The 288,358-nt window shown below is 42.9% G+C and overlaps 2 protein-coding genes and 1 pseudogene across 2 annotated transcripts; 1 reads left to right on the top strand and 2 right to left on the bottom strand.

Annotated features, from left to right (window-relative positions):
• The first annotated feature begins 63,948 nt into the window (after positions 1–63,948).
• On the top strand, positions 63,949–66,979 carry GADD45A (growth arrest and DNA damage inducible alpha). The gene is made up of 4 exons (XM_016208766.2): positions 63,949–64,087; positions 64,578–64,679; positions 64,924–65,161; positions 66,217–66,979. Exons 1-4 carry the CDS (start codon positions 64,044–64,046, stop codon positions 66,328–66,330), a joined length of 498 nt encoding a protein of 165 aa, XP_016064252.1. The 5' UTR covers positions 63,949–64,043; the 3' UTR covers positions 66,331–66,979.
• An 8,006-nt stretch (positions 66,980–74,985) lies between these two features.
• Positions 74,986–78,986, bottom strand: LOC107533824 (serine/threonine-protein phosphatase PP1-gamma catalytic subunit pseudogene; annotated as a pseudogene).
• Positions 78,987–83,229: 4,243 nt separating this feature from the next.
• Positions 83,230–197,867, bottom strand: GNG12 (G protein subunit gamma 12). The gene is made up of 4 exons (XM_087820509.1): positions 197,800–197,867; positions 149,340–149,393; positions 88,911–89,029; positions 83,230–87,174 (listed from the first exon to the last, which is right to left on the bottom strand). Exons 3-4 carry the CDS (start codon positions 89,001–89,003, stop codon positions 87,049–87,051), a joined length of 219 nt encoding a protein of 72 aa, XP_087676635.1. The 5' UTR covers positions 89,004–89,029; positions 149,340–149,393; positions 197,800–197,867; the 3' UTR covers positions 83,230–87,048.
• Positions 197,868–288,358: the final 90,491 nt, after the last annotated feature.

The raw sequence follows: 288,358 nt of genomic DNA on the forward strand, positions 1-288,358 counted from the left end.
ATGCTGTCAACTGAAAAGGCAAAAGAATCAACCAGGCAGAAGGGACATGGAACTGGGACACTATCCTGGAGTCTCTCTTCTATGCCAGCTATCACCTCTTTTGGGGAGATCTGGGGGTTCCAGAGGAGGGGCTGTGTATCAAGAGGATCTCTAAGGGTTTCAGGGTTCCTTGAGGCTCAGATTTGTATAGGCTGAAAATTTGTTTTAACATCTATTTTCCCCACCAGACCATGAGCAGTTAGAAGGTATGGGCCCTATTTTCTCATCTTTGTCTATTACCTAACACAATGTCAGCCCATAGCAGGTGCTTAGTAAATATTTCTTGGGTGAAATAAAAATATACCTGTTTACTTAGACACTCAGTATTTACTGAGGCTCTGCCTTCAGTTAGACACTGCATTAGGCACTTTAGGAAATGTGAAGAGAAATAAGAGTCGGCTTGGCGTAGTTCAGTGGATGAACATCAACCTAGGATCCAGGAGATCATGGTTTGATTCCCAGTCAGGGCCCATGCCCAGGTTGCGGGCTCGATCCCCAGCAGGAGGCGTGCAGGAGGCAGCTGATCAATGACAATTCTCTTATCACTGATGTTTCTATCTCTCTACCTCTCCCTTCCTCTCCCTGAAATCAATAAAGACATATTTAAAAAGAAAAGAAAAGAAATAAGAGTCAGCTTTTACCTTTGATATGCTTTCAGTGTAGTTGCTAGACTCTGGTAGAAACTGTCTCATACATCTTGGTATCTCAGTGCTCGGTACAGAACTTGGCCAGAATAGGTACTCAGTAAACATTTGTCAGCTAACTCTAACTTCAAGTGCCTGAGCCAGAAGAGTTGCTTCAGACTTGTCACTCATTGTCCACCCCTTCAAATCTGCCAGCCCAGCAAACTCAGTCCCGCAGAATCGCTCCCAGTGATCCAACAAGCTATTATGCTTAGCCAGGAACAACAGCCACTAGGAAAATATCGCATCACTTTTCATCTGAGTGTCTCAAAAGGAACTGAGGTATTCAAATAAGGTCACAGTTGTCCCAATCAGATCCTCTTTTCAAAGGAATTACAGGGTTGGGAGCCAACAGCGACCACATACACCTTTGCAGTCATCAGAATCAGTGTTCTCGACATTGAAAGTAAAATCAAATAAACAAGGTTGTGTTGTGCACTTCCCTGACCCAGACTTTCAGGAAGGAGCTGACACACTGCCCAGACTCGCGCTCACCCACATAGCTCCGAAGCCAAACAAACTCGAGAAGAGGAGCTCGTGTTTTCCCAGCTGTATGATGCACTCACTTCACCAAACGACTGGCCAGAAAACAAGAAAAAGAAAAAAATATGCCTGGTGCAGACCAGGCAAGGAAAGAATTGCTTCAGCTGGCCTTTGTATTTTGTTGTTGTTGTTTTCATGAAGCATCAAGAAATAAAAAAATGGGGAAAGTTAGATTTATGACTCCTTAGTTACCAAAGAGAAACAATATATATATATGTTTTTCTTTTAAAGATCTGATCATGTTATTACCTTGCTTAAAAACTTCTACTTTATAATCTTTGGTATCCCTTCCAGGTCTTTTACGACGTGTTAAAAACAACCTTTCTAGCCCCATCTGCCCCATTTCCTCCCACTCAAAGCTGTCTGGAGCTTTGGCAGGCTCCCATTGTCTAAAAACTTCATGTGCTTTCTTGCCCACAAGCTTCTGCTCATGCTATTCCTTCTGCTGGTGATACCCTTCCTTGCCTTTATCTCTAGGGACTCTAACTCATCTTTCAAGACCAGTTAGAAAAGCATTTTTCACTGTCACTCACCCCAGTAACAGAATTAGCTGCTTTTACATCTGTCTCCCTGTAGGACGACTTCCTGTGTACCTCCTATTGTACTTGTCCCTGTATCATTCATTCATTCAACAATATTGTCTTTGTACTTTGCACTGATATGCTGCTAGGCACTGGGGATCCAGGTATAAAAGTCCCTAACTAGTGGGGGACTCAGACAAATAAATCAACTGTTGCAAGAGAGAATTATAAGTTCTTTGGTAAAGATAAGCACAGGTGCACTGGAAAATCAGAGGGTCACTTACCTCAGTCTGAGGGGTGGGAGGATTTAAAAGGCTTCCTGGAGGAGGTGGCACCTGAAGATCCCAAAGAACAAGGAATTTTTGTCTCCATCTCCTCATTCATGGCTGAGTACTCACTCCTTGAGTAGAGAGGTCAATCATAGATCATATCAAATCAGGCCATTTATTTCACACGTTTATTGAACTCTTTGCTAGGAGACAAGCACTGTTGCTCCCAGGGGCAACTTGGGGCTAGGGAGCATCAGTTGGGAGGGAGAGATGTGGATGAGGGAAATTTTAGAGGAAATCGAGGATGATTCCCCAGTTTCTAGCTTAGGCAAATGGGTGGATAGTGGACCTGGGCTGCCACACGCAGGTGTGCAGCTTGTGGACTCATGACAAGCAGGGCAATGCGGTGGGAGGAGCAGATTCAGCGGGGAAGTCTCATTGTTCCTATGACAGCCGCCAACACGACGTACGATGTTGGCATGGACTGGAGCTGAGAGAACTGTTTTGTTTTCTTAAGGCAGGTCTTCTGTGCTCTGCTGGGTGGACGGGGAAATCCACTTTCTGCTGCATTCACTTGGCTCCTTATTTTCAGCATCGAGAGTCTCTACGGTGAATCAGTCAGGTCTTTCCCACGTCTCCTCTGTCTTTAGATCATTTTTGATGCCTCTACCAGAGGAGGTGTTAGGATTTCTGGCTTAAATGAAGCTTGAAAATTAGGTGTGAAGTGGAATAATTTATTCAGTTATTAGTATTAATTATTAACGAATAAATGGGGTTATTATAACATCTATTATTACTATTAACCAAAACTTGGCTGTAGTTATTAGAGTTAATCCAAGCTACAGTTGGATCATCTCACAATAGTGGTGATCTCATATTAACCTGAAGTTTTATTTTCTTTACTTTGATCCCATTTTTCCTTTTACATAGTGGACGAAATCTAAGCAGGAATTTGGATGGCAAAAATTCTTTACCAAAGGAAATAATCCCTTCAGAAATGTTTTAATGCATCCTAAATACACCCCAAGGAATTCTCTCCTTTTGAGAGGTCTGACTCTCTAAAACGCCCCTTGGATTACCACCGCTTGACTTCCTGTTACAGTTAGCAAGAAACATAAATCTTTTAATAAATGTACTGGTTTAAAGTATACCCAGAACTTTCAATAAAATCAGCTCTTCATTATCTTTGATTGCTGTTCATTGCCTTTTCCATCTCTTTCTAGAAATACTGGGCCCCAGCATATGTATCCCATCAAAGTAGATAATGCGTCTACAGAAGACAGCTGGGCAGAACATTTCACTGTCATCCCCATGTGCTGCCTGCTTTTCCTACTCTTTCTGTTTTTAGTTCTACTCCTTTCCTTCTTTTGGTATTTTGTTCTCCAAATGTGTTTCTCTTTTAAGCTACTTGATTTGTGGACTGTATTATCTTCTTGTTCATAGTTTAGATAGAATATTAATACATTAATAACTTTGGATTCCAAACACCTGTCTTTTGTGATTAAGCAGGAGAGAGCAGGAGGTAACGTTTACCTTTGCATTATCTGCGTGTAAAGCTTTGCCGGGCACATGTATAATATGCAAGGCAGTGAGTACAGTTAGCCTTTTTAAGAGGAACAAATGGTTGTAGAAGCACTATTTCCACAGTATCATCTTTAATTACTTGGCATTTTTATCCCTTCATGAAAGCAGATCCTCTAAGGCAATGGTCTTCAAATTTTTGCCTGTGTACTCCTCCAGGATTTTTGAAAACTATATACCCCTCACCCATTTTTAAATAAACATTTGAAAAGTTTCATGATAAGTTTAAATAGTTGCAAAGGATGTGATTTCTGACTTGTTATAAATATCACCATTTAAAAATAAAACTCTTCCACTACTCTCTTAAATATTTCTCAAGGAATTCTAAACATCGCAGCAGTTTGATTCCAATCGCCATGAATTGATATCCATCACCTTTTCATTAAAAAGTATGTGAACGAGCTTCTTTTTAAACGTTTTCACCATTTTTCTCCATTCCACTTTGCCAACAGAATTTTTTTCTAAAATAATGTTTTAGGGCTTGAAGGTCTTTTACTGGTCACTCCCCGTACCTCTCTCTACACACACACACACACACACACACACACACACACACACACACACACACACACACACACACACGTTGAGGGCTGCAAAGTGTTTTAACATTTTTTCTTCTGGAAGTAGTTATCACTAGCACAGAATTAGTCAAAACAACAAATATTGCAAAGTTGATGCACAATTATTAAACATAAAGAGTAAATTTTTCTTGGGATTGCATTCATTAATAAGCTGAGTGGCTCTTTTCAATTGTTCCTTGTATGCGTGGGTGAGTTGTTTATTGCTGGAAGGAGACTCACTGCCACATCCATTCTATTCTATTTATTGTTTTTACAGATATAGGCCTTGAGAAACCATGTTTACATAAGTAAGTAGGTGAGAATGGTTTAATAGCATTGCCACTCAAGTCTAACCTATTTCAGAGGTACAGTGTAAGACAAACATCACATAGTTACCATAAAAAATATTTCTAATGATTGACCAGCTGACAATTTAATTAGCCACCCTTCAACTCTGTTGAAAGCAAAGAGTTGGGGACCACATGATTTGCAAAAGAACTTATTTCAGTCATCAGAATCCCATTAAACACTAATATTTGGAGCTGTCCTTCTGTAGCACAGAGGTTTCTTACACTTTAGAGTGATGCACCGGGGTAGTTTCTGGTTGGGCAGCAGGTGTGCCTTTCTTTTCTAAGGTGGGAAGGGGACATGATGAAAGGACAGGATGGAGAGAACATATGAAGAGTCCTCAGACATATTAATTTTTGGAAAGAGTACTTATGGTAGCTGAGGCTCTGAAATGGATTCTTTAAAATTATCTTTTTGCACATATCCTTTGGAAAGACCTCAAATAGTATATCAAATTGAAAACACTGTTATAAAGTTCTCTGCCAAGTACCACCATTTCTTCACTTGATAATAGAGCTTTTTCTTTTCTCAGAACACCCATTAATATCTGGAAGAACAATGTTTCTTGGAATAGTCCCTGGGAAATGATACCTTAGAGGTTTATTTAAGAAATATTAATTGGCTTCCTAATTAGATAAGAAAATCTAAAGCTGTGAGCTGGAGGTTGTTGCAGGAGAACAGATATGATGATGATGATGATGGTGGTGGTGATGATGGTGATAATGATGATGATAATGATGATGATAGTATTATTATTAATTGTATTTGCTTCACATAGCAGAAACCCCAACAAATATTGGCAAATACCAGTAAGGAGATATCTGGCTCATACAACAACACATTTCTTGGCAGGCAGCCATGGACTAAAATAACAGCTCAACAATGTCAGTAAGTATCCAGTGTTTTCTATCTTGCCACCCCATCTCCCTTCACTTGCAATCTTTGTGCTGGTTACCTCATGACTGCAAGATGGCTTCTCTACCTCTGCCCTCACAGCAGAGTTCCAGGAAAGGTATAGAGAATGGAAAGAAGAGTAAGGACTTGCTGCTCAGAAGCTCTGCCTTTTTATTTGGAAAAGTCAAGGACTTCTCTCTACATCTCCTTGGCCATAACTGGATTTTGTGGTCACCCTAGCTAAAGGGTAACTGAAAGTTTGAGTATTATTTCCTTTTCTACCCTCTCTAGTAGAGGAAGGCAAAGAACAAGACACTTGAGAATAGATTCCGAGTGAACCAACTCTTAGGATCTGCCACACCCTCTTATTCTGAGCCAGGCATTTTATTTTATTTATTTATTTATTTTAAATTTATCTTTATTGTTGAGAGTATTACAGGTGTCCCATTCTGCTGCCCCCCCCCCCAACTGACCCCCTCCACTCCCCTCCCATCCCCTTCCCAGGCCTTCACCCCGTTATTAACTGTGTCCATGGGTTATACATATAACTTCTTTGGTTAATCTCTTCCCACCCTCCACCCCCCCTCCCTCATTCCCCTGAAATATGATCGTCTGTTACATGTGTCAGTGTCTCTGGATCTATTTAGTTCATTAGATTCTTTTGTTCATTAGCTTTTTGTTAAAGAAGACCCTTCAACATTTCCTGTAGTGCTGGTTTGGTGGTGATGAACTCCTTTAGCTTTTTCTTGTCTGAGAAGCTCTTTATTTGACCTTCAATTCTAAATGACAGCTTTGCTGGGTAGAGCAATCTTGGTTGTAGGTGCTTGTTTTTCATCACTTTGAATATTTCTTGCCACTCCCTCTGGCCTGCAAAGTTTCTTTTGAGAAATCAGCTGACAGTCGTATGGGTGCTCCCTTGTAGGTAACTAACTGCGTTTCTCTTGCTGCTTTTAAGATTCTCTCTTTGTCTTTAACCTTTGGCATTTTAATTCTGATGTGTCTTGCTGTGGGCCTCTTTGGGTTCCTCTTGTTTGGGACCCTCTGTGCTTCCTGGACTTGTAAGTCAATTTCTTTCCCCAGGTAGGGGAAATCTTCTGTAATTATTTTTTCAAATAGGTTTTCAATTCCTTGGTCTCTTTCTTCCCCTTCTGGCACCCCAATAATATGAATGTTGGGTCTCTTGAAGTTGTCCCAGAGGCTCCTCATACTATTTTCATATTTCTGGATTCTTTTTTCTTTTTGCTCTTCTGGTTGGGTGTTTTTTGTTTCCTTATGTTCCAAATTACTGATTTGATTCTCAGCATCCTCTACTCGGATTCCCTGTAAATTATTCTTCATTTCAGTTCCTGTAGCCTTCATTTCAAATTGGTACTTTATTATGTTATCGATTTTCTCAGTTATTTCCCTAACAGTCTGCTTAAACATCCTTATAACCAAAATTCTGAACTCTCTATCTGTTAGCTCGCTTGGATCTATTTCATTTAGTTCCTCTTCTAGAGATTTCTTCTGTTCTTTCCTTTGTGACATCTTTCTTTGCCTCCGCATTTTGGCTGCTTTCAGGTGTTTGTTTCTATGTAGTAGGTAGAGCTGCTATGTCTCCTGGAATTTGTAGAGTGGCTTTGTGTAGTAGGTGTCCTATAGGATCCAGGGGCTCAGCCTCCCCAGTCACCTGAGCTGGACCTTCTAGGTGCTCCCCTGTGTGGGCTGTGTGCACTATCTTATTGTAGTTGAGCCTTGGTTGCTGTTGGTATCCCTGGGAGGAACTGACCCCCAGGCCAGTCAGCTGTGAGGACCAGCTGCAACTACAGCCAGAGAGCTGCTGTGCTGGAGACACCCCTATGGAGCAGGATTTACTTCAGTAGGGCTTTGGTGTTCACCAAGTGTACCCCTTGAGTGTCACTCTTGGATGTGGTAGGGTTGTAATCCAGCGTCGTCAAGTCTGAGCACCAGGTGCACTGTCTCTGGGGCCTCCCGGGAGGTGCAAAGTCAGCCTGTGCCAGTGCCTTGCCCAGGGCCACCCAGCATGAGCTACACAGCAAACCGTAGATGGTTGCTACTTGTGCTGGGCTTGGCAGTGTCCAGGAGAGGCCAAGCTATGAGCCAGTGCAGGCTGCTGCTAGTGCCAGGCCTGGGGCCACTTATCAAGCCGTATGGGGCCCGCTGCTGCTTGTTTGAGAGATTTTAGGAAAGTCCTAAGCATGAGGCTTGAGAGGCCACTTGGATAGAAAAGCCCCTGGAAATGGCCCGGATGAGCTGCAGGTGGGGAGGGGCGGGGCCTCTGGGAGTCATGGGGCGGGGCCAAAGGTGGGAGTCAGGTGCTGGCGATTCAAACATGGCGCCTGCTTGCGGGCTGTGTGCGGGGAGGACTTGCCAAAGGAGCCATGGCCTCTGCCAGCCCTTCTGCCCGGGAGGAAGCCGCCCCTCCAGCTCCCACCCCAACTTCAGGCAGGTTAGTCCCTCCCCGAGTGTCCCGGGTCCTTTCAGGCTGCTGCCCGGCGCTGGGCTCAGAGGGAGCGTCCGAGTGAGTCCGTGCCGGGCCCTTTAGAGGAGCTGCTGGGGCTCCCGCAGCCTCCGCGACCCTCAGGGACAGTCCCCGCCGGGTTCACAGCCCAGAGCTGTGGGGACGTCTCTTCCCGGCCTGGAGCCCTGGGCTGGGGGCCTGCTGTGGGGCTGGGACCCCTCCCTCCTCTGGGAAACCTTCGCCGCTGAGATTCCCTCCTGGGTTTCAACCGCGGCACCGGGTGTGGGTCCTCAGCCCGTCTTTGTGATTCAGCCCCGATCCGCCCGCGTCTGCGCCCCTCCTCCCGGTCTCGGTGCTTCTTCAGGTCCCTGGCTGTGGGGCTTCTGTGCAGCCAAGTCTCAGGAGGCTCCGAGTGATGGTGGTTCTGTGTTTTAGTTGTGATTTTGATGTGGTTGCGGGAGGCAGCGGGTGCAGCTGTTACCTACGCCGCCATCTTGTTGTTCCAGGCATTTTATATATATTACATTTGTTATAACAATCCTATCAGGTAGGCTTATTATCTTCATTTTTCAGATAAGGAAACTGAGGCTTACTGAGGTTAAAGTAACCTTACATGGTTCCATGACTAATTTGTGACAAAACTGGAACTGGAAATAGTTCTACAGTCAGAGCCTGAGCTTTTCACCTCTAACCACGATACAGACCGTCGCTGTTCTGCGATACTGCATGATAAAGTCCCTCTGCCTCATAGAGCTGCACCTAAGCCATTCTGCTGGGTGTGGAGATGCCCAAGCCTTGCCAAGCGCAAAGGACTGGGGTGTGGGAGAGAGAATAAATAAGAAAGCCTCACCCTTCCCATCCCAAATCCTGCCCCAATTCTCTCTTTTTTTAAAAAAAATATATCTTTATTGATTTCAGAGAGAGGAAGGAAGAGGGAGAGAGAGATAGAAACATCAATGATGAGAGAGTCATTGATCGGCTGCATGCCCCCGACTGTGGATTGAGCCCACAACCCAGGCATGTGCCCTGACCGGGAATCAAACTGCAATCTCCTGGATCCTAGGCCAACATTCAACCGCTGAGCCACCCCTGGCTGGGCCCAGTTCTCTGGATCTTGGTAAAATGGGTTAAAAGAGAGGAGCAGGAGAAGGAAGCAGCAGCTCTAAGCTGGGGGGTGGGAGTAGGGCAGGACACTGGGGTTCCTTTTCTGACTCTGACCCTGACTGTTTAGGTCATCTTGACTCTGCAGGCTGCAGTCTCTTCACCTAGCTCTTTCGTGTGTATTTGTATGGTAGAAGACAGGTGGCGAGGCTGCAGAATTGTGATCACTCCAGGGACAGGTTCCCGTTGTCTGGAGGAACATCCTCCAGCAGGCTCTACATGCAGGACCTGGCTTAGAACCTGCCTGTTCTCAGCCCTGACACTGCCCCTTCCTTCCACCCCCAGCCCACCACGGACTCAGAGATACTTTCACCTTGGGCCCTCTGGGCTGCATGACCCATTCAGTTAGGGTCCCTAAAGCATGGAAACTCCAGAAACTTCACCCCACAGCACAGACTTCCAAAAACTTCCAGAATTCAACTGCTTCTCACCAGCACTGCCGTCCTGGTCCAAGCCACCATCCTCTCCCACTTAGATGACTATAATGGTCTTTTATCTGGTCTCCCTGGAGCCCCCTCCCCCGACCGTCTTTCTCCACAGAGGAGTCACGTTAAAGTTCACACTTTTCTGCTCCAGTTCTACCATGGTGTCCCTTTCCTCTTACAGTCAACATTTTGACAAATAGCCTATAGGCCCTAATCTATCTGCACACTGTCTCTCTCCCCTCACCCGCTCCGTCTCTCCAACCTCACTTCCTACCACTCTTTTCTCACAAGAGCCTCCTGCCGCAGTCCTTTGTACACGCTGTTCCCTGTGCTGAGACCACTCTTCCCCCAGATATTCCAATGCCACCCTCATCTCCTTCAGGGCTTTGTTCAAATGCCACCTGTCAGTGAGGCCTACCATGACTACCCTGTTTAAAAATGCTACCTACACTCTGTCCCCTCCACCGCACGTGCCTGTCCTCCTTGCTCCGCTCTATGCTCTCCCATGGCACTTAGCGCCTTCTTATATAGTATATAACATTTATTTATATATCTATAGAATATTTCACCCCACTTGACAGATATGCCCACCAAATATTCCATTTGCTCCCCTCAGATTTCCTTGCCTCTTTGTCATTAGGTGAGTTCATGTGACTAGTTTAGAGAAAATGTGGTGGGTCATTTTCAAGCTGCAGTACTGACAGGCCCAGGGCAGGTTCTCCAGCCTTTCTTTTCCTTTGCCATAGCAACCAAGGAACCTCAGACTGAGATGGGGAAGCCTACTGGGCCCCTGAGTCACTGCATGGAGGACAATTGTCCTGGAAAATCACAATGGACTTTGTGTGAAAGAGAAATAAATGAAGCATTATTTTGTTAAGTCACTGATGCTGCCCGGCCAGGCGTGGCTCAGCACTTGAGCATTGACCTAGGATCCAGGAGATTGTGGTTCGATTCCTAGTCGGGGCACATGCCTGTGTTGTGGGCTCGATCCCCAGTCGGGGCGTGCAGGAGGCAAGCCGATCAACGACGACTCTCATCATTGATTTTCTCTCTCTCTCTCCCTTCCTCTCTCTGAAATCAATAAAGATATATTTAAAAAAAAAAAAAAAGTCACTGATGCTTTACAGATAATTTCAACTCTCCTGACTACCACACCCCGTTAGACTACAAGGTCCATGAGAGCAGGATTTTGGTCGGTTTCTTCTTGATGTATTCTCGGCACTTGGATCAGTGCTTGGCACATAACAACCCCTCAATAAATTTGTAAAATCAATGATTAGATTCCTGGACACCAGATCAGTATTGCTGGCCCAGCCTAGTTTGTAACTTCCTCTGGAGTGTAGCCAATTCCCAGGCTCTATGCTTTCAAGGTCCTTATGAGTAGGGACTACATTACCGTCATCCTTGTATTGTCCTCAGTTACTTGATTAAGGCCTGTACATTGTTTGTGCTCAATAAATACTTAGTGACTGACTAATAGCAATGACTAAATGCTGGATCAAACTCATCCTGTGATCCTCAGATACAGAGCTCTCAGTGGGAGAAGGAGGGCGACCAGCTCTCATTAACTTACCCCCCCCCCCCCCCAGGGTCTCAGCACATAATCTTGTTTCATCAAGAAAATTAAGGCTGTTTTGTTTTATCTCCCTCAGCTCCTCACTCTCTGACATACATTCTTTCTCTCCTCTTTGTTGCCCTGGTCCTCTTTGAGGGCAATCTTTGGAACTATGCAGGTTGTACCATTCTTTACAGTTTCTTACCTCCTGTTCATACCTAAGCCCATTGTTTTTTGGCCTCCAACACCACAGTTCTACTGAACTTCCTCTTGCTGTGGCACCCAAGACCTCCTAATTGCCAAGCCTGGTAGGATTTCTTATGGCATGCGATGTATTGAAGACATTAAAACCAATCTCCTTGTCACTTGCTACCCCTTTGGCTCCTATGAAACCATACTTTTCAGGTTTTTCTTGTGTCTCCCTGGCCTTTCCTGCTCTTTGATGGGCTCCTCTTCCTCTACCCAACTCCTCTAATGCTCCGCCGCAGGGTGCTGTTCTTAGCTCACTGCTCTTTGCACTCAACACACTCTCTCTGGAGGTTCCTAAACCTTTATCTCCAGCCCTGGCCTTTCTCCAGAGCTTTAGATGATTCATGTACCTGCCAACTGGACAGCCCCACCTAGATGTCCCATGAATTGGACGTCTCCTGTGCATCATCTCACAGCCCCTTGGCCACACCTTTGAGTCTAAAAGCAGCTTTGGCAGGGAGGTCTGTGATGCCTTTGATTCAGTGTAGTCACTTACCTTAACAAGTGACTTACACCTTGCCTCATGACTTAGGGCTTCTCTGATGCCCTTGGACACCTATTCATTTATCCAAGATGCCTGTGGAAGCACCTGACATCTATGCATAAGCAACCCAGATGGGAGGTGGTCAAGAGGTGAGCATGACACTCCATGGGGGAAGCCCTAGACTAATGAGGTATAAGAACCAGTGCATAACACATTCTCCCTTTTGTCTCTTGGGTGGACAATCCTGAGATGCAGTGTAAATGCTCCCCAGGAAGACCCAGGGGGCCCAGTGCCAGTGTCCCATGGAGGTGGCCTACATGATACATGTTCTTTTTAAAATATATAATTTATTGACCAAATATTTTATTTTAAAGTAGATATTTACTATTTTTACTAAAGAATAGTAATACTTTCATGTATACATAAAAAGACAGTGGAACAATGACCCCAGTGGAAAGTTTAGGTTACACCTTTGGACTATGGAATTTCTTTTCCCTTTAACTTACACCTGTGAGAAATGTTTAGTTAACTGGAAAAGACTGCTTGTTTTTCTTTTTTATTAAATTTATTGGGTAACATTGGTTAATAATATTATATAGGTTTCAGATGTGCAATTCTATAATACATCATCTGTATATTGTATTGTGTGTTCACTTTTCTTGAATGACTTTCCTGCGTTACATCACCCTCTCTGGTCCCTTGCTCCTATTCCCTGGAATCACATCCCAAATAAATAACAAGCACATAAATCTTTGCCAAGGCCTTGCTTTGAGGGAAATTCAGGCTAAAGTGCTCTTTAGGCATCTCTATCTCAAACTCTCTAAACCAGAACTCTTAGTCTTTCCTCCAGTCCAAGTTCTTCTACTCTATCCCATTCAGTCATCGAAGCTAAAAAGGAGACTTATCCTGGCTTCTCCCTCCTCCTCATCTTGACCTCAGTCTGCTCCTCCATTGCTGTTCTAAAACCATTGTATAAGCCCCCATCACCTCACTTAAGCAGCTGCGTCTTCTCACTTCTCCCTGCCTTTCCTCCAACTCTCTCAAATCCATCCTTCACTCGGCGGCCTGCATGAAATACCTCAAGCACAAATCTTACCCTGGCATTTCTTTGCTTAGACCCCACCAAAGGCTCCACAGGTCACCTAAAATCCAAGCACCCAAACATGGACAGAAGCCCTCTGCGATCTGCTCCTTGCCTACCACTCCAGCATCATATCTGAAGTGCTTATGTTTCCCAGCATGACTCCCAGTTGTTCACTAGAGAGAAAGAAAATGCTCATTCTGAAGATATTCTTTAGTCTCCAGGAGGAGCATCCCAATAGCCCAGTGACTATGGAGACAAAGTTAGCAGAGCTATTCTCTAAGGTCAGTGATCATGGGGTCTTTCAGGCTCGTAGCTTCATCATATACAGAGCTCAGGACAGAGGGAAAGAACTCTTCAGGTAGAACCAGACCTGGGTTCCAGGCCTGCTACACTGGTTAGCTGTGTGGCCCTTGGTAAATTACTTGGTTTCTGCATCATCCACAAAGCAGGAAGACTACTCAATTCTACAGGGTGTGTGACGTGCACATAATAGTAAGTGAGGATGGTGATGATGTCGAACACTTACTGAGCACCCACCGCTCAAGGCAATGAAAGTAGGAGACACCTCATGGACAGGTCTTGGCTCTGCTAACTTGGCAGTATTCTCTGAGTAAGTCCTTTCCCATGTCTCGACCTCAGTCTCACCCTGGAAACAATGGGGTTGAACCAGTTCAGGGCTTTTGGACTAGGTGGTCATTAATATCCTTTCCAGATATAAAATTCTATGTTTATGAAGCAAGTACACAGAGCTATTGCTGTCCCAAAGTGGGCTGGACAGCCATCTCTCTTTTGCTCTGCTGTGCCTGCCGGAGCACTCACAGCATGCTGGAGGTGACCTTGCCAGCCCTTACATCAGCCTCAGCAACAATGAAGATAATTCTGTCCAAAAAAACAATCACGTTTTTTGGCATGAATTGTGCTGTTCAAATCCACAGAATTTACTGTCACATCGCTGCCAAGTTGGGCAGATTCTTCTAAGAGCCAGGTCAAATCCAGGTTAAGCCCAAGGCTGGTTGTCTCGCTCACAATGGCCAGTCTTCTTGCCCCTCACCTAGCATGACCTCCACCATCTCTCTGAAGTGATAGTGCAGCTCTGCTCGCTCATCACCCTGCCTCTCAAGGGGCGCTTGGCTGGAATGGAAGGTTTTGTTTTCTTTCTCAGTAGTTTGCTTCCTCCCGTCCTTTAATGCCTTATTTTTATTTTCCAGTTTCAGGTGAAAATGTGATGGAGTAAATATATTCTAGATATTTTCCCCTTTCAGTTATTACTGAAAGTTACACACACACACACACACACACATATTTTGGATTAGTTTCTTTTCATAGCTGATCATATTAATGCAATTTTAGTAACTCACTGCTTCCTACATAATTGAGGCAGTGACAATAAAAAGTCCCAAAGTGGGTGTACATTGAAAGACATTTATTTGGCCATGGAGAGAGTAGTGAAAATGCCTCCATACCAAGGAAGCCACAAAGCCAGGCAGAATAATTACCCTTCTTTTGTCACCAAAGCTAGTGGTTCCTGGAAGGGGGTTCCCGGCTAGGTTTTCCTCAGTGGGAGATCTGAGGACAGGGAACCTAGAAGGAGGCTTGCCTTCATCCATCCCCTGACACCTCCTATCTTTGGCATCTAGTTGGCTATTAATTACCTGGCTGTTGGTAGGGTGGGGGAGAGAATGGGATGGAGAGAGGGGAGATCTGCCACCTCTGACTTTTCCCTCATGACTCCCATGTATAAATGAGCACTAACAGGTTATATTTTAAAGCCTTTTATTCGTTGATTCCACAAGTAATTACTGAGTATATATCGGGTATATATGCCAGGCTCTGTACTAGATGCAGGCAATGTGATGAAAGCAGGCATAATCCTTTCTCTACAGGATAGTCACAATCTAGTGCATCAGATATGCCGATTAGACATGGAAAATGTCAAATGAGTTCTGTAGAATCTTACTCACTTGAATCCCTTATTTACAGCATTATTGTTGGTGTAATTAAATAATTATTTGAGGAATTATTTCTTGGTGTTATTCTTTCCCTTTAGAGTAAGCATCCCAAAAAACAAAGATCCCATCACCGCATGGGTGTAACCCCCTAGCATGATACCTAGCCCGTTAGTAAAGGCTCCATAGACATTTGTGAAAGAAGGAAAGAAGAGAGGGAGGGAGGAAAAGGTGGAGGAAGGGAAGAGAAGGTAGGATGAAATAGGAAAGGAAAGACAAAATGAGAGGGGGGAGGGGACAGGGGAGGGGAGGGGAGGGGAGGGGAGGGGAGGGGAGGGGAGGGGAGGGGAGGGGAGGGGAGGGGAGGGGAGGGGAGGGGAGGGGAGGGGAGGGGAGGGGAGGGGAGAGAGGTTGATTAGTATCCTGGAAGATGGGTGAAGTGATCTTGTAAAGAAGCTCAGGGCCTGTAAAGGGAAGCTCATGTTGAGAAAGGAAGGAAGTGGTTGAAAGTGAGAGGAGGTCAAGGTGGCCGGAGCTAAGCTGTACAGGAAGGGGGTTGTTTCATTTGGGAAAATTCTGTGGCAGAATGTCTGGAAGCTGCTGTGCTGGAGGCTGGGGACTGGCCACAAATGTGCCCCCCTGGCCTGGGCTGCGAGACATCCTGACTGCAGAGAGCCATGCCTCTGGCCTGGCCTGGCCGGACTATGAAGCCCAGACCTATGACTGAGGCTGTGCCAAGTGGGGCTGAGGACTCTGGACTCTGGACTCAGACAGACCTGCTTTGCCTCTAGCCTATGCTGCCAAGACTTAGCATTAGTTTCCTTTAAAGGGTTGTTTGAGGGAGGGTGGTTGTGCTAAGGAGGATCTGGCCAACACCTTCTGTGGGAGGCAGCCCTGGACCCCCCTCATCTTGGCTAATTAAACCTCATGAACCACTGTTCTAGTTTACTGTTTCTCATCCTTAGCAATAATAGTACTGTAATTATATCTTTCTTACTGTTTTTAACTTAGATGCCTTCTATTTCAAGTTGAACTTTGGTCTTCCCCATGAAAACCTTATTTCCCAAACAAATGTGATGGATAATCTGAAAATCACAAGTGCACTTATGGAGAAAACTCTGGAAAAAAATAGACAGTCTTTATGAAGTGTATAATATGTGCCAGGCCCTTGCTAAGTGCTTTCATTGCAATATTTCATCTGATCTTTGCAATACCCTGCAGAGCAGTTACTATTGTTGTCCCCAGTTGACAGGGAAGGAAATGGGCTCAGATAGCTTAAGTCGTCTCTCTGTGGGTTTCAACCACAGCTGGTGGAAACAAGGATCTACATGCAGGGCTGACTCTAGGTCGGGCCCAGATACTCCAGTCCAAGGTAGGCCAGGGGGAGGCAGGCACTCCTCGATGGCAGTGAGCTATGATTTTAGGTGCAACATGGACAGACAAATTTTACCTTAATAGTTAAAAGTATTTTTAAGGGTTCCTTCTTTATTTTTGACAAGTGGTCCTCATTTCTTACTAGACTGATAAGAGATTTTATTTAATTAAGTTAGTGAGTGAGTTTTTTAAAAATGAATAGTGCAGTGGGCTGTGAGTAAGGAAGAAGAGCTAAGATGGACACAGGGCCTGCAAGGCTTGATTTTGATCTTTGTCACTGGACTCTGACTCTGTTCGTTGGCCGACCCTCATGGGGCGTGCAACTGACGCTTGCTGAGTCCCGGTGGGACTTTCCTAATCTGTCTCGCCTCTGTGGGTCTGTCTAGCCTCTGGGTCATAGCCACACCCCTCTCAACAGGGTAAAACACCAGGAATTAGGTAAAAGGTGATTTGGCAAAGGTCAGGAAAGGGTGCCTTCAGCTGCAATTCGCTCAGGACACATAAGGGTTTGCTGGGAAGGGACACCAAAGAGGAAGATCCCCACTGCCCTTGGCACAGAATTTGGAACAATCTGGAGAGGCAATTGGTCGGTGCACGTGCTGTATGTTGTGAGAAGGATCTCAAGAGAGAAGGGGTTGTTGGTTTACCAGAAGGCTGCAGCCTCAGAGCTTTCCCGCTGTGCCACAGGGATGGCAACCGACTTCAGTCCTGGAGGACTATGACCCTGACCTTTATGCTATGCCTGGAATGAGGCTTCATACTTACCAGGCACTCACAGGATTCGTTCTGGATTCACTCCCCATGCCACCTCACCTGGAAACCCTTTCAGAAGGCAGAGGGTGATCTACATAGAGGACCACAATTAGGATTGGTTGGGCACCACCACACACACACACCCTTCCAGCTTTGGCCAGCACCATGGACAAGCTACTTGGGGTGCTGGGGCCACACTGGCCTGCTTTCAGGACCCCAGGACACCTTGCTCACATTGCACAGAGGGTCTCGCAACATGCCATTCTCCCTGCAAGGCTCTTCTCCTCCCTTCCTACTTCATTTCCTTGTGAATTTTGACTCCCCTTTCTGATCTCCGTTTAAATATCAGAAAAACTTTCTCCGGGACAGGATCTTTCGTGATATGCATTCAGAGAATCAAATGTTTTTTCTTCGGCCCATAGTTTCACTAATAGGATTGTGTGATTCATGTTTGCTTCTCCTCTAGACTATAAACTCATAAGGGCAGATAATGTCCATTTTTGCTCACCTTTGTGTCCCCCAAGCTGACAGTGCTTAGCACATATAGGCAATCAATAAATATCTGTTGAATAAATGATTCATTAATAGTTTTTCTATTAAATAAAAACTAAATTATTGCCTATCAGAAGCTATGACAATACCAGAAGGTAAAAATAATGCAATATTAAGCCTTTTTTTTTTTTTTTAAATTAAAAGCACACATGCAGAGCTCACCAAATTTGGATCTGCTCTATGCCCAAAGGAAATAGCAACACATTTTAAAAAACTGATATTATACAGGCCACATTCATTGACCGGAATGCAATAAATTTAGAAATTAACAAATAGGGAGCCAAAAAAAGTCTATACTTCTAAAGTATAAACACACACTTCTGAAGCTCTCTTGGTTTAAAGAGGAAGTAAACTACTTGGAACTGAACCACAATGAAAATAGCACACATCAAAACCAATGGGACATGGCCAAAGCAATTTTCAGAAGAAAACTCTAGCCTTGCATTTATTTATTAGAACATAAAAATGATTGAAAAGAAAAAAAAAAATGAAGCCAAAGTAAAGAGTAAGAAATGAATTAATTAATATAGAAACAGAAATTAATGAAATAGAGAAAAAACTCAGCAAAAGTAATAAAACCACAGGTTTGCTTTTTTTAAGGTAAAAATGTATTTGGCTAGAATGATTAATAAAAAAGAGAAAATACTTAATAGGCAATATCAGACATAAAAAGGGACAGATGTACACAAGAACAATTTTAAAAGAGAACATTATGAACAACTTTATGCTAGTGAATTTGAGACCCAGATGAGATTAATGATTTTCTAGGAAAATATATTTTTAAAAAAATTGTTCAAGAAGAAGTAGAAAACACTAAACTAATAACCATTAAAGAAATTGAGCTATTAATTTAAAATGTACCTGCTTCCTGCCTTTCCAAAGGCATCAGGCTCAAAAGGATTATGAGCAAGATTTTCTACTAAAATATGAAAGAACAAATAGTATGTTTATGACCTCTGGGGTATAGAAGGCCTTCTAAAACAAATCATAAAAATAAAAAGCCATAAAGGGAAAGGTGAATAAATTTGACACATCAAAACTAAGCACTTCTCTAGCACAAAAGGCACGATTAAAGAAGTTATAAGGCAACTTATGGTTTAGGGAGAAAATACAGTACATGTATATGTACATATATATGTATATGTATATGCATATATACACACAAACATACACATATATGAAAATGTAAACAACAAGCAAAAGAATAGTACCCTGGTGCTATCGACTGAATGATGTCTCCACCAAAATTAATATGCTGAAGCTCTAACCCCAATATGATGTTATTTGGAGATAAAGGTTTTAGGAGGTAATTAAGGTTAAACGATCATAGTCTGATAAGATTAGTGGCCTTAAAAGAAGAATAAGAGGGAGGCCTTTCACTCTCTACATGCTCACATCGAGGAAAGGCCACGTGAGGACACAGCAAGAAGACTTTGTCTGCAACTCCAGGGAAGAGCTCTCACCAGACACCACCTGGCAGACACCTTGATCTTGGACTTTCCTGACTCCAGAAGTGTGAGAAAATAAATTTCTGTTGTGTAAACAACACAGTTGAAGATAGTTTGTTATGGTAGCTCAAGCTGACTAGACATTCAGATATATAAATCCATAAGAAAAAAAAGACAGCCCAGCCGGTGTGGCCCAGTGGTTGAGCATCTACCTATGATCCAGGTGATTGAAGTTCGATTCACTGTCAGGGCACATGCCGGGGTTGTGAGCTCGATCCCCAGTGGGGGGGGGGGGGGGGTGCAGGAGGCAGCGGATCAATGACTCTCTCATCATTGAGGTTCCTTTCTCTCTCTCCCTCTCCCTTTCTCTCTCTGAAATCAATAAAAATATATTTTTTTAAAAAAAGAGACAAAAACTTGATGAAAAGGAAGTCAAAGATATGCACAGGAAATTCACAGAATTGATATGGTCAGTAAAGTTAAGAATGCTTAGCAATACTAAAATATCTTTTTCATAACCATCAGATTAGCCAACTTGATAAAGTTTGATAATCTTTAGAATTAACATGAGTGTGTAAAAATAAAGTATAAATTGGTAATAGTGACTTTGGAGGTAAATAAGGGACCATTGTAGAATATAAGAATATATCTAACCTATAACCCCACAATTCCACCAGACACACGCAATGTGTTCACCAAGGCATTATTTGTGAGAACAAAACCCTTAAAGGATGTTGTGATGGAGCTGGCAGTGTGGTCAACCAGAGGGAGGCTGGATCCAGAGGATTGGGCCATGCAGAATGCCAGAGAGGTTGCTGCACTGGGGTGAAGTTGCTCCTGAGAGAGGGTTGCAGAGCTGATGGCCTGAGTTAGGATAGCATGGCCAGGCCACAGAGTGGCCACAGCACCCACAGGAACTCAGCTGAAATGAAATTAGGCCGGCAGCACCACCAGGAGTGCTACCACCAGAGTGATAAAATGACCAGTTATCATCCTCAGACTTCAGCTGCCAATGCCCGTAGGACAAGCAGCAAGCAGGTGGATGAGGGCATTACCCTGGAGCCCGGAGGAGTGACAGGACACGGCCCCAAGGACTCTAGCTCTTCCATTCCAGTCCAGGAAGCATCAGTAGCCATATCTCCCCCCTCACACCCAGAGACCATCTTAGCGGGGAAACCAGGAGGAGGAAAGACTGTCTAAGAGACAGAGCGTTTTATTCAAGAGGCATGATACCATCTAAAAGGAACTGTTTAAATGATCGATTAAACTACTCTTTAAGTCAGACTGACTCTTAAGGGAATCTTTCCGCCCACTCACCAATGGACACAATTTGGGGAGGAAAACCAGATCGTCATGGAAATAACATTTTCTTTGAATATCTGAGTTAAGAAGTGAATGCATTTTGCGCTCTCCTAAGCTTTTTATTTTTCTTTCATGACAGTACACAATGAAATGTCAAAGTTCAAAGAGAGAAGGCATTAAAATTTCCCGAAGCACAAAGCTGATTTCATAAAAAACACGTATCAGAAAGCTCTTGGCATTTTGAAGGTGAACTCCAGAGACGGTGATGACCTTTCACTCCACAAGCCACACCTCAAGAGGGAAGCGGAAAGCAGGCATGTAGACTGGAAAGCCCTGAGGATTCCCCAGGGAGGCCAGCCCTGGCTTGTGCCGGGGAGAGCAGAGATTTTTGTGTTGACTCCAGTACTTCTTGGGGTGATGGTAAGAATGGCACTGATCTTACAGAATTAAGAAAGAGAAGAGAAGTGAATTTCAGAATGAGCCTGAACAACCTCCACCCTGATTGGAATAAAATAGCAATAATAATAATAATTGCAATCATGATTAGTGCACATCTTGCGTGTATTATGACATTGAATCTTCACTCTAATCTTATAAAGATAGCTACTATTATCACTTCCATTTCAAAAATGGGGAAACAGGCTTAGAGATGATGGGTTGTCTGTAAATATGGCCACCAATTCTTCCCATCCCAGAGTGCACATGCCCTTCCTCCTTAACAGTCTATTTTCCCTCCTATTAAGTCTCAACTGGCCTGTGGCTGCTTTCAGCAATAAAATAGATTGGAAGTGATGCTAGGCTCATTCTGGCCTATGTGCTAAGATGACTGTCAATTTTCATTTTTGTTCTCTTGGAAGGCAATTACCATGTAAAGAAATCTGATGAAGAGAAGACCCAAATAAATAAAATCAGAAATGAAAGAGAAGTGACAACTGACACCACAGAAATACAAAGGATTGTAAGACAATACTATGAATAGTTATATGCCAACAAATTGGACAATCTGGAAGAAATGGATAAATTCCTAGAAACATACAATTTTCCAAGACTGAATCAAGAAGAAACAGAAAACTTGAACAGATTAATTACTACCAAAGAAATCTAATCAGTAATAAAAATTAAAAACACTCCCAACAAACAAACATCCTGGACCAAATGGCTTCACAGGTGAATTGTACCAAATATCCAAAGAAGAATTAACATCTATCCTTCTACCCATTATTCCAAAAAATTCAAGAGGAAAGAAAATACCCGAGCTCATTTTACTAAGCCAGCATTATCCTGATTCCCAAATTGGACAAAGACATTACAAAAGAAGAAAATTATAGGCCAATATCCCTGATAAACATAGTTGCAAAAAACCTCAACAAAATATTAGCAAACTGATGCCCTGGCTGGCACGGCTCAGTGGTTAGAGCACCAGCCTGCACACCAGAAGGTCTCAGGTTTGATTCCCAGTCAAGGGCACATACCTAGGTTGCAGGTTCGATCTCCAGACCCCGGTCAGAATGTGTGCAGGAGGCAAGCAGTTGATGTGTCCCTCTCACATGGATGTTTTTCTCTCCCTCCCCCTCCCCCCTCCTTTCTCTCTCTCTGAAAATGAATGAAAAAATATCCTTGGTGAGGTTTGCTAATATTTAGTTTGCTAATATATATGTATATATTAGCAAACCAAATTCATCAATACATTAACAAGATCATGCACCATGATCAAGTGAGATTTATTCCTGGGATGCAAGGTTGGCCAATATCTGCAAATCAATAAATGTGATACATCACATAAACAAAATGAAGGACGAAAATCATATGAGCATATCAATAGATGCAGAAAAAACATTCGATAAAATCCAGCACCCATTTCTGATAAAAACTCTCAGCAAAGTGGGGGTAGAGGGAACATACCTCAAAATAATAAAGGCCATATAAGACAAACCCACAGCTGACATCATACTCAATGGGGAAAAGCTAAAAGTGTTTTCTTTAAAATCAGTGTATATGATATTAAATTGTGAATTAGTGAGACTTTGATTTAACAGTGTATCAACATTTAAAGATATTGGCACTTGATACTCTATGAAGAAAAATTAGCTTTCAAATTTTAAACTGGACAGTCACTGGAATAACTGTTTAGGGAAGAATCACAACTACATGACTTTTTAGGTTTTAGATCTGTACGTTAAGAATTGTGTACAAATTGAAATGTCTGTGTACTTATCCTTAAAACAACCAATAAAATCAAAATTTTATAAAAGAAAAAATATTTTATTACAAAAATAGTAAGCAATTATGCAGGATATTTAAAAATATAGAGTGTAAAGAAGAAAAAATTTTTTTAAAGCATGCATAATTTCACCCCCAGGGATACATTGTTAATTGAATTATATAGCCTTCTAGTTTTATTTTTCTCTGCATATATAGATATTTCCCCAAATCGAAAACATACCATGTATATTTTTATACACCGAGTTTTCAATATTAATATATAAGGAAAACATTTCCTCATGTAACTACATATTCTTTAAAACTTGATTTGCAGTGATTTGCCATCATATATACTGGCCTGAATTTTATCAAACCTCTCTTATTGAACATTTAGAGGGTTTCTAGTTTTTTGCTCTTTACCGCTGCAGTGACCACCCATATATGTAACGCATTGACCATCTATCTGATTATTTTCTTAGAATTGATTTCTAGAATTATAGCAAATGTTTTAATACCACTGGCAGAGACAAAAAAAAAAAAAAAAAAATGGTCCAGAGGAACCCTAGGTTTGAGCCAGGATGGCAAGCACACTATTTTCTGTAAAGATGCATCTTTGGATTATGCTCTTAAAAATTATCTGTGCTGTTCTTTGCCTCTGATAGTTCAGATAAATGTATACATATTTTATTTGTAGGTCAGCTAAATAAGTAATTTATGTTTGGCTCAGACCAGTAAATTAGTATGTATTATCTCGGGCACCTCACATTACTTGGCACAAAGAAATATGGTGTTCAATAAGTATTTGTTGAATGAATGCCTGTTGCATGAAATTCTTCATAAATGAAGACACTTTCAGTGTGAACATGAGGACCTAAAATGGAAAATATGAGATTACTGTGCTTTCACTTCAGTGTGTAATTCCCAGGCCCAGATGACTCTGTGCATGTTTTATGGGAGAAGCGCAGCTCTGTAATGATTACAGTCTGGGGAATGGTCTCAGTGCAGTTCCAGCAAATCTTCTGGTGCAGGGCCTAACAAAGAAATTGCTCTAAGCCATGGGAGTGTCAAGCTTCTCTGGCGAGCAGCGTGGGTGGTCGAAGTTTCTTGCCCTTCCTCCAGTGTGCGCATTCAGCCTACGTTACCCCTGTCTGTTTTGTGTCATCAGAGCCCTGGGGATGGCAAGAAATCTGCCCAGAGTGTAAAACCACCCTTTTACTGAAAGAACTTTCAAAATGAGAACGTACAATGAAATGACTGGAGAGCTCAGAAAAGACACCCAGAAACAGCAAAATATGAAACAAAAGCATCCTCTGAGATTTGGCATCCTAAACTATTTCCTTCTCCTTCAAAGAGGGCTCCGTTTTCCACAAGCCTCTGCCTGTATAAACCTCAACACAGACACTCTTCCCTCCCCTCGGTTTGCAAAGCTCATCTCCACGAGGAAAGTTTCTGTCCTACAGGTGGACATGAGAATGTGACCAGGAAGCACAGCGTGGCACAGAGGGGTCTACAAGGCATGGTGGGAAGGAAGAGGGAACCTGAGACTCAGGTTTTTCTAAGTGACCTTGGTCAAGTCACTGAGCTCATGCATTCAGTCAATGAACATTTGAGTGCTCACTACTGCATCAGCACTGTCCAAGAGAACACAATGCAAGCCACATATATAATTCATGATTTTCTAGCAGTGACTTTGAAAAAGTAAAAAGAAACAGGTGAGATTAATTTTAATATATTTCCTTTAACCCAATATGTTCCAGATATAACTATTGCATCATGTAACCAATATAAAAATTATTTGAGATTCTTTTTACGTTCTTTTTCCGTGCTAAGTCTCCAAAATCCAGAATGTAGTCTTTTACATTAACTGGCACATCTCAATTCAGATGCTAAGATTTCATCAGAAATAGTCAATCTATATCTAGATTGCATAAAATTTACAGTTGGCAAAGCAGGTTGACATACCTGAATTATTTCAAGCATACTTAAAAGTTTTCTAATAACTGAATCAGATTTACATTTTTAAATTAATTAAAATTTAATACAATTACAAATATAGTTCCTCAGTCTCATTGGCCACATTTCAAATGCTCAATCTTATGTGTGACTAGTAGCTACTGTATTAGACTGCACAGTTCTAGAGTGCAGGGTGTAGACTTAATACATGAACTCTGTCCACTAGATTTCAATCCCATAGAGCAGCAATTTTCAATTAGTGTGCTATGGCAGGCACATTGGTGTGCCACGAGAATTTTTATAACATCCAATATCTCACTACTTAGTCAAGGACAATGACTGACCTCTTTTCCCTTAGATTGTCAAATAAAAAAATGACAACAGCCAACACAATACCTATTTTTTTTGTCAGATCGGCCAAAAATACAATATATTTTTTGGTGTGCCACAGAATTTTAGTAATTAGTTTATGTGTCCCATGAGATGAAAAAGGTTGAAACTTGCTGCAGTAGGGAATTCAGGCAAATATACACACATACAAACGGTTACAATATAAGTAACCCTGTTATCTAAAAGCAGTTATCTAGAGATTAGTTGGTTCGTTTTTAGCCAGTTTAGTTAAGGAGGGGAGTTGTAAAAATGATACCTAACCTTAACAGTTTTTAAACTTAAAACATACAAAACTACATTTATTCACCAATTTTATGGGGTATGGCCAAGGCATCTTCTCTGAATAAGGGTTTGCTGATTAGAGTTTTTAGTTACCTCTCCTGCATAAATCAGATCCATTATGTAGGAACAGTAATTTTTAAGAAGTGGGAAAAGTTAAGAATTGTAAGTGAAGGCCAGGGTCAGGGGCTGGCTATAGCCCAGGAAGAAGCAGGCTGCAGCCTGTAAAGGAGCCCCATGGGCAGGGACCCTTAGCTCTAGTGAGTGTGGCAGACAGACATTGTTCACCGAGTGTTCACCCATCATGCCCACTCTCTTCTCTGCCAAAGAGAACTCTAGTTTCATTCAGAAGGTGAGTAGAGATCCTTTGATCTCATGAAGGCTGAGTGTCTACCACAGATCAAGGGGATGAATCATGAGTGGCTTAAGTCTTTGCCAGTAATTGGCTAGGTTTAGGCAAATGATTCAGTTCTCGCTAGTAAGGTTTCAGGGGAAATCTGCTGGAGAGCCCCTGTCAAAGAGTTTCTTCTTGGGTAGAAAGACAGAGCCACAGGAGGAGGATGTCATTGGCCCCTGCCCCTTTCTTCATTCTTGGAATACAGCTCTGTGGAATTGTGGAGTTGCAGCCTTCAGCCTTGTGCCCATGGGAAAATAAACCTAAAGGCACACAAAAAAATTTCCAAGGTGGCAGAGTGAAAGAAATAGCTTGGGCAGCTATAGCAACCATGGGCTTCTTGTTTTGTAAGATAATCGAACATCTTTATCAATTAACCCACTGTGAATCAAGCATCCTATTATTGGAGGCTGAATGCACCTGGAACCTATATCTCTGTTCTACAGCTCATGGAAAGCCCTTCTTGATGCGTACTGTGATAAAACACTTGAAACGCCTGAGCAACTTCCCTAACAACCAGCAACCAGATGTTTGCCAAGGTTTTGGAAGACAGCAAAGGTATCCCTTGTTGATTTTAACTTGAGATGGCTCTTCTACAGTTTGTCATATATAACGAGAGCTCAGTAATTCTTCACTAAGCGTGAGGATTCCTCTTTTCCTTCTCAGTCTTACCTATGCATCAGGTTCCTTGGAGGGTTGCCTTCTTTGTAAACCCTCATGATTCCCTCCAGCCCCCAGGGTGCTCCTCATAAGGACACCTAGTACTTATTTAATCAATACTTAATCATATTCTCTTACAGCACCCTTTGTTTCTTTACCCTACCTTCACTTTCACGGGTCTGGCTGTCTTGAGGGCATGCACTAAGGGCTCCATTTCTTTATAGCTCCCCGGGCATCTAGCACGAGGCAGGTACTTGGCAGGTGTTCAAAAATCTCTGTAAAATAGGTCCGTGGAAGAATGAAAGAGTAGGGCCAGATCATGGAGTGGTATTTACCTTAGGTAGTTTAAGCCATTTGTGAATTGGTCTAGATTATGATTATCACCTTTTACACAGACCTGATTCTTACACAGATTCTCATGTTCAACTCTAATATTTGACTCAACATTTGTCCCTATTTCTTAGAACTTTTACAAATTTTGGATTCATGATATTCTTAACCACTTGACTGATACTCTAATTTTTTCACCTGTATTTTTTTGCTCATACTGTGAAGAACTTATTCTCAACCTCTTTCCACTTCTTTCTTAAATATTCTCCTTTCTCTCATTTCTGCCATCAGGGACAAGCATCCTTCCAACACTCCTTGTGAACTGTGTTCCACCACTGCCCACCCACCCGCATCTCCCACCTCGACAGCTTCTGAAGGCCTGGACAGAGAGCGAGAGCCTGACTATAGCTCAAAATGGGACCGAAACTAGTTGTGGGGTGTTCTGCCAGGGGCAGCCAAGAATCGAAACAGCCTAAATCCCCAGGGAGTGCTGACAGTACAAACACAGAAAATCAAGGGCCAACACCAGTTTCTAGAAGCAAACAGAGGAGTCAAAGGTCAGCAGCTCTGCAGAAGCTGGAATGAAGTGGAAGCAGGCTGGAAATGGAGCAAGAAGGCTCACGGGCAGTTTCTAAGAAGAGCCCTGGAGCGGCCACACTTCTCATTACCAGTCAGAAACCACACCACACAAGGAAGTATTGCCCACGCATGCACAAAGCAAAGAACCGGAGGACACCTCCTTTTACATCTTTCTCTTTTCCCAGCCCCACAGATTTTTATAGTTCACCTTGGCTATTTTATTTGTTAGGCAGAGTTCATCTCCTCCATATTATCTGAGGATTGGGTTGTCCCAGAGTCAGCTGGCCAGTTGCCAGGCTGCCTGCATAGTTGCCACTGAAGGACACTGTCATTTCGGACACTTCCAAGGACTCTAGGAGGATAGTGATTTCCCTAGGCCGCCTGCCTTCTGGAGCGCTTCTGACGCTCCTGTTCTCAATGGGAAGCAGGCGGGGAGGAAAAACAGAGAGAAAGGCAATAAAATGTGGACAGCAAAGTGCTAGCGTAAGAGGCTACTTAGAAAAACAAACAGATCTATATCTAGTCCTAGAACAGCAGCAATGTCCACAGGGCAGCCAAAAACCCAGTGGAGCAAGTAAAAGATAACAGACAGCGAGCAGCAGGCAGCAGCTGACGGATTCCTCAGAGCAGGCAGGAGGCAGTCTGAGCAATTACGCAGGGATGGCGCTGAGACCCCCCGAGCAGGGAAAAGACATGCAGCGATGCCAACAAAGACTTAGGGGTAAAGGCAGCACAGGGGAAATAGGAGCAAAGCTTTGCACTTGCCATAAGATACCAGATAAAGAAAGTTCCAGATCAAAAAGATAGATTGGGTCATCAAGGAGGAAGGAAAGGGGGAAGGAAGGAGGACGGGAGTGGAGTTTTCAGTGCAATTGCTTAGAAAACTTCTGATCATTTTCTATTTACAAAGGTGAGCTCAAAATGAGATCACTGGGGACATTATCACTGCAGCCCGCAGCTGCCAGAGTAAAGTAGAAAGGGCAAGGATTTCTAGAAGTGCAAAGTCACTGCCTTGACTCATGGAGGGGACTCCCCGTGGTTGTTTCTGGTGGCCCTGGATTGGGCCGCAGGCCGCAGCCCCAGAGCAATGAGGCAGGCAGGAAGGGAGAATTCTGGTTCCTGAATGCAGCCAGGAAGACCTCGATCTAGAAGGTAAAGTCTCCCTGGCCAGGGAGACAGCCTAGAGACACGGAGGGCTCTCAGCAAGGGCAGGCAGACTCCGAGGGACACTGAGATTGATTTGATGGGATAAGATAATAGTGTCTAAATCTGCAATAGCAACTTACTTGTCCCAGGAAGCCTCTGTGAGGCCATGGGCTTGTTTAGGTATGCAATGCTCAGCACTTTGGCACTTAGCCTCACTCCCTTCCCTTGACCTTCTGCCACATACTCTGGCCCATTTCCCAACCTGGATCATTTCCATGATCCATTTTCTCCACCTTGCCCTGGACCCCAAAGCCCGCCATGTGACCTGGCCTGCCACATGTCCATCTGGGCCCTCGAGAACATCCTCCTAGCCTTCTAATGATTTCTCATCCATTTCTGAGCACACTTGCCACAAACTTTCTTCACTCTTGTCCTCATGTGAGCTTGATTTTAATAAAGAGAAATTCCTTCCACTTTCACCCCCTCCCTTCACACACATGCCACTGGGCCCTTTCTTTGTCATCATTTATCATCTGTCTTGTCATCATTTATCATCTCATCATCTCCCAAATGCATTCTTCTCAACAATACTATGAATCCCCTCTTTCTTCAAGCTCCAACCTCACTTTCACCCCAGTTCCTGTGCTGGTCAGCAGATGACATCACCTTTACTTAAGGAACTAGGTCATCTGACATCCTCTCTTTTTCAGAGTCCTGTGACTTCCCTCCTTGTCTCTCCATGGTTCCAGGCCATAACAAACTCCTCCACTGTACCTTGTCCATGCCTGTCTCCCCGTGACACTCCACTGTCACTCATTCCCGCAGCTCCTACATTCCTCATCATTCCCTTCAACTCTCTTCTTCCCTTTTGTATGAAAGAGAGGTTTTCAACCCTCGCTGTGCTTCAAATCACCTGAAGCACTTTAAAAAAGCATGGATATACCCCTCAAAATTGAAAACAGGGTTGTGAAGAGATATGTGTACACCCATGTTCATAGCAGCATTATTCATAATAGTCTAAAGATAGAAGCAACCCAAGTGTCTGCCTACAGATGGGTGAATAAACAAAATGTGATGCATACATGCAATGGAATATTAGTCAGTCCTAAAAAGGAAGGGAATTCTGATACATGCTACAACGTAGGTGGACCTTGAGGACATTACTCTAAGTGAAATAAGTCAGTCACCAAAGGACAAATACTATATGATTCTGCTTATAGGATGTACTTAGGGTGGTCAAACTCATAGAGACTGAAAGTAGAATGGGGATTGCCAGGGGCAGCAAGGAAGGCGGCATGGGGAGTTGTTTAATGAGTACTGAGCTTTAGTTTGGCAAGATGAAAAGAATTCTGTAGATGAATGATGGTAGTTGCAAAACAATGTGAATATACTTCATGCCACAGAGCTGTACACTTAAAAAAATGGTTAAAACTGTAAGTTTTATGTTATGTATATTTTACCACAATTTAAAAAATATTTTTAAAAAGAAGGATGTCCCTTTTCCACCCCAGGTCCCTAACACTAGAATCTCCAGAGCTGAGAATGCATCTCATTCATCCAACAGATAGTGACTTTGTGCCAGGCACTGTGCAAGGGGCTGGGATGCAGCCATGCAGCACACAGCACCTCCGCCTTACAGAGCGCAGGCCCCCTGAGGGGAACTTCTGCTTTCCATGCAGTTGCAGGATGGGAAATGCAAAGGGTGTGTGGGAGATGAGAGAGCAGTTTTCAACCCTTGGCTCAGAGGGCGGAGGTGGGCAGTGTGGAAGGGTTCCTGGAGGCAGAGCTGAGTTACCGCCACTTCCTACAACCCTCCCCCTTTTACTCCTTGCAATTGGATTGTCTGTTCACTCTATTAAAATACTTGATGAGTTTAAATGTCCCCACCCCTTCCCCAACCCTCGTGTATACACTCATCTTTTTGAAGGTGTGTAGTGAGTTCCTAGTTGTCAAACACTATGGCATATTACATGTGGCAGAGATAATACTATGGGTTTTCCCAGCCCTGTTTCATTTCCCTCTTTCTGGGCACCCAGGAACAGATCTTCTCTTTTCCCTCCCTTCCCGCTAGATTGAGGCCTTGTGCTTGGGTTTCTGGGAAATGGGGTGTGAGAAGAAGCGATGCAGACTACTCCTAAGTCAGCCCTTTAAAAATCCTCCCACCCCCGGCTCCAGCTCCCTCTTCCCTTTCTTGGCATCTACAGCAACTCCTGCTTTATATGGATAAGCCACAGAGAAGGTCTCCTGACCAGCTCTGGTCTTGCTGAGAGTGAAAAACAAACCTTTAGTGGATTAAACCAACAGAGAACTTGGGGGTTTTCTGTTGCCACGGCTGGCTTCAAATGCCCTAACAGTTCTCCATTTCTGTTCATTCATTCAGTCAACACTTCTTTAGTACCGTTGTGCCTGGCACGTAGCTGGGAGTATTCTCACTCCCCTTATTTTCTCTGCAGAATCCAACTGGGGGCCATCCTCCCGAAATTTGTTCCCTCCACGTTGTGGTGACAGGGCTTTCTGCTGAGGCTCCTCCTGACACGGTGGTGCCTTCACCCTCTCCTCACGAAACAAAGGTATTTCCAGACATTTTGCCCTTGGTGTGTCTCCCTGACACTGTGTGTCAGTTCAAGGAGAGAGGGGGGGAGCCTTGCACCAGGATGGGGATCTGACACCTTTGAAACGGGGGAAGGAAGGATGGGTTAGGAATCGCCAGGCTGCCCGACGTGCGGCTCTGAGAGTGTTGGCAGGCCGAGCCCCCAAGCAGAGAGTACTTGGAGGACTCCCGTGTAGGGCAGGAATGACGTGGCTCTAGGACCTTTGCCATGCCCTGACAAGGCCAGGAGCAGCCCCGGAAGTGTCACTCCACTGGACCGCTGCGGTGGACCCCGGGGCGCAGCAGCTGGAGGCTGTCCGCTCCTGCACTCCTCACGTCCGCCCTCTCGGGAGATCCAGGGTGCAGCACCCTGGCTGCCACATCCATCTACTCGCTCCTTCTCTTGCTTACACTATTTCTCCTCTTAGAAGCTCCCTGTTTCCAGCATGTCCACTAACACTTGTCATCCTGGGAGGGCTAAGTGCAAGACTCAGAGCATCTGGGAGAGCGTACTTTGTATAGGTGCCTCAAGCGTCCCCTTCTCTGGGAAGCCGTTCTGCCCCCATGCACCCCCCTCTGTAACAAGTGTGCTCCCACTATTGTCTCAGCACTTGCCAAATTCTGTTCTTAAAAAAAAAAGTTTCTTTTCCCCAGTGGTCTGTGGGCATTACACATATTTATCTTTGCATTACTATAGCTTGATGCTGCATGAGACAGACAGTGGGTGCTCCAGTGTATGTTGGGTGAATTATGTAGAACTAATTATTGGGCTGATAATGTAGGTGTGGAAAACCAAATAAGCTAGGAGCAAAGGAGTTGTGTCCAGTCCTGGTCCAACACTTACTGGCTCATTGTCTTGTCTACAAACAAGCAAGTGATTTTAATTAAGTGTCTGCTTTAGAGTAGGCATCTCACATGTGATCATCAGTGGGAGTTACCTGTCTACCCTAATGACAAGGCTATTGTGAGCATCAGCAAAAACCTTGGATGTGAAAGCTCTAGGTAAACTCTAAAGCTCTATAAGAATGTAAGACCTTATATTTTTACCACCTTTATGCACACAAGTCCCAAATCTTTACTTCTACCCTACTTATGTCTCGAGTTCCAGGCTGGCACACTAGATCAAAGACTCCCCTTGCTCACAACAAACTTGTCTTATTCCAGTAGTTAGTTCTCTGTATATCAGCCCCAACCATCTTTTCTGGCCTCTTCTTACACTGCTTTCCTGCAAGGCAGACCTTTTGCAGGGGTCAAAAAGACCTAGTTCTGGCCAAGAATTCTGTTATGTCCACTCCCACCAAAGTGATCTCTCTTGACTCTTGATTTCTACGCTTATTAGTAGTACTGCTGGTAACCACTAATACCACTACTATTACTAATATCTACAGGTTTGTTTGTATCCCTTTATCATGTACTAGTTGTGTGACTTTGGAAAAAGTAATTCATCTCTCTATTTTAGTTCCCTCATCTGTGAAATGGGCATAAGACTCCTCCCACCTCGGGGTTATTGTGGAAACCAAGTGAAATAATACAGGTCATGAGCGAAGTATTGTTATAGCCCAATTTCCATGATGACCCTAAGAAGAAGGTGTTGCTGTGGTCTCCATTTACAGATGAGAGAACAACTGTCTGCACTTCAAATGTGGCACTTCTCTAACAAGGTATTTTCATGTGGCAGGGTCAACTTCGTTGAGCTCTACGCTCAAGTACTATGATACCTATATTATTTATTTCTCACAATAATCCAAGTCCCCATCTTTCATAAGCAAAGAAACCAAGGCCCAGAAAAGTAAATCAAGTTGCCCAAAGTCATAAATATAATTAGTTTCTGTAGACTTCAAATTAAACTCCAAATTCCATATGTTGATATTATACTACACCATTTCCTTAATATGTATATATAGGTCTTATCAACCAGATTGTAGGTGACCTGATGGCAGTGTCTGTCTGCACTTCTTGCTAAAGCCTCTCTCCCAAGCACTGATAAGTATTCAATAAATACATTTTGATTGATTAGTTCATTCTACGTTTATTGAATGCCTACAACCTCAGACAGACAGAAAAGTGAAGCACAAATTATATTGTAAGTAGGAAATACTATTATAGTATATCATATATTATAGTGTGTGTGTATATATATATGTACATATATACATGTTTATGTACACACACATGTACTATAATCCATGATAGTACTGCACAGAGTGGGAGCACAACAGAAGGAGCCATCAACTGATCAATCCAGTGCACATCAAAAAACACCACGCACAAATACCCAAAACAGAAATGACCTGAGAAAACATTCTGTTTAGCAGTAGCCTAGCTAGAAACATTAGATTAGCAAGCAAACCCTCCATGGATTACAAAATGCTGTAAACAGGTCTCTAGCAATGTTTTTGACTGCAGATCCAGGACGAGGAGACTGCCAGGGAGACAGCTGTCTCCTCTGCTGACGCTTACTCATGCTGAGCCACGTCTCCCCTCCAGACCACAGCCACGAGAGCAAATAACCCTCAGCCAACAGAGGCACTGAGTTTAGGTGATGCAGAAGGAAGGGGTGCTGTACACCAGCTAATAAGCACGCCCTGCCTGTTGGGATCCTCACTGCACTCTCCAGATGGCCATTTCAAACACACTCCCCAAATCTCCTACTCCTCCCCACTTCTGCTGATGGCCTTCACTCGTACTTTACTGACAAAATAGAAATTTTTGGAAGGAAATTGCTTCATCTTCCCACCACTAAGTTCCTAAGCCTAACTGAATTTGTACTCAACTCCCTATTCCTTCTCGTTACCATAAAGAAACCTTCCCATGACCGAAGGCCAGTCCTCCACCTGACTTCCGAAGCCATCCCCTCTTGTCCTCCCAAGGACTTTGCTCCTTCTTAGCTCCGCTTTGCTTCATCACTATTCCGCCCGCTCTGGGGAGTCGTTCTCATTGGTCTAACGTGCACTAGTAGCTCCTATACTTAAAACAAACAAAAGCTTCGCCATCACCCTCTTCTTAGCCTCTTCCCTAATTCCCTAAGGTTATCTGCACATGTCCATATTTCTCATTTCCCCCTATAATTTTAAATTTTAATATACAGGAAAAATATTAAAAACCTCACCAATATTCTTATGTGCAGCTCTCATATTTCATCTCCCTGCAACTCCTCCAAAGGTAACCACTATATGAATTTTGTTTTTTATCAATCCCTGGCTTTTTTCTTTGTCATATGTACCATTAAATAATGTGCATGCAATAAAATTCACATAATTTAAGAGTACAGTTCAACGACTTTTGCTAAATATATATATACCATGATGTAACCACCACCATAATCATAATCTACTACATTTCTTTTACCTTAAAAAGTTCTCTCTGGCCATTTTGCAGTCAGTCTCCACCCCCACCCTCAGCCCCTAACAACCACTTATTTCTGTAACTATAGTCTTGCCTTTTCTAGAATTTTATATAAACGAAGTCATGCAATATGGAGTCCTTTGGTTTTGACTTCTTGCAGTTAGCATAATACTTTTGAGATTCATCCATGTTGTTACATTATATCTATTTCATTCCCTATTGCTGAATAGTATCCATTGTACGAATATATCACAATGTGCTTATCCGTTCACCAGCTGAGGGGCATTTGGGTTGTTTCCAGGTTTGGGCTATTATGTCTAAGGCTGCTTTGAATATTCAGGTGCAGGTCTTTATGTAAACATATGTTTTCATTTCTCTTGGGTAAGTACCCAGGGATGGGATTGCTGGGTTCTATGTTTAACTTCATAAGAAATGGCCAAGCTTTTTCCAAAGTGGTTGCACTAGTTTTTCATGCCCAGCAGTAATGGAGGAGAGGCCCAGCTGCCCCATATTCCCGTTGGCTCTTAGTTGGCTGACCTCTATAACTGTAGTCTTTCTAGTGAGAATGCAGTGGTATCTCGCTGTGATTTTAATTTGCACTTCTCTCCTGACTAATGATGTTGAGCATCTTTGTATGTGTTTGTCATCAAAATATTTTCTTTGGTGAAGTATCTTTGCATATTGTTTGCCCATCTTTTAAATTAGAGTTTTGTTCTCTTATTAAGTTACAAGACTTCTTTATATTTTCTGGATATAAGTTTTGTGTGTTTTTTTAAGTGGGAAAGAAGTCATTAAAGAGATTGATTTAGACCATCGGTAACCACCAGACTCCCATATATGACATCAGTGTAATTCAACTTAATCTCCTTTAACAATTTAAAAGTTTTAATAATGTATTCCAAGGTAATAGTTCATTTTAAACAAATTTTAATAAATTACACATGTACTAATTTGTTTCTATCTTCTATGTGTCATTTTAAAGCATTTTAAACATTTTTGATATTAAAATAGAATAGCGATGTTGAGATTAAAAGTTTAGACGAACTATCACTGACGAATATATTATTAATCAAGAAAAGATAGCTCAACATTTTCAATTTGAATGAACTTGATAAAAATACGTCAGGGCATGTTTAAGAAATTTGTCCTTGTTACCTGAACACCTTTCTGGTTCGTTCAGTGAATTCTGCAAGAAAGGAGTCGTTTCAACAAAGTAGTATACCTAGCGCTTTGAAATGAAAAACAGTAACTTAAAACCTCTCATCACTTTGGTGAAAGCAGAACATCAGTTCAGAATCACATATATGCCAAAGTGAAAGGCAAGTGGAATGGATGAAATTAATCCCAGTTAGTATTAAAAGCACTGGGAGAAGAAATGTCACAGAAAAATAAAGAAAAGAAGATGCTATGAAGAAAAAATAGAATGTATATTTGGATAATTTATAATCTATAATTCTATCAAAATTGCTAGAATTCAAACATCTTTCTGGCATATTTCTGGTGAAATGAAAGTCAAAATATAATGCCTGGGATTCCTCCTTCTCCAAAGAGGAAATTAAAGTAATCAGGTAATTTGTTCTCTGAAATACTCTGCAAATTCCAATATGCAAGAAGTATACAAAATAAGATAAACAATAAAAAGTATATATGGATGAAAGCTACAATAATTCAAATTTTTGCTACCTCAGCAAGGTACTGTACATATACTAAGTCAATATAATAGAAATGGCACAGTTTCTGAGAATACAATCCACATTTTATTTATATTTTTTAATTGAAGAAAAATTTAAATTTTTATTGAAATCTCTTAAACAGCACTAAATGAAAAATAATAAAAAACAAAAATTATTTTAAGACTAACTTTAATCTCAGAATCACACATCCATACACCTATTTCCTTTTTGCTGATTTCACTTAAACTTAAGTGCATGGTTTATCAAACACACACTGCAAACCAATATTTACCATGTCTGTTACATGTAACATGCAGAAACAGCTTTTAACAGAAAATCACCAACCTTCCCCATGACATTTTAAAATTATAAATACAGGTATCAAGACAATCTTGAACATATTTTTGATACTACTGGTAGTCAGCACTCACACCACTTCAAAAATTAAAACAATTGGTGCAGTATTCATTGTACCCACTACTTTAGACAGTTTAAACTGCAGCTATTTCACTAAGCAAGCTGGATAACGCATGCCATTTCTCTTTCCTTCCTGAGATTTTTACTTTTTAGAAACACACATGTTCCCACAGCTCTCTCACCCGTCTCACCCTACTTTCATCTCCAGGTTTATGTTTAAATGACAGTGCCTTAAAAAAATTGTGCTGAATTTTTCCTAATGTCACCTGAAAACATAATGTGTATACATATATTAAACATATCCTTACAAATGTCCAGGTCATGTTTACCAGCTGGAATTCTTTTACTTAATGTGTGGGTATTTTGCATTGTGGTGACTCTGTTACTCACACTCATCCTGAGCTGCCAGAGTCACTGCCATTGCCACCACCACCGTTCTCACAGTTAGTCTTGTTTTTTTAAATCAGATACTGGACATTGTGAATTTCTAGTGCTGGTTGCTAGATTTTCTTGTATTTCTTTAAATCATGTTTTTTGAGGTTTTTCCCCCGATACTCAGTTATTTCGATCACACTAGGATCATTTGAAACCTACTTGTAAGCTTTCTATTTGGGGTCCACAGTAGCCTTTAGTAAGGTTTCAGGCCCACTACCAAGGTGTTTGACTTCCAAGATTCTTACCTGATGCTCCATATATTACGATTGCTTCTCGGCCTTTTGGCTAAGATCAAGTGGAGATTGTTCTACGCTGACTTGTGGGAACAAGAATTTTGCCCAGTCCTGGGTGAGGTCCAGCAATTTCCCACAAAATATTTCCACAAAAATGAAATATTTTAACATTTTGGATTTTCTTCTTATAGGTCCTTCCTCGCCGACCCTGCCCACCCCCAAGTCAGTCTCACTCAAGCGTAGATAATACTCAGCCAGCGATGCTGAGGCGATCCTTCTGCAGATCTCTGGAGTTCTTTCTCTGCAGCTCCCTCCTCCATGGTACGCTGCTGGGTAAATTGTGGCTGCCTGGTTCTCCCCTGATTGCTGTCAGTTTCCTCCACTCAGCCAGACCACTGGGTTTGGGGGTTCCCCTTTCTGCGCGGCCACCTGGAAACTCCTTCCATGGGGTGAGATGGTGCAACCAGAGCTCACCTTGTTTGTTTCTGTTTGTTTTCCTTCACTCAGGCGTTAGAGTCCTGCTCTGCTGCCAACCAATTCTGAAAACCATTGTTTCATATAGTAATTTTCTAGTTTCTTAGTTGTTTAAGGCAGAAGGGTAAATATACTCTCAGTCCAATATCTTGGCCAAAACCAGAAGTTATAATTCCCTTGCTTTTAAAAAATGCTTTTACAAAACAAAACAACAAAAAAACTCCTTTTACAATATAATATGCATCCACAAAAATAAAATATTTTAACATTTTGGATATTCTAAGATAATTTTAAATGCATAGCAAGTAATACTGTCAGGTGTTTTTTAATGATATTTTTCTCCACCCAAAATAATGTTTATAAAACTCATCTTTGGTGGCCTGAGGAGCCCTACAGAATTCATTCATTTTCACTGCTGTGTGAATACACCAAGACTTACTGCTCCTTTTTTCTGTCAACGTTTGTTGTTTTAGTTTTCTTCTATCATGAACAAAGCTTAATATTGCTAAGAGTGTACTTATATGTGTCTCCTAATAGACACAGGCAAGAATTTCTCTAGGACATATACTCAGGAGTGGAATTACTGGGGTTTGTGGTAGACAATTTCACTTTTTAGGGTAATGCCCTCTTTTATTTTTCAGTCTACTAGGTTACTTTCAGTTTCTCAACTCCTCTTTACCAACCCAGGGCCTTTGCACAAACCACTTCCCTTACCTGAAACGCTTTTCCCATCTGCTCTTTACAAAGTGTACTTTTGGCATCCTTTAGATGTCAGTCTAAGTGTCACCTCTACAGGGAGGCCTTCTCTGACTATCCACTTGAAAGCAGTTTCTCTATTCTCTGTCACAGTCCCCAGTTCATTTATTGCCTCCCTCACCGGGCTGTAAGGTTCATGAGGGCAGGAACTGGGCCTGTCTTGTTGGACATTGTTCATCTACTGCCTAGCTCAAGGCCTGGGATTGTAGTAGGTATTTTAAAAATGTTTTCTAGATGATTGACTACATAAGCAAACCAATAAAAGATGTTATTATCTGTTTTACAAAGAAGGATATCAAGGCTCAGGGAAAGTTATATAATACAGTAACATGATACAGATAGTGGTTGAAGAAGCCAGGATTTGACTGTAGGAGATTTTTTCTCAAGGTTTTGGATAACACAATTAAAATAGTAGAATCTTCTAATAGTCATGAAGAAGATCTCTCTTAGTTTCTGGGATCCCTTTAATATCTTGTGTTCCAGGACTTTGGGCAACTCCTTTAGCAGCAACTAACTAGAATCCACCCATAGACTACTGGGTATTTCTTATTCTGCACATTAAACGTAAGTATTTTGCAAATTACTGCTATGGAAAGTGGGGAACAGGATTACTGGGCTATATTTCCCTAATTATACTTGGACTGTTCCACTAATTTAAGATCAACCTTATCTGTGCTTTAACCAAAAACTAAAATAAGTTATTATGTATTTCTTGAGTATGGGAGCCATGTCCCTACATCTTTGTGTACTGGATGTCTAGCATAGTATCTCACTTACAGTGGGTGCTCAGTACACATTAGATGAGTGAAAAGTGGCAGAAGCTGGGTCGTGAGACGGGACACCATTTCACCTGAAAGGTAAAATCATGCCACTGAGATTATAGTCACAAATTCTTCATATTATATGTACATATACATATATATGAATAAATTAAAATAACAGTAGCATGTTCTGAAGACTGTTACAGAAAATAAGCCTTATTAATTATAGTCAAATTAAGTTACATAACAAACCAGTATATTCTGGCCAAGAAGACACTAGAAAAAAACTAACAAATGCAATTCTGGTAGAGACATGAAAACAAAATTAAAATCTAAGCTTAGAAGGTTACGTGGCATCGCGGCTAAAAATAGGGGCATGAGCATCAAACCTGGGTTCAAAATCAGGCCTGCCACTTAGTACTGTAAGAGCTCAGCAAGTCATAACTCTGTGCTTCAGTTTTCTCATCTGTAAAATGAGGACAGTAACACCTATTTCGTAGAGTTATTGTTAAGGTTAAATGGCACAACAGGAGTGTTTACAGCAATCCCTGCCACATGCTAACTGGTCACTAAATGAGAGTGTTACTACCTTCATCATTTTCATCATCATCGTTGTATCATATTGGTAATTTGAATAACACACTTTAATGGTCAATTCATGGAACTAGAGATCTATTGTGTTTGTGACAGTATAGAAATTCTTGGCTTCCTTTTTCTGCTCAAACAATAGATCATTGTAAAGTACCTGGCCAACTGGACTGATCTGTTATAATCGTTATAACAAATGTATTAGAACTATAAACAATATTAATGCCTATTCCAGGGTAAGATTACTGCATCTCATGATCATGGAGCATAGAGGGTCTTGATCAACAATTAAAACAAGAAAGAGCCCGATAAAGCTAGGAGTGGAAGTACTGCTATTGCACACCGAAGGGGAAGGAAGCTGGGTAGACATGTGGTTGAATCCTAGCTCCATCCCATTTTTTATGATTCTTGAAGCTAGATATTCTTGTGAGCAGTAGTTTCTCAATTTATAAAGTGCGAATATACCTGCCTATCAAAATTTCTATGAGAATTAAATAGTATAATCTCTGCTAAATTGGTTAACAAAGCACCTGGCACAAATCAGATACAAGAAAAAAAAAGAGAGGTCTCCTCTTTACTTCCCAGATCTCTTAAGTGGTCTAGTCTCGATGGAAGGAAATTTAAAACAAAACAAAACAAATCAAAACAACAATAACAAAACCCTTTCTGAGAACAAGGGGCAGTTGGGTGGGAGAGTCTTGTCTGAGGCCCTGGAGGTCTTCCTGTTTTCATAAAAGCCTGAATTAAGGAAACAGCAAATAATCGAGCAACAAAGGAAGAGGAGCTGCTGCATGCCCTCTCTTTGATTTTTCTTTGACTTCCATTCCTTGTCTTCCTAATTACCTTCTTCTTAGGGCTGCATTGTAGCCTAGGTGCTTTTAAAACTGAATGTCCAGGTAACCTGACCGTATAAATTAAGAATTGAGTTTTGGAAACTATGATAAAGGTACCACACAGGCATCAATCTTTAGTGGCTACACATTTTTATAAGGATTAATAAATTCTGTGAAGCTTTATTTCTTCTTTCAACTCACCATTATCAAGTATCACTTGTATATTAGGAACTGTGCTAGAAACTAGAAACACAAGACATAACACTGTTCAAGTTGTTTGCAGTCCAAAATCCTTTCCTCTTACCCTCAACCCCTGAAATGTGACTGTCAGCAAGAATATTTTTACAAAGACAAAACTCTCCCATACTGGTCTTTGACCATTGTCAGCCTTTATAATAATAGGAAGCCCAAGGGAGGAAATGCCAGAAATCTACAAAGACAAAACAGACACTTAAGAAAGAGTGAAACGGTTGGTCAATATGGTATAAATTTTAATCTTAATCTCAGTATCTTCATTGATTCTTGTAATCATTTCTAGGCAGCATCTGAAAAGTCTGCTTTTAGTCTTTTCACTTATAATAATTAAGTCAGAAATATCATTTACTTCAGTTTTCTTCTTGATAAGAACTCAAGTGTTGCATGGCCTGAGTGTCTTGAGATACATATTCTTTCTCATATGTTGTGCACTAATACCACATGTGAATTCTATTGAGTTTCCTTACATTCCAATTCTGCCCCATCATTTGTAGTTATTTTAAATTAGTTTTTCCTTACTATATGGCTTGCATTGTTCTGTGCTATTTCAAATCCCTTCATAATCAAGGAAAAATCAATAGAAATATATGCCTTTGGCTATTATACTAAATTTGTTGAGGACAAGCTCCCTTTGTGTATTCTTTCAAAAGCACAGCTTCTCACAAGATATTTTTTAACCACTCACAGTTAAAACATAATGATTGCCATAGCAAATGAAAATTTTATAGGGCTTTAATTTATTTTCTTAATAATAAGCCTAGGTATTTATTTATTTATTTTAAATAGCCCAAACCTCAGTGCCATCTCCACCTAGTTACAAATGAAATACCTATTAGAAATATTTATAAAATCATATCAATATATTTATACTTTAAAACATTGCAATCTGTTTCTTCCAATCAATTTCTTACTGCTTGGTTTGTAATCAGCAGAATGGTTAAAGGTTCAAAAAGATCCCTGGAAGTCCTCTTTTGAGCTACATCCAGCTCATAGCATGAAATATTATAGCTGCATCAATTATTAATGTCACTTTAATCCTCCATTTGAAACTACAGTGTGAATTAGACTATTTTACTGTGTAAATGACACCACGGGACCGTGTTAAGCACTGTTAGATGCTGCTCTAATGCTTTCAGCACTTAGCACAGTGCTCTGAGCATGATCAGCTCAGCTACGCACACTTTATTTGCTGGGTTCAGATCATTTGGATGCATTTGACACACTAAATCATTAATAGGTGAAGCGGGGCTTAAAGTTAGTTCAATCTAACAAGCATTTATGGGACACCTATTATGTAATCTGATCATGCCACTCCCATACTTAAAGTTGATCAATTATTCCCTATAGTTTTCAGGCTAAAATCCGACCTCCTAACACAGCATATGAGACCTTACATAATCTATCAATAATGGCAGATATGTGACATGGAGGCTCCCACTCCCCTCTTCTCCTCCCAGAACAAATGGAACTAATGTATCCCATCATTCTTTCCAACAGAGATTGACACGGCTTCAGAATCCTTCTCAATACAATGTTCCAGGCAGCCACCACCCATAGGCCAGAGTTAAAAATCTACTTGCCAGTCCTGCCAGATTCTCTCTCTAGTGCCCCTCAATGTCGCCAAACACCATTTGCCTTAGCCACATAAAATGTCATATATTTTCCTAAACACGTGAGACTTTCACATTTATGTGTTTTTTCATGGGCTGTTCCCTCTCTGCAGATGAACCTTCCTCCTTTTCCATGTTTAGCTAACTCCTATCTGTTCTGCACAATTCAGGTCAAGTTTCACAGTCTGATTCTAGTGCCTTTATTCTGTGCTCTCAAAGTGACTTGCACTTAGTATTTTATCAGCTGGATCAGGATTGTTAACTGCTTCTCTCTCTCCCAGACTAAGGTTAAATTCTTTGAGAGCAGAGGCCATGTTTTATTTCACTTTGGCTCTCCAGCAGCCAGCACAGAGCCTGGTGTGTAGTAGATATTCAATGAATGTTCAAAAACAAATGTTCTAGCCACTATGTTAGGTTTCAGGAACATAAAGGAGAATAATGTATAAGGACGAGACATATTTATTGAGCACTTACTGTGTGCCAGGCCCTGTTCCAAGCACTTTACATAGATTATCTTATTCAAATCTCACAACAACCCTTCAAGGTAGATTCTATGATTACCCTCCTTTTAATGAGTGAGGAAACTAAGACACAAAGGAGCCAGGTGACCTCTCTGGGATCACACCCAGCCAGATAGGCTGGTTCCAGAGTTCCTAACCATTGTGCTACACTGCCTCGGCCCTGCATGGACCCTGTCCTCAGGGAGATCAAAGGTTAGTAAAGGAGGGAGTCAGGTAAGTGATTAATAACCACATATCATGGAAGGACTATAATAGACTTTTGAGCAATATAAAGGGACAGCTCAGACGAGGGAGTGATTAATATAATTGGGGGTGGAAGACAAGTGTTCAGGGGAGGTTTCACTAAAGAAGTGGTCTGCAGATTAGGCTTGGAAGTTTAAGAAGAGCACATGAGATGGAGATGAAGGGAAAGATATGCTAGGCCGAGAGAAGAATACGTGCAAGACACAGAGGAAGGAAGCAACATGATATTTGGACACCAAGACCAGCTACACAATTTGCAGAGCCCAGAACAAAATGGAAACTCATTTTGATCATAAATTATTAAGAATTTCAACACAGTTACAGCAGAGCATGAAATCAAATGGCCCTTCTGGGCCTTGTGTAAAGGCACAGGTTGAATGTCCATAAAGCCAGACCTTTTGGGCACCATAAATGCCTCAGTGTTGCTGGAACAAGAAGTACCTGGGGCAGAAGTACTTTATGAGGCAGGAAATGACACTGGCGAGGACAGCAAAGGTCATGCCATGTTGAGTAGCCTGGACTTTGCAGTCAGTCTGGTTGGATCATTTGCAAAAAGATATTTCCGGGACTCCTACTGGGAGTAGATGGAGGGAGGTGACCAGAGGAAAGCACAGCAGCAGTAGCAATTACACAGGCCAGAGAGGCTCAGATCTTGAACTTGGCCTTTTCAGTGGGGAAGTGTGAGAAGGGTAGATCTGGGAAATGAGTAGGAGGCAAAGCCTGCAGAAATTTACACTCAAGGTGCCTAAGGAGCTCGTGAGGAAAGAGGAATGGACCAAAGGCTCAAACAAGAGTGTGGGGTTCAAGAGAATGCATCACCACTTGGCTTAGGCCTGCCAGACCAATTTAAAACAGTGCTATAAAATTAATTAGATAATTATTTAGCATCATTTATATCAGGGACACCCCCAATCCCGGAGAAGGTCAATGCACAGACTACAAGAAATAAAGCCCTTGTGTAGATTTCCATGTGTGCAACTCCCACAAGCAAAGCTGCACATGAAGAGTCTATTTATTTGTTTCTTGATCTCCTTCCAAAGAACCATGGCTCTTTGGGTCACTTGAGTTTTTCCCATGAAATAGAAAAAGAAATGATCCTTAAACCCTTTGGATGTGATTTCTCAACTGCCAGACTGTTCCCAGCAAGCTCCTGAGTTCTCTTCGGTTTTCTGGCACTATTTGAATGTGATCTCCTATATAACCAGGATAAAATTAATTACACATTAGTGCTTTGGAAATGGAAGTTCAATATAAATACGGCGATATCAGTTTCATACCTGGATCCTGGGAGGCTAACAATGGTTCACAGAACTAAATTATTTCTCCTTTATCACTCAGATGGAGTGTTCTTCCATTCCATTTTTTAAGGTTCAGTCCATTTGTAGAAACTCTCCTAACCATGCTGACTTCCCTTTCACACATTTGCCAGAAAAACTCCGGGAACCAGAATATGAACATACACAAACTTAAACAGTCAAAGCATGGACCTGCTCACCAGTCATAATTATCTTTGTTACATTACAATTCAAAAAAATTTTTTTTAATTTTAATTTTTTTTTTTTTTTTTAGTTAATCCTCACCTGAGGATATTTTTTCCATTGATTTTTAAATATATCTTTATTGACTTGAGAGGGAGAGAGAGAGACAGAAACATCAATGATGAGAGAGTCATTGATTGAGCCCACAACCCGGGCATGTGCCCTGACTAGGAATCGAACCCCGATCGCCTGGATCCTAGGTCGATACTCAACCACTGAGCCATGCCTGGCCGGGCTCCATTGATTTTTAGAGAGAGTGGAAGAGAGAGAAAGAGGGAGAGAGAGAGAGAGAGAGAGAAACATTGATGCGAGAGAGACACATCGATTGGTTGCCTCCCACACACACCCTGACCGGGGGCAGGGATCAAACCTGCAACCCAAGTACGTACCTTTGACCAGGAAAGGAAGCCTAGACGCTTCCGTACTAGGGCTGACACTCTAACCACTGAGCCACACCAGCCAGGGCAAATTTTTAAAAATTTTTAAATGGGAACGTTGCAGATTGTACTTGGGTTTACTCTCTAGTTCTGGGGCTTCCCGTTACTTTTTAATTTTTTTATTTATTTTCTACATGCTCCTAAAGAGGACAGCAGTCTTCAACAATATGCTAACAATTGGGCAGCTTGGTATAATGAAAAGCTCATGGGATTTCATGGGACAAAGGCTGGTACAGATGTGATCTTAGGCAGGCAGGTTATTTAATCTCCCTCACCTTCAGCTACACTGGGTGTAAGGATTTATGTCTACATTGCAAAGTTAGTGTAGGGTTGAGTGAGTTCACAGATGTGTAAAACAGTTGTCCCTCCAATAAAATGAGGTTCCTGAGTCACCTGTGTCTTTGGTGAGGGAAATTAAGTGATATTTAGTACCTTTATACTCTCTACCCAATTTTAATTCATTGGTTCCTAGGGTGCTTGAGTGGGTTTTTTCCTTTGGGCGTAACCAAGTGGGAAGATTCCAGCTTTGGAGCACCAAGTCACCAAAGGTCATATCCAGAGCCAGCACTACTGCACTGGGAAACTCAAAATCTTCATCTGCCAAACAACCGGGCAGCTCTTCTCTTTCTTCCCAGGAACTGCTTTTTGCCTTCATAGTCAGTGCTTGTTGGTAATTACTCAGAAGTCTCCCTCAACCTCCCTGACCTCCCCACTCAATCAATTCTCCCTGCTATAAGTTCTCTTAGCAACCTGTAATTGTTTCTTTGTAGACCTTACCACAATTATAATTGAGAAATTAATTATGTAATTAGTTGTTTCAAGTGCATTTTCTTCAACAGAATGTGAACTCCACTGAAACTCTGTCATGTCCATCACCGTGGACTCAGTTCCTGGTGCATGCTCTTGCACATAGTAGGTGCTTAACCATGGATGACTAAATGAGTGGACCCTTATTAACTAATTTGATAAACACATATATTATTTTTTAATTAAAGTATAGTTGACATAAAGTATTATATTAGTTTTAGGTGTACAACATAGTGATTTGACGTTTATATACCTTACGATGTGATCACCATGATAAATCTAGTAGCCATCTGTCACCGCATAAAGTTATTACAATATTATTGAATTCATTCCCTATGCTGTACATTATATCCCCAAGTCTTGTTTATAATTGGAAGTTTGTATCTCTTATTCCCCTTGCGATTCTACTCACCCCTCAAACCCCTCCCCTCTGGCAATCATCAGTTTGTTCTCTGTATCTATGAGCCTGTTTCTGTTTTGTTTGCTTATTTTGGTTTTTAGATTCCACATATAAGTGAAATCATATGGTATTTGCCTTTCTCTGTCTGAGTTATTTAACTTAGCATAAAACACTCTAGTTCCACCCATGTTGTCACAAATGGCAACATTTCATTCTCTTTTATTGCTGAGTAATATTCCATTGTATTTGTATATATGCACCACATCTCCTTTATCCATTCATCTATTGATGGATACCTAGGTCACTTCCATATCTTGGCTTTTGTAAATAATGCTGCAATGAACATAGGGGTGCATAAATCTTTTCAAATCAGTGTTTTGTTTTCCTCAGACCAATACCTAGAAGTAGAATTGCTAGGTCATATGGTAGCTTTATTTTTAATTTTTAGAGGAACTTCTGTAGTGGCTGCACCAATTTACAATCCCACCAACGGTGCACAAGGGTGCCCTTTCTCCACATCCTCTCCAGCACTTACTCTTTGTTGACTTTTTGATAGTAGCCTTTTTGACAGGTATAAGGTGATATTTTAGTGTGGTTTTAATTTACATCTCCCTGGTGATTAGTGTTGAGTGTCTTTTCATATGTCTGTTGGCCATCCATCTGTATGTCTTCTTTAGAGAAATGTCTAAGTTTTCTGCCCATTTTTAATCAATTTTTTTATGTTGAGTTGTATGATTTCTTTATATATTTTGAATATTAATCCATTATAAGATATATGTTTTCATTTTGTTGATGGTTTCCTTTGCTGTGCAAAAGCTTTATATTTTGATGTCCCATTTATTTTTTCTTTTGTTGCCACTGCCTAGGGAGACATATCAAAAAAAAAAATCGCTGAGAGGGGAAAACAAGACTGTGGCGTAGGTAACAGCTACACCCGCCGCCTCCCGCAACCACATCAAAATTACAACTAAAATACAGAACCACCGTCGCTCAGAGCCTCCTGAAATCTGAACAGAAAAAGCCCTACAACCAGGGAGCTGAAGGAGCATCGAGACCGGTAGGAGGGGCGGAGACGAGGGCGGATCGGGGCTGGATCCTGAAGAGGCGGCCGCCGGCCCACACCCGGTGCCGCGGTTGAAACCCGGGAGGGAATCTTGGCGGCAGAGGTTTCCTGGAGGAGTGAGGGGTCCCAGCCCCACATCAGGCCCCCAGCCCAGGGCTCCAGGGCCGGGAAAAAATGTCCCCACAACTGGGGGCTGTGAAACCAGAGGCGACTGTCGCTGAGGGTCACGGAGGCTGTGGGAGCCCCAGGCTTTCCTCTTAAAGGGCCCGGCAAGGGCTCACTCAGACCTGCTCCCTCTGAGCCCCAGCGCTGGGCAGCAGCTTGAAAGGAACTGAGGATACTTGGGGAGGAACTAACCTGCCTAAAGTTGGGGTGAGAGGTGGGGGGCCAGCTTTCTCCCAGGCAGAGGAGCTGGCAGAGGCCATTGCTCCTTTGGGAGTCCTCCCTGAACACAGCCGGCAGGCAGTCGCCATATTTGAATGGCCAGCACCCGACTCTCACCTTTGGCCCCGCCCCTCCCCACCTGCAGGTTCATCCAGGCCATTTCCAGGGGCTTTTTGGTGCAAGTGGCCTCTGGAGCCTTATGCTTAGGACTTTCCTAAAATCTCTCAAACAAGCAGCATCGTGCCCCATATGGCTTGATAAGTGGCCCCAAGCCTGGCACTAGCGGCAGGCTGCATTGGTTCATAGCTTGGCCTCTCCTGGGCACCTCGAAGCCCAGCACAAGGAGCAGACAATGACAGTTTGCTGTGTAGCTCATGCTGGGTGGCCCTGCGCAAGGCACTGGCACAGGCTGACTTTGCACCTCCTGGGAGGCCTCAGAGACAGTGCACCTGGTGGTCAGACTTGACCACGCTGGATTACAACCCCACCACATCCACAAGTGACACACTCAGGGGGCGCACTTGGTGAACACCAAAGCTCCACTGAAGTAAATCCTGCTCCATAGGGGTGTCTCCAGCACAGCAGCTCTCTGGCTGTAGCTGCAGCTGGTCCTCACAGCTGATTGGCCTGGAAGTTAGTTTCTCCCAGTGACGCCAACAGCAACCAAGGCTCAACTACAACAGGACAGTGCACACAGCCCACACAGGGGAGCACCTAGAAGGCCCAGCTCAGGTGACTGGGGAGGCTGAGCCACTGGACCCTACAGGACACCTACTACACAAAGCCACTCTAAAAATTCCAGGAGACATAGCAGCTCTACCTAGCACATAGAAACAAACACCAGGAAGCAGTCAAAATGTGGAGGCCAAGAAACATGTCACAAAGGAAACAACAGAAGAAATATCTAGAAAAGGAACTAAATGAAATAGATCCAAGCAAGCTAACAGATACAGAGTTCAGAATAATGGTTATAGGGATGCTCAAGGATATTAGTAAGAGTATGATGAAAATAATTGAGAAAATCGATGACATAATAAAGGACCAATTTGAAATGAAGGCTACAGGAACTGAAAAGTAAAATAATTTACAGGGAATCAACAGTAGAGTAGAGGACCCTGAGAATCAAATCAGCAATTTGGAACATGAAGAAATAAAAAACACCCAACCAGAAGAGCAAAAAGAAAAAAGAATCCAGAAATATGATGATAGCATAAGGAGCCTCTGGGACAACTTCGAGAGGCCCAACATTTGTATTATTGGAGTGACAGAAGGAGAGGAAAGAGAGCAAGACATTGAAAACATATTGGAAAAAATAATTACAGAAAACTTCCCCTACCTGGGGAAAGAAATAGACTTACAAGTCCAGAAAGCACAGAGGGTCCCAAACAAGAGGAACCCAAAGAGGCTCACAGCAAGACACATCATAATTAAAATGCCAAAGGTTAAAGATAAAGAATCTTAAAAGCAGCAAGAGAAAAGCAATTAGTTACCTACAAGGGAGCACCCATACGACTGTCAGCTGATTTCTCAAAAGAAACTTTGCAGGCCAGAAGGGAGTGGCAAGAAATACTCAAAGTGATGAAAAACAAGCACCTACAACCAAGATTACTCTACCCAGCAAAGCTATCATTTAGAATTGAAGGCCAAATAAAGAGATTCTCAGATAAGAAAAAGCTAAAGGGGTTCATCACCACCAAACCAGCACTACAAGAAATGTTGAAGGGTCTTATTTAAGAAGAAGCTAATGAACAAAAGAAGCTGATGAACTAAATAGACCCAGAGACATTGACAGACGATCATATTTCAGGGGGAAGAGGGAAGAGGGGTGGACGATGGGAAGAGATTAACCAAAGAAGTTATATGCATATATGCATAACCCATGGACACAATGATGGGGTGAAGGCCTGGGGAAGGGGTGGGACGGAGGTGGAGGGGGTCAATTGGGGGGGGAGCAGAATGGGACACCTGTAATACTTTCAACAATAAAGATAAATTTTTAAAAAATCCAAAATATATATGTATATATCACTGAGATCAATGTTTTCTTTCAGGAGTTTTATGGTTTCAGGTCTTACATTTAAGTTTTTAATCTATTTTGAGTTTATTTTTGTATATGGTGTTAGAGAGTGGTCCAGTTTCTTTATTATTATTATTTTTTTTGACATGTATTTTCCAACACTAGTTTTTCCTACACCATTTATTGAATAGAATGTCATTTCCCCATTGTATATTCTCGCCTCTTTTATCATATAATTGATGAAGCATGGGTTTGTTTCTGGGCTCTCTTTTTTGTTCCATGGATCTACGGAAACACGTATGTTGTTTGTAGGTATAAATGTAAGGATGAGTTTGCTTGATTCATATGTGTGTCCTTCAAACAGAGGACTGGTCTTCATGCACAAGAATGTATAGTACACTTTGAATGCTTTTCTCATGGTAGCGATAGGTTTGTGCAGATATAGCCTAATTCTCTCCCTTATTGTGTTGTGTCCAACCACATACACTTGGTGACACAAATGACCATCACTCAGAGATGACATGTCCTCTTGTAGTGGGCAAGTAAGGAGAGGAATAGAGAAGAGAGAAACAGTCCCAAATCCACTGTGGTGGTAGCTTTAAGCTCACCTATGATGCTGAGTATCCCTGAGAGTGATTTCCTGAATGTACTTTCTGAGGACTCCAGGAAATGGAGCCATTGAGTGAGAGGGTGGGGAGGAGCAATTAACAGTGAGAAAATACCTTGTAGAAGACAATGACTCCACTGACATCAATATTATCCCCCAACTATAGTTGAAGAAACTGAAGTTCAGAGATCTTAAGTAAACTTTCCAAGGTAACAGAACTAGGATAAAAAATAAGCTAGAATCCACAGTCAGGCAGTGCAAAGAAAATACTAAAAAGGGGCAAAGAAGAAAATAATAATAAGGTAAATAGAGAACCATAAGTCGCCCCAGCCTCCACAGGCTGAGGGCAGCTTCATTTCCCAAGAAATTACAGTTGTCTCTGTGACCCATCCTATCTCCCTAATATCCATCCCATTCTTCTTAAAAGGCAAAGACTCAAGGTATGTGGGGTTTGGGAGGTGGGGAAAAGGCAGCCCCACTTTAGAGCTGTAGTTATCAGTAATTACCTTAGTAGGAGTGAGTTCTCAGATACCTGAAAATGATATGAAGAAGAAAGAAAGAAAGAAAGAAAGAAAGAAAGAGAGAGAGAGAGAGAGAGAGAGAGAGAGAGAGAGAGAGAGAGAGAGGGAGGGAGGGAGGGAGGGAGGGAGGGAGGGGGAAAGAGAGAAAGAAAGGGAGGAGCATGAGCAACAGCAAGAACAATTGGTGGGCATAAAAATCACCATTTTGCCCTATATGGGCCATTCCAAATCACCCCCTTGCACCTCAAGTATGCAATGGACACATTATAGGTCTGTGGTTTGAACTCTGCCCAACAGAGGTGTGACCCTCAACATGGTCAATCTATGAGCTTGGCTTCTTTTGCATAATAATATGAGAGAAAAAGACATGCAGTGGTCCCACCATCAACCAAGCTGCTCATGCCAGGACCTGGAGTCATTCTTGACACCTCTACTCATGCATTCAACACAGCCAATCATTCGCAAAGGCTCACTTATACTTCTGAATCTGTCTTTTTAATTCTCCTGCTGGGATCCTCTCCAAGGTCCTCAACTCCGCCTTACTACAAAGGTCTCTTGAATAGTCTTTGTGTGTCTACCCTTGCCTTCATCCAAGTCATTCTCTCTCTGTCCACAAGCCAGAAAGATATTTTAAAAACTCAAAATTGATTGTGTCCTTCCCCTGCTTAAAATCCTTCAATGGCTTTCTGTTATTCTTGGGATAAAATTTCAAATCCATCTGACAACCAACAAGGTCCCGTCTGCATCATCTGGTCCTTGACTAGCTCAGCAGCACCAGCTCCTGCTTCCTTACCCCTCCTCATTGCACTAGCCTTCTCTCAATTCCTCAAGCTCACCAAACTCCTTCCTCTCTCATCCCTCACTGGCGCCACTCTACTTGCTTCTAAAACACTGTTAATTAATATCAGTCTTCCTGACAAGACTCATTGTAAGCTCCGTGAGGTTAGGGACCATGTCTGTCATTTTTAGGGACCATTGTCTAACATTCTATCTCAGGACTTAGCATAATCCATGTGACGCAGTAATGAGTCAATAAATATTTGTTGAAAGAGTGAATAAATCTTTGTTGACTGAGTAACTGAATAATAGTATCCACTTACTCAGTCCACAAATATTTCTTGAGCCAGTACCTCTGCCAGGTAATGTGTAAGGCACTAAGGATACAGTGAGTAAAATATACACAGTCCCTGACCTCTTAGAGCTTATATTCTAGGAGACTTTCTCCCATTTTCTTCTTCTTTCTTTTCTTTTCTCCCTTTTTCTACTGGAATGAAATAATGGATCCAACATCTTATAAAACCTTATGTGATTATCTTGCTCTTTGAGTTTTCTTGAGCTACATGAATTAGCTCTTAAATACTCTCTTCTAAGCTCTATTATTTTTCTCATCTCCTTAATAACAAAGTAAGATACTTGAAGGCAGGGAACTATTTCAACCTTTTTTTTTTTTTTTGTTCCTATCTCAGTCTACATAGAAATTTCTTTTAAAAACTGTGCTATGTTTTTTAATTAAAATGTGACTTGCACCCGGCCAGGCGTGGCTCAGCAGTTGAGCATTGGCCTAGGATCCAGGAGATCGGGGTTCGATTCCTTGTCAGGGCACATGCCCGGGTTGCGGGCTTGATCCCCAGTCGGAGGTGTGCAGGAGGCAGCCGATCAATGATGACTCTCTCATCATTGATGTTTCTATCTCTCTCTCTCCCTCTCCCTTCCTCTTTTTGAAATTAATAAAGATATATTAAAAAAAAAGAAGAAAAAATTGTGACTTCCTCATCTATGATGATAGAAATCAGAACAGTGGTTGCTTATGAGATGTGGGGATCAATTGGAAGGGGGTATAAGGGAGCTTTTGGGGCAATGGAAATGTTATATATATTGATTGGGATTATATCATTATTGAGGTTATATCTTGACTGGACTTTATATCTTGATTGGGTTACTCATCACATATTGTACACTTATGATTTGTCTTTCACTGAAGGTAAATTTTACATCTTAAAAATACTATTCTAAAAAAGGAACATATGCTTATTATATGAAACATTATCAAGTAAAAGTAAACAAAAATTAGAAACCCAAAATGACCTGTAATGCCATCACTCAAAGAGGAACATAGTTTACATTGTGATGAATATCCTTCCAAATTACTTCACTTTTTATACATAAACACACAATATGTATTCATCCAGAATGTAATGCCTCCTAATTTGCCTGTTTTGATAAACAGGATACTAAGAGCATATGTAAAAGATTCTTTACTTTATTTTATCATTAATATTGGGGTGACATTGGTTAATGAGTTTATATAGATTTCAAGTGCACATTTCTATGATACATGATCTGTATATTGCATTGTGTGCCCACCACCCAAAGTCAGATCATCTTTTGTCACCATATATCTGGCCCCCTTTGCCCCTTAGTTACCCCCACCCCCTTCCCTCTGCTAACCACCATCCTGCCGTCTGTGCCTATGAGTTTCATTTTTATATCCCACATATGAGTGAAATATGGTTCTTGGTTTTTTTGTGACTGACTTATTTCACTTAGCATAATATTCTCAAGGTCCATCCATATTGTCATGGGTGGCAGTATTTCATCTTTTCTTATAATTACTACTTAGAGGGATTAATTTGCTAAACTAAGAAAAATCAGGATTCTAAATTTATTTGAAAATTTTTAGAGCCTAGGATATTTCATCATCATCACCATCAACAACAGTTACTGAATGTGAAATGCCATCTCTAAAGAGGTTTCTTGAATACTAATAATCTTCAGACTGTGGTGTTAAGATTGCTAAACTGAAAAATCAGTCACTAACAGTAAATCTTTAAGCTGATTTACAATCAGCTTTAACTAAGAACATTCTAGTGACTGAGTACATTCAACATCACCTCAGAATTCATTCTTCTGTCCTCCTCAGATTATTAAGCTGTTATAAAATCCAATTTATGGCATGCCGCCCTTATATTTATTATTTAATTTGTGAGATTCTAATTTAATACAGAGACCCATATAATTGCATGGCTAGACTGTTGTGATCAACAGCTCCATAAAATTTACCACAGCATGAGATCATACATGCACATCTCACATTTTTATCAGAAATTCAAACCACATTAAACTGAAGACATAATATTTGAAGTCGGTGAAGCCACAGCCCACCTCTAACACTTCCTAAAAACCTATTACTAAATCTAGCTCAACCAGAAGGCATGTGAGTAAAGATCTGAGTGGGTCCTTTGTTAAGTTTCCTGATGGTAGTGCATAGACTCAGACAGAAGGAGAATTATTTGAAACTACCCAGAAAATTAGAAAAGTAAGGACTAGACGCAAAGATCTGTGAGAAAGAGGAGTGTCTTCGGCTTTACACTTTTGGCAAGTGATAAAAGGCAGCTTTAGTGACAGCAGCCAGATGGAGATCAAATGACAACTGTGAGTTCCTAATGGTCTCCAGCATTCTGGCAAGCGCGAGGGGCAGGAGGGGAAGTGGGAGGGATCAGCTTTACTGGTAGTACAAGCCAATCTGGTGCACATCAGGGTTATCTGACGTCAGCTACAACCAGTTCTGAGGCACTGCATCAGGACCAGCTGCTAGATACTGAAAGCACCCTGGCCTGCCTCTGTGTACTCCCAGAGCTCCCGCCCATAACATTTACAGGACACTACCAGTTAATTTATGTTCCCTGCAGCAGGGAGGGTCCAGATGTTGAGGCTGCAGTTGCTGATTTGAAAGGACTTCACAAATACAGGAAGCTCTCAGAGGATAAAAGAAATGTAAGGCCATTCTACTGTTTGAGAAATCCATTGTTCTGTATTAAACACACACACACACACACACACACACACACACCAAGTCCTTTCTTTAGCACACAGAAGTACATCATTCAGGCTATCAAAACACCATAAAGATCTAAAGTGCACAAATGGGGAAAGTTTGATAGAGAGGAAACACATAGGTTGCCTTCTTCTGTGGCTGTTTTAAATTTCAGTGGAATTTGTTTTACAGCATTAGGCAGGGACAGGGACGCCTAGTTGTTTTACCATCGGCAATAATGTCCCAAATTTAGAGAAAATGGAAATACAATATTTTACTTAGAATTAGATGAAGGCATTAACAATGAAAATTAGAGTGGGAATTGGAAAGTGGGTGCCATATAATTGACATTTATGGCATTCCATGTGCCATGCACTGTAAGTGCTATACATATATTATCTCATCTAATCATCAAAATAAACTTATGAGACTGGTACTGTTATTACTTGGGAATGAGACAAAAGAGGTTAGGTAACTTGTCCAAGCCTGACTGCACAGAGTCTGCACTTTGAAAGCTCTGCTCTGATGCTCAGTGACCTAGAGTTGTTCAGGAAGGAGATAATCCATGGCTAAGAAGGTGAGCTCTGGAGTCTCACAGATGTGTGTGTGCATCCTGGCCCTGCCACGTAAATATGGGTCCTTTGAGCTAGTAACAGCTTAACCTCTCCAATAGGCCACAGCTTCTTCAACAGGAAAGTGAAGATAACAGTGTCAACCTCAAAGATGGCTGTGAGTCCAGTGATGCCTTATAAATAAGAATTTATCATAGTGCCAAGCATATGATAAGCATTTAACAAATTGGCTGTTTTTATAAATGAATCACAAGTCTATTAGAAATTTTCTGAAACATCCCTGGAAGCCAGCTCGATGTTGCTCACAGATTTGAGAAGAAATTCTTCTAAAGGGGTGCACATAGGTTGAAATTCTGATATCTCAGATTCTTGGAAACTATGCTGATAAGTGTTTCTAGGTTAAAAGGAAGTTCTTTTTATGAATAAAAACTAAAAAAGAGAGAAGGGAAATATCCACGTCATGGTTGATAAAAAGTAACCTGAGAAAAAGCAAATTGCAGAACTCTGCCAAAGCCCTTCTTAAGGGCTCCTCCCAGCTCTAACCAAATAAATTAGGATTTACATTGTGGTTCTATTTAAGGAGAGAATAGCTTCAGGATCACAGATGGACTTGTTTTGATAGTTTATGAGAAAGACATAAACCCAAACTTATAAAATGGAGTAGAGGGTCCAGTTGCCAGGGATAATGAGAGACACGCCAAATTAACCAAACTTAATTCAGATGGTCACTAAACAATGACCCCACCTGGTTTTCAGTCGTTTTACCATCTGTTGTAGCTATTTCTTCTCAGAGGGGAGAGTTCCCACTAGCTCCCAGGTGCGACCTGTTTATTAAGACGCAGTGCCAAATCATACTCCATAGAGTTTGGTAACCAGGCAATATATTAAGGTTAATAAGGCAAGTTGTAACATAATCTCAACTAACCTATAAAATGGATTGAAATTTTTGGAAATTGGTATCAAAGCAGAGGAATATGAATGTGTTTTTAATTCTTTAGGCAGATTATCTGGTGACTAAAATTTTAAGGCCCAGAAAAATAACTTTTTTTGTGATAAGTAAAGTAAGGTATTAGAAGTTTTTCAGTGGCTGCTGAAAATTATGGAATAACTATTAGAATAAAATTATTAAGCACAAAATGCTAGAGTTAGAAAAGTCTAATAGAACAAACTTCAGTTTCTGACTATGACCAATGTGTGCCTAAGACCATAGGTTGTGCTGGGGGAGGGGGCTGGGGGGAGGCCTAAATCTACAGACCTCTCTGTCCATCAGCCCCACTCCCATTTGGCTGCTTCAGCCAGAACACTTTTGCTTTTATCTATCTGTATGTGGGGATTATACTTACTGTTTCTTTTGGGGGAAGGGAATGCTCTTTCAAAAAAAAAAATTCAAAAAAATTTGACAAATGGGGAAACTGAGGTAAGAGGTTAGTATTGCCTAAGACTATGCATCATTCAAGCCACATTCTGGAAGAACATCAAATTAGACTTATCATGTTGGCTGTGCATGCAAAGTAGCCACATAGGTCTTTATTTTACATCATTTCAAAACTTCTTTAAAATGTAAACCATCAAATGAATCTATAAACACGCCTTCTTGTATTTGATGGTGAAGCTTTCTCAAAATAAGGATGGATGGCTTGACAAGGGTGATGTTCCAGCTGAAAAAGCAAAATCCCTGACACATTTCTTCTTAGTGGCCAGTGATACTAATGTGCCCTCCCCCTGCTATATCTTAAGGAGATGAGCTAGAACATATGGCAAAAATCCTTAGAGGTCAACAACAAAATGTTAAACACAATCCATCACTTTGCCACAAACTGATATGGTCCATGAAGCGCAGGAGCAAAGTGCTCATAATGGACAGCCAGATAACAGTCTGCTCACTGCATTCTTTGGTTACTAAAAATGAGGCTACTTTGGACCATTACAATATAAAGTCAAACAGTAGCCAGAGTGCTGTAAGACAACCTCTAAGACCAGCCATCCAGAAATGGGCACCTCACAAGACTATGCCCTAGACCCTCTTCAAAAGATCACAGCCTTATAGGATTTAATCATATATTATCCTGTTTTAATACTTAACATCTTCCAGACTTTGAGACTGACATTTCATAGCCAAAGTAAAGGAGTACCAAAGAAAAATAGAAGAATGAATATTACTCACACACAGATCTTACATGAAATTTTAAAGTATGAGCTCTACTGGCAGAAATTTCCAGAGAATAGAAATTAAATGCTTACAAACACTTAAGCCAAAGTAAGAGGTAAATGTTTGAATAGTAGTAAATAATGTTCCTATTATCCTTTACCCTTTATCTCGTTTGTTTGCAGTCTCCTAAATATTTCTCAGTTTCTTTAATTTCACCTCCACTTGTATTTCTTATAATTTGCTTCTATAACAAAACACTCCATCTTTGCTCTTTTTAATCTTCTACTTCAAAACTCACGTTCATAAAACTTTTCGAAGTTGTTTTCCTCATCATTATAATCTCTTATGCTACATTGGAAGAATAAGCCTTGAAGCTTAGCAATTAAGCACCTTTAAATCTATGGGGTTTTATGTGTATACAATACAAACTGGTTGAGATCACAAATCCTTAGTTAATAAAATGGACCAGTTTATAGGTCCTGAAAATAATATTTTAAAAATCATTGGGGCTGGGGGTAGAGGGAGTATGAAGACTAATTTAAAATGCAGATAATGGTGCACAAGCCTCTGTAATTAAAAAAATTACAACCAACAAAAGTAGGATTCAATCAGGACATCTTCCTTGCTAATATATAAAAGACCAGAAGATTTATGTTTTAGTCCATTAATTACATCTTGAAATCTGTATAACTTCTTCATTCAACAATATCTGACTTAATAAATATTTACTGAGGATCCACTCTGTGCTAGGCACTGTTCTAACCATTTGGGGTCAACCAGTGAACAAAACAAACCCTACTCCATTAAACTTATACTTGGGGAATAGAGTGGGCAGGAGAAGGGAACCAAATAACAGACAAGATATATAAGTAAAATATGTTAGAATGCGATCAGAGATATAATTTTTTTTAAAGAGAGAACAGGGTGTAGGGGATCAGTAATGCCAGGAATAGAGGTATTGCAATTTAAGTAGAGGGGCCAGGGTGGGCGTCATTGAGAAAGGAACTTGAAGGGAGTGAGCAATGTGGTTATCAAGAGAGAGAATAATATGGGCGAACAGTCAGTACGAAGGCCCTGAGATAAAAGGAAGGCCAATGTAGCTACAGAGGATGAGCATGGGGCATAGTAGTAAAAGATGAGACTGCAGTAGGATCCAATATTTTTTAATAACAGATTTTTTGAAATATAATTCACATTCCATACAATTCACCTTGCATATGCTATTCAATTGTTTTTAATATATTAATAGAATTGTGTAATTACCACCACCATCAATATTAAAATGTTTTCATCATGGTCAACAGATTTTTGTGGGGTGTTTTAAGCCATAGTAAGGACTTTGTCTTTTACTCTAAGTAAAAAAAGCAATCTCTTATATATTAAAAATGAAAGATATTTTGATTGAATCCTATGTTTGTTGGTTGTATTTTTTGGTAATTTGGTAAGTTTGGATCAGAGAATTGACTGTGATTTGACTTGCTATTTATAGAATCATTTTGGCTGCTGGAGGTGAGTAGAGAAAAGACAAAAGGAGAGAGAGAGGAAACAGTTGTTGCAGTTATCCAGGTGAGAGATGATGGTGGTGGTAGTGATGGCAACCTGAGAAATGGTTGAATTATTTTACATTTTGAAGTAAACTGATAGGATTTGCTGATGGACTGGATATGGGTTGTGAAGGAAAGAAGTCAAGGATGACACCATGGTTTGGGGACTGAGCCATTGACCTACAGGAGGACAGTAAGGAAGTCAACTTTTGCCATTTTAAGTTTGAGATGTTTCTTGTGTATTGAGACAGAGATGAGTAAGCCTGAGCTTCAGAAGAGATGACTGACCAGATTAGAAATATACTTGGGAGTCATTAGCATATAAATATTTAAGGCCATGAGATGGATGAGGTCATCTAGAGAGTGAGTGTAGAAAGAGAAGTCCAAGGACTGACTGAGCTGTTAAAAGTTTAGGAAAAAGAAAACTTTGTATGACATGGGTAAAAATAATTATCTCTTCTATTTCAGAGATAGAAAATTCAAGAACCTATTCAAGGCACCAGAACAAACTACTAATGACCAATTACCAACTCAGACTACCTGCCTTCTTCACTGGTGATTAACCCACCAAGTAGAGACATTCACAGAGAGAACATCCCTACTATGTAGAAACCTTCTGACACACATTCAATGCAATGGGGGGGGGGACGGGACGGGACGACAGAAGTGGGATGAAGGGGTCTTTGAAAAATGTCCCACTGAGTCTCTTCATTTGACATGTCCACTGGCTGGCCCCTGCATGACTGATGACATGCATACAGCTGATAGAAACATGGGTGGTTAGCCTAAAGCCTAAAGCAACACCATGACTCCCCTGCCATGAATATTCATAGCTGAAGAAAATTTCTATAGAGTAAGGATTCATTGAACACACAATAAAATGGCATTTAGGGGACTATATTAGGTTGTGGGTTTTGTTTTGTTTTTTTAAAAATATATCTTTATTGATTTCAGAGAGAGAAAGGGAGAGAGAGAGAGAGAGAGAGAAACATCAATGATGAGAGAGTCCTCATTGATCTGCTGCCTCCTGCATGCCCCTGACTGGGGATAGAGCCTGCAACCCGGGCATGTGCCCTGACTGAGAATTGAACCATGATCTCCTAGATCTTAGGTCAATGCTCAATGGCTGAGCCACGCCCAGCCGGGTTATATTAGGTTTTTGATGTTCCAAAAAAATTACCACAAACTTAGTGGTTTAAAACAATACTCACTTATTATCTCACAGTCTCTGCAGGTCAGAAGTCCAGGCATTGCTTATCTGGATTCTCTTCTCTGGGCTTCACAAGGCTAAAATCAATGTTGCCCAGGCTCATCTGAAGGCTTTACTTGGGAAGGATCTATTTCTAAGCTCCCCTATCTTGTGGGCAAAATTCAAGCCTTGCAGCTGTAGAATTATTTGAAGTTTGGGTCTTGAAAGTCACCAATGGAGAGAACGAGTCTCTGATGCTTATAGTCTCTCTTCAGAGAAGGCCTAGGCTTTTTTCTAAATAGTTCATCTGATTAGGTCAGGCCCACCTAGGTTAATCTTCCTTTTGATTAACTCAAAGTCAACTGATTAGGGACCTTAATTACATCTGCAAAATTCTTTAGCCTTTGCCATAGAAGGTAATATAACCATGGGTGTGATAGCCCAATATCATTTGTATATTTTCTTGGTTAGAAGTAGGCATGGGTTCTGCCCACACTCAAGGGAAGAGGATTATACAGAGCTTAATACCATCTGTTACATACAGGTCATTGAGTACATCTTAGAATTGCCTACCCTGGTAATGGTCCAAGAAACTAAACATTTATGTTAAATTCAAATAGAAGTATTGATCTTAAGAAATGACACATTTTTAGGGGACAGTAAATCTTGTCTGAATTATCTTGGAGGGGGGAGGGGGGGATTCAGAGCCAGCCTTTAGAAACTAACTTCACCAGACTTACACACACAAAATACATCAGCAACCTTATGATTTTTAACAATAAAATACAATATAATACCGTTTTAGGTAGGTAGTAGATGAATCTGTCATAGTCTTATTTCCTTTAATGTGAATAATGATCTAATAGTGAAATAATAAGCATCAAATTCCTTTCAGATGTTAAAGTGTTGACTAATTTTTGAAAGAGAGAAAGGTACCATTCAATACTATAGAACCAATAGTAGGAATATATGTATGCTAAAAGTGAAGAAAATATGCAAAGTAGGTAGCAGTGCTAAAATAATTTAACAATCTTGACTACATATTTTCATCTGATTTCCAATAACCATTTGGCATCCTTACAAATATCATTACAGGGTGATTCAAATCCTATGCAGCAGTTGAAGTACTAGGAGCTACCTGGGGTGTTTTAAAAATAATTTCACATATTGGAGATTATACACACACACACACACACACACATATATGGAAGTTCCTCTGATTTATCATTGGATACCAACTTTCCCAGGACTAATAAGCATTTATGAAATATATTGTCTCTGATCATCCTAATGTATAACTGCAGTACAACTGTAGCTAAATGCAACTTCTACTCCCAGCCATGAGGACCAACTTTGCAGATAATCACTGATGAAACATTCTAGTTAGACTCAGCAATGAGGCAAAATGATGTAACCTATCTGAGTCAGAAAGTATGACAAAGGAATATTTTTTTTGAATACTAAAAGACTGGGCTTATCTCATAGAGAACCCCACAGTACTTAAACAAATCATTTTCACATGAGCCCAAATATAGCATGTAGTATAATTTTTGATTGAGAAACTAGGACTATATTAGAAGTAACCATTTAATGCCACATTTTAACTGCATATTAGTTGACTTGGGTAGGGCATTGTTAGAGCTGTGGTTCATTTGAATTGCCATTTACAACACGAGGCTTCTATTCTCCTACAGTTTCTGTTCAGATGACTAAATTCATGGCACTTTCAGCATAGCTAGCTGATGGCAGTGCATACTAGTTTGTCTCAAAATCCAGTTGAAGCATGGAGATACCAATTAGATGGTAAGCTCTCTAAAGGCAAAGGGCCAGGAATTGCACAGTTCTTCATACATAGGAAGACATCAAAAAGTTTTTTCAGAACTGAAGTTAAATGTGGAATATATAAGTATTCGTGCAATGCACAGGAAGGCAGAATTCTGAGATCTTGTTTAAATCAAAAGTTTATTCAACTCCATAAACATTGACCATGCTTCTACTAAATGCAGAAATTGTGCTAGGTGCTGAGAACATCCAGTTCATGAAGTCACAGTCCCTGCTGTCAAGAAACTCACAGATTTCCTCATTCTTTGTCAGGTCGCTGTGATCACATTTTCTTCCAAAGAACCTGGAAGAAATGCCTCGCGGATAGAACCTTGGAGTTTCACAGAACGCAATCCAATGATCTCCAAATGATGACTCAGGCCAGATTGTGTAATTCAGGATTTGTTTGCAAAACTGTAAGTGCTTCAGCATCACCTAAATTTCAAGTTTAAGGAATTCTTAAACAAAGACATTACATGTTAGAATTTAAGGTATAGATAGGAAATACACAAGCACCCTTGGGTAAAATTATGAATTAGCCACCAGCATTCCTTTACTCAAACGTCCCTTGCTGACAAGGCAGTTAGTGATTAAGTACAAAATAGCAGCTCAAATAAATGAGCCAGAAAACTGACCCATCACTTTTCTTTTCCACTAAATTAAGACCAAGAGAGCTGGAGAATATTTTGTCTAGAATGATACAAACATATGAGTGCAAAAACTCCCATGTGTCTTTGCAAAAAAGTACTTCTGTGACCTTTGACTATACAGTAACCTTAATAATGAAAGCATGCATAGGAGGGTATTTTCAGCACTTTTAGTGACTTCAGTAGGTTTAAGACATGTTTGTGCATTTATTGAATAAAGTCATAAATCAGAGGAAAGAACTTTCATCCTATTCAGTGAAAGCCTATACATTAAAGTTTGCTTTTCAAAAATATGTCACTACTGCTTACTTTCCACCCACAGGTTGCCATTATCTCAAAGATGAAATTTTAGCATATGACTAAAACGTCCTATAGCTGCAGCTTCATGATTCAGCATCTAACATCAATAATTCACAGTGAGATCACAGGCTCTCTGGGGAAGGTAGTGACATACTTGCCTTATGAAGGGAAGCTTAGGGCATATTGAGAGCATTTTGAATTCAGACTTGTGGCTTGTGTGGGTGTCAGACATTTGTCTCTTAGCTAGTGGAGGTGCAGAAGGATCCTACTTTGGGAAAAGCTCTCTGAGAGGTGAATTTGGGTTGCAAGGCTAGGATACACACATGTGGTGACCAGCTCCTCCTGAACACGTTTTTCCACAGTTACCCTGGGCAGGTGGGAAGCCCTTCTGCTTTCTGTGGAAAAGATTCCAACTTGGTTCCCTGCCACCGCCAAACACAAATGTGTTGATTTTTCTTTTTTGAGCTTCCAACCCTTGCAACCTTCCAAAAATAAATCAAACCAGCCATCAGGGCACCGAAATAATACTGCTAGTAGTAAGCAGCTTTGCCTAGACTTTCATAAACAACACTTCTGAGGTAAACTTTGCCCCAGAGGTCTGGACACATTCTTTTTATGTAACCTGCTTACTAATAATTACTAGACTTGGGCGCATTAACCCTGAAAATAGATTTTAATAGCAACCCCTAAAAACAAAAGACATGAAACGACAATAAAAAAATGTGCACCAACTAGAAAAACACTTGGCAGCCTGCTCCAGCCCACGCTGAAGACAACAACCCCTCCCCACTACCCTCCACGGCAAAGACCTTCTGTCCTGCGAACCCCGCCTACAGGATGAGAGAGGCAGCTGGGGGCCCCGCCCTCCTCCAGCCCGCCGCCCCGCCCCCGCCGCCCCGCCCTCCTCTAGCCCCCCCCCCCTCCGTCTAGCTTCCGCGCAGCTCCTCCCCCTTCCTCTCCTCAGCCTTGTTCCAGGAGCCGGGGTCAAATTGTCTCCGATGCTTATTTGCATAGCCCAATGGCTGCGCGTATGCAAATGAGGCGGGAGGTGGTTGGCTGGGAGTTGGCAGGATAACTCGAGTAAGCGGGGCCTTTGTCCTTCAGTGGCTGTGAGGCAGCTGCGCTGTAGGTGACGCGGCACCCGGCGTGGCGAGGCGTGGAGCGGCGTGGAGCCGGGAGCAGACCGGCGAGCGATCCGGGCGGGAGGGGCGGACAGCGCGGTGGCGGCGGGCGCTGGAGCAGCCTTTGAGGGAGTGCAGAGCCGGCGCCCGGGCGCCCTCCGGGTCAGGAGCAGCCCCGCCGCTCTCTCTCTGTGGGGGACCTGCAGTTGCAATATGACTTTGGAGGAATTTTCGGCTGGAGAGCAAAAGACCGAAAGGTAAGTCTACCGGAGCCTCTCCCTGAACCCTGGCCCGCTGCGTGCACCCCAGTGCAGCCGGGCTATGGAAGGCTTGCAGGGGAATGAGCTGGTAAAAGTTTGCAGAGGGCACCTCTCGCCTTTCTCCCTCGGGACCCTCCCAGGGGACGAAAAGAGAGTGCCCCTAACCCTTCCGAGCCGTTGCAAAGGGTAGAAGCGATCTCCTTGCCCGTGCGGCTCCTGTAGCTGGCAGCCTGTGGCAGCGCCCGGCGCCAGGGACTGGCAGTGCCCTCTGGGGAGGGTGGTGGGTGGCACTCTCGGGGCTTCTCCCGGGACTCCCGGCCTCGGTGTGCGAGGAGTCGTGGTGGGTGAGGGGGTCCGGCGTTTGCAGAAAGCAGAAGTGCGCGGTGGTTCATGCACTCGGAAGGGAGGGTCGCGGTGCAGGGTGAGCGGGTGGCATCGGCCCCGGGGGGACCGGGCTGATGGACCCCTTGCTCCGGCCGGCGTGTAGGATGGATAAGGTGGGGGATGCCCTCGAGGAAGTGCTGAGCAAAGCCCTGAGTCAGCGCACCATCACCGTCGGGGTGTACGAGGCGGCCAAGCTGCTCAATGTGTAAGTGGGGCCCTCGCGTACCCCTCGTGGCACCCTCTCCCATCCCAACCCGGGGAGGTAGCCGGCGCTGGGCGCCCCTCTCCCTGCTGCGTCGCTCCCTGCCGCTTCCCATCTGCCTGCGGGTGCCTGCCCCGGGGTCGCGAGCGGGTCGGGCCGTGACGCCTAGGACCTGGGAGGGTGCTGCGGGCGTCCACGAGGGCTAGTGGTGGCCCCTGCGCTCACCCGCCCCACCCGCCGCCCGCAGGGACCCGGATAACGTGGTGTTGTGCCTGCTGGCCGCTGACGAGGACGACGACAGGGATGTGGCTCTGCAGATCCACTTCACCCTGATCCAGGCGTTCTGCTGCGAGAACGACATCAACATCCTGCGCGTCAGCAACCCCGGCCGCCTGGCCAAGCTCCTGCTCCTGGAGACCGACGCGAGCCCCGGGGCGAGCGAGGGCGCAGAGCAGCCCCCCGACCTGCACTGCGTGCTGGTGACGGTGAGGGAGAAGGGTCATCGTGCCGGTCCGGGCGAGCCAGGCCTGAGGATCGCCTGACTGCCGAGTGGAATGGGGGGGGGGGGGGGTCAAGAGTGTGGCTGCCTTTGCCCCATTAGAGTGTGGCTGGACTTTCAGCCGAGATGTGCCAGTTTCATCATCAGGATTTTCTCTGGTACAGAACATGTCTAAGCACGTTGAAGGCTGCCAGCAGCGGAAGAGATCCTTGTGAGTCAGCACTGTCAGCCCAGCTACTCGCTACCTACATCTGTACTACCTCCCGTGACTAATTCCTTTAACTGGGCAGATTAGATAAAGCCAAATAAATTCCTGGCTCACTCTCATTAAGGAATCAGCTTCATTCTCTGGCAGTCAAGGCTAAAAATAGAAATGGTGTAGGAAGCAGACCTTATTAATTCCCTAGAAATGCATTAAAAGGATAGAGTGGAAATTTTTTCTTTGCAATCTTGCATTTTTTAAAATGGAACTTCCCCCCCCAATAAAAACCTTTGGTAGGTAGATAACTTGTGGTTGCAGAGGTACATGTGATAGCTTTTTGTCTTTTACTACTTTTGGGCTGGTCTAGTTAAGTGGCAGCCTAACTTTGCTGCTCCTGGAAAATACTTCTCTGTCTTTTGGGAGGATAACAGGTGGCAATTCGAGTGAACTGCTATACAACTCTCATTTCTGTGAGCATAGCATGAAAATGTTTCTCTGGTTTCATTCAGGTCTCTACCACAGTACAAGTTTGGTAAGACAGACTTGTGAATGATACTCATGCAAAACTGAATAAGTATTGTCTTGCAAACATATGCATATGGTTCAGTGGATTGCATTAGTTCAGACTTTGCAGAGTACAGTTTAGTATAGAAGTACCCTTAGTGATTTTGCAGGAAATCCGACTACTTGAAAGAAACTTTATTTTTTATGGGTGTAACTGGTCCCCATGTCACACAGCCAAAGTATAGAATGTTCACCTGTCTTCCTCTCAAAAGTGTAATTATTAGCAAATGCTGATTTTTTTAATAGTAAATTTATTTTTCTAAATTTGTTCCTAGAACCCACATTCATCGCAATGGAAGGATCCCGCCTTAAGTCAACTTATTTGTTTTTGCCGGGAAAGTCGCTACATGGATCAGTGGGTTCCGGTGATTAATCTCCCTGAACGGTGATGGCATCTGAATGAAAACTGAACCAAATTGCACTGAAGTTTTGAAATACCTTTGTAGTTACTCAAGCAGTTACTCCCTACATTGATGCAAGGATTACAGAAACTGATGTCAAGAGGCTGAGTTCAACTACATGCTCTGGAGGCCCGAAGTTAGATGACTTTGCAGATGGAAAGAGGTGAAAATGAAGAAGGAAACTGTGTTGAAACAGAAATACAAGTCAAAAGGAACAAAAATTACAAAGAACCACACAGGAAGAAAAACAAACTATGTATTAATTTAGGATGGTTGAGTTACATTTAATTAAACCAAATATGCTTTGTTAAAGTTTAAATGTGCAGTAGTTTGGGTATTTCGGGTTTATATGCCCTCAAGTAAAAGAAAAGCAGAAAAAGGGTTAATCATATTTTAAAACCATATTTTATTGTATTTTGATGAGATGTTAAATTCTCAAAGTTTTATTATAAATTGTACTAAGTTATTTTATGACATGAAAGGTTATTTATGCTATAAATTTTGAAACACAATACCTACAATAAACTGGTATGGAATAATTGCATTATTCCTTAATGTGTGCTTTTGTTTCTTTTAACTTGGACTTTATTTTTTAAAAGTTTTTTAATATGAAAAAATTAAAATTTCTGAAATCAGATCTACAGTATATGTGTGTCTCTATATAGATATATATCTCTGTATGTATGCATGTATATGTTTTTTCTACTTTTAAACATTTGGGCTGGACATGGGGGCATAATTTTATTTCACAGGCATTTTACTGATGCCCAACTCTACACTATGCACAAAGTCAGAAAAAGGTGATTTAAGAGGAGTTGGGTTTGCAGTTAGGGAAAAGAAGATTGATCTTGTAAATCGAATAGATAATTACAGTTCAAAGATTTAAGTGCTACCATTAGCTTATATGCAAAATGCTAAGGAAGCAAAGAGGAGAGTGCCTAAAGTTACCTGCAAGACAGGTGAAGTTTTTACTGGGGAAAGATCATTTTTTAAGTGGGTCTTAAAACATGAGTTTTATTTCCCCAGCTAGAGAGAAGAAAAGGGTATGGCTGGCAATGGCACTAGCTTGTGTAAATGTGTGGAGGCCTGAAAGGCCAAAACCTGTTCAGGGAACAAAGGGTGATTCTGCTTGTGCCCCTGGTATAGAAAGATAGGGAGAGATAAGGTTGAACGTGTAGTGGGGTGATTAGGCTCAGACTGAAGGGCATTCTGTGTTACCCTTAGGCATTTGGGTTTCCTTCTACAAACTCTGGGCAGTCAGCAGAGGCCTTCAGGCAGGGAGTGACGTGGTCAGTGTTTTAGGAAGATAACACTGGGGACTGTGATAAGAGGCTGTAGGTAAGAAGGCCAATTAGGAAGTGACTAACAGTCCAGGGCTGTGCATTTTGCAGAACTGTACTTCGGGAACAAATAGAGAAGTGGCCTGGCGAAGAGTGCTAGTACCTTTCTTCTCCTTTGAGAGCTGTGTGCCTTCCAGCTGGACATTTCTGCTGTGGTTCTGAGGGGTCTGGTTAAATTATGTCAGACGGGAGGGATGGAAGAGAAGAGCAAAAGAAAGAAAAGGCTGCAGCAGAACTATCATCTTTTAGCTGGAACAATCACTTGATAATTAACTGCAACAATCTCATGTAGAGATAGCCAAAGAAAGCAAAAATGCTTCCAAGGCAAAACCTAACATAGCTTTAGTCCACAGGATTTTTGCCAGCTTCTCAAACCATACCCTCCCTGGCTCCCCTGCCATCTGTCTCCCATCCTTGTCATGACTACATGCAATCAGGAAAAAGTAGAAATCAGAGGAGAGAAAAACAAACCAGTAGTAAAAAGCTCCCAAGTTTCTGCATAGCTTATGAATAACAAAGGGCCATGAGCCCTTCACCTTGCAATTAAGTTTCTGTTTTTTCACATCTGTGAAAAATGTGGGGTTTTAGGCCTTGTTTAGGCTTGTCTTTTATGTAAGCCAGTCCTCAATCCAAAACATAACTGGTATTTAATATTTGTTTCTTATATTACCAAAAGATTGAGGGCAGTAAGTTGTAAACAGCAGAGGGTTTTGTTTTGTTTTTACCTTCCCACTGAAGTTAAGTATTTTCAATTCTTTTCTGTAATTACTTGATTAAAAACACTCCTGCAAAGGTTAGTGCATTAAACTAGGAAAACAGGGGAGAGAAGCAGAGCCGCTTGGTGGAAAGAACATGGGGATTGGCCAGCAGTAGTCCCTCCCCATCCCGTTTTCCTCGTCTGTAAAATTGAGATAAAATTACCCATCTTGCAGAGTTGTTGCCTCTCCTACAAGCTTGTAACTTCCCTGAAGGTAAGAACTAACGTTTGATTCCGAATTACAGCCCAGTACTTAGCACACTTCTCAGCAAGCATTAAGTGTTGAGTTAATATTTGTTGACTAAATAAATGGCTTAGGAATACTAGTCAATGCAAACTATCTGGCGTATGATAGGTGCTCAGTATAGTGTGTCTATTACTAAAACCTAGGTGAGAGCAACAGGGAAACTTCATGGCATCAGAAAAATGTCTGTTGCTTATCACATGTACTTTAGGAAAAGAGTTTATCATCTCTATTCTCAATCATAGTACTTAAAGACACAAAGTGATAGTATACATTCTTCAGGTTGTTTTGTTTCAGTAAAATCTCAACAATTAATGCAAAGCTGTTGTTTTGTTTGAGTTTTTAAGTTTTAACTGTTGTTATTCTTTCCTGGTTGAACATAACATAAAATTAATATGGTATTGAAAAATCCAATCATGAAACATGAGCTAATTGTAAACACGTGTGCAATGACCTGGACGGCTCCTACCTCACATCTATGCTAATATTCTTCAGTTGTCGCTTTAAATGCCATTAAACCCACTTATTGAAAGTTGGTGGAAATGTTACAACAGGAACAAAAATCCCCTCACCTATCTAAGGTGTGTTGTGTGTGGAAAATACCCACTTTTTCCCATTGTCAACCTCACCTCAGTGTCATAAATAGCATTGTCTCCTCTTTCTACAATTAACCAAGGCTCTCAATAAGTTACACTTCTATAATGAAAGGACTCATGAAGGTAACTAATCTCCTATAACACATAATTTCCCAGCTAAAGAAAAAAAGGTCATTTCTAGGAAAGAACTGTTTTTGTACTGTCAATTGGAAACATTTCCAGAACATGTTTGAGATACCTTACTGTAACCTTTCTGAAGCCATTGTTCTCTCAATTTTCAACTATATGGGTTAAATTTTATTCGACACATGGTAAAAGACTAAGCTATAACAAGTATTTCCTTCAAATGAACAAAACTCTCAATGGCATGATTTAACACCATGCAGACTGAGTTGAATTTATGTTTTTCCTTTCTAACAATCCTTAGATAAATATAAGAAACTCTGTGAAAAGGTTGTATTCATGAAGACCACCAAGAAATACTTAAGGACTGCTTACTATGGGCAAGGGATTATGGTGGTGATTTTGAAGTCTACAAAAAGTCAGACACATACTCTGGCCTCAAGGAGTTCATAGTCTAGTGAAGCAATAAGACATGTACAGAGATAGATGTAATCCAAAGCCAAAAAAGTGCTCAGGTCCTGCCTGCGTGGCTTAGTGGTTGAGTGTTGACCTATGAACCAGAAGGTCACTGTTTGATTCCTGGTCAGGGCACATGCCCGGGTTGCAGGCTTGATCCCCAGTGGAGGGCATGCAGGAGGCAGCTGACCAATGACTCTCTCTCATCATTGATGTTTCTATCTCCCTCTCCCTATCTTTTCCTCTCTCTGAAATCAATAAAAACATATTTTAAGAAAAAGAAAAAAAAGTGCTAAGTAACATCAGAAAGGTCCAGAGAACTGCTATGGGAGTTCAAATGGTAGAAATCTCTGGATGGCATATGGGGATAAAGTGAGGTAAATGTAAGCTCTCTGATCAGAAGCTAGCATTGTATTTTGCAAACAGCACAAATTACAGATGCTCCTCAAGTTACGATGGGGAGACATCAGGATAAACCCACTGAAGGTTGAAAATGCATTTAATATTTCAATGCGGAGTTTCAGTTGTTTACCCTCATGACCCCATGGCTGCCCAGGAGCTGCGGCTGCCGCCGCCCAGCATCACAAGAGAGTGTTGCATGTCGCTGGCCCAGGAAACGATCAAAATTCCAAGCACGGTTTCTGCTGAATGAGTATTGCTTTCACACCATCATGAAGTTGAAAAATTGTAAGTCGAATCATCATAGGTCAGGGACTGAACTTAATTTATAATTCTGCTGAGATCCCGCAGAGAAGACACAGATGTAGCCTATCGGATTGCTTGTCCTTAAGAAGTTTATAATGAAATAGGAAAATCAAGCTCAGCACCTTCATTCCTTTAACACTGTTTATTGAAAGCCCATCATGTACCTGGCACTGTTAGGCCCAGGCGTAAAAAACAAGGTCTCTGCCTTCAAGGATGTGCTCAGTTGTGGGGATGCCTGACACCTGCAACACGGGGCGAGAAGCGATGATGGGGTAGACTCAAGGCCTAGGTGTTCCTGGGGGCAGGGAGCTTTGCCAGATCAGTGAACCTGAGGGGTGAAGAGACCTGCCAGGGGACCATGCAGAGCATGTGTTCCAGGAAGGGGAACTGCAGCTCTGGAGGGTATGAATTCAACATGTTTGGGGCTAGCTTCTGGGGGCTACATGCTGAACACTGTTCTAAACCCTTTACTTATAGTAACTTATTAGCACTCACAATAGCCATATAGAAGTAGGTACTATTGTTAGCACCGTTTTGAAGGTGAAGAGACTGATAAGCAGAGATTCATTTGCCCAGAATCGTTGTTAGTAAGTGGCAAACCCATCCAGGATGCAAACCTAGGCAGTCTAGCTCTAGAATCCACGTTCTCTAATGACAGGTGGTGTGGGAAAGGTGGTATGAACCAGACCGTGAAGGGCCCTGCAAATCAGGCTTTTCTCATTGGGCGATAAAAAGCCATTTAAAAATAACTTAAAACATGAGAGAGGCAAGGAAAAGATGAAACTATGGCTCACAATGTCCTAATGTGAGGTTGGAAACTGGTAGTCAAGATAAATTTGGCCTATACAATGTTCAAAAAAAATTTTTTTTGAATCAGTTGTCAATTTTTAAACATAGAGAAATTTCTTAGAAAAATCCTGATTTCTATTGTCTTGAAAATTTGCTACATGTGGCAAAAATGGGTTCACATTCTGCATGGCATTAATTGGCTAACCGTGAGAGGAGACACCTCCCTTTTAGATAAAAGGCTTCCCAACTTGCCACAGGCCTCACCCCTCCCTACTGTAAACTTAATCCTATTGGACTGACTTAGGCTTCTTTCTGATTCTCTTAGGAATGTGAGGTCCACCCTTCACCCCCAACAACTAGTATCTCTCAGTCTGGGGCTCAGAATCTTGCTGTGTAAAAGACAAGGTGTTTGTACTCTCGGAATTTCTCAAATTGTTCTGATAATAACAAAGACCTGAAGGTGTTTACTTAAAATACAGCTTCAAGATCTCTTTCCAGGAGCTTCAGATTAAGTGGGGCTGGGATAGGCTGAGAATTTGGTTTTTTAACAAGTACTTCAGGTAATTCTTATTATCAGGGAAATTGGAGGAATGTTGCACACTCTCTCTCGGAGTTCTCCCAGCTAAAATTCAACACAACCACTCACTCTACAAACCTCAGGGAGGTGGAGTGGGAGGGAGGAGCTTTCACTGATCAGCTTCCAGTCTTCCTGCTGGCAGCCCAGCAGGAGCTGAGGAATACACACTTCTCTGCGAAGGCTGAAGAGATTTCCAGGGAAGAGTTCTAACTAGAACAATTGGCTACCTGGGACAGAAAATTCACCAGTTTACTAAGGTGATTACTGCCCAAGAACCACGAAAGGTGGGACAGTTCACAAACAGAATGGCTCTCAGCACTGCCTTGAGCTGACTGATGAGCTGATCTTATGTGCCAGACACAGCGTTGGCATTTTGGACCAGACCAGGAAGAAGCTGATCAGCATGATTAAAACCTGTTTTTGTACAACTTACTGCTCAATGTCAGGCACAAGGTAGGAGCTGGAGAAGTGAGTGGAGTTCCCATTTTTCTTATATCCATTAGTTCTTTCTGGCTTATTATGTGCTGTAGCATTGATTAATTCAATTCCTTGCTAAAGCCACTGAGGCTCAGGGAGGTCAAGAGATACCTCTGAAGTCACACGGCAAGGAAGGGGAAAAACTCAGAATTGTACTGTGAGCTCAGTCCTCTGTAAACCTAGCTTTATCTCAGAGAGGCCAACCAGGCAGCAGAGGTTAGCCTGCGTGAGGGTGGAACTAATTGGGTCTAATCTTTTACTTATCCAACCAGTGGGACAGAGCCTCAGGAAAACTAAAGGAGACAAAAAGCAGGAGGAGTGAATTCTAAGAATTGTTCTTTCATCTCAGAACCTTCATGGCAGAAGTGATCTTTGTGTCCCTGGGTGCTCTTATGCTAACATATTTTCTGCAATTAAGTGCCTGAGAAAGAACTTCATGCAGAGACGCTGCAAACTTTCTTAGTATCACTTAACACCTGATTATATCCCCATGCTCTAATCATATTGCCATCCTCAAAATAATCACTTGACAAGTGGCTCACCTGGAGGAGAGTCTTCGGATTTCTTTTGCTTCTTTGTGTAACTATTAAGGACAGAACTGGCCAAAGATAAAGAGATGGAGTATAGTAGTTAAGACAATGGGCTTTTAGCCCGGCGGGGCGGGGCTCAGCGGTTGAGGCCTTGACCTAGGATGCAGGAGATTGGGGTTCGATTCCCGGTCAGGGCACATGCAGGAGGCAGCCAGGTGATGACTCTCTCTTATCATTGATGTTTCTCTCTCTCTCTCTCTCCCCCCCCCCTTTCCTCTCTCTGAAATCAATAAAGATATATTAAAAAAAAAAAAAAAAGCGGGCTTTTAGAGCTAGGAAAAACCTGGGCTTGGATCTTGGATCCTAGCTAGAACTTGAGAATTTCTTGTAACTTCTCTACACCTGTTATTTCCTCTATAAAACAGGAAAATGAACAAGGCTTATATCATAGGTTTGTAGTGAGGATTAAAGGAAACAGTGCATAGAAAGCACTTAGCTCAGTTCCTAGAAGCACTCAATATTTGTAACATCTCCCACGAGTGGGTAGTTTTCTATGTGTGTGTGATATGTATGTATTCTACGTAATTATGCTATGTTGTAAATTAGAGAGTGATTTAAGTAAAAAAGAACACCCCCCCGCCCCCGGTAAACTACATAGCCCAATAGAACTGAATATGGGAAGACACCATCCAATTAAGTTTTGTCAATTTCCACTAACCTAGTTTCTCCTCTCTGTTTCTATTAATTTAATTTGGTTCTTTAGAACTCATTTGAATTGTCAGAAAAGTTTCTGTTCAAAATCAAAGGTTCCGCAAGTACTGTGTGCCAAGTACTGCGCTAGAACTTGCTACATAAAGATGACTATGGTACAGTTCCTACCTGCTGTCTAGAATAGGAAGCTGACAAACATAATTTTCAGGTCTGTGTGTGTCATGGCCAGGTTGGGCATACGCTGCACGTGTGGGTGTGTAAGGTGGTGGTGGTGAGAAAGCCTTCCAGGAAAGGGAGGTGCTTGACCTGAGTCTTGAAGCATAGTTAGCAGCTGGTCAGGGGAGAATGGAGACAAATGAGGGACTTTTTTAGTCTGCAGTGTTTGCTAGAAAGTTGTGTTAAGGAAGGGAGTGGAGAGAGGTAAGCTGAAGGGCAAACAGAGAGCAGGTCATAGAGAACCCTGTTTGCCCTTCTAAGGAGCATGGGCTTGCCCTGCAAGCAGTGTGAGGATTTTTTATAGAAAACTAAAATGGTCCAACTGGAATGTTCTATGGCTCACTCTTCGCAGATGGATCCAGCTGCCCAGCCACAGCGTGCTAAATGGGATCTCAGGGGAGTGTAATGTAAAGGGACAGCTATTCATTGTTCTTGTCTGTCCTGCCCGCCTTCCTCTTTTTTCTGGGAACCTTCTTTGCTGTTACCAGCCCTCACCCCAGCCTCAAGGGTAAATTTGGAATATAGGTCTGGCCAATCCTCCTGGCCGTGATGATTGGTTGGGGATCAATCTCTGACTTCAGCTGGGCCAATCCGATCTTCCTGAGACTTTTCTGCCAGAGCAGAGAATGTCCCTGGGTGTTGCTTCGCTGCTGGATGTCTGATTGCTATCGCCGGCTTGCCTGCCACAGAAAATAGGTCTATTCCAGGGCAAAGGACAGAGATGAGACCTGAAAGCAGAGCAACCAGCTTTCCCTGAAGTGAGACTCGTGGCTTTTTAGTAATGTGCTTGAGCTAGTTTTGTTTGTTTATTTCCAGAGCAATTTATTCATTAAAATTTATTCAATATGCCCTCAACAGTGCTCCTGTGTGCATTGTGCTGAGAGACACTGAGAGGATTTAACATGTTTGTCACTTAGTAAGTATGAGTTCACTTTCATCACATGATACTGTACATGGTCATCCATTGAAGCAGATTTATTTTTAACAGATCTAACTTTTTAAAAGTCATAGATTATGTATGCTCTGTATAAACTAGTGGATAGTAAATTAGTTCCTTTGTTTTGACTTATGAGCCTCAACTTCACTGCAGGATAAAAAACAGGCCAAAGAAAGCATAATCCGTCACTCGTATAGAATAGTATTGTTTCTATAATTTGGAGCTTTCTGAATGGATGGGTTCAGGCTTGATGTAGCTGTAAAAAGATTACTTAATAAATAGACTATGGAAATTGTACAAAATGTTATTAACTGTAATCATTAATAGCTTACACTGCACTATGTTACTAACTGCTATTCAAACTCAAAAACCTCAAGGTGGCATGGGTACACAACCATACCTCCTTGTACTTGGGGGTGTGTCAATACATATTTAAATAGAAACTTTGGCTTTAGGAAAGAGTCACAAGCATGTAAAATAATGGCTTTAATCATCATTTTAAGTATACAGTAGAGGAAAATGTGCCTTAATTAAATATACTTTACACCAATGATGCTGGCAAGGTTGAAAGTTACTCCTAATGTTGATAGCTATAAAAATCAGTTTGTACATGACAAGACAGTGAGAGAAATAAGCAATCCCTTTGAAACAAATTCTTAAAATTAAAAAAAAAAAATGTTTGCAGTGGTTTGTATCAACAGTATGCATTTTATGACACTAACATGTACAGATTGAGCACTCTAGGGGTCTGTTTATATCCTAAAGAAAACGAGCGTTTACACTATTCATGGCTTGTACTGAATTTAAAAAAAAGGTCAATTGTACACTTACCCCTTAGATAGGATAAACTGTCCTAGGTGTACAGTTTTAACACCATCATTAAAGTTGTTTGCAAAAGGGAGAGAGAATTTTAAAAAACCAAATTTTTTCTTGGGAGTAAAATCTTTCATTTGCTGTTATAACCAGTAAATGTCATTCATTCATTAACTCAGAAATGGAAGGAAGTGCCCCACAAGCACACTATTTGAGCAAGCTGACCAATACACATTACAGTTTTAAAACTGAAGGTTATATACTATATGTTACAAGTCCCAACTAGGCAGTGTCAAAATGACATCTATTTTTTTTGCTTGCTTTGTGATCATACCCCCTGGGGGTGTTACAGGTCTGATGGCATTTGGCTTCTTTTCCCCTGCAGGCTTTAAAATCTAAAAAGAGTACAGTAGTCTTTTGTCCAAGCTCAGTATGGCACCTGCATTGTCAAACTCTCCACAGCAATTGGGTGCAGTAAACAGAGGGACCAATTGCCTCTTTGCAGAAAATTCATGTCCATTTTCAGCCGTCTGATAGGCTCTATATAAGATCCAAACCATGCTTATGGGGAAATTCTGCAACCACTTCTGCACCAAATGTGAAGGACACTCCTCTGTCATTTTCACCCCAACCTAAACCATCTTTATCGGGGTCAGACCACACACGATCACAAAGAAGACCCTGAGCTGGTCCCTCTGCTCCATAGATTGAAGATCTGGTGAGAAACCTCCATGACCGCAAAACATTTTCTCACCCACGATGCTGCTATAAGTAAACAGCGAAAGTAGTCTGCAAAAGTTATCCATAGTTGAACGTCATATCTTCTTTACATTCATCATAAAATCCTTACATTCTATTGATGCTGGCCATTCATGGACTTGGGAGATTTGATTTTGTACGCCAGTAAGAGGCACATAGTGTCCACTGCTTCCCCCTGTCCACATAGTCCCCAAGAAACAGGAGTTGCTTTCTGGAGAGCAAACACCATCAAGAAGTCCAAGCAAATCATAGCGCTGCCCGTGGATATCACCACGTATTTTGAGCGGCCCTTTAAGTTCTAGTAGGATAGGCTGGCAACGATCTCTCGGGATGTTAAGCACAGCGCTCCGATTTCATTCTCCTGCAGCCGGGCCCTCTTACCAGGCTTGGACCCTCTCACTTCCAGCAGCTGTTGGGTGAGGCTGAACTGGCTGAGTTTTTCTATATCCGCCACTGCCTTCCATGCAGAAGCCTCCCGCAGCGGTGCCGCCCGCAGCCCGCCCCCGGGACTCGCCTCCGTCCCCAGGCCGGGGGCGCGCAGACCGTGGTGGTGGCCGCAGTGGCCGCAGCTGCCAGGTCCTCCGCAGCCGCCCCGCTCCCTGCTTTCTCCTCTCCCCACTGGGACCACAGGAGAGCAACGTGGCCGTGAGCTAGTTTCATTTGCAACTAAAAGTAGGGTGAGCAATGGAGTCTGAAGGGTTTCTGGGATGCGAGATGTTCAGGGCTAAAACCTGGACAGTCCCAAGGAAGCCCAGACATTTGATTACCCTAATACCAGGGGCAACCACAGAGGCTGGAGTCTAGACGGAGGCTTCTGCAGTAGTTTGGTGGAGAGATGAAACGGGCCTGAACTTGTAGGTGATGAGGAAAATCAGGGGCGGATTTGAGAAATATTTGGGAAATAGAACAGGCAAGACGGGGCAATCAGATGTAAGGGATGAGGGAGCGTTCTTGAGTGCCTTTCAGGTTTCCAGCTAGGGCAATTTAGCGATGATAGTGCCACCAATGGAATTTTAGGGAGGGGAGATGGCTTTAATCTTGGACCCATTATGGTTCAGGACCTTCAGTGACCATCTGTTAAAATGCCCAGTAGGATAGGCAAGTCTGATGCTTGGACAAAATCTAGGCTGGACGTTTTGATTTGATTTTGTTTTGTTCTGAGCATGTAACTATGAGAATGGGTGAGATCTTTAAGAATGGGTAGAGTAAGAAGAGCAGGAGGGGACCAAGGATAGAAACCAGACTGAGGGTGGGATTTTGGGAGGCAGACATAGGAAAGGGAGACAGGAGAGGAGTTTCAGTGGCCATTTTACTGAGAAAAATCAGTTTCATTACATAGGTGGGAAAACAAGTCAGATTGCAGCCAACTGAGAAGATAGGAGGTGGGAAGAGAAGAGAGGGAAGGTGGACCACTCTTTGGAACATTCTGATAAAGGAGGAGAGAAGGGGGCTAGGGACGTAGGGGAAGAGCTGGGAGACTTGGCCTTGGACCGCAGGTTGCTTCTTAACCTGAGCGTCTGATGGAAGATACTTAGATGGGTGTGACAGAGACACTTGGACGTGGGAAGGTAGGACGTTTTGAGAATTTAGGCCAAATGGCCCCAACATTTTTTTGATGGTGGGAAGGACATAAATAAGGGGGGGTTTGAGGAGGGTGGCAAAGGTGTAGAAAGGGGAACTTAAACAAGGAATAATAAAAGGATTGTGAAATACTGTTGGGGCTCAACAAAGATTAGAAATACTACTGCCAGTATGTCTCCACTAATATATTCTCCTTGTTCAGTCTAATTATCTTTATGAAAACAAAGGTTATCATGTCAAGACCTTGCTTTAAAATTTCCACCAACTCTCTCCCTTTGTTTATATAATCAATACAAACTCTTATGCTTTGGACCCAAACTTCCTTTCTAGCCTCATTAACGTTCTTCCCATGCTCCCGCCACAAAGATCTGTGATACCCCAGAAATCTTTAGAATTTAGCATTTGGATCCACTGTTTTTGCTGCTAAGAATACCCTTTCCCTATTATTACTAACAAACTCCTACTCATCCTTGAAGGCCCAACTGATTTATTGCCTCCTCTGTGAAACCTTGTCTGACTCATTTAGAGCAGCTTCTTATAATAGCATTTACCACATTGTATATAGTGGTTTATCTGTTTACCTCTTACTGCCCATCCCCACCCCACCCCCACTATCCTGGGAAATCCCTGTCTTTTCTGGGTTTATCCTAGGACATAGCATAGTGCTAGCAAGAGCTTCTACACTCCTAATAGAAGCTCAACAAATGAATAAATTCCTCTGTCCTGTTTCTAAAAAGCAAATGCTCTGTTACTCAAATTGAATGTTTGAGTGAACTAGTTTAATTTTTTTGTAGATATGTTTTATGAGATCTGTTTATAAGGCATTATTGATACTTTGTTGAAGAGCTTTGCTCACTTAATTCTATTAATTGCCTATATACAAAATACCTTTCTACAATTTACTTTTCCTTAAAAATTCTTTCCAGTCCTGCTGATGAGTCAGTAGCTGAAGTATCAGGAAGTGAATCTTTAAATATCTTTTAAATACCTATAATTATACACGGCAAACCCACATACCCTTCTCTGACCCCATACTCTAGACTCTGGCTCTTCTCCTCTTGATTTTCAGTTCAAGAAGGAAAATGTAGAATGACTTGGGGTGGAAATGGCAAAAAGCAATCGAAAGTGAATTATTCTCCTTTCTCAAATTTGTATAAAATTTAAAACTAGAATAAAAATTAACAACTACCAAGTCTAAATCCTTTTTAAATAATAGATTCTTTTTTTTCTGGAACTGGACCAGAAGTCATAAAGGCCCTAAGGTTGCCCAGCAAATTTATGGCAGTCAGACTAGAACCTACATTTCCTGAGTCCAAAACGTGTTCTTTCGCTTACTTCATACTGATTACTCACGAAAAGTGCAGAGGTTTTTGTTTGTTTTTAAGTGTATCAAATACACTTTTGGATCTCTCCAAACTTCCATGTCCTTATATGTAAAATAGGGACAATAATAGTGGCAGTCTCATGGGTTTGTTGTGAGAATTAAATGAATTGATACAAAATGCTGAGAATACCTGGCCATAGTAAGTGACTACAATTTATTATTGTTTATTCTTAGTTAAGGTGTAGGCCAGGACACTTTTTTTTTTTCTTTAGTTGATTTTAGAGAGAGAGGAAGGGAGAGGGGGAAGCAGAGAGAGCTCGGTTGCCTCCATAAGCACCCCTACTGGGGAAACAACCTGCAACCTGGGAATGTGCCCTGATCAGAGATAGAACCCACAGCCCTTTGGTGACACTCTTGATTACTGAAGAACTTACTTGCTTACTTGATTAATTTTAAATTTCCCAGTTATTTTGTTTTCCCCCCATTTTCAAACCAAGCTACAAATATGAACAGTCCATTTGCTGTAGAGTCTGATTACCTAGGTATATGAAATTATCATTTGTACCTTTTAATTGTAGGATCCTACATAACTTTCTTCACTTCTGAGTCTTAGCTCATCTGGAGGATAGAGTAAAAGAACACCTACTTTCCTGTAAGAGCTGTCCTGGGGCTTAAAATGGGAGAACAGCCCTGGCTGGGTGGCTCAGTTGGTTGGAGCATTGTCCCGTGCACCAAAGGGTTGCAGGTTGGATTCCTGGTCAGGGCACGTACCTAGGTTGCGGGTTTGATCCCCGATGGGGTTGGGACACGTATGGGAGGCAACCGATTGATGTTTCTCTCTCACATCGATGTTTCACTCTCTCCTTCCCTCTCTAAAATCAATAAAAACAATCCTTGGGTAAGGATTAAAAGAAAAAATGGGAGAACAGATGCAAAGTGCCAGCCTAGTGTCAATGTTGTGTCCTTCCTTTCCCCAGCGCCTCACAGAAATGTCACAGATGTCATATGGCCCATATTAAAATGTATCTCACTGGTGCCAGCTCTAAAAGGGTCTATTTAGAACCAACCCATCTAATGCTTCGGCAGATGAAAAAAAATACATTGGCCTTTTGAAGGTTAAAAGCAGTAATGATTTGTTGCACATGGATGATGGTTGGAGTGCAGTTCTCCAAAGGGATGTCTGTTTTCTGACACACTGTAAGGCTCCTTTACAATTTTTAACATATCCAAGTACAAGCTGTACTATATATGTTTATTTTTTGAAAATATAAATTGGCTTACTTTTTATTTACATCTGTTTTAGAAGGAAACTTTATATATCAAAACTTGTGCTAGTTCTAGTTTTCCTAATACAGTTTTGACCTTTGAACAACATAGGGGATAGGGACACTGACAGCCCAGCAGTCAAAAATCTGTGTATAACTTTTGACTCCCCCAAAACTTAGTTGTACCTTGGTATACATAGGGGATTGGTTCCAGAACCTCCTACGGATACCAAAATCTGTGGCTGCTCAAGTTCCCTGTATAAAATGGGAGTGGATCAATGCATACAGTCAGCTCTCTGCATCTGTGAACTCCCAACCGCAGATTGAAACAGTACAGGTATTTATTGAGAAAAATCTGCGCATAAGTGGACCCGTGCAGTTCAACCTGTGTTGTTCAGTGTCAATGTTACATAAAAAAATACATACTAGTAAAATAAATTTTAAAATTTGTGTACTATCTAAATCTCACATGCCAACTTTTAAGGTTACCCTTACCCTGATCTTAGGGGACTTTAATAACCAGGTCTGTCAGTGCCTGGCACAGAGTAGGTACTACGGGCTATGTCTGTTCAGTGAGTGACTGCCTTAGACCTTCCCCAGCAGACCAAGTTGTGGATCCACTGTCCTTGTGCTATCACATGGTTAATGTCCTATATCAGGAGAGATGTAAGGTCTTTGAGTGGAGGGAGCTCTCACTTCTGTCACTAAGCAGTGTGGGTGTGTAGGGGTGGGGGCGGGTTTGGATCTAGAGGCCAGAAGTAGCAACTGGCACATAGATGCCTCTCAGATTCCCAAACTCGAGATCTTACCATTGTGTAATTCAACCTTTTTAAAGTACTTGCTTTCATAATTGAATAGATTATCTAGGAGTATAGCAATGTTTCATATGTAAAAATAATTCTCAGTGATTCCTAAAACTTAACTTCCACTCCTTTGTGCTAAGCATTGCTCTCTCCATAGTTCTATTTTGTAGGGCCAGTGGCTTTCTACAGACTTATATATTAAGTCATTAGCATTTTAGGATGAACTTATTTGGACTGCATTTTCCTCCTGGGCAGAGAAAATACTAGTTTCTTTAAAAATTGATAGTGGAGGTGAGGGTTCCTGAGACCAACTGTACACGTTTGCCCAGGGCTGGCCTACAGTTAAACAGCTGATGTGAATAGATGTGAATAACTCAGATAAAGAGATAGTAATTGGAGCAACAAAAGGGCTCTTCTGGAGACAAAGGTTATTAGCTGCTGATAGTGGTAAAAGGGGCAGTAGAGGAGCAAGTAGAATAGAACATACTCTGAAAACAAGCTAAAGGCCAGTCACCCCAGGTTGTGCAGAGATGGTCAAAGCTGATAGGGGGACCGGGTTCTACAGTCAGAGCTGTGAGCTAAAAGCTTGTCCACCTGGGCACAGGGAATGAAGGAGGGAGAAGTGCTCAAGACTGACGACCTAGCCCCCAATAAGGCAGCTTATAGCGAACATCCACATGTCTATGTGTAACTGACCCCCTTGCCAGTGGGAAGCGGATGGCTGCTCATAGCCAGGGGAGCTGAAAGGCCATGTGACGTGCTCCCACCATTACCTGTGGGTTTGAGTTCCTTGTTCGTAACGTTAAGGGTCACTTTTCATCTGCCACGACTGCTTACATAATCTACCCCTCTCAGCCTCATTAACCCCAGCGCTGCCCTATCCCGTCTCCCCTCCCCAATACAACTGTCTTCCATTGAAAGTCACAAGAACTTCTAGTAATCTGGTCTGTGCCAAAGTGCTTGTCAGTTGCTGCCTATTTTTCAAGACCAAAGTGTCTAAATTCTTCAGTCCTTTCCTAGAAAGGATGAGGTGACTGCCATTTGCGCCTGCCCTTTGTAGCGTGAGTGCCGCTTCTCAGGAGCAGGGGCCGCCTCTGTAGCTGCTTAGTCCGGAAGCAGGTGCCCAGTGCCTGGCTTTCCTTCGACTCTGGGGGAATCCCAGCCCTGGGAGAAGGGGCTGAGGAGGAGGCTGGGGACCTTCAGCAAACGCTGGGTGAACATGAGTCATTGCGAGTCTAATGACCTTTGCATTTGTCATGTTTCCATGGTCACTGCTGGGTCTCAGCATGGGAGACAGCTCTGCACGCGCCGGGAACCCTTATGTCACTCCTTAATGACCTCCACTGACTTCCTGTTTCTTGTGGGGTGACAGGTAGTATGGGAGACGCTCTCCACACTAGCTTGGAGCCCCCTTTGCTCCTCCTCCTATCATTTCCTCCCAAGACTTCATCCCGGGGCTTAAAGGGCTTCTCTGAAGACCCAGCTCAAACATCACCTCCCTGGGAAGCCTTCTCGGACTTCGCTGCTGTGGAGGCCTCTCCCCCTGGGCTCTCAGGGCACTGTGTAGTCACCTGAATTATGGCACTTCTCACGTGGCAACATACTTACTAGCTTGTATGTCTGTTACTCCTACCATCCTCACTCTAGCCTGTGAGCTGCTCACGGGCTGGCGTGTCTTATTCGAGTGTCATCAGAGCCCGGGTTCAACACCTGACTCTCGGCAGGTGCTCAGAAAATGTGAACGGAGTGGAGGAAAAGGGGAGGAGAACTGGTCTTTTCATTCGTTCAGCCAGACACGGGCAGGGTGACACATGAGGCACCGACCCAGTACAGAGAGCAGTGGTGCTTTAATGAAACTTCTTTCAAATCTGTGAACACATCAGCTGTGAAATAAATGCTTTTATTATTTCCATAGGACAGATTTCCAAACAACGGTCACAGTGTTTAGGTTAATAAGATGCTGGACAGATGAGTAGCCAAAGAATGTTATAAAATAACAAGATCCCATCAACTATATATCAAATTTTACTGAGACATCAAGAGAATATATGTTTATAGTTACACAGCTAAAAACAACAAGACATTATTACAGTAATCAAGTCCACAAAACTAGAAAAAAGAGCTGTATGACAAAAAGGCCTTTCATAAGCTATTAAATGAGCATACACGATAGACAAACTGAGTTTATATTTGAAGCAGCTTATAGCACCAACACGTTGGCAGACAAGTAGAGGGTTGGGTGACTGGACCAAGGCATCTGAGGGCAGGAAGGGATCTCAGCCACCATCTACTTCAAGCCCCTTGTTTTACAGATGGCGAAATGGAGGCCCAGGGAGATGAAGTGCCTTGTCCAAAGCCACACAACACAGGGACACAGGATTGGCTAGAAGACGACGTAGGCCATCCAACTTTAGGTAAGCGCTCTATTTTAATACACATATAATTCTATTTGATTCAATGTACGTTTTCCTATTAACAGATACACCATAAAAGAAATCAATACAATTCATAACATACTCTGTATTTTATTTTATTGAGAAAGGACTGACATGTAGTGTAATTCATTTCTTGGGCCTATTTCGTTCTTAAGTCAAAATTGGGTATAATCACTCAGACTGCACTATTTCAGTTGTAAATCGGTTGAGAAGAAGGCATCTGAAGAGAGAGTTTGGCACATCCTCTATTACCTAAACTAACCTATGCCTCAAAATTACTAAATCATCAGTACAATGTTTTTATCTGATAGTTTAAAAATTAGTAAAGTACAAAAATAGTCCAAACAAAGAAAGTAAATTAGGTCTTTCCTTTAAAAGATAAGTATGGCACCTTGTATTTTAATAAAGTAAGGAAATGTAAAAACCTGATTCTTTTTAGAAAAAAAGGAGTTACAACCTATAACTTGGGAACCACCTGGTATATAAAGTGTTTTCTCTCTAGGAAAAAAAAAAAAAAAGTGTTTCTGTAAAATTCTTTGGAGTCATGAAATTTTGTCTAGCATACCTCGCCACGATCCTGAGGCCTCAACTGGACAGATTTATGATGAACTAATAAAGACAGAAGAATACAAAACAGTGAGATCACTGTTAACACAAGCAGCATCAAAGATAGTGAACATATTTAACTGGCTTCATAGATAGGAAGCCAAGAAGTTGTATGTATATATGTGATTGTGTGTCATTACAGTGGTAGTTGGAAAAAATAACACACACTGGGCATTTGTCTGTCATTATCATAAACCAGCTGCTGCAGAACAGATGGACTGTGTGGCTTCACAAGTAGAATAAAGCCCGGTAAATAAAAGTGACTTCTGCATATCATATATATGTATATATATATATATATTTTATTTTTTTTTCTTTTCTCACATATAGTCTAGTTACATGTAAATCAATATTTAGCTACAACCTCCTCCCCCTTGGGTCCAGCATCAAAGGATTAGATTTCACTTTTCTTGAACAGGTCCTATACCTGGTTAGGAAGTTACATGACATTGATACTCATGGCCTTTATGATATCTGGCCAGCAAAAACAAAATGAAATCTCCTGGGACCTCAAGTCCATTCCTTATCACTACAAGCATATTAATAAATATATAGCAAAACATATTTGTTTTCTGTTTTAGAACATGTTTTAGTACTGAAGAATAAACTATGCCTGCTACCAAAATTGTGCACATAACTGTTTAATAAACATAATTTCATGAAAATTCTTTAAATATTTATAATACATCTTGTTAAAGTAACATTAAAAATCAGAGTGAAAATAAGATTAGTGTTCTGAAACTACCATAAAAATATACTCATTAAAAAAGAGAATGTCTCCTTGAGTGAAGCATTAAATGTAAAGATGTCTTTTTAGTGTACATTTCAAATTTTGCCGTTTGAAAGGTAAAACCTTTCTCTCTCCTAAACAGGTGGCTATAATTTACTTGGGAATTGGGCATATTGCAGAACCAAGCTCTAGATGACAAGAGGTTTAGGGCAGTGATTCACATGGTCTTGGAAAAGCGAGGGCAGTTCACAATGCTGAATACATAGGTGATGTGGAGAAACACTGAATATATTCGAGCAGTTTAAAAATAGTCTGGCATTTGTTTATCCACATTAACATAATACTCAAAGCCCAGACATTAGATTTTAAAAGGGGCTTGCATTATAAGGCAAGACTATACAGAAGTAGGGAAAATCCGTGGTAAATAATTCCTTCTTGGGGTTTAATCCTTTTTGAGAATACGTTTTTAATCCTTCATTAGTAGTTATTTTTAATGAACTGAAGATGAATTAAAATATCAGAGGCCAAGTGTATGGTTTGGGCCCTTAAGTGAGCATTTAGAAAAAAAGAACCTCTCTTCCCCTTTGATAAAGTTAACATACTCTCTGGTCATAGGAGATTCCTTCTTTTGGGATCCACACTGGAAACTGAGGATGTGAGGGCTACATTCATGCCCAGAGGAAAACTGAGTTACCCAACACCCAGCTGCTGGAACCCTTGGGCCCAAGTCGTGTGCCACTGAATCCACGCCTCTCTTGGACTGTTTGTGGACAAGGTAGGAATGACACTGCAGATGCTTGAAAAGAGCTTGTCTTACTACCTTTGTTTTTTGTATGTTTCATCCCCACCATGTTCCACCCACTTGGGCTGGGGAGGTGAACATTACCTCTGCAAATAGGTGTTCTAGCAGGACAGGAAAGATAAAGGGAAGGCAGAGAGAAAGAGAGGAGCTAAATCACAGAGTCTGGTCAGGAATAGCAGCTGGTTTTCACACATTCCTGCTCCTCTCTCTGCCAGGCTCCTGTGCACTCTGTCTCATTCCCATCATTAGGGTGGATATTTCAGATGTCTATCCCTGGTCCAGAGAACATGAGTCCCGGGGGCACAGATGCCTGGTGTCCTCCCCTTTTCTAGATTCAGGATCACTGAAGCCAAAAGGCCTCTTGTGAATGAATGAATACCTCACATTATAAAAGGGCTTTCAATTCACTTTAAAAATTTTAATTGGCACAGTTTAGTGTAGCCGAAGAGGGTCAGCAAGAGATGACTTCATTTCTCCATTACAATGAATACAGCCTTTAGGATGTTCTTTACTTTTTGTACAATAACTATATAAAAAGAACTTCTTATTCTACCTACACATAGCTTAAGATGAAGGTACAACTTCTGGAGCTGAGGAACTGATGGTATGAAGAGGCATTTTAATAAGCTTTGATATGTGTATATACAAAGACATATATTTATATCTATATACACAAAACACTCCTCATCCGTGTACACTGTACAGGTTGGCACAACCCTATTAAGAACACATTATAATATAAAGATTTAAGGACTTAAGCTATTCTTGGAATTTTAATTTAGACAGGGGTTTAGGTAATTTAGGTCTTGACATAAATGGATTGTTCATATATTTGGAAGTATATCATTGTGTTGTTTAAAAGGCCCAGACTGACTTTCATTAAGCAGCAACCCAATATGACACCACAGTTACCAAATGAAAAACAAGATTGTTATTATTTTGTATTAGATCAGTAAAGGGTATTTCAGAGAAAGAACAACTTGGAAAATAAAGACCTCAGAGTCTACCATTCCATGTTAAGAGCATTTTAGTTATTAGCAGTGGTTACCAAATAAGCTGATGGTAATTCTCTTCAAGGAGCTGCTCATAATTTGATTTGAGAAGACGCGAGGAACTGTGCTGCCCTTCCTCTATAAGATGATGCATGTTTTTTTATCCTTGAAAGGGTTTTCTGAGGTTGGTATCCCTATCAGCAGAGGGTCACTCCTGGCATGCTCCTCGCAGTAGGACATGAGGTCAGCCGACGCCTTGGAAACCTAACATGCAGACAAACAAACAAACCAGGAAGGAAACACTTCATTTACAAACTCTAAAAAAAATGTGTTTGAATGCTCACCCCACTGGGTGGAAGACTGTTGGAGAACAGGATAACCAGGGTCTCACAGTATCAGTCGCAGATTACTTGTTAAAAAGGGAAAGGTACTTTTATGTGGTGAAATCTGGTAGATCAAGCCTTCCTTAATCAAGGGATTAAATTTGTATCATCTAATTTCCTACTGAGGAGACACCACCAGCTAGCGCGTGCTCCACCAAAACATTCAACTGGAATCTAATCATCAGTAAACAATTCCATCTCAAGTGAGGGCCACTCTGCAGAGAGAGTGGCCTGGATTCCTCATGAATGAACTGTGTGTTAGATAATATCCTTAGCTGATCCTGCATGTTATCACTGTACTGTGGTTGTGTAGGAGCATGCTCTTGTACTGTGGAGAGACAGACGGTGAAGTATTTAGGGGTGATAAGTCATGATGTCTGCCAATAACTTTTAAGTGGTTCAAAGAAAAAAATTATTTGTATTTTGAGAATAGTGTGCAGAGACAGAAAAAGAGAGAGAGCGCAAATGTGGCAAAACGGTAACAATGGATGAATCTTGAAAAAGGGTATAAGGCTGTTTGCTGTTACAACTCTTCCGCAGATTTGAAATTTCTCAAAATATAAAGTTGAGGGCAGGTAAGAAAAAATATAGGTGAATCAATGGAAGGTTGTATCTTAGTTTCTATTCTGCCTCCCCCCCCCGCAACCCAAAATCGATTAGGATGCATAACAAACAGTTAAAGAACTGAATTATGGGCTTGGAGCCAAAAATTCTAAAGGAATAGAGCAAAATTCTACTGCAGTTTCAAGATTTACTGATTGGGCTTCAGGAAATAAAGAGACATAACCAGCATGGGAAGATGCAGTGCCTCACTCTGGCATGAGTTAAAAATGGAAAATGCCAGGCCCTGTTCAGAAGTCTGGGTGGGAGATCCCTTGGAGTACTCGGATCAGTGTCCTCGGCCGAACCCTGTCAAACACAGCAGGCCTCATGTTTTAGAGACAGGTGACTATCTCTAGGCCCAGAGGAATTTATCAGGTGACTGCTTCAGTTTCTAGGAAACAGCATTACTCACAACATTCCAGGGCACTCACTGCCTAGTCCTTTCTTGGGATTTTGGAGAAAAAGGCTCCCAAGTCAGGGGACCTAAAACATACCTTCCGGTTTCTTCCAGATCTCGACTAGGGCTGGCATTACTCACCCTGTGTGCAGAATGCGGTCACTAAAGTCCACACTCATTTAAAAGGTTGCATTCTCCTAAAAAGGAGACCCCGACTGCTGACTTGTTCTGCAGGCCTAGCTCAGCTGCCCTGATAAATCCAGAACACTTAATAAATTCCAGAGGGGTGACAAGGAATCCCTGTCCCAACGTAAAACCTCATGATCACAGGACTTGACCATGTTCGTTCAGGGAATGCAGGTCCTCAGGAAATCCTGTCACGGGTCTTAGGTTTTCTGTCTAAATAGAGAGGCTAACTTTGGCTCCCCAGGGCTTTTGAAATGAGGCCTGTGCTAGGTGGAAATGGAAGTTAAAGTTCTAAGACTCTCAGCTTGCTCTAGGAAAACCCTGGCACCAAGTTGCATTAAGTAGCATTATCTTCTCTGAAACGTGGCCTGGCGTTAAGAGAGTGAGGGAACCAATCAGAAAACACATCTGATCCAACCAAATCATCTTACCTTTATTCTTTCAATGGAGGCTTCTAGTCTTAACTGCTGCACAGTTCTCCTGGCCTGGGTGAGGTTGTTGGTGCTTGCGGTTTTGCTTGACATCTTCAGTTATTGTTTTTACCTGAAATCTGAAAAGAATTTTTAAAAAGGTGAATAACAGTCATCTTTAAGTTGTTTAAACATTTTTAATGCCTGGCATTACCATAGGTGAAAGGGATGCATTTTTCTAGCCAACAGCTTCTACGAAGTAGTTACTAAAATACCCCTTGGCAATGAGTGGTGGCTTAGGTGTCTAAGCTTGTAACCCATTAGAGCACCTTCATAAATCTTTGGTCTGAGAAACCCAGTACTAGTTAGTAGTTTAATCCATGCACCCCACAGACAGCATAAAGTAGTCTGTTCTAGGATTTTCTAAAGGGAAACAAACATACATGAACATTTGCAGTAGTTAAGGGGCCTCCAGCAAATGTGAGCGTGTGTGACCAGAGGCCACATTACAAGTGCAGTTTAAAAGAACTTGTATTTTAATAGAAGGCTTGGTTTTATTTCATTTTGGCTCTCTTACCCAAATATTACATGGATGCAAGTTCTGGCAACAGAAAACGGCAAAAGACAGTGCCTCTGGCGAAGTCTGCACAGAGGGTTTTAGGTACTATCAGAGTTTGAAATAGTTGGGAGAGCCTTGGTGAACCTTTCCAGGAAAAGTGGGAACCTTTCAGCTGGAAGATTCTCAGTGACAGACAGATCCACAGGAAATGTCAAATGGGATACAATGAACAGCCTAAAGGCCTTACATATTTAATGAAATGTAATCATTCTCTCCTTTGACCTCTCTGGCTTCATCTTGGCAGCCAGGAAGGGCACTTGCTAATCCTGTACCCGCCATATGTTAACAGGTTTACTCTCCTCTCTGGCATGAGCCCTTGGACTCTAGACCACCCTCTTCCTCTCTTTCCCCAGCCACCTAGTGAAAATCTAAGGAAACCTCCTGGACCTTGAGCCTCAACCCATCTGGTTGTCCAATGGCATATTCTAAGGGGAGGCAGGCTGTGGAAGAATGCCGTGTGGAGCCCCTCCCATATACAGCTAAGTTCTCTCTGGGCCTGGTGGCAACTGGAGGAAAATGCAGAGCTGGCAGGCCTGGTAGCAGTGTGGCAGTCCTATGACTCATAGGAGCAGGTGGATGACGACAGGTGTGCCTCCTCGGCACTATGCAAGGGTTGAGCAAAGTCTTAAGGCACCGTGGCATCGCTAGCAAACACAGGCAGCCCACGGGCTCCAGTGTCCGCTCTAGTTCCACACTTAGAATGTTCCCAGTGGCTGAGTCAAGGACTTGGGTAGGGTTTGTGCCCTCTGAAATCAAAGGCAGGTTTGGGTCAAATGCACAAATAAAACTTTTAAATATGTGCATAACTCTGAAAATCCAGCCTAATCAGCAAACTTCTCATTCCTGGGCTCTGCCTCTGCCACATACTAGCTGGAAGAAACTGGCTACTGAAACAGGTTACTTAACCTCCATGAGCCCAAGTTTTCTCATTTGTAATATAAGGATACTGTTTCTGAGGATTTAATTTGCTGACGCACAGACAGTGTTTAGCATAGGACCAAGGCACTCTATAAACAGCAGCTGCTATTATATTTCTCCTCAGAGGTCACACCCAGCACAACAAACTGAAATTCCCTGTGTACCTGTCTGCCTCCCCTGGTTAATGAGCCTCAAAGGTTTTGACTGACTGGGTCTGGGTGGGCTCTGGGGGCATCAGCCCTTTTCTGAGCATCCCTAAGCAATTCTGCTACACTCTCGTGTCAGGACAGGACGGAATGGCTCGTGACATCCACAGAGGATTCCCCTAAAACCAGGAAGTTCTAGCAGTGCAGGAAACTGGGAGGAGGAATCCTGGGGCGGGGCGGGTGGCCCAGGCCTAGGGTGACCTCGTTTCAATACACTCCCTGACCAGCTGCCTCTTCCACAGATTCTTCAGTCATCCTGCCCCACCCAGAGCAGGCCTAGGATGTCTTCCCGGTGATTCTGCTCACACCCAGGAGCATGGCCCAGCCCATTTCTGTGCTTTCAGGCAAGAGCTTATTAACAGTCTTTGAAATGGGACCCAGGCAGTAGGCAGCCTCACTGTGAAAAGTATGAAATGCCCTGATTCACAACACGCTGCTTCCACATTTTGTTCCCTGTAGCATGTTACACTGGGCTCCCCTGCCAGCTGGCCCTGGTTCTGAGGACTGGCCCCCCAGCCTCCAGAAAGCGAACATGACACCCCTTCTGAGCAGCCTGTGGTTTCCAGGCTGCACCCTAAGGACTTCTAAATGCTCCCCTTGCATGAGAATAACGCCAAGCATTCTCTTCTCAACCTCCAGGGCGTAAAGTTTCCAAGGCCTGAGCAAGCGTTCCTGTAACTGCAGAACAGTTCACAAGTATCAGGCCTGGATCAGTCACTGCTCCCACCCGCAGGGCATAAGCAAATAGTCCACAGTCAGGCTCTATTTATAAAATGCTTGGGTAGGCCCCTCCAGAATTGGCCAGAAACTTTGCATCTAGTACATGAAGGACTTTCTTACTTCCTGGCTCTATTATAGTCACAATTAGAAACAGCTAGCAAGGCACAGCGCCCACTCGCCCACTTGGCTCCCTGCAGCTTTCCCCTATTCTGATGTCTGTGTTCTGACCCACCCCCTCCCAGAACAGCCTTCCTGTCGTCCGGATACCTCCTCTGCTTCAGGTAGCCAGCCACCTCCTTCTGCCCTGCCAACCTCTCTCTCAAGCTCCCAATTCAAATACAGTTTCTCTTTTCAAAGAATATAATTTCTCTCTCTGTGGAGAAATCAGATCAAAATTATATTGTTTCAATTTAAGAAGCTGAGTTGCCTCCCATCTATGCTGGAGGCCCACTGCCCTTTGATTCTGGAGGCGTGGGGGATGTGCACGGGGGCTGGAGGTGGAGCTGAGGATTTCCTCCCAACCTGCAGCTGCTGCCTAGAATCTCAACAGCTGGGCCGGGGCTGAATCAGAGTGAGAGCTTGCGAAACAAACGTCCCTGAACATCTCTGTACCTTCAGAGGGCTTTCTTTGGTGTTCCCTTACTGGCAAAGATGTCTGGCTGTTTGTTTGTGCTACCAGGTGGATGAAAAGTGTGCTTTATTCTTACTCCAAGAATAGCTTCCAAGGCAAACAATACGTGGTCTTTGTGCGGAACCTTAGCTGCACACGGTGCTTTCATACGCACCAGCTCAGGGAGCCTCGCTGTGATTGCAACAGGTGTATTACTATTCCGTCCCTGTTTCATAGGTGAGACGACTGAGGTCAGAAAAACTTGCTCCAAGTTGACCTAGCCTGTAAGCCTTTTCACCCCAGAAGCCACACTTTGCACTGTACCAAGAGAAGGATGCAATTCCGATAGAATCGATTCACAAACACTCGGGTCATCACTGCAAAGTCCACGGTGTGGTTCTTAATCAAGGGTGACCTCGATGCTCCCTGGCCTGGAGTTCCGAGCTTGCCGAGGGCCTCATGTTTGTGCAATACCTCTTCTGGTGCAGACGGTATCTGTTTGTCTAACGCCCTGGAGGACAGCCCCTCCCCCCCTCATCCACAAGCTAAGCAAGAATGTTCTTGTTGCTCCTCCTAGGCAAGGACCTAGGTCAGCATCTGGAGATCTTGCGCCGCCAGCGCTCTATCCCACTCAGGCCAAGGCATGTGCAGACCCCCAGTAGCCTTGTTTTCATTTTTTGCATGTGGCTAACAGATTTGAATAAACATATGCAGCATTTTGCTATTCAGATCATTTGTATTGGTTTTAATGTTGTTCATCTGAACTTTCAGGGTCCTAGAAATGCCTAGGAACAGAATGTCCCACTAGGAAAATTAGGGCATTTTAATCGTCGTCTAGAGAGACCTGAAGCAGGGAGAGAAGGGGAGGTGGAAAGAGTGTCACGGAGCACACTGTGGAAGGAAGACACCAGGAAGCGCCAGGAGCTGCATCACAAGTCACCATGGCCCAGGCAGTAATTGAATCACTGGAGTGAAGCCAACGTTCATGAGCAAACACACCCCTTGTGGCTGTTATAAAAGAGCAGGCAACCCCTACCCCACCCCCAAAAAACAGGCTTACACTTGCTCTCTGATCTTGCCTTCAACTATCAGGGTATGACTCCAGCTCCTGTCTGTCCCCTCATTTGTTAAAGGGGGGCACAATACCTATCTTGTAGGGTTGTTGGGACAACAGACAGGAGTGCCTATCAGTAAAGCACCCTGTACATACAAATGCTTAATAAAGGCCAGGCCCCTAGGCTCGTTAACAAGACAGAAACCATGTATGTGGCAGGACACAAGAGAAAAATTCAGACAGTAAAAGGAGGATTTCAAGGTCATATGACCAGGTAGCAACATCTTTCTAAAATGGCAGGAAGTGTAAGGAGTGCACAGTCAGGCCCTTAGGAAGTTTTTCTATTTTCGTGAACACTTACTATTTTCTGTCAGAGCCCATGGGCTGAATCCACCCCACAGGTGTGTTTGGTTGGGCCCCACAGACGGTTAACTCAATAGTATCTGTGTATTTTAACTTTAAAGTGATTGTCAACATTTGAAAAAAAAAAAATGGATAGTTCACTTTAAAAGAATGAAAGATTTCTGGAAAAACCAGAGAAATCTTACAAGCTAGGCTGGATCTGAGTAGTGGCTGCCCCTTTAACATTTCCTGGCACCCTTGCTAGGCTCTCTATTTAAACTTGTGACATGGCTTTCCTTTATACTATGCCTTGGACATTTAGTTCCAGGCATACTCAAGGATTAGGCCAGGGGACTTGAACTCACTCCTGCCCCTGCCGCTTCCTAACTTTGAGGCCCTGGGAAGGACTTGTCACCTCTCTAAGCATCAATTTTCTCATGGGAAAAATGGGGGATAATAACACTTTTGTATGTCAAAGGACTGTTAAGAACATCAGATAAAATAAGCATGTGAGCGTAATAAATATAAAGAGTACCTTGGCTGAGCATTAAGTATGTGCACCCTCTGATCACATCCCATGCAAAGTGCTCTAAGCACTGTAGTCCCTGATGGCTGGTGCTGGGCAGCTGCCCTGCCTTCTTCGTGGGTGCCTTGCTGAACTGCAGTGATGGAAAGTAAAATGCTATGTCTCTCAATGCTATCAGCTGAACTGGACCCCCCCCCCCATTCATATATTGAAGTCCTGAGCCCCCAGTAACTCAGAATGGACTGCATTTGGAGATAGGGCTTTTAAGAAGGTGATTAAGTTCAAATGCAGCCATTAGCGTGGGCCCAATTCAATATGGCCAGTGTCCTCATAAGAGGAGGAAATGTAGACACAGATGGGTACAGAGGGATGACCATGTGAAGACACAGGGAGAAGAAAGCCATCCATGAGCCAAAGAGAGAGGCCTCAGAAGAAACCAACCCTGCCAACAGCTTGTTCACAGACTTCTACCCTCCAAAACACTGAGAAAATTTCGGTTGTTTAAGCCACCCAGTCGGTGTTGTACTTGGTTATGGCAGCCCAAGCTGCCACTTTCTTGCTGTTGGCTCATTTCTGCTTGGCAAGCAGGGTAGTGGACAAGTTGTTCTTTGTGGAGGTGGTGGCACTCAGTGTCCAGTCACTAGCCATATGGTGCTAAGAAGCTACATGGTTGCAGCAGCCTCCCAACTCTTTCTTCCTGCCTGGCCCTGGGGGCTAGTTCTGCACTGAAGTCTGGAGATCAGTCCTGAAGGCTCCATCTAGAACGTGCTCCTCCAGGCCTTCCACCGATTATGCAAGCACCCCATCCCCTGAATTAAAGCCCATTCTGCTAATGTTTTTCAGAGTGCTGTCTGTCTGCTGTAGCTGAATCCCGACTGATACACAATTGTTAACATCCCGTTTAGAGATCTGTAAATAACTTACTAATAGAAATCATAGCTGATCTTTGTATCAGGCCATTATTGCTGAACATATTAAACTATAAGCCTTGAAAAGAGGGAAAGGTAAGACCAAATTCTTTTTCTCCTTCTTCCCAACCAAAGCCTGCAGGCCAAGGGTGGTTGAACCTATGACCTGTCCTATCCTGCTCCTATCCAGTTCTGAGAGCAAAGAGCAAAAGAACAAAATGCCTGTGGGGGAGGAAAATGAGACAGAGGGGAGGGAGGGGAGGGGAGGGGAGGGAAGGAAGGGCTGCAAGGAGCGGTGGAAAACGTGGTTTGGGATAGGGAGGAGATAGTGACCAGAGCTCTTCTAAGAGAAGTTTATATGAGGCTCAGAATTAGCAGAATAAAAAAGAATGAGAGCAGCTGTCTCTCAAGACCTCAAAAGAGCTCACCCTCTAAAAGTTGTGCTTTCATACTTGCAAACCCTCTAAGGTCCTTGGTATCCTTGATGAGTCAATTTTCCCTGCCTTCCAGGGCACAGGTCCCTGAATGATGATGATGATGATGAAGTTGCTGTTGTAATAGTGAAAGTAGATAACTACCACCATTTATTGAGTACTTAGCATGTGGCAGGTAAGTCAATTCCATGAGTCATTTCATTTAATCCTCTTAGAAATGAATTCTTTTATCATTTCTGTTTCACAGACAAAGCATAGAGCGGTCAAAAAGGTCTTGCCGAAGCTTACACTGATGGACGGAGCGGAGCGGGGACTCCGGGCCACCTGACTCTCAAGGTCATCCTCTTAATCACCACTCTATCCTGCTGCCCCTGAACACCAAGGGTGCGAGGAAGGAATGGGAAGAAAGCAGGGGCAAGTGAGAGCCAGGAGCGCCGGGCGAAAGAAGACATGGACTCCATTTAGGGCCTGTTGTTCATTCTGGTAGGTGGTCTCCATTGCAAAGAGCGTGGAGCATGGAGGGAAGTGGCCTTGGGAGAAGACCTAAGCGAGATGAATTGGTTGTCTGTATTTGAAAGAAGAACTGCCCCAGATTCCAGGTAAGACTATTGCTAAAGAACAGGATGATCCCATTCTCCTCCCATCCTTAGCAAACCTGGCAGGGAACCATGGGAACGAGCCAATCCTGGGTAATAAATCCAGAGGAGAGAGCTGCAGAGCCTGAGCAGCGGGTTCCTAACTTCACTGTGTATCTAGAACACTTAGGGCACCTGTTAAAAAATCTGATTCAGTAGGTCTGGGGCAAGGCCCAAGAATCTGTATTTAAAAGCTTCCTAGGTGATTTTAATATAGGGCCTCATGAGAAACACTAATAATGATTATGAGAGTCTCTGCCTCTTAGTTCTCCCCATGTTAATTTCTTCCAGGGTTTTAGAACATGTCAGTTTAAAAGAATGTCCCTTCCTATCTGTGCTTACCTTTTCAGAGCTCTGAACGAGTCCTGGAAAAGTCTAATATTTTAAAATGAACTTATCCTACAGTATTAAGACTCCTTCAGTTTGAAATGGCTCTTATCACTTAACAGAATTCTTTGCTACAAAAGTCTAACTTCGTGTTCTTAACAGCTGTGTCCTGGAAAGTGCCTCCTCCCTGGCTTCAGTGATGCTAGACTCTACTGTCCTTGCCTGTGCAATAGCACTCCTTGCCACAGCGCTTGCTTCTCCTGACTTGGTTTCTTTAGGGGCTCAGTCGTGGAGGCCTGCTGTGGCAGGGCCAACAAGGGCTTTTACAGTCAGATTCAGTTTAAATCCCGCTCATCACTTACTGCCTCAAGTTGCTTCAGTTCTCTGATTTTCAGTTCCTTCATCTGTGAAATGGGAAGGGATAATAATAGTGCCTACCCCATAGGGTGGTCACCAGGAGGAAATGAGAAAACATATGTAAATTACTCAGCACCTGCCTGACCGCACTGGCCCTTAGTTACAGTAGATGATGCTCTACCCTTATGACTTTCTCATGACCAGCGTGCTCCCCCTGTACAACGTGGACACTTTACCCTAATCCCAATCTCTAAATGAAAGCCGAAAGCCTAAATTTATACCTGAATGGTGCACAGCTGCTTCAAACACAACATGCTGAAACCCATTGCCTGGCCCCAACCTTTCCGATGTCGCTTTCTCAGCGAGTGACACCACCACTGTCCTGGTCATCAAGGCATCCTTTTGCCTCAGCCCTAATTCCTTAGACCAAGGTTGCCCAATACAAATGTGGGATTTTAAATTCGGTAGTGGCCACATTAAAAAAAAAAGTTAAATTAACCTGGACTAGCCACATTTCAAGTGCTCGGTAGTCACTTCTAGTGACTGCCTAATTAGACGGTGCAACCCTAGATTTGGCAATTTCCAAATTCTCTTGAGTCTTACTTTGACAACCCCCTGCCCCCCATTTTAATTTTTCCCCAATCCCCTGGCTTCTGTTTTACCTAGTATTGGCTCCCAGCACCTTAAGTTACAGCCACTGCGTCAGCCTTGGAACAGGACTCGTGCCCCTCATCTTCTCCAATCCAATCTCTCCTGACCACTACGCTTACATATAGTAGCACTTCCAGCTTAGTTTCCTGTCTCAAAAAGGTACCCCCAGGAAAAGTCCAAAGGGCGTGGCTTTGTAGTCAAAATCCTAATATTTCTGCCACCATAAGAAAAGTCCTGCTCATAAAGGCAGCGTGTTACCACATGGAGCTTACTATATGCTGGGCACCAGACTATGTGCCAACCACTGTCAAGACATTACCTGCTGAATCCTCACACTGACCCTGTGAGGTAGGCTCAATTTTCATCCCCATTACAAATGAACAAACAGAGGCACAGAGAGTTAAGTATGTGCCCAGTGTCAAAGAGCAAGCTGCTTGGCTGAGGTTTGAGCCCAGGTAGTCTGATTCCAAAGGCCTGGCCCCAAACCTCTGTTGCTATGTATACTGCTGTGGCGATACACACCGCTGCAGTGTCAGGGGCTGTCACCCCATTCCCTGGCTTGGTGGGCTGCATTTACAAGTCACACTTGCAAGTCTCTGCCCAAGTTCTCTGCCTGCCTCTCTTGGCTATTTAAATTCTTTCTTCTTTTAGGGCTTAGGTCACATTTTAACCCCTTCCAGAAAGGCCTCCCTCCCTACTTCTGCTTACAGTGATTAATTCTCTTTGTGAATTCCTGCTATATGCTTGGGTTTGAGGACCTCTACTACGCAGCTGGCCCATGTATGAGAAGGGCAGGCGGGGGGGGGGGGGGGAGTTGTGCATAAATTTCCTAAAATTATATGGAAAATTCAGTGTGAGTACCTATTTTGTTTTTTCCAAAGGAATGGTTTATAGCTATTATCAAGCTCTCAAAAGGGTCCATAACACCATTTATTTTGGTGCTTAATTGTGTTATTTAATGCTTATTGTTATATAACTGACTGTGTGTGAATACTGTCTTCCCACTAAACTGGGGGAAGTTTAGCTCAATAATATTAGTAGAGCAATTGCATTCACTCATTACTTACTGTGTGCCAGCTACTTCACCAAGTGCTCTCTACAGATACTAGTTCCTTTAATAAATATTACGTGCAACCATACAGGTTGGATTTACCATATCCATTGAAGCCCAGGAAGGTTAAATAATTGGCACAAGATCAAACAGCTAGTAAGTGGTAGGAACAGGATTTAAACCCAGATCTTTCCTACTTCAAAGCCATGCCCTTAACCAGGCCAGTGAGTTATTTCATTCCATCTTCTCTCTCTTACTGACTAATGCAGAGAATGGGGCCTCCATAAATACTTGGGTTAGATTAGGACACGCAATGTAGCAACCAACACATCAGCCAGCTCAAACCTCTCACCCTGAGGTGTTTATGTACACAGTGTTTGTTTTCTTAGAAACAGGATACACCCTGCTCACCTTCCCACAGGTATCCTGCAAATACTGACTGTTCCAAGCCAAAGGTTACCCATCTGCTTGATTTCCTACACAGCTCAGAGAAGCCAGGGTGGAGTCCTGGGACTCTCATGCACTTGATTAAGGCCAGTTGCTGGTGCTGCGAATTTTCACCTCCAGCATAGAATGGCCACATGTGTGGCATCCAGATTCCAAGGGCGATGTTGCTTTGCACCCCCATATTGTACCCCAAACAAGTTTTCCTCCAGGTGAAGGTGGGCCGGGGAAGCAGCTCTTTGATGGTGACCTGCAGAGGTGCAGGAGCCAGCCCCCTCTGTGGTATGCTGGGCCAGGACCCAGGCACACAGAGGCCTGTGTTTACAGTCAACGCTGTGACCTTTACAAACTGGTTACACTCTCTGCCTAGAGTAGCAAGACTGGCTGAGAAATTATTTGCTCATATCTGCATGGCTGACTTAGGATAGCTGGATATCTCATTTGTTTATTCATGAATGAATAAATAAATGAATTTGAGGAATGCAACAACTATTTAATACTGAACACAAAAGCTAATATCTACAGGGTGCTTCACCTGTGTCAGGCACTGTGTAAGAGTTTATATAAAGTTATTTTATTTACTCTTAATAACATCCCTGAAAAAAATTTACTATTATTTCATTAACTAGTTTTCAAATTTTAAAAGAATATATGCATATGGTAAAAACTGTAAACGGTTCTAAATAAACAAAAACTAATTGTGCTACTCTAGATTTCCTGAGGGGAATCACTGTTACTGGCTTTCCATATCTCTTTCTGAAGACATCTCATGCATACACAAACATGATTATTCATATATCTGTCTTAAAAAATAGAAATGAGAGCATGTTATATGCATTGCTCTGTACCCTGCTTTTTATTTTAATTAACATTATATTTTGGAGAGCATGGTGAAAGTATTATTAACCCACTTTCCAAATAAGGAAACCGAAGCTCTCAAGGATACCTAGTCAGGCAGGAGTAAGCATTGGGGCTGAAACCAGCCCTGGTGCTCGTAGTCATCCCTGAGCACTGCCTCTGCCTGCAGGTCCCACATTAGGAGCTTGCTGGGGCTGGAGAGAGGAAGTGGGAAGGTCAGAGAGGCAGAAGACTAAATTCCTGCCCTCAAAGGGCTCGTTGCTTTTGGAGGCAAATGATGCTATATGAAGTGAGAGAATGATTTCCAAAGAACGCAAGAATATATCCAAGATACAGTTCCACTGTGCCCCGAGGTGCTAAGCATTTGTGAAGGGACAAAGTAACTGTCACAAAAGCTAGGGTAAGAGGGAATTTGGGGAGAAAGAGCAAAAGTCAGTGCTGTATAGATTATGTTCAGTTAAAAATATACTTTACCCAGAAAACATATTGGAAGGATATACTCCAAAATGTAGCTATTGCTGGGTGGTAGGATTTTAGGGGATTTATAATGTTTTTATGCATTCCAACAGTTTTTTAATTTTTATTTTTTTTGGTCTTAATAGCTAATACTTACAATTGCCAAGCACTGTTTATTTAACCCTCAAAATGATGCTACGGGGTTGTTACTATTGTTTTCCCACTTTAGGATGAAAGGAAGTGAGGGCGGCAGAAGCTGAGAACACAGCCAAGGTCAGAGTGAAGGAAAGCTGGAGGAGCCAGCTCTCCGTCCGGCAGCCTGGCTCCAGGGGCGGTGTTCTTAACCACATGTGATACTTTCATGATTAAAAAAAAATTCTCAGTAATTGTTATTCACAAAACCAGGAGGAGGAGCAGATATCAGTCGCTTACGGGGTAAAGGAAGGGGAAAGAGAGCAAGTCGAGCTCATGGGACTTGGTGATTAGGGCTTCCTGGGCACCTCTGAGTTAGTGGCTTCCACAGTGTGAATGATAAGGGCTTGAAGAGAACTATTACTTCAGGAAACGGGGCGGTGAGTGTAGGGGACTATTTAGAAAAATGTGGCAATGTGGTAAAGACAAGGAATTGAATGGAAATTTTTAGGAGGGGGATTGTGTTAAGAGATGGGTGTCATCTGAGCATCTCCAAAAGCAGAGGCGGAGTGTTGAGCAACCAGGGAGACAGTGAGGATGTTGGAGAGACAGAGGTTCATGGAGAACCAGACAGCATGGGCTCCAGACTGAGCTTGGACCCGAGGACAAGCAGAGGCTGGGAATTGGAGACCTGAAAGACAGGGGAGTAGGGCACCAAGAGGCTCAGCCTGGAAGTGCTCCAGAAGGTGAGGAGGAAAGGGAAACCAACTGACAGGGCATGCACGCAACAACACGGGTGAATCTCTCAGACGCCACCCTGTGCTAGGGGAGCCAGTCCCCAAAGAGCACATACTAATTCCATTTATATAGGGTTTAAGCAAAACTAATCTGTGGTGACAGAAACTAGAAGAGTGGAGAGAGTGAGTAAAGAGACAAATGAAGCAAGGCTAGCCATGAGTTAGCTGCTCATTGATAAAACCGGGTGATTGGTACATGGGATGCCTCCTACTTTTCTACATTTGAAAATTTCAAGCATAAAAAGTTAAAAGTAAAATTCTATGATCCTAAACCCTTTGGAACCTAGAACACGATAATTATTAACACTATAAGATGAACTCTGTCATTAAAGAATGGAAGGGATGTTAATTATTATCTACCATTTCCTCCTCTGGATCATGATCTGGCAGGGATGTCCAATGTCCACAGTGCAGGGAAAGTAATTGCCTTTTGAGGAGGAACAGATGGGATTCAAACAGCCAGGATCTGGGCCCTTTGCCCATTTTACACAGTGCTCAGGCCCTGGGTCACTGATGCCAGAGTGTAACTGGCCAGGAAGCATCTCTTCTTGCATTCACTCACAAAACAGCAAAGGCCCAACACTGTGGTTCAGACACCCATACCCTGTACATAGCCCAAAGATTATAAAATAGGATATTTAATTTTTCTTTCTTTCTTTCTTCATCTCACCTTCTCCCAAGAAACATGCCCCTTTTCCTTTCACTGCTTTGAGGAAAAGCAAAGTCTATCAAATTCCTGGGATGTGCAGTAAAATGAACACAATATGTGGTCCCTCATGGTTGAAGTACTTGTTCTGGGCCTCACAGTATCTAAAAGTTTATATATTTTCAGAGGAAAAGTAAAGATACAAGGAATCCTCAAGTTAGCTTCTTGTAGTTCTAACTCATTCTGTATGTAAATTGTTTAGAATTCTCCCTCGAAAAGCAAACTTGTGTTGAATAACTCCTTTTTTAAATGAAAGTTAAATGAGAGAAAACACGAAATAGGAAGCCAAGTCATTTCAGGTCCAAACCTCATCGGCAACATCAATGCAACTTAACTAATCCACCTCACGAAATTTAGTTTGTTGTAAGGACTGATAAAAAATTCCCCAGAAAGATGAACTGATTCAAATTCATCAGTATCTTTCTTTAAATGAGATACAGAACTTTTGAGAAAGAGGGCTGAATCAAACAAAAACAAATCCTGACAGAGCATCACTTACAACAATGGGAAAGATGACACCAATTGAAATAAGAGGCATGTTACTTACTACCAACAATTTGCTTACTAAATTTTGTTCTCTTAAACTCAAGAATTTCACAAAACAAGATCATCAAATGAAATGCAGTGAAAGATTTCTACCTGTAAGCCCCGAAAAAGAATTTCTATGGCTACTCTCAGCCCCAGATCTTCTGGGCTAGAACCACTTCAAATATTCTGCCTCTCTTGGTGAACTAGTCACCTGCCAGACCACGAGTCCCAAGAGTTGGCTTTAAAACGATGGTCGTCATACTTCTTTCACAAATACTGACATCTCCTTTACCCATCAGATCCCTTCTTTAAGTCTACTCTTCTATCTGATGGTGTGGGTGCCTTGAGGCCAAGCACCCTGGATTACACGGTTCTTTACCTCTTCCATATGCAATACACAAGATATACTGATTTGATGTGTTATGAGTCATGTGGATGGCCTTGGCAGAAAGCAACAGCTTTGCAAATTTTTCCTCTTCATACTTTAGGAAAGAGAAGGGACAATATATTCCTGGGGCTAGACACAGAGCAGGAAGTCAATAAGCATCCAATGAAATGATGGCACAAGGATCTGGGGCCTTATTTTAAGTAAGTGATAAGGGCTTAAACCTAATGTATAAAATCAGAATTTATGAGACAAATGGGGATCAATCATGTCACATTACAAAAGGATTCCCTCAGAGAATACTTTCCTAATGCACTGTCCATTGGACAAAGAGGTTCGGTCAGAGAAACTCACTGTTTAGCTCGGATTCTGGTTAAATATCAATTAGGAACCGTAATAAAGATCTCTAAATTATAACATTTTGCACAACTCCATCTTGTGTCTTCAACACAGCTCTACTGACATTTCCAAAGTCTAATACTAGTGTGTGTATTTTCCTCATTCCTGTAGTTATGAAAGGGAGGGTGATACAGACTTTGATTTTGAGCTACCTGCTATCCTTGGTTTCAAAAGCAGCTCCTTATCTGGCCTCTATCTTTGATGGCACTTTCCCCCTTGTATTGACAGAGTTAGGAAAGTCCAATTCTGATGTTGCAAGCTCTGGAAACAAAGAAGTACCCCTAGATGCCTCCTTTGCTTAAATCTGCCTGTGCAGGTCAGGTACTTAAAGGGAGGAAAAGGGCTACTTCCCAAGGATAATCATCTTATGAATGGCACTGGGCATTAACATATACTTTCAAGCAAATCCTAATAGCTAACACAATATTAGTACCTTTTATTTATTCATGTATTTAACTATAAAGGTAATTAAACTTTTCTAACATTTAATGAGCCCAGGGATTAAACTCCTGAGAGAGATCACCAGAGATCAGCATTTAGTTGTCTGTGACCAAATGTGAGTTTCAGAAGGTTGAAGTTGACCCTACCAAAAGTTTGTCCTTGGAATATTTTCAGAAGTGCATGAGATTCTTTGGAACACTTGTATGCACAGCATAAGTCAAAATAAATGGCACATGCTTATGCTAACATGTCAAAATTATGAGATTGACTTTAGTAGATTGAGTAAACAAATGCATATAAATCTTATAAACAGCCATGTATAAATAAACAGTCCTAGTGATGACATATTGCTGGATGCTTGTGCCTTCATTTATAAATGAAAACAATCCCCAGCTAAATTCTGGGGAAACATACCTAAGTGTCACATGTAGATGCTGCCACATATTTGTATGTCACTTCACTTCTGCTTTTACTCAATGCAGAAATCTGGCATTCTATTTCTAATGTGCTATGTCTGATATAATAATAATGCCATCCAAAGGCCGTAATTTAGCCCAGCCAGGCGTGGCTCAGCGGTTGAGCATCGGCCTAGGATCCAGGAGATCATGGTTCGATTCCCGGTCAGGGCACATGCCGGGGTTGCGGGCTCGATCCCCAGTTGGGGGCGTGCAGGAGGCAGCCGATCAATGACTCTCTCATCATTGATGTTTCTATCTCTCTCTCTCCCTCTCCCTTCTTCTCTCTGAAATCAATAAAGATATTTAAAAAAAACCACAAAGGCCATAATTTATACAGTGCTTTCTCATGTACCATTTCTATTTGACAGGGTCAACTAATTTATTTTAATTTCTACTTATGTGCAAACATCTTAAATTTAGCATGCAAATTTATATGATCAATAAGTAAGATATTTTTGCAGAGATTTGGAAAAGTATCAGAATCCTTTTGTCTCATGAGACTTCTGTTTCTTAGTAGCCTATGGTGCTTTCCTTCTTAATGTTTAGTGTATTTTTACTTCTAATACTTTGTGTAATTCCACATGCTTCTTAAATGGAGGAATGTATTCATTTTTCCTCTCTTAAATACAACCCACTTAATGGCATTTTCTTAGAAGTAGATTATACCTACACCTAAGAGATATGTTAAGTGAAAGACAGAAACCACAAAGTGATAGGAGGTTGGATCCTAGCAGGCTGCTTTGCAGAATCACCTGGGCAGCTCTTGCAGTGCACCCAGGTCCAAACCTCACCCCCAAACCTCCAGAATCCAAATATCAGAGGTCAGTCTGAGAAAACTGCACCCTGGAAAAGCTCCTGGTGATTTGAACATATACTCTGGGGGAACAGCCATAAGATTTAAGCACATCAGGACTCTTCAGGCACAATACCCAGGTCTCTCTGACTTCACTGCCTGAACTCCAGCTTACTCATCCTTAACAAAGGAGAATATAGGTGCTCTGTGCCTCTTCTTTGCTTCTCTCTGAATTATCCTCTCTTTCCTGATCTTCAGAACTATTCAGACCATTGGTTTAAGCTCTTAATATTTGTATATTGTCATAATGATCTAGGCAGGGATTGTGTCACTAAAGTAAACCCGTGGGCGACACAAACATCGAGTGCCCTGAAAGAATTATGAGCTGCTTCTGAAGCCTCAGAAGACTTTACAACTGAGGGCCAGCCCAAATAGGGGCAAGGCTGGGCAGCTTTCCTTACCAAGAAGGTTCTAAAGCAATCAAGTGTAGAGGACAGAAAATAGTGTTTATGGTTGTTTAAAAATAAAGCTGTGTTCACAAATACGGTGAGCTCTTTTTTAGCCAAAATGTTCTGGGAAAGGGTATTAGAGCAAATTGAAATTTCTGGTTGAATTACCAAGTGCAAGGGTACACTGTTGCCAGTTTTCAAAGATAACAGCACAGTACACACATAACCCTGAACATAACTGATGGTTAAGTAGGCACCTCGGGAAATTTCATAATTCCAGATACAAGTTCACTTTTGTTTAGCACTGACACTGCTGCGCTGTCCCAACCTTCCAATTCTGTCCTTGCTCTCTGGGCACTGCCCTCTCCTGAACCATGTCTTCAGATAGGACAATAGAACCCACAGGACTGGTCACAATCTCTTTGGATGCCAGGGAACAAGGTGGTGGTCTCAGAAACAGAACTAAAATTTTTAGTCCAGATAACTATGATAGAAGTTGTTTGATTAGCAGAGAGATTAGAAGCCAAGTCCAGAGAAGGGCCAGGTTGTGGGCTCTATCCCCAGTCAGGGGCGTGCAGAAGGCAGCTGATCAATGACTCTCTCATTATTGATGTTTCTATCCCTCTCTCCCTCTCCCTTCTTCTCTCTGAAATCAATAAAGATATTAAAAAAACAAAAACAAAGGCCGTGCTGTCTCCTGGGTTGACATCTTTGCCTCTCCAAGTCCTTTAAGCTCAGCTGTCCTTGAAGATTTTGCCCAAGTCCCTGTTTTTCCTCTGTCTGTCCACCCTTTCATCCACCCCCAAGTGCTTGCAGAGGACTCTGACATATCTGGCCCTGTCTATGGGACCCTCATGCAGATACCTTGCCTGCAGTTCAAACTCGGGACAGTTGGAATCTCCCTCCTTGACACAGAAGGCCCTTTTCTGGACTTGGCTTCTCATCTCTCCGCTAGTCAAACTTCTATCATAGTTATCTGGACTCAAAACTTTAGTTCTGTTTCTGAGACCACCGTTGTTCCCTGACATCCAAAGAGATTGTGACCAGTCCTATGGGTTCTATTGTCCTATCTGAACCTTCCTCCCTGGTGCCTCTGCCATCAACCTTTGGACTCTTGATATGTGCTGGGAGATGACAGCAACAGCTTTCATTTTCTTGGTATCCCTGTGCTCTCCCCCAGCGGCCATCACTGTCACATTGCTGGCCATGGACCAGTAATTCCAGATGACAGCAAGAGCTCCTTAAACAGATATAAGCATGCCTGCTCGGTTGGAGGGTGGTTGGGAGTGAGGAGCCTGGAGCACTACCACTAACACAGCTTTCCCTTCTCTGTCCCTGTGGAGCCCCTAGGAGGATGGTGTAGATTCCCAGGGCTCCCGGAGAGAGTCGGGAACCACTGCTCTGAGCCACCGTGGATGCCGCAGCCAGATGTGTCTTCCTAAAATTTATCTCTAATCACAGGCTGCCCCTCAAAAATCAATTCGTTGGTGGGTATGTAAATGACGGTGGTATTCACTTAGGCCGAACATATTGCCACTCTAATCCTCGGTGTAAACCGACAGAAATGTGTGCACATGTTCACCGAAAGGCATGCGTTAGGATGTTCAGGGCAGTGCCGCTCGCACGGCCCCAAATGGAAACTGCCCAAAGGCCCAACCAGGAGAATGACAACTAATGAAATCCTCTACAGCAATGACAGCGAACAAGCTTCACATTCATGCAACAATGTGGATGAGTCCCACAGACAGAAAGTTGAGTGAAAAAAGCCAGATAAAAGAGTAAAAAAAGGAGTATATACATCAGGAGTCCATTAAGTACAAAAATAGGTGAAACTAATCTATGTTGTCAGACATCAGACTAGGGTTACTTTTTTTTTTTAATCCTCACCTGAGGATATTTTTTCCATTGCTTTTCAGAAAGAGTAGAAAGGGGGCAGAGAGAGAGAGAGGGAGGGGAAGAGAAGGGGGGAGGGGGGGGAGAGAAGGGGGGAGGGGGGAGAGGGAGGGAGGGGGAGAGGGAGGGAGGGGGAGAGGGAGAGGGAGAGGGAGGGAGGGGGAGAGGGAGAGGGAGGGAGGGGGAGAGGGAGAGGGAGGGAGGGGGGAGAGGGAGAGGGAGGGAGGGGGGAGAGGGAGAGGGAGGGAGAGGGAGGAGAGGGAGGGAGAGGGAGAGGGAGGAGAGGGAGGGAGAAGGAGAGGGAGGGAGAGGGAGGGAGAGGGAGAGGGGGAGGGAGGGGGGGAGAGGGAGGGAGAGGGAGAGGGAGGGAGAGGGAGAGGGAGGAGAGGGAGGGAGAGGGAGAGGGAGGAGAGGGAGGGAGAGGGAGAGGGAGGAGAGGGAGGGAGAGGGAGAGGGGGAGGGAGGGGGGGAGAGGGAGGGAGAGGGAGAGGGAGGAGAGGGAGGGAGAGGGAGAGGGAGGAGAGGGAGGGAGAGGGAGAGGGAGGAGAGGGAGGGAGAAGGAGAGGGAGGGAGAGGGAGGGAGAGGGAGAGGGAGAGGGAGGGGGGAGAGGGAGGGAGAGAGAGAGAAAGAGAGACATCGATTGGTTGCCTCCCACACCCACCCCGACCGGGGCCAGGGATGGAGCTTGCAACCAAGGTACATGCCCTTGGCTGGAATCGAATCTGGGACCCTTCAGTCCAAGGGCGGATGCTCTAACCACTTAGACAAATCAGCCAGGGCAGGCTACCGTTACTTTTGGAAGGGGAGGTCACCAAGGAGGCACAAGGGGGCTTTTCCCAGTGCTGACTATAGATGTGCATGTGTGTTTAGCCTGTGGGAAAATGTCATTACATTTATGATTTGGGTAGTTCCTGTTAAGATATTATACTTCAATAAAAAGTCACAAAAACAAAACAAAACCATCAACTGCTCCCAATTAAGTACACCTTTCACTGTGGCCCAGAAGCCCTTTACAATGTGGCTGTAATATACCTTTTCAGTCTTCTCTCAACTATTATTTTTTGTCTGTTTTGGGGGATTCTTTATCCCTAAAGGGTCCAGGCACCTTCTGTGAGACGCTGTGAAATGCTGTGGGTATGTACATTTTCTGGAGAGAGGATCCATAGCATTAATCAAAGAGACGCAGCAACCCAAAAGGGGTAAAGAAAAATTGTCCTACCTGCAGTAACTCAAATGGTTCCTGGAATTGAACTCTTAACTTGCTCTGTTATTTTCTCCCAGAAAGCCCTGGCCTCTCCCAACTCCCCCAGGTTAGATTCCACCCTTGTTCCTAGGTCAAGTCAGGTTACCTCTTCCAAGTCCCTGCTGATCCTCCAACTGGAAACTACTCTCTGCCTTCCTCCCAAAACTGTATCAGAGGCTGGCTCCAATTCTTTGGTAAGCACTGTGTGTGTACAAATAAACAAACCTTCAAGGCACTTTCAATCCAGTAGAGAGAAAACAGATGCATCTACAAATAACTTTAGGCAGAAAAGAAGCATCAGAAGAAAGAGAGGTCAGTCCAAGGGGAGTTCAGAGGAGAGAGTGATTCCTTCTGGCTAGGGGAAATTTGGGCAGGCTTCATGGAGGAGGTGGCACTACACAGGATTTGTAACTGGGAGAAGCAGGCATTCCAAATGGAGGGACAAAGGCTAGTGCTGTGAAAACCCTGGTGCTGTGCAGGGAAAGGCAGAGCAGAGATCATGAAGAAGAGCTAGAAGGAGTGTGGGTTAGCATCAAAATGTTGGCCACCAGGCTCAGAAGCTTGAATTTTTAGGCTGCAGGCAACTGAGAGCCACTGAATGTTTTTAAGCAGGGAATGATCTGATCAGAAATGTGCCTTCTTGGAAGGTCAGATGGATGGAGATGATCTGTTCCTCAATTGTGGGTTTAAAACACACTGTTCTGCCTCTATTGCACTTAACTGCTTCTTGCTTTATAATGTGGTTATCTGTGAGCTTATCTTTTTGTGCTCCCCACCACCACTGAACTTAAGCTAATGAAAAACAAAAGTGGTTTTAGTGCTAGTATACTGTCTTACGCACGGTGGCACTCAATAAATATTTACTTCAATGAATGTGCAATGTCTGCCTAAAATGGGTTTTGAATAAATGGGGAGAGTGGGAAGGTGAGAAAGAAAAAACACAGGGTGTCATGTAAACGAAATGGACAGGTTCAGGTGTTCCATTCTACCTTAAAATTCATCGTCTCAGCTTAAATGTTCACTATGCTGAATGACATCCAGAGGAAAAAACTATAGTCACGAAGAAGTAGTACATTTAAAGTTACTGAAGGCCCTGTTACAGGACAAGGATGTGAGGAGTGCTGTCCCAGACTGTGTTCTCAGCCAACACTCTCAATTCCAGGGGTGCCCTCAGGATAAAGGGACTATTATATCAGGAGAGTCCAGTTAAATGCTGATTAGCACCTAGAACATGGAATCTGGGTGTCCGGCCTCACCCGGGGCCCTGTTCCCTGACTTCTGCTGGGATCTGGGAAAGTGGGGGAAAGAGACAGACTATATAGCCTCTCAGGCCCTTGGGTTTCTTATCTACAAACGGGATTTCTAGACAGCAAGTACTTTGCTGCAAAGAAAGGGGCTCTGCCTGCAAATGAACAAGACTGCATTAGGAGAGAAATCAGCTCAGGCACTGAGTGGCAGGTCCCCTAGCTCAGTACCACTAATAATAATGTCCATGGGCTGGTTTTTCCTTTGTACATGACCACTTTTTACTTTTTAAGCTCTTCCACTTCTATTATCACTCCTCAGAATCACCCTGTAATTAAGTTACTCTGTACATCTAGCATATAAGAAAATGGAGGCAAAGGGAAATTTGACGCCTTGCCCAAGGCCCCCAGCACTGGGAAAGAAACCCAGTTGCCAACTTTCAGACAAGGCTTTCCCCACTCCACCTCACCCTCTCTGATCTCTTCCCCCTGGCGGGGCTCCAGGGTTTGGGGGAGTAACTTTCACAGGAGCCAGGGCTCCGCAGAGGTGACCCAGTGATAACAATTGCCCTTCCAACAGTTGTTCCCCCTAGTATTTGAGCTTAGGGTGGGCCCCTCCACTTGGTCAGGGCCTGGGTCATTAAAGTGCTGTATCATGGCCAAGGCTAATACACGCAGAGCCGAACCCTCGAGGATCTGAGCAGCTTGGGTGGCTTCCCTGAGGGAAGTCCTGGGAAAGCAAAAGCAAAATGTAGCACCGTTTGCAACTGCACAGGCTCCAAAGCCACACACTGCAAGGTCGAGCTGAGTGTGCACTGTGCTGACCGTGACAAGAATTGGTCCATTTTCTGGTCTGACTTTCCTTCCTTCTCACTGCAAAACCTCCAGCCCAGTCAGGCAACACCTATTACTGGCCACTACCATTTAGTCTAGTCCTATTTTTGGAACTAGCTCAGGATGTTAGGCTTTCATTATTTTTCTTTTTTTAAAAAATAACAATAGGAACATGATGAAAATTTCAAACTATATTGCATGTGACTAGAATAAAAACTCTTTCCTTTTGATTCCACTCCAAAGGGGTAACTACTGTCCATAGTCTTTTTCCTTCCATCCACACCTTTTCCTGGCCTTCGCAAACATACACATCATACACATGTATGTGGTTTTTAAAAATAAACAGTATTATATTTACATATAGTTCTGCAAATTTCATTTTTCACCCAACAATAAATATATCATGAGCAACCAGCCTTGCTCGTACATGGGGTTGGTCCATTTTTCTAATTTTAATTTTTTCATCTTGAGACATTTAAAATTTATAGAAAATACACAAAGGACAATATAAATATATAGGATTCACTTCAAAAATTAGTAAATTCCTGCAATTGCTCTCTTTTCCCCCAATCATCCTGGGAGTCATTGCCCGACCAACCTCAGACCATGCAGGGAGGGGAGGGAGCAAGACCACACAAGTGATATCTGCCTGTTGCAGAACTTTGCAAGAGGTGGCTCAGGCCGGCTGCGTGCTGAGCCACCAGTACCTGGAAGGTGAGCCTGCAGAATTGCAAGGCTCCTTACCCAGTACCCACTCCCCTTGGAGGATGGATCTGTTTTGGATAGTTGCAAGTTCAGTGAAAGTGCAATGCTTTGCAATGGTTTCCCCTTCTGGAAATCCAGGGGCCAACAGTTTGCAAGGGCAGCTGCTTTGTTTAAACATAGGGAACTTGAGTTCCTTTCTCACCAGCACATTCTCTGCAGATTCTGCCTGGGCCACCCACAAGTGTGTGGCTAACCCTGATAGCTATCCCCTGTCCCAGGAGGAGTGCATGCTAATCCTGACTCAAGGGCAGAGACTCGAGCCCAGGTCTGAGCTGCTATCTGGACCAACCAGATGGTGAGAGGCAGAAGAATCCAGAGTAGTTAGAGAGAGCAACCATGGAAAAGAGGGAGGGCAAGCTTCCTCTATGATGTTTTCTGAACATAGTGAAATAGCATTTTGGTTGTGGCCAAACCCAAGAGGTAGCATATGTTTTGATTCCAAGTACTTCTCTATGTGCACAATAGTCTTCTAGGTCTTCTAGACGCCCTGACCAATTTTGTCTTCACAATCATCCCGTGGGAGAGCAGGTGGGGAAAGTGAGGTGGAGGAAGCTAAATAATTTACCTAGGTAGTAGCAGATGGTGGGTTTAAATCCAGGTACTTTGGCTCCAAAGCCCACACACTTAACCGCCAGGCTACATGCCAACTTATGCTAGTGTGGTTTTTCTCAAAATGAATTACAACAGATTAGGTATATATGGTAGAAAGGTTCCTGCAACATATATTTTAGAAAGCCCTAGTTCAAACAAAGATAAGCAGGCTTCTTTCATGCAAGACTTCTCAAGGTCATTCTACTTTAAGACGCATTTATGATCTGCAAGAGGCATATGGCTTGTAGCATTTCCCCCAATTATTTGTACATAGATATGTTTTCCTAGGAACAGCTTGTGAGAACAGTGTTCTTTCTGCTGGCCACACTTTGAGTAAATGTGGGCAACAAGAGTTGTTAGGAACAGGGCTTAAGCTTTGGCTCTTGCCATTTAGCTCACTTTGTGACTTTGGAAATTGCTTAACCTGAGCCTCAGTCTCCTCATCTGCAAAATGGTAATAATAATAGTCCCTATATCTCATGGAGCTGTTGTGAGGATTAAATGCACATGTAAAGTTCTTAAACTGGGTGATATTATAATGACTCAAGAATACTGAATAATTTTTTTAAAAAATATATCTCCATTGATTTCAGAGAGGAAGGGAGAGGGAGAGAGAGAGAGAGAAAGAAACATCAATGATGACAGAGTCATTGATCGGCTGCCTCCTGCACGCCTCCCACAGGGGATCAAGCCCACAACCCGGGCATGTGCCCTGACCAGGAATCAAACCGTGATCTCCTGGATCCTAGGTCACTGCTCAACCGCTGAGCCATGCTCGGCTGGGCAAGAATACTGAATAATTTAAAGACAAAGGAATTAAGAGAATTCATTAAAAGAAGCAGAGAATCCCTGCAAATATTAACCCTCTGGAGTGATCTTTGCTGACAGTTCCTGTCAGAATAACATGAAAAATGTTTACACAAAAGAAAATTCTAAAACACCGTACAGTGCATTACCATTCTAAGCGACAGAGAAACAAGGGAAGAAAACACAGCTCAGACAGAAAGTTTCTCTGGCAAAGAGGGTTTTCTGATATGGTAACAGAAACAGACCAAGGACACCAAAGCCAATTTCCTGAGCACTGAACCAAGCTGAGACTTCCTTCCCAAGGGACCGATCCAGGTGCTGGACCCACTGTGCTCAGGGAAAGGAGCGAGATGCAGGCTGACTTTTTATGGGGATAAATTCTCATGATTGAACTGAAAACGGCTTGGCATTAACAGGACGTCTTCCTGTTCCCATCTATGGAGTGACTCACGCATCTGCTGTTTCACTTGCAGCCACTGTGGGAGAACTGTGCAGGAACTGTGACTCCACAAAAGGAATCCCCTTCCTGCCTGATGCAGCGACCCCCCCCTTCCGGTCATGCCTGCCAAACATGTGACAGTTGACAAAAAACAACTCCCCACCCTCCAAAAACAACGACAATAACAAACCTCCAAAATCCCAACCCTTCCACCAAGCTGTAGGAGCAGACTGCTGCTCCCAGGTGTACAAGTGGAAGCCAAGGGCACAGGCCAGGGCTCCAGGCCCGGGCACCTGAAGCAGTCTGCTCTCGGTGGGCCGGAGTGGCTCTTAACGCTGGACCCGCTTCCTGTTGTGCAACTGTGTAAACGAACTTGTGCTTGGGCCAGGGCCAGCTGCACTGTGAGGCAGGGATGTGTGAGTAATGGAGCCACGGGGGCAGCCTCTCACTGAAACTCCACGCAGGCAGCCCACAGGCTCAGACTCGTGATGTCTGCCCCAGGGACAGGGGCTCCTCGCGGGGCCACCTTCTCTGCCAGGGAGACCGTCCATGGACCGCCAACTTCCTGGCAAGCACAGCCTGAGGAAGACAGGAGCCAGGAACATCAGATAGGGAATGAGTTGGCAGGTAATTTAAAACCTGGGGATTGGACTGCAGGCTAAACTCAGAATGGTTTCTTTGGGTCACTTCTAATCAGCCTCAGTTTCCTCACATGGAAGACGACAGGGTCTCATCTCTTTCCCCAAAGCCTTGTCTGCATAAGCATCAAATGTGTGTGTGCTTTCTAATGACCACAATAACACTGGAAAGTAAAAGTCTCCCTCCCAATTTTGCAGATGCAGAAACTGAGGTTTGGAGGAGCAAATTAGCATGGCCTGTACAGGTACTGGAGTTGTAGAGCCAGGATTTAAACCAAGAACTGTGGATATTCAGATACGTCCCCTCTTGAAATTCTACATGAGCTCCTAAGCTTCTTTAAAATGATGTTTGCATTAAAAATGAAGCTCCCTTTTTGACCCAGTGATCCCACTTCTAGGAATGTATCCTAAGAATCCTGAAACATTGATCAGAAAGAATATATGCACCCCTATGTTCATAGCAGTGCAATTTACAATAGCTAAGATCTGGAAACAGCCCAAGTGCCCATCAGTATATGAGTGGATAAAAAAGCTGTGGGACATATACACAAGGGAATACTACGCAGCTGTAAAGAAGGTTCTTGTACACTTTGGGGCAGTATGGATGGACCTGGAGAAAATTATGCTAAGTGAAATAAGCCAGGCAGAGAAAGACAAACATCACATGATCTCACTTATACGTGGAATCTAAAGAACTTAATAAACTGATGAACAGAATAGATTCAATGACATGGAAGCATAGGTGAGACCGACGAATGTCAGAGGGATGGAGGAGGGCGGGTGGGTGGAGAGGGAGAGAGTAACCAAAGAATTTATATGCATATATGCACAACCCAAGGACACGGACAATGGTGGGGAGAGGGACTGGGAGGGGGGGTGGGATGGGGTGGAATGGGTCACTGGGGAGATAAAGGGACATCTGTAATATTTTAAACAAAAACAAACAAACAAACAAATAAATAAATAAAAATTAAAAGTAAATTAAAAATAAAATAAAATGCTGTTTGCAACGAAAATCAAGTCTTAATTTCTAATATGAGAATTACTTGGTAAATTACCTACAGAAAATTAAAAATCTTACTTTCACAGATCCTTCTTGGACTACTCATTCTTTTGTATTGCCAAATGAAATGTGCTTAGGGAACTATACATGGATTTTTTAATTAGCTAAAGCAAAATTTAATTACAATTTTCATATTAAATCATTACGAAAATAAATCACAAAACTAATTCCATAGCCAAATATGAATGATTTCTGTTCTAAGGCAATACCTTGTTAATTGGTCTGAAGAAAGTTGATGCTGAAAGACAGAACAGGCATATGGGTGGTGGAAAGAGCTTTGGGCCCAATTTAAGGAGACCTAGGTGTCAGTCTACACCCAGTTGTTAATTAGCTGCATAATTATGCAAATCACTTAATCCTACTCCCCTTCCTTTTCTGTTTCGGTAAAACAAAGGGCCTGGATTCTATCCAGGTTTCTCACTCATTTCTTTATGAAGACTCCTTTGAATGCACACACTCACTAAACTCTCTGCCCTCCATAGACAGATGTCACGTGACAAAATATTAACAGAAATGTTCTCTTTTATTTTATTAATTACGACATCTTCATATACTTGAACAAGAGCATTGATGTTCAAGACCTTATTTATTCAGGTTACTGAGAATGTGTGGCCCCTACAAACATTCTCTCACTCTGGCAATAAACCATCTACTCTCCTTACTATCCTCTGTCCACACATTTTAAACTTTTGCATTAAATGGCCTCAAGGGTTCCTTTCAGTATCAAGCTCTGATTTTTTCATATGCCAATTATTTCTTAAGAAACTACACACCAGGTTTCTATTTTTTGTTTGGTATAATAAAGCAACTTTTTGGTGAGTGGGGTTTTTTTTGCACTAAACCACACTCATCGTGCAACAGTTGAATAGCCACAGATTCGTGTGCTCATCGGACACAGACTGAATGGTCGTGCTGGGCATACAGGGGTGAGTAACAGACATGGTCACTGTTCTCACAGAGCTTTGGTTTACACCAAGTCTTTCCCATGATGCTGAGCCCTCCTTCTGTTTATCTCCAGCCTCAACCTCCCCTTGGGGCTCTGGCTTCTAATATTCACCTGCCTGCTTAACATCTCCACTTGGCTTTTTCGAAAATACACCTTAAACTTAACATGTGTAAACAACCTCCAATTCCTGCCCCCATGTTGGCCAAACTCCTTCTTCCCTTGGCATCCCCATTTCTGAAATGGAAATATTCGCCCAAATGCACAGGCCCAAAATACTTGGAGTCATTTTGACTCCTTTCTTTTTCTCACACCCAGCAGCTAATCCCAGAGATAGCTCTGTTGGCACCACCTGCAAAAACACATCCCGAACCGAGGCTCTAGCAACTCCATGCTCCTAGCATGGTCCAGGCCACCCTCGCCTCTTCTAGACTCCTGAGATGGCCTTTTAGTTGGCCTTTCCCATTTCTCTCTTTCTGCCCTACAGTTTATTTCACAATCAGCAGCTGGAAGGGAGCTTTCTGAATTCAATCTGATCACATTGTTCATTTTTCCCAAATCCTTCGGTGGTTTCCCATCACTCCTAGAATAATTCCAAGTTCTTTGCATGGTTTATGAGACCTTAGATCTGGCCTGTGGCCACCACTCCAGTCTTGTCTCCCACTCTCCTAATTCTTGTGGTCTACTTGTTTTTCCATAAATGTGCAAGGCCCGTTCCTACCACAGGGCCTTAGCATATGCTCTTCCTCCTGCCTGCAATGCTCTTTCCTTAGATATGAGCATGGGTTATTCTCTTTGTGTTTTTTTCCAGTTTTCTGCTCACATCACCTTCTCAGGAAGGCATTTCTTGATTGCCCTGCCTGAAATAGCCATCACCCTACCTTACCTGTCACTTTCTTTCCTCCTACTTTGCTTTAATTTTCTTCTGAACATAGATCAATGCCTGACATATGCTATGTGTTTTTTGCCTGCCTCTGCTCCTCGAATCTGAACTCCACAAGGGTAAGGTCTATCTTTTTCAATGCTTTCTGCCCAGCTCCCGGACAGGGCCTGATATTTATGTGTTCAATAAATGACTGAGTGACATAAAATCTCAAGTACTGTTTACTGAATGTGTCTTATGTGCCAGGTTCTGCTTTCATATTATCTCTAATCCTTACACCAACCTGAAAAAGTGAATAATATAACCGTTTCACAAATAAGGAAACTCACTGGAAATGCTCTCTCACAGCCTGGAAGAGGCACGGTTGACCCAGGTTTTCAGTTGCCTGTGTGAGATGTGAAAGCTGAGGATGTGGCAGAGTGTCTGAGAAGCTCAGCAACTGCTGGGTGGGTCTATGGCTGGTGGGTTTCCCGATACTTCTATGAGAATGAACTCACCAACATTATTCTAGCAGCCGCTGAAGCAGCAGTAAAAACTGAAGAGGACTTGGTGAGGGTGGAACTGGGGAGCTCACCCACTCACTGGCTATTCTGCTAACCCCGTGGCTCGACTGGTCTTAACCACCCCTCGGGCTCTGGCTCAAGGTCTGCCTTTCCAGAAGGTCCCTCTCACACCGGCCTCTTCCCCCCCTATTAAAAATAAGAGATTCCAAGTCTGCCTCACTCCAAAGCCCATTCTCTGACCACATGGTCAGCTCTCTTTAGGGCTGACTGACAGTTCTCAGGCAGCTAAAAGGGGTTATAGGAAGGTACCCCAAAGTAAAGGTGACTCTCTACCCTCAGCTATAACCTGCCTGGGCCAGGCAGCACCACAGTGAGGACGCCACGATCAGGTCTAGGTCTCAGCAGGTTCTAAACTCCACCTGTTCCAACTCTTTTAAAGCCACTTTTCAATCTTTTTCAAAAAGCATAAAAATGTTCATATCTCTTGAAGCAATAATCCCAACCCAGGGTATTTATCCTTAGGAAATAATCCAAAGTAAAAGGCATGTGCATAGAGATATTCACTGTGGTATTATTGATTAAAATATTAAAAATGAAGAAAATAAAAATTCACAAAATATAGAAATGGATAAATTACGGCATGTCAGCTAGATGGAGAATCCTACACCACTGAAGGTATACTTTCTGGAGATCGTACTGCTATATAAAAATATTTAAGTTATTACATTAAGTAAAACAGTTTTACCCATGCTACTGCAAACTGTATAAAATTATACACGCAAACTGACAGAGTGGTCAGGACTCAGAAAAATGAAGTTAATTTGCTAAATAGGACTATAAATGTTCTTTTATTATTGTTGTTTGAGCAAGAAAAACAAGACTATAACATATAAACAAATGTAATTAAGCCTGCCATAGTTTTCTCACCTAGAGCAGGGGTCTGCAAATTACAGTCTATGGGCCAAATCCAGTCTGCGGTCATTTTCTGCATACAGTTTTATTGGAACATAGGAATGTTCCACTTGCTTATATTATCCATGGCGCTTTTGCCCTGTGCTAGCAGAACTGAGTAGTTGTGACAGAGTCTGTATGGTCCATAAAGTCTATAATATAGTTACCACCCAGCCCTTCTAGAGAAAGTTGTGCTAACCTCTGAACTAGAGTAAAGAAAGCTTGTGGCTTCACTCAGAAGTCCACCTCATGTATAACCTAGTAGTACTCCATGAATGTGGATGCATAAACAGGAAGTCGCCTGTTGTATACATTCATCCACTAGTTCTTAAAAAAAATTAAAACAAACTAGTCCCCCACATACATCTCCACACTGTTTCCACTTCATCTTGGATATGAAAGTCATGCATTAATCACATAGCTTATCTAATGTGGACCTCGGTTCATTTTTATAAAATACATTCTGGGAAAAAGAGACAGAGAAATACTTCTTAAAGATTAGTTCTGATCTTTTTAAGCATTTTTTACAATTTACAGGGGGTTTTTTTGTTTGCTTCTTAAAGCGTCTCTGGCCTTTGGGAAGAATAAACAACTGAGAGTTCCTAGCTGTTCCAACTGACTGCACACCTGGACCTCAGGGCCACGGTCGTCTGGAGTAAGATCGCTGATATGTACAGCCAACATGGGCTTTTCTTCCAAGCTCTTCCTCACTGTTTACAAAAATGCATTGACCCTGGAAGAAAGTTCACCATATTCTAACCAAAGTCCCTACCAAGTTACCTAGACTGTCAACTGCCTGGCATCTGTTTCCTACGTCTGCAAAGAGATGGAAGGACTGGAGCCTCTGCTTTAGGGCCAACAGCTCATTCTGAGATTGCGGAGGAGCTGGGATTGCCCCCAATAGAAACTGACCACCAAAGTTACAAATCGCTCTTTGATTCCAGCATTCTTAGAGTTTATAACAATTAGACTAGCTGTCTGACATTAGAATACGTTACTGAGAAAATGTATGTCTAAGGACAAACTCTAAAATCTATTGAGGAAGCAAAGTCACAACTGGCAGCTGGAGGGTTGGAGCTGGTCTACAGGCCCGTTTTATTTGGCCCACAGAGAATTTAAATTAAAACAACAACAACAAAGGAAGCCAACATTTAGAAATTGGGAGTTTCCACATTAAAATCCAGATTTCTGGCTTCTTTACAGAGAGCACATTCCCTTGTGGCTGCAGCTCCCAGGTAGGGCCCAGCCTTACTCACTGCTCCACTGTCCTGGCCTGGGTCCTTTAGCATCTGAGTTTGTGACTACAGGGTAAAGGATCTTTTGGAAAGTTGTCCCAATATTTCAAGCAGGTGATGGGACCAACGACAAGTTTAGGAATTAATAACTTCAAAGTCCTGAGACTGCATTTCAGTTCCTTTTCCTTCTCCACCTTAGAGGCAGCATGAATGAGGGGGAACCAGCCAGAGAGAGATTCTCCAAAAGCCTCTCAGAAATGACTTAAGTGTAGCCACAGAAAGGACTCATCCACAATTAATACACTACTACCAAGGAATGCTTTATTCTCCTGACCTCCATCTCTGTCTGTTTCCCCTGACTTCTACGACTGAATTTTTAATCATTTAACAGATATGTGTTGGGCATCTTCTGAAGACAAGCCACTAAACTATATATTCACCAAAGAATTCAGGAATTCTCTGATCCCAAGAATTCGATGAATTCAGCTGAGAAGAAAACTCCCACACAGACCGAAGAGGGAGTAACAGCCCTAATCCTGTGCCGGGCACTCTGTGCAGAGCACCCTGTGCAGAGCTTCCATCCTCACAATGACTCTAGGAGGTTAGTATGACTATTATCTCAAAGATGAATACATTTTAGAGCCTTCAATGATGAGTAGAGTCCAAAGAAGATGAAGAAAACTAGTGCAGAACAGTGTGTTCAAAGTGACACATATAACCTAAAAAAAAGAAATAGCAAATTATACCATTTGATTGGGCTCTACATCAGAATGCTATTTGCCACTTTCTGGAACATACAGTGATTTCTGGTGGTACACAGTCATACATTCTTTATTTTAATAATAATAGCTAGCCCGGCCGGTCATGGCTCAGCGGTTGAGCGTTGACCTAGGATCCAGGCGATCAGGGTTCAATTCCTGGTCAGGGCACATGCCCGGGTTGCGGGGCTCGATCCCCAGTCAGGGGCGCGCAGGAGGCAGCCGATCAATGACTCTCTCATCATTGATGTTTCTATCTCTCTCTCCCCCTCTCCCTTCCTCTCTCTGAAATCAGTAAAGATATATTTTAAAAATAAAAAATAATAATAGCTAACATTTATTTTAATGTTTATTAGAAGAAGATAATTAATTATACACTAGACCCATGGTTTTAAGGATGATACTGTTTGAGAAAAGGCTAAGTTAACAAATGAGTTAATTTAACATAGATTTAAGGAAAACAATAAACATGTATTAGATGGTATATTGGTATAAATATTCTGATGATGGTATGCAAAATACTGGTGTGCTTTACTCATTAGAAAAGTAAAGATGCAAGCTGTCTATTAATTAATCAGGGAACACAAAGGTCTCTCATTGCTTAATGCAAAATTCTCAGTAACACTGGATTCGATAACAATAGCAACTCTGGGTGAAGTGTTATCACCAAGTCATCTTCCAGGAATCTGAGGTAAGGAAGGAGTGGGAAGTTGAGTGAAAACGACCCGCTGTCTACTATTTCAGGAATTTGAATCTTGGATTCTCAGCATCAACATTTAGTGTGTATCGTACCTAGTACCTGAAGCAGAAGCAAGGTTCTTCTTGACATTGTCAGCCCAGGGTAGGCAAAACATCGTTAAATAAAACAAAATGCAAAGCATTTTTGTTAATAAGTAATAAAAGTTGCACCTAATTCCATGGCACAAATGCTTCTTGTATTTGCTGGAGATACAGCCTAAAGCAACAGAACAAGAGTGAAACCTACATACGGCTGGATTAGATAAGGAGGAGGCTGGGCCAGGATGTCCTTGGAGATGAGGACCCTTTGCAAGGCAAGGCCCCAGGGAAAGAAGATAGTTAGGTTTACTCATGTCTGCTTTTGTTTAAATTTGTTTCTTAACCTTGCCACACACGCACAAAGAAGCCCTATTTAAATTTCACATATATTTTTAAAACTTCCGAAAACTCCAGGAAAAATTAATAAAGGCTAATATAATGCTTAAGATATTTCTGTATTTCATTTCATTTCATTTTATTTTAATCCTCACTTGAGGATATTTTTTCCATTGCTTTTCAGAGAGAGAGAGACATACATAGATTGGTTGCCTCCTGCAAGAGCCCTGACCAGAGAAGGGGATCAAACCTGCAACCCAGGCTCTAACCACCGAGCCAAACCGGCTAGGGCTATTTCTATATTTCTATTCATCAGTAAACTGGCTTTTTTTGTCTTTGGAAATAGGAGCTAAGTTATGAAGCAGGACATATGTCTGTGTAAGAAACGTCCAAAGCTGTAGAGAATTTTTGTAAAAATGTGTTTAGCCAAACAGGATACACCTGGAAGGAAGGTCTCAACAGACTGAGATAAATGCTTCAGAAAATAACAATTTGTAGTTTCTTTTATGCATTTGAGATGAAGGAGGGAACTGTAAGGAAGATTACATGAAGGTGGGAGGACTCGACTTGGGGACAGGATTGCAGGCTTGTAGTTAAGATGATGTGTTCTCTTGGGGGTGGTTATGGTTTATTTCAAAGGTGTGTTAACCTAGGTGCACAGGAACAAGGGACAGGGCTTAAGGCAAAGATAAACCTTTTACTAAAGAAGTTATATGCCTGGGGTGTGACTACCCACTACAACCTGACTAGTTAGGAATTTATGATCAGATCTCCCTGTGAGGTTACTTTCCTTAAAACCCCCCTTTCCCCCCTATCCAGCTTTTTTCAAAGGGATTGGTCCCTAAGAGACTTGGGAACACCAGTCAGATGCTAAATAATTTTCTGGAAATATATCAAGATGGAGAAAATGGTATTTATCTGTAGAGTACTGAAAATAGTCAGTATTATAATCATAATAATATAAACTAATATAACAATAATAAGCTACTTTGGGTATGTGAGAGGGAAGGGAAAGACAGGAGAAGGGAGGGAAGAAGCGAGGGAGGGTGAGAGGTAGGAGGGTGAGGGGGAGAGGAGGGGGAGAGAGAGAGAAAGAGACAGAGAATTCTCAAAGGGCATGGCTTGAATGATGATAATACTGACAATAATAAACAGTATTTACTGGGTTCTCACTATATACCAGGCACTGTGCTAAGCGCTACGCAAGGACCACTTCGTTAACTCTTCACACTAATCCTACCATCCCTACTTCAAACTAAGGCATGAAGAAATTCTGCTTTCAAATGCTGGTCCCTCAGTTGCCTTCTAAGCAAGATGGTTCCAGGCTCCGAGGCAGGATTTTGCAACGCCTAACTGCTTGCACTGAACGAGCCTAGAGCCCAGGCGACAACTCTCAGTGTCTGAGGAAAGACAGAGGATACGGCGGTGTTTCCTTCTCACTGTGCCACACACCATCAGGCACCCCTCTAAGTCACTGATTTTCAAGTATATAAAGAACACTCATGAGAAGGGGTGCCAATTTGTAGTCTCCAGAGAGAGCCCGTGTATCTTTATGAAAATGGACAGAGAAAGGAACGAGTCCAGAATCAAGAATGTATCACGATGACACATCGATCTGCTAGGAGGACTCAGGTGTTTTAGTGATGGGCTATGTAAATACTATCCATTTCATCCCCACTACAATCCTACAAAGTGTGCATTATCCCTCCCCATGTTACAGATGGGAAGAGTGAGGCCCAGAGAGCTTCAATCATTTGTGCCAAATTACATAACCTAGTAAAGGGCCTTTGGAACCTAGGCCTCTCTAGCTTCAAACCCTTCCTCCCAGATCCAGCGAGAATTAGCTGTGTGACTTAGAGAACGTATTTTATTCTCCAGAGCCTTGGTTCCTCCCATGTTAAAAGCTGCGGGCTCCCAGTGTGACCAGGAGGCATGGTACAGGGAAGGAAAGGGGACAGACAGACATGGGGTCCAAGTGCCCTGGGTTCTGGTTCCACCAGACTTTTACAACTTTCCACAAATGGCTTCATTCTTTTCAATTTCCATTTCCTCCCTAAGCTGAAGAAAATGGTACCTGTCCCCCTTATCTCACAAGATTAGGGGCAAATAAGAAAGCGAACCTGAGAGCCCCTAGGCAGACGGTGCTGTAAGAGCATCCCCCTTTCTGGGTAACAGGTGTGCACTTAGTAAATATTTGTAAAAATGGTTCTATCATTTAGCACAGTCTGGAATAACCCCCCTTATTTACTTGTTTCTCTGTCCCCTAGAATCGAAGGTCTCCAAAGGCAGGGCATTTCTGCCTATATCCCTGTAGTTGATTAAAAAAAGTAAGTACTTAAGAAACAGTTACTGATTGAATTTGTAGGAAGTAGGAACATGCGAATAATGAATAAATAACTTTGAAGTTGTGTGAGGAGCCGACCCCTCCCCCCACAAAAAAACACACACAAAAAACCTGATCTAAAGACTTTAATTAACATCCAAAGCTCTGAGAAAAAGAAGGGAAGACATGCAGGTATGAAGTTCTTCTGTATCACTGGACTCCTCTAAATTCTTTTCTCTGGGGAGGCGGTTTGGGTGGGGAACAGCGAGTTAAGATACTATAAAGTGGCTAAATTAACATACTCAGCAGGTACACCAACTTTCTAGGGCTGAATACCAACTGAGATAATTAAAGGCCAGAGCCTTCTCCTTTTTAAAAAGTGACTCCCCTATAAACTACCTGCTGACAAAGGCATAATTAAGTTGACTCCTGTAAGAAATGGAAGAAAACTTTTCTCCTCCACTCTTAATTAAAAAAAAAGTCCCCACTTTGCCCCCAAGCTCAATGAGCACTCAAATTCACTAGAACGGAAAGGAACCACACTTTTTTTGGTTTTCCTTTCCTTTTCTTTTCGTTTTAAAATTAAGCCTGCAACATCCTTTCTTTCCAGTAACCAATTCATCAGAGGCTCAGACATAGCTGTGCTGGGAAAAGCATCCGGAGGGAGGCAGCTATCCAGGCCAGGAGGTGGTCACACCAGCTCTTCGCTGAGGGATGAACAAATGCCCAGGAACCTCCCCCATTACTGTTCATCTGTGTGGCCTAAAATAAAATCTGCAATTTTTAAATACTGTTCTAAAAATAGGGAGTTTGGCCTAAATCCACCAGTTGGTGTTTCGATTTTTAAATTATGTACCGGTAAGTTATCCAGGGAGGTTGCAATTTTACTTTGATTTCAAGGTTCTAAAACATTTGTTCTCTTAGGCTATGGGGAAAGGTGAAAGGAGGTAAAAGGAAGGTGGGTGATAATGATGCAGAAGGCTTAATTTCCAGTTTGAAAGCAAAAGGCAGCTAGACATCCCTAAAACAAATAACATATTTGAAAAGTTTTTTTTTCGGGGGAAGGGGGGAGTCGGGGGCTATAATTCACTCAAACTGGAAGAAAAACTGGTAAGTTTCAGCTTACTCATATCTTTCCTGGTGTCATTTCTGGAACCAACCTTCATGCACACAAAACTGCAAATAATTCCTAACAGGCAGCTTTAAAAGTATAAAGAATCTTCTAAGTGTTAGGTGGTCCAAGACTTGGTCTTTGGGGTAAGAATTTTAAAGTCTCCATTAGGCACCCATCATAATCAGAATGTATTTCAAGAAAGATGTGCTATTCTAGCATCTTAATGAAGATTAATTTAACATGAAAGGGGGCTATTTTTAAAAAGTTCTCGTATAATGGGAGTGGGGGGGCGTGGAAGTGTTAAAAGAAGCTATGTGCTTCTGGACAAAAAGACCGAAGTACCATAAATATTTGATTTCACTTCTGAATTTTAGCAACACAATTTTCAGCTAATCTCTAGTGTATAAAGACGTGGAATGTTGTGTGAGTGGGTAGCATCATATGTGAACCATGAGAGCCACCATCTCTCCCCCTCTCCCCGGAACAAACACCCACAAACTGATGGGGATGCTCTGAAGGTTAAATTGGTTAGTGTAGTTGTCCAGGAATGTACGCTATGCAAACAATGTTGGCTCCCTGTGCCAAGGCAGAGATATTGTGGGACTTGAGGCTGCTGGCCACGGGGAGGATGGTGGAGCACACAGCTCTACTCAGGGGGGCAAAGTGGGAACTCTCAGAGTGGCTGCAATGTGTCAGTATCCTAATCTGCAAAGGACAAATCATTACAGAACTTGCTATATTAAAACCAGAGACTGTTAGTCTGGGGGGGGGGGGGGGAGTGTATGGAAAGAGGGAGGGCAGGAATAAAGAGCCCTTCTTTTAAGGAGAAAAAACAAAAAGGGAGAGAACCTGAAAAGTGTGCTGCAATTCACTTTTAAAAGGATTCTTCTGCTTGCAAAATGGTTCTTTTGAAGAGAGGAAATCCTGGGTATTTAAGGGTTTGGTTAAAGATCTATAAAGAAATCCTGGCTTTTCAGATGCTGGTGGCAGAAAAACTAAAGTGTTAGGAGGCAGGTTGCCAATCAAAGATCAATCCCATAGGAAGGTCAGAGAAGCCCAGGAAGGATACTGCACGCTTCTGGGAAGATGCAGTTTGCTTTACAAAAATATGTTTTATGCAATTTTTTTTTTCTTCAGAGAAACACAGGGGATGTGGGATCTTCAATCAAGGCAGCAAAAAGGGGAGAGGAAGCAGAAGAACAGGGGTTTGGGGGCAAGAAGAAGAGAAGGACTGCAGTGTCTCCTTGGGATGGCAGGTGGTTCATTTGCACCCTCTAAGAGTTCCTGAAATAATTAACATGCACTGCCATTCTTGTTTTTCCAGTTGTGATTTCATCCAGTCCTTGCAGAAACTCAGAATTAAATGTCATGGTTTTGTTTTTTGGAAAGGCAAAACTCCTCCAAAACAAGGGAGTTCTGCATACCGCTGAGAGCTTGTGAGCCCTGAAACGTTTGCAGAGCGCTAATCATTAACATGCCGCGTTTGAAGGTAGAAGTGCCCCTTTCTTTGCTGACTATCACATTTCCTTCCATTGGATCCTGCCCCGTCCTGATTTACTTTCTGTTTCTCCCACTCATTTCCACGCATTCTTCTGAAACACATGCGAAGTCCAGAATAGCCTCTCCCTTTCTGCAGGCCAGCTCAACACTTCCCTCACAAGCCCTCATTTTTCAAAATAAATTAATCTCTGACTTATTTTTCCAAGACCTCTCCCTCTTCTCACTACCCTGGGGTGGGGGGATCCCTCTCCTTCTTAAATATTGCAGAAGAATAAAGTAGAGGTAAGATACGCAAGAAACTGCAAATAAAAAAAGGTGTGTGAGAGGAAGACTAGTATGGTACTTAAATGTGGAGGTAGACAGCTCTGAGTTTGCATCCTGGCTTTGCCATTTACTAGCAATGAGGCTTAGGATTGGTTATTCAATCTCTCAGAGCCTCGGTTTTCTCATCTGCAAAATGGGGATAATAATGTAAAAACCCTTCCAGGGCTATAAGGAGAATTAAATAAGACAAAGTATATGAAGTGCTTCTAGTTCTTGAAACAGTACACACTAGACAAATGTTTGCTTTATTATTATTATCGCTATTACTATTTTAACGTAAACCCTTTGGATAGGAATGCCACCCTACCTCCCTCAATGTATAAAGAGTAACAAGAACTCAGTGCTTCTAAAAGCTAAAAACTAATACCATTAGGAAGGCTCAGTGCAATTATCTGCTGATCACAGCCCCTGGGAAGCACTTCTCGGAGGCAATATGCAGAACAGAACAAAAGGCTCAATTTCAGGCATTTCCAATGAGGACACAGTGGTTGATCTGCTGGCCTTACCTGGAGGACCAGCCTCAGCCACATCCCCCTCTCCACAGGCTGTCAGCCTCCCCAGGGAGCTGCAACACAGCCCTGGACTCAGGAATTTACAACCAACTTGCGCCTCCTGCTCCATGTTCCTTCTGCCTTTTGGTGACCTCAAGGCTTGAAAAGAATGAAAAACAACAGCTCCTCCTCACAAATAAAGCAAGGACCCTGCCTGCTGGTACCAAGTCACTGGTTAAGGCCTGTCCGATTTGTAGACTCTCTCAAACAATGACACAAAACACAAGACGGCAGGATCTGAATCTCAGAAAGGCTCTGATTCACCAGGGCGTACTTCAGGGCTGCAACTTTGGAGATGGGAGGCACACCACTGCCAGCCTGCCAAGAGCCAATCTTCCTTTTAGAAAAAAGAAAAAAAGAAAAAAGGCGAACCTTTCCTAATAAGGTAATGCCACATGCCATTTGTGGTTTCGGATTGCTCAGCACTCCGGATCATATGACATTCACCGCAGCCATCCCTTCACGCTTGTGCAAGGCTCTCCAGGAAGAATGGGAAAGAGTCTTTGGTGTGCCTGTGGGGATTACAAATGAATGGGGAGCATGCCTTGCCAGTGGAACCCCACATTTTCCTGATTAACCACACTGGCCTCGCATCCCTCCTTCGCACTGCTGCCTGCAGGACTATTGCTTTGTAGGCCCAGCCTGTGAGCGCTCTCAGGTTGCTTTGCACGCATGCTTTCTCTCCAACTAGGTACAAGCTTCTTGAGGGCAGAAACGCTCCTTTATTTCTTTTGTTTCGCCCTGCTATGCTTATCACAGCGTAATCCACCCAGCAGTTAATAAATGCCTGATGATAGACTAGTGCTGAGAATTTTACAGATCAGTAGGTGATCGCTTTATACCATTAACCCCCAACTTATAAACAGGCAGGGTTTCAAAAGTTAGCTTCAAAGAAGGTACTTACGAAGCATATTTTCCCATAGAAACGGTGCTATAACTGGGGGTTAGGTTTCCAAGCCTGCTCATTTCTCAGAATATCCTATTCATATTTATATACCCTCTTATTGAGCCATTTCATTTTCTCAGACTCACAACTGGACTGGCCGTGCATGTGTGGAATATGTTCTTTCAATTTAATGATTCCGTTTAGTTACATCAGCAACTTGCACAGATTTCCCACCCCCTTATTGGATGTATTTTCATACTTCATACTTTATGTAGGTAATGATTAGATACTTCAAAAATAACATTAAGAAGAAATTATTTCTGCTCATCATTTAAAAAGATGCACATACTTTTGTTTTTCCTTTTGTATTAAAATACAGGGGTGGCAAAGTAGGTTTACAGTTGTAATACAAATAAGCAATACAATAATTAACAATTAATAATACAAGAATAAACTCTGTTTTATGTACTCACAATTGTAAACCTACTTTTACCCACCCCTGAATTTTTCAATAGTTTTTAACTACAATTATTATTTGGGTTACTCTGGACTTTCCCAGCCATTAACACACATTCTCCTATATATCCATTTATATATTACCTATTTCCAAAAAGAGATATGTTAAAAAAAAAATCACAACCTCCAGGATTGGCCATTTGTATTTTTGTTCATATATATATCATATATAATAAACATATATTAATATATTACATATATATTTATTTGGGGCCATTAAAATATTTTTCAGCTTTTAAAGTAAAAGGTATAGTTCAAAAATAAGGTAGAGTCAGTAAGACACTTCTTGCTGGGGCACAGAGAGAATATTTAATGGTCTGCCTCTGGGAGTAACTCCGTATGTGTGGAAAAAAGCTCTCGATGGCTCAGAGAGGACAAATGCCATCAGTGCCTGGTCCATGGTGAGGACAGTCTGGGGCCTCAGTGCCCAGACTCCTTCAGAGCCTGCAGAGTGGCAGCTCTGTGAGAACACTGTCCACTGTCCAGGGTGGAGCCTTCCAGGTCAGGGTTACTGGGTTTGAGACCATTAGTACAAAATACATGCACTCAAATGCCTGTCTTTGCATTGCTCCCTGTAATAACTCCCTAGACACTTAAGTAACCTGAAAAGCTTTTGTTCATGCAATAGCATTCTGAAAAGATAACCTAAATATTTTTCCAGTATGAAAAGCATGATGTCTTGTGTATTTCTAAGACTGGTAGAAAGTATTATCCTGTGGATATTCTAGAAGTGCCAAACCAAAACAATAAGCCAACGGGGAGCTCTCCCAAACCCAGCATGCTGAACTCCCGTACTAACTGCGCCCCTCCCCATCTCACCCCAGTTCACGGCTGCCTTTCTAACCCAAATCAGCGTTTAACGCAGCACAACTGAGATGTCAGGTTAATGACCGTGAAGTGTGACAAGTACCAGGGCATTGGCATCACAAGTGTCTTTCAGCAAGAATTATTACCAAGATACAAGAAACTGCAGTCTCTCCCCCACCCCACTGCTCCTGGTTGGAACTCAATATGGCTCATCCTTGATTGATGGGGTTGACCTTTTCATGGGAAGCCCTGAATAACTGGATATTCTCATTACCTGCCCTGTTTTTTACTTCAGCTCTTAGAGAGAATCTAACATATATTCCTTTACTCTCTTACCATTGGGAGAAATATAACTCCTGCTTCCAGCTCTGATCAGTGACAAGAGGGCAGCTGTTTAGCTGTAGCCAGTTATGGAAGACTGGTCTGAATGTACCTGGATTCCAACATACCTTTGAAAGTGTGATTGCTTAACTTTAAAACATTTCACACATGAACTGTTTGTTTCTGAGAAATGCCAAATGTGCAGGGGTGGGGATCACAGGTTTTATGTGGCAAGATCCCAGTTATTTGAACGATTCTAATTTTAGGATGGCAGATGTGTGGCATGTGCACTGTCTCATCCCCTTCCTGCTCTCATGGCAGACATGACCAGTGGATCACAATGATCTTTCTTGTCGGACCCAGACCTGAGTTAATCAATACTTCTTTTCAACACCTGGCTTCAATCCACTGTAGGTGGCCCCTATGATGAAAACAATTAGCTATTCCTGTTCTAATTGATTTTGCACACTTTAAATCCTTACCTTTATGCAACTGACAGTTGGCTAAAGTACCATTATTTTATTTTAGCAACATTCCCTCTATTCTCAGCTAATCCCTCACTAGTAAGAGCTACAAATAATGTGAGCTGTCATCCATCGCATGTTTGCTACATGCTAGACACTTTTAGACATGAAATGCCAACTTATGTCCCTGTGTCTCTACAAAAATCACAAAGATGGGATGGGCAGCTCAAATCTGATCTGTATTACAGCTTCCACCCTTTCCCCGGTACTCCAAGCTGGATTAGTGGCCTCCCTTTGGCCTCCCACAGTGCCACCACTGCACTCACCTCCTACAACGGCAAGTCCATGCAACCGTCTTCCCTGCTCAACTCCATTAAGGGAAGACCCATGTGTCACTCGCCTTTGAACACCCAGCACCTGGAACACCACTGAGTACATAGTGGGTGTTCTGTAAATAAATTGAATGCATTTTTTTAAAAAACTCCTGCTTTTAAATACTCTCAGGGCTTCAACTCATGCTCTACAACGAACAGACGATCCAAAACAACTGCTACTATGGGAGGACATTTACGTCATAAAGCAAGGTGCCAGCTCAGGCAAACTGAGCTCAGTGCCTCTGAGCACTGAAAGCACCATGGTCACTCATGCCCTTTCTGCCTTCACGCTTCACTGCTATTTCTTCTTCTTTTTTTTGCCTTTCCCTGCGTCCCACACTGCACTGTGTTCTACTCAGTTCTAAAATCCTAGCACCCACTAAAGTGCTTGGGCCGTGGTGAATAAAGACTCTTGGACGGGATCAGCAGGCAAAGGAGCACTGGCCTGAGTCGGGAGAGCAGCGACCTGCTTTCAGACCTGCCCCGGCCCGTCGGGCGGTTTCGCTCTGTGCTGGCTAATGGGAGAGGGCCTGCCCCAGCAGCGCAGGCTGTGTGCATTCAGCGTGACAGGACATTTAAGCACTCTGCCAAGTTAAAAGCAGGTTATCACTTCTGCTTTTCGTGACGCTGCCGTGTAAAGGGATGGTTGTCACTCTAGCACATCCCTGTCCCTCTGTGGCCACCTCACACAGCCCTCGAGTCCACTTCGTGCAGACCATTTCACCGTCACACACGAGAGCCCTGCTGTCTCCTGCCCGTGCCCAGGCCTGCAGAGCTGTGACCTTTCTAACGTGGCTCAGGGCATTTTTTTGGCCTCCAGTTCTCGTCATCACTGTCTCTGCACAAATTCTTAGGATCAAGTGTAACTAACCTGCCAGCATGGCCCACAGGCCCTGCGTGTTCTGACTCCTGATTACCTCTCCAGCTCGCTTCTGACCCCACCCGCCTCCCACACACTAAGCTCCAACCATACCTGAACTCATCATTCCTGTCCCTACCGCAAACCTCCGCCTACTGCTGTGGTCTCCAGCTCAGGGAGTGGCATCACCACTCGGGCAGCTGCCCAAGCCAGACACTCTGGAGTTACACTGGACTCCCCTCTCTCCCACTGCACCTCCTTTTCTGTCTCCTAGTTCTACTCACTCTACCTCCTCAATATTTCTCAAGTTAGTATATATTTTTACTCCTACAGTGCTTGCCACCACCCTAATTGGGACTATAAGCAGCTCCCCACTGTATTATTGCAACATTGGGACAGCTTCCTAGCTGGTCTACCTTCTGTCAAAATCCTTGCTAATCCCTTTTCTGCAGCCAGAGTGATCTTTCTGATTAAAAAAAAAAATCTGTGTCCCTTTAGACTTCTACAATTTAGATGTCACTTCCTCCAGGAAGCCTTCCAGATGTGCTCATGTAGCACCTGTATTTCTTCCATTAGAACAATGAGCGTGCTTGTGGATCCTCTCCATTAGAAGCAAACTCCTCGAGGGCATACCTTGTTCTCCTCTGAGCAATGAGAGATGTTTTATGATTCCCTCAGTGGCAGACACTCTATCCTACCATTCAATAGCTATCTCACTCTTCCTCTCTGCACCTTATAGTACTGGTCATGTGCTTTGTACAAAGTGGATACTCCAAGTGTTTGCTAAGTGAATAATTTAATTTGCCTCTGATGAGTCAAGGGCACTTAAGACTTTTATAGTGTCCTAGGGTCATAATGATGAACAGTAATTATCAACAAATTGTGCTAAATATATCCTGGTCTTAGGACATCACTAGTGGTTAAGTTTTGTTTGTTTATATGAGAGCCTTGATACCGACACACCTCGATGTGAAGGCTTCACAACAGAACAACAAGCAGAGCGAGGCACTGTAGAAAGGCTGACACTAAAGTCCCAGCAACACAGGTGCCTGGTGAATGAGCCCTGAATGTCCACCCTGCTCGTGCCAGGCCCTGGGGCTACAACTAGATGAGACAGACCCACTGTCTTCAAGAGGCTTAGCATCTGGGGAGGGCAGGGGGGCAGACAACTTCAAAGCAGTGTGGTCAGTGTTACAAGAAGTAGAGAGTGCAATAGGGAGGAGGCCTGTGCTGCACTCGGGGGGTTGGGACGACGTCCCCGAGGAACACCCATGCTGTATCTGAAGGCAGAGGTGAAGTCAGTCCGTCGGAGGGGGTCCAAGGAAGAAGAAAAAGGAGTAGTGAGATCAGCCCTCTCAGGACAGAAACGGGTTGATGACATGATGCTGAGCATGGGTCCCCAAGAGCTTATGGTTCTGTGACTGCTGCTCAAAGGATGACAGCTCTGGACACCAGCCTCCCACCTTCTGGGTTCGGGACGGGGAGTTGGAGGCAACGTGGTCCAGTGCAGTGGTTTAAAATTTCTATTTGGCTGTAAAACACTTTGTAGAATGAAATACGAAAATCTGGCACTTTAAAACAAGCAGAATGGCTCTATTGAATGGGGAGTGTGTGTTTGCATGTATATACACGTGCGCACACATGCACACGTGTGATATGAAGTCCTGCCTCCTGATTCACCCCTTTCCCATAGTCACTTGAGCACAAGGACAGTTCTGGTCCCAGCACTGCCACTGATTCCTTTGTGACCCCACTCAAGCCTCCTTGACCTTCAGTTTTTTTCACAAGTCCTAAGAACAATGTGAATCTTAAAATCTCTAAAATAGAAACCTACCTCAAATTTCCAACTTAGGGCGACAAAAAGGTTTGGTGAAAAGGGTCCCTGATAACCGACCGCAAGGGCGATCTGCACTTTGAGGTTCAGGATTGTCTGAGGTTCAGAGCTTCTCAACCAGTTCCCCTGGTTGAGGTTCAGGTGTGCCGCAGCCCCAGGTGGCCCGGCAGGAACTGGCTCTCTAAAGCCTCAGGCCCCAGGCACTGGCCTCCGGACTGTGGTAAGACTGTTCTAAATGTGCTCTTATGAGAAAACAGGTAGGAAGCCCTGTTCTAGGCGGGAGAGAAACCCACATGGGCCCAGAGTCTCCTCTGGCCCATCGTGTACACCTCTCCTGTGTTTCTCAAGTGTCCACTAGCTCCCTTAATGACAAACACCAACCCACTTCCACCTGTGTCCTGGGAAGGTAGCACAGGACCGACAGGCCAGAAGGTAGCAAGCAGTAAGACTAGAGGCACAATGACAAGTGGGAGCCCTTCCACCTGTGCTCTTAACCTCATGCCTCTCTGCCTCCTTGGGGACCTTGTTCTGTTGAAGATCATGTCCCACCCAATAGCTCCAAACTCTCCCACTGCCATCTCTGATGTGCATAATTTTGGTCACAGTGGGGGAAAAAATCGTCTGTTTAGAGGGAGACATATTCAGAAGGGAAAGCACTGCTTTCCTGGAGAAGGCTGGACCTGGGGCCTCCAGCTCACGCAGGCCCCAGGGATGCTGAGCAGTAGGAAGACCAAGGCAGCTCAGTCCACTTGCAGAGAAAAAGCAGCAGTGGACGGAGGGTTTCGAAAACAAGCCTCGGTGCTCTGAGTCACAGGTCGGAGGAAAAAGTCTTTGTCTAACCTTGTTTGGGTTTCCTATTGCAGCGACACATGGAAATACAAGCAAGCAACCCCCTGGGACAGAATTATTATACCTGGAGAATGATTCATGTGGCCCGGGCCCTTCGTTCCTTCCTTAGACCTCATCGGCACCATGATGACTAAAAATTATTGTCTGGTAGCAACGGCCCGCTGGCTAACAGGGCAGCAGGTGCCCTCCGCGCTTCACGTCCCCTGGCATCGGCCTGGCATCAGGACTGGGGAGCGTGCCCACCAGAGGCTCGGTGGGTGCCTGGAGCACACACGGATGGTGCAACACCGAGGTCTGGCCCAACACCCTGGCCACCCTCCAGGCCTGGCTTTTACAGCAAGAGACAGGGCGGGACATCACTATCCCAGAACAAACCAACTTAAGAAACGTCTGCCAGAAAAATGCGAAACAAATAAAATGAGTTGAGCTGCTCCCTGTGGAAGCGTTTCTTGAAAATGTCCACCGCGGTGACAGCCTTTTTCTGACTGTTCCAAATGAAGACTATCTTATTGCCAACAAAATGCTAGCATGAGGAGCAACATATGCGTCCCATAACATGAACGAAGGCCAGTGCAAGTGTGGTTTGCGGCAGGAGTATGAAGACCTGTATCACTCGCTCTTCCTTAGAGAGTCTTCTCCGTGTTCGCTGATTATAGTCTCGCCTGAGAACTATTCAACTCAGTCAGCTCTTATCACTCATCTACCGAATATATGCAAAGTACTGTGGAAGGCAGTGCAGTACAGTGGTTAAAAGACAACTTTGGAATCAGGTGGGCCAGGGGTTGTGTTCTGACTATTCCACCCACTCCCTGTGTGACCTCAATAAAGCTACATAACCTTTCTGTGCCTCAGTTTCCTCATCTGAATAATGAAGGTAATAACAGCATCTACCTTATAGGGGTATTGTGAGAATGATACTTAAACATCTTAGAATAAATAACGCCTGACTTTTAGTAAGCACGCAGTACTTGTTGGCTATTATTATTATAATCTTCCTGCACCTCAATTTCCTCATCTATAAAATGGGCATAATAACCAAACCTACCTCATAGGGTTGTTGTGAGGATTAAATAGAATAATGCATGTATGGTGTTTAGCATAATAAGTTATATGTAGTAAATGTGCAATAAATGATAATTATTGTTATTCCTAGATTCTCCCCAAATTACTTTAAAAAGAAGATACTCAGATCTGAATGATGGTCCATGCAACAAAGAAATTCTTTCTTTGAACAATTTCATTTTGTGACTATGCCACCCTGAGTCTCAGTTATGCACAAAACACTCTGCTTTGGGCTCATTAAACTCCACAGTGACTCTCCCAAGAGTTCTGATACTGATATGCCATCCACTCAGCTATTTAAGGGGCTATTTAAAATTCTGGCTTTGTAGTGCTCGCTTCAGCAGTACTAAAATTCTGGCTTTATAAACAGGGAGCCTGGTACACAGGCTTCTCCTGCAAAGCTTCTGAAGCCAGTCCATTTGGCTTGGCAGGGAACAAAAACGTGACATTTTATGATACCAAATACCAGAAGTAGCTCTCATAGCTGCTAACCTTATAGACCTCTTCCTCCATCCTAGCCAAGTGCTGAGCATGTTCCATGCATGACATCACTATGAAAAGGCCCTGGGGAAGTTCCAAGGTGTCCAAGGTCCTAGTTTTGTGTGAGCAGAGCTATGGGCGTAGTCTACCCCACACTTGGCTGCAAAGAACATGCACACAAATCCTGGGACAACTGCCTTTTCCTAGGGTGAGCCCCCAAACTCATCCAAGCGCAACTAGATTCCAATTATAAGGCCACTCCCACTATACTCTTGGTGGGGCAATCAGTTCAATGATATTTCCCCCTCTTTCTCTGATATTTGGCCAACCATGCCACCTAGTGGCCGGTCCAGCACACACATGGGTGTTTTCAAAAGGCTGGCGGGCCCATGGAGCACACCGTGCTCAGGACAAGAGGGCACCTGATGTATCACATCCAAAGTGAAGAAACTGGGGCCCAGGGAAATGAAGAAAATCGTCGAAAGTGAAAGAGAGAAGGAAGCCAATATGCAACAGTGTGGAAAACCTGGACCTCAGAGTTAGAACTTGGGTTTCAGGCTGTGTAAATTCTACCCTCAGCAAGATACACCCTTCAGCCATTCAAAATTGTTCAAAGAAAGAATTTCTTTGTTGTATGACTGAGCACCAGCTATGTGTCAGTCACTAACCAGGTGGTGGGGACATACTGATAAGCAAGGGGCACAGTCTCTGTCTTCACAGTCAAATGGGAAATGAGTATAATTACAGGGAATCAATAGTAACACCACCAGTTGATATGAATTAAGGAATCACTCTGCTGCCAGATACTGTGCCAAGAGCTTGAGGGGCACTAACCCGTAATCCTTGCAACAATCATAGGATGGGGGTGTGATTATCACTCCAGCTTGAAAAATAAGTGGAAAAACATTTACGCTATGAGTAATAAACTGAGGACTCTTATACTTTTCTAAGTTTCTGAAAATGAGGTTGTTGGACTAGATGCTAAGCAATTTTTAAGGTGTCTTTCCAGCTCAGCTTCTCCTGTACTTCAAGGATTTTGGAGGTAGGGCTGGAACTAGAAGCCCTACCTGACCATGAATCTAGTGTTCTCCCTTCAACATGATGCTAGTCGTTAGTAATAATAACTGGGAGTTAGTGAATGCTCACTATATGCCATGCCCTGAACTTGTATCAGCTCATGCAGTCCTAACAACCTATGTGATATCTTCACGATGGAAATAATTACCTGTGTAAAATATCAAGCTCTAAAATGGTTAAGACAAAAAAAAAAAAAGAAAAGGTTCCAAGATAAATGGAACTTTTAACCACGGATTTATCTGTGGACAGGGGACATCTTTAGAAAATAGAATGGGTGCTCATCCATCCTTATGTATTCAGTACCTAGCACCATGTCTGGGTTGCAAGGGTGCTGACTTCCAAAGAACTGGCAAGTAAAGCAAGGAATTCTGGTTTACGAGGTCATATGGTTTAAACTCCTTCCCAATAAAGGATTTCCCTCAAAATATTTATTAAAGAAATGTTTTAAAAAGTATGTGTGTATGTGAGTATGTATGTGTATGTGTGTATATGTGTGTGTCCATATGTGCACCCTAACCCTAAAATGTGTGTATGTGGGGCGCATGGTGGTAAAGACACAAAGAGCAAGATTCGCTCAGATCTTTCTTTGAGAGAAAGCCATATCTTTATTTAGGTTTTTTCCTCCTAATTTTCCAAGAAATATGTTATTTAGAGAAAAATGAGTAAAATGTATGAACTCAGATAAGAGACAAAAGTTAACATGTTGCTCTGTTTCCTTCTAATCTCTTCTCCGTGAGCTTTTTAAAGTAGCTGAAGCTGTGCTCTATTATACCATTTTATATTCTGCTCCTTTCCAGCAAAGGCACCTCCTTAGGTGATCACAAACTCTTCATAAGCATCATGTTTTAAAAACTCTTATTTTGACATAATTTCAGACTTAGAGAAAAGTTACAGGAATAATACAAAGAATTCTCCCACACCCTTCACCCAGATTTGGATCCCTGAAATGTCAACATTCTACATCCCTGCAGTGCCCCTGCAGGGGGGAGGGGGGATGTTGCTTTACCCCTAAATACTTCAGTGTATTTTCTATAAATAAGGAATTCTCTTACACAACCACACTACAATTAACATGCTACTATGATCTAATCTACAACCTTATTAAAATTTCAGCAACTGTCCCAATAATGTCCTTTACAGCAAAACAAAACCCAAAGTTCTACACTGCATTCAATTGTCTTCTCTCTCTAGTCTCCTTTAATCGGGTTACTCACCCTGGACTCACAGAAGTGAATATGCATGATTTTGAACGACTGCAGTATGATTATTTTACGTAAACGTCCCCTTAATATAAAATCTTGGACTGTTTTATTATTTTGCTAGAATTCCAAAATGACGCTCTTTCTCTTTCTGTCAAATACCTATTTGGCTTTTCTTCATTAATTTCTATATTAATGATTTATTTGTGGCATTAAAAGAATAAATATTTTAAAGCTGTTGATAGGTTAATAACTTTTTTCTAAAGCTCCTGTCCATTTGTACTCTCACACTGACGTGTCTACTCCACCTCAGGCTAATAGGCCTCACACACTGGCATGTTGTAAGATATATTTTGACTCAGAAAGAAAAAAAATAACATTGTACTGCTGTGCTAGTCGACTTCATCTTAAAACATGGTTACAAAGGGCGTTTTTCCTCCCAGGACACGGAATACATTTGTTCCCGTGTGTGCCTTCATTCATTCAGCAAATATTCACTGAGCATCTACTCCGTGCCAGTATTTTTCTGGGTGCTGACATCAAGGTCTCATGTAAAGAAATAAACAAGATAATACAGGTAATTCATGCTAAGGGTTATGAAGTATTCTGGTAACAAAGTTACTGGAGGGGTGCTCCAGGTGGAGACAGACAAGGGCCTGATACTTGGAGAAAGGGGACAGAGCCAGTGTGGCCGCAGCCAGGGAGCAAGGGAGAACCTCTCCAGTTTCGTCTCAGTACTTACCACAAAATCCCGTCAAAATGTCTATGAAATATTGTCCTTCACTGAAAATACAAACCCCTCTTCTGCCCTATCTCAATACCCATTTCTAAAGCCTGCCCTTCCCCTCCCTGTCTGTCCAGTCAGCAGAGCCTGAACTCCGGAGTGTTGCAATTTGTGAACAATAACGAAACCTTGAAAATGCTCTGAAATTAGAGGGCACTCACAAACCACTCCGGTGTTGCTCAGCCTTGCAATTATCTGAATATCAAGGAATCGCTAATGAATCAGGCTGCCTCACATTAGATTAATGGCCACTTTTGACGGAAAGGGGATAGATACACAAGAAGAAAGAAAGGTATGTGTGTGTTTTCTCCAAATAACAGGGGTGGTGGCTACAGCCACAGGCAAGGAGGGTGGATGTTCAGAAAGAAGAGGAACCAGCCTGTGCTGTGGACTGAGACTGGACCAGCAGGAACTCCAGGTCCCATTCCTTCCCCTGGGCTTTGTCAGAGTGAGTCAAGAACCAAGAGGGCTCTCCCAGGAGCTAGTCCTGGGGGATATACATGCGCCCCTCCCCGCAACTAATGCCTATTTAGTGCTTAGGACAATTGATTTCCATACAAGGGAGGGGATGTGGGGGAGCAAACAAATAATATTGTCCAAAAAAATTTTTTTTCTTACAGAAAAATTACATGAAATAAAAAATTAAAGTAGACAAAGTATATAAAAATATGACCAATAATCATTAGAAATCGGTCAATTAATCTGATGTATGAGTAACAACCTCTTAACAATACCATTCTCTCAAACACTGAAGTGCAGCTCAGGGTTTCTGAGAGCAGAGAAAGGAAAGAAACACCCAACTACTCTAAATGTTACTAACAGAAATGCCAGGATTGTACCCTCCACTTGGGGGTGGAGACCTGGAACAGTGAGATAGCAAACACTCATCCAGGGACATGCACGACCACTTGGTGAACAAAAGATAGATGAGATTTTTAATATGAAAGCACTTATTATAGAAAACACAATACAAGCTAAATAATCAGGTCAGATCTGGTAATTAAAAGCAGTTGAGTAATTAACATAGGATTAATGAAGGTGTCAGAATAAAATCATATTTTAACAAAAGATGAAATATATGGGAAGGTTTTTATATTTCAAACATTATCCTTCTTAGTCTGTTTTGCATTTTGCTTTTAAAAATTTACAAGAAATGTAGGAACTAGTACTAAAACAGATTAGTTAACATGTGACTGAAAGCTACTTTCCTGGCAGTTGTTAATAGTGAGCGTAAATGAACTGAGGCACCTAACTTAAACTTAGCAAGGATAAATAAAAAGATTTCAATGTGGGCAAGAGCGAGCTGAGTTTGTAAGTTAGGATCACTAATAGATATCCAGTGGGTGGCTGAGAATTCCTGTTTTCTGGTTGGTTTTCTGTCTCTGCCACAACCTCAAGGAGTGAAATGAGCCTCAAGACTGGTGAAGATTTGTTGTACCTAGCACTGGTGGCAGAGGCTTCAAAAAAAGTCTACTGTAGTTTAATGGGTGTGAGCCTTAAATCTGATAGCATTTTGACCATTTCACTGCTTATAGATATTTTTTTAAAAGCATTTAACCCTAAGTTTAGAATAATTGTTTCAAAGCAAAACAAACAAAAACAAAACCAAAAAACACCAAAACACTGAAAACCTTATAGACTGGGCCCCTTTCACTGTCCTGACTCAAGCAAGACTGACGATTTCTTTCCAGGTTATCAGTCGGAACAAGGACGGCCTAGATGGCTCATTTTACACAATTCTCTATTTATCCACCAGGGGGCGAAGTTGGCCAGCATTTCGCTGAAAAGAAAATTATTTTCAAACTTGTATTTTCACATAGTGGTAGAAAGATATTCATGTACAAAAAGGCCTTTCCCTCCTCCTGCTCCTTCTAAATATACTTAATTCTGGCTGATTAGAAAAGCTCTCCAGCCCTTTTGTGCAATAAGAAGGAAGGGCAGTGATTAAGGGCGGAGTGTGAGCAGAACACTTAATCAGCACAGCACTGTAGATTATCTGTCCCATTCTCCTAACTGGAGATGGGGGTCTGACAAAGATGATACAGTTTCAAGGGTATTCCTTTTCTTTCTTTCTTTTTTTTTGGAAAATTTTCCACTGGGCCTATACTGGCCAGCTGACACAACCCTCACATAGGTAGGGCTGGCTCCCTCCTAACCGGCTCCTTTGCAGGGGCTCCCTCAGAGCAACCACAAAGCCGCTGGAGGTCTGAAAGCACCTGCCTAACCTTCCTGCAGTAATGGTGGGACCTTTCTACTCCATGGAGATATCTGGTGATCAAGAAGTACCCCAGACAGCAATCCCTGGCTGGGCCTCCCTCCCCCTCACTTAAAGGGTTAGGAGCTCCCAGTGGGAACTTAGGTTCAGCTGCAGAACAGGACACACACAGGGGCAAAGCCTGTTCTTGAGGGAGAAGCAAACTGGAGTTTTAGAGTTTTGGTGATGGCAAACACAGCAGAGGGAAAGCCCCAGAGTGAGTGACAATTCTCCCCAGCCCAGGGACAGATTCAGTTTTTGTGAATCCTGAGCCTTATATAATTGGGAGTGGGGCTCTTTAGAAAAATAATACAAAATTAGGACTATCACATTAGTTACAAGGCATCAGCAGGGGTGGTTGGTAGTGAAAGACCATAAAGCTTAAGCTCCACAACTGGCATTAGCTCTGCAGCTGGCTCTGCTGGTCGAGAGGCGAGTTGGCAAGAGGTTCCCACAGCCTTGTCCATGTAATGCTAATGGGAGGTCCTGAGGCTCAGCTTCTGCCTCAAGGAGTGAGCTAAGGAGCTAGGGAAGAATGCAAGGTGGTCAGTGGCCCGGAGGGCAGCAGAGCACATTCTACAAGGCTTGATTTTGCAGAATTCATAAACTCAGGATGAAGTCCTGATCAAAAGGCCCCCATGAAGCCAGCAAATCAGCTCTCAGATCAAGAGAAACTATGTTAGGGGTCATGAGCATGAAAAATGGTGATTGAGCAGTGTTTCCAAATACTAGCTTCCTCTTGGGGTTATTATCAAGTGCACTTAGGTGTGATGGTGGAGAAAACCTACCCAGAGACAAGGTCAAAGGCTTCCTTGTGGTCTTAGGGAACAGGGTATCAGCGAAAGCCTGGCTGCCAACTCAGAATCTCTCCCACACAGGCAGATTTTCTCAGACCAGGTTCACCTACACACTTCTGACCCCATCGATGGGGATGTTACCACGAGCCAGGCCTGGCTTCACAGCAGTAGCATCTTCCCAACAATTCCAAGTTATTTGCATATCCGAATGGGATGCTTGCAAGGGAGCTCCAGCCCCAAGCCTGGACAGGTTTCAAGCACAGGATGAGGGGCAGCTTTTAGGGGGATTCTTGTATTAGGCCAGAGATTCACAGTTAATACAAGATCCTAAAGTGGAAGTTTCCACTGCAGCATCAAGATTCAACAGATGGGAAATTCCAAAGCAAGGGGCCAGACCATGATGAGTAAATTTCAAAGAAGTCGGCCTAGCTGGCTCAGAGACCCAGAGAAAGAATACAAACAGGCTCAGGACAGTGGAAAGTGACAGGGGATTCCTCAGAAATGCTCTGGTTCCCTCCTCCCCAAGGTGGGTGGGTGGAGGGGTCAGCCTTTCAGCTCAAGTCTGGAGAAGGGATTTCAAAGGCAACATCTGGAAGGCAGGGAACATCTGGCGGGCTTGATCTGTGCCTCTAGAGTTTGGGGATTGGTACGTGACATCTGCCTGAGAAGCCAAGTGTGAGAGGGGGGCTGCAGTGGCCTAAGGTGGCAGAGTAGAAGGCCAGATAGAACAAAGAGACTGCTTGCCCCCTCCCCTCATGGTGGGGGAGGGGCTGTTAAAGGAATGTGAACTCTGGGCATCAGGAATGCCAGCCTGGGTCTCTTTAAAACAGGTTCTACCCAAGAGGGCCTTAGCCTGAGGGTGAGAGGACCCCAAAGAGAAGACCTGAATGGAAGCCAGAAGCTGCTGGAAGATGTTAGCAACTGGCAGAGGGACAGGCACTGCCAGAGTCCTGGGAGGTCCCAGGTGGAAAGTCCAATGGGGAGTCCTCAAGAAAGCCACAGAGGCAGCCAAGAGAGAAAAGGGTCCCTTTACCCATTAGCCAGGCTCAGAGAGCCCAGTGCAAGGTGGGATTGTAGCAGTCAGGTAAGATCTTTCCTCTCTCTCTCCTCCTCACCTGGGGAGGCCTGAAGTGGTGCGTGGGTAGCTGGAGGAGGGGGCCTCACTGGCAAGACCAAGGAGAATCTTCTGTTAGAATGAATACTGACTGTTCATAGAGTAGAGTGAGCATTTCCAGGTTCCAAAGTGAATGTGCGTGTATATGTGTGTGTGTGTGACTTAAAGTGGCCTTAGGACTTTATATTCCCTAAGAGTAACCAGAAAAGTCATAGGCCTGACCAAGTTTTTAATCAGAAAATGAGGAAAAACATACCCCATTGAGTAAAGTTTAAAGGAACAGTGGGAGACAAGAATAAATCTGTGCCTTAGTTAAGTCCCACAAGTCACATTGTGCCATGTGCTAGTGACAGCGAACCTTTGCTAAGCACTGACTATGTGCCAGGCATGTGGCCAAGGACCTTATAGACATTACATCATTCAGTCCCCCAAACAACTCCACGAAGCAGGTTTTATTATCCCCTTTCACAAATGAGGAAACTATGGCTAAGAGTGGTTAGGCAGCTTTCCCAGAGTCATACAGGAAGGTAAGTAAAGTAGTAGAGTGGACTCAATCTCACATCTGCCATCTAACCCTGAACTCTTATTGTCCCAGATGAGTGGATTTCAGCAGACAGTTGTGACTGAAGCAGGACAGGGACTTGGGTCCTGCTCATCCTTCCCTCTCAGTAGTCCTTGAGCTAGAAAACCAAAGAGCAGAGTTTAAAAACCACTGCATCATGACCTCGGTGATCACTCCCAATTCTGGGATTCTATGATTCTATCTATAAGTGGTAAGGTGGAGAGACATGGACCCACAACAGCAGACATGAAGAAGAAGAGAAACTTAGGGTTTGTATCCCATGTTTCCAGAGAGACAGCCGGAAGGAGTTTGTTCCAGCAGGTGGTACTATACCCACACCCAAAGTTCACAGAATTATAGTCATGTGTATAAATATACAGTTCAATAATGCACATTAAGCACTTAGCACCAAGCCTGGCACCAAAGTAAGCATTAGGTAAATGGCAACTGCAACTGTGAAAAGTTGACACATATGCCTAAAAACCTCAACATGTAATTTAATGCAACATACTCAGCCACTGACATCACTGTTTCTGCTCCATAAGGAGCTCTGTTTATCATGGATGCTAAACTTCACTAGTCGAGCCAAGACAAGAAATGAACACATATGACTAAGCTAGCCAATTCTAAAACAATTCAAATAAGTCTGAAGCAATGGCTCTTAAGCAGGAGGGGAGCACAGGATCCTATGAGAAAATGATGGAAGCATGATCCCTTTCTCCAGGAAAAAACAGAAAGAGTATACACACAATTTTGCAAATAATTATAGATGCCCATTCATTGATTCCTTCCATCGATTACAGATTTATTGAAGGCCATTCATTGTTTCCAGCTTAATAACCACTCCTGTGGATCCTGAGGCTGTAACATGACGTCCTCAGGTCAAAAGCTACCTACCCACAGTGGAGCCATTTATCCTCGCTCTCTCCAAATGCTCATTGTTGCTGGTCTTGATCATGACACCAAATCTGGAATGGGTAGTAGGTGTCGTTGACGCTGAATCTAAGTTTAAACCTTTCAAGTTTAGTGGACCCCAAATTAAGAATTTCTAAATCAGTGGACTCTAGTACCTAGAAATTTTATCTTTCCTTCCTTCCTTCTTCTGGTAACAAAATTCCTTCTTTTAAAATAGGGGGCCCCATTCCATGTGATTCTCCTTCTCTAGATTTGAACTTGAGCAAGGCATGGCCAAACAGATACTGCTTATTGTCTTACTCCTGGCTAAGTTGACTCAGGTGAGAAATCTGAACTGAGCCAACTAAGAATCCTCCTTGGTATTACTGTTAGAACAAGAGCAAAAGAGGCATTGAGATCCAAGGCTGTGAGGATGACAGAAACGTAATGCTGATGGCTAGCTCTGGCACTACCGTGAGAGAGAACCTGCCCGTAAAGAAGCTGGCAAGAGTTAAGCAGAGCCAAAAGATGGAAAGAGTGGAAGGTAATGGCCTGATGATGTCTTCTGAACCCCTGGATACAGCTATGCCTGAAGGTCACGCCAGCATGGACATCTTAGTCATGGAAGTCAGACAACTAATTTAAGTTGTACTTCTGTTACTTACAAACAAAGTAATTCTAACTAATAAGCCTGGTCTAAATGAAAATAAAGCTCAAAAGGAAATTTCCATTCCTGGGGAATCCTTGCGGAATTCTAGGCTCCTCTCTGACAATGATTCTTACTGAATTAAAATTTTTTCATCCTGTGACATTTTTGTAAAAAAATCTAGGCTTAACATTATTGTCCTACCACCCTCTGGCCCTGACGGTTCATCTTACAGCACTGCCACCAACCAGGCACCACCTCTTGCACTAAATATTAAAGTGACCAACCAGAAGAAGAGTCTCAGTAGTGGACAACAGTAGCCCAGGTGACAGTTTGCTACCACCAAACACACACATGGGGTCCACTATTGCGCCTTGTCCCACGAGCTTCTCAAACGGCCCTGGCTCTCCCGAAAGGTACTGAACACTCCAGGATCATGAATGTCCTAGAACCATGGGGCTTAGAATGGAAGGAGAGACACATCTGGGGCAAGGAAAATGGGCCTCACAGGTCACAGTGGCCAGGGTCAGTGCAAATTCTGTGTATAAAAAGCCACTCCACAGGCTGGGTCGGGGCGTGGAATGATTTGGGAGTAGGGAGAAAGAATAGTGACAGAGTACTTCTAGGAAGTTGTTTATTTCCCTTTAGAACGGGGATGGTAAGTAGATTTCAACTCATGCGCCAAATCTAGTCCACAGCCAAATGCCCAGGCTCAGCATCACGAGCCACGACAATCTGGGAAGTCTACTGGCGGGGTGGGGCTGGGAGATGAATATATGTGTTGTTCCAGCTGAAACCATTACGTTTTATCCATGGATTAAACAAGGCCAACAGAGAAACGCAACGCTGGACTGGTAGGGCTTTTCTTGGACTGCACTCAGAGTTACATCATGCGCCGGGGGGAGTCCTCATCATTCGTTACTATAGGGACGTTGATCTGTACCTTACGTGGTGTTCTGTTTGTGAGCACCCTGAAGAAATTACTCTACATCTTGAATCATGATGAACCTTGTTTCTTTTGAGTCACTAGTGGTTTTACATTCCAGCCACCATGATACTGACCATTCAGAAGCTCAGAGACAGGAGTGTGGGGCCTGCTGGCAAATATAAGGGCTCCCCCCAAGCACTGGGGGCTGGACTTTACCAGGGCACCTCACTTTTCCTTCCCCACAAATTTCCTTCCTTCCTTATTTTTCTGAATCTCATTCTATTATACATGTGTTTAAAAGCCACCTCAAAAATCTTTGAAAGAAGACAGGCATATATACTAGGTCAACAGCAGTAAATTTTAAAAGGTAAAGCAAATCAGATGGTGAATGGAGAACCATTTTACAAACACGGCCTGTTATGGGGAAGCTCCAAGGCAGTGGCCTTGGGTCAGGAACAGCCCTGGGCCAAATTGTCAAGTCAGCAAATATCTCAATCCTTCCCCCTCCCCTTCTTGCCCTCCGAGTATCCCCCCCCCCACACTCTGTCCTTCCTTGGGGACTGCTCTCCTGTCCCCAGCTCCTCCCAGCAAATCAAAGTAGATCCCACTTCTGTAGGACCTTGTACTCGATACCAGTAAGTTGTCAGTGGTTCATAGCAGCCTAACCAAGTATTTCCTCTCTCAGGGGTGAGTACATTTTAACCAGGTATTTTGAAGAGGGAAAAAACCAAAGGACTAATTCACTAATGGTAGAAAAGGCTGTAATTATTGTACAGATGCAATTGAAAATCTCAATTACTTCTATGAAAAGGGTGTAATTATTGTACAGATGCAATTGTAAATCTCAATTAATTCTGTGTAAAGCAGCTAGCATATAGTCAGCAGTCAATAAACGGTAGACATTCTTTAAGACTACTGTTGCCCTGGTCGGTGTGGCTCAGTGGTTAGAGCGTCGGCCTGCAGACTCAAGGGTCCCAGGTTCAATTCCGACCAAGGGCACGTACCTTGGTTGCAGACTCCATCCCTGGCCCTGGTCGGGGCAAGTGTGGGAGGCAACCAGTTGATGTGTTTTTCTCACACTGATGTTTCTGTCTCTCTCTCTCCCTTCCACTCTCTCTGAAAAGCAATGAAAAAAAATATCCTCGGGTAAGAATTAAAAAAAAAAAAAAAAAGACTACTGTTGCTGTTATTACTTATCCCCCGCACCCCCACCCCCACTTGAATACTCACTGCCTATTCCCCTATCATTACCATGACCACTACCATGAAGGTAACTGCTCTTCTCTTAATACTGGCTAGCTGTAGATCCACATCAATTAATGAATTTTAATGATATTCCATGGTCTATAAAGCACTTACACGTCCTTTTTTATCTTCTTGGCAATCCTCAAGTTAAATATTATTCCCCTTTTACAGATGAGGAAACTGAAGCTCAGAAAGGTTGAGTTTATGAGGTCCCAGAGCCAGGAAGTAGCAGAGCCAGGGCCCAAATCCAGTTCTCATGTAAATTTCTTGTTCTTTCCCTAACAAGTGGTTACCAACTAATAGCAATCATATCAGAATCATCTGAGCACCCTAAGATTCCCAGGGTCCACCCTAGACCTTATGAATGTGGACAGCCCAATGGAAGGGACTAAGAGCTTGTATTTCAATGGTGCCTCACATGATCCAGGTGAGCGGCCAGTGGGTGACCAAGTGCAGTGTCCATGCTGCTTCCCGGTTGGCTAAGTACCTGCTGTCCTCTCAGCCCTGTGCTGACTACTGCAAGGAAGGCAGGGGTAGACTTCTGCTCTCAAAGCGCTGACAAAGCAACGGAGGAAGCAACACTAGCCAAGGTGAAGAGTCAACCACCAAAGAGTATTTGGCTTTAAAGTGGTTCAGAGCAGGGACGATCACAGGTGGCAGGGACAGGCAGGGAAGGCAACGTTACAGGGAAGGGAAGATTCTACTGGGCCCTGCGGAATGGGAAGGGTTTCCAAGTAGAGAAGGGGTGAGAAGCCTGAGGTGTCCTTGACAGAAATGCTAGAAAAGGAATAGTGAGAGGTGAGAGGGGAGGTGGAGCCAGATAATGAAAGTGGAGAAACCAGAGTGGAGTTTAGGTTAGTATTCTGGGTGCTATGGAGGCACTAACAGTTTTTGAGCAAATAAGTAACATCCTGAAAGATAAATTGAAGGATGATTGGTGTGGTGGTGCTGTACAGAATGAAGGGAGGGTTAGAGAGTGGAAAACCTGGTATTGGAAAGACTACTTAGGAACCTGCAGAACTGCTTGGGATGGAAGATAGTAAAGAGTAAGACCAGGATTCTGGGATGAAAGGACAGGCTGTAAAATGGGAGTGTAATCTGAGTCCTCTCACTCTCCATGTGCTTTCATTTGGTCACAGCTGTTTCCATATGACTCGAACACTGCATGGTAAATTGTAAAAACAATCTTTCCTTCTCTGTATCCATGCTCCTTGCAATGTAATTCTGCAGCTCTCTTCACCAAGAGGTAGAATCTGTATCCATAACCTTTTTTTTTTTTCAAATGTATCTTTATTGATTTCAGAGAGGAAGAAAGAGAGAGAGAGAGAAACATCAACAATGAGAGAGCTGTCACTGATCGGCTGCATCGTGCATGACGCCCCCCACGGGGGACTGAGCTCGCAACCTGGGCATGTGCCCTGACTGGGAATCAAACCTCGATCTCCTGGATCCTAGGTCGATGCTCAACTGCTGAGCCATGCCCGGCCAGGCTATATCTGTAACCTCTTGAATCTAGGCTAGCCACATAGCTTCCTTTAGTCAACAGAATGTGATAGAAGCAATGATGTTCTGACAGTGACAGTTCTGAGCCTTGGCCTCATGGCACTTCTGTTCGCTCTCATAACCCGCCCAACCCTCATGTGAACAAGTCAGGGGAGCCTGCAGAACAGTGAGACACATCTTAGTCATTGTCATCCCTCCAGCCAAGAGCCAGGTGACCTCCAGAAACAAAGCCTAGCTGACCTGGCGTGGAGCTGACTGTAGATACATCAATGGCCCCACCTGAAACCAGAAGAATCACACAGCTCAGCCCAGCCAAAATTGCCAACCCACGGAACTGTGGGATGAAGAAATGATTGTCATTTTTAGTCAGTCAATTTTAGCTCAAATTTCTGTATATATATTTGGGAATGACTTGTTACTCAGCAAAAGCTATCTGTTACACACTGCAAATAACAGTATTGCCACAACAGCAGGGAGTGATGTCACAAGAAAGCTCCAGAAGCTTGCTCACTTAAAAATTATATTACTTTCCTAGCTCTAATGGCAGTTTTCTACCCCTGCAGAACTGCTATCTCACAACAATCACATTCAAGTTCAAAGATAGATGAGAGAAAAAATAGAGCAATAAGAAAGCTAATATGTTATAGCTGTGAGCCAATTTTCATTACAACACACTGCAAGGGACTGTCTGCATTCCTTGGCTGAAGTGAACCTGTTGTTGTGGATACTGCCTGAGACAAGCAGACCATCAACAGGGGCCTGGAAATAGTTTCATTACAAAACATAAACACAAAAACAAAAAAACACCCCACCTTTTTATTTTAATAGTATTTGGCATATAATCACAGGTCTGTTCCCTGACATTGTTCTTAGCCAAAGAACATGGATTGATCTTTTCCTTTTTTTTTTTTTTTAAGGCATGGAAACATCTTAAGTCATTTCAGAGAGAGAAAAAAAGTGTGAATAAATAGATATCTAATCATAGTACTGGTAGAGATGCATCTAACTTAGAAGCGTGAATATCATTTCAAAAATAATGTCAGTCACTTTGTTTTAAAAATGAAAAAGAACTTACCAGGAAGACTGTGTGTGGGCCCACCGTTTTCAGGTTTCAAGTGGGGGAATGAATCTGAAATAGAGTCAAACAAAACACCCCATAAGTAAATCACATTTGGAAAGGGTGTGCTTTCAATCCCAAGTGACTGACACAATGTTGAGTGTTATTCTTTTAAAGATTAGCAAAGCTTTTTCTGGCTGGCTCCTGATGGAATAGGGAGCGTTTTTCGCCCACATATTTCAACTTCCTGAATAGAGAGCATTCTCTCATCTACTTCAGGGAGTGCTGAAAGGCTGAGCCTAGTATAACTATAAATGGTAGTGTTTTCGTCCAAACCCCTCCAAGTCAGCGGAAGCCTCCCTAGTTGCTGCTCTTGCCTTAGTCCCTCAACCCCCCTTCTGCCAGGACCACTCCATGGCTCCCTTTACAGAACCAATTAAAAAACAGCCGGTCCAGTATAACTTGACTGGCAATGGGAGGCGTGTGGAAGGCTTTCCAATAGTGGCCGCCTTATCACAACCACAAAATTTTGTTTTATTGACAATGGTGAGCCTAAGGCAGTGTTTTTCAATAGAAATATAACACAAGCCACATATATAACTGTATACTTTCTAGGAGCCACATTAAACAGGCAAAGGATATAGACAAAATTAATTTTAATAATACATTTCATTTAACCTATTAAAATACTGTTATTTCATTGTGAGCAATATAAAAATTATTAATGAGACATTTTACTTTTCCATACTAAATCTTCAAGACCCAGTACATCTCAACTCAAGCCGGTCACATTTCAAGTACTCAACAGTCACAGTGGCCAGCGACTACCCCACCAGACAGTACAGATACAGAGAATCTATTCTTGGCCCTCAGGTACTAGGCAAGGCTCCAAAGTGAGTTGAATACATATGGAGATTTTATTCATCTATTTTCCTGCTCCTAGTAATCTATCATTACCTCATTCATGATGTCATCTTAGTAGAAATAATAATATAATAACAGCAAATACTTATATAGCACTTACTATGTGCCAGGAACTGTTCCCAGCATGTTCCTATGTTACCTCAATTAATCCTCACAATAACTTCACGAGGGAAGCATATTATATTATTCCCACTCTGTAATGAGGAAATTGAGGCACAGAGAGGTTAAGTAACTTACTCAAGGTTACAAGACAGTGACAGAGCTGGGATTCTAATCCACAGAGCCTGCCCCCCGAGCCCATGTCCTTAGCCACTGTATTCTCAATTAAACTTGAACAGCTCAATATAAGATAATTGCTTTCAGTTTTAATTATAACCTCGAAGTGATCCAAGGCTGCTCCCCTGATACATGGTCAGGTAATAGCAATGACGGCGGAGAGGAGTGGATGTGCTAGCAAGTTAACTTAAAAACAATTTGGGGTAAGAGCACAAGAACCACAAGCCTGGGGTCAAAAGATGGCACTTGGTCTGGGAGCCTGTTTAGATGACCAAGGTGGGATGCAGGGGGAGGTCAATGTGGGGGTGTCTGGAAAATTTTGTCTTCATGATTTTTCTGAGAGAAGGATCTATCACTTTCATCCACTTCTCAAAGGCCAGCGTGGCTCAGCAGTTGAACATCAACCTAGGATGCAGGAGATCATGGTTTGATTCCCGGTCAGGACACATGCCAGAGTTGTGGGCTCGATCCTCAGTAAGGGGGGTGCAGGAGGCAGCTGATCAAAGACTCTCTCATCATTGATGTTTCTATCTCTCTTTCCCTCTCCCTTCCTCTACTCTGAAACAAATAAAAACATATATATTTTTTAAAAGGGACCTGTAAAACAGCCATCTCAGCAGGGGTAGGGAGTAAGAGAGGAAGACCTGGGTAAAAAGGAATCAAGGAAACACATCCTTTTCACTTCATTAATCTGTGGTCCCCAAAGAAATCACACCTAGTGAGAAAAATCAGATACACAAATGTGAACTCACTATCCAAATTATAGGGAAGGAGGTTTTTCAGTGACGCTTAGAATCAACAGGCCACAGGCCAAGGCCAGTGAGGGATGCAGCTGCCCAGTCTCGCACGCTGAGCCCTGAACCTGCTGAAAGTTCTGCAGTGCTTCTTCCACGTTTTAGGATCAAGTCGAAGTTCCTTAGCCCAGTCTCCAAAGCCCCTGCGATCTCATGCCTGGTTCCCTTCTTGTGTCCTCTCCTCCCCTAGGCATCCTGTCCTTGATCCACACAGACCTAGTTACAGGCCCCTAAACGCCCCATACTCTCACTCCTCTCCACCTTTGCAGATTCTGTTCTTTTGTCAAACGTCTCCTTTCCCGATAATATCAGCCTATCTTCAAATCTCCGTTCAAAACTCATCTCCTCTGGGAAGCCTTTGAGAACTCCCTCAGCTGGCTGAGAGGCAACTTCTCTTCATTCCATTCAATCAATAATTATGCACTGCTACTACTGATAATGACAAGGGCTTGTTTTTATGGGGCTATGTCCCAGGCACTATTGCAAGTGCTTTGTGTGCTTTAATCCACTTAGTAACCATATGAGGTAGGTTCTTTTATTACCCCATTTAACAGGTGAGCAAACTGAGGCACAGAGGTTAAGTCAGCAGACTAAGGTCATATGGCTTATAAGTCACAGAGCCAGACTGTGAACCCAAACAATCTGGTTCCGGAGCCTGCACTCCTAACAGTCGCACCATACCTGCCTCCCACTGCCTTCTACTCTCATGGTCATTGTACTTCCCTCTGTTACTGCAAGTGGCTTCAGTGTTTTCGGTTTTTGTTTACTGGTCTCTTCCCACTTGTTTGCACAATCTGAAAGTCAAAAATATGTCTAACTCATCTTTGTCTTTCCAGGACCTAGCAAGGTGTTTGGTTCACAGTAGTTGCTCAAGAAAGGCACACACAGGAAAACACTGGAACAGCACTGGAAGGATGGGACAGGGCTATAAACTCGTGCCTAATAAAAATCCACTGGGATAAGGAGCCTCTGAATGTATAGTTTAGCAAAGCAAGCTTTAACTTCATCTTCTAAACTGAGCCATTGCCAAGGGGATGGGTCATTTCCCAGGTCTGTTCAGTAGAGAGGAAATAAACGCAACTCGGAGCTTGGCCAACTTGATCACATCTCTAACTAGTTCATCAGCTTCATTTAACTTTGCACATGGATCAATGGATCTAAGTAATAACATGCCTTCTGAAAGGTGTGGCTGACCATTATAAAGGAATGCCAGAAAAGATATTTCCTTTAAAAAATGCAATAGTCAAGAAAAAAAGGACACAAAGTCCTGCTTCCTAAGGTTTTCTTGGTTTCAAATAACTCAATATGAGCATATTCCAAGTACTTTTTTTAAACAACAGTCTCATGTTGAAAATCTCCTTTTGCTGTCCAGACATGGCTTTGCCATTCACTACACTGGATGGAGTTCCGTAAAATGTTTCCTCCCATTACTATTTAAACTCCCCTTGGATGGATGAATATAAAAAGTGACCTTATAGGAGGCCACTCTCCTCTTTCTCTAATAGTGGGAAAGACAAAAGTTCCAAGATCTGGGACATACACAGATCTCTAGGGAGAAAAAAAGCTCTTTCTAGCTCACGTCAGAGCTAGAAAGGACTGTGGACCAGCCTTCCCTCTCACAGATAGATGCAATTAGCCATAATGCCCACCCTTCCCAAGGCACCCAGAATGTAAAAGAAACTATAAACTTCCCATGTAGTATATGGATGTCAGCATCATCTCAGCTATTAGCAACCAAGTTATAAACTGTATTTTGACTCTTGCTATCTTATCTCTTCCACAATAAATATTAACCTGTTATTGAGAGATTTAGAATACAAATTGTGTGCTGAGCAGAGTTGTAAGAGCTAGAAAGACAGCAGTGAAGGAGGTAAACAAGGTTCCTGACATAGGGGGTCTCTCATTTTAATGGGAGGTAGAAAATAATTATACAAAGAGAGCTTCAAAGTTCTTTAAAAGTTCCATATAAGCAGGGGGTGATGGGAACTACCGAAGTGTTTAATAGAGTCTCTGGTAGCTGTATGGAGGAGTCTGGAAGAGGCAACAGCAATGAACAGATCAATGGTGACCAATTATGAGGCCATTCAATTGTTCAGGTAAGATAAGATGATACCTTGGGTCTCCAGGAGTCATGGAGAGAAGTGGATGGATTCAGTATAAGTTCTGAAGGTAAAATCAGGACCTACAGATAAAGTAGATGTGGGAGATGAGGAGGAAGGGGTCGAGATGACACTTAGTTTTTGGCTCAAGCAACTGGGTCAGTGATGGCTTTGTCTGGGGAGAAACAGGATGAGAGAGGAAAGAAAATCGAGAATTCTGATTTAACCTTGTTAACTTTGAGACATCCAAGTAGAAATGTCAAGAAAGTATTAAAAAGTGTTGAACTGTGCTGTCCAACACAGTAACCATTAGCACATATGGTAATTTAAATTTAAATTAAGTATAATTAAAAACTCACTCCCCAGTTACATGAGCCACATTTCAAGTGATCAGATGGACACAGAGGCGACCACCTGATTGAACAGCACGGGATAGAGCATTTCCATCACTGTAGTCTATTGGGCAGGACTTGTCTAGAGCACACACGATAATTTGCTAGACTCCTTTCATTACTATAAAGTTTATTGCAATTATAAAATACAATATTACAGTAGTTTGTCATCTGCAGGGGATATGTTCCAAGACTTCCAGTGGATGCCTGAAATTGTGTACAGTACCGAACTTACATATACTATGTTTTTTTCCTATACATATACATGCATATGACAAAGTTTAATTTATAAATATGGCACAGTAAGAGACTGACAACAACTAATAATAAAATAGAACAGTTATATTATAATAAAAGTTATGTGGAGGTGGCTTCTCTCTTATAGCTTACTGAACTATACTCAGCCTTCCTCTTGTGATATGAGATGATAAAATATCAAAGAGATGAAGTGAGGTGAATGAAACATTATTAAGTAAAATAAGAGTTACTTGAACACAAGCACTGCAATACTGACAGTTGATCTGATAAGCGAGATGGCTACTAAGTGACTAACGACAGGGAGTATACAACACGGATACGCTGGACAAAGGAACGATCCACGTTCCAAGTGGGACAGAGTGGGGCGGTGCAAGGCTTCACCAACTACTCAGAACGGAGCGCAATTTAAAACTTACGAGTTGTTTATTTCTGGAATTCTCTATTTAATATTTTCGGACTGAAGTTGACCGCAGGTGACAAACTGCAGAAAGTGAAACCGTGGATATGGGGATTACTGTATAGCCCTGGGAGGATCTTGAGCTTTGAATGGCAATTGGATTCTGATCTGTCTGAACGTATTGGTTTATAGTCTCATTTTAATCTTCTAGAAAATAATATTATAACATAGGCACTGGATGCGAGTGGAGTGAGCACTAGATTTACAGGCCTGGCTTCCAGCTGTCTTCAGTACCAGTGCCTTCCAGTAAATCACTTAATAAGCTGTCCCTCAATTTCCCCACCTACAAAACAGGGAGCTACCCTGAAGGGGCTGTATGAGAAGCATGTGGGAGAATGCTTCCCGCTCCAGAGACATCTCCACTGCTCTCTAGTCAGGTCGATTATGTTTTCACTTGCAAATTCTGACATGATGTTATCTCAAAGGGCAAAAGAGACATAAAAGGGCCTTTGAAACACAAAAGACCCGACTGTAGGCATAAAGGGTACATGTAAAGCAAGGGTGAGGCTAAGTTGAGAGAAATATACCCTGTGCCTCAAGTCCATCACAGAAATTTGTCTGTTACTAGATGTTGGCAGAGATACTGACTTTACAAAGTAATGTTATATGTATGCGCTCAAGAATCACAAATGAAGTCTTGAGCCCCAAAGGTAAAAGACAGTAGGAACTCAAATGGTGACATTTCCCCCCATTGTGCAAGGGCTTCTGTCCCAGGGAAGGACACACCCCGAGTGGGTGAACTGGCCTACTTTAACCAAATGGTGCCACCCCATTTCTCTGCCTTGACACTGGCTCCTGTCCAGAAGAGCTGGTCTGGGCTGTTCATATTGAGAAACTCTCCCACCCGGTCACTGTCCTCAATCCACAGATTGTTTCCAGAGACTTAAAATTTGTTTTTTAATTGAGGAGTAGTGGTATATGTCCTCAATTAATTTGTAGATAAGTTGGGGGTGGGAGGGGTAATCCTGATTATGCCAAAGCTAGTGAGAAATTTAAAAAATACACATGTATTTCTATTTTGCCAGCATTTAAGAGACTATGTAAAAGAGTAAACAATAAATTGAAATATTGCACACAACATATTTATCTATTTATCTATTGAAAGGGCAACGGCAGTTAGTTTTTTGTTTGTTTTTCAATGACAGTTTTAAATGGATAGCAAGTTTCTCTGGAATTGACCCATATTCCCACCATACCAGTGTTACTATCTATTTTTGCTGTTAACCCTCCATAAACATATGTTTTTATATGACTATGTCCATAGTTTATATGCTATTGGTAGGAAACCTAGTGAAGGCTTTGGAGTTGGACAGATCCGGGTTTGAATGTTGGCTCCTCAATTAATGAGCTGCAAGTTTTTGGACAAATGACCTCTAAGTCTCAGTTTCCAATGTGTAAAATACCTTTAGCACAGGGAGAGCACTGGCACAGAGCCACTAGGAAAAACTCCACAAATGATGACTATTATTTTCTTCTTCCAATTTACTTTAAATTTTAAATATTTGTTGTGAGTTTCTACACACAGTCACAACAATTGTCTAAAAGGCCTAATAATAGTCCTTCATGTTGAAAAATCTTAATTTACTAAATCATGGCCATAATGCTGAATGTTTAAGTTATAGCCAATTTTTATTATTATCAGATTACATCAGCTATCTTCATGCTTTAGCTTTTTTCATTCCTTTAACTTAACTCCCTAGCTTCCCTAAATTCCTATAGTTGTTTTAGTAGGGTTTTTTTGTGTGTGGTTTTTGGGTGTTTTTTTTTTTGCTTTTAAAGGGTCTTTTATTAACAAACAATAACACAAATAATGGAGAATTTCTGAAATCTTGAAATTATATCTACAAAATGGTATTCCTAATGCTGTTTTAATTTGCACATCTAAGATAATTAGTGGGCAGAGACAGTTTTTCCTGTTTGTTTATTAATGATTTCTCACCCTGAAAAGTAGTAAGTTTATATTCTTTGCTTATTTATGTAGGATCTTCAAAATTTTCTTTTGAATTTGAATGAGTTTGTTATAGTGCATGATAATCAAGAGTTAATATTGTATTGGCTATGAAAATATTTCAGATATTTTATAACTTTAAGATAACAATCTTTTCATTTACATGGCACTTCAATAAACAAGAAGCAACAGCCATGCTTATCTTGTATAAACCTCACCAGCTAGGATATTGCCTCTTGGCAAATTTTTGGCTTTTGGTTGCTTTTTAATGTCCATTTACACCCATTTTGATTTTCACAGCAACCTTGTCAGTGAGCCAGGGAGCCTGACAATTCCCACTGTACAGAGGCAAAAACTGAGACCCACACAGGCCAGGTGACTGAGACAGTCACCAAAACCTGAAACTGGTGAACTCTGGATGAAGTCCTCCTTTATCTGAACCAAAGGGCTCCTTGTTGAAAGGAAGCTATCGAGGTAAAATAAAGAGATGTATTTTGTGGAAATGTATTATTATCCAAAGCACCATTTCCGCATCATTTTCCATTGAAAAGCTTTTATCCAAAGCATCAGAAAACTGCCTGCTGTATTAGAGGTGCTCAAGAAATGTTAGTATCATTTTAGCAAAACCACCCAAACAATGGCTCACATAACGGACCATCCTTAAACAGTTTTTGTAAAGCAGTTAAAACAATTTCAATAACTTAGACCTAAATTAAGTGTCGCTTTTTATTTTTTTAACCTAGTACAGATACTACTTCCTTCCCCAGTAGTACCTCATTCTTTGGCTCAAGAAAACTGCCCCTCTCCTTGAATTTCTACAACCTTTACCACTTTCTACATTTTATTACAGGTACTTGAGAATATGTATCACCTCTTCTACTGGATTATAAGGTATCTTATTTGTGTTTGTCTCTCTCGCCAAGAACCCAGCACCTTGCTCTGCACAGAAATGGCACTTGTTCAGTGTTTTATGCAGAGACAGGGGAAGAATTTTATATAGTTAAGAGATAACAATAAAATAAAAATTACACTTTGGTTAAAGATCAGATCATTTAAGTACAGATTGCATTAACTGTGTGCTTCTTGCTACACCACACCTTATTTTGGCAAGCATTCTACCATGAGACAGGTCTAATGCATTCTTAGGCCAGAAGTCTACATTAGTTAAACAATAATAAACTACATTAAACAGATTGTCCAAAAATGTATCCAGCCTTGAATAAATCTTATTATTCTGTAGATATATCTGTTATGCTTTTCTTTGCAAATTCTGATATAACTCATTCCTCAAAAATACACTATGTGTGTACACGTATACACACACACACACACACACACACACACACACACACACACACACACACACACACAAGCACAGAAGTCCTGGTTCAGCATTTGGGAAAAACTCAGTTAAAAATGTGAAACATCTATAGTGTCAACAATAAAAGTAAAGTTAAAAAACATGGAACATCTGTTTCCTAATATCAGGAAAATTCACAGGAAACTATTAATGTTCACTATGGAGAAAGAAAAATAACCTAGATTAAATTATGAAATGAGGCGTCCAACATTCACAATTTAACACAGGACAGCCTGCGAGTCATCAGATCTTTAGGACTGAGAACAAGATTTCACATTTTATTGAAACCTGTCCTAGTAGAAATATTTTTATTCCACATATCTACAAATACACATAAAATTGTATGCCCCGCCCTACAAAGTATTCTCAGGTCCTATCGATATTTACGTAACCCTTGGCAGTTTGGGTTGGTTACTGCATATGCATTTTCCTACATGCTCAGCCTTGCAGGGCAAATAAGACTTAACTAAACTGGATGGTGGTCCCTGGATGAAGAGGATGTGGTTGTTTTGAGAACGTTCTAGAGTAGCTTCTGTCTCCCATGGAGAACAGGAAGGACAGTGGCTGCCAGGGCCACAGCAAGGCCAAAGCAAATTGTAGGAGAAGTTGGCCTGTACCTTGGTGGCTCTTCCACCATCCTGCTCCTTATAAGCCTCTCTCTACCTACCACATCCCCAGCAATGTAGAAAGTGCTGGGGATACAACAACAAAATATAGTCCCTCTCCTCAAGGAGCTTACAATAAGTCATGCAGACAACTGATTGGGCAATTACAGCTCTAATGGCACATAGTTTAATTGCAGTAAGTAAAAGGAGCTCTGAGAGTACACAGGAGAGGTGCCTAGGCCAGTCTGGGATGATCACAGAGGCTTCCAAGAGGAAGTGTGAAGCTAAAGTGTGAAGAATGACACGGGTTAGCCAGATGAAAGGAGGGAGGTGTAAGGACAAGGGAACAGCTTGTACAAATGCCCAAGAGGAAGCATGTACCTGTGCTTGCTGGGAGCTGCAAATAGCTTAGTGCACTGTAGTAAAGGAGTTTCAAATCAGAGAGAAGCCTCACTACCTAAGGGGCAGGAGCGGGCAAACCCAAAGTGGGTAAGTACAGTGAGAACCATGGGGCCAATGGAAACAACCAGGAACTCGAGCACCCTCATATTAGAAAGAGCTGGCACTGACTCGTCCAGAGGGAACAGCCAAGGCCCTTTTAGGTAACAGGCCTCTGGAGGGCAAGGAGACAGATTGTCCAATCACACATGACGTTGGTCCCCAATTCCACAGAAAAACCAATAGCCAGCTACTCAACCCCACAGACAGGAATAGTGAGCAGGCCCATCACAACCCCATGAGGAAGACAGAATTACTTCCATTTTACAGTTAAGTTGCTGGTTTTAGAAGAAATATTTATTGATATTCCTTTCTGGTCATTGATCCTACTTCTGACTAAGGAACCCAATTTATGTCGGTGTGACCGGGTCCTCCCAGTTTTAGTACTGAAGGTCCCATATCTGAGGAATCCCCTCAGTGCTACACAAACCAAGACGGTTAGTCACCTACTCAGAGTTTGTGAGGTGCCTGCAGTAGACAATAGGGCTCATGCACCAGGTTTTTATATTGGAACTGGTGCAAACTTAAATATGACCTGACCCCACAAAAGCTAACATGGACCTTTTGAGCTATGGGACCCTCTGGGATATCTTGGGGGCTTGTCTGAGGATCCTATATTATTTGCAGTACTTCATATGGAATAATATTTGCAAAGCACGAAGACTAGCTTAGGGCCTAGTGATCACTAGCTGTCATGCTAAGGGGAATCACTTCTGAGAATTAACCAGATATATTTTAACTGTTAATACGGAAAAAAATCTTCCTAAAAAAAAATTAGTCTACTTACCCAGAGTACTAAACATATTTTCATATATCTTTGTTAACTAGGAATCTTCCAGTGCCTCACCCACTGCAATGGCTTATATTCTTACTGTTGAGACAGTTAAGAATGTTTAGAAGACAAAGAAAATCAACACAGCACAGTTTCCAATAAATATAGCCACAATAGGATGTTGCTTTATGTCTATATTTGACAGGTAGAGAATGGCTGAGAAATCTTTAAGGAATGAAAGTGAAAAATTGAGCCATGTAGAACTACAGAAAAGAAAAGCACCAGGGATTGTGGCTGAGATGATGGCAATACTTGAGCTTTTGCTACAGTGCTGTTGACTCAGGCAGCTGATGCACACAGTTCATCTGATAAAAGGGACCATAAGCTCTTCAAGGGCACTTTCCTTGCAAGGGCGCAATGAGTACAATAGCCCCTGAGGAAGATGCAGAAGGATTCAACATGGTAAGAGCCAAGGGCGCACCATTAAATCCTGCTTCAAAGGCAACCTGTCCCTGCACCCCACCCCTCCCGGCCCAGGTAGCTCAGCTAACGTTAGCCGGGCTCAATACTCCTTTGGAGAACTCCTGACACAGCAGCGGTTGAAGATAGGAGCCTGTTGACAACAAACAATGATTTCCAACATATGTCTGGTTAGTTTTCAATGCAAAAATATTTTAAAAATCCAACCATGCTTGAATAGAGCTATTTAAGAAAAAAACTATTTAGTAGGATTAAATTTTTATTAGCCTCAGGAAACTTAAAAAAAAAAAAAAGTAAAATTTAGCAGCATTTATCACTGGTAACATATATTAGAACTGTTTCCTTCTAAAAATTTCAGTTTTAGGGGATCATCATGGGTAATTGAGGTTCTGCTGTATGCTGAAAACAATCATTTTGTCCCTGAGGCCTAGCTCTCTAATCATATCACTCCTTTCAATGACACACTTTCTGTTAGACACTGAGAGGACCATCGCAGAAATATTCAGGTCATGTCTACTGCACAGTCAGGCAGCAAAGTAAGGGCACTGCCCTGAGCATGGGTCGGGAAAACAAGACATGGTTGGTTTTGTTTTGAGATGATCAGACCTTCGGTGTGGGTGAGCATACTTCTCCATGACTTGGACTCAGAAGAAGAAGGAAATGAGAGTGTTCCTCAGGTGAGGCTGTGAGTGGCTCCCACCAAGTCCCAGACTCCAATTTCACAGACTTGTGGAACAGATGTGCCATGAAATACCCCCCCTGGTTTAGGGGTTTTGACTCCATTGAATGGTTGTCTTTTTTAAAAATATGTTTTTATTGATTTCAGAGAGAGGAAGGGAGAGGGGGAGAGAGAGAGAAACGTCAATGATGAGAATCATCGGTTGGCTGCCTACTGCACACCCCCTGCCAGGGATTGAGCCTGCAACCCAGGCGTGTGACCTGACTGGGATTTGAACTGTGACCTCCTGGTTCATGGGTCACCACTCAGCCACTGAGCAACACCAGCTGGGAGAATGGTTCAGTCTTAAATGGTAGCAACCAAAACATAGCTGGGCATTGAGAACCTTTTTGTCACTGAAAACCATTCAAATGAGTAGACAGGATATGGAGATTCTAAGGACTTGTTAGTCCTTTCCTGTAACATCAAGGGATCAATAGCTCATAAAAACAAAATGAATCCGATTATGTTCAACATAATCCACTCAAAGCCACATAATTTGACACAAAGAAGACATCTGGTAGGTTGTACCTACCTGTTCTTACCCCTCCCACTTGCTTCCTGGGCAAAGCCACCTTCATTGCCTCAACTGTAACATTAGTTTTCCAGACGCTCTCATGGAGCTTCCATTTCATGTGTATTCTGAACCACACAGGCAATTTGCTCACCCTTTGGGGAAGAGCACAAGCATATACTCACTGCACCAGAAAAAAGCCAAAACCCCCACCCAGAGCCAAGAAAAAAGTCTGTTGTTGTCGTATCACTGGGAGGGGGGTTAAAGGCGGCCCAGGACATTCAACAATGTTCTAACCCTGGAGTTAGACATTTCCGTACTCAACCCCTTTCCTTGGGCCTCCGTTTCTCCTTTCTTTACATATCTGCATGGACAACTTGATTATGAGGTCCTTTGACTGCATATCCATACTTCTGTATTTGTTTTCCTGCCCACAAGAATGAACTCTTTACCTAACACACCCTAGGGGAAAAAAAAAGCTCTGGATGTACGTGTTTATATCTAATTATCTATACCTGAAAAGCTCACTGTGGCCTGGTGGCATTCTCAGCCTTTTCTCTGAATTCCAGAGTTATTTATCCAACTGACTTCTAAACATCCCCCCTAAGATGCCTTGTTAGGTGTCTCAAACTTAACCACAGCCACCACCAAATTAATAATCTCCCACACCGTTCCTCTCCTGGGGCTACCAGTGCTGAAAGTGGGAAACCATCATTCATGCCCTTGTTCAAGCCCAAATCCTCATTCACCTTTGTCTCCATTCTCACATATTCCACATCTACTCAGTCCCTCAGCAAATGCTACAAGCCCTGCCTTCAAAATGCATCTCCTGAATCCAATCACATCTCAGCATCTCCTCCACCTGCTCCAACACCCAGCCACAGCAGTCCAAACTTGCAGCGTGTCTCACCCGACGACATCAAGCAGCCTCCACAGTGATCTCTGGCCTTCACTCTTGTTCTCCCCTCACCTCCAAGTCCAGTCTCCTGGCAGCAGGAGGAGTGTGATGAGATCGCTTTATTCCCCCCTATTCAAAACTCTCCAGTGGTTTCCTAGCATGCTGAGCACACACACTAAAGCCCACCCTTTGGCCTACCAGACTAAACATGAACCGGCCCTGGCTCACTCTGTCCAGCCAACTGACCACCCCTAATCCTCAAGTATTCCAAGCAGGCTCCTGCCTCAGGGGCATGGCACTAATTCTCCTTCCTACCTGAACTTCTCACAGATACCCTAGGCCTGCACACTTCGCAACCTCATATCCTTCAGGATCTCAGTGACAAGAGTCATCTCCTCTGAGAGGCCCTACTCTCTCCTCCTTTACCCTGCTTTGTTTTCTCCACAGTACTTAATGTTCTATTTTCTATGCTACTGAATTATGAGCCCTCTCCTTCACTGGAATGTAAACTCCACAAGAAAAAGATGTGTGATCACTGCTGTACCCCCAGGGCCCAAGGCACCGCCTGACACAGACTAGGCATTCAATAAAACAATTTTTCTTGTTACTGAATGAATGCATAGTCTCACCCAGCCAGAAATAGTTTGTTGAACTTCATTTTCAGATGTTTGTATTATGAAATAAATATTTCCCCTCTTCCCAAGTGAGTCATAAGATAATATATGAGTTTTAGGTGATACATGTCCCCGCCCCACCCCGGATTCTGATATGTCTGACCTCTCTGAGACACCCCACTGGGGAGGTCTAGGGTGTCCCATCCCCTTGGGGGGGGGGGTCAATGACGTGGTAGTTAAGGTCAATGTATACAAATTCATGGCTATACCCCGAGTTTTTACTAAGCATATGACATGTTTTGCAACCTTTTGCCTCATACTAAAGCCTTAAAGCTTTACTGTCTTAAACACACACACACACACACACACACACAAACCAACCTCAGAGAATTCAATAAAGAGACTGTCTGCCTTATTTATGGGAGAATCAGTGTTTCTTTCAGCTAATTCTGAATACAGCTGGCTCTGATTTCAATGCCAAGGGGTTTGCTACACTACTTTTGTTGTATGCTTCCAGGCAACTTGGGCCCGGCGGCCACAGAAAATATTGTGGAATATTAAGAAAACCCGTTGGAAGAGACAGAAGGAAGAAGGAAGCACATATCCCTCCTGCCAGGCATCTCCAATACATTTGGGTTTTCTGGTTGCTTCTTCAATATGGGTGCTTTTCAGAAGCACAGTGTTTTCCTCCATGAATGAGCCCCATTTACCACGATGCACCAAGTGGTCAGTGTTCGCTCCCTCTCCCAGTCCCTGGCATTTTCCCAGCGTGGCAGTGAATGCTGCCCCGCAGAGACCAGTATCTCCTTCTGTGAATTCCACCCCACCCCCCTCCTCTGCTTGGCCTCTTAGCAAACCTCAGCTTCAGAGAGTTCAATCCACTGGCATTTTGTCTACTGTGTCTTTTCTCCTTTCTTTAAGGTGTCACCTTTCTGGAGCTTTTTAATACGGGAGATTTAAAAATTCTTATATATAAACAACATCTTATTAACCCCCAGTCACTTGAGGATATGATCAAATGCTAACGTTAAAAATAACATAAATAGAAAACTTTGATCAATATCAGCTCTCCCCTTTTATGTCCTCAATAAATAAAAGGCAATAAATCATAGGCAAATCTTGAACTTTTATTTACACATGTATGTTATGTTTTTCTTTCAGGCTTAAAAGTTTTGATGTTTATTACCCGGAATCCTATTTATTTAATTGTTTAGGAATTGAAGTTGTTAGGTGGCTTCTCCAAAAAAGGAGAATGGTAGATACTGATTATTAAGCATTTAGCCACCCAAGTCAAAAGCTTCCACAAAACACTTGGATTTTTTTATATATTTTTTTTAACCACAGATCTGGATTCCTAGAATGTGTATGTGTGCAGTTTAACTCTGGACTTAATTCCACTGTAGCCTGTGCATCCTGCTTAGGCTGTGCAAGGGGCTTCCTTTCTTCCTCTGTCCTCTGAACAGGGAGCATGGGCAGAGCCAACATAAACCACGCTAGTGACACTCTGACCGACCCTCAAATTCCTACACTCTCTGCAAAGCTTCCCCGCCAACCCTTCTTTCACCCCCTCCTCCACTCCACCCCAGCCTCCCTCAGATGCTGTTTTACATTTCTTTCTCTTCACTTAGCTTGGGGGGGAAGTATTTTGTTAGCAGTCCTTTGGCCAGTTTCCGCACAGGGCTGTCGGGGCTGCAGCATTTCAGAGGCCAGCACTAACTCCAGAAAATATTTGGCTATTTTAACTCTTTACTCCTCTTTTCTTCTGCCACTCAAAGAGGAAGAAGAAGAAGAAAACCTTCACACACACAACAAAGAGACATGCAGTCACAAAAACATTTCTGCCCAGCTTAAAACCAACCCGATCTTTACACACCAACTGGGAGGCTTGCAAATCCTGAATCCCTAACACAGGGAACAGAGCCTTACAAGTAAACCATATCCACTAAACTTGAACTTCTGCCTTTTTTTTTTTTTTAAACCGGTTTACTTGGGTGAAAATGTGGCTGACACTATGATGGTTCTCTATCCACATTTCCCTGCCAACAGAATCCCAGTATGTTTGGGTAGAGAAGCCGTGAGCTAGGCAAGGTGGGAGCCCCGCTCTAAGGGCGGCCACGTGCCTTGTCAACCCAGTGAGGACTGAGGGGAAATTTTGTGAGGGTGCTGGGAAAGGATTTTGTCTCCTCATGAAAGCCAGTGGCTGCGTAATAGGCGCCTCCGTAGTTCTCGACTTTGAAGCTGGTCATGAGGCACAGAACTGTGACAGCCATTTGGTGATCATAGGAAAGCAAGTCTAAATTTTAAAAACTCAATACAGCAAAGAGGGTGGACCAAAGGAATGAGAAGAGCAAAGATCAGTGGAAAATGGCAAAAGCAGCTGCCCCCCTCAGGCTTTCTGAAGATGTGGAAACTAACCCCCTAGTTTTTAGGGCCACAATTAGTCATGTTTTCTTTTCTGTTACTTATAGCCCTGATATACACAAGATAACAAGAGAGGTTTATGGATTTTTCAACTTGGTCTCTACTAACTTAGAAGTGAAAGAATTTGCATAATAAATCTCAAGCTAATAGGCTAAATATAAATTGCATAAATAATTTATATTATGTATATGTGTATATATACTATATATGAAATATATTATTTTTATGTATATTATTTAGCACAGAGGCCCTCTGCCTTCTCAATCCAGAGTGATCTCTCCATCCATTTATTTATCCATCCATCCATGCATCCATCCTTTCTTTTTTCTGCCAATAACCAAGTGCTGAGCCCCTACCCAGTGCTGGGCACTGCACTAGGCACTGAAGATATAAACAACCCAAAGGACAGACAATACTGTGCCCCTTTTAGAGATTAAGGACACTGAAGTTCATAAGGTTTAAATGTTTGTCCCCAAACCACAAGTCTACAGGTGGCAGAGTTAAGAGTCAAATCCAGGATCATTGGACTTCACAGGCCTTCAGAGAAACTGGCATTCAGAGTTTCCTGAGACAGCATCCGATTCTTTGGCGTATGTTTCTTCATTTAATTAGCAGATATGTAGGTAGAACCTGTCATCTGCCAGAGAGGTACCAGGCACTGGTGAGCAAAGTAGCAAAGGTCCCCAGCTAATGGGGCATACAGCAGCCAGTAGATGCTTTTCACTATACTATGCGGCTTCAAACCCAGCCGTTATTTTTTTAGCCCAATTTAGAAATAAGAAAAATTGTATTGCTTCTTAATATTCTACAATTTTGACAGTTAATATTTTACAATTCTATAGTTAATATAAAATAGTTACATTGTACTATAGCCACACATATGCAGCACTCAGACCAAATGTCCACTTTTCAACTGGCAGTCTGGCACTGACTTTTTACAGGACGGCAACGTCACCACTGTGCCTTCCGCTTCTCGCCTTGCACCTATTGGCTGCTGTATGCCCCATTAGCTGGGGACCTTTGCTACTTTGCTCACCAGTGCCTGGTACTCTCTGGCACATGACAGGTTCTACCTACATATCTGCTAATTAAATGAAGAAACATACGCCAAAGAATCGGATGCTGTCTCAGGAAACTCTGAATGCCAGTTTCTAAGACTCTTAGTGTAATGAGTTGGTAGCACTTCCAAGACTTTGGCAGAGAGCGCCATTCTAGAAGGTGCATAGTAAGCTGCTGACTAAGCAATCTGTACACAATATTGATAGCAAATATGTTCCTCACTGTGAAGCTCTGGAAACCACCCAAATGTCCAGTATTGAATGAAAATGGCTACGTATCAGTGCAGGGGATCATTTTACTGCCACCACAAGGAGAAAGATGTGGAATGTGAGGACATAAGGCAACATGAACAAGGTCAAATGCAAAAGTAGGCCAACAAAAAGGCTGTACGCCCTGACCCCGAAAAATGTGCATGTGGAAACTGCCTGGCATCGGGATGTGAGTCTGGACTCAAAAGAATAGCTTTTATCTTAAGGGTCCAATAAGAATTCAGAATTTAATAAAATCACAATTGGCTCTTATTTCTACTCTTCTATCTCCACGGTCCTTATGATAAATAGAATTCTTACAAAATGCATGTTCACAATTTAACATGTGACCAATTTTGAAAAGCATGCCTCTAGGTGCCTATGATGAAAATGAATGGCCTACTGAAAAAAGACACCCATTTATTGGCCAGGCTAAACATATACATTGTTCTCAGTGCCTGAGGCCACATGATAATGAATGCTGACTGTGTGTGCATGTGTGTGAAAAGCACAATACATGACTCTTACCAAACTGTAAATCCAGATATCCCAGTCTGTGCTCTGCAGGGACACCAGACCTTGCCGAGACTGGCGTACTCTGGATGCTTTTTTTGCTTGAGGCCTGCATTTCTACACCCTTCCCTTGGCTAATGCTGGTTTGTTCAAGAATTCCTCAACTTGGTTGCATCTCCCTCAAGTGAAAATAAAACCAATGGTACCATTTATTGAATATCTTACTACATACTCAACACAGTTGTAAGCACTTTACTCTGAGCCCCATTTCAATCTCGTTTTCTATAACTACAGACTTAGAGTATAAGACACATAGCAAGTGCTCAATAATATATGTTTATTGGTTGCGCTATACTTTAGTTCATTTAACTCTCGCATCCACTCTAAGAAAGAGGTACAATGATTAACATGGTACAGATGGGTATAGAGAGTCAAGTGAATTGCTTAACAGCAAACATTTTGTTATAGGTCTATAGAAATGGGTTAGTTAGCTTCCTACCTCAGCTCACTTCACTCCAATACCTGGGGCTTATTCTAACTTCAAATATCACACTTTTATGAGTTAAAAAACACAAAAAGGCATACTCACCAGAATAATATTTACAATTATTTTTCTATTCATACATAACTTATCCTGCCATTAACAAAAAGGACCCTGAAAGGCAGGGACCCCCTGCTCTCTACTTCATTGGCATTCCACTCCTAAAACGTGTCACCTATTGCAAGACAAGAGCCTGCACAGAAAGGCAGTCCTGCTGCTTGCTGAGCACTTAGGTCCATAAGCATAGTTGAGTCAGGCAGCAGTAAACCATAAATTAAACCAACTGTGAGGAAAAAAACACACCAAGTATGGATAACACAAAAATAAAACTTAACATTCCACCCCTAAAGTCTCAAGAAGACCAATTAGGGTTATTTAGCTTAAAGAAATAGACCCTTGCTGTGATATTTCTGACTTTTGGGAAAATCTCTAATTGATTTTATTCAAGTAATTCTCAGTTAAACTTTTCAGATCTGGCCTAGAAAACGGGGTTGGGGATGGAAAAAAGAAGGATCAGTCCAGTTCGGGTCAACATGGTGCTGCCTCTGAGATGTCCCTAAACAAGAAAACCATTTCCTCAGGGTGCAAGACCTTTCTCAGGTGACCACGTGAGCAGGGCTCTTCAAGTTCAATAGCAAGCAGGCCCGAGGCAACCAGCACCTCCACTGACATTACAGGATTGCCACATGGCCTCAAAACCAGCTTCTCTGACTCAAACGCTCTCTCCTCAGAACCTTCCTATTCACCAAGCCAGTCTACTCTACCCCAAAGTCCATTTCCAGTCTTCTGTTCAAGTCCCTACAGAGCCCTGCCCAGTGTTGCTCAGTGGTTAGTGTTGGCCCGAGCACCAAAAGGTCACGGGTTCGATTCCTAGGTATGTACCTGGTTTGGGGGTTCACTCCCTGCCCCTGCATGGGGAGTGTGCAGGAGGCAACCAGTCGATGTGGCTCTCTCACATGGATGTTTCTCTCTCTCCCCCCTTCCCTCCCTTCCACTCTTTCTGAATGAAAAAGCAATGAAAAAATATCCTCAGGTGAGGATTAAAAATAAGAAAAACAACAATGCACAGGAGGTCCCTTTGACCTCTGCTTCAATCCACCCTCCTCTGCTTGCTTTCAATCCCTACACATGAAGCCACCAGAGCGAAGCAATCTCCTCCTACTCTACTATGGTGACCTCCCCTCTCCTCTCCTCACACACGCCTCTCAGCCAAGCTGTGGTCACAGCCTGGGATGCCCTCTGTCTACTCAATTCCTGTCCGGTCCTGCTAACAGTATCTCCTCCAAGGTGACTCCCCACCCTCCCCGACTGATTTCCAATCACCTTCCTGTAGGTTAAGCTCTTTTGTGGAAAGAAACAGACTCCCTCAGGTGACCTCAAATATTAGAGGCTTATTGTGAGGATACGCAAAACAATAAGGGCCACAGGGACAGGCCTCCCTGAGATCATAAAAAGTAGTTCAAGAACTGAGAGGAGCCAAGGCAGCTTTAGGGATTGTCTTGTCCCCTGTCAGCAGCAGGAGTATGGGATCCCCCACACCAATGACAACTGGGTTATTTCCTCTGCTTCTATCCCTCCTGCCATACATCTTGGGTCTTCCCCTCTGCGTCTCTTCCTCACAGTTTCTGCTGACTCAGAGCCTGCCTCATGGGCTCTCTGTAATTGTCTTCACAGCCACAGATTAGAATGTCACTTGCCAACTTACCCAGGCCTGGGTATCTTTCATTCATAAATTCTTCTAAAGAATACGATTTGGAGACATGTCTTTAACCTGAGCTGAGGCTCTCATGGCAGACCAGGTTGCTTGTCAGACTATTTAGGGTCGGGGCTCTTCTTGACCCAATCAACTGAGGCTACAGGGCAGGGGGAGAAGGTACACTTAAGAACGTGGCCATCCATTTTTTTATTTTTATTTTTAAATCTTCACCAGAGGACATTTTTTCCAGATATTGCTTTTTCAGAGAGAGTGGAAGGGACAGAGAGAGAGAGAGAGAGAAAATCAATGTGAGAGAGACCCATTGATTGGTTGCCTTGGGTCAGTGATTGGTCCTGCAACCGAGGTACTGCCCTTGGCCAGAATCAAACCCGGGACCCTCCAGTCCGCGGGCCGACGCTCTAATCACTGAGCCAAACTGTCTAGGGCCATGGCCACCCATTTTGAACGAACAGTTCAGGCTGTTTCTCTCAGCAGAAACTGGACCTTTTTAGAAGGGGCTTTAGACACGGCAGACACGTTTCTTAGTCTCTCCAGTGAACTATTCTCCTTCCCATCTCTAATGGACTTATAATAAAATGCATCCCCAGGCTTGGCCATGGGTGACAGAGCACCATATACTATTCTATAGTCAGTTCTTGCCTATTTGTCCTAACTTTGTACCTAACTAGGTCATGCTGGAGAACCCAGAACCACAGTGATATTCATGGATAAACTTCATCAGAGGAGGGATTTATGATTTCACTGATGTACACTGGCAACTAGAACTGTTTACAGTCCTAATACTGCAGTTCTCAAACTTTCTGGTTTCAGGGCCCCTTTACAGTCTTTGAAATTGAGGATCACAAAGGGCTTTTGTTTATTTGGCTTAATCTATTGATACATATACTGTTAGAAATTAAAACAGAAATTTTGAAAATATTTATCAACACATTAAAAAAATATAACAATGATAAATCCATTAGGTCGTAACAAAAACATTTTATGAAAAACTATGTTTTTCAAAGCAAAAGAAAATTTAGTGAGAAGAGAACTGTTTTACATTTTTGTAGATCTCTTCTCATTTCTGCTTCTAAATCCTATCTGTTGTGATATGTTGTTTTGGCTATAGTATATGAAGAAAGTCTGGCCTCACAGAGATACAAATGGAAAGCCTTTCCCGATAACTATGGATATTCTTCTGTGATATCACACCAAAACTTAAGGGATAGTTTTTTAAAGGTTAGCTGAAACCTTTCAATGAACTTTTCATACTCTGTTACAATATTAAAATGGATTTGTCTGTCTTGCATTTGAATAGACCTTTTACCCATGCAGGGCTTGTAACATCACATATTGGTCATTGAGAAATACCGGTTCACTGAGTTATGCAGGTTTTCCAAATGCTGACACAGTTCATCGCACAATATCTAAAAAGCACACTAGTTAACGTCAGCGCTGATCTCATCGGGAAAGTCTTTAAGTATTAGAAACTTGTCAAGCTTATGGTGGAAAACACAAGTTTTTCAAAATTCTAATTTTTGCATGAAAGCCATATGTTTACCACTGGCAACAAATACTGACAGTTGTTGTTCTTGAAGTGATAGGCTGATTTTGTTCTCTTTTGAGAAAATGTCCACCAAATATCCAAGTCTGAGTAATCCTAGTTTGTCTGTGAGACATTCTTGCAAGTCAAAATGGTGTTAGGTGAAAAAGCGGCTAGTTCAGCTTGCAACTCAAATAATCATATAAGTGTTTCTCCTCGAGACAGTCATCACACTAAATTATTAGCAGTAGAGCTTTATTCTCCCTATTCAGTCACACAGAATATTAAAAAGACGTGTGGTTAAGGGTTGAGACTTAATAAAGTTAGTAAGTTTTACTACGCCAAGGACACTCAAGTGAAAATGGCACTTTATTTTATTTTCCTACTGTGAGTGTGTGTTGGTAAGGAACGTGGGCACTGGTGCAGCACTGCCTCGATTAATAATTAGGCATCAGGAGTTTTAGCCATCACTGCTTTTGCAGCATCTTTCCAAATGTCAATAAAATGAAACAGTGAAATAATATCAAAATATTACAAAAACTATTTTGACCTTGTGGACTCCCTGAAAGGATCTTGAGACCCTCGGGGGGTCTATGAACCACACCATGAAAAGCACTGTTCTAAAAAGTGTTTAATAAATATTCTTGAATCCCTCAATGAATGAATAAAACTTCATAGTAAGCAGGGTTCTGGATAAGATACCTTTTCAGTTGGGCCATCAAGACCACATAGGATGTTTAAGGCAGAGAAGGCTGGGAGGAGCTAGAAATGCACCGGGAACGTGCCTGCAGCAGAAGCGTAAGAAAATACTTCAGGTGACCAGCACCTGGGCAAAGCAGCGCCCATCATCTCTGTCAAGTCCCTGCAATAGCCTAATGATATGGAGATTACGATCATTCCTCTGGTACAAATAAGGAAACTGAGGTCAGTCTGGAAGCTCTTTGAAGGCAGAAGCCCTGTCAGTTTTCTTCACTAATGAATATTCAAAACTCCACACAGCGACCAACACACTAAAGGCTCACAATACTCACTAAATAAATAAACATATAAGGTTCAGACAAATTCATTAGCTGCTCAAGATCACACAGCTATGAAGTGGTGGGTCCAGGGCTGAACCCAGGTCTTCCGGCACCAAATCCTATGTTGTTCCCACCATACCCTGATGTCTAAAGAGACAGAAGCCAGGGCCATATTGTGAGGGCCTGGATATCAGTACAAGTGGTTTATGAACTGAGGAATTTGGAGTAAGGGAGTTACATGATCACATTTGTGCTATACAGGATTAAACTCAGCAGGATCTGGGAAGGCTTGGAGTGGAGAGGAACGAGAGGAGCAGAGACCGATCTGGATTCTTTCAGTGGTCTAGGGGAAAAGCAGGACTTGGGTGGTGGGGAGGGCATGTCACATACCTCACAGATGTCCTCCAATTCTGGCATATAACAGTGTGAATTTGGACAAGTTACCCTTCCTGTGTGATTCTTACTTTCCTCATCTGCAGAATGAGATGATAATAACATATAATTTCATAAAGTTGGTGTGAATGTTAAATGGAAAATATGCACACAGAGCAACAACACAGTTCTTGGCTAGTAAATATTAGCTACAAAAAAAAAAAAAAAGAAAAGGAAAAAGAAGGAAAGGTGAAAGGGGGGAAGGAAAGAGGGGAGGGGAAAAAGGGGGAGGAGAGGGAATTATGTGTTGAATGCCTGAGTGAACCTGGGCAGTGCCAGAGAGCTAATCTGTAAGCCCTGCTTGTGGTTTCTTAACTAGAAAATAAGGAAAACACATCAGATCATTCTAAGGTTTCAAGCCTGGGTGACCAGAAGAATGAGCTGATATGCAGGTGCTCACAGGGCATCCAAATGGAGGTGCCCAGAAGGCTGGAACTGTGGATGCCAGAGTCAGACTTCCAGCAAAGGTCCTTTGCAGAGAGGGAATGGACAGTCAGGGAAGGGCACAAAGTACAGGATCAATTAATATCTATGGGACATGTGGCACTGTAAATGAGGGCAAGTGGAAAAAAGAAGAAAACAGGATCAGAAACATAAAAAGGAAACACCTGTTTAAAACCATTTACTGGCTCCAAACCCTTGTCTGCAAGGCACATTCAGGCTCTGTCTCCTCAGTCTCCAGCCAGCCAGTCCTGCTGCTCTGCCAAATCTGACATTTGATGCTTTCGTGGCACCAGACTTCCACATACTCTGTTCTCACTGCCTGCGGGGCAGTCACTGCTTCCCAGAATCAGTTTCTCAAAAAGTGGCACTTATGGCATTTATTATTTTTAAAGCCATATATTAAGATGATGACAAAATATAACAAAACAATCATTAGGGAGAGCAGTGTTCAAGGTGGGACACTTGAAGCTCTGGCTGCCTCCCTGCCCCGGGGTTGTCCTGTCTGCCACCTCTCCTGCCCTGCCCGCCGTGTCCTCCACGCCCCACCACTCTCGCCTCTCCCTGGCTCCTTTCCCAAGCTCCCACTGGCTTCCTTCTGCCCACCACTCTTTGGTCTGTGTCCTGCTGTTGGAGAGTGAGGTGTCTCTCTCTCTCGAGATGTGACCTTGTCCTGGACGTCTGAGATATCAGTCCCAGTGTGGCTGAGCGGTCCAGGAAAGCCGATAAAGAGCCATACGCGGCCCGGCCAGGCGTGGCTCAGCGGTTGAGCGTCGGCCTAGGATCCAGGCGATCAGGGTTCGATTCCCGGTCAGGGCACATGCCCGGGTTGCGGGCTCGATTAATGACTTTCTCATCATTGATGTTTCTATCTCTCTCTCTCCCTCGCCTTTCCTCTTTCTGAAATCAATAAAGATCTATTTAAAAAAAAAAAAAAAGAGCCATAGCGGAGCAGCAGGCAGAGGACAGGATACCACTGGCCAGCAGTGTGAGGAGAGACTAAGGATGCCAGGTAGTGAAGAAGCTAGTGGCTGTCACAAATAGAAGACTGTCAGAGATCTAAGGCATGCATTCTCACTGGGAGGGGTGCTGCCCCCGCCAGTGGGGGAAAATTGGTTTTGAGGGGAGGGGAGTTAAAAAATTATTAGATATTACAATAGGTTATAGCCCTCTAATGTTCAACCCTACCCAATAAAAATCACATTCTTTAATATTTTATTTACTATTAAGGAATAATAATATAATATATTCTCTAATATTTAATTTTTCTTCATTAGGGAGAAATTTAAGTTAAATTCAAGCTAATTAATTAGTTAAAAACCATATATTATCTTTTCTTCTTATGAGGTGATAATGGGGAAAAAATTGAGAAGCCCTGATCTATTAGAAGGTGACTCCGTAAAAGGGGTGAGATAAGGGCACGCCGTAGGGAGTGAATTTGGAAGGAGCCGGTAGAGGAGCAGCGACAATGACTTGTCCTCCTTCCCTTCCCTGAGCCACAACTACACTGAGCACTTACTACATGTCAGGCCCCAGTTCAGTGCTTTACATGTGTTATTTTGCTTTTATCCCCACAACAAACTTATGAAGTTATGTTCCCTTTTCACAGCTACTTAGAGAATGTAGGTAGCTTATCCAAGAGCCCACAGTGGTCAGTGGTACATGATGCAAGTTTAGTACTCAGCCCAAGTCAGACACCCTGTAGGAGTGTAATTATCCTAATTATGAGCAGAGCTGACAGGCCTGAGAACAACTGGAAGAAGGGGAAAAGTCTCTGGTACATGGTGAGTGTATCAAAAAAACCACAACATGTTATTTGAATGAGACAGTAGAAAAGTGAAAATGTAACCGGGAGAGGAGACAACTGATAGAGAATGAATCCAGGCAACAGGACAAGACAGATTCCTGGAGGAAGGGCCAGCCCTGGCAAGCTGGACAGCCGGGAGAGACAGGAAGGAAGCTGAGAAAGCGGCTCAGGGCTGTGGCAGGTGATGCGGGCAGTCCAGCAGCTGAGGGCAGGCTGCATGAACTCCTGATGAAATCAATCAGCAGGACATCACTACTTTCTCCAGCAACCTTCTTGAATGAGAACTGGCTAATGAATACTATGGCTCCCTCCTTCCCTAAAGCCCAGATTTAGAAAAGGCAACCAGACATTGTGCTTTAGTGAAATAATTCCCAACCTTTTCTAGTATGAAGACAAGTTCTTGCCATCAAAAACAAACAAAAAGAGCCCAGCTTCCCAGGCGCTCAGTAACAGTAGCTATCATTTCAGTATCCGTTGTGTGAGAAGATGCTCGATGCACATTAACTTTGTCCTTCCTAGACACTTAATATGACTTCATAATATCTTTATCACAAAAATACATTTCAACAGCAGACATCCAGTAGGTGAGACATTCAGTCTGAGGTCCATGATTGCTTTACATCTGGATTTGCAAACCCCTTGCAATAATTCCACCCTCATCCCCACCTTGGACCATAGGTTGGGGACAACTGGTGTACAAGAAAGGCAAGTGATGTCCCAGATTAAAGGGGTCTGGCATTACTACCCAGACCTCAGTTCAAATTCCAGTTCTCTGATGACTAGCAATTTAATGACAGGTGAGTTTCTGTGTGAGTGTGCCTCATTTTCTCCTTTGTGAGATGTGAATAGTAATACAAGGATTTTAGCTTCAAATGAGACTGAATTTATCACATCTAACACAGTACACACAGCAGATCATTAATACTATTATTTCTGTTCTCTAAAATCAGTGGTTCAGTGTTCAAAGTGCGGTCCTGGCCCAATATCATCAGCATCATCTGGGAACTGGTTAAAATACGAATTTTCAAGCCTCACTGAGTCCTCTGGGGGTGGGCCTGGCAATCCCTGTTTTAACAAGCCCTCCGGGTGCTTCTGGTGCTCACTAACATTTGAGAAGTCCTGCTCTAGAGCAGTGGCTTTCAACTTTTTTCTCTTGTAGGCAGAGGAATCCTTTCTTCAAAAGGGATCTTATTCAGAAGGCTGATTTGGGAAGCACGGAAATTTGAAACAGCTCTGATGGTACTGGGTAGGGAGAGCTCCAACATGTACCCTCTGGGTCCTGCCTCATTCCCTGCAGCCATCCTGAGGGACCTCGGGGGTAGGAAACAGTGGTCTTTGGCATGGTTACAGATACTACAATTTTCGGTGGCACCATGCAAAGAATTAAAAGACTCAACACAACATTAAACCATGCAACCATAATTACAGGGCAAACACTGCTACAGTAAAATAATACTTCCCTGGGTGTTAAAAGGCATCTGCAGCTAAGCCAGTGTGCACTATCTTATATGCTTAGGGACAGACTTCTAACAAGTGTCAGCCTAGCTATCTTCTTTGGCCCTAGCTTGACATTACACTGCCTGCAGCCCAGAGCAAGTTGTACCCCACTTACGTCAGGTCCAAAGACCCATTTAATCTGCGGTAGCAAAAATACATTTTATGCCTTGATCTTTAGATCAAGAGACCGCCCACCAGTGAGCTGTGGGCACGCAGTGGAGAATCACTACCTGGGATAAGGTGTGAGAACCACTGAGGCAGAGGCTATAACCAAGGAGACCATCCTGAGGGGGTTTCATTTGTTTATTGATGAACACAGGGTACCGCACATGCCACATGGGACTTAACACAGGCTGATCTGAGCAAATAAGCAAAAGAAAGAAAAGCCAGTTGTAGAGCCACAGTTCTTTGGGGGGGGGGGGGAACAAGGGGAACCACGTTGGCTTCTCAGATGAAGCAGCAGAGTGTGGAGTGATAGGTAAAGAATGCCTAGTTAAGCAAGATTATTATGAAAAACTAGCTTCCACTGATCGAATCAGTTATCTGTCATCAGTACCATGACTTCCAGCTCATGTTTCATATGGACTGTATTGTCATTGTCTGTGCTCTGATGACGAGGGCAACCTTGACACAGTAAGTTCACCAACTAGGAAAAGAAAACCCACCCGCCACTTGTATCGAAACCAAAAGTATTTTGAGACACCAAGGACTACTGGATTTCTTCTCACTGATTTTCTAATTTGAGCCTCTCCCAAAATCATCAGAGAGGAGGGTGACACGACAGGACAGGTGTTAATTTCAGGTGACAGATGAGGAACCTGAGGCATAGGCAGGCTAAGGGCCCTGTGAAAGATCACACTGCTGATCAGTGGAGAGTCAGGCCCATAGTCATCATGAAATCTTGGAGACCTGTTCTAACACCCTCATTTTATAGAGGAGCCACCTTTCATCCAGAAAGTGGGGGTGACTGGCCCAAGGTGATTCTCCTGGTTTGGCACAGGCCAGCTGTACCTGAGCCACTGGAAAAGAGAGCCTCTCATCTGGTGAGAATGAGGTAGGAGGTAAGGACAGGCCTTTCCTCCTCAATGTCTCTAAAGTTGTGCTATCAAAAATGATAACCATTAGCCACATACACCTATATAAATTTAAATTTTAATTACAATTAAATAAAGCAAAAACAACAACAACCAAACTTCTCAGTTAACCAGTCACATTTCAAGTGCTCAAGAGCCACATGTGGCTGGTGGCTACATATCGGCCAGACTGAGCACTTCCATCACCCCAGGAGGTTCTACAGCTCAGAGCTGCTATACGTACAAACTCTATGACAGGATGGAGTTGGTGGAATGGGCACAGCTGGACCTGGAATTAAAAGTCTCAGGGACACCAGTAATTAGTTCTATGAACTCTGGCAAATCTCTGAGCTTCAGTTCCCTCATCTGTAAAAAGAAGAAGTTGGGATCCATGATCACAATGGCCTCTTTCAACTGTAACAGCCATAATTCTGTACCTAAAACTCCAGATGGCAGATTCCTGACTCCATCCACTTTTCTTTCCTAGGACTTTCATGCTGGTCCCTTATCAAATTAGATCAATGGAATACACTTGGTCTCTAGAATTTCCTGTAGAAATAGTCACTGAGTAAGAATGAAGCAGCATCTTTCTAAGTCATTTCAAGGTTAACATAAGAAACAGCCACAAGAACAATCTCTCCAAATATTCCCCAGGGCCAACTTCTGAGGATACTAAGGAACCTACCCCCAGTGTCCTTCACATAAGGTCCTACACGACTAATTTGTTGGAGGTTAGGGCCAGAAAGATAGTGTATTTCTCCAGAAAGCTGATACATTTCCTTTCACCACAGAATGAAACTACATTGTGCATTCTGAATTTGGAGTGAGGAAGGGGCATTAGATTCTCAGAGGATCAGATATTCATGCATCAGTCAATGCCTAAGCACAAGGCCCCATCTCCACAGCACCTGGAACACTGATGTATCCTGTACAGAACTCTACTGAATATATATATATATATATTTCAGCAGAAGCCACATCTAACACTTTTTCAAAGGACAGCTAGAATGATAACATGCTTAAAAATGAAATAGTTCAATGACCTTCCCACTACACCACAGTATAGAAGTATAAATTTGGAATACAATGAGAATAAAAAACATGAACTTCAAATCATTGAGCTGAACAGAATTACTTATCATGGCAGAATTCACGAAAGGCTGTCTTGGGGGGACTCTGGCATTCTCCTTCCTAGCCTCTCCTATTAAATTCCAATTAATTAAAATAACAATGACAAACATTTATTGAGTGTCTTAGTTTACTTAGTGTCAGGCACAGTTCTAAGCACTTAATATGTATGTTAATTTATGCCTCACAGTAACTCCAGGAAGAAGGCACATTATCATCTCCAGAAACTGAGGTATCGAAGTGTTAAGTAACTTGTTCAAGATCCACATCGTAGCAAGTTGCAGAGCTAGGATTAATCTGTCAGCCAGCCTCCTGCTCTCTGCCATTACAGAGCACTGTCTCACCTTATAAAGTATAAATTTAAAAACATCTTTAGAAAACATTACAAAAACATGCAAGCAAAGTAAAACAAAAAAACAAAAAACAATTGTATTTGCTAAGCAAACACCCCTTCCAGGCTGCCAACCCTGAGCCCTTCCTGTTTAGAAATTCTGGAGAACACCAGCCCTTTAATTCTGTCACTTTTCCAACATTTGCTCTAAACTTCCTCAACATTGTTTTCTGGTGAAATAACCAAAATGCCTGCATTCAGTGCAACAATCAACCAAAGGCATATTAACACTTAGCAAAACTGTTCCTGCCTATGACAACTCCATACTTAAGGGCAAGTCACAGATAAGAAACAGACAACTGAGTAAGGAACTGATAATTCCAGTGTTTGCAGCTGTTGTGAGTCAGTTGAACAACAAATCTGCATGAGCGACTGCTGGGCTCTTTAGACACATGGTACCTGCCAGGAAGCAGTTCTACTTCCTCTGCTCTGGACTTTCTGTCTTCACACAGATGCTGACTGCGTAAAGCCTCAGGTTTTACTGTGCTTTTACGTTTTACATGCTTATCAGGACAATCTGAGGACAATAAAAGTCTCTGAAAGGGACTAGAAAATTAACAGTTATTGAGGGTGTGTGTGTGTTTAGAGCTAGAGAGCTGCATGGTCTAGTCAAGAGGGCACAGGTTTGGATTCTGGCTCTGTAACTCACGAGCTGTGCAGCCCTGGGCAAGTTACTGAACCTCTCTGAGTTGTAGTCTCCTCTTCAGTAAAATGAACTGATTATACTTTATGGAGTTGTATGTAATACCTGGTCAAGAGCAGGCACACAAAAAAGTTACTTCCCTCTCGCCCTCATCATCAAAGTTGTAAAAAGTGAAGTTAGTTTGAAAACCAAGTTCCACTCTTAAGATTTCATTTTTATTCAGTTTATGACCATAAGGTTCCCGAGGAATTCTCACTTTCAGATGCTTCTGGGAAGTGTTACCATACAGACGACTTCTAGCTCTCAAGGGAAAATCCAGGTGAAACATTCAATCTAAGCAAAACCTTGAAAAAAAAAAAAGTATTTGTATCCTGCAAAACAAAGCCCCAAATCAATTCCATGAATGTGAATTTTGCAGGTCATCTTCCCTCAATATTTTTACTTTACTGTCTGATAAAAATATGCTATTGGAAATAAAACAAAATAAATGTTGACCTCTAAAGCCACTTCTAGTCAAAATTCAAGAACCTACACATACCCCTCAAAAACAATAATTTGCTATTAGGCTCCATAAGATGAACCTGGCCACTTATGTGACACTTATGTCGCACAATCCCAAGATCCTGTTTTCTCAAGAAAACTGTCCAGGAGATGGTACAACTTGCCAGAGAGAGAGAGAAAGGGAAGGAAGGAGAGAGAGACTGACCTTGGCCAAGGCCCCTTTTGCACACATGTAGCTCGTCCCCAGAGTGGTGCTTTTACACTATGCGTGACTGTCAAAATGGGAACGGTGACTCTCCCTTCAAGGGCACTCCTTTTTGTTTTCACCTTACAGGCTACACCAATAATTTGTTCATAAGTAGAAGAGCTGGGTTAGACAGCTTAAAGGTAGGGCTCAGTGTGTTTCAAGGAAAGGGCTCTGTGAGCTGACATGCAGACAGGATTTGTGCTCACAGGCTGCTCCCAGACCCCATAATTACATGAGGAAAATGAGCCAGAATCCATAAGACTCATCAGTGGCCAAATCACAACAGTCCATGGAGTCAAAGATCTGCACTGCAGAGACTCAGAGTTAACTCAGGCAGCCAGAAGGCCACCCTCCCGGAGCTCCCCACCCTTGGCTGTGAGCTTGAACCGCCCAGGAGCTTTCTGAGAGATGCTGCCCTCTGGGCCCCACGCCAGAGGGGCTGACTTCACAGGTCTGGGGTGCAGCCAGGGCTTCATGGTTTTCAAAAACCACTTCCCAACTGATTCTAATGTACAGAAGAGTTTCCAAACCACTACCTTGATCTCCTGTTATCATGGCTGCCTGAGCCACTAAATTCTATTCTCTTTAAGAATTATTTCTTTTTTTCTAATAAAAGATTAAAAAGAAAAAATAACTAATGTACAAAGTCTGAAATTTTAAACTTCTCTCAGTGAGAAAGTTTGAGGTCAGAGTCCTTAGTGTGAATTCACCCCTTTGCCCTGCCTCCTTAATAACTGATTAGAACACAGAATATATTACTGAGCGTACAGGGTACCTACCCCCTTTCAAAGAGGGTGGGAAGAAATGCATGAAAACATTTATGGAGGGGGAAAGAAGTCCAAGGAGAGGCGTCACTGCCCTTTGGATATCTTTACAAGAGCTTCCCTAAGCCCGGCCAGGCGTGGCTCAGCGGCTGAACATCAACCTAGGATCCAGGCGATCAGGGTTCGATTCCCGGTCAGGGCACATGCCCGGGTTGCCGGCTCGATCCCCAGTAGGGGGTGTGCAGGATGCAGCCAATCAATGACGACTTTTTCATCAATGATGTTTCTATCTCTCCTTCTCCCTTCCTCTCTCTGAAATCAATCAAGATATATTAAAAAAAAAAAAAAAAAAAAGCACTTCCCCAAGTCTCCAATCTTCACTGGGTTCCTCCTCCTGGACTCACTGAGCCCTATAGTCTTAATTATAAATTATTCACTCTTAGGCAAAGTCCTTCCTCCTCCCTCCATTCTCCTCTGTTCCCCACCTCCACCCCAGGTTTCCAGGTGGGCCCTCACCACAGAGGGTGTGACATATAAATACCAGTTGGGCAGCGGAGAGTGAGATGGGTGGGGAGAGGGTGTGTCACAAGGTTCCTCCAGGTCAAGTTCCTGCCCACTCAGCCATTCTGGTATAGGCGAGGCTGGGTGATAAGAGGTTCCGAGCCCGGCCAGCACCCAGATACACCCCCAACTCATAGGGCAGATTGGACAAGGCTGCACGAAACAGGAACACAAGAGGCATGGATTCTAATCTCACCTCTGCCATTTGCTAGCTCCATGCCCTTTGATAAGTAACAGAAACTGTCTAGAAAGAGCCTCAATTTCTCCATCTGTAAAATGGAAATTAATGTTTGACGAGTGTTTTAGTCCATTCAGGCTCCTATAATAAAAGTACCATTGACTGGGTGACTTAAACAACAAACATATATTTCTCACAATCATAGAGCTGGAAGATCAAGGCACCACTCAGCAGATTCAGTGAGAGCCTGCTTCTGGGTACACAGGTGGCTGTCTTCTCACTGTGTTCTCAGATAGTGGACAGGGCCAGACAGCTCTCTAGGGTCCCTTTTATAAGGACACAATCCTATTCATGACAGCTCTATTCTCACGACCTAATCACTTCCCAAAGGCCTCACCTCCTAATACCTTTCTATTCAAGGTTAGGATTTCAACACATGAATTTTGGAGGGACATAAACATGCAATCCATAACAACCAGACTTCTCACAAAGCTTTCTAAAAAGAAGTGCTCAAAGTTGGATTATTTTAATACAATATAAATTCTCTAAACATTTATTGAATCTTCTCTACACTGGACACTGCTTGTCACTGACAATATGAAGATGAAAGAATGTCACTGACTTCAGAGTACATTCTGGAGGGGAGACAGAAATATGGCAGGTAAAACTAAACAATTCAGTGTAATAATTGGTTGAACAGCATAGCACTGTAGACCCAGACAAGGGAAAATTTAAATATGTCCAACGATGGGGATAAAGAAGAGATCAAAAGGTGCCAGTAACAGAAGGAACGGGGTGGAATGGGTCATTGGGGAGAAAAAGGGACATCTGTAATATTTTAAACAATAATAAAATTTATTAAAAAAAAATAAAAAAAAAAGGTGCCAGTAACTGTAATATGACCTAGCATTTATGGAGCTGTGGATGTCAGGCACTGTTCTAGGCCCACTGTGTACATAATAATTTCAGGTGAGCCTCAAAATGGCCTTGTGAGGTAAGTAGGCACTGTAATCCTCATTTTACAGATGAGGATTCTGAAATTCAGAGAGCACTATGGTCTGGATGTGTGTGTCCCCTTGAAATTCATGTTGATCCTAAACCCAAATGTGATAGCATTAGGAGGTGGGGTCTTTGGGAGGTGATTGGGTCATGAGAGTGGAGCCTTCATGAGTGGGATTAGTGCCCTTATATGAGACAGCACAGAGCTCCCACTTTCCCCATGTAAGAACTCAATGAGAAGAGAAGAAAGCTGTTTATGGACCAGAAAGTGGGCTTTCATCAGACACTGAACCTGTGGTGTCATGATCCTGGACTTCTCAGCCTTCGAAACTGAAAGGAATAAATTTCTGTCATTTATAAGTCACCTTGTCTATGGTGTTCTGTTATAGCAGCCTGAACGGAATAAAACAGAGAAGGTAGTCACTCACTCCAAGTCACATGGCTAGAGAGTGGCAGAGCTGGGCTTTGGCCTTGGACTTGACCTCAAGATCTGGATCTTCATCTTTTGATGACACTGCATCTATTTTAACTGTGAAACCATTATGACCTCCCCATGCCCTTGCCCCAGCCGAGGCAAAGCCAGATACGCCCTTCTCTGTACTCCACACTTCTCTACTCACATTGCTGCTTAACACTCGATCCTAGTGCCTTTATGTGTATGTGTGTCCATCACTCCCATTAGCTTGGTGGTCCTTAAAGGCAGGAACAGAATGTAGCAAGTGCCTAGTAAATAGCTGGTATTTAGTAAATGTTTTCTTAACGGATGAAAGAGAGAATGAAATTATGCTAGGTTTCAAAAGACTGGGGTGGCTCAGTAGTTGAGCACTGACCCATGAACCAAGATGTCACTAATTTGATTCCTGATCAGGGCACATGCCCCGGTTTCTGGTTAGATCCCCAGTATGGAGCATGCAGGAGGCAGCCGATTGATGTTCCTCTCTCATCGATGTTTCTATCTCTCTATCCTCCCTTCCCCTCACTCTAAAATCAAGAAAAGCATATTTAAAAACAAAAACAAAAGAAGGCAGGAATTCACTGGATAGTTCAAGTGAAACTTTCAAAAGTAGAGGCAGGCTATACCTTAGTCCTCCTATGTCCCGAGTCTGGCAGTTGTAGGTTCTTAATGTGTAATAAACTCTAGGCAGAGGGAACAGTATGATGAAATCCAGAGAGATTTAAGGTTACCTGGTGAGGATGGGTAACCTGGCCAGCATGAATCAACAGAAAGGGTGTGTGGGAACACAGAAGTGCTTCTCAAACTACCCATGGTGAAAGATCAGCTTTTTGGTTTTATTTCCAATTCAACATGGACCAATACTTTTATAAAATGCAATAAAAGCAAACTGTTAGAAAAATGAAATATAAAATGCAAGTCTACTTTTTTATTAGATTCAAGAGATGTAAAATGACAGTTAAATTGCTATGAAAATCTCTCACTATGTACTCTCCGTGTGTGCACTCACCTAGCTGCAGATCATTAACAAGCAGTTCAGTCTGCAGACCACGCTTTGCGTGGCACCGGGAGGGGGAAAATGATGTGGGGAGCAGTAGGAAAGATGAGCTCCGGCTGTGCTGTCGAGAGCTGTGGGATAATAATGTTTCCTGAGGGCTTTCTGTGTGCCAGGCACTGTCCTAAGTGCTCCACACATATTAATTCACTTAAATTCCAAAACCTATCTGTGAGGTAGGTGCTATTATCACTCCCATTTTACCAATGGGGAAACTGAGACACAGAGCACCTAAACAACTCTTAGAAGATTCCGGAGTTCCTAAGTAGCATAGGCAGGCCTTGAACCTGGACAGTGTGAAGTCCGTCACCTGCTGTAATGCCTTTAGGCAGCTGTGAGACAGGAAGTGACATGTTTGGATGTTTTAGAAAAATCACCCTGGTGGCAGTTTGGAGGGCACAGGTCAGCTAGGAAGCCATGGCGACAATCCAGGTGAGGGGCAGTGAGGGTAGAGAGCAGCCCTGTGGGCTAGTTAGGAAGCAGACCTGCAGGCATTGGTAGGGAGTGAGAGGTGTCTGAGCTAGAGGGAAGTGAAGAGCAGGGAGGGGTTCCAGATGACTCAGGGGTTCAGAGCCTGGCTTCCTGGGGGGATGGAGATGTTTTGCACTGACATTTTCAGAGAAGGCAGAAAGAAAAGCACATTCTGATGGGAAGATAATAAGATGGTTTCCAACAATGTCTACCTGAATTTGAGGAGTCTAAGATAGACAATCTACAGTTGTGTCTTGGGAAAACTCTAGAGACTGTGATCACAGAGTAGTTTATTGAATTCCAGTAACTACTATTTTTACTCCAGTTCTGCTAAACAACTCTCTTCTTCTCTCCTTTCCCCTTTGTCCAGGTTACACTTAAAACAGTTTAAAAAGAAGAAATTCCCTAATGCTAAACTTGCTTCACAACATATAAAAGGGTTCTGGTCACCAATCCTGATTCTCATTGAGGAAGGAAAACAATTCTTGACACCAGCTGGGTGTTCTAAAATTGAACTCAATTCTGACATTATCTACCTGAAGATATTATCAGATTCCACAGGGCAAGGGGCTAAGTCCTACAAGACCTTCTCCCCCACCCCCGAACTTCAGACACTAGTCACAAACTATCACCTGTGCTTCTCACCCACTAGCTATAGATCAGAGGTTCCCATGACCCCCTCCTTGTGTTTGATTAATTTGCTAGAATGGCCCACAGAACTCAGAAAACCTGTTTACTCACTAGATTACCGATTTATTACAAAGGATATTAAAGGATACAGATGAACATCTAGATGGAAAAGATGTATAGGGCAGTGTATGGAGAAAGGGCGCTGAGCTTCGATGCCCTCTCCAGACCACCACCCTCCCCTTGTCTCCACCTGTTCACCAACCTAGAAGCTTTCAGAACCTTGTTCTTTTGGGTTTTTACGGAGGCTTCATTACATAGGCATGATGGATTAAATCATTAGCCATTGGTGATTGATTCAAACTCCAGCCCCCCCCCCCCCCCCCAGGGAGTCTGAAGAGTGGGACTGAAAGTTTTAACCTTCTAATCACGTGGTTGGTTTTCCTGGCAAACAGCCCCCATCCTTAGGTACAGTCCAAAAGTCACCTCATTAACATGAAAAAGATATCTTTATCTTGTCACTTAAGAAATTCCAAGGTTTTCAGCAGCTCAGTGCCAGGAAAGGGAGGAAGATCTCTCTCTCACACAGACATACACACACACACATTTCCTATTATAAATCAAAATATCACAATATTGCTCATAACTATGTCCCCACAGAGTAGGTAACTGATAAATACTTTTTAAATGAAAAAAGATTATTTGTGCTTATTAAAAACTGAAAAAAGGATGATGGGACAGGCCCTTAGTATTCAATGAGCTAAACAACTTTTAGCAAAGAAATATCTGAGTTCAAGAAAGAGACTTTACAGAGCAATGTCTGCTCCCTATGTGCCTTTCCCTTCCAGGGGCCACCCCCTCCATCTGATGGACACCTCTTCCTCTTGCGCTTTTCACAGGAACCGTGGGACAGGCAACACTGCGCCACGAAGACCACTGGCTGCAGAGTTAGACAGACCTGGACTAAAAGCAAGATGCTGCCACCACTCACCACCTGCTGTGAAGCAATATACCACCTCTCTGAACCTGCTTCCTCAGGGCTGCTGCAAGGTAAGAGGAATGTACTGGAAGCTCCTAGCACCTGGTAAGTAGTTGTCTGTCACTCAAGGAGTAACTATCATCATCACTGTCATGTCATCAAATGAGCTGCTGGCACACTATTTTCTCATGGTGTTTGCCAAATGCATTTAACTGTGAGAATAACTTCAACTGAAACAGGTGATGGGTACTCTGTGAGCACTACGATAACATTAATTACAGTAACAATAGTTAACACCTGGGCACTCACTATAAACAGGCTGAATGCTTTATATACATTAGTAGCTCCTCTACTCCTAAATCAAAGAAAAAGATAGTATTTTGTCAATTCTAAGAAGCATATTCTGTTCACATTTTAATATCCCTGATAATGGGACGATTCTCTGGGACAGGCAGAATGACCCCCACCCCCCCCCCCCGCAAGAAAGGTGTCTATGTTCTAATTCCTGGAACCTGTGAATATGTTCTGTAACATGGCAAAAGGTACTTCACAGGTGCAATTAAGGTTACAGTTCTTAATACAGGGAGAGTAGCCTGGATTATCCAGGTGGGCACAATTGAATCAAATGAGCCTTTTACAAGAGAGAACTTTCTCTGGCTGGAGACAGAGAAATAGAGCAGAAGGGCACCTCAGAGAGATTCCAGGCACTCGAAGGAGTTGTCATTCTACTGCTGGCTGTGAGAGGTAGGGTCCAAATGCAAGGACCAGAGGTGGTTTCTAAGAGCAGAGGGTGGCCTCAGGCTGACAGCCAGCCACCAGCAAAGAGGCAGACCTCAGTCCCAAAAAGCAGGGAAATGGATTCTACCAACAACCTAAATGAGCCTGCAAATGGATTCTTCCCAAAGCTTCCCAGTGAGATTTCGGATGTGCAAAACCCAGAGTAGAAAAACCAGCCAAGCCCATGCTGACTTTTGACCTATAGAACTGTGAGATAATACATGTGTATTGTTTTAAGCTGCTAAATTTGTGTTAATCCATTACGGCAACCATCGAAAACTAATAATCTGAGGGTTGATGTGGCTTATAGTTGAATGGGCAATTTTTCTTTCTTTGTGGCACATAGAATAATGGCACATCTCATAATTGATGGCATCTTAGGGTTGTTGAAATATAGTGTTATTATCTCTATTCTGAAAATGGGCAAGTCATCTGAGAGGTCAGGTGAGTAGCCCAGGTGATTGGAGCCGCAAGCCTGAGCTCTAGACCATCACGCACACTGTCAGAGAGCACATAAGGGCTGGAGAATCCTGCCGACAGGCCAAGGAATGGTTAACAGGATACCATAACACACGCACCCCTCCCCCCGCCCCAATCAGGTCCACTTCTGACACGGGATCTTTAAAACACTGACCACTAAGACCTAGCCAGGACCCCAACTCAGCAGTTAAAAAAAACAAAAAATACGGCATGGAAGGTACCCACGGTAGCATTCATCCATCCACTATCAACGGAGCACCTCAAGGTGCTAGGTAACATTCTAGATACGGGGGACAGAATAACAGACCACAAGCCTGTCCTTATGGAGCTGACACTATAGTGGAGGAGAGTAACACTACAGTGACAGAGAAAGAGAAGCACTGGGAGGAAAAAAATAAGCATCCGAAGAGCTGAAAAGCAACCTTCACCAAAATCATAACCTGCATATTCAGGAGCTAACAAGAGAGCGCTGAGCCTAGAAGATCATATCATCCTTTCAGGAGTGTTCGTGAGCTGCCACTAAATGTAGGAACTCCGAGGAGAGTTTTGTTACCGTTGTGAGGTTTTCTTGGTTTTTGTTTGTTTCTTTTTGATGGAGATGTCAGCTACCTTTATATGTGAATTTCTAAACGCAAACCAAAAAAACCAGTCTAACCTGTAATTTCTCTCTTTATGGATTTCATTTTTAAAAGAGGAAAATTAATTTACATCACACTAGCATCCCAAAAGCTGACTGAAAGCACCACAAAAAGAAAAATAATTGTGCGCAACTCCAACTCCACATCCGTCATCAAATCCTGAACTCTGGCTGTCCGCTTATATTGTACTTTTACTTTCTCTTCTCTTTCACCTTGGAAATGGAGTAAACAGCTCTCTGATGGTGAGATCAAAGGGAGAACAGGAGCCCGATTCAGCAGATTAAAAACGTGGCGTGTATAACCTTTCGGGAGATGCATATAAATGGAAAACTCTAAATTTCTGAAAAGATTTTGCAGAAAATGCCATTGGAGTTTATATATTCTCTATCTCTCTCTTGTTTATGTTTGAGAGGGAGAAATTCTAGACTAGAAGATCATCCTCATAATGGTTTTGGAGAAGCCCCAGTTTAATAATACCATTAGCTGAAAACTATTTATAAGTCAGACATTAGCAATTGGCATAAAACCCTACTTTCCACTTCTCTCAATTTTGCACTGACAATCTGGCAGCCAACTTCTACCCTTAGGCCCAAAAGAGCCATCACATTCTTAGGTCAGTATTTAAGAGATTTTGACAGCAGTGTAGGCAAGAGGCTTGCTTCAGGAAAAAAAGGTCAATAAATGCCCACAGGAGGATCAATAGGCATGGACAGCGCACAGGGAAAGATGGACAAATGGCCCCCAACCTCCACCTCACTCATCATTTGAAAAATTTTAATGACCCAAAGTTACCATTTCCTCCTAACCAGATTAGGAAAAATAAAATGAGATGACACACTTCTTGCTGGTGGGGCTGTGGGGAAACAGACCATCCAGTACACTGCCTGTGAGAGGGCAGAATGAGTCAGCCCTTCCAGAGGGCAATTAGTGGGCCCTGTGATTCAGCAGCCCGCGTCCGGGAATCTGGCTTTTCGGTACACCTGCACAAGAGCAAGATGACTTATTACACCTTTATTTGTTGCAGCGCAGTTTATAATAGCAAAAGACTGGAAATACTCCAAAGGTCCAGTAATAGGGGTTGGCCAAATAAACTACGGTACATCCACACAATGGAAAACTATTATTCTAAGAGAAACAGAGAAAGAAAGAAAGAGAAGTTGTGAGAGAGATCTCTGTATGCTTAGATCTCCAGGACATTCCGCTCATTTTAAAAAGCAAGGCACAGAAGACTATATATAATAGGCTACCTTTTGTGAAAAGAGGAAGAATAAAAATATATATTCGTATTTGGTTGTATTTGCAAGTTGCTACCTGTAGAGTGTGTGGGAAAGGCTTGGATGGGATGGGAGCAAGATTTCTCGGTGTGTACCTTTTTATAGGGCTGTAAGGTTTTGGGGGACCCAGATAAATATATTGTCTATTTTAAAAAATGAAGAGGTTGCATAAGCCATGTTTCATATGATTGTGTTTTTTTGTTTTTGTTTTATTTTTTAAATATATCTTTATTGATTTCAGAGAGAGGAAGGGAGAGGGAGAGAGAGAGATAGAAACATCAATGATGAGAGGGTCATTGATCGAGCCCGCAACCCGGGCATGTGCCCTGACCAGGAATCGAACCCTGATCGCCTGGATCCTAGGTCGACGCTCAACCGCTGAGCCACGCCCGGCCGGGCTCATATGAGTGTGAAGAACAAGCTTGGCGAAGTTTAGCTCAGGGGTCTCGGAAACCTGGGTGGAAGCGGGTTAGTTCTCAAGTTAACATCAGTAAATCAGAGAAAGCTCGGTCCAGAGTTCAGGAGGTGAGCAGAGTGAACATGGGGAGTTGACCTCTGCCCTGCTTTATGTCACCTGCTGGGTGTGGGTGTCCCTTGGCCCCCTGACATTTATTACAGCCAGAAGGAAGTCAGAGACCTGAGGGTGAATGGGAGGCACTAGGGTCGCCTCCCAGGAAGCAGGCCAGAGGCGTTTATTTGCTTTCTGGATTTGGACAGTAATGGCTGAAGCACTGTGCTCACCAAATATTTATGTTAAACAAAAGAGGGCAAAGTATATGCCGAAATATTCTGCTTAATTCAACAGAGAAATATTCCTGAAAAGTTGAGACTCCTGGAATTTGGTAAAATCAAATCATACTGTAAATGCAACAGGTACATTTGCTACCTAAAAAATTCTGTAGGGAATCCCTGTTAGGAAATGTCATCTCCTGCTAGTTCTGTTTTGGGAATCAGAGTTTGCCTGAAGAAAGCTGCATTTAACCAGATTAAATGTGAAAGGCAGTCACCTTTCTGTGCTTGTGGGCTTTTCCCATAAGGTGCAGCCTCTGCATGAAACAGCAGAAGACCAAGGTCCTAAATACAAACCCAGGCCTTTATCCTCATAATCACTGCCTTAGCAGTTTGATCCACTAAACATGGCTGATCCTACCTGCAGTGCAGATTGCCTCCCCGGAGAGGAGCCAGGAAAGGGAAGTTAATTCTGAGAGTAGGCTTTATAAAGGATCAACTTAAAAGAGAAGGCATACAAGAAGCGCCAGCTGGCACTGGGGACGGTCACGGACACGGACACACACACATGCACACACACAACTTCCTTTCTTAGATTTTGGTAACTTTAGCAATAAGGCTCCCCCCTTCTTACCCCCTAAACCAGAAAAGTCTTTTTACACAAGAAGTGCTCAGAGGTAAGTTCCAAAGGCTCCTGAAGCCACTTGTCCTTTGCATCCTGTCCCCAAGGGGAGGGCCCACTACTGGTCAATAAATAACATGAACCCCTGTGCACATTCCCAGGAGTGAGCACTTCATTCCCTTCATCAGGTGGACTACAAAAGAGGTGTGGGGATCCTGGTATGTATCAGACAATACTAAGCATGTTGTTGGTATTTGACTAACAGTAAGCAACATCAACACCACCCCAAGAGCTAGTCCTTACCTGCCCCTTAGGAAATGATGAACTGAAGAGGGAGAAGCCTGTCACAGGGAACATGAACCACTGAAGGTCATTTCCCAGACAATACAATCAATTTTACTTTTTTGATTAAAAAAACCCAACAGTGGCTCATGCACTTGGCTGGCACACACTGCAGAGAATATGGTTTTATTCCTTCATTCCACTGGCATTTATTAAGCACCTACAATGAGCCAGACTCTGCTGGCTCATGGCAGTTAGAGGGTTACTGTGGCTGGAGGGACGGTGAGAGGCAGAGGACTGCTGGCCACATCTTGCCTTTGTGCAAGTTAGAGAGAGGCAACCCCTCAAAGGTTTCGGTAGCCTAGGTACAGGATAGGCAACACGTCTTCCAGCTTAACACTTTCCCAGTTTGCCCGAGATTCTGGTTGACTAAACTGGTGTGATGATTTTATATTAATGAAGTCCTCACTGAGTCTCAATAAAGCCCAAGCAACTTTTGGATTTTGATTCCTCTTTCCATCCTTAGATTTATTTAGCTTATGTTGACAGGAAAACTGTGTTGTTCCTCTGCAGTAATTTCTCCCCGAAAAGCAGACAAAATCTGAGGTCATCACAAGCTTGCGGTCTTAGTCAAAGGGTCCCAGTGGGGGCTGAGGGTTTAATGGCCAGTGCTCAGGGACATCTTGGCTGGTAACCTGCAGCTAAATAAAAGCTTGATTATTCTATATTGGTAAAGTTAAGATTCCACCCCTAAAGGGTTCACGTTGGTTTGCACACAGCCATTTGGAATAAAGGCAACTCTCTATAAACAGAATGCAAGTGCAGAGAGGACAGCTGATTCGGAACCCACGCCAGTGAGCATTTGTGATGACGCCAACCCAGGTTAGACCAAAAATTACGTCTCTCCTGAGTCAACCAAATGGGATCCATGTGAATTATGTGACACTGACTGCAAGGGGAACGGCAGTCTATTCCATAAGAAAGCAGAGGAGATGTAAGGCCTCCTGTCCCTCTGGCCCCAAAGTCACTTGCTTACAATCAATCAATGTGAAAAATTGAAAAAGATTCTTAGCAATTGATTCACTAAGGCAGACCTAGAAGAAATTCTTCTCTTAGCTATTAATTCTCCAGCAGAATTGAAAGTATCAAGTCTTAAGAGTCTGCAACACCTTGGCTTTTATTATACAGTAATCCTCTGAAATGCAGACCCATTAAAAGACAAAAAACCTCCTTGTCAGAGGATGGCAACCAGACACTCACAGCTAAGCACTTTTACGATACCCAATAAAGCCTGACATGATAAACCAAACATTTAAGTGACAGTAGAAATGATTTTCAAGAGGCTCGGCAATAAGTGGAATAATTCAGCTAGAAGTAACCTTCAGTCAAATCACCTCCACCCTCTGCCCGGGATCCAAGCCACCTGCTCACTATTCTTTCATTCCTGAGAGGAAAAGTGGTGAGGACAGGGCCTGTTGGTATAGCTGGCTCTCGGTTAGGCCTTAGCAGGCCAGTTCCTTCATCTGTACTCCCAAGCCCTCTTTGGGAGTCCCGGAATGGCAGAGGCTGATTTTACAGATCACTTCAGACCTGCTGAGTCTCTGAGGCAGCTTTGGAAGTTTCAACTTCTACAACTGAAGGATGAGACCAATGAAAGGCAATGATAATTCTCAGGTGGGCCATCTCACCCCTAAAGGGAGCTGGATGCACCTCCACTTCAGCTCTTGGCACAGGGCTTAGTGAATGAACGTGGAGTTAGAACAACTCTGGGTCGACTTCTGTTCTGGCCACTGAGGGAGCCTCAGCTTCCTCATCTGGGCTGTTGAGAAGACTGAGCAAGACCATGTATATAAAGGGCTTACACCTGGGCCCAGCACACAGAACAGCTCCATAAATGGAGTCACACAATTCTGCCGGAAGTATTTTTTATCTATCGAGCTTTCCTGTTAAATTAAGTGCACTTATGTCTTCCTCGTGACTGTCTCGCAGGCATCTGACACGCTGAAGGTGCTGTGTGCATGCAGCTCGTCAATGCAGGGCCAAGATCTGGGAAGTGACAGCTTCCATACGTCAAGGTTGGTTGACTGGGTCTGTATGCAGACCCTAATTTCAAACATCTCGTACAAAGATAAACCTGCAAACTTCTGAAAGAGCCTCTCTTTTACTGCTAAACAATTCTCACTATCAAAGTTTTGACATTTACTTGCTTTGTGGGCTGCTGTTTTTTCAGCAGCAAAACCCTGCTATATGTTGTAAAACACCAGAATTTTTACTGAGTAACTGTTATACATATAGATTATTTTATATTATATATTCATGCTCACTGGGGAAAATGGGGGGAGGAAAGGGGAAAACACCATAGTCCCACCATCCATTTGTCTGAATTTTCTTCTAGACTTTCTTTTCTATGCATATATTTTTAAAACCTGATTGTAACTGTAATAATGCACTGTAACTGTGCACAGTACCCTTCCCCTACTTTACCTAGTGTAACATGGACTTCATAGACTACTTTTAAGCTTCTAATAAGGAAAATAAGATAGAGATCTAGGAGAATTACAACTTGTTGAAAAAACTAATATTGTAATCCTTTTCACATTTAAAAGTGCAATGATGCCCTGGCCCATGGGGCCTAGGCAATTCGGTGTCATCCCCATACAGCAACAGGTTACTGGTTCCATTCCTGGTCAGGGTACATGCCAGGGTTGGAGGCTAGATCCCAGGTAGGGGGCATGCAGGAGGCAGTCAATCAATGCTTCTCTCTCTCCTTCTCCCTTCATCTCTCTCTAAAAAATCTTAAAAAAACACACAATGCAATAACAATTGCTTTAATTATATTCTCTTACTTCATAAACATTGTTTAGAGGGATTTTTTAAATTACTGAGCTTTTTTAGAATTTTGGGAAACACTGAAATTTTGTATAGTTGTTTTCTTGTTACAAAAATAATACATGCTCATTACATAATATTTAGAAAGAGAAAATTTCAGTAAGTAATAATTTAACATTAATATTTATTGAACATAGAAAATGTGTCAGGCATTGTTCTAAATGCTTTAGACAGATTAACTCATGTATTCCTCACAACACCTCATTGAAGCACAGAGATATTAAGTAACTTGCCCACATTCTACACACTTAGAAGCATAAGCCAGGAATCCATCACTAAGCTATGATGTTCTAGGAGTAAAAAGAATCAATAATTTATTCAGTCAAGTCCTCCGCTGCTTCAGAGTATAATGTGATAGGCAAGAAATGATTCATAACAACACGATACCCTTTACAGTTATTTAAAAATATTACAAAGCACCATCTCTGTGTCCCTGTGGAACATTTAGTAAAATGAGAAGTCATGTGTGGCATGAGCTATGATTCCAATCAGTCCAATCCTATGCACCCAATGTGCATTAAGAAAAAACAACAGGCACTTAAAAGGGTTTGTTTTTCAAAATTTTAAAAAATTTTGCAAATGATTCAATGATGAGTAGATTTCCTGAATTAACTGAACATGCATTCCCACAAAAGTTTATAATCAGTCATAATGCTTTTACAAAACGTTTACTAAACACTCCCAATCAGCCCTAAACACTACTCATGGCTTATCTATTGGCACTGGACATCGGTACATGAGAAAGTAAATAACTGGATACCCTTGGGTCACATTTCTTCATACTTTAATTAAAAGTCATACTTGGTTAAAGATAAATACTTCTGTTCCTGGTTTAATTTCCTACACAGGGCTAATAAACAGAACTATTTGAAACATAAATTCCCTTTAAATTTAAATATGATTAATGAAATGTTTCTGACTGCCTAGTTCTAAAAAATATTATACATCTGTAACTTCAACACTAAAAGCATATTAAAACTTAATCCATTAGTCATAATTATTCATATCACTGTGGTAGAAACATGACACACATATGTACACAAATATTTTACATCTATCTATAAAACCAGGTACCTTCTTTGGAATTTAAAATTGCACTATCCAGCGTTTCCCAAAGGTTCTAGCTGCCATCTCGTAATTTATCCAAGAGCCTGCTGCCAGAGTCAGCTAGATCTGTAAAATATCTAATAATTTTGAACATTAACTGTGTGCAAAGTGTTTTCCAAAGATTGTTTCATATACTTTCATAAAAATCCTAGAAATAGAGACTGCTATCATCCCCATTCTACAAATCAGACTGAAAAGGGTTAAATAACTAATATTCCCATCCAGGTCTGTCTGCATAACACCAAAACCCACACCACAAACCACTGTTAAACTGCTCCTCTTCCAAACCAGGCCTCGGAAAAATTGTATTTGATTCCCACAGTCTACCGCCCTAGATTAAGCTTAAGCTGACATATAAAATTAAAAAAGAAAACAAAACAACACACCCAATTACAAATCCAACACAATAAATGACATAATTCTAAATGTGAATTTTTTTTTAACTGAGTTTATTGGGGTGACATTGGTTAATAAAACTGTATAGGTTTCAGGTGCAGAATTCTATAATACATCACCTGTATCTTGTATTGTGTGTTCACCGCCCAAGTCAAGTCTCCTTCTATCACCATTTATCCCCCCGTGAATTTTTTTTTTCTCCCAGAGAGAGGTTTTCAACAAAAAACATGCACACAAAAACCCTACTAACTAACCATTTCCTCAAGTGTTTTCACTACCAAGCTCTTAGCTGTCACAACCTGACAAACCACCCATGTCCTTCAACAAGTGACAACAACACAAGCCCAACACTGCAAATCACACTGTTAGAGAGCTAGTCTTGCAAATGAGCCTGGAGCTCGCTACACAGAACATTTTTATAATATTAATCTTCTCAGTCTCCTGTGAAACAGATTCACATATTTACGTATTTCTACACAAATTTAAATGCTGTCGGGGTTCAATACCTAGTGTATTACCTGGGCTAAACACAGTAAAAATAACAACTGCAAAAAAAAAAAAAAACCCACCAAAAAAAACACACCACGCCTGCATTTTTTTATAAGGTTTAAAGTCGCAGTTCTTAGACCGTTCAGCATTTTTTTGGACCTCAACCAAGGTTTTATGGTGCCAGTTAACTGTTAGGGAACTCAAAGGGACTGAACATTTGATCAGAAAGTCCTTTTATCACTTTAGCCTCTATAAAACCTTTGATGGCTTTTAAAAATTATGTGGTGTGTGAATCATGTTTGTTTATTGGAAAAAGGACCGGCTAATACATACAATTTTGCCTGAACATAACAAACAGCTCCTTACTTGAATGTGATTGTTTTGGCAACAGTAACAGCCACCCGCCTGCCTCCCCGGCTCTCCTAGGTGAGGGCCGCCATCCGGCGACGTCCACCCGCGAGCTGAGCGCACCCGCAACGGTGCAGCAGCGACGGGCGCTCGCACCACCACCGCAAACTCCGCTTTCCAAGCAGACAACACGCGGATACAGACCCGACTCTGACAACACCCAAAAGATTCATTATAGACAGTCTATTCAGACCGAGCTTCCACAGCCCCAGGAAATATAAACAGCGTCCGCAAAGACAACGGGGGTGGGGGTGGGGGGATAACTGATGGGAAGGAAGCCGATCATGTGAAGTTTCTCCAACTCCACAGGGTCTAATAAATTCCCGGCTGTTTCCACTCGGAGCAGCCATTAAACGCGCCCTGACACGTGGGCACAGGGGACCTCCCTTCTCTCCGGTTTTTGTCCATTTCCTTCTCCGTGCACTTGTTTGTATACATACAACCACGCCCGGGCGGGGGGACCGACCACACGGTGACAGGCCTCATCAATTCCTTCTCTCACATTTCCAGTCGTCCAAAGTTTCACTCCACGGCCGTGATTTAACCAGAATCCAGAGTTCCTTTCCGAAAGTTATGAATGGTTTAAGTTTACAAGACGCGAACGTAAGGCGAGGGACGAGCGAGTGTCGGGAGACTTCAGCTACAGCGTTTGAAAATTAGCTTTAATGTATATGCCCTAGTTAAAATGTTTAAAAATAATAAAATAAAAAAGGAAGTCACCCTGATCCACGCAGTAAGTGTCTGGACAATACTTTTTTTTTTTTTTTTAAATCCCGCAAGATACACATCTGAGCCTTGACTTCCCCATAGTATCTGTCACCTGCAAATACGGGTCTCCGGGTCACTACTTGCTCGGGGGTGGCTCGGGGGATGTGTGCTCTGGGTCCTCCCCTCTGCGACCCGCCACCTCCCCGCTAGACCCTCCGCGCCCAGCGGGTTCCCGGGCTGCGCACCAGCGGGCTAGTCCCAAGAAAGAGCGGAAGAAAGTAGGGAAGAGGGGCGTGGCGCCGGGTCGCCCCCAGAGGCCGGCCCTCCTCCCAAACCCCGCACCACCGCACAGCCGGGGCTGGGTCACCGGAGCCTCACAGCCCCAACGGGGCGCGGGGCGCACAGCCCCGGGCGGGCGAGGAAGCGAGCGAGCGAGAGAGCGGGGAGACCTTTCCCCCGGCTCCGGCCCCCATCCTAGGAGCCGCCTCCCCAGCCCTAGCCCCGAAGGTCCCCCCGCTTTCCATGCCCTCCGGCAGCCGCCCGTCTAGGCGAGCGCGCCGTCGGTCGCCGGCTCCGGCGTCCCTAGCCCTCCCTCCCCCAACCCCTTCTCTGGCGCCCAGTGCCCCGACCAGTCCCCGCCCTCCGGGACACTCTTCCCTCCTTCCTTCCTTCCTCCGTTCCCTCCCTCCATCTCGCTTCCCAGCACCGGGAACTCGGAGGCGGCCCCCGAACTGGCCGGCCGCCGCCCCGCGCTGCGCCCCCGTCCTGGCTGGGACCCGACTCACCACCTGCGTCCGCGCTCGGCGCTCACTGGTCCGCGGGTGCGCAGCCCCGCCGCCGCCGCCGCCGCTGGGGACTCGGTCTCTAAGGGCTCCTGGAGACGGCTCCGACCTCTCCTCCGCCTCCTCCTCCTCCTCCTCCTCCTCCTCCTCCCGCGGCTCCCGCGTCGGCTCCGCCTCGCTCGAGGTAGGCGGGGCGGACAGCCCGACGGGCGGGGCGGGGGCGGCGGCGGCCCGCACTCCTTCCTGCGGCCCGAGCCCTCCCTCCGTCCGTCCCAGGCTCCCTGGCTGTTCCCGGGTCCGACCGCCGAGCCCCAGGCGCGTCCCGGCTGGCAGGGGGGCAAGGTTGGGAGCTGTGAAACTCCGCGAGCGTCTGTCCGCCTTGGCCGTTCCCATTTTTCCCTTTCCGGATTCACGGACGCCCTGGAGTTGAAAGTCTCTTGGAGACCCCGCTTGATGACCTTCCAGGGGGCCGCCCGGACTCCTCGGAAGTTTCCTTCGCGTGCGAACTCCTCGCCAGCCCCGATGCCAGCAGTCCCCTGGGCCGCGAACGTGCGCGCCGCCAACCCCCTACACCGAAGTTAGGCTCCGCTCCAGGAATTTCTTAAGAAAACAGTCACAGTAAAATTTAAAGGGCCCTGGGGCCCCGGAGAGATTTTGTTTCCCAGAAAGTGGAGACATAACTGCGGCTTGTTGTAGTTGAAGTACATCCACTCATTACGAGCCCCCCCTCCATCGCTCCCCCATGAAATCTGTATTTCCGAATGCCGAGCACCTGGCAGAGTTCTGCGTAATAAATTAATTGGATTTGGTTGGGGTTTTTTTCTCGATGGATTCAGGGCCGGGTAGTTTAAAGAGCCACTTCTGTTTCCATAGACTTCAAACTATTCCTATGTAGTCATTCAATGAACAGTCACTCAGCACCTGCTATGTGCCACACATTGCGTTAAAGATGATGAATCAGATGGGGTGCACCCTCAAAAAGCCCAGAAAGAGTGAAACAGACGGATGTTCAGAAATCTTACTACTGAGCCGACTTACCACATGTCCATCCTTAAATATCTGCTTTCTCGTTTGACAGGGTGGAGATAAAAGAGAAAGTGAGGCCAAAGTAGGTCACTCACAACCAGTGTGGGAAGAGTCCCACTTGGAATGGAGTCTAAGAGCATTGGTAAGGGATGTCTGTGAGATGAGTTTCACCAGCTGAAGAGAAGGGAGGCCCAGGGAACTTAGGAACCAAGGACTGTGTAGTAAGGGCATTATCTTCACTCTTTCTTTCTTTCAGATTGCTACTCAAATATTCTGGTAAAATCACTCGACCAGGCTGCAGAAGGGATGTTGCATGTAGAGGAAGTTTCTGCTTGGATGCCTTGCCCCAGGAGTGTGGTTGTAGCAACCTATGGATGGCAGTAGTTGTTGGGGTGCAAGCTACAGCCTGCTAGGGGAGCCCTTTATTTCCTGCTTTGTACTGTGGTAGAACTTGACTGATTTGCAGATACTGACAGTTCCAAGGATACACTTATACAGAACAGTGTGATGCCAACAGGGACTGAGACTGTCACACACTGGAGTTTCTATCTTTTGGCCACAGGTTACAGAATCAGCTCCTACAATCCTACCAGTAATTTCCATTTGGGGGGCACTCTATATTTAATAAATGCTTTCATGTGCATAATCTCATTTATCTCCTGACAAAACCTAAAAACGGAGGCATCAAAAACTTAAGTGGCTTATTGAAGGTTCTCTAACCCACTGCTATTCAAAGTGTGGTCCATAGAATAGTCACAGTCTGGGATCTGTTACCCATCTGAAATGGGATAAGCATAGAAATTGAAGATGAGCATATAGAAACTTTTACAGCAATTTCACTGAGTAATTTTCTGCCTGTTGAATTTAATAACTAAAAATATGGCCTTGGGTTTTGTATGTCTTTTATTTCATTTTCTCATTATACATTTTGTATCATGTTGTATAAAATCATCAGCCTGCAACAGATTTAAAATGAAATACCACAGGTAGTTTGAGAGACACTGAGTGGGCAGGAATAAGAAGAGCTAACACTTACTTGGCAGATGTTGCTTTAAAAATATATATCTATACATATATATACATATATATGTGTGTATATATATACATAAGTATAAGCTCTTTTAATCCTCCTAACTACCCTAGCAGGTAGACATAGGGAAGTAAAGCTATGCAGTCCAAATGTGGCAGAGCCAGAATTCAAACCCAAGGCACCTGGCTCCAGACTTTGTTCTTTTACCCATGGGCCTGGATCCTGCAGCCTTTCTACTCTGCCAATGAGTCCAAACCTTGGCCATTCATATTTCACCTTCATATCATTGTACCTCCTATATGATTTTTTCATTTATACTTTTGATTGACTTACTTTTGTTATTTCTTACATATATTATCCTTGCTATTAGTAAGTTCACCCATGAAATCTGGAGTTTGATAGGCAAGCATCAGTCTCTTACCTTAGATCACATTAAAGTACATGCCTAACTCCAGCAATTACCGTCAGTGCTCTGCCATATCCCCTCTGATTCTTTTTTAATTTTGTGCGCACTGGTTTCAGATGTGCTATCATTCTCATCACAGGACCTGCATCTCCTTGTCAGAGCACTACCCTCAGCTTTCAGGATTTGCCTTACCTATGCACAGGACAGCTGAAAGTGCCTAGCAAGTAATGTGCCCCTGACCCTAGCCCAGCCTTTTTCCAATGACTAAGGGGTATGGAGATATAAATACTCCAGTTCCTGCAGTTAGGACAACTCTAGGTTGGATCTCCACTGTTTACAGAGCTCCCTACGAGATTGGGCCAAATTCTCTCCCTTCCCTTATGGAACCTTGCTTGATAGCACATTCTTTTTTTAGTATTATATATCGAGGAAACCTTGGTTAGCAACATGTAAATTTCAGGTGTACAACATTATAATTCAATAACTGTATACACTACAGCATGCTCACCCCCAAATGTCCATCGGTCACCATATATTTGATCCCCTTCACCTATCCTTGCTTGCCTTTCTTACCTTTCCGGGTCCCACTTTCCCCTCCTGTATCAGTGTTTTCCTAACGGGGACCAACTATGTGATTTGCAGGGCCCAATACAAGATTTTTTAAAAGTTCATAAATTATTAAAAATTTCAAGAGTATTAAACCAAGTACTGGGCCCTGTGTGACCACACCGGTATGTATGTGACTCTATAGGTTTTACATCAATGAAGCTGGATGCTAATAATCAATTTCACTTGAGTCCTCATCTCAGGGTCTGCTCCTGGGGAATCCCAAACTATTAGAGTAAAAACCAGCCCATCCAAGTACCATCAAAATCATCTTGCGTAACACACATCTTGGGAGGCCACCCCTTGTCAGGGGCTGGGCTATGTCAAGTTGTACGTAAAAAGAGCTTTAGCCATAGAAAGAGGTATAGCAGCTGAGAATAGTTTGGGTTAACAAGATGGTGATGGAGGACACCTGGGTTTTAGTCCCAATTCTGAGTGATACACACAAAGTGTGAATTTGGGTGGGATTTTAGATTGAGTTACCTGGAAACATATCTTGCATGAAGAAAATTTATTGTGGAGTGGTTAAAAAAGATACACCTGTAACGAAGTATTGGGCAGAGGGAGAAGCTGCCACTCAACATGGTTACAGCTGGGCCTGTATATAGTCCAGGGGAGACTGAAGTTGGGTGGCTCTTCAGAGTTGGACCAAATTGAGTCCAGGGGACTGGGCCTTTGTAACTCCTGCATTCCTGGGAAGAGGTATAGTCATGGGCAAAGCCGTTCACTGAGGGACAAAAATGTGAGTGATCAGGAACCAATATTCCCAGCAGCCCAGGAATTAATTGTTAAATAAATTGTTAGCTTTGAACAGGAGATCTGGGATTAGTTCTGCAGTATGCATTCTAGATTGGTTATCTCTGAGATCTCTCTTGGGTTTACAGTCAGTCATAACAGGAATATTCAACTGAGCCCAGGGCTTGACCCCTTGGACTTGCATGTAGCACCTGGGAAATTTTTTTTTTTTTTTTTTTTTAATTTCAGAGAAAGGAAGGGAGAGGGAGAAAGAGATAGAAACATCAATAATGAGAGAGTCATTGATTGGCTGCCTCCTGCATGCTCCCTACCGGGGATCACAACCTGGGCATGTGCCCTGACCAGGAATTGAGCGGTGACCTTCTGGTTCATGGGTTGACACCCAACCACTGAGCCACGCTGGCAGGCTGCACCTGGGCAATTCTTGGTTATACTCTTACTTTCTCATTTAATTTCCTTTTTTTCTTCTTCAGACTTCTCTTAAACTTTCTTTTGCCTTCCCTTTTTATGTCTGGCCAACTATTTTCCACCCTTCCAGTGGCCCTCAAGACAAACAAATAAATAAAGCAGTTGCCTATGAAAGAGTGGCAGTATAGTAAATGAAGTAAAATATTATGTATTATGAGGTGAAGCCTTTGGCATTAAGTCCAAATTTGGCCACTAACAAACTCCGTGAATGTGGGGCAATCACCTAACCCGATTAATCAGTTAACCAGGCCTTTTCTTGTCTTTAAATTAAAGAGCTTGTAAGAAAATGGTCTCTAATGTCCGAATTCTATGAAAATAACATTTTTAAAAGAGATGGCGTTCTTTACTGCATAAACCCTTCCGAAGCAAGCAAGAGAAATGGTTTTATAACTCAGGAAAATGGATCCTTAAAATTAGCTGCAATTCATATGTGAAGCTCTACTTCTACGAACTTCTATTCAATATTCAATAGCAACACCCTCACTAAAGCATCAGTCAGAAAGAGATGCCTGAAAGAGATGAAAACTGAGGCAGAGCAGCCTGTCTATATGTGACCAGGTCATCGCAGGCTTCAGAGAAATATTCTGGGATCACAGCTTTACCTCTTAAGGATTTTATTCACCCTGTTGCACAGGGCCACACTCTTTGTCTGGACCTGCCCTAGAAGTTATGGAGAGCTACCTCCTTTTGAATAGATTACCTGGGTATGTGTTTCACAAACTGGTTTTTCTGCTCAGTCAGAGGCTGCCATATTCCCATGTAGAAGTTAGGTCAGGGAGAAGTACCCACATCCTGGAAATTCCCAAGTGACTTGTTGAAACATGTATTCCCACAGGCAGAAGCTATGGCCAAAACTGTGGCCACAGATCAGGAAGCTATTTAACACAGTTCCTTCCTCAAATGGGTGGGAGCCTTCGGAGGCCTGGGTGGGAGTGGCCCAAAATTGAGGCCCTAACTCAGGTTAGATGATTACTTACTCAATATAAGCTTTCTGGTTTATGACAGTCCCAGAGGCCTTCTAGTTTTAGAGAGCAGATGTCCCCAAACACTGTCGTCTAGAAGTCAAATATATGGGCTCCAGAGTTAGCGAATTTCTCATTATTGGAGGGGTTCAACCAGTGGTCAACTAGGAAGTGGAAATGTAGAGGATATTGGGGGAAGTAACCCACTCTCCGCCAGAGGAGACATGGTACCTCCTTGTAAAGAACCCTGTGAAAAGATCTAAATATATTCATGTGAAAAAATGTCCTGAATACATTTTTGAGCACTTCAGGTTATGAAAGAGCACGTATAGAATTTCCTGCTCATATACAAAAAAGCACACATGCACAATACTCTCTCACACACACACACACACACACACACACACACGTCCGTAGATCTGCAATTTTTTTTGGCAAATGTTAGTGATTTTCTCAGGATGGTGGGATTTTGGGTAACCTATGCTTTTTTATACTGCATGATTTCTTTTTTTACAGTGAATGTATAATTTTCCTACGGATAATGTGTTTTTTCACATTATAAACATCTCCTTTTTCATATTATATAAAGAAGGAAAAAGGCATTGTGTAGACAAGGGATTGGCACCATTGGCCATCTGTTTATGTAAATAAAGTTTTATTGGAACACAACCACATCCATTCATCTATATATTGTGTTTGGCTGCCTTTGCTTCACAATAGTTGAGTGGAATAGTTGTGACAGAGATCCCATGGCCCGCAAAGCCTAAAATATGTGTTTCTTTAGAGAAGTGTGGCAACCCCTGGTGTAGACAATAAAACTAGAAAACCTTTTCAGTATGGCAAATTGCAACCTAGATATTACTAATTCTTCAGATTTCAATGTGTCTGTATTTTCTATTTAAAAAAAAAAAAGTGGTCTCTCTCTTTGAAAGTAACCTCCCAGTTCTGAGTAGTGATTATGATAACAAAGCAAAGTGACAATACCAGTATTGGGGGAAAGTGTTCTCCTTCCCCCTCCCCTGCTTTCCCTTCCTTACTATTTCCCTCCTGTGCCCCCTTTTCTCTGCCTGGTTCTCCCGCTCTTCCTCCTCCTGCTAGACCCCTTTCTTCTCACCCTCCCATGAGATAAGGTCACCAGCAGGTTCTCCATTTTGCCCTCAGATGTTGAGAGAGGGTCAGGTGGAAGACTAAGGTTTCTCTCTTCCCTGGCTTGGGTCTCTCCAAGAAAGAATGACTGAGGAAGTCCTGGATGAAAGAAGTCATCCTGGGCAGGACGGTTGAGGTCCCAAAGCCAGGGGCCTATGGAGGAAAGGAAGGTGACAAGCTCTAGAGGGAAAGGCTGGGAGCCGGCTGGGACAAACCCCCCTCTCATGCCTCATTCCCGCATCACACTCTCCTCCAGTCTGCCTTAAAGCTTCCCCTCCCGCATCATCCATCTGGCCTCCAGGTTGGGGATGTTTCTCCTTCACTGTCAGTGGTACCAGGCATCAATGCTCTCACTTACAGAAACCACTCAAACACAGATAACTAATGCCAGCCCGAGCCATGCCAGGCCCTTGCTCATTTCCAGATCTTGGCCAGAAGAGCTGGATGCTGGCCCTGATGTGGAATGCACTCAGATGCTAAGCAATTAAATGGTTCAACAGAAACGTTCTCTTTGTCAACCACTTACCCCAGACCTTCCCTGAAGAAAATATAAGGCCCCCGCAGTGTCAGAAATGGGAGCACAGCAGCCCGGTAGACAATGAGGGCCTGTGAGCTAAGTTGTGATGGGAATTGGAAGTATTTTTTCTGGCACTCTGATAACAGACCTATTAATTTCATTTAGCTCTATATTCTGGTGAGAATGGAAAATACCAAGCCTGCAGCCTCTGTGACTCCAATTTACGCTGCGTGGTTCTCAAAATATCTAAAATGGTTTTCCAGAGAGCAAGGGGAGATCTCAGAAAATGTGATTAAAATGTGTTTTGCTTTGTTTTGTTTTGTTAGTATTCCAGCATTACCCTAGAAATACCGAGATAATAGAGTAATACCAACAAGAGTGCCAGGACTCATGGTTGGTATTACTCTATTCTCTTAGTATTTTTTAAAATAAAAACATGAACTATTTTGGTCTTGAGACTACCCTGAGATTACGTACCACATTAAAATTTCAGATGTAAAATAGGTGTCTTATTTTAAAGAGTATTCTGACCATGTTCCTGTCCTGTTTAAACACTCCCCAGGTGTCCTGTTGTTTTCTTTCCTCTTTCCACAGTCACTAGGAAGATTGAGCACCTTTTCGTATATTTATTAGTCACGTGTGGTCCCAGTACCCAATTGGGCATGGATCTACTTCCAGCAGTCTCTAATGGATTGTGCTGGATATTTTTGTGTTCCTATAAATAGCCCTGAGCTTTGTTCTGGAATATAGTTAAGTTACTTGGAAACAGATGTATTCTTTTAGATCTTGCTTTTAAGATTTATTCAGCAGAATTGGAGCAGTTATCACTCTAGGGCTAATTTTCCCTCCTATTGAAGCAAGACCGGTATGTCTACTCAATGCTCCATAAATCTTGAGGTTTTCCAGTCTGGAGGGAAGAGGCATCATTCCGGACCCTGTGTGAGCATCATGCACGGCTCCCTCTAACCCTGACAGATGCCTCTTTCCCTAGCCTTGGGTAGCTGCCTCGCCTGCTTGGGTTCACCATCCCTCCTCAGGCTCATCCTGCTGAAGGGGGGCCTTCTGCTAGTCTGAGTTCTCTTTCTGTCCAGCGCTCTTCTCTCTGGTTCTCTGTCCTGTGATTCCCGGTTGCCTTGATCTCTCTGAACTCTCATCCCCGTCTCCTCAACACAAGGGATCCGCCAGGCTCTTCATAAATTTCCTCTCTCTCCCTGCTGTGACCTGGAAACTCCCTCAGGGCAATAAACACGGGAAATTGTAGGATTCCCCTCATCTTTCAGGGATCACTGCCCTTTTATCACTTGATATACAGTGTTTTGCAAACTGTTGTTTCATATATTTTGTCTGTTTTTAGATTGTTTTAGATAGGAAGATAAAACCAGTTTCTTGTCTCTGTCTTGACAGTCAGCAGCAGTCTCCCCTATCACTCTAAGCCATTTATTATTATTCTTTTCCACTTATCATCGCTTAATATTATTTTGTACACTTTAAAATTGTCTGTCTCCCTTACCAGGCTGTAAGCTCCATGAGGGTTCTTCCTCTGTCTGTTTGGTTTACTTTAGTATCCTCAGTTCTTATAACATTGCTTGACACATAGATAGTGCTCATTAAATACTGAATGAATGAATGAATGAATGAATGAATGAATGAACGAATGAATGAGTGAATGAAAGCTAGATCAGGGCCAGATCATGGAAGCATTTGAATGTCAAGCAAGGAAATGGAACAAGTTTTGCTGAGAGCAGAGACTGGAAGGTCAAATTCTATTCACTTGCCATTTGAGGACGCTGTGGGGTGCAATGCTGGAAACCTCACTCAAGCCACCCTGTCTGTAAGTCTGCCAAAGCTCTTGGTGGATTAGGTCACAGTTTTGGAATCTGCTTGGATTTCAGAAACCTGGCAGTAATAGTGAATCTTGCCTTTGACCCTGCATCTTAATCTGATTGGCTCTAAGCCCCTTTACAAATATTAATTATGTCTCACAATGGGGTTGCCACCCTGACCTCTTTTCTTAGCCTGGTAACACTGGGACCAGTGTTCAGCACTCCTGTCCCATAATAGCAAACTTATCCCTCCTTCCTAAAAGACAAAGGTTAGTGTACTATCTTTACCAACATCCTTAAGTTCGTTAGTTAGTGTTTTATTGATAAACTTCACAATTGAGTAATTTTCTTAAAAACCTCATTTGATAATTGCAAAAGCCTCTCCACTGGTCTGATTCTAGTCTCCAAGACAGTCCTCTGGGGTGTAATATTAGGTTATATGAGGAAATAAATATTGGAAAACTCAGCTATAATTATTTGGTGTTTTTTCCTTTTTTTAGTACAGTAGTTCAGGTATATAATATATAAATAAAAACACATGTATTGGGGCCTTATGCTTAAAGTCTTTCCTTATGAAATACGCAATAAAAATATTTAGAAATCACAGGTCTAGTCTCCCAATCCCCTCTAAGTGAGGCCAGATTGTTCTTCCTAGAAGGCATCTCCACTTGTGCCTCTTTCCTTAGCCAAAACAAACAAAAAAACAAAACACAAAACATTCTAAGGTTTCAGTATAAAACAACTTTTACAGTAAGCTGAAGTCAAAGGGAGTTTTTCTATTCAGACATGGTACCCACTCCATTACTGGTAATAAGCCTCATATTTATATAACATGTTATACTTTTACAGTGCACTGAACTCTACCTACAGGCCTTCTGATTTCAGAATGTAGGTCTTCTCTCGCCCAAGCTTTGTATGTGTTTAGTCCTACTCTATGAAGCCTGTTAGCCCCACTTAGAGACTAAACTATGGACCCAGAACAATAACTGCAAGGCCATGAATATCTGTGTAGGTTCCATCAGTACATATGTAAACAGACTGAATTAATGAAGAGATGATGGAAATAAGGAACTTTACATGTGCTAAGTTATTTACTATTAGGGTAGCTTACAGAAATAGCAATTGAGTAAAAACTAAGCTACAACACACGGTGTGTGTATGTGTGTGTGTGTGTGTGCAGGAGTGGGGACAAGGGGCACCCAAGGTACCAGGCATGTGAATGAAGAAGCTATTATAGAAGAGGAACCTCTGGTCTGGCCAGATACCACCTGCACCAAGTGAATTGGAAATGAACTGTCCAGTTGAGCCTTTCCTGGATTCCTAATACACAAGTTTATGAACAAAGCGAACTGGTTTACTTCACACCACTAAGTTTTGGGATAGCAGAGCTGAGAGTTGTAGATATCATTTGAGTACCTGGATCCAACTCTGCCTGAAGCAGTATTACCCCTGGATTTTTCAGCAAGTCAGTATATACCTTTTAGTTTATTTGTTTATGTTAGTGCAAGTTGGGTTTCTGTCCATTCCAGCCAAAAGAATTGTGAACAATATAGTGACACTCTTTTAACTTGGGTGCAGAAGCTTCAGCTAATCATTTCTCAGTTCTTAACTTACCCTCATCTGTGCAAGGACATTCTCTTGTTCGATTGGATTTTCATTCATAATTTTTTACCCTATTCCTACTCTCATTCCTTTTCTAGTCATAGATAAATATTATAATTCTGATGTGCATCTTTTTACTTGTTTGTCTTTATAAAATACATATTGTTATTTTGTGTACATGTATTTTAGTATTATATTAATTGTATTATATACTCTTTTTATATATGAATAATACTTAAGAAATTTTCCAATTAATATTATGGTGTCCATATTTTCCTCCAAAACTGCATCATCTGCTATAAATTTTGCCTCTAAGAGATACACAGTCCAATGATATGTATTGTTATTGACAATTATTTTTGTCTTCTTGGCATTAAAAAAACACACACCTCTTTTATTCTCTGAATGCCTCCTTTCTCACCTCTCTCCCCTGTATACATGCTTTATTTTTTAATAATAAATGTTCTGGCTAGATGGATGCTATATTTCTCCTCTCTTTAAGAGTATTAATTATAAATTTTTTTGAGATATTTTTCTGTTATTTTTGTTGTCCCTATTGTTTCCTTTCAGTTTCTTTTCCTTCTACTTGAAAAAAAAAAAAAATCTGTTTTCTTGGCTTCAATCTGTGTTTTTCATCTTAGCAGCTTTCCTCAAATGTCTACTGATCCTTGGCTGATCTGATTGGAGCCTCTGGGTGTGTGCAGGGCTTACCGAGTGCCAGGAGTGGGTGATGTGGCAGAGATTTGACTCTGTCTGCCTGTACATCTCTATCGGTTTCTGTAGGTCTCCTGTTAGGCTAGTCAGATGCACCAGAAAGGGGGTCAAATACTCCACTCGGGCATGGGGAAGGTTTAAATCTGGCTGCCTGCATTCTAGCAGCCTGGATATCGCATCATGGTTTTTTGTTTTGTTTTTTTATGTAGATTCTCACTTAATCTTGTTTTTTGAGTAGCCCACACTCAAACTGTGGCTTGTGGCCATACTGTATGAATCATCTATTCTTTCAAATATTTATCATCACATATTTATCTAGTATCCCCTTAGCACTTTATGCCAGGTAGAATGCTAGGTGCTGGGGGATCCACCAGCAATTCAAACATAAATATCCTGCCCACATGTAGTTTACTTTCTAAGAGTAATACAGCTCCAGTCTTTCACCAAAGTGTGTGTGTGTGTGTGTGTGTGTGTGTGTGTGTGTGTGTGTGTGTGTGCTGGGGGGGGTATGGCAGGTGACCGACTACAAAAGACAGTGGTGTTCAGCCCCACTTCACATCCTATCTTCAAAAGGGCTCATTGCCTCCAATTCCAGAGCTTTTGTGGGTTAGGGCAGGAGGAACCAGCTTGCTTTATGTTAACATTCCCCCTACCCTTTGCAGACATCTGACTTTCAGCTTCCTTTATTCTGCTAAACCTTGCCGCTGGTTCATCTGCTCTCTACCCCAGATCCGCTTTAGTCTCTGCCATTTGCCTTGTTCTTGTGACTTACACCTTTTTGTTTCTCAGTTAATAGCATTTTAGTGGGATTTGGAGAGAGGGATAGAGATAATTTTGTGTTCAGTCAACTATGTTTAATCATGTACCAGTAACTCTCTATATGGGCACAAAGTTGCTGGCTTTATAGATAAAGATAGTGCTAGCCTGGTTGGTGGTGTCATCAGGCTCTCACTTTCTGATGGTCACATCTCTGTGAAGCTGTATTGCTTGAATTTAAATGTGAGCACATAAAAGGTACATAAGCTTAATGTTCCTAGGCCTCTATTATCATGGCTCATTTTCTTTCTCTTTCTCTTTCTCTCTTGGACCCTAGAACATGTTTTAGTTAACTTTCTTCTACCCTGAATCATATTTTTCTTTTATTTCTATGATTGACCTTCATGTTTTCCTTCCTTTGATGTCCATGCTGAGAGAGTATTTTGGACTAAATTCCTAGTCATTACGCATATGCATTGAGATACAGTAAAATAGTGTGTGCTTTTTTAAGTTGGAGAGAAATAGTAGGACGACTAGTAGCTAATATTTATCAAGCATTTACCGTGTGCCAGACACTCTCCAAAGAGCTTTGCATGTATTATCTTGTGAAATTCTACTGTCTTCCTATGAGGCAGCTATTATTATCAATCCACTTTCTGGATGAGATATCAGGTCCTATCACCTTATTTTGTAAATGCAAGACTAAGAGAGACTAAAAACTTGCCTGAAGTCTTACAGCAAATGAGTGAAGTTTTAAAATATTCATGAAATGAATCTGCTTTATATTATTATCAAAGCCACCCATATTCTTTGGTAGACATTTGAAGCAGGGTTTTGATGCTCCAAACCTCCAAGGCTCCTGCTAAGGGACTTACATATCTAAAGATCAATAACCAATTAGAAAACAAAGAACCAGATTTATTTGATAAAACAGCAGGGAGGTCTGGTTAGCTGTGCTGGAGAGTTGCGTCTAGAAGCCAACATGGGGTTTCCCCGCTCCCTCAGATGGAGACTGGCTGAGTCTAGAAGGGCGAGGCCTGTGTGGCAGGTTTTAATCCACTCACCTAACCCGCTGTGCAGGAGAGAAAGAGGCTGGTCACCTCACCCTCACCCTGCAGACCAAAGAGCTGGACAGAGAGCACAAAGACTGCTAAGCTCGCCTCCAAGGGACAGCTGTGCCCAGGATGTGGTTTCCATAAAGGGACAGGAAGGGGAGACAGAACCATGACGTAGAAGAGCAAGCAAATAGCGGACCCACCTCGCAGTCATGAAGAAGTGGCTCAGCCCTGGGTGGGTGGCTCAGTTTACTGGAGCATCGTCCTGTACACGGAAAGGTCACGGGTTTGATTCCCAGTCAGGGCACATACCTAGGCTGGGCCCCAACTGGGAAGCCCTGGTTCGATCCCTGGTCAAGGTGTGTAAGGGAAGCAACCGACGGATGTTTCTCTCTCACATCAATGTTTCTCTCTCTCCCCCCTTCCTCTCTAGAATCAATGAATACATATCCTTGGGTGAGGTTTTTTTAAACAAAGTAAGTGACCCAATTCGAATTAGGCCCTAACCTCTTGGATTAGTGCCTGCTGCTCCCTTATTAGGGCAACTGAGAAGGGGTCTAGAGAAGGGCTGAAAGTGTGGGTAGGAATATTCTCCCTCCTGAAAGCTGGGAAGGCATGTTCTCTTTTCTGTTGAGGTGGAAATGTGGGGGGAAGAAAAAAACAGGCTCCCTTCTTAACATTTCTGTTTGGTGGAGATAAAAAAAAGCCAATGTTTTAAACATTGCTTGTAGCTAGTGTCTTTTATTTTACCATTTAAATCAATGCTGGTTGCAGCCCACTCAATGGATTTCTCAACTCACTAATGGGTCGGGACCCTCAACTTGCAAACATTGTTCTAGGAGGTTTGTTGACAGAATTTTGGAGGAAAAAACTGCTCTTCTTTGTAAGAACACTTCAGTGGACTGTTTGGTTATGTGTGAAGGGAGAATTAGGGACTAGACTGAACAGGAGTGGCTGACAAAGGCAAGCAATTTGGTTCAACTGCACAGGATAATACAATTAAAATAATATGATAGAGATGGGTAGAGAGTTTATTAACACCTGATAATGTTAAACATCTTTTCATGTGCTTATTTGCCATTTGTCTTAGTCAGTGGGAGCTGCTATGCCAGGATAACATGGACCGGGTGGTTTGAACAACATTTATTTCTTACAGTTCCAGAGGCTGGGAGGCTGAGATTAGGGTGCCTGCCCGACTGGGTCCTTGGTGAAGGCCCACTTCCTGGTGTACAGACGACCGTCGTCTTATATCTTCATGTGGCAGAGGGTGGTAAGGGGGAAGCTCTCTTCCTCTTCTTATAAGGACACTAATATTATCATTGGGGCACCAACTTTATGACCTAATTACCTCCTAGGGGACCAACCTCCTAATACCATCACATTGGGTCTTAGGATTTAACATACGCATATTTTTGGAGGGGGCCACAAACATACAGTCCATAGCACCATCTTTGGTATATCCTCTTTGGTGAAATGACAACATCTTTAATAAGCCACGTGTTGAAAGAAAGTAGAGCACTCGTATCAACAGGGGTAGCACTGTGTGCCATAATAGTAAGCTTTCCATCTTTCTATCTGTTTTTTAATCTCCTGTGCAAACAACTCTGTGCTAGAAGCCAGGAATACGAAGGTTAACTCAACAGCTACGGCTCTTCCCCTCGTGGAACTTACCGTCGTGAGGTAGGCGAGGATTTGGAAAACTTTTCTTTAGAACAAATATACGTATGTATAATTATAAAAAATGATGTGTCCTAAAAGAGGAAAACAAAATGTCATGAAAAAGAAGACTGGAGACAAAATTTACATTCATCGAGAGTCAAGTACTTTCAGTTCATTCCTGAATAATAGGGCTATGCAAGTGCTGTAGGGCCAGGAGCCACTCGGTCCTCGAGAACAGCATGTGTCGAAGGTCCCGAAGCAGGGAAGAGCTTGAGATGTTGTGTAAATTCGAAAGCAGGCTAGTGGGGCAGGAATGCGGAGCAACGTGGAAGAGTGAAGTGAGAGAGTTTAGCAGTCTAGGAAGGACCCAGGTAAGAAGCAAGGTAATCAGCGAGGGGGCTACTGTATAAACCAGCTGTTTGGATCAGCATGGCAACCCAGGGAACAGAGAGAGGAGGAGGTAGGTCGGAAGTTTGCTTTGGCGTTAGGATTAACAAGATACGGTGAGGGGCTGTATGTTAGGGGCGGGGGGGGGGGGCAGGTGAGGAGGAAGGACGTAGTAAAAATAACTCCCAAGTTGCTTGATTGAACAGCTGGGTTGATGGAGGTAACTTTACCGGGATGGTGAAAACTAGAGGAGGACTTGATTTGTAAGGGGGATGGTAAGCAGTGGTCATGTTATTTAAAATGTATGTAAATTCTGAGGACTGATGTCTGTCTACAAAACAAAATAAGCCTATTTAATGGTGTAATACATGCAAAGGACCTCCAACGGAGGCTGAAAGAGTTGAGGCTAAAAGAGAACAACTCACGTCCAAAGTACATCTCTCTTCTTCTTGCTTTTAGGATTTTTCAGGGATTTTTAAATAGTGTGGGCAGGTGTCCACCAGATGGCAATATTTCTTTATAAAAGCCCAGATTTAGAAACCATACCCTCTCAGCTACATCAAGGTGGATTCTTGTGGGGCACACAGCCAGAGTCTAGTCAAAACCCCCAGAAGCGCAGCCCAGCCCAGCCCGCTGACTTCTAGCCGTGCACACAGGCAGCAGCAGCTCTAGGAGCAGGATCCTCTGCAGCTGTTACCAGAAGGCCAACGGGGGGGGGGGGGGGGGGTGTGAGTGTGTGTGTGTGTGTAGCGCTGGATCTGGCGCTACATTTCATGGAAAGCTCCTTAATCCTACGTGCTGATAGTGTGAGCACATGAGTAACACTGGAAGCCTCACATAACCCCTCTGAGCCTTTCTTTACCTGCAGAATGGGAAGCATATTAGGCCAAGCTCATGGGGTTCGTGTGAGTATAAAATTAGATAATGCACGCCTATAGGGTGCCTGGTGCCGTCCTGGTGCAAAGCAAGCACTTCCTACATTATCTCATTATGCCCACAGTGACCCTTATTCCCAGCCTCCCTTGCTCAAGGCTTCACCCCGGGCGGCCTTGGCTGTGGGCAGCCTTCCAGGCGTGACCTCACGGCTGAAGCCCACGAGTCGCAGCGAGGCGGCAGACTCCCTTCCAGGTCCTCGGAAGCCTTGGTTCATGGCAGGTGCTCCTCCTTAATAATCCCTCCCCTCAGCTGCATTTTCGGAAAGATGGAGCCCTTCTGCAATTGACTTGTCTAATTGGACAGGCAAGCCACGAAGATGGAGAGAGAGGAAGCGCCTGATGAAACGCAAATGCACGAAAATCAGCCCCTGCCGAACGCACTGCGTTGAATTCAATTACTTTCTGTTTGGTTGCCTTTTTGAAGCTACTGAAAGACGTACAATTGCTATCTGCGGGCTCATAATTATAGATTTCCAACCTGCCAGGTGAGATAGGTCCAGACTCATTTTGTCTGGAGGCTGACGCAATGTGAATGCAGCTCGGATCTGTCTTGGAAAGAAGTGGGCTGGTGCTCGTGTCTGTGGGTCAGCCACAGGGACTATTTCTGCAGCAGGGGTCAGCCAGCTCCCCTCTCTGTTTTTATCTTCCTTCCTTCCTACTAGCTCAGCCCACTAGATGCTTCATTTTCCTAAAATATTTGGGTGCTTTAAAAACATGTTTTCAGAAACGCTACCAATAATTACTGTATGATTCGGTAACCTTGCTTTATGAGTGTCTTCAGCTTTTTTTTTTTATGTGGGATTTTGGGGGGTGGTAATGAGGTGAGTGAGAAGAAGACAGGAAATGTACCTCTGATATAGAGGGAAGGAAGAGATTTTTTGGTCTTTAACCTGGATTGCGGGTAGCAAAACCAATTTTCATTTTTTCAGCCTATAGAAATGATTGCTAAATGGACAGTGTCAAAACATGGCCCTGTGGAGTGCAGGCTCTCATGCTTCCTCACGTGTAAACAGTGCAGCTGGGACTACAAGTCGCACTATTTCCTTGGCTTCTTATGTGATTGTGGACAGAGCCCTGAGCCCTGAGGTCTGCCAGCCTTTAAGGGCTGGGAAGATGAAGGACCCAGCAAAGGAGAAGGAACAGCTAGTGAAGAAGGAAAACCAGGAGGACATGATCTCCTCGAAGATAAGGGAAGAGAGCGTTTCACCGAGAGGGAGTGATAAACTGCGTCAATAGCTGTTGACAGTTAATATAAAATGAGACGAAATGGGTCATTGGACTTAGCCCGGCAGTTGGTCTCCCCAGGTATTCTCTCCCATAGCGGTTTGTTTTCTTCATTGAAAGTTACCCATTGTTGTTTTTTTTATTATCATTATCATAATTATTTTGTAATACCTGCCTTTTTCACTAGATAGTAACACCTAAGAAAGCAGGGACCTTGATTGTTTTGGAAAATTGTCTGGCACCGATTAAGAATCGTGAAATTTATCTATCTTCGGATTTTTGTTTTGCCTCATAGCGTTCTACCTCCCTTCCTTGCCTTCCTAATAGTGTTTCAAATTACTTTAGGGAATTATCTCTCTCCTGTTATGTATAGATGGCAAATTCAAGTGCTTAACTCCTCATTTGGAATCCGAAGGGGGCAGATGCTGACCCAGGCCCCTACACCAGGGGGCAGGCTCCATCCATCAGTGGCTTCTTAGTTTCCCCAAGAACTAGAAGTGCGTTGAGTACCAGCAGCTCTCTGCCGCCGGATCCCTCCTGGTAGGATATTGTTGCCATGGTTTCCTAGGCCTCAGTGCTCTCCTGGTGCCTGCTTCTCCAGCCTCTCTTTAATTCTCTGAGCTCCCCAAATCCTTCCGGTAAATATCCTTCTGCTTAAGTCAACCAGAACCAGTTCCTATTCCCTTCAATGAAAAAAACCCCAATACTGTAGCACTCAATAAATATTTGTTCAATGAGTTAAAAAGTATGGTTTTCATTTTACAAATGGAAAGTCTAAAGTTCAAAGAGCTTTAGCCACTTGTCTAAGTCCACACACCTTTCATATTTCAACAATTCTTTGTTGCACCCTTTTCACATGCTCAGACCTCTGCAATCAGGATGCATTATACAACTGATGGTGTCTTACAGTTAACTGGCAGTATTTTTCTGGTTTTAGCCGTATAGAAAATGATGTTATGTCTTCCATCAGCTTATATTCAATGAAATAAAATACTAAATATTGGAGTGAGGATTCAAATATATCTCAAAAGCCTATATACCTTTGTTTCCCAAAATGTTTATGTCTAGTTGGAGAAAAAAAGTGGTAAAAAAACCCACAAACCCCACCTCTCTCTAATGCTGGACAGAGGACTTTCCCAAGGGTGCAGGATACACGAACTCAGAAGGTTTGGATGGGGGATCATCTGAATGGGCATCTAATTGATACTGCAGGAATAGAAATATTCTGATGGATGAAAAAGTGGGAAAAGAGAAGTTAGGACTGCATCCTAGATGCTGGCATCAGAGTGCGTAATTAAATGCATGTCTGAAGCCCAAGTCTGAGGTTAGTGAGGATGGTCGCTCAGGGTCCCCCTTTCTCTTCCCCTTCTCCTTCCCTGGAATAACTTATTCATCCAGTTCTCCAGTTCTCTCACAGTTTCTTTCTGCTGCAACCTTTTTCTGGCAAGCCCCCCCCCCCTTCTACCTCCTGTCCTTTCCTCCCAGTCAGTTCCACTCTTGTATGTGGTAGACAGACTCCCTTTGGGAACCATGAACAAAGGAAAGGGTGTTCTAGGTGGAGGGACAACAATGTGCCAAGGTTTGGAGATGTGATGTGTAATGCGTGTGGGGAAAGAGTGGATGAGCGTGGTGGGAGAGCAGGCTGGGTAGAGAGGACATTCATTTATTGAACACGTTTTTATCGAATGCACACCAGGTACTGCTCTAGGCGTGGGGATATAGTGGTGAAATCAAAGCAAAGTGCCTGCCTTCAGGGGCTTACATTCTGATAAGGAACAATAAACCAAAAGTAAATAAACAAATAAATACTTATATACGTACACATACATATAAAAATGTCTGATGGTATAAGAGCAATGAAGAGAAATGTTAAAAGGGCTAGAAAACTGAAAATGATGGGCTTGGAGGTGCTAATTCAAATAGAATGGCCAGGGAAGTATTGTTGGATTGGGTAATAGTTTCAACAGGGACCTGAAAGAAGGAAAGGAGAGATTCCCATGCATGTCTAGGTGGAAAGTGTTTCAGGGTGACGGCATAGCCCACACCAAGGACTGGAGCAGGGGATCGCTGAGGAATAGCACGCTCACAGCGGGGTGGCTGAGGGGCACTGGCAGCACACGCATGTGGGGAGCTAAGGTCGGACCAGGTCACGCAGACCTGTTCAGCACCATACTCCAAGTGGATGGGAAACCTTTAGAGAAATCTGAGCTGAGGAGAGAGAATGAAGAGGTGAATGGCCCTGATCGCTGAGGAGCTGGAATGCTGCTCCACAATTCTGAATGTGATTCTCTGAAGTTCCTGGGATTTTTTTTTTTATTTTTGAATTCATTTAAACCAGCTACTCTAATAAGTAAATATGATTTTTTTGTGGAACACAGAGAGCCCCCATCTAGAACAGATGTAATGAAGTGATAGCTTGTTTTGACAGAAACAGGCTGCAGAAGGTTACGCTTCCTCCACTCTGCCTCTGGTTGCCAAGGAGATACCTCTGAAAACCTCTTCTCTTGTATCTAAATGTCACTGTGTAGCACTTAGATTATTCATGCTCTCTTTTTATTACGTTATTGTAAAGTTCACCCAGGAGTTAACACTTTCACTACCGAAGAGTCTATTCATTGCAAACTACCTTTTCTGATATCCTGATTGATGGTCTTTCTCCGTCCTTCTGAGGCTGCTTTCAGGAGGAGGTCACACCTGAAAAAGAATCGTGTACATCTCCAGGAAGCCTTGAGGGTCAGACAGGCTGCAAAAGGCAGGCTTGTTCTGATGGGAAAGGCAGGCTGATGGGAAAGTGGTGAACTGATGGACTCGGTACAGAAAAAAATATATGAAACTGGGTCATTTTCAGTATAATGCAGTATTTCAACTGCTGATCGATCAGGGTGAATATTGCTGTGCTCATTTTAAAGGGAGGGAAATTGAGACTCGGTAGTAAAGAGACTTAACCAGGTAGTTGGCAGGCCTGGGACTAACATCTCCTGGTTTAGTGTGATTTCTACAGCCCTGCACTTTTTCAAAAATATAAGCCAGAGGTGATAGATTAATTTGTTCATTCATTCGTTCATCCCACACATTTTGATCGAGTGCCTCCTGTGAGCTGGGCACTGTTGGAGGCACTGAGAACACTGAAGTGAATGAGACAGGCTCCTCACCCCCCTTTCACGCCTACGCAGATATTGCTCTTGGCTGTCAGCTGCATGTAGATGCAGAATCCATTATTGATCAGAGTTGGCCCTGTAGATGAAAATCTGTTTGTTATCCCTGGCTTAGGGGTGCATGACTCAGAGTGTGAGAAAGCCGACTCTTAATCAGTTTTCCCTTTGAGAGGAAATTGAGGTTTTCCAATAAGCTCCAGACAAAAAGACGTGTGGAGACGGATCTGGAGATTAAGACAGCCCCGGATATTGCTGACCAGGGATCAGCCTCTCCCAAAGTGTTGTTTCATAAACTGTTTAACAATTCTGGTGAGCAGAATGTGTTTCTCTTCACGTATTCAAGTCATGCGTCTTAAAGCATTATGTCTCTAGGCTATAATGCACAATTACGAGTAAATGATGCGTCCAGCTATCACTTCCTTTCAGCACAAGAGAGGAAACAGGTTAATGTCTGTGGACCTCGTGCATCGCTCACCCGCAGCAGCAACACTTTCCCCTTGCTGTGGGGGGTCTGGAGCGCTTCCATTTGGTAGCAATTTGCTTTTAATAAACATTTTTAACCGAGGAGAGAATGGAGTTTCTATATCAAAATATATTCCTGAAAGCTCTGTCAGTAACCAACAGGTTTAAAGAAGAATTACATTATCTGTACTACTATCTGCACTTCTTAATAATTCAAGTCTTCCTGGGCTCACCCAAATCAGACAAAAGAGGACATTAATGAAATGTATTGTGATGTTTGGACAGATGAAATAAAAATGTGGCAGATACGAATAGCTCACGGTGCATGATCTGATTTTGGTCACCAGCCTTTGCTTTCTCATCTGAAATGTCTGGGCATATGTAATAACCCAGAGAGGCTCACCTTTCCGCCGTGCTGTTTCTTCAGTGGTCCCGTTAGTAATTTAATGTAGGGTTTATAGGCACCTGTTGTTCTGGGTTTGGGACCTTTCTGAATTTTGTCATCCAGCAAGCCTGCTACTTGGGAAAACAGATTTGAGGGGAAGATGACAAATGATTTGCCTAAGAGCCCAAGGTATTTTGGAAAACAAGGGGCCAAGGTTCCAAACTCTCCTCCCTGAGGTCTGGTTAGATTGACCTGCTGAGGAAGGGTGAAGGCTCCCATTAAACCCAAGGCAGGGAGGGGCTATAAGTTTCCTAACATAAAATCGACTTATAGATGAGGGATGTCTAGGCTGATGACCTGGATCAAGGCCTTAAAGTTTATTATTTTGGAATGGCTCCTACACAATGCATCATTCATACTAGTTGCTCTTCCGGGCCAGCTATCCTTGCACAGTAAAAGGAATGAAGGGAAGAATTCCTGAGAATGAGGGCGTCATCTGAAAGAAAGACTGGGCAGAACAAGCCCCCACAGTGACACCAGGTAGAAGACATGGCGATTCTGGACCCATCCATCGACTTCTCTCTCAGCTTGGTGTGGAGGGGCAGGTCTGAACATTGTTACATTGCATAAGGTCTTGAGAGATGGTTGGACTACTCAGAGTTGAAAACAACCCAGCCTACCACGTCTCACTAATAGGGCATGAGGGTGTTTGAGTGTTCAAGTAAAAAAAGAAAGGTGATATGGCCACATGTTCTCTGAATCTGTGGGACAGGACATACCAGTTACAGTGTGTGTGTGTGTGTGTGTGTGTGTGTGTGTGTGTGTGTGTGTGTGTGTGTGTGTGTTTTCAACTGGGATTTTACAGCTCTCTGGATACCCATATCTGTCTCGCAGACCGAGTACCCTCCCCTAGAATGGGAGCCCCTCAGTGATGGAGATAAGGGCCACCACCCTTCCATGGGAAAGTCACTGCTGACTGGGGGCACACCAGAGAGATATGCTGAGCACAGGTTAGAAAAAGCCCACGGGGAGGCTTTGAAACCCTAGGGCAAATGCAGAGTAGCGGGCAAGATATTTAGGGAAGATGAGAAACAATATTAGAAAGGGGGAAGATGTTACTTTATCTCCAACCTCTAAGGTACTATGTGGACAGTGATTATTAAGCATTCCTGCTCAAACTCTGAACTTCTAAATATTACGGGCTCTTTCCTCGGGGGAGGCAGGGGTCCTGGGGTGTGAAAGGAACCTGTCAGCCCAAGGGCTGCATCACGCAGGCCTTGGTGAAACTCATGCGGTCCCAAAACATCCTGAGAGGGTGTTCTGAGGAATGAAATTACAGCCCAGGGGGAAAACATCTGAACTCTGTTCAATGGGGCATACTTCTGAGCTAATGGTTAAAATACTAGGTTGGTTTTTAAAAATATATTATTTAAAACTTATCATATGCCAGACCTTGCTCTAAAGGTTAAGGTTAGAATCATTCAATTAATTAATTAAATGTAATTCATTTAACCTTCACAACTGTCCCAGGCAGGTCCTAGCATTATATTGCATCATGTCCCTGCTCTCCAGGCTCACTTATGTTCCTTGCGGCCCCCAGGCCAGGCCAGACCTGCTCCTTCCTGAAGGTCAGTGCTCTGCTGCTCCTGCCCACATGCCCTCATGTTCCCCCCCCTTCGTCAGGTCTTTTCACCAGTGCCTCCTGCTCAGCGAGCGTGCTCTGACCACCTTATTTAAACCTGATATTTTAGCGCCTGCCTTCCTGTTCAATTTCTCTCCATAGCACTTATTACCCTGTAAAATACATGTATACATATATACATTGTTTATTGTCTGTCTCCTCCATCAGCATCCAAAGGGGATTTTTGTCTGTTTATTTTTTGTTGCTGTACCTAGAGGCCATATTAAAACCTAATTACCAATTGTTACAGCACAGGCACCCACAGATGTAGGCTGGGCACTGTGGTGGGCCTCTGGAGGGCCCCTGCCCTGCCAGGTTTCACCCCTTTAGTTGCTAGTTTATGGCAAGTCCAGGGGGTCCTGGGGTAGAGGTTGAGGCAGACGTGAAGTTGGGGGTACAGGAACAACAGTCCCCTCTCTGGGTGAGTTTCTAAACAACCTATAACGCTGTATGTGTGTGTGTCCTGGCTGAGTTCCCAGTGCCTAGAATTATGCCAGCACATATTAAGTGCTCAATAAATTTTCATTGAATAAATGAACTCCCATTTATGGAAAAGGAGGCTGAGTCACAGAGATATTAAGAAACATGTGCAAAGACACAACTAGTAAGTGACAGAGCCAGGGACAGAAGGTCCCTGCACTAGTCTGGCCCCAGAGCCTGGGCTCTGAAACATTGGACTCTAATGTTGCAAGATGGTCCCTATGAAAAGAGAAAGAGAAGGGACTGTTGTTCCTGTACCTGACACATTATCCTTATCATGTTCTTAAGGATCCTTGAGGGTCCTTCAATTCCTTCTAAGATAAGTTGGGGGTATACATACATGAAATAAAATACCTTTCTAAAAAACTGGAAATAAATTCAACTAAGTCAGGGTTTCAATTTGCCTCTTCCTCCCATGACTGTGAATAGCCACAAGGAGAATTCAGTGCCAAAACATGGGAATAGGTAACATGAAAAAAAATTACTGCAGAGATAAAACCAATACTATGGGATACCCCCTGTGGCAAGCACAATAATGGTCTTGCAAAGACGCCCATGCCCCAAGCCCAGAACCTGTGAATGTTATGCTACATAGTAAAAAGGGCCTTTGCAGATGTGATTAGGTGAAGAATCTAGAGATAGGAATTAACTTGGATGTTCCAGGTGGACCCAATCTAATTCTAGGACACAGAGAACCTTTTCCAATAGTGGTCAGAGAGAGAATTTGGTGATGAAAGAAGGTCCACAGAGATGCAACATTGCTGACTTTGAAGGTGGGAATGTGGGCAGCCTCTAGGAGCTGGAGAAGACAAGGAAATGTTTTCTCCCTTAGAGCTCCAGAAAGGACAGTAAGCCAGTCAGAGAAAGGCAAGTACCATAGGATTTCACTTACATGTGGAATCTAATGAACAAAATAAACTAACAAGCAGAGTGGAGACAGACTCGTGGATACAGAGAACAGACTGACAGCTGTCTTAGGGAAGGGGGTTTGGGGTTGGGTGAGAAGGGTGAAGGGATTAAGCAAAGGGGAAAAAAAAGAGAAAGACTCCTGGAGAAAGATAATACTATGGTGATTGCTGCTGGGAAGGGGGTTGGAGGGAAGGTAGAAGAGGGTTTGCGGGATAAATGGTGATGGAAGGAGACTTGACTTGGGGTGGTGAACACACAATATAATATACAGATGATGTATTGTAGAATTGTATGCCTGAAACCTGTATAATTTTATTAAGCAATGTTACCCCAATAAGTTCAATTAAAAATAGTAATTGTATTCATATAATACATAGCTATAATTACTTTAACATTTTGATTGATGTGTTATTGATATCAAAAAGTTTTCACTCTTTAAAAGAATGCATGATTTTCATGATTATCAGGGAAGAAAATCAAATTAAAAAGGAACATTATGCTATATCAATTTATGAATCCATATTTCTTTATTAAATCAAGCAGCTTGTCATTTACATAGAGCAGACTTGATATAAATGGGAGAAGATCATTGCCAAGATTTTGAATTCCCAGAGGTCCACCCTTGTGGCTCCTTCCACAAATCTAATCAGCCTCCAACCCTCTTATTTCTTTCACACTGTGGTCCTTGCATCTGTTCCTTCTGCTGCTACTAATCCAGACTCCATCATTAATGCCTGGACAGATAAAACAGGCCATTCACTGGTCACTTTGGCTCCTGCCTTCCCCCCTCTGATTTATCCTGTGTGTGCTCTTCAGATTCACCTCTCTAAAAGGCCTTCTCCTCCATGCTGCCCTCCTGGGAGAGCATACTCACACCTCTGGTCATTGGGCATAGTGGAGGTTCTCACTCATTGGCAGGACTTGATTAGTGGTGGTGTGTGTGTGTGGGGGGGTGCAAGTGACTTGTATGTATCCAGTAATGACGTTCTCAGATTTGTAGATGATTTCCTTTTGTTGTTGTTAACCCTCACCTGAGGGTATTTTTTTCACTGATTTTTAGAGAGAATGGTAGGAGGGAGGGAGGGAGGGAGGGAGGGAGGGAGGGAGGGAGGGAGGGAGGGAGGGAGGGGGGAGAAAGAGAGAGAGAGAAACATCGATGTGAGAGAAACACATCGATTGGTCTGCAGGCCGACACTCTAACCACTGAGCAACACTGGCCAGGGCGATGATTTCCTTTTTAAAAAAAATTTAGGGGCAGATTTATTCACTTATATTTATTTCACAAATATTTATGATGCATTTATTAGGGACACAAGAGTGAATGAGAGGGCCAAGGCCACCTGCCAGCGTAGGGAGACAGATTATGCTCTAGGAAATAAACAGACATATCTGGTGGTGTTAGATGATATGCAAACTATTCAGAAAGGGTGAAGTAATAGAATGACTGGGCAGCTACTTTGGGCTGAGTGGTCAGAGGCTTGTGGGAGGAGGTGGCATTTGAGCCGGTGGCTGTGAAGATGGGAGGGGAGAGAATTCCAGGAAGAGAGTAGGGTTTCAGAGGGGTGTGCTCCTGGAACATTCAAGGAGCAGAGAGAAGGGGAGTGTGGGTGGAGGCCGGTGAGTGAGCCGGTGAGGGAAACGGTAGTCAGATCTCATGTCTCAGGAACAAAATAATGAGTTTCGATTTTCCTGTTAAGGTGATGGAAAACTACTAGAGGTTTAAATCAGGGAATCGACATATACTAACATTTGTTTTTAAAAGCTCACTTAGGTGGATGGGCTATTGTGGAGGCCAGTTAGGAGTCATTGCTATGATTCAGGCAAAAGGCTGTGGTGGTTTGAACTAGGATGGTGAAAATGGAGGTAAAAAGAAGTGTGTGAGCAAATCCAGATCATATTTTAAGACTGATAAGACTTGCTGATGGGTTTGGCTGTGTAGGAATGGAGAAAGAAAGAGACTTCTGTTTTTTTGACTTGATCCATTGGGTGGCTGGTGATATTACTTATTATGATGGGGTCACTAAAAATTATCATTGTGAAGACTGAGTTCTACATACTGGGCTTTCTTGGTTTATGAGGCATCTAGGGCTTTCCCTGTTCATGAAATGGTATGAGACTGACTGCTTTGTAAGGTTTCTTTCTAGGTAGTATAGTGTTTCCCTTTGGAAGGACCCTCACCAGTAGTTTACCCTTTCTCCCCAAATCTGGGCTACAAAACCAAATATAATATTCATTAAAATCGTATGTAAAGTAAGAGTAAGCAGGATTTGAATCAGGAGATGGAAAGTTTTCTATGAGTAAAAAGATGTGAGAGAGACACATGGATTTGTTGTCATGAGCTTTATGACAATGGTGTAGATTGCTTTTGTTTACTTACTGAGTGAGAGGGACTTCTGCATAAATGATCTCTAGGCAGATAAAGCTTTAACTGAACTTCAGTTTTGACATTTTTATGAGTTGCCTGTCTTTCCCGGAGTTCTCCCTACCAACAGCAGAGCCAGCTTGATCTGTCAGTAGGTTTGATCCAACCCCCATAGTGTTATATTTACTTCTAGTTAAAATCGTATTATTGGTCCCACTTTTAGTTTACATGTGTACACACACACACACACACACACATATAGTTGTTGTTAATTCTCACCCAAGGATATTTTTTCCATTGATTTTTTAGAGATAGTGGAAGGGAAGGAGGGAGGGGGGAGAAAGAGAGAGGGAAACATCGATGTGAGAGGGACACATGGATTCGTTGTCTCCTGCACCTGCCCCAACTGGGGTGGGATGTAACCTACTACCCAGGTATGTGCCCTGGACCTGGAATCGAACCCTTGGCCTTTTGGTACATAGGCAGACGCTCTAACCACTGTGCCACACTGGCCCGGGCAATTTTTTTATTATATTTTTATTGATTTTTAGAGAGAGAGGGAGAAACATCAATGTGAGAGTGAAACATTGATCAGCTGTCTCCTGCAGGCCCCCATTGGGGACTGAGCCTGCAACCCTGGCATGTGCCCTGACTGGGACTCGAACCAGAAACCTGTTGGTGCCTGGGACAATGCCCAACCAACTGAGCCACACTGGCCAGGGCTACTGGTCCCACTTTTAGTTACCACATTTGTATCCTGTTATTTTATTCCTAAACCAGAGACTGGAAACAAAGACTACTACTACTATACTACTAGCTAGCATTTTCTGAGCATCTATTGTGTGCCAAGCATTGTGATAAGCATACCGCACACATGATTACACTTAATTCGGACAGCTCATGGCTATGCTATTCTTTCAATGATGAAACGGAAGTACAGAGAGAACAGGGTGCTTACCCGAGGTCACACAGCTAGTGAGTGGACGGTGGTGTGAGGCTTAGAACCCAGGGTGACGGAAAAGCCCCTGCTCTTCATCATTACCCTACAACTGCCTCCTCTGGACTGATACACAAACTTGAGGCCCTGGCCTGCTTGACCTGGGGATAATTTCCGTTCTGCCCCTTAGCTGATGTCCCTCCGAGGTGGACCCCTCTCTGATCCAACTCTGTCATGGTCACCTGTCCCGCAGTTCTGCCTTCCCATGCTGGGTTGCTTCGCAGGAGACTACTCTAGGGGCACAGTGGGTGTTTTTATTTGGCTCCCAACTTTATAAATAGTGAGATGGTGCCTGGCCGGGCGTGGCTCAGTGGTTGAGCATCAACCTAGGATCCAGGCGATGGGAGTTCGATTCCCTGTCAGGGCACATGCCCGGGTTGCAGGCTCGATCCCCAGTCAGGGGCTTGCAGGAGGCAGCTGATCAATGACTTTCTCATCATTGATGTTTCTATCTCTCTCTCCCTCTCCTTTCCTCTTTCTGAAATCAATAAAGGTATATTAAATAAATAAATAAATAAATAAATAAATAAATAAATAAATAAATAATAAATAAATAATAGTGAGACGGTGGTTATCAATCGAAGTGCACAGATGAACCAGCTCCATAAAGTAGTTGTCATTTTTTTTCTTTCCTATTTTTGAAATAAGATAAAGGTACAGAGCTTGTAATTTGCTCCAGATCATGTGGTCACCTGGATCTCAGTCCAGGTTGGGCTGGTTTCAGTGTATCTTCCTAATTAATTTCTGGGTGCTACCTCCCAAATGACTCTACGCTGGGGCTAGCGCTCTTCCTATTTCACATGCAGCATTATGTTTCTATTTTGTTTCCCTATAAATAAATGTCCCCATATGAGTTTTTACGGTGATGGGAAATTTCTACGCATTTTTCATCTTCTTGTCCATTCTCTTGAAACACTAAAATTGATAAATTGGTTTTGTTGATCTCATTTTAGAACACAGTTAATCTTCTTATTTTGGATTTGCACTTTTGAATGCTTGTTTTGTCCGATTCTTGCCTTGGAATATTTTTAAATTTGAATACATTACTGTCTTAGGGAAAAGGAGCTTTTTCTTAATAAAATCAAGCAATGCAATTTCTATGATAACAATTGCTTAATTATCCTGAAATAAACACAATACATCATGTATAATGCATCATTGAACAACCTGACCACATGAATGCTCAAAAGCAAGAGAAAGAGTTGTAAAGGCCAGTTTCATGGAAAAGATTGGAAATTAAAAAAAAAAAAAGAAGATTCTTTGGCCACATTCCAAGTTAGCCTGTGTCTGAAAGAGCCACCCCAGAAGCATTATTCACTAAGGGGCAGCTTTAGGTTTTGAATTTAATTCCACAAACACTTATCCGGCTCCTGCCATGTAACTGGCCATGCTCTGCAGTACACGTGCAGAATGCCAGAAGGCACAGTCTTTGTCCTCAGGGAACTGAGTCTGGTAGAGGAGACAGCCACACCAATAATAAACAGGCAAACAAAAACCCAAATAAAAGTAAAATAATTATAGCAATACAGTAGGACAAGCTACCGAAATAAGCATCTATAATTTGAACCCTACCCCCTGGTGCTACCTCAGGCTTTTAAGAATATATCCTCCAAAATCCTTTGACTTTTATCACTTTTTCTATAAAACGAGTACAAAGGACTTATTGTTACGCAGTTAAACTTAAATTAACTGAAAAGGACCGTTTTTATTAACCGAGTTCTTGGAGTGGCAAGAAATAGAATTTTCATCTTGTTATATATTCCATTTGACTTGATTTTGATTTTTTATCTTCAAAATATTTATGTTAAGTCACTTCTACAGTGGTTCCCAAATTTTATTATATATATGGATCTACTGGGGAATTTATTATTAAAAATACAGACTCCTGGGATCCCATCCTTATTTGTAAGGTTCAGAATCATTAGGCCAAGAATTCATTAGGGCCCAGGTAACTCTGATGCTGCTGGTTTGGGGAGAGCACAGCCCCTCTGTGTCATGGTAGTATCCCATCCTGGGCCTCTTTGCTATTCCTCTGATCTACTCTGCTCTGCCCGGTATCACAGAAGTGTAGGCTGGTTTCTCAGACTCTTGTCAAGCAGCTTCTACTGGTTTTGGCCAATGGGAGGCACTAGTGGGTGACTGGAGGGCAGGAGGAAGAAATAATCTTCCCAGCCTCCTGTGGAGCCTTTGGGAGTGGCTAAGCGCTCTCTATGGCTCTCTCTAGCTCCGCTGAACTAGCCCACTCAACCCTTTAGGTCAAACATAGGGGTGGAGCAGTTACTGTCTTTAACTTCAGAGTTGCCTCAGTCTAGTCGATGCTGTTAGTGCTCTGGCCACATCTCTGAGAACCCCCTTACTCTTTCCAAGCCAGCCTGACTTCCAAAGTTCAGCTCCTGCCTGGGCTTTGTGGGAGGGCTACCCTCCTCAGCTTCTGGAACACACTTTGTTTGTATATACAGTAGGCTGACAGTGCCTGAGAATTAACATTCCCTTGGGGGTAGCCCTTAACCGATGACTGACTGGCATAAATTCCCCAGCTCCTCCCAGCCTGGCCAGGATGATTCTGAGGTGTGTATTTTGCAGTATTTTCCAGAGAGTCCATGTGAGATGGTAATAGTGAAATGCTGCATCTCTCTGACTCCCTTTGGTTCACGTCTGCTTTGTTCCCATGGCCTTCAGGCTAATAGTTCCTGCTTAGTCTTGCATGTAGACATACCAATCATTAGAGAAGTTCTGTTTGCTGCTTGAGTTTTATAAAAACAGCCCTCCTATTCCCCTTGCCTTGACAAAGAGAAGCCTGGACTTGGTATTTTGTTAAGATGGATTTGAACGTCAGCTCTCCTATCTTCTCTTAGTGCCTCCTCAATCAATAAACCTTTCTTTATGGCCTTTCAAGGTGCTAGGCACATGAACTTTGGGCCAGTTAACAGGCTTACGCTAAGAAGCCCTGTAGTGAGTGCCTTGCCTTACCTACCTGTAGCACTTCCCCTCATCTATCCATATTCCTTGCATTTTCCCAATAAATTTCTTGCATTTGAACTTGGTCCCAGAGCCAGCTTATGGGAAACCCAAACTGAGATGCTCACTACCCCCGATGGGCTTCTCAGCCTCTTCTATCATCCATGAATCCAATCCCTGGTATCACACTCCCTTTGTTTTAAACTCTTGGAGGACTTTGTCATCCAGGTTAGATGTAGCTAGGTACTGGGTACTAGGCACCATAACTACTCAGGTGAACAAGCATGTTCCTTATTCTCAAGGGGCCCTCGGCTGAAAGGGAAGGCAAATAAGCATATAAAGCAGCAGCATGCAATGAATGTTCCCAAACGGGCGCAGTTCAGGGGAGAGAGAAATTACTAGGTCTGGACTGGCAGCTGGATGAGATCAGGGGAAACTTCACAGTGGAGTTAATAGTTAAGCTGGATTTTGAAAGATGAATTTTCTAAATGGTTAAAGGGAGGGGCAAATGGCATTCCAGACACAGGAACAGTGTTTACAGAGTTACAGAGGAGTAAAATGAGGTTTCAAATTTAGAGACACACAGTTGTTTTTCTGGAGAATAAAGTGGGATTTGGAGAGAGGCAGATCTGGTTAGAAGGAGCACAGGGGCCGGAATTGGAAAGCTGTTGTATATCATGCTCTGGAGTGTATGCTCTGTAGGCCTGAAGTGGGCACTAAAAAGAGTTTCAGGCATAAAAGTGACGTGGTTAGATTTGTCCCTTTAGTGATATAGCTCTGGGGCTGTGCAGAGGATGGGCAGTTTGCTCAGACCCTAGTGAACGCAATAGAATTAAGCTGACTTTCTCTTCATGAGCATGGCTCTTGCAATGCCTCCAACTTTGTAATTCAGACTTTCAGGGATGAAATACACAGAAAATATGAACAGATTCATTCAGTGCCCCCATTTATTGAGTGACTTCTCTGTGCCAGGCCTGTTCTCAGCACTGGAAATTCAATGGTAAATAAAACAGGCAATTACCTGCCCTCATGGGCTACAATACATGTAGGCCCAGAGGCAACATGGTCTAATATCCGTAAAGATGTTTTTGTCGACACTTATTAGTCTCGAAATATGCTTTCCGAAAAAAGGGGGTTCTTTGGTAAAATAATTGACAAATGCTGTATATTTTATCTCCTATTAAAGATTCAAAAAAACAAAATTTGCTAATTAAAGTCTCTGAGAAGTTCTACAGTAACGAATTCTAATTCCTAATTTTTCTGTGTTAGCCATCTGTTGTTTTTTACCTGCTCAGTGTGGGTTCTCCTTTCTGGGAACAGCCCCCTAATTTTGCTCTAAGAAACTATTCCCCTGGATTAGATATGGTGCTGGAAGGTTGTTAACCAAGATGCCTTGCCCAGCTCTGGGCTAGATATGGACACACAGCCCAAGAGGCCAACCAGATGCTTTCTTTCTGGAATTTGTATCTTGAGTAGAGAGATGCAGTGATTAAATACTGTTTAAGTTCATTTATCCCAGTGGTGGCACCCTGATTCCTGGCTCTTTAAACTGCTCTTTTTCTTGGGCTTTAAAATTTTTGGTTATCCAGATTGTAATAGAATAAAATAATCAGTCCTCCTGATTCCCTCTCCCTGGAGCCTGCCTAGTTCCCATAACCTGTTTATTAGCAACTTTTGCTGAGTCCTGCACATACATATGCTAATCTAGGGATCTAATTTATAGCCTAGGGATTACTGAAACAACCTCCCCAAGGAGATAAGGAAGGTATATACAAAAATAATGATTGTTTATAAAAAAGAGATTTATAGGAGCCTCGTGACTGAGACCACAGCAACAGGAGTTTGCTGACTAAAAAAAAAAGTTTCGCCATCCCCCTAGGACCCTTGCTGACGTCCAGGGTCTGGGGTCATCAATCACCTCCTGACCTCAAACCCCTGCCCTGACATTAAAGAAGCTGGAATTCTGTACTTTCTCAACACGATTCTTTAGGACGCTAGCCTGCCTGCCATCTTCTCGGCTTGCTGGCTTTCCAAACAAAGTCGCCTTCCTTGCTCCAGCTCCTGTCACTGGACTTACTGGTCACCATACAGTGAGCAGTTTGAGCTCTCACTCCATTACAAGCTCTCCCTTAGGACGTCAGGTTGTGCGTTCATGCTGTAGGCCTATAGAAGTCCTACGAGAATGGGGGTAGAGCGCGGAGAATTCCTCACTTCTGGCTGCATCTTGAAGCAACAGAGAGCTCTCAGTGAGGCAGGCTGGGACCATCAGCATCCAGAAACAGACATTCCTTTGGAGATCTTCACACACGTCCACTTTATCTCACTGATACCTGTATGCCGTCAACCCAGTCCCGTCTCTGTGCAACCCCGAGTATTTGCTGAGGAGGCTTCCTTCATTCTTCCAATCATCTAGACACAGTCACCTTGCCTGGAGAGTAGGGTTGGGGACCTAGAGCGTGCCTACTGCCAAAGGTGTGTATGCTCCAGCATCAGGATTTGGCTGAGCAGTCAGGAACGTGGGCACACGAGAGCATGTAGCCACAGCCTCTGCTTGCCAGGCCCTTGCAAACTCCCTTTAGAAGGGCCTGAAAGACAGAGGTGTGTTTCTGTGTTAGTTCATTCCAGCTGCTATAACAAAACCCCACCGTCTTGGGCTAAAAAGCAATTCAACCAAGTCAATTTGAAGATCTAATTGGCTTTATTAAATGATTCATTAATTGAGCAGCATCTTATCTAGCAAGCAGAGAGATACCCTGAGGATTTAACACAATGGAAGGTTTTTACGGGAAGAAGGGTGTGGCGGGGGAGTCATCAGTAAAAGAAAAGAAAGGATTAGTTTTAGACCAGGACATCTTCTTTTTTGGGGGCGGGATAAAGGATTAGCAGTGGTTTCATGTGATAGTAATCTTTACCAGACCTGTCCCTCAAGGCACAATCTCCCACAGGCGCACAAGACCAGAGAATCCCTCATTGTTATCTTACCCCTTCCCCCATAACATCTCTAGGGGCCATAAATGTTAATTATTAACTATCCTGTACCCACCAATGTAAAAGAAGTATGTCTCTCCATTTTACTATTTATCCAAGCCCAGTGATTTCCCTGCTTTGCTTTCCCCCTAATCTACTCACCAGTGGATTTCATATAACCCTCCTTACGTCTCCGCCTTTTATTCTAACATATCAAATAAGCTGCAAAACTGCCATTCTCCAGAGCATTTTCTTCATCCATTAAGATTTTTACTTCCTACCAATTGTCAGTTTGGCTCAAATAAACTCATAAAAATTCTCTACCAGTTTGACTGTTTCTTTTGTGAGCACCTCTCCTGCTCTTCATTCAATGCCTTCCCTCCTTTCCCTCCCCCTCTTGTCTCCTTCCTTTACAGGTGAGACAGTTACCTGCCTGATTTCCATTTCCCCTGCTTGGCCTGAGTATGGTGCTTAGTTGTGCAGTAATAAGCTAACTTAATAATGTTCTATTTGAGGAAGGAGCATTCCTTTAAATTTGTACTCGTGGCAGTCTTGTCTCTGAGCTGCCCCATGTCCTTCTAAAATACTTCAGCCAGTCCGAGTCTGAGGTTGCTCATACCCAAACCCCCTGTGTCATCTTCTAATACTCCGTTACTGCCTCAGAATCGTTGGAAATCCTGGTCCAGTGGAAATACCACAGGACTAGGGAGGAAGAGACCTAATTTTACTGAGAGACACAAAGCCCACTGGAGTTTCGAGGAGGCAGGACTCTGGCGATGCAGGGTGGAGACGACAAATCCTCTCCCTCAAAAACAACTGGAGAAAATGACCTCTGGGCTCTGGGAACTGACAGAGGCAAACGACAAATTGAGAAACGTTTGTTCATGAAAGGCTGTTGAACTCTGGGTCAGTGCAATGGGAGTTCATGGCTTTCTTTTCCCGGCCTGCTGAGCATCCCCACCCCAGCCTGTTAGCACCGCACTGCTACCAGGGTGGGGCTGCCTGGGAAAACCAGCCCCTTAGCTGCCAGTGGGGACTGGCTTGATTTCGAGTGGAAGGCCCTGTCAGTGAAATTGGAAAACTCCTTAGAAAGCAAACAGGAAGAGCCTATAGCCTTGCCAGCCTGAGGTTGCGGCCAGAAATTTAACAGGGCGGCTGTGGAAATGAGATAAGCTCTCCAAGCGTCACCGGCTGACTGAGAGGATGTGCTTGCACAGAAAGTCCTGATGGGGCCCATCAGGAAACCTACCTGTGTGTGTACACAGGTGCGGGCAAAAGTAGGTTTACAATTAATACAATACAATGGTTATACAATAATTACTAAATAAATAATACAAGAACAAACACTGTGTTTCGTTGTACTCACAACTGTAAACCTACTTTGGCTAACCCCTGTATTCTTATATTTGCCATTTCCAATGTCCTTCATTTCTTCCTATGGATTCAAGTTACCGTCTGTATAAATATATGTATTTCTTAATTTGTTTAAAAGACATAAGATTGTACAAAGCAATGATTATGATACTGTACATAATAGTAGCACAAACAAGGAAGAAGGAAGTGGAGCTATATTGGAACAAAGCTGCTATATTTTATCAGTATTAAGCAGTAAGGTGTATATTTACTTCCAAGAGCAATTATAAGGAGAATAACTAAAAATACATGGTTAAGAAGTGACTTGATTTACACGGAGTCACCTGGCTAGCTAGTAGGAGTGAGGCAACACTTCACTGGTCTGCCTCAGTTTCCCATGTCGACTCAGGGCACTAATGCCAGCCACGCCTCCTCCCTGTTAGGCGCTGACCTCCCATCCGAGACCTGACCTAGTTCTTGGAAGCAGGCACCCAGCATACTGCAGGCTACTTGACCTCCGGCTGAAGTTCGAGAATCTGCTATGGCCCGCACTCTGCACTGCTCTCCTCCCTGAGAAGGACTTGAACTTGGCTGCCCCTCCCTGAGGCTGAAGCTCTCGGCAGTGATGTCAGGGAAGTCGGGTTGCTTTGGGGGCAGCCTGACTACCCCAGGATTTTCCATCCGCCTTCTGTGCAGTGGGATCTAAGGGGGGCCTTGCGTGGTATTTCAGTCCGCTGACTGTAGCCTCCTGCATTTCCTGTGGTTCCTGTTACTCAGAGGATGAATTTTACCCCTGCCTCTTCACCCCGTATGCGTACACATGGTCCCATCCCCACAGCCTCCACCCCTTACCTCCAAAGCTCACTTTTTATGTTCCAATATCTCAAACTCTATCGCTCAGCACCTCAGACTTCTCCACCAGCAGGATGGTATTTGGGATTTACTACACTTTGCTTCGACCGAGTCTAGGATGCCAGAGGCCGTGGCTTCTGTGCTAGTCTCACTTCCTAGTTGTTATTATCTCAAATCTTGACCAGTGTGTCTAAGGCCTTAATGTGTAGAGCAGCAATTTTCAACCTTTGTCATTTTATGGCACACATAAACTAATTACTAAAATTCTGCAGCTCACACACAAATATATATTTTTTGCTGATCTGACATTCACACCAGACGGATATTGTGCTGGGTGTTGTCATTTTTTAATTTGACAATCTAAGGGAAAAGAGGTCAGTGCCCCTGACTAAATAGTCTGGTGTTGCATGATTTAAAAATTCTTGTGGCACACCAGCGGAAAATCCCTGGTGTGTAGGATCATCTGGGGAATTTGTGACCATGCAGATTCTGGTTTAAAAGGTCTAGGGAGGAGCCTGAGATTCTGCATTTCTAACGGCACCCCAGGAGAGGGGAGGGATGCTGCTGTTTGGTGGACTGTACGTACTTAGAGTAGTTAAGATCTAGGCTAGAGCACAGCAGTGTTCTAACACCCTCCTCGGGGCTAATATTGACACAGTCTCATTTTGAGGAAATGAAAAATAGGGTCTAAAATATAAAAAGAAAAATATTTGATGAGGGTTATTGACTTTAGAATGTAACATTTTAAAAAACCTTTAATACTAATAAGTCTTATTGTGTTTTGTCTGGGTTTTACTATAATTCCTGGATCCTCCTGCCTCTTTCAACAGAATTCATCATTACACAGAGTCATCTTGAAGCCTTTCGAAAGAAGTGTGTTGATTGAGATAAAAAGAACTCATCGTATTTATCCATGCAGCCATCTGGGCAACCATCTGTGTAACCATCCATCCCAGCATCTCTCCATTCATCCAGTGTTTCCTAGAGTCCACTATGTCGCACCTAAGCTATGAAGGGTGTAGGTGTTAATGAGACAGTTTTTGCCCCTAAGAAATTTAATCTCTGGTGGAGATGACATAATTCTTGGGATATATTCTCAAGGACAGCATTAATGCAAAGCTCTCAGTATTGTGAGAGTGGTAGTGAAAGACATGGCTGTAAACTTGAGTCATCCATGATCTAATCAACAATATAAACAATATTTTCAACAATACAAACCAAATAGGATTTTATTTTCTAGATATTTTTAACTTTTCTGACTTTCTCTGGCCTATTTTCACAAAGGATCGATTTGAATTAAAAAAAAAATAAAAATCCCAAAGTCTACCTTTTTTGCTTTCAGAAAGATGTATTTCTGTTCTTCAGCACAGGCAAAAATAAAGGGAATGGGCAGGGGTGTCTTTAAGAAGGTAGTTATTACCAGCACAGAGGGGAGTGTTTGTTGATCTTCTCGAGTCAGAAGCTTTTTGGAGATTGCTTCCAGTCTGGAGTACAGAGTAGTTAGAAGGAACTTTAAAGTTCCTATCACCCCTTATAAGCTGTTTCTATCTATTGGCTACTGTAAATAGTGTTGCTGTGAACATGTCCAAGTACTTTTTTAGTATCTGTTTTCAATTTTTTGTAGTTTATATGTGGGAACAGAATAGTGGGGTTATATGATCATTCTATGTTTAACTTTTTGAGGAACCACCAAACTGTTTTTTGAAAACTTACTTTTGATTTGGCAATGTGATATTAATTGTTGAGCCTAGTTAGAAGAATTTCAGCAGAATAATGACTGTGGAAAGCAGATGGTAAGAAATTAAAAAGTGAATGAATTTAAAATTTAGAAATTTTGAACAGATTTATTGATGTGTACTTGACATATGATAAGTTGCACATATTAAAAGCACAGTTTTTAGCCTTGGGGCTAAAAACAGCAACACTATTTACAGTAGCCAATAGATAGAAACAGCCTAAATACCCATCAGTGGATAAATGGATAAAACATTTGTAATATATATGGAATGTTATTACAAGATGGAATATTATTCAGCCATAAAAAAGCCCTTCTTCCTTTGAGATAGGAATAAAATAAGTAAGAACAGATTTTACAAACTGATAAGTTAAAAATGGATGAAGAGAGATATTAAGGGATTTGACACCTGATGGTCTCTTTTCCCAGTAAAAGAGTTGTCATACTCAAATGAGAAAGTTAAGGGTGGGAGTAGAGGGGTTAAGGAGGTGTAGTAGAGGCAGTTAGATACTTACCCCAAATCTATTCTCCCCTTTTTCTTAATAATAGAGTCTTGATTTTGTTTAGGTTGGTGATAATACACAGCTAAAGATTGCATTTCTCTACAAATTAAAACTGCAATGAGATATCACCTCACACCTGTCAGAATGGCTGCCATCAATAAATCAACAAACAACAAATGTTGGCGAGGATGTGGTGAAAAGAGAGCCCTTCAGCATTGTTGGTGGGATTTCAGATTGCTGCAGCCACTATGTAAAACAATATGGAAGTTCCTCAAAAAAATAGAATAGAACTACCTTATGAACTAGCAATTCCACTTTTGGGTATTTATTTGAAGAAATCCAAAATACTAATTCGAAAAGATATATACATCCCTATATTCATTGCAGCATTACTTAATAGCCAAGATATGGACACAATCTAAGTGACCATTAATAGATGATTGAATAAAGAAAATGAGGCACATATAAACAATGGAATATTACTTGGTCATAAAAAATAAAACCTTACCATTTGCAACATGGATGGACAGAGAGGGCATTATGCTAAGTGAAATAAGGCAGAGAAAGACAAATACCATATCATTTCACCTATGTGGAATCTAAAGAACAATATAAATGAGCCAACAAAACAGAAATAGACTCATAGGCACAGAGAAAAACCTGATGGTTGCCAGATGGGAGGTGGGGTTGGGGGGCTGGGTAAAAAAGATGAAGGAATTAAAAAGTACAAATTGGTAGTTACAAAATAGTCACAGGGATGTAAAGTACAGAATAGGGAATATAGTCAATAATATTGTAATAACTATGCACGATTCCAGGTGGGCACTACAGTTATTCAGGAGATCACTTTGTAAATTATATAAACGTCTAACCACTATGCTGTACACCTGAAACTAATATAATATTGAATGTCAGCTATAATTGAAATTTTTAAAAGAATACTTTTTAAAAGCCACAATAAAACAAAAATAAAAAATAAAAGGCTGCACTTCTTAGTTTTCTTACAATTAAGTGTGATCATGTGGTTAAGTTATGGCCAGCAAGGTATCCATTGAGTGTTGTATGGAACATCTATGAAGGCTTTTTAAAGTGAGATACTCAGCTTCGAGGAGCATCCTTTTGCCCTTCTTTCATGTTTCTGTTCTCTAGAATATGAACATGATGATTTGTGCTCCAGCAGTCATTTTGGGTCATGAAGCAACCTCGAGGACAGAAGCCATCTGCTGAAGGTGGAAGAGCAGAAAGACAGATACCTAGGTTTTCATGACTATGTGTCTCCATAACACGCTTGGTTTGCCAGTGTCTGATTTTCTTTTACCTAGTTGAGAAATAAACTTTTATCAAGTTCAGATCACTGTTATTTTGTGTTTTAGTTTTACACACCTAAATACAATCCTAACGGAAACAGGAGAGTATTAAAACCTTAGTATAGTTTCTATGGTGAGCAGGAAAGGAAACTTACGAGGGCCTAGTAAAGGGATTCAGGAGCTGAGGCCTCAGTGGAGGGAGCCATCCATTGGCAAGGTTATGTGCTTTTTTTTTTTTTTTTTTTTTTTTTAACTCCTGAAAGCCTGAGAGCAGAAGCAGAGGCACAGACTTGTTTTTCAAGAGCTGAGAGCCATTCTAGCAGGTATAGCAGAATGACAGCCAAGTGAGGAAATGAGGATGGTGTTATTGGGTTTGAAGCATTTGACATTGGGATCCAGGCTGAACTGGAAAGAAAGTGAAGCCAGGTGAGAACTGATGGTGAAGGTATTAGATTCCTGAAGAGGACTTTGGAATGGTTTTAAGGGTAGACGCTCAGGAAGTCGTGATCAGGCAGTGGGATTTCTAAGTCCAGTATTTCTGCTGTGGAAATCAAGGGAACAATAATGCTGAGGCCTGGGTATGGCCCTGAAATCGAGGAGCCGCTACCGTGGAATGGAAATCAAGTTACTGGCATGAAGGAGGGCCAGAAAATGTGGGCTTTGTTTGAATGGGGGATGACTCTTCACTGAAGTGAGCCAGCAGGTTATCCACCTGCAGTCTGCTAGCATAACTGAAACCAAGAGGGATAACAGCTTCAGAGTCCGTGGTAAAACGGGCAAGTGACACTGAAAGTTTCTGGAAAGAATTTCACAGTGAGCCAACAAGTGATTAACACAGGGCAGCTAGAGAGGCAATGTGAGGAGAACGCATAACCACCACCGCAGCCAGGATACAGCGACTGCCTCTCCAACTAACTGAAAAGAGCCAGGGGGCGTCTGACCAAAGGTCCCCGAGGTGGACAGTGACTTTCGGAAAGTCACCAACGAATTAAATTAGACATTTTCTGTTAAAACATCTGAACACAAACAACATTTCAATTAATGTCAAACAGGGAGGATGGTTCCTGGTAAAATCAGTGATTCTTCTCTAGCTCTCAGGGACATGATATTGAAGAACAGACCTGGGAACGGAAATCGGCGTATGTTTTCTGAGAAATCATTGTGGCTTTGTATTGATTTGTACCAGAGAAAGTAATTTAATGAAATACATAATGTTCTCAGCCAGGGTAGCACATCAGCCTGGAAACGAGGGGAAAATGGTCAATAGACTGAATTCTCCAGATGATGGTGAACTGCGTGAGCTGTGCTTTTAGAGCAAGGTCATTAAGCTTTCCCCGCGTGGGTGCCTCTCCTCAGAACATCGGAGGCGGTGGGGCCTGCGGGCGGCAGAGTGAGCGCTATGATTTTTGAATCCCTGGTTGCTTTTTTAGCTATCAACCAGGTATCCTTGGGCAAGTTATTTAACCTTTACATACTTTGATTTCTTTACCTTAAGAAGTATCCTCCTGGTCATTCCGACAATCCACACTGCCACCCTCCCCGAGGTCAGCAATATTGCTGGTTTTTGCGTACACCTCCAAAGACAGTCTGTGTATTTAACAGTCCATGGATGTGCTCTTTTTCTTTCTGTTTTTACAAAAATGGAAGCACTTTTCTGTATCCTTTACACAAAGAGCCCCCTCATCTGTATTAAAATAGCTTTCACATTCATTACCTTATTTGTGACTAATTAACTCTTTCTTCGTTGTATGACCGCGAGCAAGGTTAATAAACTCGCTTGCTGACACACAGTGAGAAGGTGTCAGAGCTCGGACTAGGACACAAAACTTCCGCTGTTCCTTGTTCATTTCTTAGACCAGCCTGTCTGAAATTGGTCTGAGATTCCATGCTTTCTCGCTAACAAGTCCATCTGGATGACTGAGTTTAGTGGCGCTGTTGCCCTAACCAGTGTCTAAATAAATGTAGTTGCCCCACAAATATTTGTTGAGGGGAACAGAAATGGTTAATTCATAACCCTGGATAATGATTCACATTTTTATCATTAATTCCTAGGAGATATAACCGTCGCATGCACGCTGATGGAAATGCTGGGCATGGGTGCAAATACAAAAAGGCCCCGGACCCAGCCAAGGGCATGTTGTCTAGCAAGCTGGAAAACTGACACGCTCTTCTAGCTATCACATCAGTGAGTCAGCCAGCACCCCTCTTGGGCCACAGGAACGTCCAGTCTGTGAGTTCTACTTTTCAGAAATAGTGTCTGAATAGGTTGGGTGACTACCGCAGTCTCCCTGGCTCAGAAATCACAGATAGAGCCAGACTCTTACTGCTTGGTTACAAGCCCCCATCTTCCCTCTCAGCAGCCAAGGCCCGGGAAATGCGGCGTGCAGCTATCCCCAAGGTGGGAGAACTAACGCAAAGCAGTGTTTATAAAACACATGGGGGGCATTTTATGCTTTCAACACAAATTTGTAATGTAAGATATTGTAACTTATTTGTAATATGAGATTACAGTGCTGTAAACTCACCTAATTATCAAATGCATTCCTACTTACAGCTGGGAGAACAATTTAAAAGGGTAGTTGGTGCCAATGTACTTAACTGTCTTCGTATTTGGGGTTTTTGGCATATCTTGTTGTATTTCTGCAATGCTAGAGTTCTTGTGATGGAACCAGAGAAAGAAATTATCTGGATGCCTTTAAATACAATTTACTTAGCCTTCAAATCACCATTTGATACCTTCTGTTTTGTAGGTTCTTTATAGGTCAGAGAACACTTTCACATAAAATATATCATTTGATCTTCAGAACAACCTCAGGTAAGGCAGCTCATTTTTCCTTTGGAGAATCTGAGACCCAAAGAGGTGCGATGGTGTGGCCAGGGACACAAGGAGGAGAACTGGCTCTGAACTCCATTCTTCAGAATTTAAGACCAAAGTCTTTTCATTTCATCTCATGTTCCCTACCTGTCCATCCAGTCATCCATCCAACCATTCATCATTAATTCATTCCACAAAAGTTTTTGAGTGCCTGTCATGAGCCAGGCACTGTACCAGGTGCTATGGCAAATAGAAATATGAGTCAGCCATAGCTCTCCTCAAGGAATTTAGAATCCACTAGGTATATCAGTTGTAGAGTTGAGTAATTCCCAACTGAGACAGAAAGTGGTGTTATGAGAGAATCAGAATGTCCTATAGGGGTTCTGATGCAGGAGGGGTAGCAGAACTGGGAGACAAAGTAATCAAAGATGTTAACAAGAAGTGATTGACATGGAAGGAGGCCACAGTATAGGAATGCTATGTGTAGAGAGAAACCTTTGACACTGATTGGCTAAGGGGATGGCAAGGGGACCCTGAAATGACCTAGTGGAGCAAATACAGAAAAAAAAGAAAAAGTAAAGATATTTGAGAGAGAACAGAAATAGAAGAGTTCCCACCAGTGAAATGAACTTTTTAAGAATATATATGGCTTTGAAAGTTCTGAGCCTAACTAAAAGAGCCTGAAAAGTGGGCAGTAACATCTAGATGGTACAGAGAAATACTGCTTCTAAATTCAGAGAGCATTTTCTGCTCAGTCTGAATATTTGGAGCATCCCATGGGCAAGGGCAGCATAAAATCAGATATAGCTCCTTCTAAGAGCAGGTTTGGATAGAATCTAAATTACCAATTATAGTCGAGTTAGGACAGCTAAGAAAAATTGGAAATTCAAGGTTTTGGAAATGAGTCAGTTAGGAGAGTTAGGGTAGCAGATGTGTAGGCAAAGCGAATGAGTGTTAGAAACTGGATCACCCAGGGATTCTCAGGGTACAGACATGGTCTGCATATTGAATGTGACATACGTCTTTTATCTGGCATTTTCTCTGAAATATATATATATACATAGTATGATTTTATGATGGCTATATGCCCTATATATCTGATATTTCCTACAGAGGTAAGAAAAGAAAGTAGGAAAATATACCAATGAGAAATTATGCCATAAAACTACTTGCCTCAAGGAATTAATCCAAAAATTGTCCTTATTAAGGTATTATGTACATATTGTCCCATTGAAGATTCTGAGTCATACTGAAGAGTTCAGGAATAGGTGCAATGGACCCCAAAAGGAACAAATGATAATATGTTCAACCCTCTCATTCAGCCAGTGGGTTTGTATAGAGGGAAAATATGTTTTCCTTCTTAGACTGTAAGAGCCTATGAAGGGAGGGACCCTTTTCTGATCCTCTCTGCATTCCCCATGCCCAGTGCTGTACCTAGAAGGTAGAGATGTTTCTCTGAGTACGTGCGCACAGCTTCACCTGTCGGAACCTTGTATATTCCTCACAGTGCTTCAGAGACTGCATAGATGTTGGGTGTTTAAGTCATATAGATATTGTGTTACAGGAATTCAGACTGGGGGAAATCACTTCTGGCTGGGGAGGTCTTGAAAGGCTTCTTAGAAGAGGTGGAACTTGAATTAGACTTGGTGAAATTTACATTGGCAAAGAGAAACAAGGAGGATGTTCCCTTACACTTCAGGGACCAGAGGTAGCTGGGACTTTGGTGGGAGCTCAGGGAGGTGGAGCAGAATGAAAACTTTGGAAGCAATCGCCTTGTGTCAGAACTGTAGAGTCTGCAAGGAATCTATCTCTAGGACCATTTGCTTCTGAATAGAAAAATGAAAATTTGATCATGGAGACATTCCCTAATGGAGAGGAAGAGATGAAAGGCAGGGAATAGGACAAGTCTCTGTACAAAATCTCCCTAAAGTGAGAAGAAATCAACAAGGCAATTTCAGAATAAAGGCCTCATGCAGGCCAGAGCTATACTCTGGTTAAGGAGACAAAAAGGAAGCAGGTTTTCAAGTGGGGGAGGGGGGCTTATAGGGTTGATTTGGAATGTCTGGTCTTCTTACTTGCAAATCTAAAGTTAAAAAAAAAAAAGTATGTTTGTGGAAGCAACTGGAGAGAAAAAGAAGAAATAAACGGATCTGCAGTAAGGCCTGCACATTTCCTAGTCTGTGCCTCTTTGCTTGGTCACACTTCCCTGAGCAATGATTCCCCACTGGAGGCCTCGTTTCCTTCCTGGGGCACTGCGGATTTAACAGGCTCTAAAATGAGCCCTTCCCTCACGCTCTGCTGTTGCTTCATTAGTGCTGTGAGAAAAAAATTAATTTATTGAAATGCATTTTCTTTGTGGTTAAATCCTTCCAGGGCTAAACGTCTGTGTGTTTTAGAGAAACTGAGAAAGTTTGTCCCCAAAGTCTGACTAAGGATTTGTGAGGCCCCTTTTCTGTTTCCTCTCCCCTTCCAAGCTCTCATCCCACACCCAGCAGAGGTGGGGAGGATCTTCCCTGAAAAAAGGGAAAACAGCCTTTTTTAGAAGTGACTGGGAAGTCAGCAAGTACAATTCCTAAGCACAATGGGGGCGTATTTCCCATGGATGCCCATGGCAAGCTTCGCCTCAGAGGCCTGAGAAAAACACATGCTCTGTCATCCTGACGCAGGACCACTAAGTTCGGTGATCACAGCATGGATCACCTGAATGGAGAAGGGACTTTTAAAGATATGACTTCCCAAAAGCCAGGGTAGGTGACGTAAGGCCTTCCACAGCAGCGGCAGAGCAGAGAGGCAAGAAGACATTCCTGAGTCATAAGCAGTTATTAAATATCACTGTCTATTGCTAAAGACGATGAAAATACTACCAATGACATGTGTTTGAATACTTGCTATGGGACAGGCTCTGAATGTTTCCATATGTTCACTTATCTAATACAACCTTATGAGTTGGGCACTGTCATTAAGATAATCTTACCTATTTTTTTAATATATATATTTTTATTGATTTTAGAGAGGAAGGGAGAGGAAGAGAGATAGAAACATCAATGATGAGAGAGAGTCATTGATCAGCTGCCTCCTGCACACCCCCTGCTGGGGATAGAGCCTGAAACCCCGGGTATGTGCCCTGACCAGGAATCGAACCTCGGTCGCCTGGATCCTAGGTCAGTGCTCAACCACTGAGCCACGCTAGCCAGGCAAGACAATCTTATCTAGGGAGGGAGGGAGGGAGGGAGGAAAGAAGGGAGGAAGGGAGGAAGGGAGGAAGGGAGGAAGGGAGGAAGGGAGGAAGGGAGGAAGGGAGGAAGGAAGGAAGGGAGGAAGGAAGGGAGGGAGGAAGGAAGGAAGGAAGGAAGGAAGGAAGGAAGGAAGGAAGGAAGGAAGGAAGGAAGGAAGGAAGGAAGGAAGGAAGGAAGGAAGGAAGGAAGGAAGGAAGGAAGGAAGGAAGGAAATAATGCAGATAAAGCAGTGCACTTTGACCACCACAAACTAGTTTCCCTGGAGTTCCAGATGTTTCTCTTTGCATTTACATATAGGCATTTGATGGCTATTTAGACTTTGCCCAGATTTTCCCTCATTATGAACAGCATGGCACTGACCATAGCTGCATCTGTCTTCCTGGGAACTTGGCAGTCTTTCTTCAGGGTTCAGACCAAGAAGTGGAATTGCTGGGTGGGAAGGAAATGAGAATTAAAAAATTTATTAGCTACTCCAAATTGTCCTCCAAAAATGCCTTTTCGATTTATTTCCTCACCAACAGTGTGCAAGAACGCACCTTCTGCTATTCTTCGGGAAAACCTGCTGTTATCAATCTTTTACACTTTGTGCCAATCTCATGGGTGAAAAATGAGGTCTTGTTCTTATTTTAGTTTGTTTTCCCTTGATCACTAGAGAGGCTGTCCATCTTTTCATTTTGGCTATTTATCTTTTTTGTGCAGATTGCCTCCTCATATCTTCATTTATTTTCATTTGGGATTATTTGTCTTTGTTTTCTTGATTTATAAGACTTTTTGACATATCCCACATGTCTGTGATTTGTTGTATGTGGCAGATATCTCCTCCCAGTCTATACTTTCTTTCATTTTTTAGTCTGTGAGGTCTTCTGTTCCTTAAAAGTCTAATATACTAAAATTGCTTATCTTTCTTGCGTTTTCAAAATACAGTACTCAGCTGTATTTAATTTTATACTTTTATGGTTTTGATTTTATATTTGGCTGTTTATAAAACATATTGGACATATGTGGAAGGTTCTACCTTATTACTCTAGACACAGAACACACTGAAGAGAATGCTGACTGCAGAGCTGAATCCAAGCACAAGAGAGGTAAGTACAAGTAGCCATCCTCCCACCTGGGGATGTGCTGGGATGTGCTAGCAATTTGCAGAAGAGTGTTTCCTAAAGCACGTATCTACAGCCCCAAATAACTCAGCGAATGAAACTCTTCAAAACTGTTTTTTTCCCTCAAGATGGACTCTGAATAGACTGTTTTCCAGAATAAACATCTTTGAGTAATAGGGCATTAAAAATTATCACACGAATAAAGCTTTCTGTGGTCATGTATGATTGGGATAGGCTTGGCTACACAATTTAAGTGGGTTTCTTTGGGGACAGCTCAATTGGTGAACATTGATATTGACCAGAGGCTGCAGGTTGTCTTTAGACGAAAGTGTTTGTAAAATCCAAGGGATCACTTAGTTCAGAGCTAACGTTTTCAACCTTGGTTGCATTTTGGAATAGCCAAGAGAGTATTAGTCAAACATGGGTGAATCCAAGGCTCTCAGTCCCAGAGATTAGATTTAATTGGTCTGGGGTGGAATTTGGGCCCAGGGATTTTTAAGAGCTCCCCTGATAATCCTTGATGTGAAGCCCAGGTGGAGAACCACTGATTAGCCCAAAGGTTTCAGTTAGTAGTCAGGTAAATAAACATCTAAAGTGTTATAAAGTATCACAAGCTAGTGATGGGGAATAGCTGGGGCCAGACACAGATGCGTGGAAGCCTAGGCCTGGCCTTTCCTCCACTCTGTGCTGCCAACACACCATTGGGTGTTAGGGTCTAACCTGGAGCACATGGTGCAGGCGTAGGCTTTGGTGTGTATCATATGCTTTCTCGTAGTGCTTGTTGCTTTTGAATAGCCTCAGTTTCCTTATCTATAAAAGGGGCATAATACCTCTTCTCCCTCACTTCAGAGTTAGTCCGAGAACTGCATGAGCTAATGCATATGACCTCAACCCAAAGTGTTTTGAAAATGTACATTGTACAAATGGGAACGATGAGAATGGACAGCAAAGGCAGGTAATAGTGCCTAACACAGTGCCCCGTTCACAGAAGGGGTTCAGGAGATGTTTGCTCAGAGTAACTGATGGTGGGAATAAAAAGCAGCTGCTCCTGCAGACCAGCTTCTTCACAAACACACCTGGAATCCTTCATGTCCCGGACGAGTTGTCAGCATCACTTCCCTCAGGAAATCATTGATTAGAGTTACCATAGTTCCAGCCCCAGGCAGGCAGAACATACATTTCATATAATTACCATTCACATGAATATGCATGAACATTTGTATAATTTTGCATTCTGTGTTCAATAGTCTTCAACTTATACCCCGCGGTGGTCATGCTGGGGATAGATATTCTTTTCCCTGAGCCATCCCCTAATGTAGAGGACAGTTGTCAGAGCCCAGAGACACCGGCCAAATGGAGGGAGCTGTGAGAGTCGCAGGCAAAGGAGGAGGCATCCAGGTGCCCAAAAGAGAGGTCTCACTCTTGCTACAGCAAAGGAGTCAGTGGACACTGTGGCTTGTCTGGAGCATCATGGAACTGTCGTGCTTTCCTGCAGAGGCTTTGGAAACACTTAGGGTTCTGCAGGAACCTGGAAAACCAGCCTGCAAAAGGCAATGTGCCTGGGAGAACAGCTCAATTCTTAGCCACAGAAAGAACTCAGAGAAGTCTGATGGGTGACTTCTCACAGAAAGGGCCCCTCTGTAACATTTACTGGTCACGGCAGGCTTTTCCTTCAGCTGTAGACTCTCCCTAACAAACCCCAGATAGTCTAGGTCACTCACAATTAATTCAGAATATTTACATGGTAGGTGCTGGGGACACAGCAGTGAACAAACAGATCCCATCCTTGTGCTTGTGGAGAAAATAGTTGCATGGAGGATATAGACAAAAAGCAAATTAACAACAAAATAATAATAATTTAATTTTGCAGTATTATGAAGCATGGGCTGGAGAAAGATTGATGGACAGGGGCACTTGCTTTAGTAAGGATGGTCAGGAGTAGAGACCCAATGGGTAAGAGAGGAGCATTTCAAGCAGAGAGAATGAACATGTGGAGGACACAAGGGGGACAGGCCTGGCATGATTCTGGCAGTAGAGGACGACCAGTGTGGCTGAGGGTAGAGTGAAGAGGACTATGGCAGGTGAGCAGGTACTGGTGGGGACAGGGGCAGGGACCAGATCATACTAGCCATGGACAGGTGTGAGGCGTTTATGGCACAGCAATGTCCCGCTGCTCAGATGACAGCCAGGGGTAATATTCAAAATACTCGACACCTGGCAGAAGCGGACTTCTGTGGGGCCAGAAGCTTATACAATTTTGGTGTCCTTCTTTCATAAATTTTTAGTTCATTTTCTGCTAACTTTAATCTTTTTCCAATGATGATAAGGAGTAGGAAATACCACAGAGTAGGTGCCTGAGGTTATGGGAAGAAAATGTCATTGGAATTGAGAAGTCGGAGCGTGGGATGGCTCATCCCACATGGATGCTTCAGCCAAAAATATTGATGCCACTAGTTGGGTGGAAAGAAAGTGATTATTTTATTTGCTTGTTTGTTGTTTTTAAAATTAAAGTGGAGAGCTCCCCATTGTGTAAAAAACAGCTATAGTTCCCTGTTCTTGGTTGTCAGGTGTGCTGTACAGAGTCTGGAAAGTGCTTCTGCACAACCCAGTCTTGATTCAAGGCGTGCAGAAGAGTTAACTACAGGGGTTCAAGGCTCATGGGAGTTTCTAAGATAAAGACGGCGGAACTGCTGTCAGAAAGATGAGGGAGTCAGAGAGTGAAGAGTGAAGTCAGAAAGCAGTAGAGATGAGGCAGTCACCCTGGGAGGCTGTGAGGATTAGTAAGAGGTGAAGCAGACAGAGGACCCAACCTTAGGCAAACAACATTTAAAGAGAAAAAAGGAGGAGGAGCCTCTGGAAAGGAATGACCAGGATTCAGAAGGAGCATCAGAATCAAGTGGTGCCCTAGCCACTTTGGTTCAGTGGTTAGAGCGTCCGCCCTGGGACTGAAGGCTCCTGGGTTCAATTCCAGCCAAGGGCTCACACCTCGGTTTCAGGCTTGATGCCCCCCAGCAGGAGGCAACCAGTGGATGTGCCCCACTCACATCAATGTTTCTCTCCCTCTCTCCCCCATTCCACCCTCTCTCTGAAAAGCAATGGAAAGATTATCCTAGGATGACAATTAAAAAAAGACCAGAGTAGCATCACAGTGTTAGTGTAGGTAGCTAGTTAGTTAAGTAAGGGGACAAATGGAATCCGACATCAAGCCTAATAAACTAAGGAGCTGAATTAGACATTAAGCCTGATTTACTAGGAAGCTTAACATTCACAGGCTCCCCAAGGGACTGCAGCATCCTTGGGCGGAAGGGACTTGATTAATTCCCGAGCAATCCCCAAGTGTCTGGAATAAATCACTTTCCAATCTCCCTGGGGGACAACTGGCTCAGTGGCCGGGATTACCAAGGGGGAGGGATAAAGCAGCAGGGGAAATGCCTCTGCTGGGCACATGGCCAGTAGAAAGCAGCATGCGCAGTAGAAACCAGATGACAATTAAACTCCGAGGCATGCGGAGTCTAGCCTGGGAAAACCTGGGAGAAGAATCAGACTGGATACGGGCATGGAACCCCCAGGAGGTCCAGGAAAGGGATTGGTTACGGGGAGGGCCCAGCACAAACTGGGGAAAACCCAGGAAATCGGTTGGATAGTTTGAAACAAAGCCTGCCCATTCCCGAAAACCAAGAAAATAGATGGAGGACTATCAAGGATCTCAAAGCAGTTGCTACTAGAGCCTGCAGGCCTTCTAGAGCCCTGAGGGTGTATTATTTCCCTTCACCCCGATAAATGTTGCCACTACGCTTAAATTTCTCCCACGTGCGTGCCCTTTGAGCTAGGAGGGAGTGGTGAACAGTGTCAAAATTCAAAAACCTCAAATAAGAGAATGTTTAAAAAGTGTCCATTGGGTTAATAACAGAGAAGACATGACGACCGTTGCCCAGTAACGTCTATGAAGGGTGACTAGGTGACTAACTGTTCCCCAAAGCCCGGGCCTGAGGGGGTTCCCAGGATTTGGGATTTGCAGTGCTAGAACCAAGGGGAGTTCTGGGCAAACCAAGACAAGCTGTTCACCCTAGATAACTTTACATTAATTAGTATGCTTTTGGTTGCAAGTTACAGAAAATCCCAAGTCAACAGGCTTAAACTACAGGGAAATTTAGGATGGTACTACAGTTGGTTAATTCAGAAATTCAACAACCTCAAGTTCTTTCTAACTTCCTCATTTGGCTGCCTTTGTGTTTTACAAGATGGGTTGTTACCATGACAAGGCTTAATGAAGAAGAGGGATGGTTTTTTTGTCTTTCTCTCTCTCTCCATGCACCCCCCCCCGCCCCCACTGACTTCATTTTTTCAGAGTCATTTTATAGTCACAGCAAAATTGAGCAGAAAGCACAGAGTTCCCATAGAGCTCTTTCCCAACCAGAGGAGTAAATGTGTTATAATTGATGAATCTACTTGTCACATTGTTATCACCCAAAGTCCATAGTTTACATTAAGATTCTTTCTAGGTGGTGTACATTCTACAGGTTTTGACAAATGTGTAATGACATGTATCCACCATACATGCAAAATACAGAACAGTTTTCCTGCACTGAAACTCCTCTATTAGGATTAATATACCTACAGTGTGCCTACAGTGTGCCTGGCACATAATAGGTGCTCTACCTATGCATCCCTGCCTCCCTTCTAACCCCTGGCAACTACTGATCTTTTTACTGTCTCCATAGTTTTGCTTTTTCCAGAATGTGATGATTGGATATTATACAGTATGTGGCCTTTTCAGGTAGGTATCTCTTTTTAAGACCAAGAAAAATATGACCAGATACCTCCAGCAGACCTCTGCTCACATCTCACTGGGAAGAGCCAAGTCACATGGCTGCTCCTAACCAAACCTACCAGGGGTAGGTCGTACAAATCACAAAAACACAGTTTTGGTGATAACAGGATGGTAAACTGGCCTCCCCCATGCATCTAGAAGTCATGTCTGTGAAGACTGCCCTTAGGATGTTTTTCCTTTACTTTAAAAGCATTTGAAATAATAAACTCTTCATTCATCATATGCTGCCATTTCTCCAAAGAGATGTAACACTGCACAGCTGGTTTTGTTATAGTAACTGGTCAGATGTACATAAACACAGCACTCAGGTGACTCATGAAGCAATGGGAGACCAGCCGTTGGCCGGCGCCTGACTGTGGTTCTACATGCTGGTCCTGTGGTCTGCAACAGTAGCCTGTGGAGCTTGTTTGCTCCAGGGCCACACCATTCTGAATACTGAAAGGCCAGCATTAAAGCTTAAATAGAAGGCATACCTATTGAAAGGTGCCTTAGGTACTGATATATACCAAGGTGAGTTTATAATTTTTTCTTTACCTGTCTTTATTTAAGTTTCTGCTAAAATGTAACCTCAGGAAGTCCTTCCCGGACCATTCTGCTTCACTACTGTTTAAAGCACTTCTTTCCACATGGCATAACACTGTATTGTTTTATTTGTTTGCTATCTATCTACCCTCTAGACTGAGGGAGGGACTATGTTTTGTTCACTTCTGATTCCCCAGTACCTACAGTGTGCCTGGCACATAATAGGTGCTCAATAAATATATGTTGAGAGGGAAATGGAACCACCAAGGCTGACTTGAACTAATCAGGATTTTCCTCCTGAGTCATTTGAGGAAAGGATTAAACACCAGAATGAAATGCAAGGCCTGTTTGCCAGGAGGATGGGAGAAGACCGTTGAGTGGAAAATCATCTTTGTGCGTCAGGATGAGATGGTTGCCCATGTTTGGAGCTTCCTGGCTCTAAACAAACTCCTGTGGCCCTTCATCTTCATGGGGGTTAAAATAACTCTTGGCACTGACAGAACCATGTCCTCCATGGTCCAACCCATGTAAACTCTCCTTTGAAGTGCCTGATCCACATGGTTGCCATTTCATGAGGTTTTTTTCTCATTTAATTTGAGGCCTTTTCCAGCCTGTCATGAGGTCGGAGAGAAGAAAGCAAGGCCATGACTCAGACAGACCTCACGAATGTGCCCTGTATTTGCTTGAAAAAACAATAAATAGATTTTCCTGCCTGGGTTTCTATGTCAAAGCACCCATTGAAATGGGAGAGGAAGTTGAGTTGTTGGTATTATTATCAACAACAAAAATGATAATAATGGTTCCTTACACTGATTTACCACTGTATACTTTTCAAATAGATTCCATCTCTAGTCTCTCATTTCTGGATTGGAACAATTGGTAAGGTAATAAGGAAATCAGGGCAGGATGCTTTTTTTGTTTCATTTAAAGATGAAGAGACTGAGATACACCTCCCCTCCCTCCAAAGCGATGTGTCCACACAGTAAATAAATTAAAGAGCTTGGATTTGAACCCAGATTTTTCTGACATCATGTCCATCTCTCCACAATACCCATGTTGACAATCTTTTCTTGTCTAGTCCATACTGAACAATAAAATTATTTATTTTGCATTTGGAATAAATTTGGCAAATATTTAGTAAAAAGGAGGGTCTCTTCAGTACTTGAAACACTTATCCCCAATAGGTCACTTGAATTAATAAGTTTTTCTTAAGCACTTACTATATGCTAAGACATGGGCTGGGCTCTGTGGACAACAGATAGTGGAAGACAGTTTGACATCAAATGCCTTTGATGTCTTTTCCCACCTTTGAGTTACCATAGGCTTAATTTTAACCTCATTTTATCTCCTTCAACAAGTTGGGAGGTGGTAAAGGTATAATGCATGGGATAAACTTTAGTACTGAAGCCCCCTAGGAATTGCCCTGTTAATAGCCATTCTATTGCCTTAGAGGTAGCTGATGCCTCCTGGCATTTCTCAGCCCCCCTGTAATGTCCTTAGCTTGTTTAGTGTCCTGGATCCTGTCTGCTGACACAATACACATTGATTTTTTTTTGTTAAATGGCCTCATAACTTTCCCCTACATACAAATGTAATTTAGAGTGTCAACATGGGAAGAAATTATGAGGTGTAATCAAATTGGAAGGAAAAGGATACATGGCAAACTGCATTTGCCTGGCACCACATAAGACTGAAAAAATACCAATTGTTCACCTCAAAGTGTAAAGGACAGATGGAGATTTGGGAGGAAGCTAAAATCTGCCTCAAACAACCCTATAGCTACCCTGTAGCTCTCAGAATAAAGTCCTTCTTTAGGTATCCTCTGCTCCCTTGGTATAATGTGGCTAAAGAAACGAAATTCTTAGGAAGGTAGGAACCCTGGAGTGGATCTGTTATGCGTGACCCATTTACTCTCCAACAGCGGCCATCAAGAGGTCTCAGAAGACATGTTTCAGCTGGACATTAAGATGAAATATTTGCTTCTGGAAGTATGGTAAACTGGATACTCTGACTGACCTTCCTACAAAAAAAACTGTTGAAAGTCTGGATTAAAATATTTTTAAAAATTAAGTGCAAGCATGAGTTGGAAACAAAGTAGAGGAATACAGTCCAAAACCAAAGGGGAGGGGAGAGAAAAACAAAATGGATTAATTCCAACACTATTATGCTAAGTGAAAGGAGCAGGCAAAAGAGAGTATATACTGAACAGTTTAATTTCTATATAATTGTGGAAAATGCAAGTGAATCTATAGTAATAGAAAGTAGGTCTATAGTAATGGTGATGGTAGAGTGATAGAAAGTGGTTGCCTGGAGGGTAGATGGAGGGATGTGTTACAAAGGGGCAGGAGGAAATGCTGGGGCTGATGAAAATGTTCATTATCTTGGTTATAGTGGTGGTTTCATGAGTGTATACTGCTAGAATTGATCAAATATGTACAGTTTATAGTACTTCAATTATATGGGGTGAGCAAAAGTAGGTTTACAGTTCTTTGTATGGAAAATAATACAATAATTAATAAATAATACAAGAATGAGCTATGTTCTGTGTACTCATAACTGCAAACCTAATTTTGCTCACCCCCATATACAAGGTAAAAAAAAAATTGAGTAACAAAAAACAAAGTGATATCAGGAACTACTCAAACTTAAACCTTACCCTGAGGGCATACACCAAACTGGTGATCTTGAGCCTCCCTTTCACAATCTCACAGGGTGAGGGGAAAAAGAGAAAAAGCCCCAACTGGTAAGTATAATAGGAGAGCCCGTGTATGAAGCTGGGATCCTAAAGTTCTATGCCTCTTATGTAAGGGGGACCATAAAATAGATCAGCCTCTCACCCCCCTGCCCACTCTGGGGATGAGTTTGTATATCTATCTACAGTTATTTTATCTTGATAGCAAACACCAGATTTTTAGGGCTAAGATCAGAGCAATACCAGTGCTGGTTTCCCAGGCTCTATTTTCTCTCAGGTGAAGTGATAAAGGCAGATGTTCACCCTGCATGTGCAGATGGAGCCTGTCCTCAGGAGGGGAACCCTGGAATGATGGGCCTCGGAGTTTATATAGGAAGCGCTGCACAGCGGCCACTCTCCCCTCTGCAGAGAGGGAGAGAAAGGTTTGCCCTCTGATGTAAACATATCCTCTCTGGGAAGAGAAGGGGAAGGTGCCTAGGTATTTAAAACACTGAAATGTAGAGAAATAAATTTAAGGAAGATAAACTTGCAGGTCTCTCCAGGGTTATACACTATCTTTAATTAGTGTTTGCCATTCATTTATACTTTGCAAGGAATTTCTGCTCATGTACAAACATGAAAATATTCACCTGTTTCTGGGAACAGATGGGAAAACTGCCTATTTTTATATTAGATGCTTATTAGAGATGGGAAATACCGACGTACCATTCATAAGCACAATATGGGCCTCATTTAGACTGAATTCCCATTACCCGGATGGTAATAATAAATTAAATTACACACTTAATTGATGATTTAGCAGCTGACTAGGTATAGCTCAAGACAGAACTGGAAAATAAATCTAAAGAACTCAACCAGCATGCAGCAAATAGAGACAAAGCAATAAAAAAAATATGAAAAGTAAGTTAAAAGGTATGGAAAAGTGAGTGAAGAGATCTGTCATGAGCCTATCTGGAGCCCCAAAGGAGAAAAGAGAGATCGTGGAAGAGGGGCTATTTTTGAAGAATAATGGCTCCAGAATTTATGAAAGACTAATTCTCAAATTTCAAAAGACTAGTGAATTTAAAACAGGTTAAGTTAAAAGACCTACACTCCTAGATATATCAAAATATGTATTAAAAGCAGCAAATGAGAAAGATACATTACCCTCAAAAAAACACCTTGACCACTAGACCAATAAGTCAACTGATTTTTAAAAGTTGAAATATAATTCACATACCATAAAACCACTCTTTTAAAGTGCACAATTCAGTGATTCTAAGTATCTTCACAAGTTTGTACAACTATCACCACTACCTATCTAGTTCCGGAACATCTTCATCAGCCCAAATAGAAATCTCATATCCATTAGCAGTTACTCTTCATTCCACTCCCTTCCTCCAGCCCCTAGCAGCCAACAATTTAACTTGTGTCTATGGATTTATTTATTTTTGACATTTTCAATAATTAGAATCATGCAATATGTAGCTTTTTGTGTCTGGCTTCTTTTACTTAGCATAATGTTTTCAAGGTTAATACATGTTGTAGAATGTATGAATACCGCATTCCTTTTTGTGGCTGAATAATATTCCATTGAATGGATATACCACACTTTTTTTCTATTCATCAGTTGATGAACATTTGGATTGTTCCCACTTCTTGGATATTATGAATAATACTGCTATGAACACTCATGAACAAGTTTTTGTGTTAACTTATGTTTTTAATTCTCTTGGTATATACTTAGGAGTGGAATTGCTGGGTCATGTGGTAACTCTATGTATAACTTATTAATGTGCTGCCAAACTGATTTCCAAAAGTGGCTGCACCATCTTACATTCCCATTGGGGATGAATGAGGGTTCCAGTTTTTCCACATCTTCGTCAATACTTGTTATTGTCCATGTTTTTTATTATAACCATTATAGAGTGTGAAATTGTGTTTCACTGTGGTTTTGATTTGCATCTCTCTAATCATTAATGACATTGAGTATGTTTCATATGTTTATTGATTACTTCTATATCTTTGGAGAAATGTCTATTGAATCCTTTGTTCATGTTTAAATCAGATTATTTGTCTTTATATTATTTAGTTATGAGAGTTCTTTATGTATTCTCAATGCTAGATCTTTATAAGATCTATATTGTAAATATTTTCTCTCATTCTGTGGGTTGTCTTTTCACTTTCTTGATAGTATCCAGACTTTTTTTTTAACCATAGAATACCAAGTTAAAAAAAAAAAATTTAATAAACTGCTTTAGTGTTCTTCTGGTTTGCTGATGCCCTCTTTTCTCCAGCCTTCACTGGGTAAATTTGGCAAACACAAACCAAAGCTTACCTTGAATTTACAGTGACATACCATAGTACTGGTAATACTGAGCTTGTAATTTCTTTCTCAACACATTGCCTTAGAGAATATAGAATTACTGTCCTTAGTTGACAGCAATTTAAGAGTGGTTAGTAAGAGAAGACAAGTAACAGGTTAGGTAGACTAGTGTCACACATGTGCACATGCATTTAGATCCTGAGCTATTAGAACAGGTAGGTAAAATGACTGATGGTATTCCCTGGGATGATAATTAATATTGACTATATGTAGATGGTTGCCCTGGAGTTCAATTTATTATTTTTTTTCAATTTATTTCATTGGGTAAATAGAGAGAATAGAGTTGGTCCTTTCATTTCCCTCAAACAGACTGAAATTCCCTCTGTGCACCTCCTACTTCCACGTACAACCCCCATCCTGAGTCTCAGTGACTTGGCCAGCTCAGTAGCTCCCATTCAGCCATGCCTTCCTTCTGCTATCACTGCTCCGCTGGTTAGGCCTTCATCGTCAGCTGCCTCCTGACTCATCACCTTGCTGAAGTTGTCCTTCAATGTTCCACTCTGACTTCTGCATCCGTTGCCGCCCTAGTGTTCTTTCAAAAGCCTGGATGTTGTCATTTGACACTCTGAGAACTGAACAAAAGGTCTTTTTATCCTTATGAATATTTGTCCTCAGTAAAGTTTGTTGAAAGAAACTGTAAATGAACATGTTACTCTTTTGCACAAAAATCTTCACTGGCTCCCCACTACCTTTGCCTGATGTCTGAGGAACTTGACATGGCATCTAAAGTGCCTTCTGAGTCTTTGCATAATCAGTTTCCTGCTCTATTCCCCACCATTCCCTTTTCCTCTCATACACTCGCCTCACCTACAACACAGCCACCAGCATTATTCTGTCCCTTGTCACCAACTACACCTCCCTGTCTCTGGGCCTTTATTCACTTAATCTCTCTTCCAAGAATGTTCTTGATTTACTTTTTTTTAAGCTAATAGGGATTTTTTCTTATCTTCTAGGCCGAGCTCCAGCCTCTGTCTTCTCTGCAGACTTCCCTGAATACCTATGGGAGCCCTCCCTCTTTGCTCCTGCTGCCTTTTGTCCATTCCTTCCTGGCAATGGTTACACTCCTCCTGGCTCCTGCCTGGAAAGCTGGGATTTGGCCTAATTTGAACCTATCCCCTCAGGGCCTGGCCGGTTATTGAATAACTGATATTCAATAAACACTCATTGAATTGAGCTAAACTTTTATGTGCAAGCTTAGTATCACCCAGAAAGAAAAATGAGAAGTGGAGGTGAGTATGGATTCCATAAAATTATGTTCTCTTGATACCCCCTAATTTTTAGATACTTCAGATGCCGCCCAGCTGAAACTGCAACCTCACGGGGTTCCCGTGCTGTCCCTCTCTTTCTTGTCTCCCCTTTCTCTGGCTTGCCTCCTCCCCTTCCACGTGGCCAGTAGGTATGGGATCAGCCTCCTTCCTCCTCTGGCTCTTTTGATGGTCCTACAAAGAAAGAGGAAGATAACTCTCCATGGGACCATCTCCGTGGTGACCTGGGATGTAATAGACGATTGTCCAGCTGCAGGGGGGAGAGGGAACAGGAGGACAAAGCAGGTCCGCAGGGCCCCTTTCCTCTCTTGTTCTGTAGTGAAATTTTGTATGATATTGTGAGTAGAGATAACTCAGGGGTTCCTTTTCTGGAACTCAGAATGCTACCCTAGCACCCTCTTTCCTCTGCAGTCTCTGACAGTTGCTCATTGCTCCCCAGAACTGCATTGTCTTTGGAGTAAAATCTGAGTTTCAGCCAAAAGTCATGAAGCAAGAGCATAAGACCCTGACCCGTCAAACTGTCCAACCTGTTGATGCAATTCACTTGCACGGACACCGTAAGTGTGTTATACCTGGGCAGGGCTGCACTTAGCACAGGGTTCTGGGGCTGGCTTTCCCTCCCTTGCACATAGCGATGATTACTTCTGTCCGTATGCCAGGGTGGGGCATCTGCCCTCCTTAGCCCCTGTTACTTGACCACTTAGTCCTTCCTTCTTAAAACTTCTTATAACTGTTGTACACTGACGAACTAAACCCTTCTGGACAGCTTTGAAAACAGCTGTCCATCTCTCCTGCCCCTGCACTTCCTTCCTAAGCTCCTCCCGCCCCTCACCATATACTTAGAGGCCTAGCCCGGTACACAGCATCTGCCTCCACTGTCCCACATGGTATCCACAAGCTGTGGGCCATTATTTAAACTGAAATTAAATAAAATTAAAAATTCCTACTGGCCACATCCCAACTGCTCAAGGGCCACGTGCGGCTGTGGCTACGCATTGGTCAGTGCAGATTTAGAGTGTTTCCATCATCCTAGAAATTCTATTTGAAGGCACTGTTACCATGAGGAACTTGTCTTTTGGGGACTTGTTCATTGAATTTTATCTGAGCAAAATGACTTTTCACTGCAGCTTTTCTCTGCCATCATTAGTTTCTTCCTAAATTTGAACCTGGCTTCACCAGCATGGGTACACTCTGCAGGGCCTACTTTGTACCAGGTGCTATGCCAGGCACTTTCTATATATTATTCCTGATTCACACGACAACGTTGTGGGGTTTTGTTGTTACTCCTCGCCTGAGGATATTTTTTCCATTTATTTTATTTTATTTTTTTTTTAGAGAGAGTGGAAGGAAGGAAGAAAGACGCACAGAGAGAAACATTGCTGTGTCTCTCTCACCTCAGTTGGCTGCCTCCCACACGTGCCCCAACCAGGGCTGGGGATGGAGCCTGCAGCTGAGGCACACGTCCTTCACCAGTATTGAACCCGCGGCCCCTTCGGTCTGTGGGCTGACACTCTAACCACTGAGCCTAACCAGCTAGGGCGGGTTAAGTTATTTTTATTTCTACTTACAGATACAGAAACCAAAGCTCAGAGAAGTAAAATGAGCTCAAGATTACACAGCTAGTCAGGGGCTGAGATGAGAACTTGGGAGTGTCTGCTCCAAAGTCCTCTCTAATAGTGTGTATCTCAGTGCCTCTTCGGCAAGAAAGACCCTGTCAAACGGGGGCTTGCACAAGCTGAGACGCATGGGCTTGGGAGAGCTGGGACACAATCACTGTCCTCAGAGGTCTCTCAGTCCAGCTGGGAAGACAAATGACCTCAGCGCTACTGCTGTCACATTGCAAACATTTGCACACCACTTTACAATTTACAAAGGGCATTCTCGGGATTTCAGTATCCCAGGAGGCGCCCTAGAGCTGGGCTCAGTAAGGGAAACAGAGGTACGTGCACTGGGTGGTGGAAACGCTGAAGGAGGAGCAGTTTACTGTGACCGACTGGCAGACACAGAGAAGGGTCCCAGAAGCTGACTCTTGAGGGACGGGGCCGATTTCTACAGGCGGAAGGGTGCCGGGTGGGAAGGGCGACAAGCTGCAGCCTCATGCCCCTCCCACCCATCCGCTCCCCGCAGCCAGAGTGGGCTTTCTAAAACACCCCTCTGTCACCTCCTGCCTTAACAGGTTTCGGTGGCTCCCACTGCCCTAGTCCCGAGTCCCTGGGATGGTTTGGGAGGCGGCAGGCCTGGACGCGGCATGGCCCCCACCATCCTTGCCTCTCTCATCCTGCACCGGATGGGTGACTTGTTTCCTTTAAACACACTAAGCCCTCTCGCCTTGAGGCCTTTTTGCAGACTGTTCTTGACTTGAGGGTCCTTCCCTTCACCGCCCTCCTGCGTTTTGGGCTGATGCTTCTTCATTCTTTCAGGATTTGGTTAGCTGCCTCCTCAGTGTTCTGCTGGCGCCCTGTGCTTGTCCCTAGCCCTGCGCTTGTCCCTGTCACAACTGCTACCCCTTCCACTGGCATCTCCTCCTTTGTGTCATCACCCAGATTGTGAACAGCTTGAGGGCAAGGAATGAGTAGTGTCCGTTATGTACAGAGCACTTAGCATATCGTAAGTGATCAATAAATATTTGATGAATAAATAAATGAAGCTGTTCCCACTTACTAAGGACACTTATCTGCTCTTAGGGGTGACACTATGTTTCCTGGCAAATATATAAGAAAGACTGTAAGGTAACCAGTATGTTCAAAATGCATGACTCATGGGATTTAACTATAAATCCATTTTATTTGTGTTTCCCATGTCTTTATACATTTATCCAATAGGCCTAGCTCTTTTTCTGCCCCTGGATTAAAAACATGGGCAGACCCATGACTTTTCTAGTTATCCTTAGGTTATGCAAACCATCTCAACTTAGAATTATACAATCAGCAGCCGAGTCCTAGCTTCCCCAGTGACTTGCTAGTCTGGTTCCCTCCAATTAATTCTGTTACTCTCTTTTACCTGGAGAGCTGCAGTCGCCTTAACTGGCCTCCAAGTTTGTCTCTCTGCCTTGCTAAAGGGCAGTAAAGTTTTTTCCATGACAGTTTTTAGTGACTTCCAATTGTCTACTGAGTCAAATCCAAATTCTTAAGCTGGCATTCAGGATTCCCCATGATCTAACTCTAACCCCCTCTTCAGTCTTATCTCCCATCAACCTCATATCTGTGCTGCCACCAAATTTCTGTGTCCCTTGAATGTGCCTTTACTCATGCTGTTCCATCAGCCTGGATGCCTTCACCTTTTTCCTATCAGGACCGATTCCATATTTCAGGATATGGCTCAGATGCCATCTTCTCTTAAAGGCTGTCCCCTGCTCCTTAGATGGAATTACTGCTATTTCTCAGTAGTCCTGTAGCTTCAGTAGGACATCAAACAAGCCCAGTGCATGTCACTTCATTTAACACATAATTGTTCAATGCCTAATTCTATCAGATGCATCAGCTACTGGCTATTGCAGGGCAGGGGTTCTATGGGGGTGAACTGGGCAGGAAGTGAACATCTGTGGGCTGCTGAATTGTGAAGGCTTCCAGAAGACGTAGGAAGTGATCCTCTCTTTTTGCGGGGTGGTAATGGATATTCTTGGTATAGATAAATGTGGGACAAATGCGGGACACAGATGATGATAACTGGCTAAGAAAGTCTCCATTTTCTCTCACTGAAGTCCACAGATAGTCTGAACACCTAGGTTCTAACAACAGCACTCAGTTGAGGTTGTGTCCCTGACAATGTGATGGTCTGCTGGACCCAGAAAAACTAAAAGTTAGGATTCGACTCTAGGCCTGTATCTCATAAGTGAAGCCAAGGGCACTCTGAAGATCAGAGATTTGGCAGCCTGGGGAAGGGGCTTTGCCAAACCTCTTACTGTTTTCTGACTCAATGTCTTTAGATTATTTTAGGGTGATGAAATTATGTAATATAACCAAGATTGCTTCTAAGATGGGGTATATAGGGGATGGAGGATGGAGGGTGGGGGGTAGATGTAATGTAGTAGTCTGGCCCAAGGTACTAGACGGTCCCGGCCGTGGAGCCTGCACGAGCATCTTCCCTCCAGAAGCGGCAGGTGCCATTCATCACCAGGTTGCACAGCACCTACTTCATTTCATGTTTTGCTTTATAATGTTAGTTTTGTACAGATCTGACACCCCTTTAGACTTTTCCCTCCTCAAGGACAGGCACCCTACAGGGTCCACTTTGGTGTTCACGCAGAGAATGCTTTTGACACTCATTTTGGTGCTCGTTTACTGAATGGTGGCTGCTTTCTGTTTTGGCTTCCCTGCTGCTGGTGGTTGGTTCACTCGGCTGCCTGAAGCTGACACCTAATTAGGACAAGGCTCCAAGCTGAAGCCAGGTGTGAGTAGATTGGCATCACGCTGCTATCTGACCATTCAGGCAAAAGTTTAGTTGGCGATAAGTGATCAAATAGTGTGATAGGGACAGAGTAATGGGGATGTTGAGTTATATTAAGCAAAGTTTTGCATTCAAGGATTGAATAGTCAGATATGGGAGCTACAGGTGTATAAATGGAATTTACCATGCTCCAATGTGCTTTTTTACAATACTATTTAGCTTATACATGAGGGGGGAGAGGGAGGGGGAAGTGTCTATATTTCTTGGAGCTCACACCCCAGCCTTGCAAATGTCGGGGCAGGTTACCTGTCCTTCTCTATATACCAACAATGCTGGTATATAGTACATGTTCAATAAATACTTGTTTAATGAATGAAACTGCATTGTCTCTGTGCCTGTAAACTAGCCTTTGCACTCTTGTGCTGTGCATTTTTAATACCATTTTAGTCAGTACAATGCTTTGCACATGGGATGTTCTTGATGAATAAATGGTAAATGAAGAACTGGCCTCTGAACTTGTAGCTCTACTGCATTCCAGGTAAGAGGTCCTCACCAGAATCATCATTATTTCAATAATTATCAGTAACATCACATTCAGCTCTTGTGATGGGTTAACAAGAAGGCTAAATGTTAGAAAGGACAAGTTTGTTCTCATGTGCCAAGGGAAAACAAAAGGATCTGAGTTTAGTCCTCTCGTGCCCTGTCAGCTTTATTCCTTCAGGGCCCTGGAGAGTGGTCTTCCTTGACCACGAAGACCTAGTACCCCCACAATCTCTATCTGCTACTCTACTGCACTGCTATTTACTTTACTCCCCAAATCATAGCATGCATTTATCTAGCTGTTTGTTTGTTATCTCTGCTAGAATGCGAGTTCACTGTGATGGCCCAACTCTTAGAACAATGCTGGTATATAGTACATGTTCAATAAATATTGTTTAATGAATGAATATATTCAAATTCTACCCCTTGGTATAAACACTTTGGGGAATGATTTTACATTGCCTTACACAAATGAATATATGCATACCCCGTCACCTACAACTTTACTCCTAGGTACGTACCTGTGGTGGAGCCTTCCAGTTCCTTCTCAATATCCATTCTCTCCTTCCTTCATGGAAAAAGAATTTCTACTTGGTCATATGACTGCCAAGAAATAAAGACTTTATTCCTTACCCTCTGTTGCAGCCAGGTGTGGCCATATAATTTCTGGCCAATGAGATTTAAGTGGAAATATTGTGGAGCATTCCCCAAGAAACTTTCTTAATAGACACGTGATGTGTGTGCTCAGTACCTACTTTGTCTTTCTTTCTTTATTTTGCTGGCTGAAATACAGAATGCCATTATCCTGGACTATGGGGACGGGAGCCACATCCCAGCAATGGTGGCCCTGTGAGCTGCAAGGAACCTGGGTCTCTGGGGACTTAGAAGAGCTGAGCTGATGTGTTAGCCTTGAACTACATCCATCCAGACTTCACGTAGGTAAGAAATACATTTTTATCTAATTTAACCCATTCTTATTTTTGTTGCTGTCACTCATGGCTAAAACCAAGCCTAACTGAAACAATGCCTAGAGAAAATCTTGCACACATATAGGAATATCACTAGCACAATTGTTCATCACAGATCTAAACAAGGAAATGCCCAAATCCATGAAAACCTGAAAGGATGAAATTTTCCCTATCAAGTCATAAAATATATTTTACAGTAATGAAAGTGATTGAATGACAGCCACACTTATAAATATGGATAAATCTCTAAAATATGTTTAAGCATAATAAAATGACTCAGAATACATCCAGTATGACACGGATTATGACATAAAAGTTCAAAAATATGCAAAAAAATGTACTCTTTAGGGACACTGTGCACATGTAGGAAGTACAAATTTAAGAGAAACAGGGAATGATTAACACAAAGTTCAGGAGGGTGAGCACCTCTGTGTGGAGACGGGGACATCCGTCAGGGCGGGGCACATGGAGGGCGTCAGAGGTACCGGAATTTCTGTGAAACTCGGAGAGGGTACATGACATGTGTGTTTCCTTATTACTCTTTAAACTAAACAAATAACCATACATGCTCTTTTGAAATTAGGATGTTTCTTAATTTAAAGAAAAAAAAGGATTCTACTCTGCCCTCTAATAATGCCTATAGTGTTTCGCCTGTTCATCTCCCCTCTGTTACAACAGCCTTGAAACGCCTAGGAAAACCATTCAAGGGTGAAGCAGGGCTAGTGAGAGCGAACATTCAGTACATTGGCTCATTATGACAATTAGCACGAAAGGGCACAATCTGCAAAGCAAATGAATGCCCACGTAACGTGAGCTTCCTTACTCATTTCACATTAGCTTCTATCAATTACTACTTAATCCAACTCTAGTTTGTTTTTGCAATTTAATGCTAAAATTCCTTCCTAAGACCAAACAGAAATTTACTAATTCATCAAATATTTATCAAGTGCCTGTTGTGTGTTCTTACACTGTTCTTGGTACTGCAGATACCAGCATGAGCAATATAGATGTGCAAAGAATCTGAAGTGCTTGACACAGAGCCTGGAATGTAATAGGCACCGATATTACTATTACTATTCATATTGCTACAATATATATTTAGCTTGAAAGTTTTAAAGCTCTGAAGCATTTTATCATCAAAATCTGTTTGAGGCAGCCTCTCCCACCTTTAAAGGTGGCCTTAAACAAGAGTCTGTTTCTGGTAGAGACCCATTCCGCTTTGACTCTGGGCTGCTTTTCAGCAGAATTGTCCTCCAAGTGCAGGTTCAGAATTTCAGGCACTTTGTGTTTGTGACACTTGATGTCAAGACTTGCTCCCACAGTCACCACTGCAGGGGAAGTGTAGCTTGAGAGTCTTCAATTCTGTTTGGTTGACTAATTTAAGGTATGTGGCTCCTTCTAACTTCATAGGAGTGAGAGAAGGGGAATTCTCCTGTGAGTCTAGAAGGGGGTAATACCTGTGTGTGAATCATGACACAGCCATAGTCACTCTAATAAAAGCAGACACTACAATGTGTTCTCATGTACCGTCCCTCACTTCTGTTTAATCTCCAAGCAACCCTACAAGGAAGTTATTTTTATTTCATTTCTCCAGCTGAGAAAGCATATCATGCTTGCCTAAGATGGCTTTTGCTATAAAGAGTATAGAAAGAATTCAAGTCCTGTGCTTGACAATACTAATGTTTTATGGCTTCTTTCACATCTCACATAGAAAAGTGAATCATGAACATAATTCACGCTCTGCTTTTAAGTTCCCAAACATTAACATAATAAGAGGCATACGTCTTGTGCCTGGAGATGTTTGTTATTCAAAGCAATCATCATCAGCTCCAATTGGCTACTCCATATATATGGCACACTTAATGTATAAAGGAACATCATTCAACTGGTTTCTCAGTGCTGCACTCAAAATTTTTTCTTGTAAAAGTATTTAAATGCTGAGAATGGCAACCTGCTTTAATAATCTATGGTGCTGCCCAGACTGCATGGCTCAGCGGTTGAGCATCAACCTATTATCCAGGTGATCAAGGTTCGATTCCTGGTCAGGGCACATGCCCGTGTTGCGGGCTCGATCCCCAGTAGGAGGCACGCAAGAGGCAGCCGATCAGTGACTCTCATCATTGATGTTTCTATCTCTCTCTCTCCCTCTCCTTCTCTCTCTCTGAAATCAATAAAGATATATTTTTTAAAAAAAAGAGAAAGAGACATGAGTTTTCTTTCTCTTGCCATGTGAAGATAAAATGAGAAGGTCCCCATCTGCAAACCAGGAAGAGGGTTCTCACCAGACCTGAAATCTGCAGGTACCTGGACCTTCAACTTCCCAGCCTCCATATCTGTGAGAAATAAATTGATGTTTAAGCCATTCACAATTATATTTTGTTATAGCAGCCCAAACTAATATACATTGCTCAAGTTACTTAATCTCTTGAGTATTCGGGTTTAACATGTAAAATAGAAAATAGTACCTTTGTTCTCAAAAGACTTTTATGAGGATTAAATACTCTATAGAGAAGTTTAGCACTCAGATATAGAAAAAATAGCACATTGCTTGTGTTATGGGCCAAATTGTGTCTCTCCCCCTACCATATTCAGATACTGAAGTTCTAACCCCTAGTACCTCAGAATGTGACTGTTTGAAGATAGGGTCTTAATTCAGTAAAATGAAATCATTAGGGTAGGACCTAATTTAGTATGACTGGTATCCTTACAAAAAGAAGAGATTAGGACACTGAGGTATAGAAGGAAGGAAGACCATGTAAAGACACATCTAGAAGACAGTTATCTATAAGCCTAGGAGCGAGGCCTCAGAAGAGACTGAAGCTGCCAACACCTTGATCTTGAAGACCTAGCCTCCAGAATCATGAGAAAATAAATTTCTGTTAAGCCACCCAGTCTGTGGTGGTTTGTTATGGCAGCCTTAGCAAAGCAATACACCTGGAATCTGGTAGGCAAGGACTAAAATAAAATGTTGATATTAATTGTTAATATTAACTGTTAATATTAATTTTAATTAATATTAATATTAATTATTTTGACAATATACTTCAGTTCCATTGCATTACAACCTTTCACTTTTGTACTTTTCACCATTTGAAACCGCTTTACCTCTGAAATCTTAAATTATGGGAATCCATTTCTCTGATCACCATCTCTATCCCTTTATTTCTTTTAAACTACTAGTCTTGCAGTGTGTCCTCACTGAAGACTCAACCTCTCCACAAGACGGGAAGATCCAAGATGTCAACACCCATCTGGATTTATCGTCTTTCTTACCCAACTCAAGTCCAACTGTCAAGGAAAAGTATTTTCACCATCTCCTCTCTAACCCATTCTCTTTTCTCTAACATATTCTCTTTCTTCTACCCCTTGCAATTTGTCCCCAACTCTAGAGACATTCAACCATTTGCTTTCTTTGATTTTGCTCCCAGGTTGTCAGATAAATGCTTAAGAAAATTTTAACACTGCGTATCTTTGTGTCCCATCGGCTTAAGAAGTGTAGAACATGCAGCAAACACTGTTCTAGGCTTAGCTTTCACAGTTGTCCTTTGTGACAAATATGCTCACTTTATAGCTAAAATAATCCCTGGTGTTTCATGAGTACCTGCTAAGAAGTCTGTAGAAAGTCAAATGCTAGTGTGATTTGGCGCCCTAACCATGTCAGGATCAATATATCTGTGATTCTCTTGAGTTTTCCTCCTCTTGTTACCTCGCGGTTATAAGATGACTGCTAAAGCTCCAAAATTGATTTCCATGTTCATGGCAATAAGAAGGGGAAAACTTTCACCTGACACCATCTCTTTTATTGTCTGAGCAGCTCAGTCCACCCTTAAACATTAGGGTTTCTCCTGGCTCTATTCTTGGTTCTTTTATATTCTTGCCGCACTCCATGTATGATCTCATCCCATGTCTTCTATGACCAGTCACAACATGCTGATGATTGAGCAATCTATTTCTGGCCTTCTCCTCTTCCCTAAACTCTGGTTCCTAATCTGTACTTGACTATCCATCAGGCCTTTCAAGGGGAACATAATTAAAACAAGGCTCTTTATCTTTCCCTTTCTACATCTGTCCTCTTCTCATATTCTTGATTAATGGCATTAACATTTCCCCATTCTTTTATGCTGGTGCCTCCCAAGGTCTCTCATAAGCTTCCTAGCTTTCCTCTACCTCTCACCAATATCTAATAAGCCAAATCTTGTCAAGTCTCCCTCAGATAGCTACAGTATCCTCTCTATAACTATTGATTTACTTTAGCTCAGGGCCATATCAACTTCATCCCCCAAAGCCTTCTCTGGTCTCCCCATGTGATTAGGTGCTCTTGGGGGCAGCTCCAGCAGAGTGGCTGAGAATGCGGAGTTGAAGCCCAAGTTCATGTCCTGGTTGTACCACTCATTAGCCACATGACCTTGAGTAATTAAGTTAAGTTCTCGGTACTGGAGTTTTCTCATCTGAGAAGGAGGATAATATTATTTACCTCTTAGGGCTATTATTGTGAAGAATAAATAAATTAATGTATGCAAAGCATTTTGAAGAGGGCCTGGCTCAAACCCTTTGTTATTATTATCATGATTAAAAATCACCTGTGTGTATAAAGTGTATTTAGTATAGTGCTGAGCTCATGGGGAGAACTCAGTAAGAGTTAATTACTATCATTTTTATCTGTGCTCTGTTTTTCTACTGATGCATTCAGGGTCCCAGTGAAGTAATTCTCACTGTGTTTTTATAATTTATCTCTCAATGTCTCCCTTACTAGACTGTGTACTTCCCCTAAGCAGAACACAAACCATGTTTTAGTCATCTCTGTATGTGTAGCATCCAACAGAGTGCTTCATGCAAAGCGGGACACCAACATATGCTATCAAGTGACTAAGTAGGAAAGAAAACAAGTAGCTTGTGTTGCTCCCAGTGGTATACAAGCTCCTGACGGTGTACATGTTCTTAATCGAACATCAGCTCCTTTGATCTCATTCTGCCTCAGACACTCCCCACCTGGAACTCCTCCATGATGCCCCAGCCTGGCAGAGCTGGGTGCTCCTCACATGTGTTTCCATAGCCCACTGTGCCTCATTTCTTACTGTAAAAATGATTGCACTCTAAGGCGACAAACTGTTTATTTGTTGCCTCCCTTGATAGATTGTTAGGAAGAGTGCCTTATTCAACACTATACATGCCCAGCCAGCCCACATGGTAATATATATCTGTTGACTAAATGTGTGCATGAATTAATTCTTACAACAATGCTATGTGATAGGTACTGATATCATCCCTATTAATAATTGAAGAAACCCAGAATTACTGAGACGAAATACCTTCCCAACAGAAAATTAGGTTGAAGACATATGAAATATAGATATTAAATTTGCAAGCATAAATGTGTAGCTGCATGTGACAAAATCCCAAAGTCACAGGGCTTAGAGGAGGTAGACACACATCTCTTATGTAACAGACGGAGCTGGAAGAGCAGCTCTGCTCCACAGAATCAGCAGGGGCCCTGATGCCTCTGTTCTGGGGCTCTGCCATTCCCGGGGTGCTATGCTGTTTGCACTGTCCTGCATGGGCCACACCACGTCTGCAGTTCAGGCCATGGGAAGAAAGAATAAACAAGGCGAGAGCATGCCCCTCTCCTTGAAGGATACCACCTGGAACTTGCAAAGTTCACCGTCACTTTTGCACACATGGCCGCTTCTGCGAAGGTTACTGGGATATGTGGCCTTTATACTGGGCAGTCGTGAACCGAACTTAAAATTTCATTCCTTTGAAGTAGGGAAGTAATAATGGTAACTAGGGGTCTCTTCCATGGATATAAAAGCACCCCTTTTCCCAGTATGAAAAAAGTAGGAGAGATGATACTGCTCTAGATTAAAAGAAACTTAAGAGACATACAACTAAATGAAATGTATGACCCTTTTTTAGATCCTTATTTGAATAAAAACAACCATAAAAAAGACAATTGGGGGATTGAAAACATCCTGATATTAGAAATATGATAACCCGCTATGAATTATGATGTCATACCTGGATGAGATAATAATATTTTGGTTCTTCTTTTTTAGAGATTTATCTTCAAGTATAGGGTGTCCCCCAAAAAATGTATACATACTTTAACAGCTGATAACTCAATTTTCATCCCTTTTCAGGTTTAACTGATTTGAAATAATGGGTGAAGCCAGATTAAGCTTTGAACAAAGAAAATTTATCCTAAAGTGCCACTAGCCTTTTTAAAATTTTTTTTTATGGGGATACATAAAAGATAGAGTTTATGGTACAAAATCTGCAACAAATTGAGGGAGCACAAATACCGAACAAAAGGAATCTTGAGTTTGTGATTCCATTGCTTAGAGTTATCAGCAGCGCCTGGACCATAAAAGTCATCTGTTTGAAAACAGGCATTAACCAAAAAAATACTATTCATTTCTGTATTCTTTTAAATTTTGAAAATGAACTGTAAGTCAATAAACTCTGACTTTATAATCATTCAAACTGTGTATGATTATACACATTTTGGGGGGGACACCCTGTATGTAGGCATGAAATGACATGATGTTAGAGATTTTCTTTACTCCAGCAAGAGAAGGGAGCAGGGGAAGAAGAAACAATCTGACAAAGCCTTGATCATTACTGAATTATCTGACTTTGGGGTATATTAAATTCTTTTACAATAAGAAAATTCAAACAAAAACACCCTCCGGCCCCCCAGTTAACTCATCCCTGTCAATGGAGAGACTTCAGCCCAAAGATAGAAGTGACAAATAAAGGCCCTGTTTCTTTCAAAGTTCAGGTCTTTGCAGAGCTCAGGGGATGGCGGGTAAAATCAATACAAGTTTCCTTATACTAAGCCTCCCTCCAAACACTCCCCGGGGGCACAGTTCTTCTTTCAGATTATAACAGCATTGAGGTTTTAGGGGGGAAAATAGCCCCATGAAATACTTATCATGCTGGACATGTTGGCACACACACAGGGAGTCAGGGAAACTCTGGCACAGCTCCCTCTGGGAGGTGCTTCCTCCTTTCTCCTTAGAAAATGGGAATTATCTAAAATCCAGAAGGAAAATAATATCATCTGGGGGGAAGTGTGACCCACAGCAGGTCACAGCTGCTGAGTTTTTCTTCCAAAAGGGAGCGATGAAAGTAATATTTATTTGCTTCTGGGGCTGCCCGAGCTACTCCACAATCAGCCAGGGTGCAAGAGGAACAGTTGCTGCCGCTCTGCTTTGTGGTGCTGGGGAGTTTCTGGGCAGGCACCTAAGAGTGTAACAATTTCCATGCTGAAAAGGTCACCTGTAAGTGGCTCTCAGACTCAGCAGCAGGGCTGATTTTCTTCTGATTACAGTGTTATTGGCTTTCAGAGGAAATTAGTACCTAAAAGTACTGTATTCTTTGTGTTGCTGATAAAAAGTTTTTAATACATGCAGTGCTAGAAATACTAGTAAAAATGTTTATGATGAATTAAGTGAATGCAGTTGCTCACGCATATAAATCCATATATACCCACGTGAAGCCAGCAACGTGTACACAAACCTGCACATTACATTTATTTCAACGAACTTCTTGAGTGCCAATGCCAGGTATTTGTCCCAAACACCGAGGAGGCTGACCTGATCCTTGCCCTCAGGCAGCTCAGTGTCTGGGCTTACTCTTGTTTTTTGAAAGTCAGTGCCATAGAATATCATAAAATTCAAGTTGACTTTTCCCCTGAGGTACCAGTTCTATTTATTATACCCCCCATTGATATGTGTATTGACAGGTGATCCTGTGCAAGGAGAATTATCTGGAAGATTTCCCAAAGTGTCTAACAAAAGACCAGGCCTGACCTCTTTCCACACGCGATTCCTTCTCTTAGAGATCCAAGTTCCTCATTAGCACATTCATGTCTCCAGACTTTGCAATAAAGAAACCTCTTTGACCTAATGTTTCCCAGACTTTTCTAACCTCAGAATCCTTTCATCAAATAACTCTTTTATTTGTGTTTCATGGGACATTCTTTGCAAAATGTCAATCTCTGGGGCATCTGAAACCATTAGAATTTTGGATGCCGGTCTAAATTAAAAAGAAGAGGAATGTGTGTCCAAGTAGGAACTACTTTTGGAGCCTTCTTTGACTTTTGACTTATTTAAAGCTAAAATCTAAGAGACTGGAAGTCTTATAAGACCTTTTTAATGGGTTTCTTGTTATTTAGCTTTTTTCAAGTTAAAGATAATCTTATACTTGGCTTATCCGAAGGTCTCTTTCAAAATGAATTGAATGTTAGGGAGAGCGGAGAAATGGCTGGGAGAGGGTTCAGTGGTCGTAGTTATTATTCATATATTCATAATGTGAATGTGTTCCCTGGATTTGTGTGACATGGACAACCTAAAGGTTTCCTGCACTTGGGAAGACTGTGAGTGTGAGTTCAGGGAGCTGATTAATTCACCTTTGCAAGCCTAGTGTGGAATGTGATGTCTGGTGCACATCAGGTACTTGGTGGATGAATGAGTAGTCTAGTTTCAGGTACCACGCTCATTCAGCATTTGTTCTTCAGGGAAACCCAGAGGCCAAACTATGTAAAGGCAGCCTATAAATGAGAAGAGGCAATCACAAGATCTATCACACCAGAGCCATCACTTGTGATGTAGGACTGAGGCAGGAATCAGGCTCACAACAGAAACATACTGGCCAAGTGCATTTCCCCAGGCCAATCCTAAAGTTAACCTTATATTTTCAGATGAAGGGGTTCAGTCAAGAAAGATACCCAGAGTTGGTTCCATGGAGCAAAGCTCATGACCAGTGAAAGGATTAAAGGAATGGAGAAGGGGGCAGGGGAAGAAGGGAAGATCAAAGATTAGAGAGACCCTGAGAGGGACCAACTGATCATTAGATCATGGGTCTCTTTTCAGAGCAATAAGTTCCTCTGCAAGTTTCAGAGGGATGAAAAGAGAAGCCCCCCCCCCCCTTTTTTTTCTCTGAACATCCAACCAAGGTACTGGAACATCATGCTGGTGAGTGACTTGTAAAACTAAACTTGATCCTGCTAGAATCACACAATATCACAGTTGATGTGTTCCAATGATGTGTGATGTATATATTAGCGACCATTTATTATAATCTTCTCTTTATGATGAAGAAGTTGAAACCAAAAAAATGAAGTGGATTTTTTTTTTTTTTTACCTAAGCCTAATAATAGTTCATGGCCTCACTAGGACTAGAAAATTTTTCCTCAATCCACTTTTTTCCCTTAGTTTTCCCCTCAGTATGACAATACCTCATCACATAACAATGTCAAAAATTCCGACAACAAAGAACTGGTAGATGATGCTAGGAAGACTGCGGTTGGATAATAAAGTCTTTCATACAATGCTGAGGGATTTAGACAGTGGGTTGACAGTGGGAAACCACTGAAATTTCTAAGCATGAAAATAATATGATTAGTTTTTGTGTAAAGTATAAGGGTAGAAAAAGGTATATAATGCAAACACTAAGCACAAGAAAGCTGAGTGACTGTAGTAATACAAGGCAGTTAGAAGTAGAGATGAAATTCAAACCCAGAGCATTTGGTACAACACTCCAGTGTTTCTTCCAAATGTAGTGAGAACAGAACTCAGTTCATGACCTTGGGTGTGTGAGGAGTACCATCTTTCATTGGCTCCAGTGACACACAATTAATTTATATATCAGCAAAAAAAAAAAGTTGTCAATTAAACTCTGATAGGCCATCCATAATATGCACCCTAATTTCAGAGGTGTTAACATGTACTAAAATGTGAAAAATGATGCCTGTTAGAACTAGTGACATATTGAATAACTTCTCTTCTTCTTAATAGCTCAACTTAATTCCTGCCTGCATGACCCAATTCAACATGACTGGTTAAAAACTGAACCTCAGTCTTTCTTGAAGTTGTTAAGGAAAATAATTAAATATCAAATCTCCTGCCAACTCAGTGAATCCTTAGCATTAAGTCACACTATGAGGCACATCACAGGCAATCTGCTAAGGAAATTGCCAAAAGAAAGAAATCTCACATTTTTATATAGCCAGGCAGATACATACATGTTAATTGTCTTTATTAAAGGGAAAAAAAACTTCTCCTATCATTATGAGAAGCAAGAAGTTACCCCAAGGAGCCAAGTGGTAGCTCAAACTCCCACAGAGACAGTTACCACCTCCTTGATACTCACATTTATAGGAGACAGCTCTGAGGCCTCCAAGGAAGGCATTCTTGGGATACAAAACTGGCAAGTGGCTTACTTAGCTTTAATAAAGATTTACATACATATGAAAAAAACAGGAGAAGCATTTATAATATCAAGTTTTCTAAAGAAAATGGTAAATTGAGAGGAAGGGGGGAAGTTCTTTTTTTCTGTTGGCTAAAAGGAGCGTATCAAATTTAATTTTTTATTTAATTTTATTGCCCTGGTGGGTGGCTCAGTTGGCTGAGCATTGTCCTTGTGCATCTAAAGGTTGCAGATTTCGATTCCCAGCCAGGGCACATGTAGGAGGCAACCAATTGATGTTTCTCTCTCACATCAATGTTTCTACCCCTCTCTCCCACTCTCCCTTCCTCTCTCTAAAAAATAAAATAAAAAAATAAATAAAATTGATTTAAAAATTTTTTTATTTACCCTTACAGAATTTCTTCTCTTGAATTGTATCAATTCCAAGATCTTTCAGGGTGCTGTATTATTTTTTTTTAGGGCCGCCTTAACAAAGTGCCACAAACTAGGCAGCTTACGACAATAGAAATTTATTTACTCACAGTTCTGGAGGCCAGAAGTCTAAAATCAGGATCTTGGCAGGGCCATACTCCCTCTGAAGTTTCTAGGGGAGGGTCCTTCCTTACCTCTTCCAGCCCCAGGTGTTCTTTGGCCTGTGGCAGCATGACTCTCACCTCCACCTCTGTCTTCACAAGGCCATCTCCCTCCGTGTCTGCGTCTTTTCCTCTTATGAGGACACTAGCCATATTGGATTAGGGCCTACCATTATCCAGTAAGACCTCATTTTAACTTGATTACATCTGCAAAGACCCTATTTCCAAATAAGGTCAAATTCATAGGTACTGGGGATTAGACCTTATATGTATCTTTTCAGATACATTTCAGCCATCACAAACACCAAGATATATATGTTTAATGAGGGCTGGGGAGTGTGGAGTGCTGTCTTGTCCTCCCCAAAAGCCACTGAAGCTTCATCATCCCCTTCAGATTTGGTGACACTCTTCCATTCCATGCTTGGGACACAGGGATTTTGCTGGGACTGTCTGGGGTCCAGAGGGCAGTTATCATTTCTCAGGTCCTCACCTCTGTAGTGATCTAGGAAGCACGGGCACGTGCCATCTTCTCTGTGGCTCTGACACATTATCTGTGGTTCCCTTCATTCTGGGATCCATAGACTTTTCTGCCCTCACCTTCTCCTTCCATTCTGGCTCTATCTGGTCTAGAGAATAGCCTTCTCTCTTCTTGATGTTCCATGACAAACTGACTATCCTAGGGAGAGATTTACAGGGTTTTGACTTTAGTCCTGCCAGATTCCTTCCCAGAGACAGCTGACACAGGGCTGACTACCTGCTTCATTGTCAGTATATAGAGGAAATTATATGTGATAGATTAAGACATCAAAACAGCATAAGAATTGAGGTATTGAGTAAAAAGAATATGTTTTCTGTTAGCAAAAAGTTTTTTAAAAATTAAAAACAGCAGAAGAGTACTTGACCTCTCCTCCCTCACAGAGGTGAGCTCTTCTCTTTTGCCCCAAATCACTCTGGGTTGATATCGCCTTTGGACAGACAGCAAGAAGAGCTGGTTTATCCAGCCCGGATGGTTGAGCACCATCCCATACACCAGGAGGTTGGCTGTTCGATTCCCAGTCAGGGCACCTGCCTGGGTTGTAGGCTGGATCCCCCTACAGGGGGATTGCAGGAGGCAGTCGATCAAAGTTTCTGTCTCTCCCTTTCCCTTCCTCTTTGTTCCTGTGTTTTTCCTGCCTTTCACTGCTTACAAACCAGTCAGCTTCATCACCAGCCATCTCTTCACAGAAACACATACCTCTCCTTTACCCAGATCCTTTTCTGTCTCTTACCTAATTATACCATGAAACTTTCTCTCCAGACTTGTCATGAGTGCAAAAATGGCCCTAATTACAAATGATGGGCATAATGGTACTCTAACGACACACTTACAGCTGGAAAAAGAGAGCCGTAAGTGTTCAGGGAAAATGAAGACGTGATAATAACGGTGCCATCAATTGCAAAGCCCTTCAAAGTCCTCAGAAGTCTCCTTCAGAGTCCTGTGGAAAGTTTCTGCCTTCCTCTCTGTCTTTCTCTAATCACGCCTGTCCCACTTCAAGTGGCATTGTACAGGATAAGAACATTCAAGTATTCCCCCATACTGTTTGATCCCTGAAAAGAACTTTAGAGATATTTTATACTGAGGAAACTGAGACTCAGAGAAGTAAAAGTCCTTGCTGAAAAACACACATTTAGCAGATGAAGGGTAACAGAATAGACCACCGCAAAATATGCTACTTTGGCATGATGATTATTTTGAGCTGAAGTCAATAATGAAGCAGATACAAGACAGGCTCCCTGCCCTCCCCATTTGCCTAAAAGCAGGGCATAAATTTATAAAGGTGTCCTTTCTCTCCTCTCTGCTAGTTAAGACAAGGTTAATTCCCTCAAACAACTGTAGACCTTTATCAATGGAGAAGGCACAGACATAACAAACATTACTCTTTTGTTGTTGTTAATCTTCACCAGAGGAGATTTTTCCATTGGTTTTAGAGCGAGTAGAAGTGAGGGAAGAAGAGAGGGAGGAAGGGGGACAGAAAGAGAGAGAGAGACATCAATGTGGGAGAGAAACATTGATTAGTTACCTACCGCACAAGCCTCAACCAGGGCCAGGAATCGAAACTGCAACCCAGGTATGTGCCTTTGACCAGATACCGAACCCTCTACCCTTTGGTGTGTGGGTCAACACTCTAACCACCGAGCCACACCAGCCAGGACAAACATTATTCTTTCCTATCATGCTTTTCCTGATAACATCCCTACACCTTTCTTTTGTCGTTAGCTGACCAGGGTTCTAGGCAACCTCAGAGAGGTATTCATTTTTCCCTGGGTATCTTCCATATATACATGAGAGATATACAAGAAGTATACATGTTAATGCACTTCTATTTGATTTTCTCCTGTTAATCTATGTTTTATTACAGGGATCTCAGCCAAGAACTCAGAAAGGTAGAGGGAAAATTATTTTTCCTCCCCTGCCCCAGTGACAGGGAGTTTGAACTAGGCCTCTGAGTGCTCATTCTAGCACAAGATATGTTGTCTTCTCAGACCTCAATGCCTAATTTTTCTGTCTGATTTGCTCATACTGGTGACCAATAGGGTTTATCCATTTATTCAGTCAATATTTACTGAGTTCCTACTATGTGCCAGACACACAGTGCTTAACATAGTTAAGCATTGGTGGTACAGAGGTGAACAAGAGAACCATAGCACCAGCTCGTGCTGAGCTTACATTCTTTTGAAAAAGGTACAAAGGAAAGCAAATAACTAATTAAATGAAGTGTCTACTATGAGTTGATAGGTTTATAATGGGAGAACTTAACAGTGCTTAACATAACAGTGCTTACTTGGGACAATTTAACATTTTTTTGTAAGGCAGTATTTCAGCCAGATTCAGAGTTAAATACCTGTTGACTACTCTATGAACAATGCAAAAATGGATTCTGAGTTGGAAAGAAGTAACTTAGAACATGTTGGAGCACAGTTTATCTTACAGGATGAAAATGAGACTTATTTCCTAATATGTTCCCCACAGGGATTGGACTGACCACAGGCATGACAGAGAAAGAAGAGGAACAATGCTGAAGAAGAAATGAAATTCTCAAGAGGATAAACCACTCAAGAGGATGCCCTTACACAGACTAGCAACACAGCAGGCGTTTAAAAAGCACATTTAATTCAATGAATAGATAAATTCCCATAAAATGTCAAATCTCAATAAGTAGAACAATGAGAGAAATATTTATTCTAACTTAATTCTCACTGATAAGGAAAAACCAGTTGTGACAGTGGGCCATTTTTAGATTGTTCATTTCAAGTGTATAGAAATATATTTGATTTTCGTATATAACCTTGTATCCTGCAACCTTGTTGAACTTGCTAATTAGTTCTAATAATTTTTAGTAAATTCCTTATGATTTTCTCTATGTAAGATTACATGACCTGTGAAGAGAGATTGTATTACTTCTTCCTTTCCCATCTGCATGCATTTTATTTCTTTTTCTTGACTAATTGCTGTGGCTAGAACCTCCAAGGCAATGTTGAATAGAACTGGTGAGAGCAGGCATCCTTATCTTATTCCTGATTGCAGGGAGAAAGCTATTAATCTGCTTTTTGGTTGGATCATTTATTCACTCACATTTAATGTTATTCTGGGTAAAGTGAGAGTAACATCTGCCATTTTATTTTCTGCTTTTATACGTTGCATGTCTTTTTTGTTCCTCTCTTCTTCCATTGATGCTTTCTTTTTTATTGAGTGAATATTTTCTAATATAAGATTAAAGTTCCTGTAATGATTTTTACTATATTTTTTTTGGTTAGTTCATTAGTGGTTTCTCAAGGACTCACCATACACAATTTGGAACCAGCTTCAGATTTATGCTAACTTAATTCTAGTGAGATATAGAAATGTTACTTCTATATAGCATTATTTCTTTCCCCCTCTTTTTTGTGGTTATTATTTTTATACACACCACATCTAGTAATGCTCTAAACCCAACAATGCATTTTTATAATTATTTGTTTATAAAATTTACATCTTTTAAAGAAGGTGAGAGAAGAAAGGAGAAAAGGTACATCTTTTGTTCTATTAACCTCATTTATCACTTCTGGTTCTCTTCATTTGTTCTTGTGGCTTCAAGTTTCCAACTGGCCCAGCCCAGTGTGGCTCAGCTGTTGAGCATCGGCCTAGGATCCAGGAGATTGAGGTTCGATTCCAGGTCAGGGCACATGCCCCGGTTGCTTGCTCAATCCGGCCCAGAAGGGGGTGGGGGAGCGTGCAGGAGGCAGCCGATCAATGACTCTCTCATCATTGATGTTTCTCTCTCTCTCTCCCTCTCCTTTCCTCTCTCTGAAATCAATAAAGATATATATTTTTTTAAATAAAATAATAATAATAACACCTTTACTTTTGTCTTAGTTTGGAGTTCCCCAGAAGCCAACTCTGAGACAAGGATTTGGGTGTCAGTAGTGTGTTTGGAAGGTAAAGAGGGATCACAGGGAGAGGGTAGGGAAGCGTGAGAGAGGTTACGTGGCCACGAAAGGGCACTTGACCAAGCCGCCCACCACTGTGGACACTGGAGCTTAATCAGGCTGGGGAACTTCTGGGAGGAATGCAAAGCATGTATCTCAAAGCCAGTCTTCCCATGAGACAAGAGAGCAGGGGTGTTTAAACACTCACCCCTGACAGCTCCCCCCAGGGAATGTTCATTCCCTGAAACTCCAGACCTTCCTCCTGGGTAGCAATGAAGGCTCTAGCAGCAGGGGGAAGCTGGTGCTGGGTGTAGGAAGTCAGGTTGAAGTGCACTGAAGTGGTGGGGGCATGGGCATTTGGATGGGGCACCAGCAACACCCCCTGTACATTTATTGCTTCATGGAGAGCATGACCCTGCTGACACCTTGGTTTTGGACATCTAGCTTCCAAAACTGTGAGAATACTTCCTGTTGTTTTCAGCCACCAATTTCTGGAAATTGTTTTATGGTAGTTTTTGTACTGAAATTAACACAAGCGATGTGATGAAAACTTTGCTGAGTCTTAGTTTCTTCCTCTAAGAAATGGGGATAAGAGCGGGCATATTTGGTTTTCCGAAGCCCCTGCTGGTTCAGTAAATGTGAGTTCTCATCAGGAAGATGCAGCGGGAAGAGTTGCCCCTGGCAACGCTCAGTTACTGTCAGGACTACGGGAACAGTCGGCAGCGCCTGAGAAAATGAGCTCTGATCCATTGGCGTGAGCACTTTCCTCTTTTCACTGCCGGGACTCCCTTCTGGCTCTTTCTTTCCAGACACAGAAAACCATCTGGGGGGTGTGGGGGTACCAAGTAATTGCTCCTGGAAGCCAGACTGGCTTTAGCTGGTGATAAGTGGATTGCTGCCCACAGGAGGGCAGCTGTCTGACGTCAGAGACGGCTGGGCACTAATTAAGGGGTTACTGTGTTTACAGGAAGATGGGAAAATGAACGTCAAGACTGCAGTGCCCTGGCTGCTGTTTCGCAGGACAGAGGCCAGCTATGACACCTTTTATCTGCGAGGTGGCTGGTCCGACAGCTCAAGGCCATCCAGGTGCCTCACGCGGTGATGGCGTGCAGGGCCTGGCGCCCAAGGGGGACCGTCTCTCCTCAATCTCTGTTCTCTCAGCCTCTCGTTTCCCCCCCAACGTGTACTTTGTTATGGCAGGGAGAAAAAAGAAGGGAGGAAAATGGTCTAGTTAATTGAAACATTTATAAAGAAACCATGTTTCCAATTTCTAGCCCGGCTGCTCATGATCCCCTGCAATCCCTTATTTGCAACTGATAAATCAGTCTTTCTAAACAGGTCCTAAGGGAGGCTGCTTGGATTTGGAGGGACAGGAAATTAAATAGCCTTGGGAGGGGGGCTGTTAGCCCATGCTACCCCCTGCCCTCCTGCCTGCGGGTGGCTATGGTAGAGGAAAGCGAATGAAAGAGGAAAGCCAAGAGAGAAGGGGGATATTTGGGATTCACATCACAGCCAAAGACCCAAATAGACCCCAGCCAGGACTGATAGCGGCAGCGCAGGAATTGATTGCCCAGGGTGCCTAGTCTAACGTTGGCTGAGTATCATAAACTCATGGCTTCTGCCAGACTCTCATGCAGGAGTTTAACTAGCTAGAAAGGTCGAAAGAACTGAACCCCCACACTGCAATCCTGACCTATAGTTCCTACCTCTGGAAGCGTTTTGTGGCATTGAACCCCTGCATATCCAGCACAGAGCTCCACATTCAAAGGAAAATGGACCGTGGACAATTGGAAAGGGCGCTGGCAGGACGGGAGGTGGTGCCCCCAGGGAAAATCAGCTCCCAACAGAGCACAATCCTGGGAAAGGGGCTCTGATCAGGAAAGCAATCTGGTAGTCTGTTTGGATTCAGCTGAATTAAAGTGAAAATTCATTGTAGAAATGTTTCCCAAAATGTCTCCATTTTTCTTAGGTATGGTTGTGTCCTCTGGATAGATGAGGAAACTGAGGCTCAGAGATGCTAATTAAAATGTCCAAGATCACACAGCGTGTAAGTACGTGGGGGAGCCTGGAATCAAATTCAGCCTCATTCCATGGCCGGTGATCTTTCCTCCCCTTGGTTATCTACGGCTGCATAACAAGACACCCCAAAAGGCAGTGGAGTAAAAACAACAACCGTTTTATCACAGTTATGATTCCGTGGGTAAGGATTTTTTGCTTCTCAGTGACCGGGGTCTCAGCTGGGGTGACCCCAATAGCTGGACAGCACTCAGCTCTAGAGGGGCCATATTTCTGGGGTCTTCATCCTGACTTTCCACTGGGTTCCTTGGATCTTCTCCACATCACACCTACCGACGTCCAAAACGGTTTCTTCACTCACATATCCGGTGCTTGGATTTGGATGGCTCCGACAGCACCCCTTCCCCCCCCCCCCCCCCCCCCCCGAGCCCTCCATGCGGCTAGCTCAGGCTCCCACAGAGCATGGCCCTGCTGGGATAGTCACACGTTTTATATGTGACTGGCTTCTCCCAGAGTGACAGAAAGAGACAGGAATTAGAAGCTGCCGGGTTTTTAAGCGTTAAGCCCAGAATCCGGCACGGTGTGACTTCTGCTATAATATAATGGCCTCATGAGTCACAGAGCCTGACGAGATTCACCGCCACCTCATTAGAGGCTTCGGGAACATCATCTCTGCTCCTCACCAGCCGCCATGCGACAGAGGAGCTCGCCCCCTTAAATTACACTGTTCCGAACGGTAATCATAAGGCCTCAATTTTGATTAGCTTTTTAGATGTACAAAAAGCTTCCGGCTGAAGCTCTTATTTGAGCTTCACTAAAAGACTTTGAGGTAAGCACCAGCTGTACTATCCTTATTTTAAGACAACGAAACTTTCAAGAAGCAAAGAGGGTCACCCAAGATATATGGTGTGTAAATTTCCAGCCCACCCAGCTCCATACAGCACCCTGACGACTCTGCACTGTTAATATGCTCTCATTTGTCATATATTATTCTGCAGCTTAAATTTTTTTTTCCCAGAGGGCTTTCAAACTAATAGTTCTGTTAAAATATTGGTCTGGAAATAACTCCATTTTATTAAATTGAATGATGCAGAAAGTTCTGTGTTTTACCTTTATTTTTTTTAATGAGGTGAAATTCACATTACATAAACTAACCATTGGGACGTATACAATTCAGTGGCATTTCGTATATTCACGATGTTGTACGACCATCACCTCTATCTAGTTCCAAAACATTTTCCAGGCCCTGTGCTTTATGGTATAATATTTATATGATAATTTTGCCTTATACCTGAAATCGAAGTGCTTTGTAGGTAATTATTAATGCCAGGTTTTATCAAAATGAAAGATGCTCAGTCTTTGGACTCAGACTGACCTGGATTTAAATCATAGCCCTGCAATTTTCTAGCCATGGGGGTTTCAGAAAGGTATTCAACTGAGCCTGTTTCCACGGCCCTCATAAAAGGGAATGATGTCTACTTAGGAGGGAAATTATGAGGATGGGTGAGATAATGGACTTCAAGCACCTCTTACAGGGCATGGCTCTCAGTGGTGGCCTAAATGATGGCAGTTGTTTTTCATAGTATTAATAACCAGAAAAGAGCTATAAGACCTCAGGAAAATTATCATGACCCTCTGAGCCTGAGCCTCCCAGATGGAAACTAAAAGTGGGGATCTGAACAATTTCTAAGCTCTGATATGTAAGATGACAAATATGGAACAGGTCTAGCCTTCTTCCTTCTTTAAAAAGCCCCCTGCTACTTTCCTTCTCCTCATGCTCACACGCCCCGAATTTTTCAGCTTGATCAGAAAAAGTTAACTTTTTAAGCAGCTTAATTGAGGTGTACTTGATATGCAATAAATTACACATATTATAAGTGTGTAGTGAGATAGGTTTTGACATACGTATACACTCATGAAATCTTCACCTACAAAGCACTTCAATTTCAGGTATAAGGCAAAATTATCATATAAATATTATATCATAAAACACAGGGCCTGTATCATCACCCCCAAAAGTTTCCTACTGCCCCTTTATAATCTCTCCTATCCTTCCTGCCCTCTAAATGATGTTTGAGATGTCCCCCCTATTTGGCATTTTTTGTTATCCAGAATATGTAGACCCATAGCTTCCTTTCAGGGCAGGAACTATGTGTGTTTTTCTCATTCCTGTACCCCAGCCACTGGTGGAATACAGGAGGACAGGAGATGCTCCCCAAATATTTGTTGAAGGAATGAGTCACCGCTTTGTCCCTGTCCTCTGGAGGCAGCGACACTAAAGCTTTTTTTCTCTGAGCCCTACAGTGATCGGTGATCGATGCCAAGACAGGAGAGAACTCTGGGGCCTGGAGTGTCTGGGAGCATTTCACAAAGGAAGAAAATTGCTTTGAGGCTCTGAAGATGAAAAAGGCTTATTGAGAAAGGCAGAGCTAATGGCTTGAGAACAGGCCAGGAGGCAATCTGGGAGAGATGAGAAAGTATGGGCTGGCGTGCTGACTGACAGGACTGACAAGTGATGTGGATTACGCTCCCGGAGCTGCGGGAAGCCGGAGGCTTTGTGAAATAGGAAAACAAAAATGAAAACAAAGCAGGAGCTGCTGGTACCTTGTCTGAGAATCGTAAAATGTTAGAACTGACATAGATATTCGCGATTAGACAAACACCTTCCTAATGCAGAGGAAAAAGACGAACTTCAGAGAAGCGACATAAATTTCTCCAGCAGCCGTAGCAGAATAGTTTTAGAACCAGGAAGAACCCAAGTTTCTTATCCTCTGCCTGCTTCATTCATTCATTTTTTAATATTTATTTACTTACCTAATTTACTGAGCTCCTACAATACGCAAGCACCATGCTAGGCACTGGGATCGCAGGGATAAAAAAATAGAGTTCCTGAAAACATCCTTTCCTGGAGCCTCCAGAAAGGACTGCGGTGTGTGGACACCTTGACTTGAACCCAGTGAGACCCATTTTAAACTTCTGCACTACAGAGCTGTGAGATAATACACCCGCGTGGCTTCAAGCCACTGGGTTTGTGGTAATTTGTTATAGCAGCAATAGGAAACTTACACGACCTCTTTCTAGCCATAGAGCCTTAGAGTTAGTTACTTAAACTCTCTGAACAAGTTTCCTCAGTACATAATAATAATAGTACTTAACCCTTGGCCCATTGGGAGGAATAACTGAAGGAAGAGAAATTAAGTGATTAGAGCAATGCCTGGTGTGATGACTGAATTGTGTCCCCTCCCCCCAAATGTATATGCTGGAGCCCTAACCACCTGTACCTCAGAATGTGACTGCATTTGGAGGTAGGCCCTTTAAAGAGGTGAATAAGCCCGGCCAGGCGTGGCTCAGCCGTTGAGCGTTGGCCTAGGATCCAAGAGATGGTGGTTCGATTCCCGGTCGGGGCACGTGCCTGGGTTGCGGGCTCGATCCCCAGTTGGAGGCGTGCAGGAGGCAGCCGATCAGTGACTCTCTCATCATGATGTTTCTGTCTCTCTCTTTCCCTCTTCCTTCCTCTCTCGCAAATCAATAAAGATATATTTTAAATAAATAAATAAATAAATAAATAAATAGGTGAATAAGTTAAAATGAGGCCAATGGATGGACCTTTATCCAATCTGACAAGTGTTCTTACAAGAAGAGGAAATTCGGATACACGGAGAGACACCAGGGCTGCATGACAGAGGAAGGGCCATGGAAGGGCATAACAAGAAGGTGCACATCTGAAACCAAAGAGAGAGGTCAGGAGAGCTTAAACCTGCTGAATGCTTTGACCTTGGACTTCCAGCCTCCAGAACTGTGAGGAAAGAAATAGTTATTTAAGCCGTGAGTCTGGTACTTTGTCATAGCAGCCCAAGCATACGAATATACCGTCCCAGGTCTGCCCTGCAGGCTGGAATGCTTGGGATTTGGTCGGCACTGGTTCCAGACATCTATCTTCTCATACACAGTAGGATTTCTCAAGATGTGCTGCTTATGCCCTGGCCAGTTTGGCTCAGTGGTTAGAGTGTCAGCCTGCAGACTGAAAGGTCCTGGGTTCAATTCCAGCCAAGGGCACGTACCTCAGTTGCAGAATCCATCCCCGGCCCCCGTCAGGGCACATGTGGGAAGCAACCAATTGATGTGTCTCTCTCACATCAATGTCTCTCTCTTCTCTCTCTCTCCCCCTCCCTCTCTCCCTTCCACTCTCTCTAAAAACCAATGGGAAAAAATATCCTCAGGTAAGGATAAAAAATTAAAAAAAAAAAGATGTGCTGCTTATAAGGGTTCAATTTGAACAGACGTATTTAGGGTCTCCAGGCTGCTGAAAGAGTGAAGGTGCTCCGGCCATCCATCTACGCATATCCCCCTTTCCGGCTACGCAGAAGATATAAAAAAACCATCTGGCAGATGAGAGCTCTGGCGGTTACCATGGTGAGGTGCAGTAGAGCCGGGGACTGGGCTGTGTGTGTCGCTGTCTGATACTTGAGCTCAGTGAAATGTCAGCCTGGCTTGTGTTCATGTTGGACAATATTTCTATCCATCTTTTTTCTTTTCCCTCCCAGCTAAGTCATTAAAAAACAAAACAAAACTTGTTGAGGTCCAGTTCTGATCACTGGGTGTTTTCACCTTCAGATAAAAAAAACCAACTCTTTGAGAACAAGAACTGAACGTTTCCCCATTTTGTTTCTTCTCTCTGGCCTCTCCTTCTTCCCCCCCTCACCGCTCACATCCCCCATAGCGTTTAAACCTGTGTCTGTCACTGAGCCGATACTCTAAAAGTATTTGTCAGGTTGAGTTGAATTCATTAACCTTTGGAGATTTCTGTTTTCATATTTGCTTCTGATTTTAAAAAGCACTGACAATTAATTTCACTGGGAGTTTATAGTTGATTCAAGTGGCAAGCTCTGATATTTGGTGAACAGCCGCAGCAGGACTGAGACATGTGAGCAGTGAGCAGAGGCCAGTGCCAGCAACTTAGCGCACAGAGAGGGTTCGAGGGCAAGGGCTCTGGACTTGGTTGGACCTATGTTTGCACCCTGGGTCTGTCTGTACCCAGTGCCTCGTGTGACTTGGGGGTCAGAGACTTCACTTCCCCAGCCTCTTCCATTGTCCTCAAAATTGGGGTCCTAATCCCACCTGTTTCGTAGGTAAAGGCCTGCATCTGGTGCTCAGCCGACCGCTAACACTCTAGCTGATGTTATAACACTAGTGCAGGTTTCCACTGGGCTCGGTCCCCAATGCTGCGAATTCGGGCACCTGTTTCCTGATCTCTAACATTCCAGGAAACATTCTCTCTCACTAAGGCCGTGTCTGGGGGCAGGTGTAGACAGACCACAGACCTGCACATCCCCCCAGGCCATCTGTGGGTTCCCTTCAATAATTACAGGTGTCTGAGGCTTCCAGAGGCAGAGAAGTCTAGGGAGAGCAAAAGGCTGAGCCTGGAGAGGTTTCTAAGATCAGGGACCAAACAGTCAGAGGGAACCGGCTCAGACCAGCCTAGTCCAGACTCAGGAGGTTACATCCACCAGCGCCTGAGGGGCAGGCTAGAAAGTGGCCTCATTGAAATGCAGTACCAGGCTCTTGAAGAAATCAGCCAGGGAGCCGAGAGTGCAGGATTACTCAGCAATGCGTGTTATGAAAGCAGCTGGCTTTGCCCCTCTGCAAACTCTGTCTGGTTTCTCTCTCCTTCCTTCCCTTCCAAATCAATCACCCCTCTTTGGTTCATAAAGAAGCTTAGAGGTGGGGTCTGCTGGCCTCATTCATCCTCTGGCAGTTCTCCAGCTTCAAGTTTCAGAGCCCCAAGTGGAAGCTTCCCTCTTCCTTCCAACCCTGCACCCATCCGTGCACCTCTCCTCTCACCCCACCCAGTCACCCTCCAGGTCACAGATGGGCACGTGGGTTGGATCAACACACTGTTGAAGGAACCATCAGTTAAGGGCTTTACTGGGAGCTTAAATCCATCCAACAGCAAAATCCATCGGCATTTATTGCATGCTTACTATGTGTCAGGCATCTTGGCAGGTGCCTCAGATGCTTTATGTTATTAATGCCCCAGCAATTCTAGGAAGTGCTTCTTTGTTGTGATTGAGAAAACAAGTCCAGAGAACTTGAGTTACATGCTTGAAGTTTCACAGCAAAGCCAGGGTCTGAACCTGTCAGTGTAACTTCTGAGGGTGTGCTCCTCGGCGTGAAGGAGCAAAATGAGGAGAGCCGGGGTTTGCAGGTAGATTATCAGTTTGAAACCTGGATCCACCACTTATTGCCTGAGCAGTAAGTTCACTGGTCTTTCTGTGTCTCAGTTTCCCCATATGTAATCATGGGGATAATGCTAGTATTACCTCCCTCACAGGATTGTTAAAGGACTGTGCAGGCTAATACCTGTGAAACACTCAGGTCAGTGCCCAGCACACAGAAAGCACTCTATGCCCGTTTGCTATTATAATTAAGCGTGACATCAGGGTGGCCTCTGTGTCTTGATGACTCTTCCCTGGAAAGCAGCCTGAAATCACTGTATCAGAGAGAGTCTGGCGCTTCCCCAGATAGCCATGCACTTGCCGGGATGCCAGGTACACCTTCTCCCACAGTCCTGGGCAGGACCCAACAAGCTCACAGAGGCAAGGATGAGACTGGGGTAGAGGGAGACCTCATACTTTCTCTGCTCCCCGCGGCCTTTCCCCCCTACGCACTAATCTTGGTAAAATGAACAATGAGAAGTTGCTGAATTCCACAGACCTGGATTTTCATCCTGGCTCCACCTTTTACTAGTTGTATAACTTTAGACAAATTTTAAAAGCCCACCATGCCTCAGTTTCTTCCTGTACAAACTAGAAGCTGGCAGAAAGGAGGGCAACTAGAGGGATAAGGGCCTGATGGGGGCAAAGCCATGGTCCCAAGGTCACTGCCGTCTAGCAGATTTGCCTTAGGTTCCATAAGAGAACAGCTCCTTAGGGCCTGCAAGGGTTGAACTTTGAGCAACTCTTCACCTGTGGTCTCTTTACATCACTGAGTTCCAAACACTCTGGGCAAATTCAAGTTTCAGTATCTGGCATAACTAATCATCAGGGAAATGTAAGTCAAACACACAATGAAATAGCACCTCACACCTGTTAGAATGGCTGTGATAAAAAAGACAAGAAATAGTGCTGACAAGAATGTGGAGATGTTGGTGGGAATGTCAACTGGTGCAGACACTATGGAAAACAGTATGGAGGTTCCTCAAAAAATTAAAAATGGAACTACCATAGCATCCAGCAATCCCACTTCTGGGTACTTATCCAAAAAAAAGAAAAGAAAAAAGATTAACCTGAAAGATACCTGCATCTCCATGTTCACTGCAGCATTATTTACAATACTCAAGACATGGAAACAACCTAAATATCCACTGATGGGTGAATGGATAAAGAAAATGGGATATTCCCAACTAGATCATGTTTTCTCAAATCCTGTTTTATGAAAGAGCTATGTTATAATGCTACAAGTCAAAGATCTGTCAAATAAAGATTATTTGGCCAAATACACTTAGAAAATACTATAAGCCATATTTCTTCCTTTTCAGGTCTCACAAAGTATGTTAGTTGACTAAAGTCTCTGAGAAATCCTGCAGTGCAGAAATCTACCCATCTTTGTTTAACTGATTGCCCATGGAACCATTTTCTCATGTGACACTCATGGATATCTCTTGGTACATAATTATTTGGAAACTGCTGAATTACAGTATGAGCTTTCTGAAGCCATGAGCCATGTCTTCTAAATATTAGCATCTCCTAAGTGCCAGTGCTGAGCAATGTTGTACAGAGTATATATGTACATATTGACTCCAGAGAGAGGAAGGGAGAGGGAGAGAGAGAGATAGAAACATCAATGATGAGAGAGACATTGATCGGCTGCCTCCTGTACACCTATTATTGGGGATTGAGCCCGCAACCCAGGCATGGGAATCGAACCTCAATCTCCTGGATCCTAGGTCGATGCTCAACCGCTGAGCCACGCCCTGAGGGGCTGGTTCATCTACTCTTAACACGCAGGGCTCTCCTGTACTTCCAGTTGCAGTTTAAATGGTTTCTTCCAGAAAGACCTACCCAACTCTCACCATACTATCCAAAGTAGGCCCCCCTTTCTACCTCCCCAGTTTTCTCTGTCTCTGTGCCTTGTCCATTTCCTTTAGATGAGCACTTGTCATCATTTGATATTGTGTTCTGTGTTGTTTTCTGTTTGCCTCTCCAGTGGAATACAACCTCAATGAGTCAGAGACCACGTCTGTTCCCTGTTTCCCTAGTGCCTGACAGAATGATGGCAAATACACAGGAGATGCCCAGTTTAATTTTTTAAAAAGCCTTCATTTTCTCAGTCTAACAAGCATGAATATTACTTGTCTTATCTTTGGTTGAGCCTTACTGCATACCTTTAAACTCGCTCAAAGGAGTAAATTCTTTCAAATATATATATGGAGTCTCTACCACATGCAAAGCATTGCGCTAATGTGATGCATCTCAAAGGAGAAGGCATTCAGGTGCAGTGGAGAGAGGAGCTTGAGCTTTGGAGTCAGAAAGACTGTATAGTACCAGCTCCTCTTAGGCCTCACATTTCTGGTTAAATGTTACTTCCCCATGTCTCCTCCTCTCAAAAGCCAAAAACAAATTGTTATCATAGCTGCCCTACTATGTGCCCCTATAGAACCTGATTCCCATATCCTAGCATTTATCATGATCTACTTACCTTCTTTATTTTCCATTAGACTCCTAGGGACTATTTCTGCCATGCTCACTTTTATTACCTCCTCTCCCCACCCTGCACCACCCCACCCTCCACCCTAGCCTGTATTTGAAAAGCAAAAAATGTCATGTGTAGCAGTGAAATCTTTGAGCCTATCAGGGCTCCACAGGCCTCACTGCGAGTCCCACTGCTCTCGGCAGATATGCCTCCTGTCCAGCAGGAAAGGTCCTTTTATCAGCCGATCAGTTGCCCCTTTTCAGTCTTCAACCTAACGGGTTTCAGTTTCCTGACAGCCCACAGGATTATTTAAATAGTCCAATCACATCCTCCCACAGGAAACAGGGGTCACCTCAGCCTCTTGTTAGAATAAAACCTGCCTCCCACACACCTGCTGATTCATTCTGCTTCCCCGAGTGCAGCTTCCGTGTGGCCCTGCTTGGTGTGCAGTGTCCTCCTTCCCTGGGCTGTGGGTGCGGGTGTCTAACACAGCAGCCCCCCCTTATCCACGGGGGTTATCCCAGTGGGAGCCTGAAACTGAGGATAGTACTTAACCCTATATATACTATGTTTTCCCCATACATACCTACGATAAAGTTTAATTTTTAAATTAGGCACAGTAAGAAATTAACAACAATAACTAATAAAATAGAAAAGTTATAACCACATATGTAATAAAAGTTATATGAATATAGTCTGTCTCTCAAAATATCTTACCGCACTGTATTCA

Source organism: Miniopterus natalensis, chromosome 9, assembly GCF_054644295.1.
Source record: "Miniopterus natalensis isolate mMinNat1 chromosome 9, mMinNat1.hap1, whole genome shotgun sequence".
NCBI lineage: Eukaryota > Metazoa > Chordata > Mammalia > Chiroptera > Miniopteridae > Miniopterus > Miniopterus natalensis.

Coding starts and splice junctions, on each gene's coding strand:
- GADD45A (XM_016208766.2), top strand. CDS start 64,044: ATGACTTTGGAGGAATTTTCGGCTGGAGAGCAAAAGACCGAAAG. Junction 64,088..64,577: donor GGAGAGCAAAAGACCGAAAG/GTAAGTCTACCG, acceptor GCCGGCGTGTAG/GATGGATAAGGTGGGGGATG. Junction 65,162..66,216: donor TGCACTGCGTGCTGGTGACG/GTGAGGGAGAAG, acceptor ATTTGTTCCTAG/AACCCACATTCATCGCAATG.
- GNG12 (XM_087820509.1), bottom strand. CDS start 89,003: ATGTCAAGCAAAACCGCAAGCACCAACAACCTCACCCAGGCCAGGAGA. Junction 87,175..88,910: donor CCTCCATTGAAAGAATAAAG/GTAAGATGATTT, acceptor TCTGCATGTTAG/GTTTCCAAGGCGTCGGCTGA.